General features: G+C 48.2%; 4 protein-coding genes across 6 annotated transcripts; 2 read left to right on the top strand and 2 right to left on the bottom strand.

The window, feature by feature from the left end:
* Positions 1–6630: 6630 nt before the first annotated feature.
* Positions 6631–46860, top strand: LOC118997559 (inhibitor of carbonic anhydrase-like). 2 transcript variants are annotated; one of them, XM_037061257.1, is made up of 17 exons: positions 6631–6742; positions 8366–8538; positions 15401–15509; positions 16276–16452; positions 17186–17333; positions 18234–18289; positions 21367–21545; positions 22851–23025; positions 23916–24058; positions 26422–26512; positions 27695–27751; positions 32440–32595; positions 35415–35556; positions 43493–43557; positions 44226–44410; positions 45616–45802; positions 46554–46860. In XM_037061257.1, the coding sequence occupies exons 1-17, from the start codon at positions 6700–6702 to the stop codon at positions 46586–46588; spliced, it is 2121 nt and encodes a 706-aa protein (XP_036917152.1). In that variant the 5' UTR covers positions 6631–6699; the 3' UTR covers positions 46589–46860. The 2 variants fall into 2 exon arrangements, with proteins under 2 accessions (XP_036917152.1, XP_036917153.1); XM_037061258.1 differs by lacking the exons at positions 45616–45802; positions 46554–46860 and having other exon boundaries at positions 6632–6742; positions 43493–43560; positions 44228–44317.
* A 29003-nt stretch (positions 46861–75863) lies between these two features.
* On the top strand, positions 75864–118803 carry LOC118997558 (serotransferrin-like). Its single transcript, XM_037061256.1, is given in 25 exon segments — positions 75864–75981; positions 77888–78060; positions 84138–84246; positions 85013–85189; positions 85920–86067; positions 86880–86935; positions 87469–87647; positions 88393–88570; positions 89673–89827; positions 90428–90518; positions 91110–91148; positions 92512–92670; positions 94216–94360; positions 95879–95943; positions 99560–99744; positions 100856–101045; positions 101556–101571; positions 105912–105986; positions 105988–106157; positions 106743–106837; positions 107697–107774; positions 110528–110610; positions 114291–114427; positions 115536–115590; positions 118465–118803. Coding segments are annotated over 25 exon segments (3018 nt in total). The 5' UTR covers positions 75864–75938; the 3' UTR covers positions 118682–118803.
* A 3265-nt stretch (positions 118804–122068) lies between these two features.
* Positions 122069–177714, bottom strand: RAB6B (RAB6B, member RAS oncogene family). Its single transcript, XM_037061255.1, has 8 exons — positions 177331–177714; positions 151218–151276; positions 134711–134764; positions 134396–134501; positions 132747–132858; positions 131570–131663; positions 128595–128661; positions 122069–126426 (listed from the first exon to the last, which is right to left on the bottom strand). Exons 1-8 carry the CDS (start codon positions 177398–177400, stop codon positions 126362–126364), a joined length of 627 nt encoding a protein of 208 aa, XP_036917150.1. The 5' UTR covers positions 177401–177714; the 3' UTR covers positions 122069–126361.
* Positions 177715–196974: 19260 nt separating this feature from the next.
* SLCO2A1 (solute carrier organic anion transporter family member 2A1) lies at positions 196975–271990 on the bottom strand. 2 transcript variants are annotated; one of them, XM_037061253.1, is made up of 14 exons: positions 271665–271990; positions 237535–237672; positions 232238–232400; positions 216473–216700; positions 215497–215595; positions 213893–214029; positions 212045–212120; positions 211381–211545; positions 210192–210381; positions 208296–208461; positions 205764–205927; positions 202395–202459; positions 199912–200035; positions 196975–198974 (listed from the first exon to the last, which is right to left on the bottom strand). In XM_037061253.1, the coding sequence occupies exons 1-14, from the start codon at positions 271758–271760 to the stop codon at positions 198854–198856; spliced, it is 1932 nt and encodes a 643-aa protein (XP_036917148.1). In that variant the 5' UTR covers positions 271761–271990; the 3' UTR covers positions 196975–198853. The 2 variants fall into 2 exon arrangements, with proteins under 2 accessions (XP_036917148.1, XP_036917149.1); XM_037061254.1 differs by lacking the exon at positions 271665–271990 and having other exon boundaries at positions 232238–232473; positions 237535–237621.
* Between the last annotated feature and the right edge of the window lie 15609 nt (positions 271991–287599).

The following is a 287599-nucleotide window of genomic DNA, read 5'->3' as shown; positions in this document are numbered from 1 at the left end:
GCATGTTCACCTCTTGATCCTATTTGATTTTCGCCCACAGGTCTGCAGAGCAGATTGCTCAACCCGCATTTGAGACAATCATTTTGTGCATGTATTCATGTATTTGATATTTTTGAGCCCTATATTATCCCAGACCCTATTTTCCAACCTAGGATTAGCATATTGAACGAGAGAGATGCATTCTCAGCTGTGACAGACCCTATTTCCTCTCAAGGGTATGAATAAATGACGTTAGAGCTGGAGCAGTTATACATGAGCACAATAGCCTATAAAATGTATTCACTCAGAAGTAACACACTAGAATCTTTACAAATAAAGATTAAAATTAGTAGCTAATACAGTCCTCACCTGTGCTTCTGTGGCGACGAGGCAGCCTGTGCAGGACTGTGCCCTTGTCCACATCAAGGAGGTGTGGACAAAGCACCAGGAAACACTTATTTACAAGCACTGTTGGCTGGAGGTGCCCAATTTCTGGGTAAGTGAAGGCAGGACAAAGAGGGGAGATGACATTCTGCAAGCACATCTCCCTGTGGGAATTTGCCACTTCTGGGCCCAAGACATGAGGTGTTCGGCTTTGCCTAAGCAGAGGGTCACTGGTAGCCACGCTGATGGCAGTCTCAGGGCTGGAAAAACAGAAGTAGAGGCAAGATTGCAATCACAAGGGAGGTGCAAAGAACTAAGCCTGACCAATGACCAGTTTTCCCTTGAGATATTTGGCACAATTTGAAGATCCACGGGATAAGAAACAAAACAAAAAAAAACTACATCTTAGAGAGACCCCAATAAATACACTAGGTGTATGAGTTTCCTGTGGCTGCTGTAACAGTTACCATGAAGTTAGTGCCTTGACACAATACAATTTATTGTCTCTCTGCTCTGTAGGTTAGCAGTCTGAAAGGAGTGTCCTCAGAGCTGTACTCCTTTCTGAAGACTCGGCAGGAGAACCCATTTTCTTTCCTTTGCCAGTATTAGAACTGCTCCCATTATTTAGCTCATGGCCTCAAACCCTTCCAGCTTCAAAGCCAGAAATGGCAGAGTCTTTCTCACATCACTCAGACAGGAACTCTTCTGCTTCCCTCTTCCGCACGTAAAAGACCCTTGTGATAACATTGGCCCACCCGGATAATCCAGGATCAAATCACCTGATTAGCAACTTTATTTCCATCTGCAATTTAAGCCCTTCTTGCCACATAATGTAACATATTCACAGTTTGTGGGGTTAGGACATCGACACCTCTGGGGGACCATTATTCTGCATACCGCACCAGGCTTCCAGTAGGAAGGCATGGAAGCTTACCAAAACTGCAACTTAGCCTTCATGCAGCACCGCTGACTGGATTGAAGTGATCAGTGTCCAGTCTATCTTTTTAGCAGAATAAAAGGCTGGCTGCACTCTGGAAATGATGGTAGATCATCTGGAGTCTCTAAAAAACTTTATACACAATATCCAAATACTTGTTTAAGCAAAAATTAAAAGATGTGCCAAGAGAACTATGTGTCCAAGGACTAATAGAAAAACACATAATGTAAATAGATCCACCAATAATGCAGACACTGCAGTCAGCAGACACACAAGGACCTTTAAAAACTATGACTAATAGGACAAGAATATAGAGTCAAATGTGATGAAATAGAAGAAAACATGGTGAAAATAATGGAAAATATGGAGAAGGTCATTGGAGAATTGGACTCTCTGAAGAAGGAATTAAATGAAAGTTCTAGAGGCAAAAAAGGCAATAGTTCTACTACAGATGCAAGAAAAAGTGTCTTTGGGCTTCCTGTCGTTGTCTGATTGTGGCACCAAGAGTGAATGAGGAATGCAGGGATTGCAAAACCATGAAAAAGGATTTTTTGCAACTCAGAAGTAACCTTGTTAGTAGTTACTCCACAAAAGAATCTAAAATGTGAGTTTGCATGAAAAAGGAAATAATTGATGTTAATTTTTTGATAAATGGATTTAATAGTACAACAGATGCACAAAAGAAAGGACTAGCAAACTGGAAGACAGGTCAATAAAAAAAATCCAAACTAAAGCACAGTGAGAAAAAGATAAAGAGTGGAAATACCACCCCCCAAAGCATGATACATGCTTGTTTTAAAAAGATTAGTATACAAACATTTACAGTCACAGAAGTAGAGTCAACAGAGAATAGGCAGGAGGAATATTTAAATAAACAATGGCTGAGCCCTGGCTGGTGTAGCTCAGTGGATTGAGTGCGGGCCTGCGAACTACACAATCGTGGTGATTCCGAGTCAGGGCACATGCCTGGGTTGCGGGCCAGTCCCCAGCAGGTTGCCTCCCCTCATGAGAGGCAACCATACATTGATACTTCTCTCCTTCTCTTCCCCTCTAAAAGATAAATAAATAAAATCTTATTTAAAAAAAACAATGGCTGAGAATTTTCCAAAAAGTGATGAAAAACAGCCCATATATTACCCATATATTCACAGCTAGGGTAAAATCACACTGAGGCATGCTGTGGCCAAAGTAAGGAGCTAAAGAAGGCAAGGAGAACATTTAAAACCAGTCAGAGGAAAAAGACACATTACTTTCAAAGGAGCAATAGTTAACTTCTCAACAACAATTATGACAAAACAATAAAGTGACATTATTGAACTTGTAAGAAAAAAAGAACTAAAATAATGGAATATTATACTCAGTGGGGGAAAATAACTCTACAAAATTGTTACTTAAAAACATTTAAAACCCTGAGAAATTTCTTTGCCAGAAGATTTGTCCTGAAGAAAGAATTCTTTAGACAGAATAAAAATGATCCCAGTTGGAAACATAGAAATTGAGAAAGGAGTGAAAAGCAATGAAAAGAGTAAATATGGGGTGAAATATAAATAAATGTTGACCTAACAAATAATATTTTATGACATTCCAAACTGTAAATGTAATAAAAAGTGCGTAAAGATAATACTACGGACAAAAGAGAGTCAAGGAACTTTAGATGTTATAGAGTTTCTAGCATCAGCAAGGAAGTTGTAGAAATGTTGATGTTCCTAACCTGTGAGTCAAGGACATGTGTTGTAATCTGTTGAGTACTCACTAAAAAAAGAACAATATGTAACTAACAGGTGAATAGAGAGGAAATGGTGGACTAAACAAAACAAAAAAAAAACCTAATCTAAAAGATGACAGGAGGAAAGAGAGGAAAGGGAATGAAAAACAGCTGGAGCAAATAGAAAGCAAACAGTAATGTAGTGGATAACACCAAATACAATAATACTTACATTAAATGTTAATGCATTATTTGTACCAATTAAAAGTCTAAGATTGTCAGATGAAATTTAAAAATATATGCTGCTTATAAAAGACACACTTTAAATATAAGGACAGAAACACTGAATGCAAGAGTTTTAAAGAGTATACCATGCATACATAGCCAAAAGAAAGTTGGTGTAAGTACCCCAGTATTAGACAAAACTTTAAAGCAAGAAACATTATTGAGATGAAAAGAGGAATTTTAGAATGATCATAATGATAAAAGAAATAACCCACCAGTAAGGTATCCCAATGTCAAATATGTATGCACACAAAAACATAGTTTTAAAACATATAAAGCAAAACCTGATGGAATTAAAAGAATAGACAATTTCACATTCATAGTGGGGAACTTAATATACCTCTCTTGAGTGCTAATAGAAAAATAGAAAAAAGAAAGATAAATACCATATGATATCACCATTAACAGGAATCTAAACAACAAAACAAACAAGCAAGCAAAATATGAGCAATGACACTCAAATACGGAACAGGCTGACAGGGTCCAGAGGGAAGAGGGGAGAGGATCACAGGGGGAAAAGGGGATGGACTCACATGAACAAGTATAAAGGACACATGGACAATAACTAAGGTGGGGGGCGGAAATGGGAGGGAGGTGGGGAGCACTGGGGGCAGCAGGGCTGGGAATGTAAGACAGAAAACTGTACTTGAACAAGAATTAAATAAAAAATAGAATATTATTCCAATTGAAACACAGCTCCTTAGAATTAAAAATATGTATATAAAAATAAGAAAAAAAGAAATCAGTATTAAAATATCAAATCACTATATTGTACACCTGAAACTAATATTGTATGTCAACTATGATTCAATTAAAAATGGAAATCTTCTCTGGCCAGGTAGCTCAGTTAGTTAGAGCATTGACCTGATATGTCGAGGTTGTGGGTTCAATCTCCAGTCAGGGCACATGCAAGAACACATAAATAAGTGGAACAACAAATTGATGTTTCTCTCTCTCTTTCCCTCTTCATTTCTCTCTCTCTAAAATCAATAAATAAAATTTAAAAAGAAAAATCAAAGATAGAACTAAGTAATACAATTTTCAAATATGGTTATATGTATACAGATGTAAAGATATGTTTATTATAGCCCTGGTTGGTGTAGCTCAGTGGATTGAGCACAGGCCTGTGAACCAGAGGATCACAGTTCAATTCCCAGTCAGGGCACATTCCTGGGTTGCAGGCTGGTTCCCTGCAGGCCAACTCCCAGCAGGGGATGCACAAAAGGCAACCATACATTGATGTTTCTCTCCCTCTCTCCTTCCCCTCTAAAGATACATAAATAAATAAAATCTTTTAAAAAAAGATATGTTTATTATGTATTTTATGTATAATATATTATATAGATAAGTATTTCATGTAGTATATATACATGTGTATAATACATGTTACATATAACAAATATAAGAAATATATAAATAGTATTTTTATGTAGTATCAATATATATAAATCTGTCATAAAACAGATGGGACAGGTGCAAAAAATCCTAAACAAAATACCAAAGATCCAAGCTCAGCAATAAATAAAAAGCATTATATATAACAACCAAGTGGCATTTATTACAGATGTAATAGTAGTTTAACATCTAAAAGTCAATTAGAGTAGTTCACCACATTAACAAAAAAAGGAGGAGAAATCATATGATTATCTGAAAAGGTAAAAAAAATACTTGGTGAAATTCAACACTCATTCATGCTTTAAAAAAAAGAACAACCTAGGAAAGAAGAGAACTTCCTTAAGAGAACTTCCTTAAGAGAACTTCCTGGCAAATAATACCTAAAACAAAACAAAACTAAATGCCAGCAAACATTTCACCTAACGGTGAATTTTGGAGGCTTTACTGCTCTATCATCGCTTTCACACAGTAGGTACTGGAGGTTCTAGTCAGTGCCATAAATCAAGAAAAAGAAGTAAAATGACAAGGAATGGAAAAGAAGAAACAACATGTAAATCAAATCTCTGCAGAACATGTCAATTCTAAAATTTACATGGGATTGCAAAGCCAGAACAATAAATAAGTCCAAGTTCATCTCAAGGAAGAACAAACTGGAGGACTTTATACTATGAGATGTCAAGACTTATTGTAAAGACACAGAAGTTGAGACAGTGAGACATTAGGTGGAGGAATGACAGACCAGATCAGCAGAACATAATGGAGAGTTCAGAAACACCTATAAAGTTATCTGATTTTTGACAAAGTTGATAATAAAGTGCAGTGAGAAAAGAATTATCTTTGTAGTAAATGGTGCTGGGTCCATTGGGCATCCACGGGGGAGAAAAAAATGAATTCAGGCTCCTGTCTTACAAAATTCACAAACACCAATTCCAAAAATATTTAGGCTGTGTGGCTTGGCCCTGTCTTCTGTGACATTATGCTAGCTCACCTAGTCCTTCAGCTTATAGCTATAGTTACATAACACAAGTTAGAAGCTTCTAATTCGTTCGTTAAATCCCAGACCTAATGAGTGAATGTTTGGGGCAGAAAACTTCATGTTAAGAAAAGTCATGTATCCGTGATGGCTTCCACTCAAGATGGAGGCGTAGGCAAGCACAGCTCGTCTCCTCGCACAGCAAAAATTACGACTAAACTATGAAACAACTATCACTCAAAATCGTCAGAAAATCGAGCTGTGTGGAAGTCCAACAACCAAGGAATAAAAGAAGTGACATTCATGGAGACCGGTAGGAGGGGCAGAGACACGAGGAGGCAGATGGGGCTGTCCCACCCAAACCCAGTCGCGGCAGATAAATCCCACGCCGGGGACTTCTTCATGAGTGTCTCGCCGAGGAGGGGACCCGTATCCTTTCTTTGTGATGACGTTCAGCAGGGATTGCTGGTCTAGACACTGCTTGAGTTCCTGACAGAAACACGCTAGCTATTTCCAACTCATGACAGATGGGGATCCCTGAAAATTGTGTTCGAAATGTTGTGTGTACGTATGCACATGCTTCCCTGGGGGAAGGGTCCTCAGCTTTCACCGTGAGAACTGCTCCCCACTCCCCAGGAGTGTATGTGCAACACGTGAAGCCCTCAGGTCAGGGAAGTTTGGGCCCCGGTCGGATTGCTCTGGTCCAGTCCCGCGGGCTGCAGGGTTGCTTTGGTCTCATCTCCCAGGTGCAGACCCCTCACCCCAGAGGTCGAGCCTCGCGGCTCCGGCGCTGGGCAGAGGGGCGGCCTCGGGGCGGGTGGGCGAGTGGGAGAAGACTTGCGGCTCTCCGGCCCGCGGAGGGCCGGAGCTGCTGGTGATCTGGCCTCGGGAAGGATGGGGGTGTGGCAACCGCGATCAGCCTGAAAGGGTGAACCCAGTGGAAAAGGCGGATCCACCCCTACCTGCAGCCCTGGGAGGGCAGGTAAATCTCACAGACGCCGGTAGGAGCTGGGTGGGTGTATCTCTCTCTCTCCGCAGAGGATGAGGCTTGCCATCTGCACCCTGCTGTGCGCGGGGACCCTGGGTGAGTGGCACACTGGGATCCGGGGTGGGGGCCGGCCCTCTAGGCCTGGGACTGGGTGCTGGCGGAGGGTCAGCTGCTGCGGGGCTCTGCACCGCCTGGGTCTAAGGAGCCCTGCAGCAGCCTAGCGCCTGCCTGGCCCCCAAACGCCTTACGCCCGTGGATGCACCCAGGCACCTGACCAACTTTGGTCCTAGCAGAAACCCCTTAGGCTCGTTAGGGCTGGGATCACAAACCAGGACCATCCGTCAAATCCCGCCTGCCGCCAGACGTTGCACAGCTAAGAACGCTTGAATGGCTGAAAGAAGATCAAAAGAATAGTTTTGACATAAGGAAGCAATATGAAATTCAGATTTCAGTGTCTGTAAATAAAATTTTATTGGAACATAATCGTGCTTGTTCAGGTAAGTGTCGTCCACGGTTGCTTTCAGGCTTCAAGGGCAGAGATAAGTTGTTGCCACAGAGATTGTGTGGACTAAACTATTTGCTTAGCCCATTACAGAAAAAGTTCATGACCGCTGACCTAGAGGCTGTTGATCCCCTTTACAGTGAAGGAAGCTGGGACGGAGGAGAAGGAATTGTCCCAGGGCTTACTGGTTATTACTGAGAGGGATTTAGCGCGTGGAGCACATGTTGGCTGTGCTTGATGCAGCAGGTGTCTAACCAGAAGGATCTCTCCTGCTCTGAACCTTGCACCACCTCCCATCCAGACCACATGTTAGGGAGGTGGCAGAACACGGGGGGAAACAGCCACCCTAGAATTGGATCCACCTGCCACTCAGCACTGTGTGACTCTAGGCTGTCCCTCGACCTCTCTGAGCTGTCTTCCTCATCAGTTCTAGGAATTGCTTTTTCACAATAAGTACACGGTCGCTGTGAAAGTGAAATGAGATAATGTATCTAATGGCAGAGTTCTAGACACAAGTGAGTTATCTAACTGGTAAAAATCCTGTACATAAATGTAGGGTAGCCATCCTGTGTTGTGGGGTGGGCAGGGCTCTTGGCTGGGTAACTGTAATGGTGCAAAGTCAATGAGCTTAGGCATATGCAGAACCTCCCTGGCTCAAGAATTGTTGGTTCAGTCCAGCCCTGGTTCCGTCAGGTGTCAAGCTGTCTTAAATCATTTCTGGAGTGGGGTATCTTACATGGTGGGGTGGGCAGAGGAAGGAGAAGGCAGGAAGGACAAGGAGTGCTATGGTGGGTCCTCCCCAGCCCAGTACTGCCACAGAGGGTCTCACAGTGAGCTCATCTGAGGCTGGGGATGGGGGGAAAGTAGCTGTGGTCCAACTATCTGCAGCCACAGGAAAATCCAGCGTGCACCCCGCCTTGGTCTGTCCCAAACCTGTCCCGAACAGGGCTTGTGTTGTTTGTTCTTCCTCCATCTTCTCCCCTGGCAATGGCATGGGCTGACCAAAAGTTTATGTTTCCAATCTGCTCTGTGTTTACAAACCACAGGCAAGATTTGCCTCCCCTTCTCTTGTCCCCACCTCAGAATGCAGTGGAATCTGTACCCTTCATTGTTCATGGACAAAAAGGGAGGGAGGACAGGATACAAGGGATGTACCGTTAAGTGTCTTCAGAGGGCGCTGCTGTCTCTACCACAATAACAGGGCCTCTCTCTCCTAGGGCTGTGTCTGGCTGTCCCCAGGGAAACTGTGAGATGGTGCACCATCTCCAGTCATGAGGCCAGTAAGTGCTCCGATTTCCGTGACAGTATGCAGAAACTCCAACCCGAAACCGGTCCTCTCCTCAGCTGTGAGAAGAGAACCTCCCACACTGACTGCATCAAGGCCATCGCAGTAAGTCACTGCCGCCTAGAGGGGAGTGGAGGACAGTCCACACTTCCCCTTGCTCCCGGCGCTTCTTTAATCTGCACTCACACACAGGAGGCTGACGTGTGGGGCCGTCAACCCCACTGTTAGTAAAATCCCTTCAGAAATGGACGGAGGAGCGGCCACCTTTAACGAGTCTTGAAGCAAAATCCAATGTGCTCTCAAAGGGGACTATTTTGAGGCACTATGTTCTCTGAATTCAGGGAAAAAACCGAGAATGTTTGCTATCAAAATGATCCTATAACATAATTTGGAAGTTCTTGCTACACCATGGGAAGTAGATGAATGATGTTCATGGGGAGGAGGAATACGGTGTCAGGGTTGCAGATGACAGCTGAATGACAGGGTTGCAGGTTTTTCTTCTGATTTTCCAAAATTCTCTTCACTCCTTCAACATTGTACCTGCCCCTTTAAACCTGTGTCAGAGGCTGTGCTGGGCATTGGGGCTGCAGTGGATTTAACAAACATGGTCCTTGCTCTTGAGGAGCTTACGGTCTAGTCAGGAGAGAAGAAAACCATGCAAACAAGCAGACATGTAATTTCAAATTGTGTGATGTACAATGAAGGGGAAAGTAGAGCACTGTGACAGAGCTTTGGGTGTCAGGGACATGTCCCTGTGTGGGAACAATGAAGCTGAGACCCCAGGGATGAGCAGGAGCAAGCCAAGGGCCAGGCTACAATACTCCAGGCATTGAACAACAGTGTGTGCAAAGGGCCTGAGACAGGGAGAGCTGGGCTTGCTGTAGGAAAGCCAGGGTGGCAGGGCAGAGCAAGGAGGAGACTGGAAGGAGCCATAATGTGCAAGAAGTAGGCTCAGCCAGATGGAGCCTGATTAACTCAAGGATTCAGTGATTCAGTACAAACAATTCCTGTGTTCTGTTCATGTTTTTGTTTTTAAATTGGACCTCGGGTGCTTAATTATACCATCATGGCTTAATTATAACCCTCGAATTATGACCTAAGTTCAGCTTTGGTCTATGCATGCCCTCCCTTATTTTTAAATATGTTAATAATATGAAATAATACTATGCAAGAACCACCACAAGTTCTGAAAACTTCATTGCCGCCAATAGCGCACGTCTGTAGGGCTACCCTGCGGCAGCACTGGATTCTGCGGGAATGGCGCCACCTGGTGGGGTGTAACCTCCGGGCCTACTCTCAAGGGCCTGTGTTTCCCAGCCTGAGCAAACAGAATCCTGAGAGTTTTTTTGCCTCTTATTTCAGTTTTAAGACTTATATAGGTTTGTGGGAGTGACTGATAGTCTTGCTTCTTGAAAAAATTTATAAATGTGACATTACTAAATGTTGTCTTCTGACACTTGCTTTTTTTGCCCCAGTATTATCCTGAGACTCAGCCATGTTGCTGAATACGGCTATTGTTCATTCATTTTCAGAGCTCTATAGTAGTCCGTTGTGTTAGTATACCACTGTTTATTTGTTCTTTTCTGGTCATCAGGCATTTGGACTATTTCCAGGTTTTTTGTCATCTTAATGAGTGCTTGAGGAATAGTCTTATATAAATCTCCTGGGACCCAAGTATTAAAAGTTTCTCTCCCACATATGTGTGAAGCAGAATTGCCAAGCCATGGGATATGCGTGTTAGACATTTAAGACAATGCCAAATGTATCTGATGTTTAAGCAAAGCCAATGTGGTTATTTTGGTTTCCACTCCCACCAGCAGTGTATGAGAGAATGATCCGTATCATTCTTGGTGAAATGATATTTGATCATTGCAAAATAATCTCCATCTCCGGCAGTGCTCTTTGACTAACTTCTGATGCACACGCACCACATCCGCTTTATTAGGTTAGTGCCCTTCTATGCCTTTTTTCCCATTCCTTGATTTTTAACTTTCTGTATGCTTATGCTTTGGTTGTGTCTTTTGAAAACTGCATATTGCTGGGTTTTGTTTATTAATGCAATCTGACAACTTTATTTGTTTTATGTGGTAGATTAGACATCAATAATTATTGTTATTGATTGATTTGAGGTGCCAAACACACAAAACAGTGTACAGATGATGTGTTGTGGAATTATGCACCTGAAACCTGTGTAATTTTGTCAACCAGTGTCACCCCCAGTAAGTTCAATAAAGGAACAATTATTGTTATTGATAAATTTGTACTTATTTTTACATAATTATATACATGTGTGTTTGTGCATGTGTGTCTATGTATGTATTATGTGTGTGTTTACATATATCTAAGAACTTAGAAAGAGGGCGAGAGAGACAGAGAGAGAGTATTTGGATTAACTTACAATTTTTGCCATTTAACCTGTTCACCATTCTTCCTCTTATTTCAGACTATCCTCTGGACATGTTTCCTTTTAGAAATATGTTTTATTCATGATCCTTTAGACTAAATCTCTTGATGTTAATCTCTGTCAATTGCTTGCTTGTTTGTTTTCACTGTAAATGCTTTAATCTCCCCGTATTCTTGAGTGGTAATTTTGCTGAATGTATAATTGTAGTTTGACATTTTCACTGTGTTTAAAAATATTATTCCACTATCTCCTGGCTTCCATCGTAGTCATTGAGAAGTGTAGTTTGTCTTGTCATTTCTCAGCCGCCTTCTCTCTGGAGAATTTTGAGACGTCATTCTCTTGGTCTATGATGTCCCACAAATTTACACTGATATTTCCAGTCGTGGGAATGTTGGTACTTATCCTGCTTAGCGTATACTCCATCTGTGGAACCATGTTTTTCATCAGTTCTGGGAAACTTGCAGCCATTGTCTTTTTAAAAACTGCCTTTGCTTTAGTCTCTCCATTTTTTCTTTTAAAATCTAGAACCCGAGACGACATGTCTGGACTTCTTTAATCTAGCCTCCATATGTTTTAGTCATTAAAAAATTTCTATCATCTGCACCTCTTTTTGGCAGAATGCAGGATAAATTCTTCAGGCATGGTTTCCAGTTTACTAATTCACACTTTATTTATTTATAAAGCTGTTCATATTTCTTTTTTCTTATTTTTTAAGCTTTTAATTAAAACATGTTAAAATCCCCAACCACCCACCCCCACCCCTGTGGCAACCATCAGTTTCTTCTCTCTTATATGTGGGTCTATGTTTTTCTTGTTTATTAATTTATTTAGTCCGTTTAGATTCCACATATAAGTGAGATCAGATGTCTCTGTCTGACTTATTTCATGTAGCATAGTATCCTCTAGGTCTATTCATACTGTTGCAAGTGGCAAGATTTCATTTTTTATTGCTAAATAATAGTCTCTTATGTATATGTTTTACATATACTACATATTTACCCATTCATCTACTGATGGGCATCTAGCTTGCTTCCATATCTTGGTTATTACTAGTAATGCTGCAACGAACATAGGGGTGTGTATATCTTTTCAAATCAGTGTTTTTGTTTTCTTTGAATAAATAACCAAAAGTGGAACTGACGGCTTGTATGGCAAGTCTATTTTTAATTTTTTGAGGCATCTCCATACTGTTTCCCGTAATGTCTACCCTGAGGCGCAACCCCGCTAACAGCATATGAGGGTCCCCTTTTCTTCTCATCTTCATCAGCACTTGTTATTTATTGATTTATGGGTAGCCATTTTGGTGGGTGACATCTCATTGGGATTCTGAGTTGCATTTCCCTGATGATCAGTGATGTGGAGCATCTTTTTACATGTCTACTGGCCATCCGGACATTCTCTTGGGAAAAGTGTATATTCAGGTCCTCTGCCCATTTTTAAATTGGATTGTTTGTTTTTTTGGTGTTAAGTTATGTGACTTATTTATATATCTTTGGCTATTAACCCCTTATTGGATGTATATTTTGAATGTCTTCTCCCATTGAGTAAGTTGTCTTTTTCTTTTGTCGATGATTTCCTTTGCTGTGCAAAAACTCACTAGTTCGATGTAGCCCCATTCGTTTTTTCCTTTGGTTTCTCTTGCTTGAGGAGATATAGCCTTGGGGACACACAATTCAACCCAGAACACAAAAAGATATTGCTAACAGTGATGTTAAATAGTTTACCGCCTTTGTTTTCTTCTAGGAGTTTTATTGTTTCAGGTTTAACATTTAAGTCTTTAATCCATTTATAGTCTATTTTTGTATATGTTGTAAGAAAGTAGTCCATTTGAATCTTTTTGTGTTTATCTGTCCAGATTTACCAACACTGCTTATTGAAGAGACTGTCTTTCCCCACTGTATATGCTTAACTTTTTTGTCATAGATGAATTGACCATATAAGTGAAGATTTATTTCTGGGCTCTTTATTGTATTCCATGGATCTATTTATCTGTTTTTATGCCAGTACTATCTGTTTTGATTATTGTAGCTTTGTAGTATAGTTTAATACCAGGAAGTGTGATACCTCCTGATTTGTTTTTTCTCAAGATTTTTTTTTTGTTATTAAGTGGCTATTCAGGGTCTTTTGTGGTTCCATACAAATTTTATGGTTAGTTTTAATTCTGAGAAGAATGCCATTGTTATTTTAATAAGGATTGTGCTAAATCTGTATATTACTTTAGGTAGTAAAAATATTTTAACAATATTAATTCATCCTATTTATGAGCAAGGTATAACCTTCCATTTATTTTTATCCTGTTCATTTTCATTCTTCAATGTCTTATAATTTTCAGAATATAAGTCTTTCACCTCTTTGGTTAAATTTATTCCCAGGTATTTTATAGTTTTTGATGAATTGTAAATGGGACCGCTTTCTTGATTTCTTCTGATCGTTATTGGTGTATAGAAATGCAACAGATTTCTGTATATTGATTCTGTATCCTGCAACTCTACTGAAGGATATTGGTTCTAATAGACTTTAAACATGTTCAATCATCTGTTGTACATTCATTCACTTTTTGATTTCAACAGTTATATTTTGGGCTCTAGAAGTGTCAGTTATTATTTTTTTCTTTTTACACCTGGTAATTTTCTATTGTAGGCTTATCCTTGGATTATAGCCTTCACTTTGTACATAAAACTGAATAGGAACCTCTTCTCCATTGCATCTGATGGTTCCAACCCCCACAGTCCTTGAAGGCCAAGTCTGTTCATATGCACGCATTATGCCTTACCTAACTCTGGATTTCATTATCTGCACCTGGGAGGTCATGTTTGATTTTAATCCTCCCTCTCCAGCTGGTTCAGGTTCCTCTCAGAATCCCTGCTGCTCCAGTGGATCCCCTGAGTTAGGTGTTGGCTCCTTGGTTCCTGGGTTCCTGAGGCTCCAGTGATTCCTGCCTGGGATCCTAGTGTCTTGTCCAAGAAAGGCCCAACCTCACTGCCGTGGGAAAAACTCTTATTTCCTACTTATCTTTATTCTACAGTGTGTGCGATTGGTGTGGAGAGTCTCTGGGGGTTTCATCTACTTTTTGTGATTCCAAGAAAGCCTCAAAATTGTTTCACATCCGATGTCCTGTGGGTTGAAAGGGTCATTCACTAACATGAATATATGTAATGGCACTGAGATGTACACTTAAAAATGGTTCAGTGGTAAATTTTCTGTTATGTATTTTATCACAATAAAACAACAACCCAACAACTCCAATGTTAAGTAGAAAAGTTTCAGCTAGACAAATCTATAGTTTGACTTACATTATTATTTTAATTCACTGAAAAATTCTATCATCTGTCTTACCGCTTGCCTGTAACATGACACAAATCATGGAGCTATAGCTTCTTCCTTGTAATGTGATCAATAAAAACTATTCACAGACTACTAGCAGGGGCTTCTAGAAAGATCATTTTGACTAAGTATGATTAAAGCAAGAAAAAAGGCAAGACAATTTGTTATTAAATGTCTATATAAAAATAGTGCTCCTCTCACTTTAAAAGAAAATGAATTGTAGACCTAATAGAAAGGCACATATAATATTTCAAGTGAAATATTAATTTAAGGTTGAGATTCAGTAGAAGCAGAAGCTAAAACAAACCCAATAAAACAAAACCCTAGTAAGTACGACATAACGGAAGTAATAAACCTATACTGCTTGCATTCAAATCTCTGCTCCATGACTAACTAGCATTGTGGCCTGAGGAAGTGACGTAAACTTTCTGTGTCTCTATTTTTTAATGTGTAAAACGCAGCTGACTTGGACAGTGGTAAGCTCATGTCTGAGCAGACAAGTAAATGAACAATGGGCCATAATGGAAGTAAATATCGTTTAGCACTTAGTGTAGAGTGAAGCAAGAAGTTGAAACCCAGAGAAACACTGAATCCATGAATGAAAGACTCCTGCAGTTATATGGACCCAGGACAGGAAGGTACACTACTGAGCACTGAGTCAGAGTGGAGAAGAGTGTCATCAAATCCCCACTGGCCCAGAAGGAGGGCTTCACAGTGACTTCTGAGAGGCCTTAGCAGAAGGACCAAGATAAAGAGGTCACCAGAGCAAAGCACCGGGATTTCCAATGTAAACATGTGTAAAAGCATGGCCAGGCAGACAGACCCAGTCATTGGCTGGAACCTCTCTCAGAGCCTGCGGTGCATGGGCTGTGCACCCTGCCTGGTTTGGGGAAGGCAGCTTTCCCCCACGAGGCCTCCTAGGTGAAGCCTCTGTAACTCAAGTTGATCCCAAAAGATCACACATGGTTTTCTAGGATAAGAGCCAGACTTCTCAGCAGGGAAAAGAAAAATAACATCTTCCTTGCTCTATGAGGGAGGAATAGGAATATGGCGGCCCAGTTCCCTCACCAGAGTGTTGGAGTTCAGCGAAGCTTGAGTTAGTGTGTGATGTGGCCAAGCTGATGGTTTTCCCAGCCCCAGATCCAAGAAGCCCTGCCAGTCAACCTCACTCACCTGGGTTTAGGTGGGCTTTTCTAGAAGGGAGGGCTTCACTGGTGTCTGGTCTGGTTTTTTTTTCAGGACAACAAAGCAGATGCTATGACACTGGATGCGGGTTGGGTGTATGAGGCGGGCCTGGCTCCCTACAATCTGAAACCTGTAGTGGCAGAGTTCTATGGCTCAGAAGCTGGTAAGTTTTCCCCGGGAACCCCAGAGAGAGTTTGTGGCCATTGTTCTCCCCTGAGAGATGCTTGTTCTCTCCTGGTAGAGTCTTGTCTTGTTCAGGAGGGTGATGGAAGAGTGAGTGGGCTCTACTGACTTGTGAGGCCTCTGTGCCTTTGGGCTGGTTGAGGGCTGGTGCAGCTGACACTGACCTCCTGGGCCAGGAAATGTGCTCCCTGGAGAAACAGAGCAGCCTGGGTACAGCCTGACCTGAACCATTAGGGTTTAGAGCTGTATACAGAAGTCTCCAAGAACCACGGGTGCCTCACTCAGAGGAGAGACCACACTGGAGCACACACATGGAGTCCCAGCAGCCTTGTGACTTTTCTGAGGGTAACCTCTCCATCCCTGCGCCTGTGTCAGGGGACAGGGAATAGGTGGAGTCAGGAATGTGGCCTCCATGCCACAGCTCCAGTCTCCTGGTAGGCTTGGGTTGGTAGGTGTAGGCAGAGGGGTCAGACAACCGGCAGGGCCAGGGTAGGAAAAGTCATTGGGGGCACATGTGCACATGGCGTCTTGCCTGTGTTTGCCTGGAGGGTTATTGCAAATGTCCCCTCTGCAATCCTTTCTTTCCCCCAAGACTAGGAAACTGATTCTGACCCCTCCCTCTTTACCGCCCAGCCCTACATGAGTGTGGCTGGTGGTTCCCCTTCCCTAGTCAGGAGCCCAGCCGTGATGAGCAGTGTTTCCCTGAGGCCCAGGTTGCAGGTCTTCCATTCACGCTGTCTCTGCAGATCCACAAACCAGCTACTATGCTGTGGCCGTGGTGAAGAAGGGCAGCGACTTCCAGCTGAACGAGCTCAAAGGCAGAAAGTCTTGCCACACAGGCCTTGGCAGGTCCGCTGGGTGGGTTGTCCCCATAGGCTTACTCTATTCGGAACTGCCTGAGCCATGTGATTCTCTTCAGAAAGGTAAGCGGGCAGGAGGGTGAGGGCCCTCAGGCATGTATTCCTTCTGTAGGTGCCCACATAGGCCACCCTGAGGTCACTCAGACATAATCATGTCTGATGACTCTTGGGGTGGAGGTGGGAGGTTAACCAGCTTCAGACTGGCCAGGTCTGCTCCACCAGCAGCCCTTGGGAGCTGTCGGCTGAGTCTTAGCTCTCAACACCCCAGCAGAGAATGTTTGGAGGGGTGGGGGTGAGGGCACTGGGCCTGACAGAAGGTTCAGGCAGGTCCAAGTTCGCTGCGCCCTACTGTCCCGTTCCCTGGGGTGCTTTCCTTTCTCCCCCTCATGTGTCTCCGACTCCTGGAGTTTTCTCTGGTGGCCATCTGCTGGCCATGCAGGCATGCACCTGCCCAGGTGGGTCTGGCATCTCTTGGGCATGACTCCCAGAGGAGACCCCTGTCTGCATTGTTCCGATCTGACAAGGCAGGGAGGGGCTGACAGTGACCTGAGACAGGCCTTTGTTGATGGCAGGCAGGTGGCAGTCAAGTTCTGGAGGAGGGGAGGGGAGGTCAGGGGTTAACCTGGTCCTTTTTGACACTGATGTTGAAGAGGGACCACACACGAGGCCACCTGGGGATGGGATGCTGGTTTTGCTCTGGTTGCTGTGTGTTCACTCCTGAGCCTGGGCCAGGAGCTGTGACTGTCCCTGGCCAGGCTGGCTCACGTCCTTTGTTCCACATCTTTGTATTGAGCAGCAGTGGGCAATTTCTTCGCGGGCAGCTGTGTTCCCTGTGCGGATGGGACAGCCTTCCCCAAACTGTGTCAACTGTGTGCAGGAAAAGGGACCAACAAGTGTGCCTGCTCTAACCACGAACCATACTTTGGCTACTCGGGTGCCCTCAGGTGAGTGAGACTCCCTGCTCCGCCTGTCCCCCCTAACCCCCCATACTCTGAAGATGGTTCAACTAAGCCATAGGGAGGAGACAGGGCCGCCCCAGACCACCTTCAGCATAAGTGTGAATCTCAGGGTCCTGAGTGCTTCCTAAGTAAGCATCCTGTGAAACAGTCTTCTGTGTGGGAGCCCCACTTGTCTCCCTAGAGCCTGAGATCTGCCTATGTTACCCTCCTGGACTGTCCTGGACCCTCCTGGACCCTTCTGGAAGGTGGGGGGGATAGATCCACCTCTGGGACTCTGGGATCCACAGACACAGGCTCGGGCTCTAGCTGGGTTAAAGGCCAGCACCTCCCAGTTTGCTTCTTCCTGCCTGAGCATCTGCCTGTGTCTGTGACTTGCGCCCCTCCCTATCTCCCTCTCAGCCCCCCCAAGGAACCTCTCCCTCCTCCATGCTTAGTAAGAGAAACTGCTGCCACTCAAAACCAGAGCTAAACTGGCTAGGAATCCAAGGCTATCCAGAGTTTTTATCCTACATGCAAAAGGCTTTAAACTTTTATTTTTTAAACAATCTGTTGCTTTTGGCTGCCTTTGAAGAGGGTAGTGTGGGTCTTACTTTCACACCATCCCTCCCCAGAGTTGCCTGGGATGTGGCTTACACGGATCCTTCCTGCTTCAGGCCTGGGCTTAACTGTGGGGGTTCAGAGCTTGTGGCCAGGGCAGAACCTCAGAGGGGCTACACGGGGGAGGGGCTACACGGGGAGGGGCTACACGGGGAGGGGCCACACGGGGGAGGGGCCACACGGGGGAGGGGCTACATGGGGGAGGGGCTACATGGGGAGGGGCTACACGGGGGAGGGGCAAGGCCCTGCCTTGGAGAGTGGCCTGACTTCAGATGTCCTGTTCTTCAGGTGTCTGCAGGAAGGTGCTGGGGATGTGGGCTTTGTGAGACACCTGACTGTGTTAGGTAAGTGCTGGATTCTTGCTGGAGCCAGAATCACGTGCGTCACCCTGGCAGGGGGAACTGGGTTTTGCCCCAAAGTTTCCCTGCATCCAGAGGTGGGTTATGACAAGATCTTTGGTGAACCAGGAGAGTTTCTGCATAAACCAGTTTTGTTATTTGTACATTGTTTAGTGTTCTATTCAGTCGGTAAATCTACTAAACAAATTTGCTGAACATTTAAACATTACTTAACAACTAGTAAAACAAACTGAGTTTTAATAATCAAATTTTCTTAGACACTGAGATATTGATCTCAGATGTAATCACCTTCTCCTGAATGCTTATTATAAATGGCTCCTAAAAGCTTCAAATACCTTCAGCAAACACACAAATTATTATAATTATTTTAGAACTTATTGACACACATACAATTAAATCTATTGCAAAAGCATTATTACCATGGACAGAAATGTATTTCTTCTTTATTTCTATATTTAATAAAAATACCTTTCCAGAGTTTGAGGTAATTTGTCAGAAACAAACAAACAAAGAGTTTTTCAGACAAGTTGAGGTTACAGATTTTGGGTTTTATAACCAATAATTTCTATTAGATATGGAACACACTTGTGCCACTTAAGCCGTTTAAAGCCAAGTGTATATTCGCCATGCTAAGTTCATTTGAAAACTAATGTCTGCTACCTCAAGGAAAATTTTAAGTCCTTACTTTTCACATGGGCCCCAGTTCTGCCTAACCTAGCTTTTTCTCTACCAAAAAATAGGAGTTTCCTATGTTTTGTTCCTTTGCGTAGCCATCATAATCCACAGTCTCCTCATTACTACATATTGACTTGGTTTGTTAGCACTTTGGTAACTGATGCATGTCTTATCATCAGTCATTTGGATTAGTGGGGTCATCTATGGGTTTCATCTCCCAGGATCAAGCTGTTCCAAATAACTGTCATTGTTATTTTCTCTGGTTGCTCACATTACCACAGTTATGTTAGAGAAGAGTATCTTCTAACACTCACCCTGAAGTACTTAAAAACATCCTCGCTTTCTGAAGCCACAGACTGTCCCAGACCATCCTGATTTATCTTTCCTGGAAGCTGCTTATCACACAACACCCCCTAGAAAAGCAGAAGTCTGTAAAAGACCGTCCGCTGGGCTTCAGAGGTGAAAACAAATGCTGGTGGGTGAGTGACCGAGGTGGCGAAGTTAATTCTTTCTGAAACTATAGGATCATAGTAAATCTTTTCATTTACTTCTAACATTACTAAATCATTTAAAATTTTTATATTCCATACCTATTTAAAATTGTAACACTGCTGGTGTAGCTCAGTGGATTGAGCGCGGGCCTGCGAACCACATGATCGCGGTTCGATTCCCAGTCAGGGCACATGCCTGGGTTGCAGGCCGGTTCCCAGCAGGAAACTCACAAGAGGCAACCATACATTGATATTTCTCTCCTTCTCTCCTTCCCTTCCCCTCTAAAGATAAATAAATAAATAAATCTTTAAAAAAATTGTAACACTGACAAGGACTCTAATTATAAGTCTTTCTCTTTGGGGGTTTTATCAACCCCAAAGACCTTTTATATGAGTTTGCTAGGGTCGCCATAACAAAGTACCTTAAGCAACAGAAATTTATTGTCTCATGGTTCTAGGAAAAGTTTGAAGATCAAGTTGTTGGCAGGGTTGGTTCCTTCTGAAGGTTGTGAGAGAGAAGCTGTTCCATGATTTTCTCCTAGCTTCTGGTAGTTTGCTGGCAGTCTTTGAAGTTTCTTGGCTTCTAGTCACATCACCCCAATCTCTGTCTTCTTTTCCACATGGCATTCCTTCTGTGCATACCTGTCTGTGCCCAAATTTCCTCTTTTTATAAGGACACCAGTCACAATGGAGTAGGGATCCACCTTACTCCAGTATGACCTTATGTTAACGAATCACATCTGCAATGACTGTATTCCTAAATAAGGTCATATTCTGAGGTCTTGGGGATCAGGACTTCAACATGTGAATCTTGGTGGGGGGGTTCACAGTTCAACCCAGAACATCTTTTAATAGTGGATAAGGGGAACCAAAGAGTTCGTTTTTCTCACAAGGTTTTCTGGTCCTTCTCTGTCCCTATGGAATGCCCTGACTGGGCTCCTAAGCCTTCGTCCTTCCCTCAACTCTTCCACCATCTTTCCCTGCTGTGCTCTGCCCTCAGGGGAGTGTTACAGAGTGGGGGACCTGGGTTGTCCTACCATGAGCACGTGTCAACCTCAGGTTAGCGAGCTTGATGAGTTACCTCAACCCTCTGAGGTTGTCCCCTCTTCTCTAGAATGGGATAATCACATCGCCGGCCCCTTCCAGCTGTTATGAGGATTAAATGACAAAGAGCGTGGAGAGACTTCAGCACAGTGTTGGGTGTGCTGTGAGTGCTCACCGCACATTTGCGGACCTCTTTCATATTGCAAAGCCCTAGGGACAAGGGACAGTGGGAGGGCCCCAGGCCACGCATGCCTCCCAGCCCTGGCTGCTGCAGTGAGAACCAGTCATTTCATCTCCTGAGGCCTCAGGTTCCTCATCTGTGGAAATGCATTTGAAAAAGATTCTCTTTCACTACTCTTAGGATTGTTAAAAGAACGATTAAAGAAAACAATTTTGGTGATATAAACACACCTTATTAACACTTCACGAAGCGGGCAGCCTCCATTTGGAGAAGTACAAAATGAAGAGGAACATAGGAAACCTTTATAGGACAAAGAATAAAGAACAGTGAAGAGACACATAGAAACTATCTGATTGGCTCAGGCCGCGTTGTCAACCTTGTTTGGGGCAAGAAAGAACAAAGAGAGAAATACAGAGCCCAGAGTTGGTTTTGCATTTGAGAACTGACTGAATAGTGCACTTCTGGTCAAGCAGAGCACTACAGGGACATGCACTTAGATGTTATCTAAGTTTTGGGTTGTTAATATGGCATTCTGGGCAGGAGCAGCTCCATCTTTGGCCTGGAAAATTGTTTCAACAAGGTCAAGTAGTTTGTGACTCACTGAGGAGGGGGGAACACAGCTGATGGCTCTGCCTGCAATCTGTTGGCTCCTCTGGGTTTTCTTCTCCCAGAAACCTTTGCAAACCAGGCTGAGAGGGACCAGTATGAGCTGCTCTGCAGAGACAACACCCGGAAGCCAGTGGACAAATACAAGGAGTGTCACCTGGGCAAAGTCCCTTCCCATGCAGTCATGGCCCGAAGTGTGGATGGCAAGGCGGATTTGATCTGGGAGCTTCTCAACCAGGCCCAGGTACCAAATCCGCTGTCCTCCCTCCCGCTTAGGAGTCTCTGGTTGGATCTGGGGCACTGTCCCTCATTCTCTTGTTGCCACGCTGGAAGTCCTTCTGGGTTCAGGACACTGCAGGACCACAGCACACATCCTCCTCTCCACTGACCAGCCTCTTGGTCTGTAAATGTTACAGACAGCAGAGGCCATAAAACCCTCGCCTGCCACCATCGCCCCAGGGGGCAAAGATTCTGCAGAAGTTCCTCGTTGCCCCATTGTGTTCTTTCCAGTTCTAAAGGGGTTCTCAGGATGCAGTGCACACTGTCCCCCCACCACGAAGAGTTCCCCTGTTATCCTGCTGGCATGTGATCCCACCCTCCCGACTTCCCCCAGTGGCAGGCACCCCTCCATGAGCATCCTCTCTATGCCCTGTGTTGGAGGCGGTCTCTGCCAGCCCATCGGCGCTCTTTCCTCAGCACTGGGGGCTCAGAGATGAGCTAGACAAAGCCCTGCCCTTGAGTTGCCCGCAAAGAAATGTGGACACACAGAAATTATCACCAGATGGGATGCACAACCTCGGAGACGTGGATTATGTACTCCGCGGAGGACAGAAGGACTGCTTTGCTGGGTGTATCCGGGAAGATTCCTGGGCCCTGAGGAATAGGCTGTGCGCACCCAAGGGAGCACACAGAATGCCACATTAAGTTTTGGTTTGTTAATGTGACATTGTATGCAGCGCCACCACAAAAGCAAAGAGCAGACAGGCATCAGAAAAAGTGTGTGGGTAGGTGCTGCCATTGGCTACAGTTGTGAGCAGCTTTGGGTCAGTCAGTGAGAGTCATAGGCAAAGGGCCCTTTGTTTTCCCGGAGGCCAGAGGGGAAAGGGACTGCTTGAAATCCTTCCATGGCAGGACTGGGGTGGGAGAGGAGCCCAGGACTCCTGGCAGTGTGGGCCACCAGCTGCTCCAGGAGGAGGATCACTGGAGCCACTTGGGGCAATCAGATGGCCATAACTGAGGCAGCCTTCACTAACTGACGCCCTGTGGGAGCATGGCATTGGAGGGGGCAGCTGCCTGGCACATGACAACCCCATGGCCCTTTGTACAGATCTGGGGGGCAGCCCCTGGCAGTTTCCCTGAGTCCGCACAAGGCAGACAAGCTGGTGTTTGGCTAAAGCATTTCCTGGAGAGAGACTCAAGAACCCATGAGCCACAGAAGCTTTGTCTTCGCGTTCAGGCACTCATTCTTTCTCCTTTCTGTTCCTGTCTGATTTGGAGTTTGTTTTCCCCTTGCCTCTCTATGCCACTGTTTGTCTTATCCTTTTAACAGAAACATTTTGGAAAAGGCAAGTCAGAAAGATTCCAGCTCTTTAGCTCTCCTCATGGGAAGGACCTGCTGTTTACAGATGCCGCCCATGGGTTTTTAAGAGTCCCACCTAAGATGGATGTCAAGCTGTATCTGGGATATGAGTGTTTTGCTGCCATTCAGGCTCTAAGGGCAGATGGTAAGACATCCTGGGAGGGCAGCGAGGCAGGGTGGGGGTCATAGAGGCTTTCCCAGTGCCTACAAGCCTCACCTCACCCACCCTTCACCAGCCTGCAGGGTCTGGGGAAGCTACCGACTGCACTGGGTGTTAACGAGGGGATTTTCTGTTGAGCTGGGGAGAAGACCCAGTGACCTTCAGATTATGAACAGTCTGAAGTGATGATGGTTCTGGCCTCTGTGTATTAACCAGAGTTGCCCCACCCAACCACAGGTCTGTCTGAGAGGGGAAATAGCCCATCCTGAACTGAAGTGGGAACGTGGCCTTTGCCACCATCAGGAGAACTGGAGTTTCAGAGGGTTTTAATCCAGCTCCTGCCTTCCTCTGAATTCCTATTTCTTCCTTCCTTCTCTCTTTTTCCTCCTCCATTTAGTCAACCAATAGTTACTGGGTATCTACCAAACCCCTGGGTTAGATGTGGATGCACCGTGGTGATCAAAGACACTGGGTGAGGGAGAGTAAGCCGCCCCCCCCCCCCAGAACAGGACACAGGACTAACCCTGGGGAGCGCTCCCTGGATGGGAGAACCCAGTCCTGTAAGAACCGCCCCCGCAGAAGGCTCTGAGCTGGGCTGGTGCTCAGAGAGGCCTTCCCCAGGAAGGTGATGCCTGAGAAGGTGAGGTTACGAGCCAGATTAGGGTTGCTCTGCCTTCACTGTTCTTTCTGAGAACTGAGGTCCCGTTTCTCCTAGACAGTGATAGGGAGGCACCAGTGGTGATGTGGGCACAAGACCCTGCTGCTGCTGCCAATGGGGGCCCCACTGGGCAACCACCCTGCAGCCAGTGGCACTAAAATCCCAAACCCATCTTGGAGCTTCTTTTGGATCCCTGGCTCTTCTCCACCCCTTCTAGGTGTGGGAGACTCCCAGAGGGTGCAGTGGTGTGCAGTGGGCCACCATGAGAAGGCCAAGTGTGACGACTGGAGCACTGTGAGTGGTGGCATCTTAACGTGCACCACGGAGGAGACCACTGAGGACTGCATTGCTGCCATCGTGGTAAGGAAGGCCCGGCCTCCAGAGCTGGGTTTGCATACCCACAGGTGGCACTTCTGCTGAGTCTTCCCAGACACCTCCACATCAGCCATGAGGCTGAGATGCTTGTGTGTTTCCCCCGACTCTCCAAAGCCCCATCCCAATCCATCCCACTGACCCCTCCAGCTCAGGGGTGGGCAGAAACAAAGAGCCAGCCCAAGGCCCAGACTCATCTGGTGCTCAGCTCTAGTGACCAGGGAGCTCTGAGCAGTGTCCTGCCTAGGACCTGCAGCAGGTGGGGTGACATCCCAGGGTGTGGTCAGGGCATCCTTTGTAGATTGTGAAAGCAAATCAATGTTTTCAGTCCCTTAGTTGAAGGTTAGTGTTTTCTGGTGATAAAAATATTACATGCTGAAAGAGAAATGAAAAATAAAGCAATCATTCACAACTTCACAACTCATAGAACATCAACGCATACTTTTTGAGTTATGAAGCTGTGCTCATAAATTTCCATTTCTCTAAGGACAGATGATGCTTCTGTGATTAGAAAAAAATTATACATAAAGGACTGAAAAATTGACAAACTTAGGAAGCAGTCTTTCTTAGAAAAGAAGATCCTACTTTTGGTAAACCTCCCTGGGACCAACCCAAAAGATTAAGATCTTGTAATTTATACAGTCTCCTAACTTTGTCAATTATAAGGATTACATGAATTTGAATGCTCATAACATTGCCTGGCATATTATAGCAGTCAATAAATGTTAGCTATTGTTATTATTACTTAAAATCTCGGATATAGTTGGTACACTTTCTTAGGTAATGAAGTATTCATTTAAAATTAAGTTTTACTGGCTGCAGAATGTTCCACCAAGTATTTCTGACTCAACTTATTTAACCAATTTCTAAGTGTCTGTATACGAATTATCTCCAAATTCTTTGCTATTGTAAATAATACAGGAGTGAAGATTTCTGTCCTTTAATCATCAGTATTTCTGAGTATGCCTTTAATATCAATGACAGCTAAAGTTTCTGTTTATGAAACTTTATGAAAAGTTTCATAAAGTTTATGAAACTTCTTAACTTGCATTAATCCATTTAATCTTCCTGGTAAGCCTATGAGGTCGATGTTCGACCTATTCTGAAGATGAAAAAAAGTGTTTGTAGGATAGTATTTAGGGATGAGTCCTTTGGACTAGTCAGATCCTGGAGGCTGTGGGATAGTGGTTACAGCAGAAGCTAAAAAATTAAACTTCTTACATTTAAGTCTTGGTGACCATCTATTGGAGAAATTCTTTAACCCCTATCTGCCTCAGTTCACTAATGCATGAAAGAGGGATAATTATATCAACTATCTGATTGGATTTGTGAAGAATACATGAAGTAATCCCTAGAAAGTGTTTGGAAAAGGACCAGGCACACAGTAAGGGCTTGGCGAGTTTTTCCTTATAGAGTTACTACTGTCTTAAATAGTAGATTTTTTTTACAGACTTCTAGAAAGGCAATTAGCAGGTCAGAAGCAAAGTGTGTGTGTGCGTGTGTGTGTGTGTGTGTGTGTGTGTGTTTCTTGATGACCTTATCTATGACCGTACATATACATTTTTTGCTCTGTTGGAAAAGTTCATTGATTAAAAGCACAAGTTAATTATTACAGGAATACCTCATTTTATTGTGCTTCGTAGATATTGGATGTTTTTTATAGATTGAAGGCAAGATCCTCTACCAGCATAAAGATTAATACTAACCAAAGGCTCAGATGATAGTATTTTTTTAACAATAAAGTATTTTTAAATTAAGGTATGAGCATTGTGTTTTTGAAATAATGCTACTTCACTCTCAATGGCTATAGTATAGTGTAAACATAACATTTACATGGAGGGAAACCAAAAAGTTTATGAGACCTGATTTATTCGTATAGTCGATTTATGGTGGTGGTCTGGGACGAAACTACAGTATTTCTGAGGTATGCCTACAACGAACTATTTAAGTAGAATAATTAATTATTTGTTAAAAATCCTTGCTGTTCTAGGGGTTATGGGACCACAGTTGAACTCTGCCATACAGAAGGAAACGTGTTTCATAGAAACAGATAAACGCAGTCATTGGGCCTGGCCACGTGGATCAGTGATGACAATTGCATAGTGAAAGTTTAGTGAGGGCATGTCCACAGTCGGCATGACCTGGGTTGAACTCTTTCTCCTGGGTCAACAGGCCTAATACATGTCCAGTTTTCTAAACCCATGTTCATGTGGCAGAAGCTTTGGGTGACCCATGATCTGGTTAATCATAAGAATATGTGATATGAAGCCAATGAGGTAGAAACTTCTGAGGGTCAGTGAGACAGGGCAACAACCTCACTGTTGTGCCATTGATTTATTTCTTTACTTCAGAAAGGAGAAGCTGATGCCATGAGCTTAGATGGAGGCTTAATCTACACGGCGGGCAAGTGTGGTCTGGTGCCTGTCCTGGCAGAGAACTACAGTAAGTGGAGGGAGGTGGTGCTTGCTGTTGTGTTCCCTCTGGATCATGGACTTAGAGATGAGGAAATAATTTAGTTAATTGTTGAGATAATAACAACTATTGCTGGAGTGTAGGGAGCTAGTAGATAATACTCTCCTTCCCGAATGTCAGAATTAATTAAGATATAGATGTAGGGTTTAGGCAAAAAGAGAGAAAAATAACACCTTTATTACTGAAATAGCGATATGGGAGGGCATGGTCCAGAGGCGGCTGCAGTGCTCGCCAAATTGCACTTGAGTTGGAGTTGCCCACTAATTCAGGAGAACGGGTCTGCTGGCTTACCCCATCGCTGAGGGCAGAGGAATACATTTTCTATAGGTGAGAAGCTCTAAACCACCCTCTCTCCACCATCCTCCATAAAGAAAGAAGGGGCTCAGCGAAATGGGCATAGATCCTTTTGCTAACTCTACCAATCCAAAACTGACTCATGCCAGCTGCACTGGAAGACTGAGGGGGTGGGACCACATGGTCATGTTATTTTTTTGGAGATCTGTCCACATGAAAAAATAAAGCTGGAGAAGAGGATTTCACCAGTATCATTTGTTAAGCACCTCATCTACTAGGAAGTGAACAAGAAGCCATACATTATCCTTCAAAATGAAACAATTCTGTAACACAAAGAGTGGTATGTCCATTTTTTACAGGTGTTAAAAACTAAGGCTTAGAGAAGTTGCCATAAATACTGTGTCCAAGGTAGAAGACAGCACCCAGGTCTTTCTGGCTCAACGGACTGCTTCTTTGCCCTCCAACATAGCAAGAATGTAGTGATTGCCTATCACAGCCCAGAGCTGTGACGAAGAAAGATGTCAGGATGACTATAATCACATAGCAAATGTAAAAATATTTTTGTCAAGGTCTTCAGTAGTCTCTGCCTCCCTTTCAAAGCGCATCTCACGGTCTTTCTCTGCATCTGCTTAAGTATTGGGGAGTTTCTGGGATGAAGCCTAATGTTCACATGGCAAAGATGTGGGGAAGAGAAGGTAAAATGGGACTGCAAATCTTAGCTTGTTAATGACCAATGAAAAACTGCTTAATGGGTGTTTCTCCTCGGTATCCTTAACTCTTATGACTGAAAAGCTCACAACTTTGAGTTTGTGAGACTGCAACGCCATATACCTCAATTATTTTACTTTTTCTTTTTAGTGCCTAAAGATGGCAACCAGCAGGTTGGGCCTACGTGTGAGAATACACTCATGGAAGGTGAGCCAGCATCAGTAACACTGGGGCTCAAGGGTGAAGGCCTATTCTTGGGAAAAGGATGCAGAGAGCCTAAAGAATAAACAAAGATTATCAGAGTTGTGAAAAATAAGGAGGAGGAGGGAGAGGAGGAGAAGTAGAAAAGAAGACAAGTTAATTGTTAAGGAGCACGTTGGTCATGAGGCTGTACTAACAATGACTATCTGTAGGCTACTTCACACTTGACAGGACTCTTGCTTGCACGATTCCTGTTTGCTTTTTCTCAGCAATCCTCTAGTTTGTGGGTGTCATTGTCCCACATTATGTCAATGGGGAAAGTGAGGCTCAGGGACTGTGTCACTTGACTGGAGCCACACAGCCAGGAAGTGGATGTACCTGAGCTTGCGAAGAGGCAGCTGACTGGACATGCTGTGCACTTCCTGAGTAAGCACACTGTTCCTTGTCACATGCTGCCTGCCCACCTCTGCACGGAGGTTCACACTGGGGCAGGAGACTATTCCTGACACTTCTGGGGCCTTGCTGCTAATGCAGATAAGGAGGAAAATGAAATCACTCTTCAGCTTTCAGCCAGCTGGATTTGAATAGCAGGGGAGTCAATCTTGTATTTAGAATAGGGGAGCAGGTGACAAGTTCTCCCATCTGTGCCTCCACATAGGCAGAGGGCATCTGTATCTGTCCCTGAAGTGCTGATCTTGGGCATTGGCCAGAGCAGTGTTTCTCCATCTAGTGTAGTACCTGGACCAGATGCATCTGCCTCACCTGAGAACTCATTAGAAATGAAAATTCTTGGGCCCCACCCCGGATCTACTCAGTTAGATGCCAAGGATAGGGTCACCGCTCTGTGTTCTAACAAGCTGTCAGCTGGTTCTCATGCACATTAAGGTTTGAAAATGACCGTGATGAAGGATCCTGAGATGAAAACAGGTGTTTGTTTGGTTTTGGAGTTTCTTTTTATTTTCTTTTCTGAATTTAAACTGTTTTAAATCAAAATATAGTAGGCATACAATATTATATCCTTTTCAGGTACACAGCATAGTGATTCGACATTTATGTATCTTACAACGTGCCCACCACACTAACTCTAGTACCCATCTGTCACCGTGCAAAGTTATCACACTATCATTGACTATATTGTCCTTCATCTTTTTCATCCATCCATTTACCCCACTCCCCTCCAGCAACCATCATTCATTCTTTGTTTCTACAATTCTGTTTTTGTTGGCTTGTTTTAATGTTTTATGTAAGTGAAATCATGTCATATTTGTCTTTCTGTGTCTGGCTTATTTCACTTAGCATAATACACTCTAGGTCCATCTACATGAATATGTCAACCACGTCTTCTTCATCCATTCATCTATCAGTGGACACCTAGGTTGCTTCCATATCTTGGCTATTGTAAATAATGCTGCAATGAACCTAATGGGGCATATAGCTTTTCAAATTAGTGTTTTTGTTTTCTTTGGATAAACACTCAGAACTGGAATTGCTGAATCATATGGTAGTTCTATGTTTAATTTTTTGAGAAATCTCCATACTATTTACTATAATGGCTACACGAAATTGAAGTGCCACCAGCAGTGCACGGGGGTTCCCTTCCCTCCACAACCTCACCAACACTTATTTGTTGACTTTTGATAATAGTAATTCTGACAGGTGTGAGGTAATAATAATTGTGGTTTGGATTTGCATTTTCCTGATATCAGTAATGCTGAGCATCTTTTCATATCTCCTGGCCAACTGTATGTCTTCTTTGGAGAAATGTGTCTTCATGTCCTCTGCCCATTTTTTGATTGGATTCTTTTTTGGTTATTGAGTGTAGGGGTTTCTTATATTATTTTGGATATCAATCCCTTATCAGATATATCATTTGTGAATATACTCTCTCATTTGGTAGGTGGTATTTTCATTTCCTTCACTGTGCAAAGCTTTTTAGTTTGATGAAGTTTCTCTTCTTTATTTCTGTTTTTATTTCCCTTGCTTGAGGGGACATATCCAAAAAGATATTACTAAGACTGATGTCAAATAGTTTATTTATTTATTTAAATTTATTTTCAGAAAGAGGGGATGGGAAGGAGAGAGGGAGAGAAATATCAATGTGTGGTTGCCTCTTATGTGTCCCCCACTGGGAACTCGCCTGCAACCCAGGCATGTGCCCTGACTGGGAATTGAACCTTAATCCTTTGCTTCACAGGCCTGCACTCAGTCTACTGAGCTACACCAGCCAGGGCTCAAATAGTTTAATACCTATGTTTTCTCCTAGTAGTTCTGTGGTTTCATGTCTTTTATTTAAGTCATTAATCTATTTTGAGTTTACTTTTGCATGTGGTTTAAGAGAGTGGTTTATTCCATTTTTGCATATATCTATCCAGTTTTCTCAATACGACTTGTCAATGAGATTATCATTTCTTCATTTTATATTCTTGCTTCCTTTGTCACAGATTAATTAACCATGCAATCGAGGGTTTCTTTTTGGGCTCTCAATTCTGTTACATTGATTTTTGTGTCTGTTTTTGTGCCAGCACCAGACTGTTTTGATTATTATAGCTTTGCAGTGTATTTTGGAATCAGGGAGCATGGGTTGGGAGTTTCTTATGAGATAGGTGACATGAGGGAGGTGGGTGGGTTTGGAGCACCACAGCATAAAGAGCACCTGCCAAGCACAGGGTCACAGAGGCCCTGCACTGACCACTCTCCACAAAGTCCTCAGGAATGCAAAGCGGCTCACCTGTGGCAGCATCCCTTCATGTGCAGCAGGACCCAAGCTCTAGGACTGCTGTCTTTCTGTTTGCTTTCATGGCTACTAGTCTTCTCTAAACTGTCTTTATCCCCAACCGTAAGAGCTGGCATTTCATCAGCAATGTAGTCTGTTGTGATTATAGACTATATGAAGTCAGAAAGAACTTTAGCTGCTTCGAGAGTGGTTGAAATTTCAGGAACTGCAGTGATAAGCAAATGTAGGTCAACAAGGGTGCTTAGTAGACAGTTCAGTGTGACTGGCTATGATGGAGAAGGTTAGATCTGAGTAGAGAGGGAAAGGGGTTAACTCCAAGCTACACACACAAACACACATAATAGATGACAGTAATGCCATTTGTGCATATAGAGTTACATCTCAGGAAGGCTCTGTACCATTATTTACCTGCTGGGATAGTAGGTAAGGGCTTGCTGTAGGCTCGGGAGAACCTGCTTCACCAAGAGAGGGCCTTGGTACTTCTTTTGCCACTAACAACATGGTTGGAAACCTATTGATGTAACTTCCCCGTCTCATTCCTAACACACAATATGCTCATATTAGCACATCTGATCTTAACTAACCCTCTGGGATGGGTATCAATGTCACCATTTTACTGAGGAGACGTTTGAGATCCTAAATGTTAAATGACTTGTGTGATGTCATTTAGGAGGCAACTGTCAAGGCAGGTGTTCCACTTCCCATGTAGACTCCCAACTTGTTCAGGCTTGAATATATAGAGACCTGAGCCATGACCCAAGAATGGGAGTGTGTGTGTGTGTACAGGAGGGGAGGGGGTTGCTTATGGTGAATCTCATTATCTTCTAGTTCTAAAGATTTATGATTCTAATCATATCATAAATTCAGTTTTGCCATTTAAGCCTTACTCAGTAAGCACAATTCAATTACATAATATTGGGATAGGAATACATGAAATATCAATAGTGTTCTCATTAGGATCAGGAACAAGACAAGAAGGCCCACTCCCACCAAAGGTATTCAGTGTTATTTTGGAAATGAATGCAGCAAGAAAGGGAAGGAGAGAGATATTTTTTTAATATTGGGGAAAGGGAAATTAAATTGTCATTTTGAGAGCCCTGGCTGGTGTTACTCAGTTGATTAAGCACTGGCCTGCGAACTGAAAGGTTGCTAGTTCAATTGGGTCAGGGTACGTGCCTGGGTTGCAGGCCAGGTCCCCAGCTGAGGGCGTGTGAGAGGCAACCAACTGATGTTTCTCTCCCTCTTTTTCTCACTCCCTCCCCCTCTTTAGAAAGAAAGAAAGAAAGAAAGAAAGAAGAAAGAAAGCTTTTAAAAAATTGTCATTATTAGAAATGTTAGTGAAAAATAGCATTTTTCACCTAGAAAAATCAGACTTAACCTTAAAAAGAAGTCATTAGAGCTCCTTCTTTTGGACTTTTATTCAACAGAAACATTTAAACACGAGCACAGCATATATGTACAAAGATTTATAGACATTAGTGGTTCATAATAGGGAAAAATGGGTCGCAATGTAAATGCCTACCAGTAGGGGATTACAAAATATGGTACTTCCACACAGTGGAACATAACTTAGGGTCAGCCAATACTAAATAGAATGAGAGAGTTATATTGATTTCTACTTGAATCAAAAAGATATCCACGATCCACTGTTGGAAAAAATAAAATAACTCACAGAAAAGAATGTATACCAGGATTCAATCAAAAAAGTATGAAGCCTGTGTGTAAAGATTTGTGAATGTGTACATGTACATGTATCTGGAGCAGGACTGTTAGTCTGTTTGGCCCAGTACTGATAACGACAGTTATTTGCAGGGGCTTCTGCTACAGTGAGGTGAGGGATTCAAGCTATCTCCCCTCCCTGGAGAGAGCGGCAGGCAAGGGCTAGCTGCAGCAGCTCTAGAAGACATTTTCGGAAGGCTCTGGAGCTGTTGAAATTGCCCCTTGGTTTCCCTGTTGCCAGGTTACTATGCTGTGGCGGTGGTTAAGAAGTCTGATGCCCACCTTACCTGGAACTCTCTGCGAGGCAAGAAGTCCTGCCACACCGCAGTTGGCACCTCTGCAGGCTGGAACATTCCCATGGGCTTAATATACAACCATACTGGGTCCTGTAAGTTTGGTAAGTGTGTTATGGGAGGTGGTGTGGCAGCCCCTTCCTTGGGCCTGGGCCTGTGTAGGGGAGAAATTCACTTCAATGTATGGCAAGGGATGGCCTCAAAGGGCTGGACAGACATTGCTTCCCATGTCCTTAAACAAGTCCTCCCCTTTCTCCTCACCTCCTTGCTTTGAGAGGAGTGACTTGACCCAAAGGGCAGATGTTGGGGACACACTTTATTCTTTATAACTTGCAGCTGGCTCAGGGAACAAGCCTGGGGTTGCAGAGTAAGAGTGCGGTGTGTGTTCATGCATACATGTGCATTGTTTTCCCAAATAAACTGGCTGCTTTTTAAAACTGAAAACCTTCCACCAGTAAGCCCTTAAGTGCTTTATCTTTCACTTTCATCCTCATCTCTCTTAGATTTCCTTATTAGGCATTTTTAGCATCATTCTTGCCAAAACCTAAAAGACTCTTGCTCTTCTGGTTCCCCCCAGCCACCTGACAAACCCCAGCCCTTCTATGAATCTCACTACCTGCTCTCTTCTCCCTCTGCACCTGAGCAGCTGAACATGGCTGGAGGATGTGACAGGGTGGAATGATTCATTCCACGGGAAACGCCCCGGCTGCTGGCCTCAGTGGTCCCCCAGCACTCAGGAGCACTCCCACTGCTGTCTGCTCCACACCGCCACACTTCCCAATAACTACCCTAATGCTGTACTGGTCCACACGCCTCTATCCCACACCCATCTAGCACCCTTTCTCAGCGGTGATCTCATCTGCACCTACAACAGGCAACTGAAACCATCAGAAAGGCCCCCTTCAACACCCCACTGCCAATGCTGTGGCCCTCTGAGGGCTGCATCTGCCCCGCCTCCCTCCACAACCCAGCCAACCCCTCTACCTCCCTTAGGTGTGGGACCCTCTCTTGCTCCCCTCCCAGAGCCTCATGCCCTCAGCCACGACTTCTCCATCTGGTATATCCAACAATGTCTTTCATCATGTAAACACACCCAATGTCTTCCATCTTTAAAAATCCTCTCTACCAACATTATCCTCTAGCTTCTGCCTTCTTTCTCTTCCCCCTTACTGCCAGACTTATTAAGAGCCTGGTCTGAACCACTCACCTCCCACACATTCCCTGCCCTCTGGCTTTGTGCATCATTCCACACAAAGAACTCTGGTCAAGGCTACTGTGACCCACCTGTTGCTTAATCCGAAGGGCATGCTCCTATCCTTTTCTCCATGACCTTTCTTTCTTCAAAGCAACTTAAAACACTATCTTCTGGCTTTATGAAAACACACAGGCTTGGTCATTCTCCTACCCCTACGAAGTCCCCTTTCCCAACCTGGTTAATAAATGTTTGAGTTGCTTAAAGTAACTTTTTCCCCCAACTCTAGACTCAGTCCTCAAGTCCTCACACCATGCCTACAGCCTTGACCACCATCTAAACAAATATTGTATGCAGAAAGCTAGGCACATAGCAAGCACTAGATAAATGTTTGCTGCTATCACAGTTAATAATGTTATACCAATATATTGGTAGTATCAAATTTTTATTCCACGTACAGATCTCTTGTTGACCTCCAGACCTGTATATATGAACTGCCTGTTTGACATTATCTACTTAGATATCTCAAAAGCACATTAAGCTCAACCTGTCCAAAATGAAATATATCATGTCTGCTGAGCCTGGTCCTGCTGCTGAGCTGCCTGGCTTGCTGGAGGACCCCACAGTCCATCCACTTGCCCCGTCTGGAAACCTGGAAGCTGCCATTCTCCACACACCCATCCATCACCAGTACTGTCAGTTTCTCTCCTCTCCACCTACCGACCTCTCATTTGTGCTGCTCTAGTCCAGGCTGCCCCCGTCTCCCGCTGACTACTGCAGCAGCCTGCTGCATGCACACCACACCCGCCCTCTTTCCATCCACCCTGTTTCCAGGCCATTCTTTGCGAAGAGCAGACCTGACGATATCCTGCCCAGGACTGTCTGAAGTCCTTCAGAAGCTCCCGATTTCTCTAACAGTAAAGAACAAAGTCTACACCAAGGGGTAAACGGTCACATGTGGTCTGGATCCTTGCCCCCTCCCCACTCACCCTCGCTGTGGGCGGTCCAGCCCCAGTGGCCTCCATTAAGCCCTCTAGGCAGTTTGTCTCTCACCTCCACTGCCCGCCCTAGGCCTGTGCAGATGCCGCTTCCTTTGCCCTTCTCTCAGGTAATTCCCATTCATTCTTCATCTCTTGAGACCTCTCCTTGACCCCCGGTATGTACCGGGTTCCTTTCTCTGCAGCCTGTGGAATCACATTTTTCCCCCAGAGGAAGAGGGCAAACAAGAATTCACTGTGAGATTACTTGAGCTACGACCGTTGCCCCACAGATTTAGGTTCCAGGAGGGTGGATCTTCACCACAGTGCCCTGGAGCTCAGCACAGGACGTGGGGGCTGGGCCTCCCAGACCCCTTCTCGGGCTTAGAGTCACAATGGCAGTCCTTGTAAAGAAGGGCAGGGCAGCAGACATTGGAAACCACATGGGACAGGTTCAACCAGCCAGGACTTCCGGTTTTATCCACTTTTAGGGATAAATCTATATTTGCTCTCCCTGTTCTGGAACAGAGAAGACTTTTGTGAGTTCACACTCTTGTCCCAGCTGCAGCTAGTCCCCCTTTACTTCATTCCAGCTGCAACTTTTAAAAATTTCATAAGGTTCCTATTTCCAAAAACATGGTACTAAATACCCGAATGCATCTTTACATTGTGCAGTCAATTCTAGGGACACAAATCTGAGGCTTTCTTGCTAACACAGGCAGAAAGAGCTGACCTCCTGTTTCCTCCTGCACAGATGAATTTTTCAGTCAAAGCTGTGCCCCTGGGTCTGATCCAGATTCCAGGCTCTGTGCTTTGTGTGGTGGCGACAGCAGTCCAGGCCACGTGTGTGCTCCCAACAGCCACGAGAAGTACTACGGCTCCAGCGGGGCCCTCAGGCGAGTAGTGTCTGTGCACCACATTGCTCTTTGGCTCCAGCCCCATGAACTTCTTGTCCCTTCACCTGTCTCACCACCCCAGCATCTCGGTGCTGCATTTAGGAAGAGCCAGAATTCAGAACTAGAACTGCAAATTCCCAGTGGCTCCTAGGACTCAAGTTCAGCCACTCTCTGGAACACTCACCTACAGTCCCAGCAGACCTAAGGCACCTGAGGAGAGGCAAAATGATGGTGCAGGGTCACAACCCTGGTTCTGCTTCTGCTCCTTTCTTCTGTGTGATTGTGAATACATCATGAAGTCTTTCAGAGCCCCAGTTTAAAATCGCAGCAGGGCACCCTACACGTGCTTCTTACACCTGGCTGATGAGATTTTGAAAATAGATATTCTTGCCCTGGCCGGTGTAGTTCAGTGGATTGAGTGCAGGCCTGAGAACCACACGATCGCAGTTCGATTCCCAGTCAGGGCACATGTCAGTTCCCAGCAGGGGACTCATGAGAGGCAACCATACATTGATATTTCTCTCCTTCTCTCCTTCCCTTCCTCTCTAAAGATAAATAAATAAAATCTTTTAAAAAATTAAAAAAAAAGAAAATAGATATTCTTGAGCTCCTTTATCCATTCAAGAAATATTATTGAGCACCTAGTTTGTGGCAGGCACTGTTCTAGGTGGAAGGTTATCACAGCAACAAGACATGCACAATCCTCTCCCCCTGAGTCCATGAGAGTAGGACAATAAACGCATAAACCAAGGATAATCACTCACTCACTTCGTTAAGGGCTACACCAAGGTGGGTGATGTGGCCTTGACTTGGGAAACAATTTTGGAAATGGTGGTCAGGTAAGCAAGTGGAGGGATGATGTGAATTGAGGATTAAATATTGAGAGGGAATCTGACTCGAGAAAATTTGGAGCAAGAGTAATCCAGGAAGAAGGAGTAGCAAGGACAAAGGCAGGAGGTGGGGCAGATTCTGCTGTTTGAGGCCAGAGAAAAATGCCCTACGTAGAGCATAGGAAGGAGAGGATCAAGCGTGTGAGGAGCGTGGAGCTGCAGATGGTGGCTGTCTCGGTGCCCCACTGTGCTGGTTAAGAAGGTAGATTTAATTCTAAGTGTGATGGACAGCATGGGACCCTTTGAGGCAGTAGGCTATGTTGTGTGAATTAGGGTTTTATGGCTGCTGTGTGGAGACTGTGTCAGCTTCTAGGAAGGACACTTATTCATCACACTGCCAGACTACCTTGTTCTGCCCTCTCCAAAGTTTTGTCTCTTTCATAAGCCATACATTCATTACATATTTTCACCACAGTAATATATGCTGAATGTTAACCCTAGGTTAAAATTATTTGATTTTTCTTTAAATTGGAAGGTGCATTGGTATTAAGTTTGATAGTCCCCTTTTGGTACTATTACAGTATATCACAGAGGACCTAGAGTTGAGTTCTGTCTTTAACCATGAACGAAGGTGAACACACAAAGAATAATCTTAGCTTCCGACACCTCATTCTCTCCACTACCTCCTACCTGCCTTTTCACTCCCTATAATTTCCTGAATTCAATAATCCTTCACTCCTGCTGCCCTGTTATTCATTGATCCTATGAACCCTTCCCTGTTCTCACTCTCTTGGTCCTTTCCCCTTCTCCACCCAGCATACATTCCACAGCCAACCATGATAATTATTCTCCTGCATGTATCCTCAAATGCCTGTCCTCTCTCCTGGCTCAACCACAACCTTGGTTAGGTCCAACATTCCACCACTAGGTATCTGAACTTCCAGGCTCACTGGTCTCCCTTTAAAGTAATGAGAACTCACCTTAAATGAGCCATACGTCTCTGAGTCCATTCACCACCCTCTCTCCTAAAAGATGATTCCATACTTTTTCCTCTCTTCAATCCTCAACACTTCCTCCTCCATCTATTTGATTTTTGTTTCCCATTTCACCTGAGGAAATTGGAGTGATCAAAAGAGAAATTCCACCCTGTCCCCAGTGCCACATCTACCCATGTGATGACATCTGTGCTCATAGACACTGCCCTCCCTCCTCGTATTCGGGACAACTAGGCTGCATCCTAGCAAAGCCCAGCCCTGTCTCTGCATTGATGGCCTCTCCTCCAGCCTCTTCCAGGGCACTGCCCCAGCACGTCTGCCCACTTTCTTCTGCATCATCACATTTTCTTCTCTACTCCATCATTTCCATCAGTCTGCAAACATGCTGCTATTTTTCATCTTAAACATAAATAAATAAGTAAAACCTTTCTTGATCTTTTTCCTTTCTAGCAGCTTCCTATTTCTGTCCTCTCTCCAACAAAATCCCCTTGAAGTTCAATATCCTTGCTCACTCCAATTTCTCTCCTTTCAATCCTGCCAGAACCCAGTTTAAAAATCTGTCCGCCTCCCCCACCTCCAATTAGTGGAATTGGTTTTATTATTGTTTTTAAATTATCTACAGAAAACAGTCTTCACTGTTGGCACATGGGCAGGCTGTTCCCAACCTACCTCCCCTTGGTGCACTGCCATCCATAATGAAGCTGAAACTGCACTTTTAAATCACCAATGACCTCCATGCTGCTAAATAAATCCAAAGACCAGTTTGTTAGTCCTGCATTACTTGATCTAATTGGCACCACTGATCACTTCCTCCTCTCAGATACAGTTTCTTCCTTGGCTTCAGGACACCACACTCTCTTGGACTCCCTCTTCCCACTCCTGTTACTGCATCTCAGTCTCTTGCTGATTCAGTCTTACTTCCCCCACCTCTTCTTGGCAGTATACCCCAGGGCTCTATCCTTGGACTTCTCTCTTCATGCCCGTGGTTATTTGGTCTGCATTCATCTATATGCCAACAAATTCCAAAATTTATGTTCCTGTTCACCTTGTTTCTTCGAAACTCCAGACGAGACTCCAGATCTGTGTATCCAAGTGCCTACTGGGATTTCTAATTGCCATCTCAAATTTAAATGTCCCAAACTGACCTTCTGAAATTTCACATACTCCTATCCGAACCAGCACCTCTTGCAGTTTTCCTCATCTCAGTTAAAAGCAACTTCATTTTTTTTTCTTTTGGAAAAAAGTCATAACCTTGGTGCATATTATCCATGTCTACTCTGCTCTCAGACCCTATATTTGGCTCATCATCAAATCAGGTTGGCTCTACCTGCAAAAGGTAACCAATGTTAACTACACCACTTGTGTCCACTGATACCACCTTGATCCAAACCACATCTCTCCTCAGATTGTTATAATATGCCCCTAACAAGTCTCTATGCATCTGTCCTATCCTCCCCCACCACAGTCTATTCTCAACACATCGACAAGAGTGAGGCTGTTAAAACATAAATCAGAGGATTACACTTCTCTGCTTTAAAATCTTCTAGTAATTTTCCATATCACTCAGAATAAAAGTCAGGGTCCTTCTTTGACCTATAAGGCCTCTTCCTGATATTCTCCCTTGCTGGCCATGCTGGCATCCCAACTGCTCCTTGAAGACATCAGCCACATTCCTGCCTTGGGGCCTTTGCACTTGCTCTTACTCCCATCTGAGTGTTCTTGCTTGTCATGTCCTCATGGTTAACTCCTGCATTTCCTTTAGGGTTTCTCAAGTAAGTCTTTCCTGGCTACTGCATATTTTTTTTCTCTCTCTCACACACACTCTCAACCACACTTTATTTCCTCCTTTCTTGCTTTATATTTTCTTTAGCACTTTTAACTCTCTAGACTAATATAAATTTTATTTACTTATATTCTTTATAATAATATATTTTATAGATTATGCCATTACAGTTGTCCCATTTCCCCCACTTCATCCCCCTCCACCCTGCACACCCCCTCCCCCACCATCCCCCCTTTAGTTCATGTCCATGTGTCATAGTTCTCTAGCTTCTACATTTCCCACACTACTCTTGCCCTCCCCCTGTCTATTTTCTCCCCTCCATCTATGCTACTTATTCTCTGTACCTTCTTTCCCTCCTCCTCCTCCCACTCCACTCCCCTGTTGCTAACCCTCCATGTGATTTCCATTTCTGTGGCTCTGCTCCTGATCTAGCTGTCCTCTTAGTTTGCTTTTGTTTTAGGTGTGGTTGTTAATAACCATGAGTTTGCTGTCCTCTCACTGTTCATATTTTTATCTTCTTTTTCTTAGATAAGTTCCTCTAACATTTTATATAATAAGGGCTTGGTGATGATGAACTCCTTGAATTTGACCTTCTCTGAGAAGCACTTTATCTGCCCTTCCATTCTAAATGAAAGCTTTGTTGGATAGAGCAATCATGGCTGTAGGTCTTTGCCTTTCACAACGTGAAATACCTCTTTACAGCCCCGTCTTGCCTGGAAGGTCTCTTTTGAGAAATCAGCTGACAGTCTGATGGGCACTCCTTTGTAGGTGACTGTCCCCTTCTCATGCTGCTTCTAGAATTCTCTCCTTCATTTTAATCTTGAGTAATGTAATTATGATGTTCCTTGGTGTGTTCCTCCTTGAGTCCAACTTCTTTGGGACTCTGAGCTTCCTGGACTTCCTGAAAGTCTATTTCCTTTGCCAGATTGGAGAAGTTCTCCTTTATTATTTGTTCAGATAAGTTTTCCACTTGTTGCTCTTCCTCTTCCCCTTCTGGTACCCCAATAATTCAGATGTTGGAACACTTAAAGATGTCCTGGAGGCTCCTAAACCTCTCCTCATTTTTTTGAATTCTTTTTTTCTTCATTCTTTTCTGATTGGATGTTTCTTTCTTCTTTCTGGTCCGGTCCATTGATTTGAGTCCCAGTTTTCTTTCCACCACTATTGGTTTCCTGTGCATTTTCCTTCATTCAACTTATTGTAGCCTTCATTTTTTCATCTAATTTGTGACCAAAATCAACCATTTGTGTGAGCATCCTGATCACCAGTGCTTTGAACTGTGCATCTGATACGTTAGCTATCTCCTTGTCACTTAAAAGTATTGGCTCTGGGGCTTTGATTTGTTCTTCTGTTTGAGCCATAATTTTTTGGTCTGGTCACACCTGTTACATATAAGGGGCGGAGCCTTAGGTGTTCACCAGGGCGGAGCAACCCAGTTGCTGGGTTGTGATGCTGTATGTGGGGGCGGGGTCAGAGAGGGAACAATGGCACTTGCTTCGCTCATATTTCTGTCCCTTCTGCCACTTCCCACAAGCAAATTGTGCCCTTCTGGGGCGGGTTCCTGGGTGGGTGGGCTTGTGAATGTTCTAGGACCTTGTGGGTCTCTTCAACAAAATCTTCTGTGATGCTGGGAGTCTCTTCCAGCACCTCAGCCTCCACAAGTGTTTTCATTTGGTGCGTTTAGGCTTTATTTCCCATTGCTGGGGCCCTGGGTTGCGTGGTCTGTCTCACTGCCCATTTTTGCCTGGTTTATCTGTGCGCGAATGTATGACCATGGTCAGCCAGTGGCCTTGCTCGCCTCACTGGGTCTGCTAGTTTCCTCCCTGAAGCCAGCGTCTGCTAGGCCCATGCCTGGGGTCTTCCAACCACCACCTTTTCCTGCTGTGACCGCTCTCCACTGGTTACTGACTCTGCCCCTCTTACCAGTCTGGATGAATGGTTGTTGGACTTCCATACAGTTCAATTTTCTGTCTTTTCTGGTTGTGTTTTTGTTTCTAAATCTTTGTTGTCCTTAATTTTGTTTGTGTGAGGAGGCACAGTATTTCCACCTACACCTCCATCTTGGCCAGAAGTCTACTTATATATTTTTTTAATTAATTAATTAATTAATTAATTTTCAGAGACAGGGGAAGGGAAGGAGAAAAAGAGGGAGAGAAACATCAATGTGTGAGAGATTCATCTATCAGTTGCCTCTTGCACGCTCCCACCTGGGGATCTGGCCCACAACCCAGGCCTGTGCCCTGACTGGGAACTGAATCAGCAACCTTTCAATTTGCAGGCTAGCACTCAATCCACTGAGCCATACCACCCAGGGTTGCTTATATTCTTTAATGTCTTTTTTCTTTAATAAGATATATAAGGACTCCTTTGGTTGCAAGTGCAAAAACCAATGTGAGCCATCTTAAGCCAAAGGGGATGCTTTAACAGATGTTCTGTGGTGGGCTTCCTCCTTGTGAGATCTGAGACCTGAGCCTGAAGGTCCAGCCAAGGTAGTTTAAGGTGAGAGTTGCCAGATAAAATTCAGAATGCCCAATTAAGTTAGAATTTCAAATAAACAACCAGTAGGTTTTTAATAGAAGGGCCCACTCTGCTTCTCTGGTCTCTCTCTTTCTGACTATCTGCCTCATTTTCTCTTTCCCTGCAGGGTGTTTTTCCCTGTTTCTCAGTCTACATGGAGGGAAATGTCTGTGACCAGCAGTCCCAGTGATGTTATAGTTCCCTAGTTGTAAAGAAGCAAACACAGACCATAATGTATTGGTCCCAATTCCCAGGAAGTGCACTTGGGATTGTCATCCCAGTTCAAGCAAAAGCTTCCTGCTCAGACAACACATGCAGCGAAGTTGCACTGTGAAGTTCCAGCTGCCCCCACTGTGACCAGGTGGATTGAGTAGGGTGGGTGGAGTCAGTTCTCAAAAAAGTATTAAAGCTTCATAGACCAAACAAGAGAGAAGAATTAAAAAATAAAATTTTAGAAAGGGAATTTGTTTTCCTGGATATAAAGATCACATAACACTGCAATACTGTGGTCTATACAGGCTGATTTATGTACAAGAATGACAAATCAATGGAAGAGAATAGACTTACGAGAATAGACTTACATAACATAATTATATTTGGTCTGTAACAAAGATGACTTTTCAAATCACTGGGGAAAGGATGAGAGATCTTGAGAGAAACTTGAGGGATTAAGTAAAATGAGTATGGTAAGTTGGCCTCTGGATCTGGGGACTCTGGGGGCAGCAGATTTGATAGTGAGTCTGTCCTCTAACCTGACTGCCAAGGGTCAGTGAGGGTGGTGTGAAGGGGTGCTGATGGTAAGTATGGTGATTCCTTTTAGGTGCTTGAATGAGTGGGGGAGAGAGACCCATTGCTGAGGGTTCTGTGGCATTGATCGGGGCTTATTGTTTCTTTTTTAAAGAAAAGAAGTAGGAATGCTGATGCAAAGAGCTCAGAGAAGAGGAAAGGGCTCCAATTATGTAAGAGAAAGAGGATAATCATAGCAGAAAGTGCCTGGGAATGTGGGTGGGGATGGGATGCAGAGCACCTGAGGAGGACACTTTTGCTGGGAGGGAGACCTTCCCTCCTTTGTCCCTGAAGGGCAGGAGACGAGCACTGAACACTTGGACTGGTAGATTTGGCAGAAGGGTGGTTGGATAGTAATGGTATTACAGAAACCAGTAATGGTTTCTGTGCTTCTCGGGGAGGGAGAAGCACCTGTCAGAGAATGAGTGTTGGGGAGGGGTATGAGGAGGGGCAGAGGTCTGCAGAACGTGGGAAATGTGTCTGAAGCCATTGCTCGGTAGAGTGGGGAGGTGGCTGCCTTGAGTATTAGTTCTAACACCCGAGCACAGATCAGAATCTCCTCGAGGGCTTGTTAAACCACAGACCACTGGGATCAAATGTGGACAAATATCTAGTGATACACATTAACTTTTATTGAGGCTGAGTAGACATGGACGTGATGAGTGTCCTTCAAAATTGCATCTTCCATGCTGATTTTAATCTCTGAAGGGAGTGTTGATCCAACCAGTCATCTTTGAATATCTCTGTTAGTAGGAGAACATAAGTATTTCCCCTTGAGAAACCGATCAGCACTTAAAATAAGGAACAATAGAAATTAAAGAGCATCTTTCTTTTTTTTTATCATTACATTTCTCCTCTAACTCCCAGGGAGAGCCAGGCATTACAGTTGCATGGGCGGAAGTGGTCGGTGTTAGATGTGCCGAGTGGCCTGGTGGAGGGGGTGTGGGCCTCTCAGGGATTCCCCCTCTGTGTCTCTCCCTCCGCTCCTGCTGACCCTCCTCGCTGACCTGCTCCTTGGTGTGCAGGTGTCTGGTTGAGAAGGGAGACGTGGCCTTTGTGGAGCACCCCACAGTCCTGCAGAACACAGACGGTACGTGGCTACTCTGTCGTTTACTCCCTTGGAAAAATCTGAGTCTCTCACGGGAAATCCCTCCTAACGTGGGAAATCAAGGAAGCTTGTTAAGTCTCTCAGACTTGAGTGACTTTGTCCCTAACATTTTTTATTTAGAGAATGAGAAAATTCTTCATGTCCAGTCAGACTTCACAGGGTCGGTTATTACACTGGCCTTCAACCCAGCTGGCAAACACAGAGGATGCATTCCATGTGACCACCTCTCTCTCTCTTGATTTATAGGCATTCTTGATGTATTCTGGATACAAGTTTTTGACAGTTATATGTATTGAAAAGATATTGTGTACCTCTGAAAAATCTTGCCTTTTTGCTTTCTTAATGATGTCTTTTAATAAACAGATAATCTTAATTTTAACATAGTTCAATTTATCAGTCTTTCCCATTTTAGCTAGTGCTTTTTCATGCCTGTTTAAGAAATCTTTGTCTTTGATGGGGCAGAGAAAGCACTAATCATAAAGGTTATGAATTTATGAGTTCATGAATGTTTCTCTTCTGTTTTATTTTAAAAGCTTTATTGTTTTGCTTCTCTCTGTCTCAGTGAGCCCTGACTCTGGTGACTGGTCACATCTCCCCAGGGAGGGCACTTTGATGAAAATCATCAGTTGTCCTGGCTTCTCTCTCCCCAGGGAAAAACCATGAAGACTGGGCTAAGGATCTAAAGCAGAAAGACTTTGAGCTGCTGTGCCTTGATGACACAAGAAAGCCTGTGACCGAGGCTCAGAACTGCCACCTAGCCATTGTCCCAAATCGTGCTGTGGTCTCAAGGAAAGATAATGCAGATTTTGTTCGCAGAATGCTCTTCAACCAACAGGTATGGGCAACTATTCAGTTCACCTGCAGACCTGCACAGACCTGCACAGACACCCCAGCCCGGTCTCACACTCTTTCTTCCTGGGTGGTGGCATTTGATCCTTGCAGTTCTTCCTCTGATGAAAGTGGAAGACTGGTGGCTGTGTTCACTTTTGCTCTGGTGCCTTCTAGGACAGCAAAGTGGACTGAAAAGCCTCAGACATGTGGGCATGTGAAGGGTCTCACCAAGATTCCCTTGATTCTGAGCACACTCATGGTACCCTTTGGGCTTGTTCTGTCACAGAAATAAGGGTGTTAGCTCAGTGCCCTTCACACTAGGCTGAGCTATATATATGTGGGAAAAGCAGAGTGGAGGTTACTCTCTCTGACCTATGTGGATCCCAGGGTATTTCCTGAACCTGGCAAGCTGAACACTGTTTTAGGCTTCATGAGAGTTATAAAGCCAACATTCAGGTAATTTATGACCTCTACAGGCAGCCAAAAGGGCTGATCCTATGGAGCAGTGGGCTGTGTAAATCAAATGATTGCAGGGAAAACCCAGAGCCTCATCTGTCTTTTGCACTAGCACACTCCATTCTTGGAAGCGCTCCAATGAGGAATCCATGTCTTAGCATATACTGCCCACACATCCCAGGAGAAGGACAACCCGCAGACTTCTGAAGGGATGGGTTCCCTGCAGGGCAAGCTGCCACCCTGGTTATAAGGAAAGTGGACAAAGGATGAGAGGGGAGGGAAAGGAAGAGATGGAAATGGCTGGGTACCTGGGGCAGATCCAGAGAATAGAAGAGGAAAGGTAGTGAGGGCTCCGGGCAGCAGAAAGACATACAAGTGTGACCCAGAAAGTTGAAAACCCCTGGGAATGGCTAGCAGAACAGTGATAGTGGTGGCAAACTTGGAGCTTTTTCTGTTTGGCATTTTCTTTACATACATCATCTCACTAGTTAGTGTTATCTCTGTTCACAAATGAGGTTCAATAAGCTCAGTAAAGAATCTCCCCAAATGACAAGGAAAAGCTAGGGCCAGGATTTGGATCCAGAGGCCATGCTTTTTGCCATTTCACTATGATGCCTCCAAGGTTGTTGCTATGCTCCCGATATCCTAGGGGTTGGAGCTGTGGTCCAGCAGACTCAGGTCTTTTGGGGCAGAATACACAACCCTGTGCTCCCTGGCACTACTGGTCACTCACTGTCTGTCTGTCTGACCCAGGAGCTCTTTGGAAGAAACGGGTTTCAGTATATGATGTTCCAGTTGTTCGAATCCTCAACCAAGGACCTGCTCTTCAGTGATGACACGGAATGTTTGGCCAACCTTCAGGACAAAACAACTTATCAAAAATACTTAGGGCCAGAGTATCTTAGAGCTATTGCTAACGTGAGACAATGCGTACCCTCTGGTGAGTAGAAGAAGATACTGCGAAGCAATAACATGGGGGTCAGGTAAATATGCTAAGCCCTGGGCCAGTACTAACAGGAACACAAACATTCAGATGGCCTGATCTTGACCCTGCAGGAGAATTCAAACTCACCAATGAGGTGACTCAATTAGAAAATAGTATAAGATGCTAGATGAGAAAAAAGCCAAATCATTTGAAGGAGGTAGAGTGCAAAGGAATTTGAGATCATTTGGAAATTGAACTTTATATCTGTATTTCACTTTTGGCTAAAAATGAAAATGTATGTATGTATGTGAACATTACAGATATAGGGAAAAGTTTGAGAAATGACATGTATATACCACTAAGAGGATTGATTTTTTCAATAATTCATTAAAATTAAGTAAAATATTATTTAAAATAATATTAATAGAAACAAAGTATAGTTAACACTATAATAGGGCCTTTCTAGCTAGAATGGCATAGCTGCCTCAAAAGGAAGTTGGAGAAATAATATTAGAGATTGGATAATCAAATTACTAGGAGTGTTCCTGAATTTTTGTTGGATTATCTCAAGTGTTGTAGATAATGAGAGCAGGAGGGAAGGACAATGTAGGTAGTCAGGAATAGAGGTAACATTACTAAGGGGAGATGGAGAGTTAGTTTTAAAAATCTTTATTACCTATCATTTACTTAAAAAAATAGGAACAGAATTGTGTTGAATAAGCACAGGCAGTACCTGAAAGTCTTTCTCTTACATTGTGCTTCACAGGACTTCTTGACACCTGCACATTCCACAGAAGTTAAAAACTGATCAAAGTGGACAACTGCAGAGCTGCTCAGAGCCTGCAAATATGATGGGGCCACATTCTCACTTGTCTGCAGGTGGCTCTGTGTCAACATCCATTATCTTTGTAATTATGTGCTATTACCGAAGCAAAAATTAAAATGAATAAAAACTGTCTATTTAAAAAACTTTCCTAAATGTCCTCATATGGGGGGTGGAGAATACTGTTTGCTTGTACTAGACTTGTGCTTCTGAGCTTAGTGTCTATTAAATGGTACCTTTTTTAAAGCTCCCTATTCTTTGATTATTTTACCTAAGAGTCAAGTCGCTTAAATAGAATCTATGCAATAAATCTGTCTGAAGGGAGTCTGAGTGGTGATCACAGGGGTGCAAAAAGCACCAGTGTGTGTAGTATCAAGGACTTACATAATAAAACAAAGGATAAGGAATGAGTTTATTTTTAAATATATTTTAACATTTAAATTTCATAATGTCAAGCGGAATCAAACCCCTGATTCAGATTAATTGGAAAATATTAAAAGGACTGGAAGAATCTAATCCTACTACCCTTTTATGGTCAACTTCCTGAAAATGTGATTTATGCCCATTTCTTTTTAATCAGTTTGTTATCAGAGATTTTGTCATATCTATTTTTATCATAATTTCAGCTCATGATAGTGCCTGAATGAATGCTGCTGAATGGGAACCTAAGTTATATATTGTCAAATGTCAGTTTTATGAGTGTCGACTTGTGTCTGGGAAATAGTAACCAGCACAGGACTTGCCCCGTTTCCACTAACAACTAAAAAACTGGGCAAAAGATACAAAACAACTGTCTTCAAACATTAGACAGTAACGGCACAGGACTATGGTCCCTGAAAGAAGGGAAAAAAAAGAGGTGAACAGTACATTGACCCTACTTTTTTCCCAGAGGAAATTTCCAGATCACAGCACAGAGAGAGGGAAGCCAAGAGAGCCCATCACATTGAGTTGAGTAAACAGAGACGGGAGCTGGGGAGAACCACAGTGATTGGAATGTGTATACAAAGAGATCTTATAAAAAGTCTCCTTGAGTCTCTGGCGAAATAATAATCTCCATGTTGTAAACGAAATTGAAGTCTGGGCAAAGCATAATTGTGAGAGACCTACATGCTGAACAATTCTCAGGGCTTATACAAGGCCAGGAATCATTCACATTCCTACCAACCAGAAGGAAGTGACCTCACTGAAAACCTAAGGATTTCACCGAAGGTCATGCCTTGGACATGGGTCTGAAATTGCTGTAGATTAAACGCTGCTCTGTTACTACCTTTACTGAGAGTGAAACTAGCCTTGGTAGAATCAAGTTAATCTACAAGTCAATTAATTGCCTTCTAAAATAAACCTCAATTCTCATTAAAGAGAGACAACAAAATCTAAATATTAAAAAAGAAATATATATATAAAATATTCAACATCAAATGCAAAAATTACCAGATATGCAAAGAAGCACAAAATGTGACCCAGAATCAGGAGAAAAATCAACCAACAGAAACACAACTAAAAACTACAGAGATGATTGTTATCAGACAATGAACTTTAAATAGTTTAACAACTCATAAATTAGTATTTCAGAACACTTAGGGTGTATTCCCTGCAGTGGAAGGGCTGGGTCAAAAGACACTTTCATTTTGAATTTTTTGAAGAAATTCCAGACTGTTTTCCACAGTGGCTGCACCAGTCTGCATTTTCACCAACAGTGCACCAGGGCTCCCTTTCCTCCACAGCCTCACCAGCACTCGTTTGTTGATTTATTAATGGTAGCCATTCTGACAGGTATGATGTGATATCTTGTGGTTTTAATTTGCACCTCTTTGATGCCTAGTGATGTTGAGCAACTTTCATATGTCTATGGGCCGTCTGTATGTCATCCTTGGAGAAGTATCTATTCAGGTCTTTTGCCCATTTTTTAAAAAGATTTTTATTTAATTATTGTTCAAGTACAGTTTTCTGTTTTTTACTCCCATCTCAGCACCACCCCCGTGCTCCCTACCTCCCTCCTATTCCCCCCACCTTAGTTTTTGTCCATGGGAACTTTATAATTGTTCCTGTGAATCCTTCCCCTTTTCCCCTGAAATCCTCTCCCTTCTCCCCTCTGGTCCCTGTCAGCCTGGTTTTTTGCCCATTTTTAATTGGATTTTTTGCCTCCTTGGTGTACAGTTGTACAAGTTGTTATATATTTTGGAGGTACTAAAACACCAATTCAGAAGAACTTAGGCACCCCTATGTTCATAGCAGTGCTATTTGCAATAGCCAAGTGCTGGAAATAGCCTAAGTGCTCATTGGTAGATGAGTGGATCAAAAACTGGCACATTTGCACAATGGAACACTATGTGGCAAAAAGAAAGGAGTTCCTACCTTTTGTGACAGCATGGAACTGGAGAACATTAGACTAAGTGAAATAAGTCAGTCGGTGTAAGACAAATAACATATGATCTCACTTATAAGAGGAATCTAATAAACAAAATTAACTAACAAGCAAAACAGAACCAGAGGCATATAAACATGGAACAGGCTGACAATGGCCAGAGGAGAGGGGCATAATGGTGGAAAGAAGGGGAAGGGACTAGTCAGAGAACATGTATGACTGACCCATGGTCACGGACAATGGTGTGGAGATTGACTGTGAGGGGGGAGTGGGTTGGAGGAGGAGGGCGAATGGGAAAATTGGGACAACTGTAATAGAAAAACAATAAAAAAGTTTAACAACTGTTTAACTATGCAAAGGATTTAAGTGAAAACATGAACATAACAAAGAAAAAGTGTAAGGTTTAACAGAGAACCAGTGAAAACTGCAGCTCCAAATTTTTGTTTTTCAAGGAATTTGTTCATCTAAATTATCTATTTTTTGCCATAAAACTGTCCAAAATATTTTCTTATTATTCTTTTAATATTTATAGGGTGTATAGTGACATCTCTTCTTCCATATTCCATACTGGTAATTTGTGTTTTCTCTATTCTTTTTTCCTTAATCAATCTAGTTGAACTTTTCTTTTCTTTTCTTTTTTTAGTTGAACTTTTCAAAGAATACATTTTTGGTTTATAAATTTTTACTATTGTTTGTTGATTTTCTGTGTAATTTTCTGTCCTTAGCCTTATTTCCTTTCTTCTACTTACTTTTCATTTCATTTAGTTTTTTTCTTAGATTCTTTTTTTAAAATATTTTTTAACTTTATTTATTTATCTTTAGAAGGACAGGGAAGGAGAGAGGGAGAGAAATATCAATGTATGGTTGCTTCTCCTGGCGTGTGTCCCCTGCTGGGAACTAGCACCTGCTAGGAACTGGCCTGCAACCCAGGCATGTGCCCTGACTGGGAATCGAACCGCGATCTTTTGGTTCTCAGGCCCACGCTCAATCCACTGAGCTACATCAGCCAGGGCCTTTTTTCTTAGATTCTTAAGGTGAAAGCTTAGATCAATTATTTAGAACATTCTTATTTTCTAATATAGAGATTTAAAATGATAAGTTTCCTTTTAAATACTACTGTAGTTGTATTCCACAAATTTTGTTATGTTGTACTTTCATTATCATTCAGGTAAAATTTTTTAAAAATAGTTTTCCAAAAATAGTTGGTTGATTTGTTGATTATTTAAAAGTTATTTTTAATTTCCAAATATTTAGTTATTTTTCAGATATGCTTTTTCATTAATTTCTAATGTAATTCATTTGTGGCCAGAGAACATCTTCTGTATAACTTTAATCTTCTTAAATTTATTCACTTATTAATTTTTATGGCCATTAGATGGTCTATCTTAGTGGGTGTTCTATGTATATATGAAGAAATGTATCCTATAATTGTTGGGTGTCAGTCTATAATGTATAGTTTTGTAATATAAGGGTGGGCAAAAGTAGGTTACAGTTGTTTGTATGGAAATAATACAATAATTGATAAATAACAATACAAGAATAAACTTTGTGTTTCCCAGACTCACAGCTGTAAACCTAATTTTTGTCAGCCTCTGTATATAGTGTAGCTCTATAAATAGCAATTAGGTCAAGTTTGTTGATATTATTGTTCAAATCCTCTGTCTTTTCTGTGTACTTTTTTTACATTTAATCACTGAAAGAAGAGGATTGAAATCTCAAACTATAAGTATAGTTTTGCTTATGTCTGCAGTTCTATCAGATTTTGTTTTATATATTTTGAAACTGTTAGGTGTAGGCACATCTAGGATTTTAGGCTTTCTTGATGAATTGACTCCTTTATCATTATGAAATGTCCTTAGCTGTCTCTGATAATACTTCTTCTGCTTAAGTCTACTTTATTACATAGTAATATGACCAGTCCACCTTTTTTTATTTGTGTGTGCTTGGTGTATTTTTATCCTTTTACTTTTTTTAAAAGATTTTTATTTATTTACCTTTAGAGGGGAAGGGAAGGAGAAAAGAAGAGAAATATCAATGTATGGTTGCCTCTTGTGCGTCCCCTGCTGGGAACTGGCCTGCAACCCAGGCATGTGCCCTGACTGGGAATTGAACTTTGGTTCACAGGCCCACGCTCAATCCACTGAGCTACACCAGCCAGAGCTTATCCTTTTACTTTTAATCCATCTGCTTCTTTATGTTAAGGTGGGTTTATTACAAAGAACACATAGTTGGGTCTTTCTTTTTCATTGAGTGTGACAATTTCTACCATTTTAAATGTGTTTAGTTCATTCATATATAATGCAATGACTGATACTTGTTTTCTGTCTTTTGTTCCTGTTTCTGCCTTTCTGCCGTATATAGGCATACATCAGAGGTATTGTGGGTTTGGTTCCAGACCGATGCAGTTAAGTGAGTGCTGCAATAAGCAAGTCATAATCTTTTTGCTGGTGGAGGGCCCTGCCTTCAATTTGTAAAAAATAAGTCTGTGAAGGGCAATAAAGCAAAGCACAATAAAACAAAGTATGCCTCTATTCAATTAATTATTTTTTAGTATTCTATTGTGTCTTCTCTATTGGCTATTCTTTTATTTTTTAATGTCTTCAAGATTTACAATATACATATTTAACTTAAAACTACTGTCAAATAACAGCATATCACTTGCGTGTAAATGTAAGATCTTACAATAGCCCAGTTCTCCTTCCCCAGTGATATGCAGATCGGAATAAGAGCTTTAAAGAAAAAGAAAAGGGTGGCTAGCCCTGATTTGCATCACTTGCCAGTTTCATGGCGTAGATACTCTTGTCATGGAAGATTTCAAGCTACCAAAGTGACATCAAGGAAATCAGAGTTGGGAAGTGACACACAGTCAGCATTTGCAAGCCGGCACAAGCTGGCTGCACTGCTCCACTGATTTCCCTCTTTGGTCTTTCATGCTCATGCTATCGTACATTTTACGTCTACATATTAGAAACTCCACAATACATTTTTATTCTTACATCAGATAAACAACTATCTTTTAAGGGAATTAAAAGATAAGATTTTTTCATTTATCCTTTAAGTGAAAAAGAGAAACCTTTACTATTTATCCACATCTTTACTATTTCTGCCTCTCTTCATTCCTTTGTGTAGGTTACATATTTTGGATGTTTTGCAGCCATATTTTCCTGGCATACTTTCATTGTCTGTAGAGTTTTTCTCTCCTTATTTAATTTTACTAGTAATAACTTTGGTATTTGACCATGGTACTTTCTGTTGCTCAATTTTGGCAAAATTTGCTTTCTTGAACTTTTAGACTAAGGCTATTATCAGGAAATGTTTTCTGACTTCACAGAGCAACATCTTCTATTGTTTTGTGCATTATTCAAAAACACAGTAGCTTACTTTCCACGGTTTCTTGCTTTTATTCTCTCATCCACTTTGGGCTAGAACTTCTTTTTACTTCATTTTTCCTTGTCTCTTTCCTTCACAATTTTGATTTATTTCTAAATAGTGTCTCCTGCTCCAGATAGCTCCAGGTCCTTCAGTACTTCTTGGGAAAGTTGTTTTCACATCTAGTTTTAGGTCATGTCCCTGCAGGCTGCCCTTAGAAAACCACAGGCATCATTATCCTTTATGCTGGAGGTTCTAGGAAAACAGTTTCCTGGAGTGTCACCTACTGCAAAGCCCTCAGGCTCCATTGACCAGGGCCTCACAGACTGTTGGCTCTGATGGGTTTGAGTTTCTGCTGCCAGTTTCCCCCACCAGGAGAAACAAACTTGAAGTCCTGAGTGGCACAGATCTGAGGGAGGAGCCTGAAGACTCTGGTCCAACAGGGGCCTTTCACGGACTGGTGCTGGAGAAGAGCTGTTAAGTACCCTACCTCCACTTCCCTTTGATTCTAAAAGCTTGGAAAGAAGACCAGAGCAGACACTTAATGTTTAGCATTTCAACATACTTGAGGTACTAATGAAACCCTTTTAAAGGATTAACAAAATCCTGGGGCTACTAACACACACATGCACACAGGACTTGGTGTACAATTTTTGTGTATTCATAGCTGCCATCCAGTGATTCCCTGTGCCTTACACCACCTTACTCTCTGGGCTGAAAGAGTGGAGATAGAGGGTTATTAACCTGTTTTTAGGAAGATGAGACCCTATGGGGCTGTTGTTAAATTACACACGTAGGCAAGTTGCATACATTTATGCAAAAGGCCTATTTGTGAGAACATTTAGAACAAGTAAAACGGTAGGATAATTTAATTGTAGAAACTAATAGTTGACATCAATTGTCTTCAAATCTGTATAGGTCAGAGGTTTACCATAGTTTTCAGACCACAAGATGCACCTAGGTTTTAGAGGAGGAAAATAGAAAAAAAATATGAAGCAAAAAATGTGGTAAAATATTTAACAATATAAATAACATAATATTTCACCAATGTAAATGTAAACAGAACTCAACAGCAGCATTAACAACCATTATTCCTCCTAAATTTGCCGGTGGGGAGGTGCATCTTATAGTCAGAGAAATACAGTGCTTTGGAGTAGCTGAGGACCAGGTGGAATTTGCTCTTCTCTTCCAGCGGACAGAGCAGGGACATTAAACAATAGTGTTTGTTCTGGGGGCAATACAGTGATCAGTAATCTGTTTGCTTTGCCTCCAGGAGCACTAGACTCTGCTCAGCTTAAGCAGCAGCTCCTCATGGGCCCCCTGATGATCTCCGGTCTTGGCTTCTCTTGGTGAAAGAGTAATGGGAAATGAAATCCCTACATAATCTTGGAAGCAAATAGGAATGACACCTTCCAAAAGTATGTCACAAGATGATAATGACAGCTAAAGACATTGAAACCAAAGTCCTATGTTCTAGCTTTGCCTGTCCTGCTGGGCACTTTTCTGGTTATGTTCTCTGGCTGGGCCCCAGTTTTTCTCTCTGTGAAATGAACTCATTGTACTAGGTGTCTTCCAGGGAGTGTTTTGCTGAAGGGCCCATTAGCAAGAGACAGAGCCGTAAAGAAATTATGTGCAGTCACTTCATTAATTCATTGAATGTGTCAATACTTGGTCCATCCCAGGAGTTATGTAATAATGAAAGTCATTTGCATCTGTGGTGACTGCTATATGTCAGGCAGTGCCAGCACTTTCAACACATCTTCAAAATGAGCCTAGAGGGTAGGTATTTATATCTCTGCTACTGAGAAAATAGAGGCTCAAGTACAATAGATGAGTAACTTTTCCAGCATCATGCACTTTCTAAGTGTCCTAGACTTCAAACCCAGGAGTCTCCCGACTCAAATTTCATACCTATTTTATTCCATGGATTACACATAATATCCAGTACCTGAAGAATGGACAGATATTGAAAGGAGTACACAGGTACTTGGTATACAGAGCAAAAATGCTGTTAGGGTCTGTTTGCTATATTCTCTGTGATGCATCGTCTAGGATCTAGTGGTCAGAGTGCTTGCAGGGCTTCCCGATGTGGCAGCACCTGAAGGGCTGGGCTCACAATGCTCAAATGTACACAGGACTTAAATGGGGAAGATATTGGTAATGACACAAATAAAAATAAGAAGGAAATCTGGACTTCTGGCCAAGAGGAAGACGTAGGTGGAAATACTGTCCCTCCTCACACAACCAAATTTAAGGACCACAAAGATTTAGAAACAAAAACGCAACCAGAACAGACAGAAAATTGAACTGTAACAAAGTCCGACAACAAACCATTCATCCAGACCGGTAACAGGGGCGGAGTTGGCAGCTGTGGAGGGGAATTCCAGCAGGAAGAGGCGGTGGTTAGCAGATGCGGGTGAGGGAGGAACCGAGCAAACCAGAGAGGTGTGCAAGGCAGTTGGCTGACCGCGGACACACATTTGTGCGCAGATAAACAAGGCAAAAAAAAAAAAAGGGCAGTGAGATAGACTGCGCAACCCAGGGCCCCAGTGACGGGAAATAAAGCCTAAAAGCACCAATTGAAAAACTTTGGGAGTTGAGGTGCCAGGAGAGGCTCCAAGCCTCACAGGAGAGTTCGTTGGAGAGATCCACAGGGTCCTAGAATGTACACAAGCCCACCCACCCAGGAACCAGCACCAGAAGGGCACAATTTGCTTGTGGGATATGGCAGAGGGGACCAAAATCTGAGATAGAGAAGAACAAGCGCCATTGCTCTCTCTCTGACCCCGTCCCTACATACAGCACCACAACCCAGAAACTGGGTTGTTCCTCCCTGGTGAACACCTAAGGCTCCGTCTCTCATACTTAATGGGCACAGACAGACTACAACATTATGGCTCAAAAAGAAAAACATATCAAAATTCCAGAACCAATACTTCTAAGCAACCAAGAGACAGCCAACCTATCAGATGCACAGTTCAAAGCACTGGTGATCAGGATGCTCAAACAACTGGTTGATTTTGGTCACAAATTAGATGAAAAAATGAAGGCTACACTAAGTGAAATGAAGGAAAATGCACAGGAAACCAATAGTATTGGAAAGAAAACTGGGACTCAAATCAATGGAGTGGACCAGAAGGAAGAAAGAAACATCCAATTAAAAAGAATGAAGAAACAAGAATTCAAAAAAATGAGGAGAGACTTAGGAGCCTCCAGGACATCTTTAAATGTTCCAACATCCGAATTATTGGGGTGCCAGAAGGGGAAGAGGATGAGCAACAAGTGGAAAACTGATTTGAACAAATAATAAAGGAGAACTTCCCCAATCTGGCAAAGGAAATACACTTTCAGGAAGTCCAGGAAGCTCAGAGAATGCCAAAGAAGATGAATCCAAGGAGGAACACACCAAGGCACATCATAATTACATTACCCAAGATTAAAATGAAGGAGAGAATTCTAGAAGCAGCAAGAGATAAGGGGACAGTCACCTACGAAGGAGTGCCCATCAGACTGTCAGCTGATTTCTCAAAAGAGAACTTCCAGGCGTGAAGGGGCTAAAAAGACAAGTCATGAAAGGCAAGGACCTACATCCATGATTGCTCCATCCAGCAAAGCTTTCATTTAGAATGGAAGGGCAGATAAAGTGCTTCTCAAATAAGGTCAAGTTCAAGGAGTTCATCATAACCTTATTATATGAAATGTTAAGTTTCACTGTTCATCAAGCCCTTATTATATGAAATGTTAAAGAGACTTATCCAAGAAAAAGAAGATAAAAATATGAACAGTGGAAGGACAGCAAGCTCACAGTTATTAACGACCATACCAAAACAAAAGCAAACTAAGTGGACAGCTAGATCAGGAACAGAACCACAGAAATGGAGATCACATGGAGGGTTAGCAACAGGGGAGTGGGAGGAGAAGAGGGGAGAAGAAACAGAGAATAGGTAGCATAGATGGTGAGGAGAAAATAGACAGGGGGAGGGCAAGAGTAGTGTGGGAAATGTAGAAGCCAAAGAACTTATGACACATGGACACAAACTAAAGCGGGGGGAATGTGGGTAGGAGGGGTGTGCAGGGTGGAGGGGAATGAAGGGGGGGGAAATGGGACATCTGTAATGGCATAATCCATAAAATGTATTTAAAAAATAAGAAGGATAACCCTAAGAAGTAGGTTTCATTATTTCCATTTACTAGATGGGAAACTGAGAGTTAAGTAACTTGCCTAATTCATTAAACAACTGAACGCCTTACTATAAAGAAATGTATAGAAGCAACTGACCAAACCACACTAGCTTAGTCATGGACCCAGTCAGGGAGAACCAGGGTCATATTCTCCTCTTGTCCTAATCTTTGCAGTTCTGATCATATCTCATGTTTACTTAATGCTACTTCTACCACCACTGTATTCCTATTTTGCACTGGGCAGATGATTTCCAATCACAAATCTGGGAATTATCTCTGCTTCTGGGAGAAGATCCCTCTCTCTGAAATCTTTTCTTTATTTTATAATCCAGACTCCTTGACACCCTGGTATCCTGGTCCACATTATACCAGGCTCTCAAAATTCCCCAGCCTTCCTTCACCCTACCTTGTATTCAACTTTGTGACCTGGGAGAAATCAATTGCCAGAGAGGCCTCTGGAGTGAGAACTGAAGCAACTTCTAGCATAGATATGGCCTATTTTGCCTGAAATCAACCCTGTAATGGACACTAAACTATATCCCTAACCCTGACCTCCAATCCCCTTCCCAAATCTGCCAAACCTATCCAAGTGTTCTGCAAATAATGTGGCAGAAGAGACCACCTTTTCCTGCATGCCTACCTTTGATCAGGACTTTTGTTCCTTTACACATGACAGTTTCCAGAGTCTACTCAGCTCCAGGGTCAGTGGCCTCTGAAGCTGTTGGCATAGAGGTCAGGAATGGTTGGATTAGGTTGAACATTATACTAACCAGGAAGGGGTTTTCTTAGGAGGTTCTTTTGCTTGCAGAATAGATATCACTGGCTTTTGAAATGAGGACAAATGACTTCTAGTTTCTCCCAGTACATTATAGAATGATGGAGTTGAAGAAAAGGAGCCCCGAACTTTGCAACATTGAAAGATGCTGACCACCTCTGTTTAGTTATTCCTCATTTTGCACATGACCCTGTTATTTGCCCTGCAGCATACTGTGTGTCTGTGGAGACAGATAAAAGGCTTCCCTTTCATATTCCTCCTCTCCTTCCTGGACTTTCTCACTTCTCTTCTCCTTTTGGTTCTTTTCTTCTGTTAAGAAATATGTACCCACTTTCCTCTCTTTCCTTTCCTTACTGAGGCCATGGACAGTGGAATTTCAGAGACTGGGACCAAGAGGCAGCTGGAGGATTAGGAAATTGATTATGTACAGGGGAAGTGATCAAAGAGCCTAGGATATTAAGAATATCAGGATTCGTGTTTCTCACTGTCAGAGAAGGGAGTTGCAGATATGGGGAGGAAAACATGGGAAGATATGCTGTGGTGTTCAGCAGAAATGGGAGGAATTAGTGTGAACTCAGGGTTGGAGAGAGAGGGAGAAAGGAAAATAGTTACAGATCTGTGTCATGGATATTTATTGACTTATTATCTATCTGTAGCTCTATTGAAAGATGCTAGTATCAACTTCTCTCCAATAGTAGTTACCATACTTAATGCTCAGAATTTGGTTCCTTTTAGTACCATTCTATATTAAAGGAATAAAGTTTTTTTTAGAGGAGTAAGATTCCAGGAACATGGGTTCCAGAGTTGGTGCAGGGGAAGTAAAAGATAAGCCTGAATATTTTATTCTGCCATAAAGTAAAGTGTTTAAAAAATAATGGGGCTTGTAAAAAAATATAGAGAAAGCTTGGAGGCCTACCTGGTGGCCAAATTCCTAATAATCTGAGTGTAAAAACAACGGAGGAAGGTTCTGGGAAGATGGCGGAGGGCCAGGATTCTGTCTCCCTACCCAGACAACAAGTGCACTGGTAGAATTTGTCTGATGTATTTTGGGACTCTGAAGTCTGTTGGAGGCTTCCAACCTCTAGGGGAAGGCCTGAAAGATAAATTGGCATTAATTTCAATCAATTTTAGTGTGGCGGTGGCCACAAATTCTGTCAGGCAGCTGTGCATATATTCCAGGAGCAACTTGCACACAGCTTGTGGGAGATAGATGAATAATGAAAATCCTGTCATGCACATATCAGGGATCTGTGCTATGGTCACTGACGGGGTCACCATCAGTGACCATATGGTCACTGAAGGGTCACTTCTGACAGGGAGGTGCCACTACAATCCCCATCCCCCTCCAGCTGAAGCAACTCCCTGAGGTTTTAAAGGGCTGACATCACTTATACCTCACCATCTTTCTCCTTTCTGCCTTCGAGAACCAGACAGGAACATGAGCATTTTAGAGGACAACTGCGTATTTAGGGGATGTTAGAAAATTATCGCACATGCCCAGGGAAAAGAGCAGCTTCAGAAAGACCTGAAAAGACCTTAAGTTTACACCTCAGGCTGATCCTCAGCACAGAGGCAGCCTACAGCAATAAAATAGCAAAACAAAACAAACTGCCTAGTCTTAGGAAAAAGGGAATCTGATTTCCACAGTTACTACGTTATTTAATTCAAATGTCCAGTTTTCAATAACAAAAAAACCCATAAGATATACAGAGAAATAAGAAAGTATGGCCTATTTTTAGGGAAAAAATAAACCAACTGAAACTGTCCCTGAAAAAAAACTCCTGATGACTGATCTACCACAGAGGTCCCCAATACCCAGGGCCACAGACCAGCACAGGTCCAGGGCCTGTTAGGAACCAGACTGCACAGCACGCTGTGAGCAGCCCGTGAGCAAGTGGAGCTTCCTCTATGCTTATATCCACTCCCCAACTTTAGCATCACTGCCCAAGCTCCTCCTGTCAGATCAGCAGCAGCACTGGATTCTCATAGGAGCGTGAACCCTGCTGTGAACTTCACAAGTGAGGGATCTGGGTTATGTGCCCCTATGAGAATCTAATGACTGATGATCTGAGATAGAGTTGAGGTGGTGATGCTACTGCTGGGGGGAAGCTGCAAATACAGATGATCATTAGCAGACAGGACTGACTGCACAGAGACCATAATAAATCAACTGCTTGCAGACTCATATTAAAACCCTATCAGTGAGTGGCAAGGGACAATTAAGCTGTAACTTGTGGGAGGCTTTATAGTGGCAAGTGAGTTGATGTACTTCAATGGTACATATGCTTTAAGTCAGAATCTGACACTTATTCGAGTCTGCATGTGGCCTGTCCATTATCTTATTTAGTACTTCTATCTGCACCTGTTTCCCACACGGCTCTGTCTCAGTCACAGTTTCGGTGAGTCCACACACTAACCCCAGCCAACATGAGTAAAAAACAAATGTTGCTGGAGAGCTCCTTTGAAAAGTGGGAAAGACCCAATGATGAGACAGCAGAAGACTCTAAGACTGCCAATAAAAAGAAAGCTGCATTTGAAAGAAAATACCAAGAGTCGTACTTAAATTATGGTTCATTGCAACAGATGATTCACTTTCTCCAAGCCTGCTTTGTGGTGACTGGCTACCCAATGAAACCATGAAACCTTCAAAACTGCTTCGCCACTCGGAGACCAAGCACACTGCATTAAAGGACAGGCCTCTGGGAGTTTTTCAAAAGAAAAAAAACTGAACATGAAGAACAGAAGCAATTACTGAAGGCCACCACTTCATCAGATGTGCCTGCACTGAGAGCATCGTTCTCAGTGGTTAACTGCATTGCTAAAGCTAAGAAGCACTTTATTATTGGTGAAGAGTTGATCCTACCTGCTATTAAGGACATTTGTAATGAACTTTTAGGAGAGGCTGTGGTTCAAAAGGTGGCACTTTGGGTGCTACTGTCTCCCATCACTGCCAGGTGGGACATTCTAGTTGCAGAAAAACAAGCTCAGGGCTCCCACTGATTCTGCATCATGGTGAGTTGTATAATTCATTATACATTACAATGCAATAATAATAGAAATAAAGTGCACAATAAATCTAATATTCTTAAATCATCCCCAAATCATTCCCATCCCCACCCCGATCCCCTGGTCCATGGAAAAATTGTCTTCCTTGAAACTGGTTCCTGGTGTCAAAAGGGTTGGGGGCTGCTGATCTACTGGACAAAGACTGCAGAACACTATCTTAAAAAGGCTCAAAAATACTAAAAGAAGGTGTTAAGAAAGTAGAAAATCTGACATGTAGAAAAATGAAAATAGCCATAAAGAGATGAAAAGCCTACAAAGAAAACAAAAAGAAATTTGAGGCTAAAAAATACATTAACTGAAATGAAAATTCACTAGAAGGATTCAAAAGCATGTTGGAACATGCAGAAGAAAGAGTCAGGGAACTGAAAGATAAGACAGTTTAAATTACGGAGTTTGAGAAACAGAAATTTTAAAGGTGGAATAGAAGTGAACAGAGCCTAAGGGATCTGTGAGACACCATGACATGGAACAACATACTTTGTGGGAGGAGTACAACATACTTCCCCCAGGAGGAGAAGAGAAATGAGCGGGAGAATATTTGAAGGAATAATGGCTAAAAATTCCCCAAATTTGATGAAAGAGATAAATATAAATACCCAAGAAATTCAACACCAAGTAGGGTGCACTAAGGGACCCACACTAAGACATATTACGAGCAAAATGTCAAAAGCCTAAGTCTAAAAGAGATTCTTAAATGCAGCAAGAGAGATGCTACTTATCACAAAGGGCTCCTAATAAGATTGTAAACAGAGTCTTCTTCAGAAAATTTGGGGGCCAAAAGGCAATGGCTAATATATTTAAAGTGCTAAAGAAAAAGAAAGCCACAAGAATCCTATATGTGGCAATATAGTTCTTCAAAAGTGAGGAAGAAATTAAGACCCTCCCAGATGAAATCTGAGGGAGGTTGTTCCCACTAGACATGCCCTGCAAGAAATGCCACAGGGGGCCTGCAGGTTGAAATGGAAGGACACTAGCCAGTAATGTGAATCCTTATACAGAAGTAAAGTTCATAGTAAAGGAAAATACCTGGGCAGTTATAAAAGCTAGTGTTATAACTTCACTTCTGGTTTCTGCATGTAAGAGGCTAATGCATTAAAAATAGTAATTGGTTTATGTTTTTAATATACTATGTATAAAAACAAAATTTTGTGATATCAGCAACCGAAAGCAGTGGGGAAAGGAACTTCAAAAGAGCAGAGATTTTGTATGTTATTAAAGATTCAAATTAAAGTGTTATAATTTTAGGATGTTAAATACAACCTCCATAGTAACCAGAAGGAAAATAACTACACAATACACACAGAAGGAAATGAGAATGGAATTTAAATGTCCCACTGTAAAAAAATCAATCAAACACAAAAGAAGACAATAATGCAGGTAAAGAGGAATGAAAAAGCTACATGGCATATAGAAAGTAAACACTTCAATGACAGAAGTCCCTCCTTATCAGTTATAATGTAATTTTTATTTTTTATTGATGTAACATTGGTTAATAACATTATATAACTTTCAGGTACTCATTGTAATTTTATATCTGTATATACCATAATGTGTTCACCACCAAAATCTAGTTTTCATTCATCATCATATATTTGACTCCCTTTACCCATTTCGTCTTCCCTGCACTCACTCTCCCTCTGGAATCTACCAGCCTTTTGTCTGTATCTGTGAATTTGTTTTTGTTTTGTTTGTCCATTTATTTATTTTTATTTTATATTCCATACGAGTAAAACCATATAATTTTATTTTTTCTATTTTTTTAATAGTCTTTATTTATTTATTTATTTATTTATTTATCTTTAGAGGGGAAGGAGAGGGAGAGAAACATCAATGTATGGTTGCCTTGCGTGCGTCTCCTGCTGGGAGTTGGCCTGCAGGGAACTGGCCTGCAACCCAGGCATGTGCCCTGACTGGGAATCGAACCACGATCCTCTGGTTCGCAGGCTCATGCTCAATCCACTGAGCTACGCCAGCCAGGGCTATAATTTTATTTTTTTCAATCTGACTTATTTCACTTACCATAATACCCTCAAGATCCATCTATGTTGTTGCAAATGGCAATATTTCATCTTTTCCATGGCGGGGTAGAATTTCATTATGCATATATATGTATACATACAAAAACACATACACAAATGCGGCATCTTCTATATCCACTCATCCATCAATGGACACTTAGGTTTTTTGTATATCTTGGTTATTGTAAATAATGCTATAAAGACCATAAGGATACATATATCTTTTTGAATTAGTGTTTTCATATTCTTTGGATAAATATCCAGAAGAAGAATTGCTGGGACATATTGGTTTGAGAGACAGAAATAAAGAGAGAAACATTGATATGAAAGAGAAACATTTATCGATTGCCTCCTATATGCACCCAAACTGGGAACTGAACTTGAAAACTAGGTATGTGCCCTGACTGGGAATCAAACCTGCAGCCTTTCAGTGCACAGGACAATACTCCAACCAACAGAGCCACACTGGCCAGGACACAATAGTTCTATTCTTAATGTTTTTGAGGAATTTTCATACTGTTTTCCATAACAGCTTTATCAATTTTCAATCTGACCAACAGTGCACAAGGGTTCCCTTTTCTCCACATCCTCACCAATGCTTGTTATTTCTTATCTTTCTGTTACTAGCCATTCTTACAGGTGTGAGGTGATATCTCATTGTGGTTTCTCATTGATTCGTGTTTCTCTAATAATTAGTGTAATTCATTTTTTCATGTGCCTGCTGACCATTTGGCTATTTGGGCTCTTCTATGGTTCCTTACACATTTTCAGATTTTTTCCTGCAAGTTCTGTGAAAAATGCCTTTGGGATTTTGACAGAGATTGCATTGAATCTACAGATTTCTTTAGGTAATATGGACATTTTAACAGTGTTAATTCTTCCAATCCATGAGTACAGGATATCTTTCCATTTCTTGATTTTCCTCAGTTTCTTTCAATAATTTTTTGTAGTTTCTAGTATATAGGCCTTTCACCTCTTTTGTTGAGTTTATCCCTATGTGTTTCATTCTTTTTGTTGTGATGTAAATGGGCTTTTTTAATTTCTCTTTCTGATAGTTCATTGTTAGTGTATACAAATGCAACAGATTTTTGTATACTGATTTTGTAACCTGCAACTTTGCTGTATTTGTTTATTATTCCTAATAGTGTTTGTGGTGGGCTCTTTATGATTTTCCATATATAAAATCATGTCACCTGAAAATAGTGACAGTTTTACTTCTCCCTTTCCAAACTGGATGCCTTTTATTTCTTTTTTCTTACCTAATTGCTTTGGTGAGGACTTCTAGTACTATGCTGAATAAAGGTTGCAAGAGTGAGCATCCTTGTCTTGTTCCCGATCTTACATGAAAAGCTTTCAGCTTTGTACCATTGAACATTATGTCAGCTATGGGTTTTCATATATGGCCTTTATTATGTTGAGGTGCTTTCCTTCTATACCCATTTTATTGAGAGTTTTTAAAATCATAAATGGAGGTTGAATTTTGTCCAGTACTTTTGCTGCATCTATTGGGACCATTATATAATTTTAGTCCTTCATTTTGTTAATGTGGTGTATCACCTTGATTTATTTGTGGACACTGAGCCTTCCATTTGTTCATCTTTTACTAGTTCCTTAAGATGTAAGGTTTGATTGTTTATTTGAGATTTCTCTCATTTCTTGAGGTAGGCCTGTATTGCTATGGATTTCCCTCTTAGCTTAGTACTACTTTTGTTGTGTCAAATATTTTGATATGTTGTATTTTCATTTGTCTCTAGGTGTCTTTTGATTTCTTCTTTTATTTCTTCATTGACCCAATAGTTGTTCAGAAGCATGTTGCTTAATCTCTACATATTTGCAAATTTTCCAGCTTCCTTCTTGTAGTTGATTTTTAATTTTATGCCGTTGTGGTCAGAAAAGATGCTTTATATGATTTCAACCTTCTTAAATTTACTGAGACTTGTTTTATGACCCAAAACATGGTCTATCCTTGAGAATGTTAACATGTGCTCTTGAAAAGAATGTGTATTCTGTTGCTTTTGGATATGTTTTGCGAATGTCTATTAAATTGATCTGATCTAATGTGTCACTTAAGGCCAATTTTTCCTTGTTGGCTCTCTGTTTGGATGATTTATCCATTGATGTAATTGTGGTGTTAAAGCCTCCTACTATTGTTGTGTTGCTGTCTATTTCTCTCTTTAGGTCTGTTGATAATTGCTTTATATATTTTGGTGCTCCTAAGTTGGATAAATATATTTGTATATTAATAAATACTATGTCTTCTTAATGGATAGTTACAAGTGCATTAAAATAATAAAGATCTCAAATTAATAGCTAATTTTACAACTTAAGAAACTAAAATAAGAATAACAAACTACACCCAAATCTAACAAAATGAAGTAAATAGAAAAAGATGAAAGTAGAGATAAATGTAATAGGGAATAAACTAGCAATAGACTAACTAAAGAAAATAAGTTAATCCAAAAGTTGTGGTTTTTAAAAAAGAGATGAACAAAATTGACAAACTTTTAGCTTGCTTGACTAAGAAAAACAAAAGATTCTAATTACTAAAACCACAAAGGAGAGTGGGAACATTATTACTGATTCTGCAGAAATCAAAGGGTCATGGAAATGGACAACAGTGCACTGATTGTGAGGGGATGGAATGGGTGGAGGTGGAGAGGATATAAGTGGGATAAATGGTAATAAAAAAAAAGTACAATAAAAAATTTTTTAAAGATTTTATTTATTTATTTATCTTTAGAGGGGAAAGAGAGAGGGAGAGAAACATCAATGTATGGTTGCCTTTCGTGCGTCCCCTGCTGGGAGTTGGCCTGCAACCCAGGCATGTGCCCTGACTGGGAATTGATCCATGATCCTCTGGTTCGAAGGCCTGTGCTCAATCCACTGAGCTATGCCAGCCAGGGCAAAAATTTTTAAAGAAATAAAAAGAATTATATAGAGAACTATAAATAAGAGTACATCAACACATTGGATAACCTAAGTGAAATGGACAAATTCCTAGATACACAAAACCTATCAAGACTAGTCACGACTTCCAGTCAAGATGGCAGCATAGATAAAAATGGCTCATCTCGCACATCAAAATTACAGCTGAACTAAAGGACAACCATTATTTGGAACTGTCAGAAACTGAGCTGAATGGAAGTCCTACAACTACAGAATTAGAAAAGAAACCACATTGAGGCTATTAGGAGGGGCCAAGATGTGGAACAGGCTGGTCCTGCACCCATGTGCAGCAGATAAAAATTGGGAGGGACATCTCAGGAGTGAGGGGTCCCAGCCCCACACCAGGCCCCCCAGACCAGGGTTCCAGTGCCAAGAAGTTAAGTCCCTATTATTTCTGGCTGTAAAAACCAGCAGAGATTGAGGTTGTGGAAGACAGAAACTTCTGGGTTCCCAGGCAGATTGTCTTAAAGGGCCTGTACACAGACTTGCTCAGGCTCACTCCTTCTGAGCTCCAGTACAGGGACAGCAGGTTGAAAGACATCAGAGACATAGGGGGAGGAACTGAATTGTCTGGCATCAGAGCAAGAGCTGGGGGGCAGCTTTCTCCCAGCAGAAGAGCTGGTAGAGGCCATTGTTTTTTTTCTGAGGCCTCCCACTCTGTTCACTCCATGCTCATGATTCTCTGAGGCCCTGCTCCACCCAACTTTTGGGTCCACTCAAGCTGTTTCCAGTGGCTTTTCCATACGAATGGCTTGTCTTGTTACATGCTTCAGATTTTCCTAAACTCTTTCAAACAAGTAGTACTTGGCCTCAGTGTGCTCCATACCTCTTGCTAAGTTGCCCCAGATCCAGCACTAGCAGCAGCTGGTCTTGGTTCACAGCTTGGTTTCATGTGAGCACCTCTAAGCCCAGCATAAATAGTAGCCATCTGCAGATTGCTTTAAAGCTTATGTTGTATGATGCTGGACAGAACACAGGCCTTGTATATGCCAATAACAATAAAGGCTCAACTACAACAGGGGGTGTACACAGCCCACATGGTGGGTGCACCTTAAGTACCCAACTTGGATAATAGGGGAAAGTTATACCACTGGACCTTACAGTACACCTACTATATTAGGCCAGTCTACCGAGCTTGGGACATACAGTAGCTCTACCTGTTACATAGAAACAAACACATAAAGGATATATAAATGAGGAGACAAAGAAATATGGCCAAAATGAAACAACAGAACAAAAATTCCAGAAAAAGAACTAAACATAATGAAGAGAAGGCATCTGCTAAATGTAAAGTTCAAAACACTGGTTTTTAGACTGCTCAATGAACTTAGAACATCAATAGCAATAAAAAGATCCAGTCAGAAACAAAGGATACACTAATTGAAATAAAGAACAATTTACAGGGAATCAACAGTAGAGTGGATGAAGTCAAGAATCAGATGAGCAATTTGGAATATAAGGAAACAAAAAACAACCAATCAGTACAACAAGTGGAAAAAAGAATAAAAAAAATGAGGATAGTGTAAGAAGCTCTTGGGATAACTTCAAGAGATACAACATTCACATCATGGGGTGCCAGAAGGAGAAGAAAGAGAGCAAGAAATTGGAAACCTGTTTGAAAAACATAATGGCAGAAAACTTCCCTAACATTTTTTATTGTTGTTCAAGTACAGTTGTCTCCATTTTCACCACACCACAGCCCCCCCCATCCCTGCCTCCCCCCTCTGAACCTACCCACTTTGGCTTTGTCCATGTGTTCTTTGTACTTGTTCCTTGATAGACCTTCCCCTATTTTCTCCCATTATCCCTCTTTCTCTCCCTTCAGGTTGCTGTAAGTTCTTTCTTTATTTCAATGTTTCTGGTTATATTTTGCTTGCTTGTTTGTTTTGTTGATTAGGTTCCACTTATAGGTGACATCATATGGTATCTGTCTTTCACCACAAACTTCCACTAACTTGATGAAGGAAATAAACATATGAGTCCAGGAAATGCAGACAATCCCAAACAACATGAACCCAAAGAGGCCCAGGCCAAGATACATCACAATTAAAATGTCAAAGGTTAAATACAAAGAGAGAAGCTTAAAAGCAATAAGAGAAAAGCAGTTAATTATTTACAAAGGAGTTCCCATAAGACTGTCAGCTGATTTCTCAAACTCTGCAGGCTAAAAAGCATTGGCAAGAAATATTCAAAGTGATGAAAAGCAAAGATCTACAACTAAGAGTACTGTACCCAGCAAAGCTATAATTTAGAAGGACAAATAAAAAGCTTCTCAGACAAGAAAAAGCTAAAGGAGTTCATCACCATCAATCCAGTATTATGTGTAATGTTAAAGGGTTTTCTTTCAGAAGAAGGAGAGCAAAAATATGAACAATAAAATGGCAATAAATGCATATCTATTAAAAATTGCATCTAACCCCCCCAACCCCCCCCCAACAAAAACAGCCCTAGCCCTGACTAATGTGACTCAGTGGGATGGGCATCAATCAGACCACAATCCAAAATGTTGCCAGTTCATTACCAGTTAGGGCACATGCCTGGGTTGCAGGCCAGGTCCCCAGTTGTGAGTGTGCGAGAGGCAACTGATCAGTGTTTCTCTGGCACGTCAATGTTCCTCTCCCTCTCCTTATTTTCCCCTCTCTCTACAAATAAAGAAATAAAATCTCTAAAAAAACACCAAAATTTCAAAACAAGCATCTCAAAAACATAATCATAGATACAGAGAATATTTTGATGGTTGCCAGATGGGAAGGAGGTCAGTAGGATTGGCAAATAAGGTGAAAAGATTAAGAAGTACAAATAGGTAGTTATAGAATACCTATGGGGATGTAAAGTACAGCATAGAGAATAGAGTAGCCAAAGAACTTATATGCATGATTCATGGACATGGACATGTACAACACTATGAGGATTGCCTGAGGGAGTGGGTGGGTCTGGGTGAAAGAGGGCAAAGGAGGAAAATTGGAGCCACTGTAATAGCATAAACAATAAAATATAATTTTAAAAAGACTAAGTCATGAAGAACTAGAAAATCTGAATAGACATTTAACTAGTAAGGAGATTGAATCAGTAATAAAAAAAATCTTCCAGTGAAGAAAAGCTGTCGATATGCTGGCTTCACTGGTGAGTTCTGTGAAACACTTAAAGAACTACATTAGACTTCCAGGCAAGATGGAGGTGTAGGTAGACACACTGTGCCTCCTCATACAACCAAAAGAAGGACAACAACAATTTAAAAATGAAAAACAGCCAGTACTAATGGAAAATTGAACTGTATGGAAGTCCAACAACCAAGGAGTTAAAGAAGACACATTCATCCAGACCAGTAGGAGGGGCAGAGTTGGGCAACTGGGGCAGAGAGGACTTAAGCAAAGTGATGGTTGGTGGACCCCGGACACATAGGGTAGCGGCTGGCAGACCTAGCGAGGCAGTGAATTGTGGAGCACAGTGCAGTGCACAAGGCAGCAGATGGTCCCAGATTTGCACGCAGATAAATCAGGCAAATTGGGGAATGAGACAGACTGCGCAACCTAGGGTCCCAGCACAGGGAAATATAGCTTCAAACACCTATTGAAAACACTTGTGGGAGTTGAGGTGCTGGGAGAAACTCCCAACCTTACAGGAGAGTTTGTTGGAGAGACCCACAGGGTCCTAGAATGTACACAAGCCCACCCACCTGGGAACTACCACCAGAAGGGCCCAATTTGCTTGTGAGAAGTGGGGCAAGTGACTGAAATCCGACAGAGATAGCCCTGGTGAACACCTAAGGCTCTGCCCCTCACTATGTAACAGGTGCGTCAAGACAAAAAAAAATGGCCCAAACAAAAGAACAGATCAAAACTCCAGAAATAATACAACTAAGTGACAAAGAGATAGCCAACCTATCAGATGCACAGTTCAAAGTATTGGTGATCAGGGTGCTCATAGAATTGGTTGACTTTGGTTGCAAATTAGATGAAAAAATGAAGACCATGCTAAGTGAAATAAAGGAAAATGTACAGGGAACCAATAGTGATGGGAAGGAAACTGGGACTCAAATCAATGGAGTGAACCAGAAGGAAGAAAGAAACATCCAATTGAAAAGAATGAAGAAACAAGAATTCAAAAAAAAATGAGAGAGGCTTAGGAACCTCCAAGACATCTTTAAATGTTCCAACATCTGAATTATAGGGGTACCAGAAGAGGAAGAGCAACAAGTGGAAAACTTATTTGAACAAATAATAAAGGAGAACTTCCCCAATCTGGCAAAGGAAATAAAATTCCAGGAAGTTCAGGAAACTCAGAGAGTCCCAAAGAAGTTGGACTCAAGGAGGAACACACCAAGGAACATCATAATTACATTACCCAAGATTAAAATGAAGGAGAGAATTCTACAAGCAGCAAGAGGAAAGGAGACAGTTACCTACAAAGGAGAACCCATCAGACTGTCAGCTGATTTCTCAAAAGAGACCTTCCAGACAAGAAGGGCTGGAAAGAAGTATTTCAAGTCACGAAATGCAAGAACCGACATCCAAGATTGCTCTATCCAGCAAAGCTTTCATTTAGAATGGAAGGGCAGATAAAGCACTTCTCAGATAAGGTCAAGTTCAAGGAGTTCATCATCACCAAGCCCTTATTATATGAAATGTTAAAAGGACTTATCTAAGAAAAAGAAGATGAAAAATATGAACAGTAAAGGACAGCAAACTCACAGTTATTAACATCCACACCAAAAACAAAAGCAAACTAAGGAAACAACTAGAACAGGAACAGAACCACAGAAATGGAGATCACATGGAGGGTTAGCAACAGAAAAATGGGAGGAGGAGAGAGGGGGGGAAATGTACAGAGAAGAAGTAGGTAGAAACTAGACAGGGGGGAGGGTAAGAATAGTGTGGGAAATGTAGAAGCTAAAGAATTCATGACACATGGACACGAACTAAGGCAGGGGAAATGTGGGTGGGAGGGGGGAAGGCAGAGGGGAATGAATTGGGGGAAATGGGACAACTGTAATAGCATAATCAATAAAATATATTAAAAAATCAGGAAGTAGTAAGTGTTAAGGATGTGGGTAAACTGAAACTCTGCACTATAGGTGGGAATATAAAATATTATAGCCATTGTGGAAAACAATATGGAGGTCCCTAAATAATTAAACATAGAATTACCATATGACACAGAAATTCCACTTCTGAGTAGATAGCCAAAAGAATAGAGAGCAGGGTCCTAAGAGATATTTAGGCACCCATGTTTATATAAATATTACTTCCAATAGTTAAAATGTGGAAGCAACCCAAGTGTCCACTGACAGATGAACAGATAAGCAAAAATATAATAATATATACATATAATGGAATATTATCCAGCCATTTAAAGGAAGGAAATTGTTGACATATACTACAACATGAATGAACCCTGAGGACATTCTGGTAAGTGAAGTAAGCCAGTCACAAAAAGTCTAATATTGAATGATTCCACTTGAGGTACTGGAAGTAGTCAAAATCATAGACAGAAAGTGTAGTTGCTAGGGGCTGGGAGCAGGGGCAAATGGGCAGTTATTGTTTACTGTGTCTAGAATTTCAGTTGTGGAAGAGGAAAAGAGTTCTGGAGATGAATGGTAGTAATGGGTGAAATAATATGTTTGTTATTCCAGAAAAAAGTGAAAGTGGAAGAATAGATTAAATAAGATTGACAAAATATTGACAATTATTGAAGCTGGGTAAGGTGTGAATGATTATTGGTTACACTACTTTCTCTGCTTTTATTATTATTATTATTATTTTTAAAGATTTTATTTATTTATCTTTAGAGGGGATGGGAAGGAGAGATGGAGAGAAATATCAATGTATGGTTGCCTCTCGTGCGTCCCGTGCTGGGAACTGGCCTGCAACCCAGCCTGCAACCCAGGCATGTGCCCTGACTGGGAATCGAACTGTGCTTGTTTGGTTCACAGGCTGGCGCTCAATCCACTGAGCTACACCAGCCAGGGCTCTCTACTTACATATATATGTAACTTTTTTCATATATATGTAAAAGAAGAGGGAGGAAGATGAGAAGAATCTGAAAAAGATCTTAAACCATAGCTAGTCGACAGTTTAATTTACTTCTTACTGTGGAGGAATTGGAATAAACATGAGAACTAGACTATAGATCAACTGTGGTGGATATATGTCTACAAATCCTTAAGTATTCATTGGACTGTATATAATTTTTATTCCATTCTACTCATCCAGTATCAGGTTATAGAGAGCATTTAGGTAATACTACTGATAATTAACACCTGAGGTGGTCATAGATCTTGGTGCTCAGACTTGGGCAGACGAGGTAAGAAAAATCAAATACATGCTATTCTTACCATGCTATGCTACAACTTACACAAGCAACCAAATGTCTATTTTAGGGCTTTTTCAATTCCATATAAACTTTAGAATTATATTGTCAATCATAACAAAAATATAAAACATTCATTAGGAGTTTGGGAATACATTGCATCTATAGATTTGTTTTGGGAGAATTGACATCTATACGATTGGGTCTCCACTCTGCTTTGCGTATAACTTAAAGTTCCCTTAATTTGGGGGCATAACTTAAAGTTTCTTTCATTTTTCTCAGTAATATTTTATAGTTTGATATATACAAATTTTAGACATCTTTTGATAAATTAATTCCTAGGCATTTGCATATTATACTACTTTAAATAGCATTTTCATAGTCTTTTTCTTTGTCCATTTAACTTGTATCCAGCCTAATATTGCCTAATATTTATCTTTCTAATACTTAATCATTTTCTTAGAACTTTACACATGTACAGTTATATATCATCTGAGAAAGTGACAGTTTATTTTTTCCTTTTCAATCCTTTTACATATTATACATTTTCTTACTTGCCAATAATGGCAAAGATTGCAAGTAAAAATGTTGACTAGAAATAATAATAGACCTTCTGATCTTTTTCATGATTCCAAAGGGAAAGTTTTTATCCACCATTCCACCACTGCATATGACTTCTTTGGTGTAAAAAACATTTCTTTTGTACATGTGTGGGTGTCTATGTCTGTACACATGCATATATACATACTTTGTCAGATTAAGCAAGTTTCCTAGGACAAGTTTGCTAAGAGGTTTCAAAACGAAAGATTGTTGAATTTTACCAAATGCTGTTCCTATAAAGATGATCTGGTCATATATTTTTCTCCTTTACTCTGTTAATGTGATCAATTATAGTGATTGATTTTTAAATAACTTGCATTCCTGGAATAAGTCCAAGTCAGTAATAATTTAGTATCCCTTTTAGATATTGCTGGATTCAATTTGCTAAAATTTTGCTAGGATTTTTGCATCTATGTTAACAAAAGGTAATTTTTAAGTCTTTGTTATAGTATCCTTGATGGCTTTTGCTTTCAGACTATACCTAGTGGCCTTAAAAAATCAGTCCGGGAGTAATCCAGCTTCTTCTGCTCCCTGGATGAGTAAGTATAAGACTCTAATTTTTCTTAAATGTTTAGTAGATTTTGTCAGTGAAGCTTTCTGCCCCTGGACAATTCTTCGTGAAAAGGATACTTTTATAGATCCCCAGGGAAAAGAAAGGAAACCTTGAGAATCACTGTCGAGGGGCTTCTGAGCGGTAAGTCAGAGACAGAGAAAGAGAGGGGCAGTGGTACATGGCACTTCAGATCGCCTCATAGTTTTCTAAAAGGACTTTGCCCTTCGCTCCCACCTCTCTCACCACACTCTCCCTGAGCTGCAGGTCTCGGGGATAACAGGTCCGTGAGCACGGCAGTCTGTGAAAAGGGCTAAGGCCTTTCAGAGAAGAAGGGCTTATTTGTGGGGCAGAGTGCAGTGAGTGGGAGGTGGAGGAGGGACTGGTTTAAGCAGACAGAGGCTCTTTGTTTGCTCTGTTTCTTTGTAAATGAGGCAATATTTGGAAACAACAAATATTGGTTCCGAGAACTAATGCCTTTCTGCCCATCCTCTTTAGGCCAGCTACTCAAACCCTCTTCACGTCTTCACCCACGTTCAGCTCTCACTACAGGAGAGCCAATCTTATTGAAACATAAGACTTCCATTCAGTCTATGATGGAGGATTTATTTCATGACTTGGATTGTTCTGTAACTGGAAGATCTCTCATATTCATTTCCCCTCTCTCTTTCTCCCTTTCTTTCCTACCTTCCTCCCTTTATCCCCTCCTCTTCTGGATAAATAAAGAGAAGATCAATATCAAGAAGGTAGCTGTGGTCTGCAGAAGGCTGGGAAACTTAGGAGATTTGAGTTCAAGTTCCAGAGCTCTCTGAATGAGGAGCTGTCATTTTACTGTAGTGTTCACAGTTAAACAATGGGGGTACTGATTCCATCTCTTAAGGTGGTTGGTCAAGATCACAAGATCTTGCCCCAGAACAGTGCTTGGTACATGGCAGGCTGAAAACGCAATAATTTCATTCCATCTGAACATAAGCAGGTGCAAGCCTGAGGTTCTGCAGTTGGGGTACTAGACGGACCAGGGCCGCATGTCTGTGGAGAAATGGCAGGGCTGGGAGTGCCATTTATATCTTTCTCATAAGAGTTCCAGGGCCTCTGTGTGTCCTTGTTTCCTAGAAGAGTGGCCCTCGTAAGTGGGTATGTACACCCTGGAACCAGACTGCCTGATTTTGCATCTGATTTACCAGCTGACTTTGGACAAGTTACTAACCTCTCAGAACCTCAGTTTCCTAACCTCATCTGTGAAATGGGATTCTAATGCACCAACCACAGAGGGTTAGCATCCAGTAAAAGCCCTAAGTGTCAGCCATCATTAAGTGGTAAAAGAGGGACAATGAGTTTTCTGACTCCAGAATGTCTCTGGTGTAAAAACTAAGGGAGAGTGTCATAGGCCACCATGGATATGAAACACTGTCATGTTAACTTTTACCTCCACACATCCCCATGCTCATTACAGACATGGGCACAGCCATACAACCAGGGTCATACACACATGTACACCTCACAGCCAGCCTCACCCCTGCCTCCAAGGAGTGGGAGGCAGGGGGTCTGTTCCTGTCCTTCCCCCGAGCTAGAACTAGAGCCCTGGGTCCCTGCCCACATGAGTGAGTGGTGTGGGACTCCTGCCTGTCTCATCTTACCTTCCTCCACATGCCATGGGCTCTGTACTTCATCCCCTGCTATGGGCTTGGATCAGAGGGCTCCACTGAGGCAGGGCACAGGGTCGGCTGGTCTGGAGAGGGCTCAGCCTGGCCCAGTGATGCTCCTCCCTTCGAGGGGCTTGGGCTAGGCTGTGGGCTTGTCACTGGAGGTGCTGCCTCAGGAAAGTGTCCCTGTGTGAGTGCAATAGGGGCCTGGGGAGAAGAATCATGGTCCGCTGACCTTGCATGGCCTCCACCAAAGCTTCCCTGAGCTGGTGCATTAGCTTAACATTTAGCAACTCTTCTCCCCACTTCTGCGCAGACTCTGCAAGCTCACTGCAGGGCCTAAGGAAGGCGCCAGTTGAACGTGGACATGCCTACTCTGCACAGCACCCTCCCAGCCAGCTCTGACCCTGAATTTCCCTCCATCTTCAAGGTCCCTACATGAAGCCAGATCCCCACCCCTCAATGCCTTTCAATCATGAAAGGAATAGAAATTTATAAATGGATAAGTTAGTTTTTATGAATTTAAAAAGTTTACATGTTAGTTTAAGTATATCAGTTTAAAAAGTCGTATGTAGAATATAAAACTTCACTATTTTCCCCTGATAAGAATGTGCAATGAAAACCATTTGCAGACCACTTAGCTGGATGACCCAGGGCATTGAGATCTGGCTACAACCTCCCCTGGGCCTCTTTCTTTGTGCTCTGAACAAGAACAGTTTGTTCTGAGTCTCACAGGGTCCTGACCACATTTCTCGTGGGCACCTTCTTGTGGGAGAGAACTGGTTCTTTTCGATGACTCTGTCCCTACAACATGTCCAGCAGGCTGCACGAAGGGAAGGGAGATTTCCAATCCAGGAGACTAAACTCAGCAGGGCAAGAGGGGAGACAGCGGCTCCTCAGGTGGGCAGGCCATTAGGACCCCAAGAGCAGGGGACCAACGCCTGGGGGACAAGTGAAGGGTGTTGAGCCTGCTGTCTCTGACTGGAGGCCAGCTTTCTTCTTCTTTGACACCCTCTCGCAGGAGGGTCTTTGCCTGTCATTCTTTGGTTCTAGTCTGGATGAGGGACAGTTCCCTCCTCCACCTGTGTGGTATGAGCACACAGGACTGGTCAAAGTCTAGCGCTGCCGAAAAGGGACTCCGGAGCAGAGTTCCTCGACCCCCTCCTCAGGGCCCCTCACAGCTGCCGTTCTGCTCCTGGCACAGAGTGAGCACATTTTAACAAGGGACTGATTTTTCTCTAACTTCCGTCCAATCAGCATTTTTGTGCTGCATTCCATCCACGGGTCTGACCCAGAGCTCAGGAAATGGGGTGACAGGCGGGGGTGAGGAATGAAGGGGGAGGGATGAGGGGCGATTGGGCAAGCGGGCTGTGCAAACACAGGAAGTCAAAGGTTGTGTTCGGTCTGCCCCGCCAGGGATAAAGGGGAGCGGGCAGTGTGAGGCGGTGCAGAAGCCGGTAGGTTTGTGCCTGCTGCTCCGCAGCGCGCTGCCCCAGACCCTGAGAATGAGGCTCGTCATCCCCGCCCTGCTGACCTGCACGGTCCTGGGTAAGTGCTGGCGAGGGGAAGGCCCCTTACACCCCAGACCTCGGCACAACACCTGCTGGGCTCCGTGCTCTGGCTGGAAGCACAGGCGCCTTTCCTCAGCTCTTTGCAGCCGCACCTCTGCACCTGCTTTGATACTGCCCGGGACAGCTCTGCGCTGGTGCGCAACTGCTGATACCCGCTTGCGCCCGTTACTTTTCCACGCTCTTCTTGCCTCATGCTCCTCCTCCTTGTCCAGTAAATCTTGTCATAGTGCAATACAATAAATTAGAGCACTCCCGTCATAATTTGTCACATCCCTTCGCTGGGGCCTCTCAGTCAAGTCGAAACTGTCTAGGGTAGCATTCAAGGCCTCCGGGATTGATCTCCTCCTCTTCAGCAGTCTTACGTCTCCTGCAAGTCACTGGCACTGATAACGTCCTACCAATGGCTCATGGCTGTCCAGGGGGGTTGGGGCGCGGGATTCAAAGCCAGGCTTCTTGGGTCCAGACTTCGTGGGTAGTGCAGCCCAGACTTGGAGGGCAGGTAAGGATAACTGAGACTGCGGATCCAGGCACCAGCGGACTGTGCTGCACACATCCCTGCCATGGGGCCTGTCGCTGGATGGCCTCTCCAACTCTCATCACCTCCTGAGATTATTGGGGCCCTCTGTCCTCTAACTTTTGCCTGTCACTTATGGTGCATTTGCCACACCTGTAGAGACTTCCGCATTTAGTCATTTGTCCCTTAAAATATTTACCCTGAAAAGTTGGTCCCACATTATTTGCCTTTGCCCCACCCCTTCCCCATCCTCAACCCCCCACCCCCACCCCACAAGGACCTCACAGGGCTATGCAAGGTAAGTACAGGACTGGAGACAAATTCCTGACTATGGGAACCCCAGGAGGAGTGGTTTGGGAAGGGTCTGCCACTGGTTCCTTGTGCCTCCTGTGATCTCCCAGGGCAGAGCTGGGATAAAGGGCAGTTGGGGGCAGTAAGGTCCCTGTGGTTCCTCTTAATGCATTCTGGAGAACTGTGCCCCACCTGCNCTCCCCCCCCCCCCCCCCCCCCCCCCCCGCCTGCTGCTGCTGGTTTTGTGGCTATTTAACAGCTTCCCTGAGTTAGGTGATCTGTGAAGAGTGGAGATAACAGAGGGCTTTGGGGACAGTGCCAAAGGTCACATGATGGGGACAACACATCTGCAACCACAAGGATTTTAGTAGATACAGACATAGCTATCTTTATATTCTCCTAATTGCAGACAAAGAGACTGGTGAAAATTGAGGGGAACTGGAAACAGAGAGAACTACTGAGAATATGTGGAGTTGCTAGTTATTCTTGGGACAGAGAACGGCAGACAAGTGTCACAGGCAAATTCATGATCGCATCAGTCGTTGACCTCCACTGCCTAACCAGATGTAGTTGACTGAGAATATTACCTTCTTTGGTTCCCTGGGCAGGGACCACAGTTTGGAAGCTAGTCTCAGCCACTGATAACAGGCTGGGTGACACTGGGTAAAGCATCACTTTGAGCACAGTTCCCTTCTCTTTTAAAAATTCCTACCTTGGCTTCCTGAGTTGTGCCATTCAGCCAGTGCCTGAAAGTGGCTGAAAAGGCCCTGTCACATGGCTGAGGCTTATGCCGAATTGCAGTCCTGTGAATGAGGGGAAGAGGCATGGAGAACAGAGAGGAGCAGATTGTGATCTCCCACTGGGAACTGAAGGTCAGACCAACATCTCTCTGGCCAGCAATGGGTCACAAGTGAGAAACTGCCTCCCCTTCTCTTGTCCCCACCTCAGAATGCAGTGGAATCTGTACCCTTCATTGTTCATGGACAAAAGGGAAGGACAGGACACAAGGGATGTACCTTCAAGTCCCTTCAGAGGGCGCTGCTGTCTCTACCACAATAACAGGGCCTCTCTCTCCTAGGGCTGTGTCTGGCTGTCCCCAGGGAACCTGTGAGATGGTGCACCATCTCCAGTCATGAGGCCAGTAAGTGCTCCGATTTCCGTGACAGTATGCAGAAACTCCAACCCGAAACCGGTCCTCTCCTCAGCTGTGAGAAGAGAACCTCCCACACTGACTGCATCAAGGCCATCGCAGTAAGTCACTGCCGCCTAGAGGGGAGTGGAGGACAGTCCACACTTCCCCTTGCTCCCGGCGCTTCTTTAATCTGCACTCACACACAGGAGGCTGACGTGTGGGGCCGTCAACCCCACTGTTAGTAAAATCCCTTCAGAAATGGACGGAGGAGCGGCCACCTTTAACGAGTCTTGAAGCAAAATCCAATGTGCTCTCAAAGGGGACTATTTTGAGGCACTATGTTCTCTGAATTCAGGGAAAACCGAGAATGTTTGCTATCAAAATGATCACATAACATAATTTGGAAGTTCTTGCTATATCATGGGAAGTAGATGAATGATGTTCATGGGGAGGAGGAATACGGTGTCAGGGTTGCAGATGACAGCTGAATGATAGGATTGCAGGGGTTTTTTTCCCTGATTTTCCAAAATCCTCTTCACTCCTTCAACATTGTTCCTGCCCCTTTAAACCTGTGTCAGAGGCTGTGCTGGGCATTGGGGCTGCAGTGGATTTAACAAACATGGTCTTTGCTCTTGAGGAGCTTGCGGTCTAGTCAGGAGAGAAGAAAACCATGCAAACAAGCAGACATGTAATTTCAAATTGTGTGTTGTACAATGAAGGGGAAAGTAGAGCACTGTGACAGAGCTTTGGGTGTCAGGGTCATGTCCTTGTGTGGGAACAATGAAGCTGAGACCCCAGGGATGAGCAGGGGCAAGCCAAGGGCCAGGCTACAATACTCCAGGCATTGAACAACAGTGTGTGCAAAGGGCCTGAGACAGGGAGAGCTGGGCTTGCTGTAGGAAAGCCAGGGTGGCAGGGCAGAGCAAGGAGGAGACTGGAAGGAGCCATAATGTGCAAGAAGTAGGCTCAGCCAGATGGAGCCTGATTAGCTCAAGGATTCAGTGATTCAGTACAAACAATTCCTGTGTTCTGTTCATGTTTTTGTTTTTAAATTGGACCTCGGGTGCTTAATTATACCATCATGGCTAAATTATAACCCTCGAATTATGACCTAAGTTCAGCTTTGGTCTATGCATGCCCTCCCTTATTTTTAAATATGTTAATAATATGAAATAATACTATGCAAGAACCACCACAAGTTCTGAAAACTTCATTGCCGCCAATAGCGCACGTCTGCAGGGCTACCCTGCGGCAGCACTGGATTCTGCGGGAATGGCGCCACCTGGTGGGGTGTGACCTCCGGGCCTACTCTCAAGGGCCTGTGTTTCCCAGCCTGAGCAAACAGAATCCTGAGAGTTTTTTGCTTCTTATTTCAGTTTTAAGACTTATATAGGTTTGTGGGAGTGACTGATAGTCTTGCTTCTTGAAAAATAATAAGCTTAAAATTACTATATTTTCTGATACTTGCTTTTCTCTCTCCAGTATTATGCTAAGTATCAGTCATGTTGAATACGGCTATTGTTCATTCATTTTTGGAGCTCTACAGTAGTCCGTTGTGTTAGTATACCACTGTTTATTTGTTCTTTTCTGGTCATTAGGCATTTGGAGTGTTTTCAGGTTTTGTTACTCTAAGTAGAGCTTAAGGATATTCTTATACAAATCTCCTGGGACATAAGAATTAAAAGATTGTTTTGAGCATATATACAGGGGCAGACTTGCTGAGCCATGGGATATGTATGAGACTTTTAAAACAATGCCAAGTATATGATTTTTTAGCAATGCAATATGGTTATTTCAATTTCCCTTCCACTAGCAGTGTGAGAGAGGATAATCCGTGTCACTCTTGGTGAGTTTGGTACTTACCATTATGAAATAATCTCAGTCTCTGGCAGTGCTTCTTGACTAAGTGCTGATGCGCACACACCACATCAGCTTTCTTCTGTTTAGCATCCTCCTGTACCTGTCTGCATTCCTTGATTTTTAACTTTCTGCGGCGAGCTTAGCTTCAGACGTGTCTCTTGAAACTATGTATTGCTGGATTTTGTTAATGCTATCTGACAGTTTCATTTGTTTTATATGGTAAATTAGAGGATAAATAATTATTGTTATTATTAATAAATTTGGACTTATTTCTGACATATTACTTTTTAACTTCTCTTAGTCCTGCTTTCCCCCTAATTCCTAATTATTCTTTTTCTGATTTTTAAGAACTTAGTTTGTACATGTATGTTCATTTGCATTGCTTTCCTTTTATTGTACTTACCAGCCCCCCCCCACTAGTGGTGAATTTAAATAGTTTATATTCTTTAATTATTTCCCCTAAATTTTTGTTACATATTTTTAGGTTACTAAAGTGTTACAGTAAATTAAAATGAACCCCCCTCCCCCCACCAGCCTTGCCAAACAATGAAAAAATTCTGCATTATAATAGCTCAAACCTCCCTCTCCCCTGTTTAGATATTACTATGTAATATTTTATATCAATCTTTATTAAGCCCACAATGTAGTTACTTCATATATTTGCAGCCACTATATATTAATATAAGTATATATCTAAATATTTGAATTAATTTATTTTTAGAGAAAGGGGGCGGGAGGGAGAAAGAGAGGGAGGGAAATACTGATGTGAGAGAGAAGCATCTCATGCACACCCGGACCAGGGGCTAAAGCTGCAGTCCAAGCCTGGGCCCGGACTGGGGTCACACCAATGACCTTCCACTTTGCAGGGTCATGCCCACCCCACTGAGCCACACTGATCAAGGATAAATACAAATATATTCATATATGTCTGTGTTTGTGCGTCAATGTATATGTGTGTGTGTACACACATCCAAAAACTCAAAAAGAGGGAGGGAGGAAGGGAAGGAGAGAGAGACTATTTGGATTAACCTACATTTTTGCCATTTAATATATTCACCATTATTTTTCATATTTCAGAATACTCTCCTGGACATGTTTTCTTCTTGAAATATGTCCCTTTGGTGACCCTTTAGAGTGAATCTCTTGGCGTTAGCCTCTCCCAGTTGCTTGTTTTTTGTGTTAGAGATTTGACTATCGTTTCTGTAATGTTAGCAATCTTGAGCGTCTTTTCATGTGCTTATTGGCCATACATATAAATTCTTTGAAGAAAAGTTTATTCTAGTCCTTTGCCCATTTTTGAATTGGTTGTCTGGTTTTCTGTTGTTGAGTTTTTAGGAGTTCTCTCTATATTTTTGAATGATAATATTGCTGAATACATAATTGTAGTTTGACATTTTCACAGTGTTTAAAAATATTCTACTGTTCCCTATTTCCACTGTGATCTTTGAGGAGTCTTACGCTGTCCCATCATTCCTTCAGTGATCACCTCTGGATAGTTTTGAGGTTTCATTCCCTTAGTCTGCGATGTTCTACAGATTCACTACGGTGTTTCCAGTTGTGGAATCTTGGTACTTACCCTGTTTGGGGGTGATTGGATCTATGGAGTTATGTTTTTCATCAGTTCTGGGAAATTCTGAACCATTATCTCTTTAAATATTGCTTTTTCTTCAGTCTCNGTCTTGTGCTGTCCCGTCATTCCTTCAGTGATCACCTCTGGATAGTTTTGAGGTTTCATTCCCTTAGTCTGCGATGTTCTACAGATTCACTACGGTGTTTCCAGTTGTGGAATCTTGGTACTTACCCTGTTTGGGGGTGATTGGATCTATGGAGTTATGTTTTTCATCAGTTCTGGGAAATTCTGAACCATTATCTCTTTAAATATTGCTTTTTCTTCAGTCTCTCCATTTGTTCTTTTAAATACTAGGAATCCAAGATGACACATGTTAGGCCTTCTTTAATCTAGCCTCCCTATCTTTTTAATCCTTTAAAAATAATTTCCATCATCTGCATCTCTTTTTGGCAGCATTCCAGTATAAATTCTATAGATAAAGCCTCCAGTTTACTAATTTTCACTTTAAACATGTTTAATCAACTTGTTTCCCATTCATTTACTTTTTTTCCATTCATTTACTTTTGATTTCGACAGTTATATTTTTGTGTCTAGAAGCACCAATTCATTTTTTCCCCTTTTTATTTCTGTAGTTTCCTTCCCACAGGCTGAGGCCTGTGATTGTAGCCTTCACTGTGTATCAAATACCTCACAGGTAGCTCTTCTCCACTGCATCTGACAGTCTAACCTCTATACCTCTTAAGGGCCCAAAGCTGTTCTTCTTGTTGATGACCATGCATTGTGCCTTACTGTCATCTGGATTTGGTTATCTGCACCTAAGTCATGTTTGATTTTGATACCCCAGCCCCTCTGCTGGTTCAGGTTCCCCTCAGAATCTCTGCTGCTCTAGTGGATTCCCACTGAATTCCCACTGAATCAGGTGTTGGCTCCTTGGTTCCTGAGGTCCTGAGGCTCCAGTGGTTCCTGTCTGGGATCCTGGTGTCTTGTCCAAGAAAGACCCAACCTCACTGCCCTGGGAAAGGATCTTGTTTATTTGCTTATTTACTTCAATTTTACAATATGTGTGGTAAATGGACAGAGTCTCTGAATATTTTCTTGTGATGCCAAGAAAGTCTCAAAGATTGTTCCATATCTGGTGTCTAGCTGTGGAATGAAAGTGAAAGTATTTAATGGCATTGAAATGTACACTTATAATGGCTAAATGGTAAATTTTATGATATGTATTTTACTAGAATAAAACAACAATAAAAACAATGCCAACATCAAAGAGAAAAGTTTCAGCTAGACAAATACATAGGTTGGCTTACATGATTATTTCATTTCATTTAGGAACACTATTGTCTTATCCCCTACCTACATAACATGACACAGACCATGGAGCTATTGCTGCTGCTTTGTAATTTCATCCATTATAACTATTCATAGAGTACAGGCAAAGGGCTTCTAGAAAAAAACACTTTGATTAAAGATATTTGAAGAAAAAAGGCAACAGAAAAGTCCATATGAAAAACAGAGCTTCTCACTCTAAGAGAAAATAAATTGTAGCCCTGAGTGGGCTGCTTAGTTGGTTAAAACATTGTCCTGCACACCAAAAAGCTGTGGGTTTGATTCCCCATGAGGGCTCACACCCTGTGTGGTCAGGGTACACAAGGGAGGCAAACAATCGATACTTCTGTCCCCTATCAGTGTTTCTCATTCTTCCTTCCTATCTCTCTAAAATCAATAAACATATCCTTGGATTAGTGTTAAAATTTTTTTAAGAGAAAATAAATTATAGATACAGTGAAAAGATGCCTAATATATTTAAAGGGAATTATTATTTTAAAGTTGAAACAGAAAATAAAATACCAACAACAACCAGCAAGTAACAGTGTAATGGAAAAAATAAACCCATTCAGCCTGGATTTGAATCCCAGCTTCCCTACTTACTATGTAGCCTCAAGAAGGGACTTAAAGTGTCTCTATTTTTTAATGTGTAAAATACAGCTGACTTGGACAGTGGTGAGCTCATGTCTGAGCAGACAAGTAAATGAACAGTGGGCCATAATGGAAGTAAATATCGTTTAGCACTTAGTGTAGAGTGAAGCAAGAAGTTGAAACCCAGAGAAACACTGAATCCATGAATGAAAGACTCCTGCAGTTATATGGACCCAGGACAGGAAGGTACACTACTGAGCACTGAGTCAGAGTGGAGAAGAGTGTCGTCAAATCCCCACTGGCCCAGAAGGAGGGCTTCACAGTGACTTCTGAGAGGCCTTAGCAGAAGGACCAAGATAAAGAGGTCACCAGAGCAAAGCACCGGGATTTCCAGTGTAAACATGTGTAAAAGCATGGCCAGGCAGGCAGACCTGAGTCATTGGCTGCAACCTCCCTCAGAGCCTGCGGTGCATGGGCTGTGTGCCCCCTGCCTGGTTTGGGGAAGGCAGCTTTCCCCCACGAGGCCTGCTGGGTGAAGCCTCTGTAACTCAAGTTGATCCCAAAAGGTCACATGTGGTTTTCTAGGATAAAAGCAAGACTTCTCAGCAGCGAAAAGAAAAATGATTTCTTTCTTCCTCTATGCGGCAGGAACAGGGATATGGCGGCCCAATTCCCTCACCAGGGTGCTAGAGTCCAATGAAGCTTGAGTTAGTGTGTGATGTGGCCAAGCTGATGGTTTTCCCAGCCCCAGATCCAAGAAGCCCTGCCAGTCAACCTCACTCACCTGGGTTTAGGTGGTCTTTTCTAGAAGGGAGGGCTTCACTGGTGTCTGGTCTGGTTTTTTTTCAGGACAACAAAGCAGATGCTATGACACTGGATGCGGGTTGGGTGTATGAGGCGGGCCTGGCTCCCTACAATCTGAAACCTGTAGTGGCAGAGTTCTATGGCTCAGAAGCTGGTAAGTTTTCCCCGGGAACCCCAGAGAGAGTTTGTGGCCATTGTTCTCCCCTGAGAGATGCTTGTTCTCTCCTGGTAGAGTCTTGTCTTGTTCAGGAGGGTGATGGAAGAGTGAGTGGGCTCTACTGACTTGTGAGGCCTCTGTGCCTTTGGGCTGGTTGAGGGCTGGTGCAGCTGACACTGACCTCCTGGGCCAGGAAATGTGCTCCCTGGAGAAACAGAGCAGCCTGGGTACAGCCTGACCTGAACCATTAGGGTTTAGAGCTGTATACAGAAGTCTCCAAGAACCACGGGTGCCTCACTCAGAGGAGAGACCACACTGGAGCACACACATGGAGTCCCAACAGCCTTGTGACTTTTCTGAGGGTAACCTCTCCATCCCTGCGCCTGTGTCAGGGGACAGGAAATAGGTGGAGTCAGGAATGTGGCCTCCATGCCACAGCTCCAGTCTCCTGGTAGGCTTGGGTTAGTAGGTGTAGGCAGAGGGGTCAGACAACCTGCAGGGCCAGGGTAGGAAAAGTCACTGGGGGCACATGTGCACATGGTGTCTTGCCTGTGTTTGCCTGGAGGGTTATTGCAAATGTCCCCTCTGCAATCCTTTCTTTCCCCCAAGACTAGGAAACTGATTCTGACCCCTCCCTCTTTACCGCCCAGCCCTACATGAGTGTGGCTGGTGGTTCCCCTTCCCTAGTCAGGAGCCCAGCCGTGATGAGCAGTGTTTCCCTGAGGCCCAGGTTGCAGGTCTTCCATTCACGCTGTCTCTGCAGATCCACAAACCAGCTACTATGCTGTGGCCGTGGTGAAGAAGGGCAGCGACTTCCAGCTGAACGAGCTCAAAGGCAGAAAGTCTTGCCACACAGGCCTTGGCAGGTCCGCTGGGTGGGTTGTCCCCATAGGCTTACTCTATTCGGAACTGCCTGAGCCATGTGATTCTCTTCAGAAAGGTAAGCGGGCAGGAGGGTGAGGGCCCTCAGGCATGTATTCCTTCTGTAGGTGCCCACATAGGCCACCCTGAGGTCACTCAGACATAATCATGTCTGATGACTCTTGGGGTGGAGGTGGGAGGTTAACCAGCTTCAGACTGGCCAGGTCTGCTCCACCAGCAGCCCTTGGGAGCTGTCGGCTGAGTCTTAGCTCTCAACACCCCAGCAGAGAATGTTTGGAGGGGTGGGGGTGAGGGCACTGGGCCTGACAGAAGGTTCAGGCAGGTCCAAGTTTGCTGCGCCCTACTGTCCCCTTCCCTGGGGTGCTTTCCTTTCTCCCCCTCATGTGTCTCCGACTCCTGGAGTTTTCTCTGGTGGCCATCTGCTGGCCATGCAGGCATGCACCTGCCCAGGTGGGTCTGGCATCTCTTGGGCATGACTCCCAGAGGAGACCCCTGTCTGCATTGTTCCAATCTGACAAGGCAGGGAGGGGCTGTCAGTGACCTGAGACAGGCCTTTGTTGGTGGCAGGCAGAGTCAAGTTCTGGAGGAGGGGAGGGGAGGTCAGGGGTTAACCTGGTCCTTTTTGACACTCTGATGTTGAGGAGGGACCACACACAAGGCCACCTGGGGATGGGATGCTGGTTTTGCTCTGGTTGCTGTGTGTTCACTCCTGAGCCTGGGCCTGGAGCTGTGACTGTCCCTGGCCAGGCTGGCTCACATCCTTTGTTCCACATCTTTGTGTTGAGCAGCAGTGGGCAATTTCTTCGCGGGCAGCTGTGTTCCCTGTGCGGATGGGACAGCCTTCCCCAAACTGTGTCAACTGTGTGCGGGAAAAGGGACCAACAAGTGTGCCTGCTCTAACCACGAACCATACTTTGGCTACTCGGGTGCCCTCAAGTGAGTGAGACTGGCTACTGGTTCATAGCAGCCAAAGTGTTCAATGTCCTCAGGCTGGGAAACCCTCCTGGAGCACCGCAGAGCCCAGCTTGCAACAGGAGTGTTCAGGAGGCCTAATCCCCTCATAGTGACTCAGAGGTCTAGCTGGGTCTCCCCAGCCAGGCCAGTGCATGCTCTTGTAGTGTGACATTGATAAAGGAGGCCCTTTATCAAAGACTCCCCTTTCCTGGGGACTTTTGCATTTCCCCAGAGCCCTTGAATCTGGCCAGTGTGTCTTCTCACTGGACTGGGCAGAACCTGAGGGGACGAGCATGTCCCCAGTGTCTGGCCCATTCTTCAGTGACTGGCCCTTCGTTTTCTATTGCAGCAGTCCCTTGCTCAATGTACTGGCCACTCTCCTGCCTCCCCTCCTGGTCTCTATGCAGATAGCTCACATGGCTTCTTTCTTGCCCCTTCCTTTCCCTTGGTTATATCCTCCAGTTTTATAGCCAGCTGAGGGTACTTCTCCATCAGGAGATACTCTGCTTTTATCCTCCATTTCAGAAATTTGAAAACTCTTCTCTGTTCTAAAATATCTTTAGTGTCTTTTTACTGCTTTGCGGCACAGAGTGAGGGACCTCCAGCTCCTGTGAGCTCATCCCTTTGACATCAGTGGTATCAACACCCCATGGTGCTTCCTCTGCTGTGCGATGGCAAAGAGGCTTCCACCAGGCTCTCCCCTTGTCCCAGGGTTGGATAGTGGGATCAAACCCTCAAGCCCAAGGAGAAGGATCTGTCCTGAAGAAAACCTCCTAATGTATTTCTTCTCACAGGTGTCTGATGGATGATGCTGGGGAGGTAGCCTTTGTCAAGCACTTGACAGTATTCGGTAGGTGATAGAAGAATTTGCAGATCCCCTCCAAGCAGTGGGCCTTCTCTTTTTCCTGCCTCCTTTTTCATGCTCAGCAGTTAGACACGAGCACAGTGTGTTCCTCCTTTATCACTGTTTGGGTTTCTACCTGTGCAGAGGTATGTGGCTGGAGGGTTCCCACCTTGACTCCTGGGCCTCTTTCCATCATTCAATCTCTTGGATGTACAGGGACCCTTCCTCCTTTTAAGTGTTGCCCTAGTAAAGGATTGGGGGCAGGCCTGGCCAACTATGGCCTATAGTTGGCCTGTTGAGATGAGACCAATTATGGGATATGGGGCAGTCACCCTTGCACTGGGTATCAGAAGCTTCCTTGCCAGTAACTCTGTGGGATCTTGAGAAAGTCAGGTTCCTTATAGTCTCTGGCCCTCAGTATTTGCTCTAGGCTTCTTAGCTTGTACATTTTATGATGCCATGGGATTACAAGGGAGGGGGGGAGGACCATAGCTCACGGCTTTGTCTGCAGTAGGTTCTTCTGGGCTTTCCTTCCCCAGAGGCCCTTACAAACCAGGCTGAGAGGAACCAGTATGAGCTGCTCTGCAGAGACAACACCCGGAAGCCAGTCGACAAATACAAGGAATGCCACCTGGCCAGAGTCCCTTCCCATGCTGTTGTGGCCCGAAGTGTAGATGGCAAGGAGGACTTAATCTGGGAGCTTCTCAACAAGGCCCAGGTACCAAATCCACCACCCTCCTTCCTACTTAGTGGTCCTTTGCTTGGATTGGGGGAATTTCTTTTGTTCCTTTATTGCCACTATAGAATCTTCTGTTTTCAGGACAGAGTGGGAATTATGCCACATACCTTCCACTTACCTGAAAGTGCCCGGCAGGAATTTTTCTTAGTGGCACAGAGCCCACTCCTGCTTTATGGTTTTCCAGACCCCTACATTTCGGATCAGTGATGTAAAGATGTTCTTTATTGCTCCATTCCATTTCTTTCCATCGAAATCAGGCCTTACAAGGCAAGGGCAAACACTCCTTCCCAGAAGGACCTCCCCAGAAGGAAATGATCTCTTTCCTGATGTCTGTCCACCTGACTGCAAGGGAGCCGCAGGCACAACCAGCTTTGCATCCCCAGAGCAGCAGAACGCCAGAAAGGAGCCAACTATCTACCACCCAGCCCTCCCATCCACCCACCAAGAGTTTAAGTGGCAACCACACAGTGTCAGCCCCTGACAAATTCTTTTTTTTGTAGTCATTGAGCCATGGACCCAGCCAGGGAGACAAGCACAGAAACATCCAAGGAAATAGGGTTGGGAGGGGAGTGCTGGGAGTATAGAGCAGGCCTGACTGCTCTCTTTACTGGCATCTTGAAAATGTCAGTTTAATTTAGTTTTCTGGGATTTTAAGTTTTCTTCATAACCTACTTTGTCACTGTAGCCACTCATTGTTGTTTGTTTGTTTGTTTACTACACACAGGAACATTTTGGCAGGGGTAAATCTGAGGCCTTCCAGCTCTTCAGCTCCCCTCATGGGAAAGACCTGCTGTTTAAGGACTCTGCCCAAGGGTTTTTAAAGATCCCCCCTAAGATGGACGCCAAGATGTACCTGGGATATGAGTATGCCACTGCTCTTGAGAACCTGAGGGATAAGACATGTGAGTACTTGGGAAGGACCGTGTGATCTTAGGAGCTCGGGAACCTGCCCTCATGTTACCTGTTCTACCCATTGGACAGATGCTAAACGGCACTCATCGTCATGAGATGGGCCTGGACATCCCCAAAGGACATTAAAGGAAATGCATTCTTAAAATGATACTATTTCCCTTGTATAAATCAGGGTTGCCCCAACTACTCTATGAAGTCAGTTAGCCTGGCACAAAGTCAAAGAGAATGGAATTAATTGCATATCTGCAGCCAGTACATGGTCAACATGTGGCCTAGTAAGGCTGGAGCTCCGAACAGGTCCATCCTGTTCTTAAATTTCCTCGGATCACTAGAGATTTGTTTGATCATTTACTTATTCAATAGATATTTATTATCTGGCAATAAGTTGTGCTAGGTGCTGTGTATATAATGGTGAGACAAATATATATTAGGTTCTGCTATCATGGAACTTTTTTACCAGTGGAGAAGACAAATGTTCAATGGATAGTAATTCTATTGAACAGTTGATTAAAAAGGGGAGATTTACTCAGAAGAAGCTAAAAAAAAAAACCTAAAACAAACACAGAACAAAATATCATGGTCCCATGAAATCATGAAACAAAAACATGTCCTTTTGTTAAGGTAAGGCTTTCCTGAGGAAGTGACTCTTGAGCTGAGTCTGAAAGTTAAGCTTGTGTCCATTTATTCAGTGGACATTTATTATATCAACTACGGGCCAGGCACTGTCCTCAACAAAGAGGGTGCTATGGAGAAAAAGACAGGGATAGCCCTTGCCTGACTAAGTTTATGTCCTCTATAGGGAACAGAAAATAATCAATGAACAAATAAAGAAGAACAGCTCAAGTGGCTAAGTGTTATCTCAAAAAGAAGAGAAAAAAAAACTAGCCTGGAGTGATAGAGTGCCCAGTAGTTGGGAGCATGATAAGCAGTCAACCAAGACTTAATTGCCTTTGCTTTCTAAGATGACTAATTCCTTGAATGGGATCTGTTTGGACAGATCCCAGCATTTTCATTAATACAGTTAGTAGCATTTATAACCAGCAGGCAGCTTCTGGTGTCTTTCTAAATCCCATTCTCTTTCTTATGCCCTAGGCCCACTTGCTCCCCAAAATGAATGCCAGAGTGTGAAGTGGTGTGCGGTAGGCCACCATGAGAAGGCCAAATGTGACGAGTGGAGTATAAACAGTAATGGGAAAGTAAATTGTGAAGCTGCAGAGTTCACCGAAGACTGCATTGCCAAGATTATGGTATGTCACTCACATCTCTACAAGGCAGTGTCCCTGCACTGCTGCCTGCCTGTCCCTAAGGCTGAGGAAGTATTCCTGGGAAGGAGATGAAAACCCAGGAATATTCATATATGTGGGCAGCTAACTCACTGGGAAAAATGAGTTAAGAACCTTGACCTCACTGTAGGAGCCCAGCCCTACAGGAGCGTCAGTACTTCTGAGCTTATGGATCTGATGGGCTCCTTGGGGCTGGGCTCCACTCATCTGTCTCACAAAGGGGAATTCTTGGTGTCAGCAGGTTGTTGTGGGAATGTCTCTGAGATAGTGTGTCCTATTAGAGGACAGGCAGACTGAATGTGGGTCTTTGCCTCTGAAGAAACTAAGCAAGGCACCCAGAATTGATCATCCATTCATGACAGTTTGGGTGAAAATGACAGTACATTTTATTTTCTGTGCTGGGTGTACCTGGCCAATCCTTTGGATATCCAGAACTAGCAATGGCTGTCTCCTGGGTCATTCATGACCTATGCTGGGAAGGCTGCTTCAAGGAAACCCGTGGAAGAGCAGATGGGACAGTAAATGTCCTCTTTTCACCTGCTGTGTTGTGTTGTGTTTTTGCAGAAAGGAGAAGCTGATGCCATGAGCTTGGATGGAGGGTTCATCTACATAGCGGGCAAGTGTGGTCTGGTGCCTGTCCTGGCAGAGAACTACAGTAAGTAGGGGAGTTGCCCCCCGGTGTTTTACTTCCTCTAGGCCATGAAAACAGGAGATGGGAAAATCATAGCCTGATTCATACCACATGCACTATAAAGCTCTTGCTTACAGAGCACCTCCTATTTCCCAGGCTCTGGGCTCTCTAATCTCTAATCCCCACAGTTACCTTGAAGGATAGATCTTCTATCATACCATCCACCAGGGGAATGGAGGCTTTGCACTGTGAAGTTCCAGCTACAACAGGCTTCAATGCAGAAGGCGGATGGGATTCTCACTTGGGATTTCTGGCAAATCTTGTTGCTTACAAAACACACTTCTGCTATCGCCCTGATGCAAGGACTCAAGTGTAGTAGGCAGGGACTGACTCCAGAACATACAGAGCAGGAAACTTGAAATTCATAATTTTGGGCTGTATTCCATAGGCCAGTGAGTTAAAGTGAATTTCCACAATCAAGAGAGCCTGGGCTTTGGGGAGATTTGTGATATGTAGTTTTCCTGGCTCTTTTTATTCTGATCTACAACATGAGAAAGGCATGATTTTTAATCTATAAATGAATATTTAATGACATCTTAATTTTCTCCTCTCCAGAAACTTATGACAGGAATTGTGAGAAAACAGCAGAAAAAGGTGAGTTGGGATTGGTAATCTCATGAGTTTAAGATAAATTCCATTGATTTTGGGAAAGGGGAAGGCAAGTTTAAATTAAAATCAAAAGTAGAAGGCAACGAAAGAGATCAATTTTTAGAATGCAAAAGAATCATGGAAAGGTAGTAATTGGTACTGATGGTTACTCTTTTACACTTGCCATGACCTGCACAAAAGATGTCCCATTTAATCCTGGAAGGTGAGTCTTATTGATGTATAAGAGGACCAACAACTGAGAGAGCTTACAAATTGTCTAGGCTCCTATATTCAATAAGCAAATCCACACCCTCCTCACTGTTCCTGACTGCCTTGCATTACATTAGGCCTGCACAGTGTCATATGAGAGCACCAGTGAGGAGCCTTTCATATTTGTGGCTGGCAGGAAGGAGGAGATTGGCTCACACAGACAGATGTCTAGGAGTATAAATTTACCAAGTCTCTGGGCCGGGCTGGGCTCAGAACCCAGGCCAACCTGGCTCTTACCCAGAGGTCTGGCTGGGGTGGATCTGGACAGATGGGGTGGGAGCAAGTCAGGAAGTCTTACACCACAGTGGGCACTGGGTCCCAGAACCCCTATGCTCAGGCCTCTCCAGGTTACTTCCCAGCTACCCATGTGCAAGTCTGTCCTGTGACTTCCTCTGACTGCAACCTCCAAGCCTTCTTCTATTACTCAAGGAGCCAAGCTCATTAACAGAACATAGAAAGGCCCATTCTTATTCTATGGATAATATAACTTCTTTGTTTTTCATTATAAATAATTTATTGAGTTAAGTTAGAAAGTGAAATCTTGGGTTCATGTTCTACTCCCAAGTTAAAGGATCAGCAACTACCTGCTGCTAGAGATGGCAGGTGACTTTTGACAGTTTCCACTTCATATATTTATTTTGGTACAAACCTGTATTTTGCATATCACAAAATACCTGGCCAGAATATCCACTGCAGTTTATTATTCATGTACTACTCTTTACTAACATTGTTAGTATATAAAATGTTGGAGTTACATGTACTCTTCCGTATTCATTCCTCTGATATTGTACAGTGGAGGATGAGTTGCTGATTTACAGTTTCAGTACCTTTGTGCCTTTGGGAAGGGTCATATATCAGCCATTGCTCTGCTGATAATATATTCTTACTACTTTGATTTTTTCAGTTCAGATTAATCTCCACCTGACAGGGTGACTTGGACTTCACCTTACTCAGTTATTGGGAAGGGCCCTTTCAAAGACAACAGGAATGATTCAGAATAATTTTGCTTCCATAGGGAGATGGCAGGGTTTGACTGCAGAGAGACACCCTGGAGGACCTAGAGATGTTAATACATCCTTTTTTGGTCTCTTTATGGTAGGGTATTTTGCTGTGGCTGTGGTTAAGTCATTGGGATCAGATGGCCTCACCTGGAACTCTCTAAAAGGCAAGAAGTCCTGTCATACTGGAGTAGACAGAACCGCTGGCTGGAACATCCCCATGGGCCTGCTCTACAACAAGATCAACCACTGCGAATTTGGTGAGTGCATCCCAGGAGGTCACTGTAATCAGGACAGGGCAGAAAGAGAGTGGTATGCACTAGAAAGAGAATAGTATGGTACAAAACCCTGCTGTGGCCCTGGATCTATAAAATTTGGTTAAAGAAGACCTTAAGAAAATACCTAAGAGAGATAGGAGGGCTGGAGAGATGAATTGGAATGGTTCTCTTTGGTTGCACATAATGAATTACCTTTCTCTCTGCTGAAAAAGAGGAGAGGTGCGCAGTCCATGTTGATATAATCATTGGAAACCCAGGCTCCTTCCCTTTTTCTGCTTTATGGTTCTGAGCACGAGGCCTCCAGCTTCAAGGTCAACCATAATTGCCATCACATCCACAATCCAGGAAGCCTCAAGGAGCAAGGAGTAAGGGCAACTTAAAGTGTATGCCACCTACTGTTAGCTTCTTGAAGAAGCCATTCAGGAAATCTAACCCAATTACTTCAATTAGCTTCTCACTGCTCAGAACTTAGGCACATAGTCCACTCAGCAGTAAAAGAAACTGGAAGTGTCAACTGGGCATATTTTTGCCCAAATAAAACCAGATCTTGTTAGGAAAATTAAAAGTAGAATTACCATAGGATCTAGCAATTCCACTACTGGGTATTATGAAAAACAAGCAAAACACTAACTCAAAAAGATATATGCACTCCCATGTTCACTGAAGTGTTATTTACAATAGCCAAGACGTGGAAACAATGTGTCTATCAATAGATGAATGGATAAGAAAGACGTGAGATACACATGTACACATACACACACTGGAATATTATTCAGCCATAAAAAATAAAGGAAATCCTGCCACTTTTGCTATGACATGGATTGACCTTGAGAGCATTATAGTAAATGAAATAAGTCAGACAGAGAAAGATAAATACCATATAATCTCATTTATATGTGGAATCTAAAAAAAAAATAAGAAACCAAACTGACCTATTAGATACACAAAAGACATTGCTGGTTGCCAGGGGCCAGGGGTGGGGTTTGGACAACATGGGTAAAGGGGATTAAAAGATACAAATTTCCAGTTATAAAATAAGTAAGTCATGGGTGATGTGTAGCATGGTGACTGAAGTTAACAATGCTGTGTTGCATATTTAAAAGTTGCTAAGAGTGAGCTTACATTTCTCATCAAAAGAAAAAGAATTTATAACTATGTAGGGTGACAGGTGTTAACTAGATTTGTGGTGATCATTTCACAATATATTCACAGTCATTATGTTGTACACCTGAAACAGATAATAATGTTAAATGTCAATTATATGTCAATAAAATAATTAATGGAGAAAAACATTTAAAAACTAGAGCTTTGTTGTGAAGGAACTAGGGGAAATGGCTATTGGGTCAATAGCTACAGTCCTGCTATAGGGCTTTCTAGGCAATATGAGTACGTGGGATCCTCAGGTCTCTTTAAGGTCTTGGAGGTCTCTACCTGTTTTGGGCCACACACACCTTTTATGTGTCAGATGAAGACCATTCATATTGACTTGATTAGGAAAAGCTGACTTCCCCTTGTCCTTCCACACAGATAAGTATTTCAGTCAAGGCTGTGCTCCTGGGTATGAGCCGACTTCCAGTCTCTGTGCTCTTTGTATCGGCTCAGAAAATATTCCAGGAAAGGAGTGTCAAGCCAACAACAATGAGAGATACTATGGTTATACGGGGGCTTTCAGGTAAGTCTTAAAACACCGATATGGCTCAGTGGATTGAGCGCAGGCCTGCGAACCAGAAGATCGCGGTTCGATTCCCAGTCAGGGCACATGCTTGGGTTGCAGGCCAGTTTCTGGCAGGGGCCAGTTCCCTGCAGGAGATGCACAAGAAGCAACCATACATTGATGTGTCCTTCCTCTCTCTTTCCCTTCCCCTCTAAAGATAAATAAATAAAATGTTAAAAACAACAACAACAACAACAAAAAACACTGATATGAACATAATAGCACCCCCAGCTCTCAAAAGTTTCCTTTTTAGGAACTCAGGAGAGTTTATGTTTCTAGTCTGCTGGTCCTGCATGCATCAGGGTGCCACATTCAGCAACCCCATGAAGAACCCTATGACAGCCAGAGCCTCCAGACCTGGCTGTCATAGATAACAAAGATGGCAGGATGATGCAGACTGGAAGTTCTCAAGAGAGGGCAGTTTGCTCTCTGGGGACACTTGGCAGTGTCTGGAGATGTTTTTGATGATCAAATAGGGCTAGAACGGGCTGGGGTGTTGCTTCTGACCCCCAGTTGGTAGAGGCTGCTAAACATCCTGCATGCATCGGCAGCACCCTACAACAAGAGTGATCTGGTTCAAAATGTTACAAGTGCCAGTGTGCAGGGACCCTAACACAGCTGAATACAGGGGTTGGGGGCCCGTGCTCTTCCATTCATTCATCTTTGGGCAACCTGCAACCATACTCACCTGCAAATATATGAAAGTAAAGCACATGATTACATTCCCAACTACATCTCTATTCCATGAAATGTTTATCATTTTATAGAGACACCTGTGCACCTTATGACCTTATACTTTTTAACTATCCTTTCTCATTCAGGCCTGTGTTAGTAGTTCAGGAATCCATTAACTTGCACAATGATGGTAGTATTGCAACTGAACTTCTCAGTAGTAAAGGAAAAAAAATAAAGGTTATTCCACATTGGAAAACTACTCTCTAATGTTTGATTTAATACTAGGAAAATGATATAACCCTCTCTGTTGGAGAAACTATTCCAGAATTTAAGATTTAGTGTGTAGAACCAAGGTTGTATAACTCACAGGTGGCAAATGCAAGGCCCGTGGGCGCCCTCCACCTTGTCTTGTCCAGCCTGGCACCTTGTTTCTACCCTGCAGCAGAGCCTAACTCTCGCTTAACTGTTAAGGAGCAGTTACATTTACACAGTCCTACAATTACATTCAGCCCTTTGAAGGCAACTGCGAGGCTGATGTGGCCCCCCGGTGAAAATGTGTCTGACACCCCTGGTATAACTACAAACCAAATCAGAGGTTTCGTTTTCTTTTTTTAACTACTTCCATTAGTAATATACATCAGATTAGTAATAAATCTACTACTGGGAATAATAGATCAATGATAGAAGGGGAGTCACAGTCACTGACGTCAGATGGCCAGCCCTAGATCTGTAAAGCGGCCCTCCCGAATGACTGATGTATCTCGCTGACTTTCTTCTTCCTTCCTACCTGGCTCTCTGTAGGTGTCTGGTTGAGAGTGGAGATGTGGCCTTTGTGAAAGACCAGACTGTCCTACAGAACACTGAGGGTATGTGCGCATGCTCCTCCGCCCCTCAAAACTGGGGTTGCTGGGTTCCCTTGTGCTCAGGATGCTGGGTGGAAGTGTTATGGACTCTCAGGTTCCATAGCTCTGATCCTCAACCTTTTTATTCAGTGAAGAGAGAAGTTTTCACATGGGTAAGCAGAATGGTAAGACTGTGAGGTTCCACTGGCCCTAAATCTCGCCCAGGAACCCTACCATGGGTGCAGACATTATGTTGTCTGTCTCCTAAACACTGCAGGGCATGTTTCTTGAGAACAAGGATATTCTCTTATATACCTGCATTACAATGACCCAAATCAGAATATTTATATTAACATGGATTCAATACTCATCATATCCACAGTCCATATTCAAATTTTCTAAATCACTGCTAAAAGGCACACAGGTCTATATAATTACTTCCATATTTCCAGGTCAATATATATTCCAATATATTCTATATCCACTGAAAAAAACCCAGAGACAGTGGCACATCAGTAGCAATGAACACCAAGATCTTCAGTCTAGAACCACCTCCAATAAAAGGAACCAGGGCCCCTACAACCACAGCAGATTCTAGAGCTGGGCAAGGCAAATACAAAGTGAGCTTGTTAGATCACAGTGAAGTGTTCAGAGACATGGACATATGGAAGCACACAGGAAATGTTTTAAAGGACCTCCCACTGGCCAAATCTGGGATATTTTGAGCAATAAAAGAAATAGTAATAATAGTAATAATATAAAAGATAATAACCCATTGGATAAAATAAGAATACATGAGTCTATCCTGATTAAACAAATGAAAGTAAAAGGATAGATATTCCTTATTCCTTACAATGCTAACTAATAAATGTAGAAATAATTACAGAGTTAAAAAAACTATCACTTGGCACTCAATACAGTAAAAATTTATTCAGTCAAGAGTCATTATTGGATACTAAAACTAGTGGGTGAATACTGACATTAAAAAACAGAACAGGGATTTTAAAAAGTTGGGAAGAATGATAAGTACTTCATCTGCCTGCTCAGTATTACTGCTTATTGGATGTACTACAGTCCACATAGTGGTTATCTCCTTCCCCTCCCCCGCCCCTTCACACAACCTCAAATTTTACCTGCGACTCATCTAGAATGAACTAGTGTGGCACCAACTCGTCCAAGAAGCCTTCCCTGATGGCACACACACATTGTATGTCAATGGCACACGCACATCGACAACAGAATCCTTTGTCCATATTGCTAGTATTATCAGTTTATCACATTCTATAATAAATGGTGGCCATAGGAAATCTTTGAGCTCTTTCTTCCTCTTTTTATATCTTAACATCAACTATAGTATGTGGCATATAGGAGTTGCTAAATTCTTACTTGAAGGAATATTGGTCTGGTTAATTTTTCTTCTTTCCCTCCTATTATTTTTGCTTTTTTCTTCAAGGGTGTTCCTTTTTCCTGCTGTTGAGTGTTACCCTAAGACTGTTTCTTTGTCACTTCTTGATTTCTTTTTGTATTCTTCTGAGTAGGGCTTCCCTCTCTAGGCTCCATCTCCCCACTATTTGCAGTGACCCTAAAAGCCAGAACTATTGAGGAGAATTTAGAGGGGAGGCCTAACCTCCCATCCAAAAGCATCCCAGGATCTCTTTTTGCCACATGGTAATTTTTACGTGCAAAGTACACTGGCGCAGCAACCTCAGCCTGTATAAATCCAAGCTCCTTGTATTCTCTCAAAATCCAGTCCTCTTCCCACGGCCTCTGTCCCTACTGAAGACTCTACTACATGCCCTGTCAGTCAAGCCTAGATCAGTTCCTCAGTCAGCATGTTTTTCGTTTCTTTAGAATGTGTCCTTATTAATTCTTTAGTATGTTGTGATATGGAAGAATCAGGATACAAAAGCATGTGGACTGTATGATCTAATTATTCAGATACATCTGCATATTACACGTGTATGTGTTGAAAAAAGACTGAAAGAAATGTACCAATCTTAAAAGTGGCTGCAATGGGATTGTAAGTGCTTCAGAATTTTCTTCCTTAAACTATGTAGCATTTTACAAATTACTTTTATACACAATCAAGGATTACTATTACTGGAAAGAATAGTTTTGTCATGCACTTCTAGATGCCCACTGCTACCCTCCTAACCCAGACTGAAGCTCCTCCCATCTCATTATTCTTAACTGTCCTGTTCCAGGCTCTGGCTCATACATTAACACTGACTTCCATTCATAAATCCTCATAGACCCACCTTCCCTCTTGCCGAGTGCCACACTGCCTCCCACACTCAAGGCCTGTAGTGCCTGGGCGTGCCTCACTGGCTCAGTTCCACCGCCCAGGACTCTGTCCCAGTGGGGCCATTCTCCTCTCACCCTTTGGAAGCACCAGGTTCGTACCTGACTCTGAGTCTTCCCAGTGCCCTCCCTCATCCCTCTGAGAAGCATTCCTTTCTCCTCTCAATCCTATACATTTTACAAGACACATGTAAAACCTTGCCTCCTCCAGCTAGCTTCCCCTAATTAACATACTCACTGTGTCAGTTCTGAGATCACACAGCATTTAGAGTGTGTTCCACAAGATGAAAAATGTTATCTGTGCCCTGAAGTTTTGCTTTTGGCATGTGTGCCATTTTCTCCTCTCTAATAAGACTATGTCTTACAGAGAGCTGAGAACATAGTATTACATAAATGCTTAAATTACATGTAGAATAGATGGGTTTGGAGAGAACAATGATGGATTTTATTTGGAAGGTGTTGAGTTGGAGGGACTGGTAAGAAACGAAAGGAGAAATATGAGAAGGTGAGCGAAGATGTGTGCAGTTACTAGGCAGGGAGAGGCAGGAAATTTGGAATTTTCTATTAAGACTAAAAGTGTACATTTGGGGAGTGTTGAAAACAGGTATTTTAACTTTATATATAAGTAATGTAAACTTTTATACTTGTGAACTCATGTATTAGTTGTTCAGTTAAATGAAGAAAACCAACTGGAAATTAAATTAGGAAAAATATTGCAACACTGCATCTTTGGAGAGAAGTATAAACTGGGAAAACATCTTTGATGTTTGCCTCTGGGAGAAAAAGCCAAAATCCTGAGAACGGGTGAGTTTTCTTTTCTAGAGAGGATCTGGAGAAGATGAAGCAAAGGACTGAGGACAGGATATGGACCCGTGTGCACAGAGGACTGTGCATGTTTTCACGTAGAGCCAGTATGAGTGAGTCAGAGTTAAAACACTGCTGTAGTTTCTGGAAAGGCTTCTGGCAAAGTTCTCTGGCTTGTTGGTACAAGACAGAGCACAGAGATTGTCAACTAGTTGAGGGTCATGTTCTTCCTACACTTGAGTAAGAGGTCCAGATGCTTTAGAATTTAGTAGAAATAAAGAACTTTTTGAACAGAATCCACAGGATATAGTCCACTCTTCTCTGGCTGGGGAGGGCAGGCTGGAGAGGGTGGTCACTAGGAATTCCTGCTAACTCTAGTCTCTTCCTCTCCACATCACTGTAACCTCAGTGTGCGCACTTCTGCTGGTCACTGGATTCAGGCCCTCCACACACCGATGGGTCTGTCATAGCCCCCTGGAGAGGGTGTCTTGACCAAAACTGTCAGCTGTGGCTGACCGGCTTTCTCTATCTCCAGGAAGGAACCCCGATGCCTGGGCTAAGAATCTAAAGCAGGAAGACTTCGAGCTGCTGTGCACTGACGGCACCAGGAAGGCTGTGACCGAGGCTGAGCACTGCCACCTAGCCCGATCCCCAAATCACGGTGTTGTCTCGAGGGAAGATAAGGCAGCTTGTGTTCGCCAGGTGTTACTAGACCAGCAGGTATGAAGCAGCCAGGGCCTCCCACCCTTTCTTTCTGGGTGATTATTTGGTGGGAACTCACAGCTAAATGCAGCCCACATTCCAGCATTCTCTTTCTTGAAACTAGAATTGGGAGGGTATGGATTGTGGAACTGGATCTCCCAGGCCTGGCTCTCCTGGTCACTGGAGATAATCACCCATCTGATCTGCATGTCCTCATGTCTGCCTTCTTGCTTGCCCTTAACCTTGCTCTGTGGTAGTTTTATTTTATGCACATCTATATTTTTTTAAGTGAAGGAAACTGATTCTGTTTCCCAGACTTCCTCGACATGGGTCATGAAATGAAAACCTGCGTTTCCCTTGCTTAGACAGACTGAGAATCACTCCAGTATCCAGACAACCCAAGGCCCCTACCCTCACAGAGCCAACCTTGATGGGGAGAGGGGCTGTCTAAATATTCTAATCTAAAGGGCTCCTCAACTCACATCACCACCTTCCTCTCAACGACAGCTTCCTGCCTATTGACTCACCATTAGTTTTCCTTTTTAAGAATTAAGTTAGCATATCTCTGCAAGTCCTTTTATGATAAATGATAATAATAATTCAGACTTAATAAAGACTAGGTGCTAGGTGGAATGATATACTTTTTGTAATCATTATTTCACTTATAACCTTAGGAAGCCTGCAGTGATCAAGCCTCTTGCCCAAGATAGGATCAAAGATGTAGTCAAACATGAACTTGCAGCAACCACCTGTTCCACTCCTCATTGAGAGGCTCACGTTTAATACCTTCTCTAACAATAACACTTGGAAGGGAATAAGTTTCTGTCCTTTCACTTCCTGGAAGCAGCCCCCAAGGCCCTGGCCAGGGAAGTGGAGAGACCAGAGAAAGCAGGAGAGAGTGGCTGGGTAGGAGGCACCTCACAGAGCAAATAGTCCTTTGTGAAAACATGGAGCCAGGGCCAAAAAAGGGTGAACACCAGGTGAGGGAGGGGGGAGACCCTGAGGCATCCCCTGTAACCTCCCTTTCTTTACAAAGCCATTTCCCAGCTTTCATCCTCCTCCATCTCAACCATGTGTTCCTAGCAGCTCACTACCACAGGTCCTCACGTACTTTCTATTCATCTGACAGGTCATCTTTGGAAAAAATGGAACTGCCTGCTTGGATGACTTTTGTATGTTTCAATCTAAAACCAAGGACCTTCTGTTCAGGGATGATACAAAATGTCTGGCTGAACTTCAAGACAGAACAACGTACGAATCATACTTAGGAGCAGAGTATGTCACGGCTGTGGCTAACCTGAAACAATGCTCGACTTCCAGTGAGTAGGAGGAACAGCATGGCGGGGGGGAGCTACAAAGCAAATACAGGCAGGGCTCTGAATGGTGGGTACAAAATGAGAAGTGGGCTATGGTCCCCAGGAGGTAACTAAGGGACAAGATGAATTAATGATGGAACAATATAATCCCAGAATATATGGAGGTCTACTTGCATGGGCAGACAGCAAGGAGGCCACGAGTGCTGAAGTAGTGAACTGCCTGCAGATGCAGAATTCCAAAGTAAGAGGTTTATGTGCCCATGCCCATTGCTATGCACTAAAATCCTTTTTAAATTCAGAGTTGCGTTGTCCAATACCTAGGTAGCCCCTAGCCACAATGGCTATTTAAGTTTAAATTAATTAAAATGAAAAAAATTTTTTTCTCAGCCACACGAGCCACAATTCAAATGTTCAACTATGTGTGACTCCATATAGGTGGGCAAAGGTAGCATTTCCAACACTGCAGAAAGATCTTTAACACAGCACTACTCTTAAAGCTTGAACAATAGTAAGTTCTGGTAACGATAAAGTCATACATACTATTCATCTGGAACACCAGTTTTCTCAGAATTAAAATACAATAAAACACACCTTTGCACTCAATCTATGTTGGACCTCATTTAATCACTTGAAATCACTTGGAAGATGTGGGTGAATACCATGGTTATAGGGTGAATGCATGTCAACTTTTGTTGCACATACATTCACATACATTGCACATAAGTGAGCCATGGACCTTAAAATACTGATTCCAGGCCCTGGGGATACTGACTCAGCAAGTCTGTGCACAGTCAGGGTTTTTGCATTTTAACAGCTTCCCCGCACACTTCTGGTGTAAGGAATATACTTGCCTGTGGCCATTGCTGAGAGCACCCAGACTATAAGCTATACCCTCTTAAAGGGGAGAAAGTCCCCTTTGGGAAAGGGGAGAACAGCTCCACTGTTCTCTGCTCCATCTTCAGCCCCTAGTACAGAAATTGTCACGTGCCAAGTGCCTAGTGCCTCTTGCTCTGGTAGTTCCTCACTGGCCTAAAGAGGTCAGAGATCAGTCTTTTCAGGTTCGTTCCAATCACATGGGCTCATGTGTGGAGCTCTGTCTATAAAACACAGGTGGGGGATGATGTAGAGCAGGGAAATTGTGTTACCATCCTTGGCATGGGGCACAACCTGGGATAGGCACAGTGCCATGCTGGCAAGTGGAGAAGGCCACTGGAAGAATGACTGATCTAGCCATCAGAGGAGCATGGCTATGGTCTGAATGCTTTCGTATTCAAAAGTAGCTATTTACTCCCTCAACAGACAGTAAACACAGGTAGATATTGACTGCCCTACCTTTCTTCTCTGCCCCTACAGAACTCCTGGAAGCCTGCACTTTCCACAGAGGTTGAAATCCAAAAGTGGAGCCGTGACCTGATGGAGATGGGATCGCACCTGACCCATCAGCTTCCCCTGGTGTTGCTGGCCTGAGTGGTTTGGCTGTCTTCATAGTTCAATGTTGCTGCCTGTGCAGGAAATAAAATAAAATTTGTTATTGGTTCTACCTTTTAAAAACTTCATTCTTTCCTAAATGTTTATCCTGGGAGGATTTCTTTTATACTATCCAACTAAATACATGGGCGACTGAGTCCTTCCTTCGGAGCTGAAGGTTCATCTGATCCTTCCCACTGCCTTGGGTGCAGTCCCAGAGCCACACCTCTGGGATACAGTCCCAGCAGGAATTCTTCCTAGAAGCGGTCTACAGGGTCAATATAATAGAATCAAGTGTCTATCACTCTGTGTGTGTGTGTATGTTGCTAGGGAAGGGGCAGGAAGGAATTATTGAAGTGGACTGTTCAAGTGAGTACTGAAAAATATAAAATATTTACACAGTTAAAAATACTTTTAATGAATTTCATCAGGTCCTGACTCTAACTGGTCGGAAACGTGAATCACTGGGACATCTTCTTGCTAAAAATCATCCTTTGACCCTGATTCCCACAGCAGTCATTGCCCTGTCTCCTCCCCTCACTTATTATAAGTGAGCTATTTCCACTCCTTCCTTATTATTAATGGCTGGACATATGGAAGTCAGTCTTCGGCTGTACTCACTTCTCTGTAGGTATCCTGGCCAAGGTTGCCATCCACCTGCAGTTGTGAAAACCCACTTTAGTTCTTTCCTTCTTGAGTCTGTTTACTGCACGTGATACAGCTGGCCACTCACTTTTCCTCAGAACTCTCCCCAGCTTCTCTGTCCTGGCAGTTCTTCTGTCCATTTCTGGACTTACTTTGGGCTCAGCCTGCTGGCCTTGAAACTGTAGGGAAATCTTTCTGAGGTTCTTTTCTTGACCCAGCACTCTTCTCACTCTGCAGGCCACCCCCTATACAATGTGAATGACTCCTGGGCATCTATCTACTTCTATACCTGTATTTCTGACCCGTGTCTCCATTCTCATACCTCCTCCTCCTTACTGTGGATCTATACTGTAGAGCTCCCTCAGCAACCAGAAATCCAACAAGTCAAAAGCTGAGGTGATGATCCCGCCCCATCCCTCTCCTGCTTCCCTAATCCAACTGCTGTTTACATATAGGAGTATTTCACATCAGCTACGGTCATGGTCTTCTAGCCTCATAGGAGCCATAAAGTGAGGAGTGAAATTTCATCTCACTGTTTTCCTTCATTCCATGTCTAATGTCAGCAAGTTCTATTGATTTTGCCTTCTAAACATCTCTCCAGTTTGCCTTTCTGTTTCCTGACTCCTTCCACAGCCTCAGTTTACACTCAGGAACAAAGCTGCAGATGGGGGTTCCTGGACACCACAGTCCACCTAGCTCTTTGCTTTGTAGTGTCCACGGAAGCAGGATCCTAGGTCTACTTTGCAGTGAACACCGATGCCGACCTTTCTACACACAGCCCCGCTTTGCTTTGAGCCTACCAATACTCTGCCTTATTTAATATTCACCAAAATGCCACCTGTACCCCAAATTCTACAATAACTTTTCTCTTCCTTTGTTTGGTGAGGTCCCCCATGGGGTGTGGTCTGTCTTAATGCAATGAGTCAACTAATCTAATTTTGCCAACAATGTACGGAGCGCCTACCATGGGCCAGACACTGTTCTAGAGACGGCAAATACAGCAGTGCATGCTGTAGTCCCTTAATAATTTCTGTGTATTTTTATTTATTCCTCCCTGTAGACTTCTTCTTATCGAAAAATGTCTGAAATAACGTTCACCAGATATAAGTATGAAGGTTGATGTGATTTGTGGATTTTTTTTTATCTTTCACTATGGCTTGAGATTTTTAATACAATAAGCATAATTCATTTTAATTATTTAAATTTTTTTATTGTCACCTATTGTCAATCTGTGCCTTCCACACCTACCTGTCTCTGGTTTAGACCCTGTGCATCTTTTGCCAAAACACTGCAACAGCCCCCAGCCGATCACTCTGCCTCCAGTATTTTCTCCCTCAGATGACAGTTCTTCACTGACCTGCCAGTCATGCATGTTACTTCCAACTGAACTTCTGATCACATTCTATATATCGCAATAAGGTTCCTGCCAGTCTTTCCCAATCATCTCCTGCCACTTCCACTGAAGTGACACCTGAGTAATGACAGAGTCTGGGAACTGGCAACTCCTAGGTGGTCACTTCTGGCCTGATAATGTGTATTATTTGGGTCACCAGTTTGGGTTTTTAAAATTTATTGACTTTTCTTTTTTTTGTTTTTGAGAGAGAAAGAGATTTGTTGTTCCATTTATTTACGCATTCACTGGTTGATTCTTGCATTGTGCCCTGACCAGGGACTGAACCTGCAACCTTGGCACATTGTCACGATGTTCTAACCAACTGAGCTACCCCGCCAGGACCTGGGCCACACATTTTTAAATATTTTCCATTACCTGCTGAAGTTTGAAAAGTGGAAGGTTCCCATAAATACCTGCCTTTCTGGCTTCTCTTTAGAAACTGGAAGAACTGACCATCTTCATCCCACACACCTGCCTGGCAGGGTCGTGGCTGCCACTTTGGGCAGGAATGATGGCTGCATTTTTCAACAGCTCCCACACCTCTCATTAGTTTTCCTGGCTGCTTGTTTTAAAGATGACAACTCACCACCCATCTGGGGTAGCTCAGTGGATTGAGTACAGCCCTGCAAACCAAAGGGTCGCTGGTTTGATTCCCAGTCAGGGCACATGCCTAGGTTGCAGGCCAGGCCCCCAATATGGGGCGAGCGAGAGGCAACCACACACCGATGTTTACCTCTCTCACTCCCTTCCCCTCTCTCTAAAAAATAAGTTTAAAAATCTTTTTTAAGAAGACCACTCACTTGCAGTCCAGGATTTATAGTGTAGGGACACGGAATTGCTCCTTTTCTTCTGCACAGAGACCCTTTCTCCTTAATTCCAGCAGAATCTAACGCAACCTTCATGGCCCAGTTCTGGTCACTTTCCTCCACGAGCTTTTCTCCGAACTCCTGACGGGTTAAGCGTCCTTTTCTGTATCCCCACATCAAACCGTACATCCTCCGCCATATCCCGTGCCACATTATATTCGGACAAAATGTTTGTGTGACGTTTGAGTTCCTCACAAGACACCTCAGGAAAGGAGGGACTGGCAATCCTCAGTGGAGACTTCTAGAGCCGCTCATTTTCCTCACCCAGCATTCTGCCAACAACCATAAAGAAGGGCGGCACCACTGACTCATATCTTAAAGGATAAGTGGGTCATTCATGAAACAACCTGTGGCTGTCCTCCCGTTCGGTACAAACGCGCCACACTACAAAAAAACAAAAACAAAAACAAAAACAAAAACAAAAACACCCCTAAAAACCCTACAACTCCCATCAGGCCCTTCGGGATCACCGCCCTCGAGGAGAAAAATACAACTCAGGAACTACCACTCCCGTGATGCTCCGCTTCAGACGTCTGCGTGGAGCGTAGGGACACGTTGCTTCTAGGGCGCCGGAGACTACGGAATTCAGCATGGCTTCCACCAGCTCCCAGCGATTGGGGAATGGTGGTGGTGTCGGCGGCGCTTTCCAACCTTACCTAGACTCCTTGCGGCAGGAACTACAGCAGAGGGACCCGACTGTGCTGTCGGTAGTAGTGGCGCTTCTGGCGGTGCTGCTGACGCTGGGTAAAGAGGTGGCGAGTGGTTATGAAGGATGCAGGGCGAGCGAGTCGGGCCTGAACTGGGAGGATGCCGGGCGGAGAAGGCACCTGGCGGGCGTCTGTTGAGGGAATCGCACCCCTTATGACACCCTGTCCTCCTGCCTGAAGCAGCGGGAGAAGCGCTGCGACCCCCAAAGTGGTATCCTGGGCCATGGGGCACAAATTACTCTTCCTTCAGTTTCTGTTTAGTTTAAGCGCGTGGTCCCCCCTTACGTTGCGTTTACTACCAAGACTCCTGGGCTTTCTACTTAAAGTTGGAGCGTCCTGTGTTTGCGTGCTAGGCGCTGAGGATACAAAGTTGATAGACAAGATTGCTCTTAAAAGAGTCCACGGGGGTAGGGGTTTCACCCAAAAGTTGACATTTGAGAGTGGCAGGTACTCTCAGTGGGGTCCCTAACAACAGTAACTAACAATTACGGTGGTAGTAACAATAAAAGCAAGTTTCAGGTGATTGCGGTGTTCTATGGTAGGCTTATGTTAATATACCCACCCCAACCATACACGCATACTGTTATAAGGCTAATTTTATTTCTTTTTCTGTATTCCACAGTGTTCTGGAAGTTCATCAGGAGCAGAAGGAGCAGTCAAAGAGCTGTACTTCTTGTTGGCCTTTGTGACTCTGGGAAGACGTTGCTCTTTGTCAGAGTAAGTGCTTTTGATTTATATCTCTCTCACACTAGATAGGACAACTTAGGGCATCCCATTATTTTGGGTGGTCATGATTTATTTTGGAAAAGAAGCTGATGCCGATAAATTGGACAGTTAATTCTTGACTCTCTTGGGAGGACAAAAAGACTCTTGCAAACTCGTAAACTGGAATTTTTTGACCATTTCTATTTTCTTGCATTTGATAGATTCTCATATTTAGGTCTTGTCTCATCTAAAGGTTTTATGTAGCTACTTTCATGCTGTGGCTAAGGAGGCCAGAGCAGGAGAAAAGTTAGAAAGATTTGATTTGTGTGTTGTGTATAATTCGTTGTGCAGTATACTCTACTGATAGCTCTATACTCACCTGATAGGTTGTCAAAGATGATTTTTTAAAGGGTGATTATTTGACATTGGGCTATGTAGGTTCTTTTCACTCATTTTTATTTTTAATCTGTAGCTTTAAATGTTTTTGTTGTGGAGAGTAGCAGAGGGTTTCTCATTCTTCGTTTTGAGAGTATAAACGATTTTCCTTTCACTAGAGAAAGATAACCTTTAATTATCTTTAATAATTAAATAATGTTTTGGAAGGTTGGTAAATTTGGCCGTGAACCATTTGAAACAGTTATTTGAAAATAATAGGGGGAGTTCCCCCTCTCAGTTGGGTAGAGGGGAATAAAGTTTGCAAATTGGATTTTTCTACAAGTAAGGGAAAAAAAACCTCAACATGGCCTTTTTCATCTGTTGCAAATAACGTTCATGTATTTGGCTTCTAGGATCTTTAGAACAAAATTACTCTCTTAAGGTTTGCTTATGTCAGTGTTTACTCTGGTCTCCCCCATGTTATTTTTCTTTACAGTTGTTAACAGGCCTTTACAGAGACACCCAGACTTCCATCACTGACAGCTCTGCTGTGTACAGAGTCAAGAATACCAGGGTAAGGGGCTCCTAGAATGTTGGGGGCCTGACAGTTTTACTTTACTTTGTTGTGTCAGGAAGGGCATTTTTAAGCTAAATTAGTCTGAGTAGTTTATTTCCATGGAGAAATATGACCCATGTGACAAACCCTGCTCTTGACCACCCAGGCAATCCATTTAATTATGCCCTCCCCTGCTTTGTTGTCCCTCAGTACCTCAGGACACACTTTATTAGTTTCTGTTTCTTTGTGTTGAGGATGAGGATTAAGCCTTTTTTTATGTTTTGAATATGTTATACATGTATATGGGACAAAAATTCAAAAGGTTAAAAAGGATATTTGGTGAAAAGTAATGTTGCCCTTTCTATCCCTACTACCCAGTCTTCTCCTTGGAGGTAATAACTTCCCATTTTCCTGTGTGTATCCTTTCAGATAGCCTATGTATATGCAAACACAGCTGTATATTCTTTAATTTTTTTTCTTTTCTTTCTTTTCAGTTCTGTTTTATGTTTTTTAACTTAACAATATGCTTGTGTTTGATACTTGTTTTTTCTCATTTGTACCTAGTTGATTTATGAGCTGCATAGTATTCCATTATGTACCATACAATTAAGTTCTTATTTAATAAGAGCCCTATTAACAGACATTTAGTTGGTAGTTATCTTTTTCTTTTGCATACAATGAATGTAGCAGTGGATCTCTTAAAGAGTATGCATGAGTATATTTTTTAAAATACCAAGAAGGAATCGTGAGGACTTTGTATGTTCCTGTGTAGCACTATCATGTTGATAGGCCAATGACTGTCAGGCCAATTCCTGTGCTTAACAGGTACTTGGTGAGTGAGTGGAAGGAAGTGTGGGTGACTGGTTGGAGGGGGAGATGCTTAGATGGGTGAGTTTGAATGATGATCTTACAGACCTTCCCTTCTTGCTTCCGGAATTAAACATTGTTAAGAAAAAGTAAAGAGAGATTCTTTTAAATGTCTTAGAGATATTTTTGTTTCTTTTCATTAATGACACTCCTTTTGGCCCATAACTTTTTAAATTCCCAAGGATTCAGATTTTGAAATTTCGGTTTTAGGAGATGTTTGATTCTTGGGATACTTGCACCAGATTTTTTAAGTGGGGTGTCCCAGGGAATGCCTCAGACAGTAGAGTTGCCACCGGCCACTTGGGGCTGTTGAGCACCTTGAAACGTGACTATCCGAATAGAAGGGTGCTTTACGTGTAAAATGTACACCAGATACTGAAGACGTAGAATGAAAAAAAGAATGTAAAATGTTGATAATGTCTTGATTTTCTTATTATATGTTAAAAGGATAATTTACATACAGTGTGGGGCAAAAGTAGGTTTACAGTTATAAGTATGTGAAACACAGTTTATTCTTGTATTATTATTTATTAATAATTGGATTATTTTCCATACAAACAACTATAAACCTACTTTTGCCCTGTCCTGTATGTTGATATTATTAAAATTAATTTTACCTATTTTTACTTTTTTTAAGTTTTCATAATTTTTTTACGAGCCTTTTTTAAAAAATGTAATTGTTGTTCAAGTACAGTTTTCTGTCTTTTACTTCCATCCCAGCCCACCCCGTTTTCAGAAAATTTAACGTTACATATGAGGCTTGCATATTTCTGTTGAATATGTAGAATATTCCTCCCTTCTTTTTTTAACTCCCCTTATGTTTTAGATCTAGTCTCTATCTCTTAGGGTAATAATGTATCTGTTAATGTATCTTCTGGATTATTTCTAGTGTTTGGTGCAGTGCTGATTATGAAATGTGGTAGTGGGTCCCATCCTGAGGTCCCTAGGCTCTTACCTCTATTTCTTTTAAAAAGGCCAATACACATCATATTTTTACCCCTAAAAGACCACAGTCAGGCCATAATGAATCCAGCTGTATTCATGTGAAACTGAGTGATGTGGCTGCCCTCCTGCTAAACAGTGGTGAAGACTGGCTGTGGATAAGGCAGAGCATCTGGGAAATGACCCATGAGTCTGACGATATGTGTGCCAGAGCTGTATCCGAGAGTCCTACCATTGAGCATAGCCACATCTACATTGACCCTGAGCTCCAGAATGAAGGCCTGGAAGGAGTAGCACTTAAATGGATGTTCATGAGTGCTCAGTAGGGGTATAACCCCTCCCTGTTTTAATGATTGTCGTCTGAATCAAGAATTGACACAAAATATTGACAAGACTGGAACAAATGGTGTGACTAGTAGACATATTTAAAATTAAATTATGGTAGAAATGTAAAAGAATGTTTTGTTATAGAGATTGGGGATCCATATAATGGTAATATGCTGTGTGGTAAAGTATAGGGTCTTATATAATTTATTTTGTGAATATTGATTACTGTTTTTCGCTCTTATTTATACTAGCATATTTCCCTAGCCTTAGATGGACCACAGTTCCCTGACTTCCTCAGACAGGGTCAAGTTTCTCATCACCCTCAGAACATTTGTCCATATATAAGTGTAAAATTGGAATTTTACACTTACATAAATGTAATTTTACATCGTTGATCTTTCTGATTATGTTACAAGCCCTGTTAGAGCTCGGACTGTGTCTGTTTTTGCCCATTGTTCCTTGACTGATGATTCATAAATAGAAGATGCTTAGTAAACATTTGTTTGATTCATTCATTAATTAGAGTGAACATTTTTTGGTTAATTAATTGGCCTGAAATCTGATACGAAAGGTTTGTGTTGTGAATGTGAATCAGGACCGAAACATTAATTTAATGTTACTGCCGCCATCCTTAGGGCACTAGTCTGACCTTGATCGACCTCCCTGGCCATGAGAGCTTGAGACTTCAGTTCCTAGAGCGGTTTAAGGCTTCAGCCCGGTGAGTCGGAAGTGGAATGAGTTTGTCTGAAGTCTGTCTTTATCAAGACCACCTGTGTTGTTTGCTGGATGGTATTCGGGAAGCAGCCTGGTGTCCTGGAGTGGAAAGAGTATGGAACCTGGGGTCAGCCAGTTCTAGGTCGCAAGCCTGCCTGTACTAGGATTTGGCGAGGATTATATGTAACGTTATATGTTATTATAGGTAACGTTTGACATGTTTCTCAGAGTGTTCAGAAAATGTTAACTATTATTATCACGTTAGTAAAGTTTTCATTTACTCTGAGGACAGTTTCAGTAATGTATAGAACTGTTAATCTGAAAAAAATTTTTAAAGCTAGGTGGAAACCTAGAAGTTATTAAAATCTAACATTATATGTTTATATTTTAAAATTACCTAAAATCGATGCCTCAAAAGTACAGAACAGTATTTTCATATTTCTTTCAGTGTTGTTGTAATGTTACTGACTCTTATTTCCTGACATTCCTGTGCTCCAGGTTAAGATGCTTTATTCTTTAGTTTCAAGCCCTGATAAAAACATAAGAGGACAATCAATATATGAGACTTCACTGATTTTTAATATCTATGAAATTGACATGCTACTTAAGATTGATAGTGTCATAGTTTAATTCATAGTATTTTTCTTAGTTCTTGAAATAATAATTTATTAATTGATGGAATCTTAGATTTGATGGAAAGAGGTAGTGGTTTTTTTTTTTTACTTACCTGTATTTTTCGGACTACAAGACCCACCCCTCCCCCCCCACCCCCCGGGAGGAATAATGGTTGTTAATGCTGCTGTTGAGTTCTGTTTACATTTACATCAGTGAAATATTATGTTATTAAATATTTTACCACATTTTTTGCTTCAAAAATTTTTTTCCTATTTTCCTCCTCTAAAACTGAGGTGCATCTTATGGTCCGAAAAATATGGTATTTTTTGAAGATGTGACTTATATTTTGTTGTTGCTTCCTTGCCCACAAGATGGTGGTGTTGAGCAGCCTATCACAGATAAAACTGTTGTGTGTGATTTAAAATAATTTTTTAGAGTAGTGTTAGGTTCACAGCAAAATTTGAAAGAAGGTACAGGGATTTCCCATATACCCCTGCCCGCACACATGGATAGCCTCCCCTGTTGTCACCATCCTCCACCAGACTGGTTTTTTGGTTAAAATTGATGAACCTACGTGGACATATCATAAGCAGAGTCTATATTTTACACTAGGTTTCACTCTTGGGTTATACATTCTACAGATGTGATCAAATGTATAACATCATGTGTTCACCATTATAGTTTCACTGCCCTAAAAACCCTCTTTGCTCTGCGAATTCCTCCCTCTCCTCCCTAACCCCCCATGGCCACTCTTCACTCCCTCTATGGTTTCGCCTTGTCCAGAATGCCACACATTATGTAGCCTTTTCAGATTGACTTCTTTTAGGTGCTAATAATAAGCATTCAAGTTTTTTCCAAGCCTTTAAATTTCTTGACAGCTCACTTCTTGTTGGTGCTGGCTAACATGCCATTGTCTGGATGTACCGCAGTTCATCTATTTATTCATCTACTGAAGGACATACTGATTGCTTTCAAGTTTGGACAATTCTGAATTAAGCTATCGTAAACATCTGTGTGTCACCTTTTGTGTGGACGTAAGCATTAGGATAAGTACCAAGGAGCACAGGTGTGGAATGGTGATAGGAGAATGTTTGGTTTTGTAAGAAATTGCCAAATTGTCTTCCAAAGTGGCTGTACAATTTTGCATTTACACCGGCAACAAACGAGAGTTCTGTTGCTTTGTGTTCTTATCAGCATTTAGCATTGTCAGTGTCCTAGATTTTGGCCACTCTGATAGGTATGTAATGGTATCTAGTTATTTTAATTTGCATTTTCCCTGATGACATGCTGTGGAGTATCTTTTTACATACTATTTGCTACCTATAGATTTTGTTTGGTGAAGTGTCATTAAAGATCTTTGACCCATTTTTTATCGGGTTGTTTTCTTACTGTTGAGTTTTAGTTCTTTATATATTTTGGACAACAGTCTTTAATCAGGTAGAACTTTTGCAAATATTTTCTCCCCGTCTGTGGCTTATCTTATTCTCTTGATGGTGATTTTTTAAAGCAGAAATTTTTTAATCTTTAATGAAGTCTAGTTGATGGATTCTGTTCATGGATATGCCTTTGGTATTGTGTCTAAAATTCATAGGCAAACTCAGGATCATCTTGGGGTGGGGTTCAGACAGCTTCCAAATTGGGGGACCAGATTGGTTCCTCATCCTTTTTATCTCTTCATCTGGTTGTTAATTAGGTCTTTTAATATTCTTTGTATTAAACCAGTAATTTAGTGAGTAAATTGGTTTCCTGAGTTCTGTAAGCTACTCTAGCAAATTAATTCAATCCAAGGAGGGGGAACATCTGATTTAGAGCCAGTCAGTCAGAAGTACAGGTGACAACTTCTGACTGACCCAGGTGAAAAGTCCAGGTTGTCACTTGTACTTCTGACTGGCATCTGCGGTCCCCTCTAGTACATTACTTGAACTCAAGGCGGGGAGTGGTGGGAACCTCCAGTTTTTAGCCAGTTGGTCAGAGTTACTGGTGTTCACATCTGAAGTAGAGAGCGGTCTTGTGGGGCTGAGCCTTTAACCTGTGGAATCTGAGCTATTTCTAGGTAGCTGGTGTCACAATCAAGTTGAATTATAGGATGCATAGCTGGTGTTAGGAGCAGTGCTTGGTGGTGGTGGAACCCTCCTCTCTTACATTGGAAATGGGTGCAGGACCCGTTAATTGTGGTATGTAATTCCTTTTATATATTGTTGGAGTCTGTGGGTGTTTTATTGAGGGTTTTTACATTTATGCTCATGAGAGGTGTCCATCTGTAGTTTTGATATTACTTTGTCTGGTTTTGGTATTGCAGTAATGCTGGCTTCATAGAATGGGTTAGGAAGTACTCCCTCTGCTTCTGTTTTCTGAAGGATAGTGTAGAGGATTGGTATATTTAGTTTTTTTAATTGAATGTATCTGACATACAACATTGTGTAAACTTCCTTAAGTGTTTGCTAGACTTGACCAGTAAACTCTTATGTACCTCGTATTTTCTGTTAGGAAGGTTTTTCATTATTGATTCCATTTCTTTAATAGAGCTAGGCCTATTCAGATTGTTTAGTTCTTGTGTGAGTTTTGGTAGATTGTGTCTTTTAAAGAATTGGACCATTTTACCTAGGTTATCTAATTTGTCAGTATAGAGTTGTTCTCAGTATTTCTTGATTATCCTTTAATGTTCCTGGGATCTGTACTGATGTTCCCTTTCATTTCTCATATTAGCAATTTGTGTCTTCTCTTTCTTAGTTAGCCTGGCTAGAAGTTTATTAATTGCATTGATTTTTTTCAAAGAACCAACTTTTGTGTTTGTTGGTGCTCCCTGTTGATTTCCAGTTACCAGTTTTATTGATTTCTGTTCTTTTATTTCTTTTCTTCTGCATACTTTAAATTTAATTTGCTCTTAATTGTTCTAGCTTCCTAAGGGAGAGGCTTAGATTATTGATTTTAGGTCATGCCATACACTTCACAAGGTATAGAATTCTATCCTTGGCCTTTTTCTCAAGAAAAATTTCTCAAAAAATAGTTTCTTGTATAATGCCACACCACTGCATGCTCACATGTTGGTTTTCCTCCCCCACCCACAAGGGCTGTTGTGTTCGTTGTGGACAGTGCAGCCTTCCAGCGAGAGGTGAAGGATGTGGCCGAGTTTCTGTATCAAGTCCTGATTGATAGCCTGGGTCTGAAGAACACACCGTCATTCTTAATCGCCTGCAACAAGCAAGGTACCGTCATATTTTCTTGCAATAATTATTGAGATTTTTCTGAGATTGCTACTAAGAATTAATCCAGCTATCTAAAACTGCTATTCAGGATGAAAGACAATTGCTGGTGAGCTATAAATGGAAGGATTTTAATTCTTCAAATTTATTTATACTCCTGCATTTTTATTAGTCTATTTACCAGGCTATTCTAAGAAATGCCAAAGGAGTGACTATCATCAGTTATTCTTTGACATACTGTTTTTCTTTCTTTAATTGTAAATCATCTTACTTTACCTGGTTAAGTTTATCAGATTGACAGTACGCCATGTCAAATACTCAGTGTGAAGGGACAGGTGGAGTCTCTTCTTTAAAAGAAGTTACCATCCAGGGCATTTCATCAAGGACAGTTTGGGAAAGTTGTTTTTAACCTGATAACTGTTAAAAACCTTTTAGTCACATCCAATAAAACAAGACTTCAGTTTCATTACTTCTAAAATAAGATAGACTAGTGGATCTTTACAGGCCTCTTTCAGAACTAAAATTCTGAATCTGTAAAGAGCACAACACATTTCTCAGAAGTGGTCAGGTAATAAATCTAATAATGCCTAGTCAGGAATAAGTGTTAGGATCATGACATGAACAAGAGGAGTCAATATCAGCTGTGTGCCAAACCAGTGCTTGTTTCTTACCCGTAGCACTCGGTGCTGTAACATACCATTTTAATATCAGCTGGAATATGCTTAGTTTACTTCTGTATGACAGGGTATTTATGTTGCAGTGAAGGCTTTTGTTAAAATCTCAAAGCTGGAAGATTTTTTTTTTACATTGGCCGGACTTATATATTGATTTAAAAGGTCTGTAAGGTGTGGAAAACTTCCATGAAGGAGCTAGTCAGTTTTATAGTCACCAGCTTAATGTATTTATAAGCATTATAGAAAAACCGATACAACCAAATGTAAAGTGTACTTTGGTAACGAAGCTACTAGCAATAAAAAAAACATTTTTAAAAAGTAAAGGTGTGGGGAGCAGAAATTTCTTACTTTAAATAGGCCTTTTCCATATGTACAAGAAGCCTTGGGAAGAGAGCCTTTCTGGTTTAAATTCAACAGTGTCTTCATTTTCTCTCCAGACATTACAATGGCAAAATCAGCAAAGATAATTCAGCAGCAACTTGAGAAAGAACTGTAAGTGTGAATACGTTCTGTTGGTTAATATCAAAAGACAGCTTTACTGGGTATAATATTCTTGGTTGCCAGTTTTTTTTTCTTTCAGCATTTTGAATGAATGTATCATCCCACTCTTGGTCTGCAGGCTTTTAGTCTTATGTGATTTCCTTTGTGACAATTGACTTTTGTCTTGCTGCTTTCAAAATTCTCTGTCTTTGACTTCTGTCATTTTGATTTCAATGTGTCTCTGTGAAGCTCTCTTTAATCTATTCACAATTCTTTGGGCTTCCCTCCCAGATTTGAGGTTTTCTGTTATTCTTTCTTTTTTAAATCTTCACTTGAGGATATGTTTATTGATTTGAGAGACGGAGAGAAAGAAACATGGATGTGAGAGAAACACTGATTGGTTACCTTCCATTCACACCCTGACTGGGGAATCTAACCTGCAGCCTACGTATACCTAGGTGTGTGCCCTGACTGGGAATCACATCCACAACCTTTCCATGTATAGGATGACACTCCAACCAACCCAGCCACCCAGCCAAGGCTGTCGTTTTTTAAATAGGTTTTTGGCTTCTTTGTCTTTGTTCTTTCTGGGTCTCCCATAGTGATGTCGGCTCCCATAAGTTATGTGGGCTTTCTTCACTCTTCTTCTTGATCTGCGCATTGGTGATTCCAAATCATCTGTCTTCACGCTCTGATTCTTCTGCTTCTGGTTGATCAAGCCTGCTGTTGAGGTTCTGAATTTTTTACATCAGCCATTGTGTTCTTCAGTTTCAGATTTTTTTAATGATTTCTCTCTGTTTAACTTCTTAGTTTGCTCATATATTGTTTTCTTCATTTTTTGCTTTGTCTGTGTTCTTTTGCAGCTCCCTGAACTTTTGGATGTCTTTTTTGAGTTTTGTCAGGCAGTTTGTAGATCTCCATTTCTTCAGGGTCAGTTACTAGTGCTTTATGTTGTTTCTTTGCTGGTGTCACATTTCCCTGATTATTCATGATCTTTGTGTCCTTACATTGGGGCCTGCACATTTGAAAAAGTACGTACTTCTAGTCCCTACTGACTGGCTTTGTAAGAGAATGCCCTTCCGTAGTCAGTCCAACCAGAGATTTTCGGTGGGCTTGCTGCCCAAGTCCTTGGGCAGGATGGCCTGGCACCAGGGTCCATGGGTGATGGGGAGCTGGCCTGGCACCAGGGTCCACTTGGGCAGACCTGTAGCCTGGATCTGTCATGTCCAACAGGGCACTTGGGTCTACTGGAGCTGGCCTGTTCGGGGGTCCTCTGCAGTAGGCCTGGGGCCTGGATCCAGAGGAGGGGGGCTGGGGCAACAGGGGCCAGCCTGGTGCTGGGTTCCACGGCACAGTGGGTACTCACTTCACTCTCTCTGCCCCTCATGGAGTGCATCTCTCCGTGCCACACTGTGCAGGCTTGCAGCAGGAATCTTGGTAATGCGAGACTGTCCTTTCCACCCTCTTCAGTGCATCTTTTATTTCTGTGCTATCCCCAGGTGCTCTGACCTGGATCCCTGAGCTCTCAGGAGGGTATTTTCATGCATGGATGGTTATTCAGATTGATGTTTCCGTGACAGGACTTGGGCTGGGAACTGCTCTCTGCCGTCTTGCTGATGTCACTTTCAGTGGCTTTTCTCCCTTCAGACGTCGCTTATTAACCGTCTCTTCCCGTGCTCTTTGATGCTCACTCTTTGGGGACTGTGTTGTGTTTGTCATTAGGCGAAGGAAATGGAAACATGGCTTGGTGTTTCTAAATATTCTGTTGTAATTGTTGGAAATTACCTTTGGAAAAAAGCAATCCTATTATTTGTGTATTCTCTTTTTTAACAGCATAGTCCAAGTCTTCCCATGTTTAAAACACAAGTTTTGTTAGTTTTTTTGCTTTTCACTCTAAAGAGCCATAGAAAAACAATATAGGAAATTCTGTGTTGTAATGCAGTGAAGGAAAATTAAGAAGTTGTAAAGATTAGTATCAGTTAAATTGGAGTGTGATTTTAGTTTAACCCTGTGTTAGTGAGAATTCGGCTCTGTCAGCTTTGAGTGTTTCAGTCTTCTGAATAACAAGGTTTACTGTGTTTACATGGCCTTATGGCAAGAGCTGAATATATATAATGCTCGTTTTTTTTTAATTATAAAATATCTTATATATAAAGGAATATCTATGACACATATATTTAAAGAATACTAAAATACCCATGAAATCCACCACCTTGCTTAAGTGTTCCTTCCCCAAAGTTTTAGTTTCTATATATGTGCTCTTCCCAAAAGGGCATGAATTCCTCTGCCTGTGGGGGGCAGAAGGTGGGAGTAGAGATGACTTACTGTTTGTTAGTGCCAGCAGGTGGCAGCAAGGGGACTTAAATTGCCAAAGTTTTAGTGGTTGAAGAGGTTGGAGAATAGTAATTGTGCCCAAATAGGGTAGGATATGAGAATCTGGAGTTTGTGGATTTCTAAGCTCTATATCCAAAAGACTCCATATAAATATAAATACTTTATCTACATACACTTAAATTTCAGAAATTTGTTTTCTTAACACTCATAGCATAAACTTAAAATATAGGTACATGTTTTAAAATGGCATGAAGCAGGAGATCCTTGTGGAAGGACACCCTGGGACCCCGAGCTGAAAGGTTGGTGTGGCCCGGGCCCTTCCTGCTGTTGTCTAGTGTGTAAGTTGGACCCTCATCTCACCTTTTTGTCCAAGAGTGATGTGTGCGTGCACAGGATTATTCCACAGTCATAACAGAGTAATCGACAGTTTTATGATTAGATGTTTAGACGAGTGCTGAAATCATCAGGAAATGACTTGATTTCCCAAAGCCCTCTCACTGTGGTATTAAAAAGGAACACGTTCTGCTTGCTGACCCGTCTTCCTTCTCGCAGCAACACCCTGCGGGTCACCCGCTCCGCCGCCCCCAGCACACTGGACAGCTCCAGCGCGGCGGCTCAGGCTCATCTGGGAAAGAAAGGCAAAGACTTTGAATTCGCACAGCTGCCCCTCAAAGTGGAGTTCCTGGAGTGCAGTGCCAAGGGGGGCAGAGGGGACGCTGGCTCTGCCGACGTCCAGGACTTGGAGAAGTGGCTGGCTAAAATCGCCTGAGAGTCGAGTCCCAGCCACAAGCCGTGAACGTATCTGTGGTGACTGTCAGTTTTGGAAAAGGGTGTGGTTAGAAACACTTCCTTGTTCTGGAAACAAACTGTTGAATCCAGCTTGGAATATTTTTTAAGTTCAGTTCCTCTTATTGTTTTCAAACTTGTCACTTTTATTTGACTCGTGCCTTCCCTTTGTTAAAGTGTATGTGATGTCCCTGTAGTATCTCCTTGTCACCTGGGAGGTTCTCTTATCTTATGCTTTGGTCCCTTTTTCCTGGAAACGAACCCGTCTGTGTATGGAACCACTTTTCCAGTTACTCTTGAAGTTTGTGGACAGTCCACCATCTAGTCCATTGTGAATTCTCAGATTTGTAGGTACAATTACAATATGGACTCTCAACATAGGAAGATAAGTAGAAGACAGCAAGGCTCTGTTGCCATGGGGTCTGTTCGTCATCAGCTTAGTGACTTGTCCACCGTCCAGCCTCATAGCACTTAAGTTTTGCAAACTTGTCATGAACCCTTGGAATGAATCATTCCCAGATGATAGGACAGTAAGTGCTAAATCTCCAAGTGCCAGGGGTCTAGTGTGCTCTGGTGGTTTCCCCTGACCAGAGCGAATATGGAGATGCAGAAGCTGTGCTGGTTTTCTGGGTGGCTGAGAGCTCCTGTGCTACGTTCATGTGCTGCTTTATCAGCTCCTATTTTGTACTTAGCTAGAATGCTGTGGAACAAATATATAATGAAAAAAGTTCTGTGTGGATTTTTAATTTACATATTTACTGGTTAAAAAAGTCTTCCTTTCAAAGTGATATTCTTTGCTGTCTTCTTAAATGCATGGTTTTTATAAATTATTAACACATGTCTCAGTAAATGAAACAGCCTGTCTGGCTCGAAGCAATTAATAGAATAGTACAGTGAGTACAAATGGGAATGTGTGTTAGGATTCAGGCCCAACTCTTAAGTTTCCAGGTCCTAAAGATTGCAGTATATACAAGAACAAACTGTCCCTGCTTCAGACAATCAGGTATGAGCCCAGCTAAAGCTTCAAAGGAGATAAGGGTGGCTGCGGATAAGTGGAATGGTAGTTCCAGAACAGTGTGGCAAGGAGCCTAACAGGAGAGGTACAAGGTGCTCTGGGAGCATGCAGCAGGGCACCTGCCTGGCCTTGAGGGACCAGGGACAGTCAAAGAATGAAAGTGTGGAGCTGACACTGTGCCTTGAGTACAATCTCCATGCACACTGTAGGCCTTGCATCTGCCTGTCAGCACCCCTCCGGAGGGCCACTCTAACAGGGTCTTCCAGCGCCCCTCCTGCCCCAGCCCCCAGACTCTGTCCCACACTGTACTGCTGATGTATGACATAAATGCCAGCTGAAATTGGGAAGACGTCAGGCCTCGGCCCTGGTAGCATTCTTTTCTGAATGCCTCATTCTACCAGTGTTCTCACCGCCCTTTGTACTCCTAGTTCTTGCTTATTCCTTAGTCTCACCAAGTAATGATTTAAGGAAGTCGGTAAGAACAGTGAACGCGATTTCAAAGAATAATGTGATAGACGTGACCTGCTCACATAATCACAGTAGGTGCTCTCGTGAGTAAAAATGGCTTGCTGCTGCTGCTGCGAACTGGCGTGGGTCCACTATGGGAGGAGACTTGGCCATGGTCTGTTGTCTTGAGATCATTTCAGCCAGAATGTTAGTTACACTGTTGCTTTTAAGATTTGAGTTCAGCACAGAATTACCAAAGCTTCAATTAGTTTATGCCCATTTTCACCTGAAGGATATTAAAATGCTTACCTCTTCTGTCAGCCCCTCACATATTTAAAGAAAGGTGGTTACTACCCTGGCTTTTGTGCAGGAAAGTAATACCACTTTTAAACTATGAAGCCTTACATTTTCGATTCCTCACAGGGGCTTTGTATGGCATTCGTTCATTCAGAAAAAGCCAAGCACTGTGCCAGGCTCTAGGAATACGGAGCACAGCACAATTCCTGCTGCTCCAGGGGCACCGTCCCATCCTGAGGTGGAAGGAGACGTGCCCTTCCAGTGTGGCTCCCCCTCTTCCCTCATCTCATCAGCATGAGATCGTGGCTGGGCGGGACCTCTGAGCACCTCCCGGGCCGCTGTCAACCGCATCAGTGCTACCCTCGCCTTTGCTCCTGGTATCCCTGTGTTTTCTGTGGCCTGCCTGCCACACAGCTCTGATAGGGCTGCCCCTTCTGCCTGTGGCTGTGTCTCTGCACCTCCTGGGATTCCACTGTCTCCCTGTGGTCCTGTTAGCGTGAGGCACTTGGTGTTGCGTTGACTTAAGATCATTTTGTTTCCGCCAAACGAGGCATTTTTTTAGAGACTAGCGTGGGACCACTAAAGTTGCTAGACAGTCGTGTGTGTAACAGCCTTGTCAGGGAGGTCGTTCACTCCCTTCACTGAAGTCACGTTGCCCTGAATACCGAAATCTTGGGGCATTTATGGTTCACCCTCAGCTTTTGCAACTGCTTTACACTGCCTTTCATTGCGCCCATGCCAGCAGGCACACTCTGCTCTCAGGCCTCTCTGCCTTTTTCCACCCCCTGTACCTCTTCCAACCTCACATTTTACCTCCGAAAGCCAGTAAAAGTCAGGCTTACTGAGCAGGACACTTATTTCCTGTCCCTCATAATTAGAGATGGCTCCTTTGAGGTGGCATTTTGGAGGGTATTCCACAAACTTTAGAACCTTTAAAGGGGAAAGACAATAGTGGAGTTGAACTTGAAAAAGAATGAGCCCTGGTGAACTTGGCTTACTTCACGGCCTCAGGATTCCTAGGGTTCACAGGTCAGGGTACTTCTGTGCTTGATCATGGCCTTTGTATTCTCTTCAGATAAATCCCCCAACTCTCCTGGCCTTTGGGGCATCTTTCGGTCAGGAGATGACTGAGACCTGAAAGGGGCCTCTCAGAAATACTCTCTCATTGATGTGGGGTGACCTTGGAGGTGGTATGTGGCAGCTTGGTGTCACCTGAAAGGTTGATTATGGCTCCCCTGAAATGCTTGCCTGTAAATGGCTTCCTGGAACTCCCCAGAAGGAAGAGAGGCCTAGTCCCTGCGCCCACCCTCTACCATCCCCAGCCAAGGCACACGGAGAGCAGGGATGACAGAAGTCACACATCTGAGAGTCAGTTCTGCCTGGAGGTTCCCTGTCCAGCCTTCAGGCAGAATGGAGATTATGAAAGTGAGTGTATTCTACCTTTGCCCCCTCTGAGGCGGTGGAGAGCCCAGGTGAGTAGAAGGAAGAAGCTAAAGGCTTTGCATGCTGGATACATATACATAGGAGGGTCTTTGTGGGGCACGCACTTGAACTTCTCCCCCCAGGCCCATGTATGATTGCACCACACAGAAATGTTAGACAAGAAGCTTGGTGTTGAGAATTAGGACAGTTTATTGTTTGATCAACATGCTGAGTCTTCCACATTTTACACAGTTTTATGTAAAGTCAATGTGGCCATTTGTGCCTGCTGAGCCAGTGAGAGATGGAAATGCCACCTGTGCTCCCCATGGCTAGTCACTTCATGGGGGTGGGTGAGGGAAAGGGAGGGGAGACAGTGACACACCACGTGACAGGACTTGGCCTTCGATGTCTGGAGGCTTCCCACAGGAAGGAAGCATCCAAACTCCACTGCATCACCCACACAGGTCTGGAACACCTAAATAGTTCAATTCAAACAAATTCAAAGGGTACCCTGGTCTGTGGGTGCCCACAACAATCAGAGTGGACCTGGGGGCTGGCCCTCCTTGGCCACGGAGGAGCCTGAAACGGAGGTGGTCCTTCCCTGGCTCACTCAGATACGCTGAGCAGAACCTCACATCCTAACCGGAGTAGAGATGGTCTGACACCGTGCACAGCAGCCCTTCGTGTGCAAATGCACAGTCCCAGTTGTACACACAGGTCAGTGATGGGTGAAGGTGGAAAGGTCCCGGTTCAGACCACTTCCGACTTGCTGGGTGACTAAGTCACCCTTCTCTGTCTTGCTTTTCCTGCCTGCGAAACGGTTATGAGACCACCTCACTGCTGCAGCCAGGTGACAATGCCTCACATTCTTGGGGAAGAGGTAGTTTGGAAACTAGTGAGCATACAACTCTGCTTGGTTGATGCAGACACACTTCTGTTTAGCTGCCCCTCACATGGCTCAGACACACCTCACAGTCCGCAGCTACCTGTTCTCACATCCTCACATCCTCACCGACCTTCCACTGTGTGAAGGAATGAGGCTGCTCTGCCTGAAGGACACCGAAGCCAGCGGTGCCATTGTTGTCACACCTGGTGCTTGAGGGCAGGGGCTCCCAGCACTGGCTGGCCACTGGGAGGACAGAGACACTGCCCTTGAGCCGTGACTGCATCCTGAGCTACCACCAGTGCCATCCTTTCTGTTTCCTGGGACACCAGAACTGACCTGGCCGTTGCTTGTTGGACCTGGGAACATCACAGAATGTTTGGGGATGCTGACAGGAAGGGGGAGCAGTGACAGTGACAGCAGGGAGGCCTCCAACCAGAAGAAGCTGGCTTACGATCACCAGGTGTGCTCGCCTTGGACCACACAGCTGCCCTTCCAGCATTCGAAGTGTGCCCATCACACTTTCATTCCAGTGTGTGTGCACTGAAAACGCGCTACGTGCTTTTCCCATCTTAGGCTCAATTTTCCAGCACCGGCAAAACAGCAGCTTTACTGACAGCTTTTCTTCCCCTCCCCTCACAAAAAAAGGCCTAAAGATGACCCTGCTCATCTTCCAAGTCAGAGCTAGTCTTTGAGATCGTGTCCTGAGAGGATTCCTCCACTTTGCTTCGTGCTAGCCCTTTGCCCACGGCAAAGCTGTCACAGTCACTGGGGACGCCGCAGCAATTTCACGACGTCTTCAAGGGAACCTGACCTTTTTATTATTGAGCCTTAACTCTCTAAGTCAAGATCCTACCTACGAGCAAGAGGACAGTGATGGCACCCGCTCAAAACGAGAACCAAAGAACCAATGCACTTCTGCACAAGAGGTCTGGATGCCCCGAAACATCAGGAATTCAGGGGTACGAATCGGGCCTGAGGACAGAAGGGTCATGGAACGGGACGGCACCACCAAGATGCAGACGAGATGAGGCAACTGCACTCACTGGCAGAGGCCCACGGGGCTGGGGAGAGCCTGACTCAAAGGAGGGGATGTCGTGTACGTGCCAGGAAAGGCGGGCTTGCGGAGGCCATGGCAGCCAAACGACAACTCCCGTGCCCTGACTGCTCCTGTACGCTGGGGTAGAATAAAGAGCTCATGGTGCCTTGGGTGTATGTGCATATGAGGAGGGAACTGAGTTTCTACATTTTACTTATAGGAATGTTTTAAGAAAAGCTACTCTTTAGTACCAAGAAAATAAAAATCCACCGCACATTCGATCACTGACACCCAGTGCAGATCCTTGCAAATGAGGCTGTCCCAGAGGCCACAGGCAGTGGCCCTCACTGCCGCCCAGGCCCGATGCCGTGACACCGACTCCTATAAACTCTCACGAGGTAAGTAAACGCTCTTCCAACAAGCACCACTGGGGGGTGTGCCATGGTGGGGGGGCGCTGGCCCACGTGGCATGCACACCCGTGCAAGTTAAGTGTGTAGAGGGATAAATGGTGTACCTATTCCTGTGGGCTATTTTTGCCTGTAGTTTAACACATCTATGTTATTTTATTGATGGCAAGACAATCACAAGTTTTTTTGACAATATTAAGTACTTCTTATTTCAACACGTTGCAGTACTTTTGAATTTCCAAAACTGTTATCACAATGCAAGTTCCAACTTGAGAGCAGGAGAAACAAGAATATACGTTGAGCACGTGTACCTCTGAGAATGTGTGTGTGGCAGGTGTATACACAAGTCTATATATATAATTATGTACACACATAGAAAAACGAAACACACGACACAGATTACGTTTGTACGTTGGTCTTTACCTTTAGGGAGAGGAGCTCACTGGGAACTCTGCTCCCTCTTTTCTTCACCTGAAGATAAATTTCTCTTTAAGGATCAGCTCTGACACCCCGTCTCCTTAGCGGGAAGCGTGTGGCAGGCCCACTGGACAAACGGCAGCGAGTCCTGCCAAGTTTCACTGCATGTACTGGCTGCCATTTTGGATCAGTTTCTGAGAAGTTCCAAAATTCATTGCAATAACTTGTTTGAGCTCTGCTTGGTGGAGGAATTCACCCCCTCTCATACCCCGGGTGGTCATTTAGCTCACCTGTGACATGCCCAAGGGCAGCCTGGAGGAAGAGTCAGCCAGCTTGGAGGGCGGAGTTCACTGTTTTGGGCCAGCGTTGCCGTCCTCCGCCTGGCTTTGGGCAGGCTCGGGGTTGGTGAGTCTGGGTCTATTCGGAATACAGGCCAAGCGGGTTACATCACGTAGAAGACAGAGTTCCTCTTAGAGATTTTATAGGTCCTCAGACTTCGCCCTTCTCAGAAATGAGTCAAAAATGGCAAAGATGGCTTTCTCCAGGCAGCCTTCTGGAGACCCACCACAGCCCTACTCTCAGGCGACCAGTGTGGGTACAGTAGCCAAAAAGATTTCAGATGTGCTGGGCCCGTGGGGCAAAAACACATCGAGAAGTGAGCTTTCCCAGAGCAGCACTGAACAGTATTAGCAACCGAGGATCTGAGAACATGCCTCTTTAAGGTAGTGGTTCTGCAAACAACGCTCCCCGAAGTGCACACAATGAGCCTCTTTTGGCTCTTCCCATAGGTTCCACCCAGACATGTGTGCTGAACACTGGGCTGGTTGGCTAAAACATTTTCAGAAGTACACGTGGTGCCCACGTCTGTGAACCACCCCCACATCAGCACTGCCCGCAGTTGCCAACAGCACCCCATCCTTCCTTCCAATGACCACTTGCTCTGCCAATCACTGGGTGGACCACAGAGAACACAGGTTGCCTGTGGCAGGTGCCCTCTGCTCCCTTCAAGGTTTTTCAGGGAGGGGCAGGGAGAAGCAGAATCCATTGCAACGGGGCCTGCTGCTGGGCTCCCTGCAGTCCACAAGGCCTTAATGTCAGCTCAGGGCCATGCCTGATGTGCCCCTCTGGCCACGGGAGAAGGACAGTGTCAGAGCTGCCTCCTCAGAGGCTTTGTTCAATCAGTGTTTGATTTAAGCAGTTAGGACCTGTTTGGTGGGGCCTCGTTAGTCTGGGCCCCAGATTGGAGCCTAATGAAGTTGCCTGGTTAATGTTTTAGTTTACTGGGCTGGGGTGGGAGGAAGGCAGAGGTGATGGACAGTTCAAAGAGGACAGGACTGAGGAGGTGTGTGGAAAAGGTTCTCTGTAAGTTTACAAATATACAAAAACAAAAAAAGCACATCTTTCAAATAAAAATGACTACATTTTTATCTGGCAAAAAATTGTATACACATGATTTAAATTTTTTTTAAATTTCAACAGTTTTTGGCAATCTTAATAAAGTACAATATATTACAACCAAACCAAAAAATAGTTGTTTAAGTAACAGCTGTTAAGAGTGACGTGATCCCTGATGCCCAGCCTCCCTCCCCACCCCACCCTACTCCTACAGACAGAGAGAAAAGAAAAATCCTCCCATCTCGATAAGCTCATTTCCCACCCCCCTTTAGGAAGCTAACCAATAGGAAGCCACACAACAAGCGAGTAGTGTCGGAGGAAGCCGTCAGGTCGGGCTGCATTAGCAGGAGCAGCCGCCTTCGCTGGCTGGGGGCTCTTGGGGTTTGTCCAGCTTGATGTCGATCACTGCAGGGGGCTGGGCTAAGGAAGACAACTCACACAGAGAAGCTGCCACCTTGCCTCGCGCCCCTCCCTGGGCACCGCTCAGCTGCCCTGCACGGCCCTTCTGTCCCTCTATGAACACCCACACTCTGGCCTGGGGGAGAGGATTTAGGGCCCCCTCCCATACCCCCTCACCCCTTTCTCAGAAACTACTCTACTACTCTACTCTACTTTCTCATCTCTACTGACCAGGCCCTATACACTGGCTCCCAGCTCAGGCCCCAGCCCCACCCCAAAGCGCACTGGAGGTGGAGAGCCTGAAGGCCTGGCGCAGATCCCATGTCTCAAAGCACGTGCTACCTGGGCCTCTCCCTACTTAGTTGCAGGTGCACAGACCCCTCAAGCTCTAGTCAGTGTGGTCACTTAGACTCTGAGGATGCCACCATGAGAAGCCCTGGAAAAGGGCCGCAGCACAGCCCCTCTCCAGCCTTTCCATTGGTGCCCAGAGGACGGTGGGCTGGAGAAGCACCAATCAGAACCACCAGAGGGGTGGGTTCAAGATACATGGACAGGCCATTCCCTCTGCTGTCAGGAGGCTGGACACTATCAGGCCAGGCCCATCACAGCTGAGGACCAGGTCCTCCACCGTGCACAGAATGACTCCTGGGTGGGGGAGACTACACTGGGCTGGGGGAGCAGGGTGGGAGGTATAAGAAGGCCTGCTGTGGGAGCTGCTGCTGGCATCCTAGGGATGTTTCTGTGGCCCTTATTTGAGACTATGGGAGAGATCGTTTTGGCTTTAAGTGCAGTCGGCCCTGCATAGCCACGGGCTCTGCATCCATGGATTCAACCAATTGTGGACCAAAAACACTTGGACTTGACTTGGGGTGGTGAATACATAATACAGTATACAGATGATGTATTATACATAGAATCGGGCACCTGAAACCTATATAATTTTATTAACCAATGTCACCCCAATACACTCCATATAAAAATATTGGGAAAAAAGTGTTACGCTGTTACTGATGTGTAGTTAAGCCTACAACGGTTGCATCTGTACTGAATATGCACATTATTTCCTGTCACTGTTCCCTAAACAATACAGCTCACAACGACTTACATAGCACTCACACTGTGTTAGGTATCGTAAGTAACCTAGACATCATTTAAAGTGCATGGGAGGGTGTGCACAGGTTACATGCAAATGCTACACCATTTTATTTCAGGGACTTGAGCATCCAGAGTTTGGCACCCGGGGCGGGGGGGGGGGTCTAGAACCCATCCCCCACAGACAGAAAGGGACAACTGAACCATAAAAAGCCATGCTCCCCCCAGAGACCACATTCTCCCTCCTTGCCACTCTTTGGCCATTTGGTCACGGCATATATTTTGAGTTTGACTTTCTCTCTCCCTTTCCTTGTTTTCCTACTTTATCTTCTCTGGGCCCTCATTTTCTCACATGTGCATGTACACACATGACACACATTTCTACCTTATTTTTTGTGTGTTCATGTGCATAAACACACATTTTTCATAACATGGCAAAGTATAAACAAACTACGAATAGGCACTAAATAAATGCCTTCTTTCTAACTGGGCAAATCAGATGACCCCTCTGAACCCCCATTTCAGCTTCTGGGTGTCACCTGCGGTTTGGCATGGGCCATGTGAGTGGCGTGCTGACCTTGTCCCAGGGGCAGTGGGAAGACCTGGGGCTGTGCAGGGCGGGCCCAAGGACGCAGACAGGCCATGGAGGCGGCAGGTGCTGGGGGAGCTGCTGTAGACAGGAGGCTGAACCACAGTGAAACCACATCTGAGTGTAGAGAAGAAACCTTCCCTGCGGCGAAGACTCTACTTGTACCCACGAGTGCAGACCAGGGTTCACTGTAACTAAGGGCAGCATCCCTATCTCTCGCTCCCTGTCCCGCACCATCACTCTGTATATATCTCTCTGGTACCCCCACCCCACCTGGGAGGTAAAAGCTTAGTAGTTTGAGCTGGATGGTCTTACAGACCTTGGGCTTCAGCCTTACCCCTGTACAGTACCCCAACACCACACTCCCCTGTTGGGAAGCCTGAGCCGGAGGCAAGGCCTGGGTTTGTCTGCTGCTCTGAAATACTGAGTGAGTAACTAGAGTAAATGGCCTCTCCAGCGCATCTTTCACTCACTCATCAAAGAAAAAGGATACTCCCTTCTTTGCTTTTCTCCTGCACATTCTCCATTCCAGGCAAAGCCGACGCCACACGTCGGAAGAGCTGGAGAAAGGGGGGAGATGAGGCATGAGTACCCCCCGCCCCCGTGTTTCCTTTCCTGCTCCCACTGGGTACACATCCTCTTGCTTCTACTCGTCTACTTGGGCTTCTACTCTGTCCCACTGGGTGTATCCTGGAGGTCAGGGCTGCACCAACTTCTCTGTCCCCCCCTCCCAGCGCTTCTCACAGTGTTGGGCCTCGCTAGGCCTCTCAGCCAGAAGGGTGGCCAGGGGCGCACCAGGAGCTGAGCGTGGGTCGCACTGATTGAAGGGGACCTACCCCAGTGCAGATAATGATCTGGATCCCATGAGACGAGCCCTTAGGAGGACTTCTGTCCCACTGCCCACATAGAGACCAGGTGTAGGGAACCAACTTCCCATCTGCTCTTGAGACAAAGACACTCTCCTCACGAAGTCCTGCAAGTTCATGGGCATTGAGGCAGCTGGGAGCCAGGGCCACACAGTCACAGCAGAGAGAGACTTCTGAGAGAACACCACAGGAGTGTGAACGTGAAGTTGTGGGGTTTGTGTATGTATGGGTGTGCAATGTGCATACTGTGAAAGGTATGTGTGGTGTGGGTGTGTGGTGTCTCAGTGTACGTGAATTTGTGTGTATGGGGAGTGTGTGTGTGGCGTGTATGTGCACACATGAGGTTTCTGTGAGTGTGTGTGTGTCTGGGGAGAAATGAGCGTGGGGTGTGTGTGCTGGGGCGGGGGGTAGGGGTGTCAGGTAGCTGCTAGCAGACACAGAACCGAGGAGGTGGCAGTAAGTGCAAAACCCAAGTACCAGGCACAAGAATATTCTGAACACTGACCCCTCTCCTCACAAATACCGATCATAGAACTCAGTGGGCTCTGGGCTTGTAACTTCTCTGCGTGAGCTCTCTGAGGACAGGGTGAGTCTTCTTCATGGTTTCCCCCAGAGCTCAGCCATATTGGAGCACCTGGGCCAAGTGAGGGCCCTATGGGAGCACCCAATGCCAAAGGCAATGAGGGTCTGGGGGGAAAGCCACTGGTCTGCCTGGCAGGGTGTGGGACCCAGTGGCTAGGCTGCAGAAAGGGCTCCGGAGTGGGGCCAGCGGAATTGGGTGAGGGTACAGAGGGCCCGGGTCACTCCTCCTGAGCTTTCCTTCATGGCCTTGCCTCTGGTGGCCTTGCTCGGCCTGTCAGAAACGTCAGAATGGCCATGGATTCTGCCAATGGTCAACCTGACAGCTAGAGGGCAGGTGCTGGGGTCACATGTGAGTCTCTGAAAGCAGGTATGGTCACGGTGAGAGTCCAGGAGTCTGCAATGCATGGAGGCTCCTCTGACCCATGCAGGGTTTCAACTGACCCCACTGAACGCCCACTCAGACCAGTACATGGCTTCCAGAGCATTCCAGGAAGGGCAGCATCAGCATCTCCCTGACCCTGACCACTGGTACAGAGGCTACCTGCCCTCCGCTTCCCGGCTCCCCATGACTCTCCATTCAGGTGCAAACAGCAGCAGCCCAGTGTCTTGTACGCCTGACGCCTGCAGGGGCAGGCAGCTCCCTCCTCCGGGATATGCCATGGCAGCCCCAGTCTTACACCAAAGGAGGCTGGGAAGGAGGTGGGAGTGAATGGAGCCATACTGCGGTCACTCCAGCTGGGGGACACTGAGTGCTGGAGCTTTGGGGCTGCCACGCTGTCTCTTGCCAATCCTCTGCCATCTTTCCCATCTCCGGCTGGCACTGTCCACAGGAGGTGAATCTTCACTGTACCCAGGCCAAGTGCTGCCTGGGCAGCTTGTCTTGTGCTCCTGGGCACCAAAGGCGTGGCCGGGCAGAAGTGACACCCCAGCCACGCCACGTTCCTCACTCAGTGTCCCCTCCCCTTTCCCCAGGCACCCCTCCTGCCACACCTTTACTCACGCTGTGCCCCTTGCCTGTGATGCCACCCTCCTCATCACCTCTCCAAGTCCTCTCCTTCTTGAAGGCAGGGGCTCCTGACCTTTTGTGAACCACGGGCCCCTCTGGCAATCTGGTGACACCTACACACGCCTTCTAAGTGTGTGACATCAATTACACAGCGGCATGAAGGAAACCATTTAGTATTGAAACCTTTAAGACATAAACTGGTGATGGAGCATGAACCTGTGAGACAGCAAGAGATGGCAGTGTGTCTAATAACCACCGTGATGCCGAAGTAGTGATGGTGTCAAGTTCAAGACACCGTAAGTCTGCAAGGTGATAAGAACACAGCTGTAATCTGTGTGACAGAGCCACAGGGGCTGCTGCTGTGGTCTTGCCGCCTCCACGCGTCTCTGAAGGTAACAACACTAAAGAGCAGTCAGACTAAGTGCTGATAAAGCTGTAGTTTTTCCAACCCAAGGCTGCAGACCTGCTGGATTACATCCATGGACTCTGGGGTTTGTGGACACTCTACGCTTCTTTGATAATTCTGGCTACCCTGGCCTGTCTCCCCCTGAGAGTTCCAGTGCCCCATGGCTGGGCACCTATCTCCAAGCCTGCCTGGCCCTCCAACCACTCGGCACTTGCCAAGTACAAGGCACGAACCCCTGTACCTCCACCCCTAGTCAAGTAAGGTGCCAGGGAAACAATGCTTCCTTCAGCCACCTGGAGGTTGGGGCCTGGACACTCACAGAAGGCTACAGGGGCCATGTGGCTGGCGACTGTAGGGTGACTAGTGATGACATCCTTTGGACACCCACCGAAGGCCAGCATTCCTTCCTTCTTGCATGCATGCGTTACCAACTCTGGAGGTAAGCTTGCTCCTCATTAGATGGGGCGATGGGCACTCTGGCTGGCTGCCCCACCCCAGTCACTAGCCCACTGGGGAGGCAGGGTGGAGTCTGGGGCTGACCATGCTGGAAGCCATGTGTGGGCCCTGTGGCCAAGCTAGGCCAGAGGTCAGCACCAGGCATGTCCTACCTGCTTCACATTGTAGCCAGTCTTCGCACTGGTCTCGATGAACATGACGCTTAGTTCTTTGGCGCGCTGCTCCCCCTCCTCGATGGTTATCTGCCTGCGGGTGGGGGGATGGGGGCGCCAGTTCAGCAGAGATGCAGGCCGGGCAAGGCAGAGATAAGGGGGCCCACCCACAGGGCCAGGGAGCCAACCAGGATGAAGGGGACACAGGGCACAGCAGGACACAGCAGCCCCTTCTCTGCTCCTTCTGTAGCATCTTCCAGTATGGGAGCAGGCCCTGTGGCCCATGGGTGGGGCTGTCCCTTACCTGCCTTCCCCAGCAGTTGCTGCTGCCGGGCACGACATCTGTAAGGTGCTTCAAGTCACGTACCGCCTCTCTGGGTGACATCGTCAGGCCCATTTTACAAATGAGAACACTGAGGTTAAAAGTGACTGCCCCAAGGTCACCTACTTAGAGAAGGAGCTAGGCTTTGAGCCCCATTTTCTTCACTTCAAGAAGAGGATTCTAATAAAGTAGGTTCTCACTCAGGTTACTCCTTAAACGGTCAGAGGATGTTTCAGAAAGCCCACAGTCAATGGCCTCTTCATCTAACCAAGTTAGGTTCATCTAACCAAGTTAGGTGCTTCATCTAACCAAGTTAGGTCCCCTGAGACAAGGGGACAAAGGCATGTAAGTGGCACCCGAGTCAGCCCTGTGCCCTGGAGCAGCCTCTTCACAGAAAGTGTCACACCTAGACACAATGCCAGATCAGGAATTCTGAGGTTGATACCTGGGACCCAGACCTTCACACCCCCACCCACACTGGTGTGGGCATCTCATGGGGGCAGACACCCGGAGCCCAAGCAGAGGTCAGTAGGAGCCCAAGGGACTGCTGTGCCTGCAGCTGCATTGGGTGTGGCCAGGCCCCGGACCATGCACTGGGGGGCTGGCCCGCACAGACCACACATGGGGGTCCCTGTCCTGCCCCTGCTGGCAGTGCAAGGTGAGGCCTCAGAGATGCCATAGGCAGGGGGCTGCACCAGGCTTTCAGAGCCTCCAGCAACCTGATGGGACCTTTCCCGGAGACATGGGACAGGTGAGACAGAGGGCATGCTCACTACCCATGCACCCCAGAACTCCTTGTCCAGGAGGAGGTGCAAAGGCATGCAGGGGGCCCAGCGTGCCGGACTCTGCACCCACCTCTTGTCAGCCAGGTCCGTCTTGTTGCCCACCAGCATGATGATAACATCGCTGCCCCTCTCCGTCCTGACATCATCGATCCACTTGGAGGTCTGCTGGAAGGAGTTGAGGTCTGGAGGAGGAAAGTGGGGGTAGCACTGGGAGTGAGATCCAGCTCCCGGTGGGAGAGGAGAGAGGTGGGAAGGGAGAGGAGGGAGCATGCAGCCTCAGACACCCAGGAGGGGCTGGAGCACAGGCCGCAGAGCCCAGGGGGTCTGAGCCTTCCACAGAGGGCCCACGGGTGTTTGCAGAGCAGCTGCTCCAGCTGCTTGCATTGCTGAGCCATCCTCTGGGGATGGGGAGAAGTCACCCCAACGGAAATGTCACAGTGTTATGATTCGCTACATGGACTGGTGGCTTTAGGGACCCATTTGAGAGTCAGATGTCATGTTGGGGGCTCAGGGCAGAATGAAAAATGGAGCCCTGGACTTGGCTGTGCTTGGAAACTGTGGAAGGGGGTGGGGGCACAGCAGGCCCTAGGGGAGAGAGCCCTAGAGAGCCAGCTGTCACCAGGGGGAACTCTGGGGCACTTGGGAAAGGGCCAGAGGGTTTTCCAAAAAGAGCCCTCGGGTCTCCAAGTAAGAAGAGGGGAAAGGTGGCCCCAGGGCAGACAGAAGCCAGGAGAGGCAAGGCCACTTTAGAGCAGCTCTCTCCTCAGTCAGAAGATGTGAATGACCTTGAAGAGGAGCATCGACCTATCAATGAAGGGTGATGGCCCCAGCTCAGCAGCCCACGCACCCAGGGGAGGGGAGGTGGCCTGTTTCCGCAGCCTGAGCTCTTTTCTGCTTTGTGTCAGGCCACATGACCCCAGCTCCCACCTGCATGTGGTCAGATGGGCAGGAAGCCTGTGGTCAGGGAGGGGGCAGAACAAAGGGGTGGGAAGGGCCAGGGGCAGCAGGCTGGGGCAGTGCCCTGAGTGTCCTCCCACCATGGGCATGACCACAGCCCAAGGGTTTACCAGCTGTGTTCTATTACACCTGCCTGGGCAGTGGGCCCTGCTCTAGGGCCTGCCCCCTGGTCTCCCCTGCCCCCCGCCCCATGAGCCTCCCTCAGGGCTGTGCAGTCACTCTCAAGGATGGCTGCTTTGGCTAGAAGAGCCACAGTGTGTGAGAAGTGAAGCCACCAGAGCTGGCCCAGACCCACTCAGCCTCCCCTCCCAGGGAGCCCTGTGAGGAGCAGAGATGCCAGTTGACAAAGCCACAGCCAGTGGGCTCAGCTGGCCCAGGGACCAGTGTCTTCTCCCACCTTAACACCACATGCACACAGAAGATGTCCTGTAGGGGACTTTTTGGCAGCCAGGGCCAGGGGCGGCGCAGAGGGGCTGGAAGCAGGGCCAGCCCTGAGAGTGTCTCTGCTCACCTCCACATTCAAGCCCCCACTCTGAGAAGGCGGCCTGTGCACCCATGACTGTTGCAGGAGGGAGGGGGAGGGGAAAGACATGCTGGTGTTCCAAGGCAACTCACCCCTGACCCCCGAGCACCCACCTTCCTGCACTCAGAGGATAAGTGTGTGTGTGTGCACACACACAGAGGCTGCAGCCTGGCTGGGGCTTCCCTTGGGCCCTGGAGACCCTGGGACCACCCTCCCCTGGCACCCAGGACCACGCTCACTTGTGATGTCGTACACCACGACGGCCACCGTGGAGTCCCGGATGTAGCTGGGGATCAGGCTGCGGAACCTCTCCTGGCCCGCCGTGTCCCAGAGCTGCAGTCGCACCTGTGGCAGGCAGGGCAAGGGGGTCAGTGGGGCGTTGAGGTCCTCGTGGTGGTCACGGGGGCTGCGGGGAGGTCTTGGTGCAGGGATGCTGGCACTGACAGCTTTGGACCAGGCATGGGCCCTCAGCAGCGCCCAGCTGAAGGTCCGGGGGAGAAGCCCACGAGAGCCCTCCCTGCCCTGTCCTCCCAGTTCTAAAGGCAGGTGCTCACCGTACGGTCTTCCAAGTACATGGTTTTTGACAAGAAGTCAATTCCAATGGTTGCCTGTTAGAGAAAAAAACACAGAAAAGGTCAAAAAGAAAAGGTCTCAGGCAAAAGCTCGGTGACGATCCAGGCAGTAACAGCCAGAAAAATGCGGGACACCCATGTCAGGTGCGGGGTGGGTTCCGTTTTGCTGCCCCTGGTCCCCACCCTCTCAACAGTGAACCTTCTTGTCCCTCTCAGAGGAAGTGAGTTTGAGCTAAATCAGGATAAGGACAGGGTTTTTAGGGAGTGACATAAAAGGGAAGGAGATGAGAGAGCGGGGTGAAAAGGCTTCCCCAGGAACAAGGGCAGAAGGGCCAGTTTTGGAAGAATGACCGTCATCTCAGGACATGAGAGGACTAAGGGAAAAACCCAGAGAGACCCACCTTAACGTTTAAATATAGTCAGTAACCCTTCCCCCCACATTAGCTGCCCATAATTTAGTTGCCTATTAAAATAAAACTCAATACCCTTCAGAGGAAGGTAAAAGAATCCAAGAATCACTACAATGTATTTTATTCACAACATCCCCTACACAGTAAAAAAGGATTAGACAGGTAAAGAAGCAGGAAATTCAAGCCATAATCAAGAGAACAACTCAAGAGAATGACCCAGATATTGGGTTAACAGAGAGGACTTTAAAATAACTGATATAAATGTTGGAATACAAAAGAAAAGATGAATAGGATGGGTGCATTTGTAGCAATATAAGAAAATGTTAAAAGAAAAAACAGAAATTTTAATACTAAATGGTACTAGGCCTAAAATAAAAACACATTGGATTTAAATAGTAGCAACTAGGACACTGCAGAGGGAAGGTCAGTGAACTTGAAGAGAGGCCAAAAGAAACCGTGCAAACTGAAGAGCAGGGAGGAAAAAGGTGCAATAAAAACGAACACGGGATCAGGCACTCCCAGGACAATGCCAACCGACCTGATGTGCACGCAACCACGTGCAACTAGGCTCTCCCAAAAAGAACAGAAACAAAATCAGCAAAAAATTTAAAAAAAATAATGGTCAGAGATTTTCCCAATTTAATCAGAAACACCCACCCATCGTTCTGAGTAGCTCAGTGAACCTAAAACAGGACACAGACAAAGAAAACCACACCGAAGCATGTCATAGCTAAACTGCTAAAAAACAAAGACAAAGGCAAAGGCTTGCTAGCCGCCAGAAACAGAAAACACAGGATACACGGGGAATAATGACAAGAATGGCGGTTGATTTCTCATCAGAGCAATGCAGGAAAGAAGGACAAATCTTGAAAGTTCCAGAAGAAACAACCACTAGCATGTCAACCTGGAATTCTGTAGCCGGCGAAACTTTCCTTCAACTACGGAGGCAAAACCAAAACAGTTTCAGCTGAGGGAAAGCTGTGCTAACAGGCAGCCAGAGGGCCCTCGTGACAGGACATGCTCTAGGCTGAAGAAAAGTTTTACAGACGGAGGCTTGAATCTTTAAAGAAGGGATGTTAGAGCACCAGAAGTGGTAACTGTACAGAGAAGGATAAAACCACGTGACTTGGCCCCGATGCCCACCTGCTCTGATCCGTCACCAGCAACAGCTCCCAACATCCTCCCCTTTGCTTTGCCCCCACGACATCCTCAGCGCAAACCACTCTCAGGAGACACCCACAAGCCCACTTCGCAACAGGAGGTGCAAACCATTCCAACTCCTTGGTTTTACGCTCTAATATAACAACAGCAATAACCACTGCAACGATGCCCAAACATCTTCGTATTTATCATTAATCAGCTATTGTGCTGAGTGCTTTACACACATTATTTAATCCTGATAACCTGTTATGGGTTATATTCATTAGTATTCCTACGTCACTGGTAAGAAAACAGAGTACAAGACATGCTAAGTTCCTTGTCTAGTGTCAACAGCTGGAAGTGGAAGAACCAGGACTTAGAGGTATTTGCGAGAGTGGTCTACATGCACCCGCCCCATCGCCACATCTGGCCGGGCTCTCCTGTTCAAAGCCAGCCTCCCCTTGGGGTCCTCCTGGCCCTGGTCCTCTTCCCCTGGGTGCTCTCTCTCAGCCACCTCTGTTTCTTTTGCTGCCTTCTACCTCTCATTCTCTACTGATTCTTTCCTTTTGTTAAAAAAATTATCAAAATTCTCACATCCTTAAAAAAAAAACCCTTCCTGTCGCTAAGTGGCTGCCTAGCTATCTGCCAGCCTCTCACCTCCCTCCAAATGGTACGCTTCTTGGAAAAGGATCCTAAGTCCACAGTCTCCACCTTCCCCCCAGCCGCAGCCGCCCCCCCCCCCCCCCATTGCTTAAGTCGGGCAGCCTGGTTTCTATTTCCTGCCCAATGAAGCTGCTCTTGCGATGGTTGCCAGAGGGCATTTCACCTGCAAATCGTAAGGACCCTGTAGACCAGACTCTCCTTCATGCACCGGAGCCTGCTGACCAACCCTCCTCCTCAGCATTCTTCCTTTGCTTTTCACAACACTACTTGTTTTGGGCTTCCCTGCCCTCCCAACCTGCTGTTTCGTATTGGTCCCTTGTGGGATCCTCTTTCTCCCTCTGTCCCTAAAATGTTAGTGTTCCCTATTGTTTTGTGTCAGGGGACCACATTTGCTCTCATGCCTTTAAATAGGACATGTGGATGGCTTCCCAATCTACGCCCAAGCCTCCCTCAGTCCTGAGCCCCAGATCCAGGTAACCAGCCGCTTTCTGGACATCTCCCTAAACATACATATTCCACACAGAGCCCACTTTCTCCCCCCAAACTTGCTCCTTCCTGTTTTCCCATCTCTGTGAATGTACCTCCACCAGGCTCAGTGCCCAAGCCTCTGGGAGCCCTCCCATGTTCCTCCTCTTCACTTGCTCTCTCGTCCGCTCCTCACGTCAATGGAATCACTGGGCAGATTACTTGTCGCCTGTCCGTTTTTCTCCAGCCCCACTGCCCCAGTTCAGTCCTCCAGCCTCCTTTACCTGAAAAGCCCAACAGCCTGCTGACTGGTCTCTCTGCCCTCAGGCTCTCCCTTTAGAGTTGATCTTTCACACGGCACCAGGGTTATCTTTCTAAGACTTTAATTTGGCCCTAGCACTCCTGCCCGCTCCTAGAAACCAGTCCAAACACTTCGGTGTGGCCTCCAAAGCTGCTCGGGGCCTGCCCCTCACTTCCTATGCCCCGTGCCTGCGTTGCCCAGCTTACATTACATTAGTAGTCACACTCTGGCCAGGAATCCACACACGTAAGCCACCCTGTGTGTCTGTGCCTCTTGCGATGCTGTTGCCTCCCCGGAAATGCTTTCACATGGTCAGTACCTATTCAGAGTTCGAGATTCTGCTCCTCCCCAAGTACTTTTCTGAGCTCTCAGGTTGGCTTCAGGGCCCCTGGCTTAACAGTTTCCCTACTAACCTGCAAAGATCCCTCCCACAGCCACTGACTCCCAATATGCAGTGCACAGACCAGTTGCTTCAGGATCACATCAGGAACTTGTAAAATGCAAGTTCCTGCCACCCAGATAGACAGAAGCACAATCTCTGGGGTGTCAGTCTGGGAATCAGAATCCCAGACAAGCCCACAGGTAACAACCACTGCCTGGCCTTTGTGCTTGAGCTGCAATCAGCCTGGGAAAGCCATGGTACCCAGGAGGAGGGGCGGGTGTCCTGCCCCAGGAGACAGAGGGAGATGCTCATACATGCAGAAGATGCTACTCATGGATGAAGAAACCAAGACCCACACAGGACCAAAGTCCCACAAGCGGTGGTGGCAGAGGCAGGGTATGACCCATGTCTCCCTGGTTGCACAGACCCTGCTCGTGACGCTTCAGCTTCCTAGAATCCTTTCATTTCTGAAGCTGTCACTGTGGTCTTGAAGCTGTCACTGAGTTTGCAGGGAGGTCACATCCTGTCTGGCTCCCTATTGCCAGAATCTTATGATCATTAGCCATAATAACTCAGCAGAGTCCACTTGAGAGGAGGTTCATTTGCATTTTAACATCAACAGGAAGAAAAATCAGCTCTCTAAGGACAGAACAAAAACAAGACATTTTATGATGGCCTTGGCTGGGCCTTGGTTACCAGAAAATTTCTAGCTCCTTGGCATCATCTCTGTTTCCAGACACAAGGCACAAGCAGATGGTCCCACAGGACTGCCTAGTGCTGGCAGGAGCCCACTTTTCCCAGACAGGCCACGTCTGCAGGGAGAAGGTGGTCATACCCTGGGCAGCTCCTTTCCAGAAAACAGTAATTAACACTCATTCACTTACTCATTCTCAAATGCTTATTATGTGTTAGACAGAGAGTAGAACAAGCCCTGGTCCCTGTCCGTAGGAGCTCATCCTTCCCCTGAAATGCCCTTCCTCCTGGTTAACATCATTCAGAGTTCAAGATCCAGCCTTGAACTTCCAACCTGTGGAGGAGCTACGATTAGCACACAGACCTGCGGACCATGACAGATGGAAAAGACTAGTACAGCCAGGCTCTAGGAGGAGCAGGACCTTGCGTCTGCTTGATTTCTCGAGGGAAGGCAGAGCAACTGCAAATCCTTGAGTGAATACTAACGTTCCAGATGTGAAGATCGGGGAGGACAGGAAGCGTGGTGAGAAAATCCCAGAGAGAGGGAATGGGAGAGTTCTGGTTTTGGGAATGACAGAGTTCCTATCAGACCAACTCTTGCAGATTGTTACTATTATAAACTCTGAACAAAACGGAACACACAAGTATCTGAAGGGACTGGAAAGTGATCAGAAGTGGGTTGAATCTGGAGGGGAGTCAACACGTAAGGAAACGTCCCTGGATGAGGCTGCTGGTTTTTGTGACTGTGCACTCACCTGCAGGCTGAGCACACCCCAAATTCTACGTCTAAATGTTGCCTGAATCTCTGATTGACCCAAGCAGCCTACCTGACTCAACACAAAACAGACAAACAAATCTGAACAGAATGTATAGGTGCTGCCTATCAGAGGGGAAGAGAATTGAGAATTTGGGTCCAACCGATACTCTTCCAAAGACACAAACAGAAATCCACAGTCTTAATCACAATGTATAGGATATACCTCAAAATTACTAGACATGGGAAGTAGAAGCTATATTGAAGAAAAAAGATAATGGAGGTCAATCCTCAGGTGGGCCAGAGGTTGAAAGGAGCAAGCAAGTATTTTTAAATAGCCAAAACATTTATGCTCAAATGTATAAAGAAGAACAAAAAGAAACTGTAAAGAGACAAATACAAATTTAGAACTGAAAAATACAGCATCTAAAATTTTAAAATTAATGATGGGCTTAACAGCAGATAGGTGATGATAGATGAAATAGTCAGTGAAGTTGGAAATAGAACAATAGACATTATCCCAAAAGGCAGTATGGGGACACCAGACAAAAAGAACGAGGTACACAGGTAGGCCGCATCCTCCTATAAAAGGCCCTAGAAACCTTGGTAATTTCCTGTGACCTGACCTGCCGTGAACTACACCTGCTTTCAAAGGTCAACACAGGTCACACAGGGGTGTGTGTGTGTATTGACGGGAAGGCACATATGAGTGTGTGGGAGTAGACACATGGATGGATGGAGATATACTCATGTACATGCAACTATGAATTTATCTGCATGTTGAAGTATGTATTGGGCAGGACTGGGTGTATTATGTCTGTGTGGCCCTGAGTGTGGGGTGGTGGGGGAGTAATTTCTGCTTTGAAGGTACAGCCCAGATGAGTGATATTCATGTAGCCTTGGTGATGCCAGGAGGCTGGGAGACGGAGGTGACCAGGCACCTTCATAAGCCCAGTGGGAGCGGGGGCAGATTTCCGGCAGCAGCAAACCTAAGCGCCTGTCAGAGCCTCCCGGGGTAGGACCACGGCCACCCCAGAGGATATGGCATGCAGGTAGCTGAGTGCGCCACTCAAATGGACCGGGGTGGGGTCTTTGGCCCAGAGAGCCCTGGTCAGTTTACAGTGACCTCTACCAGTGTTTTGGCAGATTCAGAATGCTGTGCGGTGAGCTTGGAAGAAAACTGGGTTGGGAGTGCCCTTGACAGCCTCTCTGGCCCTAAGCTTCTCATCTCTAAAAGGGGGATAATCATAGCTTTCTTCAAAGTTTGATGGATCACATGAGTTAGACAACCTGAAGGTATTCTGTATAAAAAATGGGGACTGACCAACTGATGGAAGGATTTCCAAAAGCAGCTATAGAAACCCACCCTCTAACAATGTTTCCCAGTCTGGTTTTGTGAAACACAGCCCCACGGAGTGATCTACAAGACACAAATGAACTGTAATTAAGTGCTTCTGGGAGAGGCCGCATGCTCCGGCCCCCAGTGGAGAGCCATAAAGCGCGTAAAGGCTCTGAGAAGTCCTGCACTGATGAAACAGGAATGGTGTCATGTAGCCCAAGGTTTCCCAAGCTTCTCTGCCCTGGAGACTTTGGTGCATAATTCTTTTCCTAAAATTATATTTTATTATGTTATTACAGTTGTCCTAATTTTCCCCCTTTACCTCCCTTCCAACCAACCCACCCCTACTTCCGCAGGCAATCCAATCCGCACACCACTGTCCATGTCCATGGGTCATAAATACATGTTCTTCAGCTTCTCTATTTCCTATACTGTACTTTGCATCCCAATGACTATTCTGTTACTACTTTGTACTTCTTAATCCCTTCACCTTTTTTGCCCATGCCCTTGGCCTTCCTCCCATCTAGCAACCATCAAAATATTCTCTGTATCTATGATTCTGTTTCTGTTCTCCTCGTTTATTTTAGTTTTTAGATTCAATTGTTGATACATATTTATTGCCATTTTATGGCTTATATATTTTTCTTCTTCTGAAAGAAGACCCTTTAACATTTCACATAATGCTGAATTGGTGGTAGTGAACTCCTTCAGCTTTTTCTTGTCTGGGAAGCTCTCTGTCTGTCCTTCTAAATGATAGCTTTGCTGGGTACAGTAATCTCAGTTGTAGATCGTTGCTTTTCATCACTTTCAATATTTCTTGCCAAATGCCTTCTAGCCTGCAAAGTTTGAGAAATCAGCTGACAGTCTTATGGGAACTCCTTTGTAGGTAACTAACTGCTTTTCTCTTGCTGCTTTTAAAATGCTTGCTTTGTATTTAACCTTTGGCATTTTAATCACGATGTGTCTTCGTGTGGGCCTCTTTGGGTTCATCTTGTTTGGGACTCTCTGTGCTTCTTGGACTTGTATGTCTATTTCCTTACCCAAGTTAGGAAAGTTTTTTGTCATTATTTTTTTCAAATAGATTTCCAATTTCTTGCTTTCTCTTCTCCTTCTGGCAACCCTATGATAGAAATGTTGGTATACCTGAAGTTGTCCCAGAGGCTCCTTACACTATAGTCATTTTTTTGGATTCTTTTTTCTTCTTGCAGTTCTTATATTGTTTTTTGCTTCCTTATATTCCAAATCACTGATTTGATTCTAGGGCTTCATCCACTCTATTGTTGATTCCCTGCAAATTATTTTTTATTTCAATTAGTGTATCCTTTGTTTCTGATTAGATTTTTTTGTTGCTATTGAGGTTATCACTAAATTCATTCAGCATCCTCACAACCAGTGTTTTGAATTCTGCATCTAGAGGATGGCTTCTCTCCATTTTGTTTAGTTCTTTTTCTGGAGTTTTGTTTTGTACTTTCATTTGGGCCATGTTTCTTTGTCACCTTATTTTGACAGTCTCCCTGTGTTTGTTTCTATGTATTAGGTTAGAGCTATGTCTCCCAGGCTTGGTAGAATGGCATAATGTAGTGCATAATGTCCTATAGGGTCCAGTGGCACAGCCTCCCCTATTACCCAAGCTGGGTACTCAAGGTACACCTACTGTGTGGGCTGTGTACACACTCTTGTTGTACTTGAGCCTTGACTGCTATAGGTACATCCAAGATCACCCACCACCAATCTGTCTAGGGTCACACAGCATAAGCTTCAAAGTGATCTACAGATGGTTGCTACTTGTGCTAGGCTGGGAAGTGCCCTGGTGATTCCAAGCTGTGAATCAAGGCCGGCTACTGCTAGTGCCAGGCCTAGGGCAACTTAGCAAGAGGTATGGGGCTTGCTTAAGCCAGTTGCTGCTTGTTTGAGAGGATTTAGGAAAATCTGAAACACAGGCCAAGACAAACCACTCATATGGAAAAGCCACTGGAAACAGCCTGAGTGGGCCAGAAAATTGGGTGGGGTAAGGCCTCAGGAAATCACCAGGGTTGGACAAATAGTATGAGCCAGGTTGATGGAGTCTCAGATACGGCATTTGCCTGCTGGCTCTGTGGGTCTGTGTGGGGAAAGCTCAGAAAAGGAACAATGGCCTCTGCCAGCACTCCTTCCTGGGAGAAAGCTACCCCCCAGCTCTTGCCCTGATGCCAGACAATTCAGTTCCTCCCCTATGTCTCTGGTGCCTTTCAACCTGCTTCCCTTGTGTTGAAACTCAGAGGAAGTAAATCTGAGTAAGTCTGTGCATGGTCCCTTTAAGGGAACCTGGAAATCCAGAAGTTTCTGTCTTCCACAACCTCAATCCCTGCTGGTTTTTACAGCCGGAAGTTAAGGCGACTTGTCTTTCTGGCACTGGAACCTTGATCTGGGGGTCCTGGTGTGGGGCTTGGACCCCTCACTCCTGAGATACTCCTCCCCATTTATACCTGCTGCACTTGGGTGTGGAACCAGCCCACTCCATGTCTCAGTCCCTCCTACCAGTCTCGGTGTGGTTTTTTCTTTAATTTTGTAGTTTTAGGACTTCCATTCAGCTTGATTTCTGACAGTTCTGCATGATGGTTAGTCTATAGTTCAGTTGTAATTTTGATGTGGTTGTGCAAGGAGGCAAGCACAGTGTTTACCGATGCCACCACCTTGACTGGAAGTGTGCTTATAATTCTTATTAGCATCCTTGTGTTCCCAGAGCTTCAGGAGAGACTGACCCTCAAAGATGTGAGTTCTAAAAGAGACACTCCACTTCTAACTTGCCTTGGAGTCTTGATTGAAGCATTCATTCTTTGTACTTCATTTACACTTACTGTTCTTGCTGGTAACCATGCCACAGGGATATACAGAGGATCAAGACAACAAGAGCAGCAGGCTTGACTATGAGGCCTCCCCTGCCAGTCCGAGATCCCCATGGTCCTCCCTTCCTCCCCTCAGTTGTGCTGCATGAGCCCCTGTATTGCCTGATGCCCCTCTGAGGAGGCTGGCCTATACCCTGCTGTGATTAGATTGCCCCAAACCTGGCAATGCTTACTTATTCTTTTAATATCATTTTGCTTGCAAACGTACTGCTAATGGAAAATGGCAGGTACTTCATTTTATACAAAACATGAAGAACTCAGCAAGCACAGATTTCATAGCCACAGCCACATTTATCTTCTGAAGGTGGCATTCAGCAGTGTCAACAGGAGCTCAGACAGTCAGTGCAGACTACTACATTTCATGCCTCTGTTTGCACAAAAACTTTCATTGGCCTAGCAGATCCCCAAGGAAAGCTGTTCCCTGAGGCACTTGTTGAAATCTTCTTTGTTATGTATGTTTATTATGAAATACATACCGCACCCATATTCTGACAAGACAAAGTAATAAAGTCTGCAGTGGAAATTTGCATGGTAATTTGCATAAATTGACCCAAGACTCTCTTTTCAGGAAGAGAAATCATTAAAAGGAGTGTATGTGCATCTTCTTTTAGTCTTGGCCAGGCCTTGGTCTATGGCTGGGGAAGCATCCTTAAGTGGTAGAATGCAGCTGGGCCTGACAGGCCCTTGACAAAGAAGCTGATGTTTGTGTTCCACACCACCAGCCATTAGATGAAGGTAGCAGTGTAAAGTCATGAAAATTAGCATGCAAATGAGGTTGGCAACACTTAAGGATTCAGACTGGCAAGTAGGTGCTGGGGATGGAGACGGTGTCCTCCGGAAACATGGCGGGCAGGGGCTGTCCTCACCAGCAGCTCGGTGCTCTGGGGGCGGGGATGCGAGCTCCTGAGGCTGCAGTGAAGGTACCCAGGTTCTTTCAGATACCTCAGTCCCGGTGGCCACATTCCCTCTTAGCGGAGAGTGGCTTATGCTAATCAACACCCAATTAAATACTTAGTGACTGCCCTTTTATTTCCTGACTGTGGTCTGAAACATCAACCAAACAATATATACCTTCCAACTTTAAATAAAGGGCTAAATATCATCAAAATCCCTTCAAAAGCCACAGATACCCGTGGGTGTGTGGCCTGAAACTCCAAGAGAGGTCTCCTGTTGGGTCACATACGGATCCAAGTACACAAGACTTGTCCTTAACAATCAGGGCAAAAGATGCTCCAGGTGGTGGTCTTTTGAGGTTGTCTAAGAGCTACCTAAGTAGGATTACTAAATTATGGGGCAGAGAATTACATCATGGGTCCATTTAACTTATGAAATGTAGCAGGTGCTACTGGGGGACTTAACCTGTTATCCAACCCAGTCATTATCCATTGGCAACCTCTTACTCCCTCACTTGCTTAGAGACTATAAAGACCATAAAAGCAAACTTCTGCTTTCCCAGGCTCTTTAGAGGCTAAGGATGATGGTGTGACTCAATCCTGGCCAATAAGACACACGCCACTGCTGGAGGGAGAGGGTATTCTAGGAAAGCTCTCGCTTTCTTCTTCTGCCTTGGATGCAGAGGTGCTGTCTGCAGCAGCGACAGCCAGCCTGCATGGAGTCGAGAACCCACACAGCAGAAGGCAGAACAGAATGAGAGCCAGGGCCTGGCGTCTGACGGCATCACTGCATAGTTGTGCCACCTCAGGTGTCACCATGACTTCCTGCACCTGGGAAACCAAAACCTTCCTGTGTTGAAGCCACTGTTAGTCAGCTTTCTGTACTAGGTGACCACACTCCTAACTTGTATATACTCACCAGAAGAGAGGGAGAGAAAGGCAAAGGGGAGGACGGAGGAAAGGATGTCAAAGCAAAGGCAAGTCTGCCCTCTGTCCTGCACCAGGTAAATGCTTTATGGGGAGCACTTGGATGACTGGCAGGGCCCTAGAACAGGGCTCCCCAACCCCAGGCCAGATGGTGGCCTGTTGGGAACCTGGCTGCACAGCAGGAGATGAGTGACAGGCGAGTAGGCAAAGCTACTTGAGCTCCGCCTCCTGTCTCCCCTGCCCCCTGCTGTGAAAAAAAGTGTCCTGAACAAAACCAGTCCCTGGTGCCAAAAGGGCTGGGGACTGCTGCCCTAGTGAGTCTCTGAGGGCAGAGTCATTTGCCCAGCTGACCAGCATTCATGCAATTTCACCTCTGGACTCTGCACTGACCCATTGTCTCTGGTCTAACTGCATCTCCTAAGGAGAAGCACCAGGCAGCTCCCCACACCCATCAGAGGGACCCCTCTCTGCCTGGTTGTCTCCCCACTGCTGTGGGCTTTGTGAAGGCTCACTCATTTCCTTACATTGGCCCACCAACAAAAGGGGGCTCAGCATCTTATTTTCCCAAGGCCCCATGCCTTTCCTGTTCCCTGGCCTCAGTGTGGGAGGAGACCAGAGACCAGTGTGCATGAGTGTGTGGGTGTGTATTCAAGGAGGATGTTCAGGCTTGACCCATACCCAGGCCCTTTCTCCTCATGAAGCCCTCGTCAGGCCCACCAACAAAGGCAATGTGGGGCATTTTAGGTGTGGGGCTTGGCTGACCAAGCCTGACAACCCCCGGACTACTGCCCTGAAAGAGTTTAGAGCATCAGACACCTCACGGGACAAAGGACCGCTCTCTGCAACCAGGATTCCTCACAAATGCCCCTCCCTGAGCACCTGGGATGTGCTGCTGTGGCCCAGCTGAAGCCCAGCTCCTCTGAAAGGCCAGCCCCACACTGTAGGGCTGAACCGTTGGGGTGGAGACAGACACCGCTCTGGGGGTTGCAGAGCAGAGGGATGGGCCACAGAGTCGATGACCAGGCCTCAGGAAACCTATTTGCTTTATTAAATCAACTTACAATGATACAGAAAGAAACACCTGATCATTTTTAAAAAATCTTGTGAGAGCCCTGGCTGGTGTGGCTCAGTGGGTTGGAACATCATCCCATACACCAAGAGGCTGAGGATTCGATTCCCAGTCAGGGCACATGCCTAGGTCGCAGGTTCAATCCCCAGTTTCTCACATTGATATTTTTCTCTTTCCCTTTCCCCTCCTTCCTCTCTAAGATCAATGAACATATTCAAAAACAAACAAAATCTCCTGAGAACAAAACAACATGCTGTGGAGACACAGTCCTGTAGAAACGGCTTCCCCAGAGGGGCCTGGGAGCCTGCAGGGGTCCCTGCTGGGAGGGGAGGTGGGAGCAGACCTCTCTGAGGCGTAGGCCAGAGAGAATGTGGTCCCAGTGGGAATAGACTGGGAGGTGCCAGGGCCCAGGAGGGGGTTGAAGAGTGTCCCCCCAAATTCTGTCCACCTGGAACCTCAGAATGTGACGTTTTTGGAAAAAGGATCTTTGTGGATATAATTAGTTAAGGATCTTATGATAAAAAACCATCCTGGATTCAGGATGGGTCGCTAAATCCAGTGCTTGGTGTCCTCGGAGTAGAGAAGAGGACACAGAGACGTGAAGAGAAGACCACGTGAAGACGGAGGCAGGTGGCAGAATTCTGCAGCCCCCAGAAGCTGGGAGTGACAAGGAAGAATGTGGCTCTGCCACTCTTGACTCGGGACTTCCAGTCTCCAGAACTGTGAGGGAGTAATTTCTGCTGTTTTAAGCCACTTGGTTTGTGATAACTTCTATGGCAGCCCCAGGAAACTCACGGAGACCCAGAGGGTCAGAGAGGAAAGCCTCGGGGGAAGCTGGCAGGTTGCTGAGGGGAGAGAGCTCCTCAGGCAACCCCGCCTGTAAGGGTTCTGGGGACTGAGCCACCCCGTTCCCTTCCCAGAGGCTCCATGGGATCTGAAAGTGCCCGGTGCGGGCACAGCTCCAGGGGCATCAGAAACGCTCCTCCACCCCGGCAGCAGCTGGGCAGGTTCCAGCAGGCTGGGCGCTCTCCTGGGTGCAGACCATTCGGCTGCTCTCCTAACTTGCACTGTGGTGGATGGTCCAGGAACAGCCAATGGTTTCAGCATTGGCTCTACATTTATCTCAATCATCGCTGAGATTTTTAAAATGCTAATGTCTGAGCGAGCCTGTGAATCCCCCAGCCAGATCCCCAGGAGGTAATATTAATGTGCAGCCAAGATAGGGGACCCATGATGGACCTGGGAAGAGTGCTGCTTCCAAATCCTCCCTTCCCACTCCTAGCAGGTGGCCCAAGGACCAGGCCTGCAGGTGTGTTTCACTGGCCTAAGGGAGGGGAGGGGGCCTGGCACACACAGGGGGGCAAGTCTCATCACTGTGCCGGTACCAGAAGGTGTCTTCTACAGCAAATTTTGAAAGCAATTTCTTACTTGGTGGTTTAGACAACAGAATTGTGGAGTGGATTTAGGTGGGGTGATGGGTGGGGTGGCGAGGGGTAGGGAACGCACGTGCCAAGAGGAGAACAAGACGTGTGTGTGAGAGGGAGGGCCAGGCAGGGGCAGCAGAAGACCTGCTCTCCAGGGCTCCACAGGCTGACAGGTGGCATCCCCCCAGGGCCTGCCAGGGGGACAGGACCCCTGAGAGGTCTAACAGGGACACCCAGCTCTGCATGGTCGGGTCATCACGCCAGCCCTTCAGGGACGCAGGCGTGTTTAATCCCAGGCAGAGGGAGGACTTGCTGACGGCTACCCAGATGAGGCCAAACCCCCTCGGCTCTCCATGCAGGGCTGAGGGCAGCGCCAGATTCTGCGGCCAGGTCACTTTCTCCTACTGTCCCTCCAAACAAGTGAGCACTTGACAAACACCTGAAGGCAGAATGAGTGAATGAGGGAGGGGCCAGGAGACAGAGCCAGAGGCACACAGGAAGGATGGGAAGGGGGGAGGGGTGATTTGTCTGGGCACCTCAGCTGACGGAGGGGGGGTGGCGGGGGCTCTGCTGGGCTGTACCGGCTGATGGGCAGGATGTTTGTGGGGGTGGTTGGGAGTGGTAACTGGGGGGCAACTAGGGACATCCCCCAGGGCCCTTGGAGATCTTGTCTGCTTCCCAGATGTCTCTGCCATAATGTTAAGAAAAACAAACAAAACAGCATTTTCCCCCTTCTATCTCCAGAGAATTCGTTAAGATGAGCCTGTGTAGGCACAGAATTGAAGCCCCAGCCTCCTAGCCTAATTACCATATTAAAGGGTACTGGGAAAGAAACTGCCTGCTGGGAAAATGAGGCAGAAAACCCGGCAGTGGCGCACCTGCTTCCCTCTGGCTTTCTCCCCTTCTCCCAACGCTGACAGGGGCCCCCTGTGGCCTCTCAGGCAGGTGGGGTCTAAAGCCCAGGCAGAGGGCGCATCTCCAAGCCATTCTGGTATACCCCAGCCATGGCCACGCCTTGTGCTGGGCAGATGGATGCAGTGGTGGATCCGAGGGGTCGTGGCCTCAGCCAAGCGTGGAGTCTATCCAGGAGCCAGAGCACATAGGAGTCCCCGTAGAGTCAGGAGGCTAAATGAGCCCCAGGACAACGTGCTGGGGACAGGGAGCAATGGAGGGGGGTAGAACATGGGCAAACATGTGCTCTGAGCCTTGATGAGTCAGAGAATGTTTCACAGCGAAGGAGAAGGAAGGGCCTTCGGGCAGCAGCAATACAGTGAGCAGCGGTATGGCCCTGGCACAGCATCACTGTGTGGGGAGCAGCAGGCCCGCTGGACCGTGGCCTGTGGGACAAGCGGCGAGCAGTGGGCGATGACACTGGAGATGGCGGTGGGCTGAGATTTTGAGGGACTTACACACCATGGGGAGGAGTTGACCCATGCCAAGGACGGTCACTGCAAAGGCCCTACGGTCATGGTTACCATCCACCACTGCCAAGAGCACCAACCAGCCCAGAGTCTCACTACGCTTGCTCATCTGGACACCAGCAAGAGGCATCACACATATCTTCATGTTCAAATACATCAAATAATTGAAACAATATCCATGAGATCTCTCTCTCTCTCAGGCACACACACACACACATGGAACACTAAGTCAGACTCCAGAACTGAAGTCAGGTCTACTAGAATCCCAAATGCAGACTGACGCGGCAGAACTCCCCTTACGGGGAGGCGAGGCCTCTGGTGAGGCTGTGGTGGCACAGCCTGGAGAGGACACAGCAAAGACAGTGTGGCTGATGTCACCTTCCCAGAGCCGATGCCCAGGGCTGTGTGTGTCCCCCAGGGCTCCTCTCCCAGAGCCTCACGTTCTGACCCGTGCGTCAGTTCCTACCAGGCCCACTAGCGATCTGGCTTTTCGGACGAGAGCAGAGGAAGAGCAGGAAGGCAGACAGAGGCAGTGAGAAGGGCAGAGATGACACCTGGTCCAGAGGAAGACACGCGACTATCATCAGTAGCGAGCAGCGCTCCACAGCCTCGGCCAGCCCAGGAGGGCCCAGGGATCTCTCAGCACAGCCGTCCCTGTGTGTTCTATAAATATCTGTCCTCTGAGGGCTCAGTGACAAAAAGATTCCATGACCAGACACATCTGGGAGCTCCTGCATGCTACACCCCTCCTCCGGCGCAAAGCCATGCACTGATGCAGTAAAGGCCCTGAGAAGGTCTGCAGTAGAAAAGGTGGCTTCCTTTTCTCCCCCAGGGCTCCCTGAATCTACACAAGTACTAAACCTTCCTCCCTGCCTTTCTCTCTCAAATAACACCTACTAATATCCCATGAAACTAGTACCTCACAGAACCCACTGGCTTAGAAAAACACATTAGCATTTGTCTCTGATTTAAGGAAGAAAACAATATCTTTTTTTCTTAAAAATAGTTGAAATGATTAAAGTTGGTACCTTTTGCAAAGAGCTATAGGGGCAGGGAAAATTCCCTTCCTTGGTACAAACCTCCCGCTCACTCATTGGTGGTGTCAGGAGAGTGAAATGTTATTGACCCCCAAGGGCCCAGCCATTGGGCTACCTGGAGCCATCTTTGGGCCACTGGTTGACCCAAGGCCACCCTGGGAGTGAGCGGTCAGAGGTCACTCCATCCAGCCTCCCGCCCATGTAGAGCAGTACAAGCCCATCCAATCAACCTCTCAGCATCTGTGTGTGCACGTGTGTGTGAGTAGAGGTACACGCACGTGCCTGAGGTCCAGTGAATATGACCATGCTCAAGGAGCAAGTTCTCGTATTGCTCTGTAACCTCCGTTATTTTGCATTTTGTTGCTCCTCCTCCGTGTGATGACCCACCCATGTAACCAAACACGGTTAGACCTGCCTATGGGCAGCAAGATGACACAGACTGAAATGTGTCCTTTCCCTGCTGGAACACATTTCCTTGGCCAAGGTTTGGATCTTCAGAAGGGCTCAGGGTCTGTACCGGGCTGGGGTCAGGGCACACATGGGAAGCTCGTTCGAGGTAAAACAAAGGCCCTGGGCCCCGAGAACATCCTGCTCTCCTATCAGGATTAGCAAGCCCCAGAGAGGCCAGCATGGTCTCCAGGCAACTGTCATGGCTACAGACATGATGGGGCACCCAAGGACCTCACCTGGTATGTGTTGTCGAAGCTGTCGTACATGAACCTCGTGATCAGAGACGTCTTCCCAACTGCAAAACAACAAGAAGAGAGGGGTTCAGCCTTGGCACCTGAGCTCGTTTCCTTTAAACACATTTCATGTGAGGAAAACAGATTTAACAAAACAAAAAAGCCCGGAGGAAAAATGAGGTGCAGAGACAGAAGTACAAATAAAAGGCAGACCCAGGAGCGGGCCCTGGAGCAAGGTGGCTGAGTCCATACCAGGTGGGCTGCAGGGGAGCTCTTGCCAGGCACCCAAGAGGCGGCCTCTCCCTGCCCCCGTGATTTCTTGCCACCCAAGTGCAGGTCTTTCTTGACCCACAAGAGCCTGACAAGGCCCATACATGAATAGCAAGTAGGCAAAAGGCACTCCTCTCACACCGGCCCATAGTCACATGGAAATAAGGCCTTGTCACTGGTCACAGGCTGTGATGGAGGCAGGCTGTTTAGCTCCCGTCCCCTCCGCTGGAGACTGCTGAGGACAATGGCTTTCTAGGGACCCAGGAGGCAGACACGGGACATTCCCCAGTGTCCCCCTTGGGCAGGACTACTTTTTGTAGAGTGTGCCTGACTGTCCAGCTCCTTGCAGGGTGTTTGGCATCACAGGACCTCAATGGACCCTGCCGTTGTGAAAACTCCGGTCTCCCCACCCCACAGTTGCAAATGCCCTCTGCATGGTGGCAACACCCCAGCTGAGAACCGCTGGGACAGTGACGAGAGCCAGGAAGTCACTTGGGAATCCCAGCAGTGGTACTAATGTCCCAAACTGTAAGGCTTGGCTTCCGACCTAACCTGTGCAGGCCCCCGGGGGAGGGCATTTCTATAATCTGGGAGGGGAGGCAGGGTGGGGAAGGAACACCTGTTAGGTCAGGCCCAGCTTGGAGTGCTTTTCTACACGGAGACTGCCAAGGCCCTGGAAGGCTCAGAGGGACTGGCCCCACTGAGCTCGGCTCGCAGTCCCTTCTGCTCCAGGCTGCCAGAAACCGACAGCTGTGGTGGGAAAGCCATGCCGGGGAGCCAGGGCTTGAGAGTTCTCCATTCTGCCAGTCCCCGATTCTTGGATGGGGTGTGCGCAGGCTCGGGGCCTGGCGTGGTGGTTGGTCACTGCTGGAACGGAGGGAGGCAACCCAATGGGGCTCCTCTGAGAAAGGTCCTGTTCTGGTCTGGAAGACCCAGCAGTGCACTATATAACAGACGAATGTAGCCATCTCCTGACAGCCGACCTCTGGAACGGAAAGACAACTGTCTTCTAGCCAGAGGGAACGTGTGATGGACTGGGTGGGGGGCACATGTAGGGGGCTCCATCTTTGACCCAGAATCAGCTGGCTGGATTCAAATCCTGGCTGTTCAGCTGCATCATTTCGGGGCGGTCCCTGCCCTTCTGGACCGCAATGCCTCATTTAAAAACGGACCTAATAACCATCCAAGACTCCACAGGGCAGTAACAGAAATGAAGTAGGCTAATAAAAGTGCCAGGCACATAGGAAATGCTTACAACTGGAAGGAGGCAGCAGGTAACGGATACAGTGAGGCAGTTCTCAGAACACCAGATGTGAAAACAATGCCACCACTACTGCACTGACCTTGCCCACCAAGTCCCTTCACTTGGTTGTGCCTGATCTGTATCCTTTGTAATAAAACTGTAATCTTAAGTAGAGCAGTGTCCCAATTTTATGAGCTATTCAGGTGAATTTTGGTACCTGAGGAGGGTCATGGGAGCCCTCGGGTGTGTGGCCAGTTGGTCAGAAGTGTGGCTAGCACCTAAAGGCGGGGGCAGGCTTGTTGGGGACTGTGCCCTTAACCCTGAGGAGTCTGACGCCAACTCCGGGTGGGCAGCGCCAGGTGGGCTGTGGTCAGTAGCAGGGGTCAGAACAGCCACATTTCTAGGACGACATCCCTGGGGTGAGCAGTGATGCACACAATGTCTCTTCTAACTTCACCTGCAGACTGACCTTTGCAAAGCTCCTGATGGGCATTTAATCAACAAAGTGCTTCCCAATTGCTTTAAATCTCCCCTTCAATTTCACATGAAGGTGAGAAGTGGGGGCTCCCCACACAGAAGGGCCTGGCTAGAAACATCTAAGGGGACCCCAGAGTAAAAAGTGGGGCAACACTGAGCCAGCAAGAAGCAGATGAAGTTGGAGAGAGCACAGCTTCCTCCTTTCTCAAGAGACAACGGAAAGTTACGGCCTCGTCCTCAGGAAGAGAGGCACGGAGGGCCCACTGGTAACTCCTCTAGGTAGTGACACTCCACATCTTACTCCTGTGGGGAAGGCTCAGGGAGCCGGGTTCCCAGCAGGGTTTTCCCTGGGGCAACTGAGCAGACAGACAGGCAGGCAGGAGAGACAGGATCACAAAAAGCCACAAAAGAATGGGAGGTTCATGGAGTGGCTGAGAACTGAGAAATCCCTACGAAGGTTTCTAATGCCAAGTCACCTCTTTTTGGGACACCAGCCACTGGCAGTGGGCTAGTACTGGCTTGCAGGGTAAAGGAAAAAGTCCCAAGAATTGGGGAGAGGCAGAACAGAGAATTTTTGGACGCTGGCTCTCCTGCTTCCCCACCACAGTTGTCTGCTTCTGGCAGCCCTGAGCAGATGGGACTGTGGGCCGAGCTTAGCGGGGCCAGTCCCTCTGAGCCTCCCATGGTCATGGGACGGTGCAGGAGGAACAGGTGTGGGGTCCTGGTCACAGCCAATATTTTCCGAACATTCCCACAATAACCATCAGGGGCAACAGGTGTATTCACAGGCCACGTTCCAGGCACATGCCAGGGGCTGTGCAAGGCGCAGACTACACGACTGGAGTAAACAGAAGAGTCGGGACACCTGCTGCCTGAGGCTTGCAGGATTCCACACCTGCAGCAATGCTGTACCAAGCCCTTAGCACCCATCTGTTTAGGCCTCAGCTCTGAAGTGGGTATTTATATCGTCCCCATCTTATGCAAGGGGAAATGAATGGGGTCCCCATTCCTGAGTGGGGTCAGGATCAGGTGGCCTGACCAAGAACTGAGCTCCTATTTCTGACCCTTCTTGCCATCTTTGAATTAAACTGGGTTTTAGGATCCTGCCAGGTCTGTTGTCATCACTGTGGATGTCACGGAGTTCAAGGGAACAGCCTGTGCAAGCCAAGGCACCTTCTCCTTGGGACCAGCTGCAGGTAAGGGCCTCTCCCCACTCGGGTGGTGCATGGTCCACCAAGGAGAAGGTGGACCATGGAAGGTGGTCCACCCTTCCATGGTGGTCCATGGAAGGTGAGAAACTGGAAACTGAGCTGCCCTGTGGGGCACAGGAAGGGCTTAGCAAGCGAAGGCAGGCAGGTTTGAACACCTGAGGTCCAGCACCTCAATGGAGTCCTGGATTGGACGACCGGATCATTACTGATTTGCTGCAAGAGGGAATTTCTTACTATTCCTCAAGGCCTGTTTTCCTCACTTCTCGTCTTCCCTGCCTCAGAGTGTCCCCAAGCCCACCCAATCCAATTTTCAAGGCTGCCAGGATANGGGCCTCTCCCCACTCAGGTGGTGCATGGTCCAATCTGGAAGGTGAGAAACTGGAAACTGAGCTGCCCTGTGGGGCACAGGAAGGGCTTAGCAAGCGAAGGCAGGCAGGTTTGAACACCTGAGGTCCAGCACCTCAATGGAGTCCTGGATTGGACGACCGGATCATTACTGATTTGCTGCAAGAGGGAATTTCTTACTATTCCTCAAGGCCTGTTTTCCTCACTTCTCGTCTTCCCTGCCTCAGAGTGTCCCCAAGCCCACCCAATCCAATTTTCAAGGCTGCCAGGATAACATGGCTCGGACCCTTTCTGAACCTGTCAGCTCAGCCTCCCTCCGCTGGCTCATCCTTCCCTGTGGCAGGTATCTGCACCCTTCAATGTGGGCCCGTGGTTGGTGTGACCTATTCCCACCCTTGACTTGAACAAGTCTGACTACAGGGCTTCCACCCTGACCCTTGACCCCAGGGCTCCAAGGCAGAATTCATCAGTATGGAGGGGACTGACCAGCTCTCAAAGGAGACCCTGGGCAACCCCGTCTGACACATGTGCAAAAAGTGTGGCCTCCACACAGTTCCTGGGAGGCTCCTGAGGGCCCCGAGACAGAGCTGACTCCTGAGGGGCTCCCAAGGGCCCTGAGACACCACTGCCCAGGCTCCAGCCTGGCATCACGCAAGGAGCAGAGCTGGTAAAAGGGCCGCCCTGGGCCAAGCTCCTCTCCACTCGAAAGGGCGGCTGGGGAGGAAGGTGCTGGGACCTGGAGCCAGTGAGCTTGCACAGCCCATCTACCTGGCCACTCTCTCAGTCTCACCTGAGAGCCATCACCCGCCTGGGCACTACCACTGGGCCCTAGGCGAGGGGAGACCCGAGAGGGTTCACGGCAGTCAGCGGCTCAGACAGGGGCAGGCAACGCTCCTGAGTCGCTCCTGCCCTCCCGCCAGCCCCCGCCGCCTCTGAGAGAGTGGGGCTCCCTCCAAGCGCTGTGCTCAAGGTCACACTGTCCCGAGTCCCTTCTCACGACAGTCTGAGACACGAGTGTAGCACAGTGGAGCTTTTTCTGAAGGCACAGATTCAGCTCTACCAGCAGGACTTTATTAAAAATAAGCGGCCAAATCATTATCGAGTTTTTTTGTTCTGCTTTGTTTTTTCTTTTAAATCTCAGCTCATGGCTCAGCAATATTCCTGTAATCTTCTGGTAGTTTAGTCTCACATGATTAAGCAGAGAGATGCATTTTTCATTTCAACCAAATGAGGATGAGAAAATTCATTACTGAGTATTTACCAGGAACCTCTAGAAAGAAGGAATAGGAACTCGAACTCTCACTGGGCTTCTACTTCATGCCAGACATGAAATTTGGTGCTTTACTTAGGGTCCCTCCTCGGTCCTCGTCACGACCCAATGAGTGAGTTATTGTTCCCAGTGTCACAGAGCTGTAAGCAGTGGAGCTGGCATGCAAACCCAGATCTGACGCCAAAGTCCATGCCTCGTGTATGCTGTTGTGCTGGTGGACAGAAGGGTCCGACCAGCAGCAAAGCAGGAGATCACAAAAGGCGGGGCTCGGGCGGCCAGGCGATCAGGGAGGCCCCGGGAGGAGGGAGGGCCACTGTGGGGCTGCGGGAGGGAAGGTGGGGAGAGGGTGGGTATTCCAGGTGGAGGGACCTACGTGTACAGGCGCAGAGGCAGGGAGATCAAAAGTTTGTGAGGATCTACAGGAGGCAACAAGCCAGGATATCAGGGGCTGGAGGCAGGAGCATGTCCAGGAACCATGGGGGACATACTTGGAGGCCTAGACATCTGAGCTTTGTCTCTGGGAGCGTGGGGCTGGGCCAGATGTGTGAGGAGAAACCTAAGTGACCAACAGTGCTCGAGGAAGCTCCATGTGGCCAAAGGGCTGATGTAACCCAAAATCCGTCGCTGGGGCCAGTTGGGGAGGGAAGGAGGAGGCGAGCTGACAGAGAAGCAGGGCCAGCAGGGCCAGCAGGGCAGAGGCCAGCCGGCCAGGCCACGGTGCCACATCAGGAGCCTGGATTCCCTCCCAAGGGTGTGGGAGCTTCCCTCCCAAGGGTGAGGGTCTTAAGCAGAGGGGTGGCAGAGACAAGTGTGGCACTTTTTGCAATGCAGGCCTGTGATGGTGGCAGAAGTGACACTGTGTGCAACTCCCCAGGCTGGGTAGGAGGGGCGGCATGGCTTCTGTCTGGATTGCTCGGGCTCCCCACCCTCTGGACGCTGTCCCTTCAGCCCAGGAGCCACACTGTAAGGCAGCCCAATGCAAAGGCAGCCCAATGCAGCCTGCATGAGGGAGGCCACAGAGACTCACATGGCAAGAGACAGAGGCCCCCAGCCACAGCCTGCCGCGGGCAGCAGACCTGCGCACGAGCGAGCCTTCCCGTGACTCCAGCCTCCAAGCTGCCAGCTGCTGCCGAGTGGAACGGACACATGCTTTCCCCACCCAGACCCGCCAAACCACAGACTCCTAAACAAAATAAATGTTCTCGCTGACGTGAGCCACTAACTTTGGGGATGCTTTGTCACACAGCAGCAGGTAATCAGAACGGCACCGTGCTTCGGGAAGAAAACTTGAGACTTGTAGGGGAGGAATGCCTACAGGGAAAGACGGGGGGCAGGAGTTCAGCGAGAGATGTCAGATTTGGGTTCAAGCAGAGGCAGTGGGGCTGGTAGAAATGGCGAGCAGAGGAGGGTGACAGCCGCCAGTGACTGGTCAGATTCAGAGGAGAGTGTGGGACACCTCGCTGTCACCTGGCTTTGTGACTAGCAGACGATGGAGTCACTGTCAAACCCAAAGAACTGGAGTGAGGGGCAAACATCAAGTACTACCCTGCATGCAGGTCGCCCATAAAAGGTTTCTTTACAATTGTCAGATCAGAGGCGTGGTGGGGGGGGGGATGGGTAAAAAAGGTGAGGGGATAAAGAGTACAAGCTGGTCATGGATATGGGCAACAGTGCGGTGATTTTGGGGGGGGTGGAGGTGGAAAAGGGTATGGGAGATAAGTGGTAATGGAAAAATACAGTAAAAAATAATGTAAACAGAAGTACAGTTGGTAGTTACAGAACAGTCATGGGAATGCAAAGTACAGCATAGGGAATACAGTCAATAATATTATAGTAACAATGGATGGTGTCAGATGGGTCCTAGACTTATGGGGTGATCACCTCGTAAGTCATATAAATGTCTAATCGCTGGGGTGTACACCTGCAACTAATATAATATTGTAGGCCAACTATAATTGAAACATATTGTTCTAAAAAAAACCTGTGAGACCAAAGCCCCAGTACCAGCACTACAGTCAGAAGAAAGTCATATCCTGATTGACAAGAATCATTCGGTCTGACGAGCTGAGGGTCTAAGGTTATTTTCCCAAGAGCGACATCACCAGGAAAATTATTTTCTGACCTGCATGTGAGCTGTTGGCCCAGGGGTCTTGCACACCTATGTGCTGTCCAGATGAGCTCAGCCCCACACAGCCCAGAAATTCCACCCCTGCAGGGGGGACTGCATGCTGGCCCTTCGCAATCAGCTAGCAGCACCCACCCTGGACCTCACGTGCGGGGGCCGCTCACTCTACCAGCCTCCCATGAGCCCCAGTCCCCACTTCAGCGGTAGGTCCCAGGAAAAAAGGTTTTTGTACATTGGGGTGACTTCTAAGTAGCTGCAGAGGGTGTGAGGTCTCCCCACTGAACCAATACCCCCTGGGGGCACACCGTGTGCCTGGTCCCTGCTGGGCGGAGCGCATAGTGAGGAAGCGGGCACACCTCTGTGCCCTGGCAGCCTCGTCTGGTGGTGGAGCTACATCCAGGTACAAATAACTCAGACATGAGGCAACTCGGGCGAGGGCTGCTAAGAGGCCCCCAGGAAGGCATGGTCACCCTCCACTGGGGAACAGCAGCGGCCCCCGAAGGAGGTGGCATTTGGAGGGCTCTTGACTGGTGGAGAACAGGCATCGGTGAGTGGAACAGTGTGCCCAGGGCAGGTGCTGGCCGGAGTCAGCACTGGAGGCTGAGGCGTCCTCTGCATGCAGCTGTCACTTACCCACACTTCACAACTGCCACATGAAGCCAAACCCACCCAGGGCTCCGGAGCTTGGCTTGTGTCCAGGCCACAGGCTGACAGCCGAGTGGGCTGTGAGCCTCCAGCTTCCCATGCGGCCACTGTCTCCCTCTCTGAAGGACCCCCTCTGCCCCCGTCATCTCCATGGTGGGTGTGCGTGGGGGTGGATTGTCGTGACAGCCAGAAATGGAGCAGAGAGTGAGGCAGCGCACAAGAAACAAGCTGGAGACTTCGTGGGGGTCTGCCAAGACCTGGCAGAGTGTGCACCACCCGTGAGGTGGCCCCCTTGCCGAGCTAAGCCAAGACCTGCGGGCCACATTTCCCTTTACCACCCGCACCAGCTCCAGAGCACTGCGGGACAGTGGGTCCTGCCTGGTCCTTCTCAGGGTCACAGAACTGGGCCCAGAGTGGGAGGCAGAAAAGACCTGGAGGAACTCACTGCTGTTTCTAGGCCACCCTGGTGGGCTGCCCACCACTTAAATGCCTGGGAAAGGGTCTCTATATCCTTGGCCCATGGTCTCCAGGTCAGAGATTGTCCTGGAGTTGTCAGAAGGGGCCCCTCACAGCTCAAAAGGCAAATGTGCTCCCTCAGGTCAGCAACTGTTCACAGGACAGGCTGGCTGACTCAGTTGTCCGTCAGCTCAGTTTACAGAACACGGGGGGTGTGCAGGGAATGTGGTGTGAGTGCTGGGAAGGGCTGCCTGCCCAGGGGGCTCAGCCCTAGCCCCACAGCTGGGAAGGAGGCCACACCACCCCAGCCCAGCTTCCTGTTCCACAGGGGCCTGGGGAGAGGGGCTTCACTGTGGCCCTGCAAACCTTTGCCCACAAAGTCCCCCATTACTGGCCTTATGGGGGGTGCACAGCCCCTAGGCCCTGTGGAAACAAGAATGGGTGGAGACATCAGCGACATTCACCTGATCCTCATTTTCTTTTGTTCTGTTTTCACAAAACAGAAAACCCAGCCCCAACCTTCCTGCAAGTTGAAGAAGCAGGGGGGCTTGGAGGCTGGGCTCCCCCCTCCACATGCACCTGGCCACCCAGTGCGCAGAAAGGCAGCTCCAGACAAGGGCTCCGCCAGCTCCTACTGGAGCCCTGAGGGGCCGCCTGGCTCACTGCAGGCTAAATGAGGAAACACATGAAAAATCCCATTTCAAAGTGTTCCCCAAAAGACTCAGACGGTAATTAAGAAATATGCAAAGCTCTTCATTGGACACTTTAATTAAGTGTGTTAATTCCCTCTGCCAGAGGATGCTCAGCCACCTGGGCCTCACCGAGGGACTCTGAAAAGAAAAACAGAGAAGGGAGGAAGGGAGGAAGGGGCAGAGGGGCCGCAGGGCAGCAGTGGCTGGCCCAGCCCAGGCCCTGTTTCCTGCTCCAGTTGGGAGGCTGATCCACTGTTGACCCTCATGCTCCCCCAATGTCCTCCACCCGTCCCATTTCCTCTGTCCAAACCCACTGAATCCAGGACGGCCTGCCCTGAGTCAGGGCTCTAGGTCATCATCCACTCCCCACAGCCCACCTGCTGGAAAAGAAAGCCTGGGGTTCCAGAAAAAGTTCTGGCTAAAAAAAGTTCCCCAGCTGGCTACGGACCCTGGACCTGCCACAGCCCCCGCTCAGGTCTCTTCTTACTCTTCCCATAAGAGTAAGAAGGAGCAGGACAAATGAGGTCTACAGAATCCCACCTGCTGAAGCCACGTAGAAGGATAAGGACAGAAAAAGGAAGGCGAAGGAAAGTGAAGGTCCTTGTGACCCAGGAAAGCTCGGACTCCAGATGGGGAGTCTTCTTAGTGCCTTTGAACCCACAGGACACTCCCAGGACTGTCCATCCTCCACTCCACTCACTCCCCCCGAACATCATAACAGCCCCGTGGTCTCCAGGGACAGGGCGGCCTGCCAGGGTACCACATGGTAGGCAGTCTGGGGCCTCGGGGGTTCAGCCTCAGTGGTCCTTCCTGCACTGATGCCCTGACCCACCTCCTGCTTCTTTCCCCAGAGGCGTCACCTTTGGCAGAAAGCGGCAAGTTCCAAGGAAACAGGTGGCCAGTGGGGCTGGACGGGGAGAGGCCCCAGCCTCAGATAGCCACATCAACACCTCCGGTTGCCACAGGGGAGGCTGAGCTCTGTCTCCTCTTGCCTGACGGAGAGCTCTAATCTTTGCTTTTCCTCTTTGCCTCTCCAGCATCCCTTCACTTTCCAAAGCCCCCAGGTTCAGCTATGGTCTGTCTGGTCTTGGCCTCAGCCCCTCCCTCCCCCAGAACACCATGACACCGCAAATCATCCCGGCCAGACCCACACCAGGGGCTTCTCAGAGAGTCTATACCTGACCTGAGATTTCCTCTTCTCCCCCCGCCCAGAGCAGACCCTCCCCAATCACTGCTCTACATATTAACTGTCTGTGCCAATTGGTAGGATAGAGAACAGAATTCCCTTGTTTACAATTGAGAATTTTGAGATAGATAAAGGGCAAAGGAGAAGTAAGCTAAAAGGAGAAGGCTGGAGCAAAAACTTTGTTTACAGGAATACACCTTGCATCCCCTTACTCAAGTCACTGAAGTCAGACTCAGCAACTGCCTGATCTCCTTGGCCGTCAAAGCAAAAAGTAAAAACACACGATCAACTACAGTATTCTCAGCACTTGTGAGATAAAACTGAACTAGCTGCTGAGCTTTTTATAAGAGTTGAAAAGCAGGAAGTTCTTGAGACTAGAGTGCAGAAATCATGTGACCACTGAAAGGGCAAATTTACATGTTGCTGTAACCAACTGGACGAACATCACTGAGGAAGATCAAGAGCGCTGACACCCCCTGCCTGAGTTGATGTTCACAGTCACAGGGCCAGACCAATATGCCCTACAAATAAATGGTGAAATGAAAAGCCCAGGGCCCAGGATTTCAGCTTCTGATCAAGATGGAGTTATAAGGGCCAGATGTATCCTCTCACCTGAAAGAACCAAAAGACAGACAAAATACATAAAATAATGATTTTCACGACACTGGGCATCAGACGCTGAAGGACAATGACCCCTGAGAGGCATGAACCAAATGAGGTGAGCCCCACAACTGCTCCCAAATTGTTTCCTTGAGAAATTTGCAGGCCACAGCGTAGGGAGGGGGAGCCAGGGGGGACCTGGTGTACTCCCTGAATTTAGCTCAGAGTCTGGAGTTCCCAAGACTGAGTACCAGAGAGGAGGGAGGTGCACAGAGCGAGAACCCCAGCAGTCTGCAAAGGGGCTCCTTCAAGGTTTCCACTGACGACTGATTAGTAAATGTGTGTAAGGAAACTACTTAAGACTAGGGGGAAAGCCACTAAAATGCATTAAAAGAAGCAGTGCCTGGCATCCACACGGGGCTTGGGAGGGTGCCGGTCCCCACCTGTTTCCACAGTGGAAAGCTTCACCAAGCCCAGGACACCGGGCAGTGGAGGCAGAGGGGCTATGCCTCCACACTGGGTGATGATTAGCTACAGACTGAGCATCACCCTGATCTCAGCTAACAAATCTTGAGAATACTTATAGGAATACAAAAACTACCCGGTCTACAACATGGCTAAAGTCACAGTGTCTAGTAGCCAATAGGAAAATTAATAGGCATGCAAAGAAACAGTGAAATACACCCCTAGAGAGGGGAGAAACACCGTCAATTGAAATCAACCTAAAACTGACAGAGATGTTAGAAATGTCAGATACCTGACATTTTTTAAAAGTTATTTATACTGTATTTCATATGTTCAAAAAGTTAAACAGTGATGTGGAAAATATTAAAAAGAACATGACTCAAAACTTCTGGAGATAAAAAAACCACAATGTGTGGGATAAGAAATACACTGATGGGATTAACAATAGATCAGACACTACAGAAGAAAGTGTCAGTGAACCTGAAACACACAAAAGAACAAAAATAAATCATTGGAACACCAGTGAATGGTGAGATGGTGTCTGATAGTCTAACATACGTGACTGGAGACCTCCCAGGATTAGGGAGGGCAACAGAAAAATACACTTGGAGAAATAATTACTGGAACTATTCCACATTTGAGGACTATATACTCACAGATCCAAACAGCTCAATGAACGTAAAAGAAACCAAACCAAAGCACATCATAAACCATTTGCACAGAATCAACAATTAAGAGAAAACCACAAAAGAGCCGGGATGGGGGTGCAGGGGCGGGGGTGCGGGGAGGCACATTATGTTCAGGGAAACAATGAGAAAGAGACAGCCATTTCTCCTCAGAAACAATGCAAGCAGGAAAACTTTGGGGCACACTTGCAAAGTACTGAAGGGACCACTTATTAACCTAGAATTCAAGAGCTCTCAGATATATAACACAAAATATCTTTCAAAAACAAGGAAGAAACATTTTTCAAACACACGAGGCTGACAGACTTTATCCCCAGCACCCCCTCACGACAAGAACTGCCGCAGGACGCCTTCAGGAAACACTGACCACCACCAGATGGCAGTGCGGACCTACACAGAGGCAAGGGGAACCCAGGAAATGGCCACGGCCTGGGTAAATAGGTGAGATTTCTTTGATATTATCGAGATCTGTTCATAATTGACCATTTAAGCAAAAATTACTACAACCTACTGGATCAGAGCCCTAAGAAAACGTAGAAGAAAAATCTTGTTACCTTGACAGAAACTATACAAACCAGAAAAAAAATTATCGTTGAAGGACAAAAAGAAAAATATTGCCAACATGAAATTCTATACCCAGGCAAAATGTTTCAAAATGAAGCTAAAATAAAGAAAATCAAATGCCAAGATAATTCATTCTAGCAGACCTGTAACCTAGGAAAGGAAGTTCTCGGGCAGGAGGAAGACCCCTGCACACTCTGACCACACTTGACATGATCAGGACGTGCACTTCAAGTCCAACAGGTTTTAAGGGCCTGGACTTTAATCCTGGCTCTGCCACGGTCCCCGTGTGATCATGGGTCAGTTACTATCCTCTGAGGTCAAGGGCGGCAGAAATGCCCGCCTCGCGAAAGTGTTTTGAATCTCCTGAGAACAGTGAAAAGTGAATATGCTGCGTGAGAGGCAGATGGGAAATCTTGGTATTATTCTTGCAATTTTCTATAAGCCTGAAGTTATGTCAAAATAATGCTGGTCCTTAAAATTATGCACATACACGCACTCATCCATTTCTCTCGGATTCCTGGCACATTCAGGAAATATTGTGCTGATTAGTTAAACATTCTGGTCAACATGACATTTTCCTAAGAAACTAGAACATAAGTGTACTTGGCATCAGCTTAGTCTCCACAGTGAGCCGGGACCTAGCTGGGTCCTGGGGACCTGCTGGGAGCCCTTCCAGCCACAAGCCAGGAGATGGATCGAGTCTGGACAGATCACTCAGTGGGCAGCACCCATGTGTAAGCATCATGTGTGCCTGTGCCCCGAGATGCATGCAAACACACACACACACACATACTCGTGCAATGAAACGGGCACCAGAAGCTCTGGTGTGTGGGAACGCTGTGGTTCCCCTGGTGTCTTAGTTGTGGAACTGAGAACCTTACAAATCAACATCTTCAAGGCTTCTTGAAAACCACCCGAGATCTGACCACACAGCTTGTGCGGACTGCAGAGCTTCTTCCACCCAGAGTCAATCCACCCACTGTCTGAACCTTCTGTCTCCCTGGGTCACCTCAAACACTCTGTCAGCTTCACACAGGTACAGGGTCTTTCCTCCAGGCTCCACAGCAACACCATCACCAGCACCCGCTGGCTGTGAGGGTCAGCAGCCCTCCAACATCAGCTCAGCAAAGGAGCTCCTGACCACAGCACGCAGTTACCCTCCGGCCTGGCTTTCTTGGCTGGCCAGACTGTTGCGCAGAATACAGTCCATTTCAATTGGTTCAGAGCTCGGCCCAGCTCCAGCCACAGCCTACACATGCCAGTTATGTCCATGTGTCTGAGTGGCTGCCTGAGTGCTGTGAAGAATTAATATGTGGTGGGTATATGTGTGTTTGAGAGAAGTGTATGTGTGCTTAATTCCCATCTCCAGCTGGTCTTTTGACGCAGCTAGTATTAACGCAATCTGGCCGTGTATTTAACTGATAGGAACTCTCGGCCCATCCACAGCATGGAGTTGGGTAAAGTAATATATATGCTCATGTTTATCCTTTTTTTGCCAAGCGAACTGCTGGTGGCACTGATGTTAAAAGCCTCCATTACAGGGAGAGGAGGGTGGGGCAGTGAGAATGCGGAGAGAGAGGCACAGCTTGAGTTTCCTAGATTGTCCACTGAGGTCCAGTCTGAGGGGCCTTGTGACAATGGGCCCACAGCTCCCATCCAGGGGGGCACAGCTGTGGCCTGGCCATGAGACCAGACTCAGGCAGACTGCAGGCTGCTGCAGGCAGGGCATCTTCCTAGATGCCCACCCCTTCTCAGAGGGAGCCCTGGGCTGGACGGCTGTGGGCTCTGACTCTGAGGGCTCCATGAGCCCAGGGTGCTGTCCCCAGCACATTGCTGGCCCAGCGTCCCCTCCTTTCCTCACACAGCCCGCTCCCTGCTGTTCACCTTGCTGCTTTAATGAGGGGGGAGTGGGAGCAATCCCAGGCCCTGCGCCTCCAGACCCAGCTGGTGAGAGAAGAATGGATGTGCAGATTTCCCCATTTGGGCAACAAAAGGAAACCTCTGCTTGCCCCGAGGACAGACTGAAAGTCACATTCTCAGGATTCACTCAAAGAGCAGAGAAAGCTTTCCAGATGATGTTTCATGTCCTGGGATGGAAAAGGCCTCTAGACTCCAAGGACTGAGGGCCTGGAAGTGGGCACAGGACCACCCAGCAGGCAGGGGGAGCACTGTGTCTCCACCCTGTCAGACCAGAAATGATGATGGCCTTGGGGTGGCCAGAGGGCCAGGCTTGAGTAAGGCAGTAGGAGAACTGGGTCAATGCCCCAGTCTGCCCACTGGACTTGAATGCCAGGGTAACCAGGACAAGGAGATGATAGCCAGGCTCACCTGTCCCCAACCCACAAGCTCCCGGTCCCTAAGAAGCCCTTCTCAAATGCAGCACCACAGACGGCAAGAGCCATAAAGACATCTGGAGCTGATCTTCTCCAAGCTGCTCACTGAGCTGAGGTGTTGTGAAGGCAGGGAAGAGGGGCCCCTTGCACAAGGTCACCCAGCACCAGGGTCATGGCCAGTCAGTATCTCTGCCGGGAGTTCCATCTCACAGGTTCCTGAGTCCATAAGGTTTGCCCAAGTGTGGGATTGAGCAACACGAGAGGTGCCAAGGAGAGCAAACCGTTCTAAGCTGCAGAACCCTGCCTTCTGGAAAGATCACAGATCACAGTGATCACCCTTCTGCTGCCTGGTGGCAACAGAAGAGTCAAGTTCTTCTGTCCCAACACCAGGGGGTCTGCCTTCATCTGATGTAGGTGGGAGAGAAGCAGGGTGGGTAAGCCAGCTGGGAACCTTCTCAGGCCTGAATTTCATATTCTGGTCGGGGCAGAAGCCTGCAGTGTTTTGGCTGGATGCAGGGGAGCGAAAGAGAAACTTACTGAATTAGAACCAGGGAAGAATCTCTGGATCTTGGTGGTACAAGTGGGATCTGTTAATATCCTAAAAACTAAGTGGATAATTTGGGAGCAGTGTTCCTTCTCCCTAAAGAAAAACCCTTCCCAGAGGTGCTCTCAGAGAAGAGCAGAACTAAACACAGATCTGCTGGCCTCAACACTACTCCCTGCTCAGAGCACAGCAGCCTGGGAACTGCAGGGCCCAGAGCCGCAGAGCAAACTGGCCTTGAGGAGGGAGGGACAAAGCTCAGTCTGCTCACGGAAGCCAGGCGTTGGCAGCACAGGGGCAGGAAAGCCGACGAATTGTCCTCCCTTGGCCCCAGCACAAGGGAAGGGCCCTTCTCTCCACTCCTGCTCTGCCTGGCTGCAGGTTACCTACAGGCCCTTGTTAAAGCAGCCGCCCCTCCCCACCTTGTCCTCCACACGAGTACAGAATTGGGCCCATCGCTCCTGTGGCCCAGTGCACAGTAACGCCTCCACGGGAAACTCCAGCCTTCAGTTCTATTTGGTCAGAACCCAGGAATGGACAGCGCAATGCCCAGAGCTGCAAACCACCCTGGCTGTTCCAAAGCCCCGCCTAGGGCACAGAAGAATACAGCCCTGTGAGTGTGGCTCCTCTAGGTCTGTCTATGTCTGGTAGCAGTGCCTCCCTCCTCAGTCTCAGTACTTTCACAGCTCTCTTCTCCGTTTCTCTACGGGCCCCCTCTCTTCACTGCAGGGGGAAATCAACAAGAAACATTCGTCCTAAATCCTTCACTTAACCCTCTACAGTCGGTGCAGTGTTAACTCCCCACTCGGCAACAGGGTCGGAACAGAACATTTTCCCTACCTCTCATAATTAGCCACCCCCAGAGGGACTTGTCTGAACCAGGAATGGTGCTTTTGGTCCTGCCTCTGCCCCAGGGGTGGGGCACTGGGGAAACAGAGGGGACTCACACAGGTCAGAGCTGAACTGAGCTGTCTGTGGCCGGCTTCCAGGCCAGTTCTTTCTTCTGTAGGCCAGTTCTTCTGCAGGCCAGCAATCCTGGCAGGGGAGACACCCCTGCTGAGCACCCAGCTGAGGGCCCAGATCTCCTCACTACCCTGACCTCACAGACAATCAATCTGGCACTGCTCAAAGTGCCCATGGGTGGTGATTGAAACGTGCTGTGATCACTGATGATGTATAATAGGATATTCTCCACCCACCAACCCCGCCAGCAAAGCAGTACAGGTGGTGCTTGGTAACCTCCGTGGGCACTGCCTGGATAGAAGACAAGAGGAGCAAGGAGCAGAGGTCACCAGGGCTTTGGGGCTGGGACTTCCGGCCTTGAGAACAGACCTGAGGAAGCCTGGGGGTGGGAAACTGTACCGACTGACCTGAACAGGCTGCTGGCTCAGGGCTAGGGCGGGGTTCAGGATGGCAGCCCCTGCCTCTTCTCTGGCTCCCTGGCTCTTGTCCTTCGCTTTCTGTGCAGCCAGCTTAAGACTGGGTTTCTATCTCCAAGGCAGAGAGGGGGGCTCTCCTTTCTACCTCACTGCCTCGCTCAAGTCCTCAGGGTTCCCTGAGCTTGCTGGGGAGCTAGAAGCTGGCAGAGAAGAGCACGGGAATCCGTGGGAGAAAGCAAAGGAAGAGGAGACCAGCAAGGGAAGGAGTGATAGGAAGCTGCACAAGGGGCCAGGGAAGCTCCCAATGGACAGAGGGCGGGGAGCTCACAAAGCTAATAATCAGCTTCTCGCCAGGTAGTACATTCTGCCCTGAGCAGGTGGCAGAAGGCAACAGTCGGGGAGAGCTGCCCACAGCCCTGGGGCACCCTCTTGGCAGGACAGTGCAGTCGGGGAACCCCAGGCATCGTGCAGGCAGGAAGGACATCGGGGCTCAAGGTGGCCAGTTTCGGTATATCTGAGTGTGGTATGACCTTGTAGAGAACAAAAGCTCCTCCTCCACACTCCTTCGCCGTTCCTGAGTCCTCTCTCTACAGAAAAGAATCAAGAAAACACACACCTCCAGTGGGGCTGAACTTCAGAGCCAGAGGATGTTCATCTCTCACTATCCGTCCTCTGTTTCGACCTTCATCTTCTAATCCATGAGCATGCCCCACCTCAACCAAAACGCCCCAGTGGGTCCTCACTCCTGGGGAGAAGACCCAGACTCCTGCACGTGGGAGTGAGGCCCTCTGGGGCCTGACCCCGCCTACTTGTACGGGTCCAACTCCTTCTCCCACCACGCCATGCCCCCCTCGGCCACAGTCCACCACCTTGTACCACAACCGATTCCCAGGAAGCCGCAAGCCCTTCACAGTCTTTAACCTTGACACAGCAGGGCCCTCTGCTCACCATGCCCCAGCTTCTGGTCTGCCAGCGAACTCCTGCTCACTGGGCACAACCTCAGCGGGGAAGCCGCCCCTAACAACTCCGGCAGGCCACGCCCACAGCCTTGCTCCGTACTGAGCACTCACACTGGCTGAGACTCACCACCTGATAACCTCGCCTAGTGCTGCTTTCATCACAACAGCTCACTCGAAGCCTCTGCCCCTGCGGTCCACCAGGGCTGCGTTCCTGGGGAAGTACCAGAGCTGTGAGAGTGAGGAGCTTTCCCGTGGGCAGCTGTGGGGGTCCCACCAAGCCGAGCAGGGGGAGTCTGTCCTACTCCCTGCCAGGATGGGTAGCTGGGAAATCACTCCCCGCGGAGTCAGAGACCTCGGAGCTCTTCCCAGCTCAGCAGCAACCACTCCGAGTCTCAGAGCCTCCTGTTCTTCATTTACAAAATGGGATGCGCAGCTCTACCTGTCAGAGCGCACAGAGGTGCACCTTCCAGCTCATGACACAAAAATGACAGATGAATGACTCTCAAAACCTCGCACCCCTACCTGCCTCTCCCTCACACATCTGCAAAGAGGGGATGGCTGTCACTATTTCATTAACAAAATTACCTGGCGCCTGAGTGTTTACCATGCGTCATGCACTGACGTCTTCACCTTCATGAAACCCCAAGGTAGTAACCACCCTAGTGTCTGGTGAGGAAAAAGAGGTCCTATCCCAACCCAACACCATGCAGACAGTGAGGGGGCGGGGCCAGGGAGGAAGCCAGGTCTCAGGAGGACGGAGTAAGAGATGAGGTAGGAGTAGGAGCTGGGGCTGGGTCAGTAAATTGGCTTGGCCTGACTGGGACACTGCCTACCCCTCTTGGCACTGGCCCTTCCCTGGCCCTCCCTGCGTACCACCCGTCACCTGGCTGCAGAGAGAAGTGTCCCAGAGTTGGAGCACCTGGGAGCTGTCACATGTTCTATTGTCCTCATCGTAGGTCCTCTCTGTACAGAATAAGTGCCTGCCTGCAGCAGGAAGGGCAGGACAGCCCCATCCCTGTTGCCTGGCAACCTGGGCCAAACCCATCCTCAGACTGATGAACCAGGGTACCCTGGGGGCACATGAGGGAAGGCTGAGCCCGGCGAGGTGGGCAAGGATGCCTCCCAGGGGAAGAAGTAGCGGGCTGGAGAGGACCCTGCCCCAGGGCCTGCTGGCAGAAGTCCTGGGGGTAAAACAGCTGGCAGATGCCCTGATCCCACACCCCTATCCTCCAAGCCCCTCTAATCCCCCCCACTCCGGCCAGCAGTGCCGTCTCCAGCTGGGAGTGCTATCAGCTTGGCATCCTGTTCTGAGTTGGCACCGAATTACAGAACCAGAGGTAGAGCTCCATTGGCTGGCGTGGTCACTCAGTCCAGTAGTGTTCGGGGACACATGGAGAAAGCCAGAGATGGGATGGGGCTTATCTGACCACACAGATGGCTGGTGGGTGACCTGGGACAGATCCAGGGTCTCCAGGGCCCTGACAGCTCCAGGCCTGGTGTGGGGAGGAGGGGGCCAGCCACTTACTTCGGTTCTTCCCATCTCGGTAATTAGTTCTCAGCTGAAACCCGGGTAGTGTCTTTCCTTTACGCACTGGGCCAAGGACTTTGGAGGATACGAGCTACAACCCATACTCTCTACCAACTCCCTTCAAACCACCCCAAACAAGCAGTGCATTCAGTGCCACGGCAGAGTGCCTGCTACACAATGCACAACTCCAGCTCCACCAGATGCCCACATGGAGAACCAGCTTCCTTCCTGCAGTCTACTCCCCTCCTTCTCAGGGCTCCAGTGCCCCTCGCCAGCTTGGGGGAGTCAACAGACTCCTCCTGCCCACCCCATGCTGTGATCTGAAGGCTTCTCCTCCACAAGAGCCTGACACACTCCCTAAGAGGCACTTCTAACTGACCTCATGTCCACAAGGCCGCAGTGGTCCTCTGTCCCATCCTCCCTACTCCCTGGCCTGGGCCTGCCTCAGAGGCACGAGGGCCAGTAGCTCACTGTTTCTCACAGGGACCTGCGTCCGAATTCTAATCCTGCCACATGAGCAGTGAGTCCTTGGGCATAACCAGCTCTCACGGTCCGCTGCCTCCTGACCTGAGAATGGGTGGACCCCACATCTATCTCAGGGTGCCCCGTTCAGAGCCTCAGGAGTGTGGGGGTTCCTAAATAAAAGCTGTCTGAGGTTAACTAGAGGAAGGGCACGGAAACCCAGGAGGGTGCACTCCATTTGGTCAGGAAGAGCAGAGCCCTTCCCACGCATCCTCCATCCGAGGCCCTAGAATGACAATCCTCCCTATGTGTGGATGTGACGGAGCCACTCTCCCCAGCTGGGGACCCTCCACTGGTTCCCCCCTCTCCTTCAGAACAAAGTGCCAGCGCACGGCGGAGCCAGCCTCCGGGACTCACCCTCACCTCGTCTTCCGCCACAGGGGAAGCTGGGAGAGCCGCTTACCTCCATGCTGCAAGCCCCTTTCCCTGGGGAAACCCCACTAAGGCAACCTCACCACTGACTGTCCAGGCCCTGGAAGAGAGTGGCAGGCCCCAGCACAGAAGGCACACAGCTGAGGCCGCTGCTGGGCACCTGCTGGGGCTCCAGGATTCCCCCCTTGTCATGCACTTCCTGGGGGCAGCCTTTGCTTTAACGGCTCCTTTCCACTCGCTGGGCCAGGGTATAACCCGCTTTTTCACGCACCCCAGCCTGTGCCTTGGATGTGTCACCACCTGGGAAAAGGTGATTGGGACACCACTGGGCTTAATACCAAGAGACCAGGCTAAATATGCCTTTCCACTAAAAGCAAATTTTACTAAATTGATAAAAGTATTCATAGCAGTGAACACTTATTTTTTAAAAGAAACATCCCACTTGGCTTAAGGCAGAAGTTATAGAAATAATACAGGAAATTGAAAATTTCAAGTCCCAAGAAACGGTCAAGAACCTCTCTTAGGAGTCCTGTGCCTTTCTCTTCTCCTGTCCTGCCCAGGGAAGCAGGACTGGCCCAGGGTCTCTGTCCCCTGGGGCCTAGGTCCCCAGGCCCTGCCAGCCTCCATTTCCCAGCCACCTGCTCTAACGGGACCTGCCTATATCAGGGCCTGTCTGGTACTTCTCCCCCTGGCAACCTCTCCCATCTTCTCTTCTCCTGGTGAGGAATGGAAAAGGAGGACAGACAGACGGACAGGGGAGAAAAGTCCCAGCAGTTTGGCAGTAGCCCACCCTGATGTTCACGAATTCTGCTGGTCTACCTAACCTTTCCTCATGTTCCGCAATGGTTCTGTCCAATAATTTTTCTAAAACATTTACATTGATACCCTCGGCCCTGCACACTTAAGGGCTCGTGCACTCAGCAACAGCAGAGGACATGAGGTGGGGAGGGCAGGGGCACTCTGCAGCCGGGACACCCACCACGGGCCCTTGTGAGTCTGCAAGGCCAGGGCAACGTCTGCAAGGATGAATGTTCACGGGCTGACTTCAGGGACGTAGTGACAAAAGGACAATGAGGTTATTTTGCTATATTTTAATGGGATTCATTCCAATGTGGCGGCTCAGATGATAATGATAATCAGATCACACAAAAGATGCCAATTTCTGGTACATCTGCACAATCGGATGTATTCTCTTTCTTTTTTCTCTTCTGGTCAGTTCTCTCGTCTCTGTCATCAGCATCGAGGGTGCCACTTTCTCTTATACCAAGTACAGGTGAACTCTCATGTTGGTGTCTGACTCTCTCACCTCATACACACCTTTCTAAGTGAATGAAGCAAAGGTTCTGGGTCTGTATCCAACATCCAAGGTTTCTACTCTCATCCCAGACTCTGAAGAAGGAAGAGAAACTGGGAGGAGAGAAAGTAAGGCCAGGAAGCTAAGGCGCAGGGCAGACTGGTGACATACCCCAGACCTCACAGTGAGCTCTGTTGGCGTCAGGTTCGGATGTGTCCCTTACTTCCCACCTCTGGTGGCCTTACTGCTTCTCATCTGTCTCCAGCGGTGGTGGGGATGGGGGTGTCCTGGGAAGGAGATGAACTGTGAGTTGGGCACGACCAAGACTAAATGATCTAGTGGTCTGTGAAAGATTCTTAAGTGTGGCTAGTAAAAATTTTCTGCTTGAGAAAGTGGCAGGTGTCAGGATGAAGAATCCTATTTCAAACCTGCCTTGACTCCCTCCACTTTTAATCTACTGAGGGGCCATCAGCAAATCTCAAGCAGCAGGATAATCTCATCATTTTCAAACTGAGATCATTAATGAGCACCGACCTCCTGGAGATGGGAGGGGCACCGATGACAGAGCCCTAGTCTTCTGAAGGCTCTGAACTTTCCCCTCAAGGGACTCAAAATCCAGTTAGGTTTTTTTGTACTTCGGAAAAAAGTTAATGATCTTTTTTAAAAAATCCTGAGTAAGGGAGACAACAGAGAGGCCACAAAGCGGAAAGTGACTGTTTTTGGTTTTCAAATGCTCAGGAACAAACAAACACGGTGGATGTGCGGGTGGGCTGGGCACAGCAGAGCCAGCCAGTCTGGGAGGCGGTGGGGGCAGAAAAGCTCTGCTACAGGCCTCAGGCGCTAGCACCAGGCCAGCCAAGGCTCTTCGTGTGGTCAAGGGTGGTGTGGGTAGTGGGAGGGCAGGGGTCAGGGGCAGCCAGGCCCTGGGCTGGGGAGGGCTCACCCTCCAGACAGTGGGGGCCGATCAATGCTCCTTACCCCAGAGGAAGGGAAGCGGAGTGGAGGAACAGCCCCTCCTCGGCACTAACAACAAGCCAGACACCAGAGAGTCAAGGGTCAGTCGTGTCTACCCCACACATTTTCTCCAGCGCAGGAGGACAGACAGAGCTCCCTGGGGAGAGGGCGGGAGCCCTGCAGGACCTAGTCTCTGCACCCAACCCAAAGGAGTACCATTGGCGGCCTGCAGAAGCACCTCCTCCTCTGCCGTGTGCTTCCAGAGCAGCCGCTGTGGCTCTCACAGGCCTCACTGTAATTATACCCACAAATGTCTGCACTCCCCAGTGGACTGTAAGTTCCAGGAGGCAGAGAGACACCCAAAGATCTGATTAAATAAATGGATGATGGAAGGAGGAAGGGAGAGAGAGGGAGGTGCAGGGGGAGAGGGGGAGTGAACAAATGACGAAAGGACCAAGTGGCAGCCGCACATAGGGCCACTGTTCTGCACAGCTCCCGGGACACCACTCACACTGTGCTCAATGTGGATGGCACCTGTAGCAGCACGAGGGGCAAGGGCAGGACAGGGAGGCAGCTGGTCCGAGGGAGGAGCTGGCCTGCTGCCCCAGGCTGGGAAAGCAGCCTGAACTTGTGTCCAGCCACCTTCCTGCTTCGGCTGGAGGAGTCTTGGGGAAAGAAGGTCAGCGGAGGCCAGAGCGCAGCCAACACATCCAATCCTTCCTCACCACACAAGCCAAGATGCGCCCAACTCCCCTAGAATGCCAGCAGGACTTAGGAGAAAGACATGCACCCCACAGACCCACTCTCCTTCCTTAGGCACCTGCTGGTGCCTCTCATCTGAGGATGCCACCAAGTGCCCCAGCCAGGACTGGTGTGTATCATGCCCTCTGTCCCCCACCACTGCCATCAGCACAAGGGCATGACCCGCAGGCCCTGAGAGCCACTTAAGTATCGGCAAGATTGGACAGCACTCCTATTGCAAGGAAACCCTTCATCCCAGGTCCACAGTAGCCCCTACCCCCACAATCCTACAGCCGACCTGTATTCCATTGTCCAGGGGACAGCAGTCATTCTGCTGCCGGGAGCGGGGGCTCTCTCACGGGCTCTCTCTGAGTGGCTCCTTGAGGGCTTCCCACTCAAACCAGGCCCTCAGCATCTTTGAAGTCCTGATGCTTCTCCTCATCACCAGGCTCCAGGCTGGATACTCCTTTTCGGAATCCAGTTGTCCTCTCCCACTCGCCAGGCACAGGAAACAAGAGAAGGCCACATCCCCCCAGCCCCCTCTCCTGGCCCCTTTCCAGTGGACTCAGCTCATATAGGCAAGCCCCGCTGCTCTAGAAAGCTCTATCAAGCTCAGCAAGCCCAAGTCTCCTGTGAGCAGAAGGTGAGGGAACCTCTGAGGTCACACAGGAGGGAGAGCCAGGGTGGGGGGAAGGGCCAGAGGTCTCCCTCCGAAGGAGCGGAGGCTGCAGTGGTAATTCCCCAGTCCCACCTGACTCCTGCCGAACTCAGAGACCCTGAAAGCTTTGTAAAATCTAAGGAAACCCACTGATGACACACCTGAGTAGGAAGAGGCTTTTCAGAGCCTAGGGCTCCCTGCTGGGAGGGGCCGGAAGAGCCTATAACCAATCTCACTGACAGCAGAGCCTCACATTCCCAATGGCCACGTTCTAAGGGCTCACAAACCCTACCCCCAACCAAGGAGCCACTTGGTCACCCAAGTGGCTCCCACCAGGTCACCCAACCCAGCCCCAAGCCTGACCAGATAGCGGCAACCCTCACCCTCCCTTGGGGAGGCTCCCCAACTCTGGGCTTCCCCAATTCAAGGTCATCTTATTATATTTCACAATGACAGGTTAGTGACTGGGAAGAGGAGATGTGGGTTTCCGCCCCGGAAGTGATAACAACTCACAACAGGACTCTGGGCAAGCCTTCCCCTTTCCAGAGAGGCTCAGACGTCCACCTAAACATGCCAGGGAGGTAGAGGCTCCATCTCTAAGGCCTAAGCTCTCATTTCTGTGATTTTAGGAGCAAAGGGGACTTGCAGTCCTCAGCAGGGTCCTCAGTCCATCAGGGATACTGAGAGCCCTGAGTTTTCACTCAAATTCACCAGAAACATTCTCCGCATCAAAGCCCTGCCCTTCACTACAACATGTTCAGACTTGGAATAAACAAATGTTTGTTGAGAAACCTACCAGGGTCCAGGCCCTGTGAGAGGCACTAGGGAACCTTGAAGGAATAAGAGGACTGCTCTCAAGTAACCATTTCACAGAAACAGAAACTGAAACTCCGAGAGGCCTCATGCTCTTGGAGTTAGTTACAAGTAAGGAATTCAGCTCCCAGGCTCTCTGATCCCTGAAGAGTTCACCTGGGCTCCAGAACCCAGGCCCCAAGCCCCAGCCCCAATAAGGCTGGCAGCACTGGGATGTGGAGACCCTAAAATACCTTCAGGTCCCCAGGTGGGGATGGGGGTGGCGGTGGGGGAGTAAAGCTCTCAAACTGGAATCTCTTAAGATCGGAAACTTGGGGTCCAGGACACAGGTCTGGCCAATTCAGCTGGCCCTGTTCTGAAATGCCCCATCCCCATGATAGGGCCTGACCTCCTTCTGATGGTCTTCTCTTTACCATCCATCCCAGAGGTTGGGCAGCAGCAGCCAGGGGATTGCCATGTGCCCCCCACAACCCACATATGCACACACCACAGTTACTGTTCCCTGAGCCCACCAGGTGCTCCCAAGGTTGCCTGAGTCTTGGCCCCTTGTATAGAGAGGACCAACCCAGGTGAACTGGACTGGTCTGCAGAGCTGCAGCTGAAAGTCCTGCCCTCGGGGACTGCCTTCTCCCTGAGCAGAGCTGGGCAGGGCCTGCCGCACCAGGGTGAGAGGCCTCTGGAGGGATGTTTTGAGAACCACTCCTTCCTACAGGTGTCAAAGGGGTCCATGCTCTTCAATCCGGTCTTCCCACCTTGGGACCAACCTGGGTTTCAAAGATGCTTTCCCAGGGGAGGCTGCTAGCAACAGGGAAGCCAGTTCTCTTCCCCTCTCCTGAGCCCCTGGCTGGCTGCCACGGTGACCTCCCCTCCCCCAGGAAGGGCGGTGAGCTGGGAGGTGGGGGTGGGAAGAATCCGCTGTCAGCGCTCTCATGAGGGGTGCAGGGAAGCTAGGCAGGGCGTGTCGCCTGGTCCTTTCTCTGTCCAACTCCAGGCTTCACTGTGGCCTCTTGGTACGAGGCATCCCTATATCATCCCCCAAATCTGGTTTGAATTGGGGAATCCTTGCCGTCTGTCATCGCCTAGATCCTGGACCCCAAAAGAGACTAACACATGCCGGTGAAGGGCAGCGGGTCTAGAACCTTCTGTGCCCAGGGAAGTAGCCAGGGGACATAAGCCACGGGAAGCAGGTGCCCCCAAGGCCCGGACTCCCCCCTTCGAAAGGAAGCAGGTATCGGTCTTGCGTCCAGGCCCTTTGCCCCAGCCTGGACGCCCGAAATTACTCATGGTTGCTGGCAGGGTCCTCAGGCAACCCCTCCGGTGTACTGGGGTGGGGGACGGCAGATGCCAGACCCACCTCGTTCCCCTTAGAGGGGCGTCTGTCCTCCCCCAGACCCCGCCACCTGCCCGGTCGTCCGCAGCCAGTGCCGCAATGCAAGCGAGCCAGCGAGCCCGACGCCTTCACGCTTCTGCCGGCGCTACCAGGCGAGCCGCCGCCCTCCGGCCTCCCGTCGCGCCGCACCCGCACCTGAACCCGCACCCCTAGACCCCACCCCAAGATCCCACTGTCTCCCCCACCTCTGGTCCCAGCGCTTTTCCCATCTCTATCCTTGGCCCCTCCCCTGCCCGGCCCCGCCCGAGCCGGTCCTGACCTCCACCTGCCCATCCCTCCCCGGTACCCGGGCTTGGAGTGGCCTTTCCGAGCCCGGGCCGTGGGTCCCAAAGGGGTGGATAATTTGGCGGCGGGGGTCGACTCGGCGCCAAGCCAAGGGAATAAGCGGGGTACTTACCGCTCTGCTCCCCCAAGAACACCAACTTGAATTTTCTCAGCGGGTTCCCAAAATCTCCCCCTGCGGACATGGTGCTGGAAGCCGGGGCCGGGAGAGGCGGAGGAGGAGAAGCGAAGGAACAGGGAGGGGAGAAGCGGAGGGCGAGGGGAGGCGGCCGGCGGTGCGGGAGCCGGAGGGGGAAGGGCTGGCTGCGCGCGTCCCTGCCTCCCCAGCTGCGTCCCGGCCCCGGCCTGCGGCTGCGTGTCCGGCGCCGACGGCGAAGGAGGAGGAGGAAGAGGAGGAGGAGGAGGAGGATGGCTGGCTGGGCTGGGCTTCGGCGGGCGGTGCTCTCAGCAGCGCGAGGGGGGCGCTCTGGCTGCCGGAGGCGCGGCGCGGACAGTGAGGCGGGAGAGGAGCGCAAGGGCTCGTGCGGGGCGGAGGGGCGCTCTCCTGAGCCGCGCGACTCGGCCCCCTCCCGCCTCACTCCTCCGCCGGCGCCTGCGCTCTGCGCGCTCCCCAGCCTCTGATGTCATGCGGGGCCCGCGGCGCTGCGGGGCTGGGGGGCGTCGGTCCGCCCACCCAGGCTCCGCAACGGGAGGGAGAGAACCGCCTCGCTATGCCTTGGACAGATCCCTGAATCGGGCCGTTTCTCGTTGCCCCGCTACGTGTCTGTTCACCTCTCTACCCCTCTTTTGAATCCAGAAAAAGGACACGAGATTGTCAGGGGACATCTGTTTCTGGTCTTTGAATCTAAATGCCAGCCCCTTCTTCCACCTTAAGCGACACCGATGCACCGCGCAGCCACTCGAGAGGGCGGAGAGGCAAGGAGGTGGGGTGAGACAGGGTGTGGTGGACGCCGTGTGTGCAGAGGGCTCTGCTGTCCGTCACCCTGTGTGGTCTCTGGCCCTTCCTCCCTTCTCTAGGTCCAGATCCTTCCTTTGGGAGCCTCTGTGGGGCCATGGATGTCCCCGCAGACCTGGCTCACAAGAGAGGAGGCACCAGTAATGGGTGCACGTACCACAAACCAACGGCTCCTACAGATCATTTTATCCTAAATCAGCTGCCCCATGGGAGAAAAAGAACAATGATGCCTGGATGTCAGCATGGCCATCATTAGGACAGTGCCCTGGATTCCTTGATCCTGGGGCTGCTGGGCTGACACCACTCTGTGCTAATAATTAGGTGTATCTGGACAATGAGCTCCCAGAGGACAGGGCTGCAACCTCCCATTTGCCTCTGTATTTACCTGATCCATTAAGGCACACAATAGTGGTGAGCTGATGAAAACAAGGAGCAGATGTCAAGTGGTAGAAACAATCCCGGCATTGTGATTAATCGAGGTTTCACAAAACTGCCTCTTACCGTCCTTCCATGGGGTCTAGTTCTTTATTTAAAGGGCTGCTCATGTTCACTGCTGTATATTGTTCCAATTGTGTGAATATATCAGTCTATTTACCCGTCTATTCTAGGGGAACATTTCAGTTGTATCCAGTGTTTGGTCATTACAGATACTTTTGTTATGAAAATTCTTGTACTTTTTTGGTGAATATATGTACTAAATATACGAGGTCTGTCCGGAAGAATAGTTTGTGTGACATCAATGTAACCTGGCAGCCAAGGAGAGTGGACTGGAATGCACATGTGTGAACAATGATGACTTCACTTTTTAGTCAGTGTACTGTGTGGCTGTCTCATTCAAAATGACTGAGTAGAGCAATGAATCTGCATCCAATTTTGCATTGAGCTTGAACAGTCCTCCACAGAAACTATCTGTATGATTCAGAACACTTTGGGGGGTAATGCATCAAGTGCAACACAAATAAAAGTGTGGCGCAAATGCTTCAAGGATGGTCAAGAATCTGTGGAAAGTGACGCACATTCTGGAAGGCCTGCCACAAGCTGAACACCTGAGGATGCTGAAGGTATTCAGGCCGCAGTCAACACAGTTTGTTGACTCACATTGCAAAAACTAGAAGTTTGGGCAATCCCCAAAACTACTGTGTCTGAGATTTTGACGCAGGGTCTTGGCATGAAACGTATCATGGCAAAATTCATTCCACAGCTTCTGCTATCAGAGCAGAAGGAACACTGGGCTGCAGTTGCTAATGACTTGATTCAAACCACTACCAGTGAACCAGATTTCCTCAAGAAGGTCATAACTGGAGATAAATGGTGGGTCTGGGCAGGGGTGTCAAACCTATTTTCACCAGGAGCAAATCAGCTTCACAGTTGCTTTTAAAGGGCCGAATGTAATTTTAGGACTGTACCAATGTAACTACTTAACTGGGGGCAAGGAGCTCAGTGCTGCTGCGGGTAGGAACAAGGTGCTGGGCTGGATAAAACAAGGTGGAGGGCTGGATTCGGCCTGAGGGCCTTGTGTTTGCCACCTGTGATCTAGGTCTATGATTCAGAAACAAAGGCAGGAAGATCAAGATCATGTTAACTGTGTTGTTGATTGGGAAGGTGTTGTCCATCGCAAGTCCACCCTTCCAGGCCAAACAATTAGTTAAGGAGCACTACCTCAATGTTCTTTGTCGGTTGAGAGATGCGATACACAAGGCAATGAAAACGGCTGCAGCTGTGGGCAACTGTGATTGGCAGCTTCATCACAACAAGGAGCCTGCTGGTGCATCACGTCTCCTGCGGAGTTTTTGGTGAAATATCAAATCACCCAGGTGACTCAGCCCCCCTACAGCCCAGATGTGGCACCCTGTGACTTCTGGCTTTTCTCAAAATTAACATCACCTTTGAAGTGGAAGAAATTTCAGACCATCATTGAGATTCAGGAAAATGCAATCAGGCAGCTGATGGCGATTCCAACAAAGGATTTTGCAGAGTGTTTACCACAGTGGAAGAGACGCTGGGAGAACGGTGTGAGGTCCCAAGGTGCCTACTTCAATGGGACTGAGGCATCATTGTCTTTTGTATAATGTTTCTTGTATCTTTAATAAATGTCTATTTTTCATAGTATGTGGCTATATACTTTCTGGATATATATACATATATATATATATACATATATATATATGTGTATATCTTCTGGATATATATGTAGAATGGCTAAATCATACAGTGTGCATATTTTCAGATTTAGTAGCTATTCCCAAAGTAGTTGTACCAAACACCAGTGATATATGCGAGTTTGAATGTTTCACATCCTTGCCCACATTTAATACTGTAAGTCTTTTAATTTTAGATATTCTGGTGGATTTGTAGTGATTTCTCACAGTAATTTTAACTTGCATATTTGAAACCGAGGACTTAGAGAATGTGTTATCTATCTCTAAGTGGGACGTACATTGTTTATGCCAGGCTCTAGGAAATTCTAGCAAAGCGGAATTTTTTAAAATCCAACTTGAGAGACCGAGACGACTTGAGGCAGAACGGAAACCTCTGTGAGAGCCTGTCCACTTGTAGCCCAAACCTACTACACTGCAGTTGTTTGGGTTCTCACCTCAGCGTCAGTCCTCGACTCCAACTGTTCACCCCATTCCTTTCAGATGGACTTAACTGCTGTTCAGGCTCTCTGCTCACTTGTCCAGAATTATTCAATGCCCCCAGGGCAATACACTTCTGGATTCCCATTTTCTCCTATATCTAGGCCAACTATGTGACTACTTTGTTCTCTTTCCAATATCCTCTAGTATACATTTTTTAAAACTGCCTAGTTTTTCTTGGTGTCCTAAATGAATTACTTATTCTTCCATCAGAAGAGGCACAGGGTTCTTTTGTTTTATTGCTTCTCATTTCCTCTTCATTTTACCATTATTCTCTCATATCTTTTAATATATTTGTTATGTTTATTATACCTATTTTGCACTCTTGGTTGGCCTGTGTATTGTGTTCAGATGGTTGTACATACTGTATGGTGGTTTTACTCCTCAGGACTCTACTGATTTTGACCTGTAATCTCATTTCCCTCATGGGCATCAGCTGCCCAGTCTGATAACGTGTAAGGGATACAATGAAGGTGTGTTTTTGTCCCTCCTGGTGATTATGAAGGAAGGAATGGGGATGAGGCCCAGGATGGAGAGTCTCAGGTACTCCAGAATTGCTACGCAACAGAGAAATTTCTCTAGTCTGGGATTTTTCTTTAAATTCTTTGGGACCCCCCCCCCCACTCCAGCATTTAAAGAAGTTAAGATCTTTGAGCCCTGGCTGGCATAGCTCAGTGGATTGAATGCGGGCCTGTGAACCAGACAATCGTGGTTCGATTCCCAGTCAGGGTACATTCCTGGGTTGCAGGCCAGTTCCCAGCAGGGGACACACAAGAGGCAACCATACATTGATATTTCTCTCCCTCTCTCCTTCCCTTCCCCTCTAAAAATAAATAAATAAAATCTTTAAAAAAAAGAAGATAAGATCTTTGGAATGGTCAGCCACCACTCATGAGATCATTGAACGTCCATGAATGGTCACCTGATATCCACGAGGATTTGGAGGAGAATGAGATAAAGAAGAGAACGTGCCCGGGCATCTGATCGGCCTGCATTTGTTTTTAGCAGAATCTTAGCTCAGCATGGCTCTGACAGCTCCCTGGCGTCCCTGAGCTGCCGAGCTTTAGCGACTGATTTCTTTCTTCTGGGGGCAGAGGCCACCAGTCATCTTTCCTGGGATGTGTGGGAGAGAAGAGTGAACAGAACTTAAAATCTCTCCATTTCCATTTCTTTGCACCTCGGTATCTGCCTCCCCCACGTCAGCTTGCTACTAACGTGTCATTAGTTCGCCCCAGCTTTAGTCTCCTCGGGTCTTAGTCATAGTTTTCTATCAGTTCCTCCATCTCATTTTTGTGATTTCTCTGTCTCTATTTTGTGTCTTCAGGGAGGCAGCCAGAACACAGAGCTGGTTCACTTTCTTGCCAGTATTTCCCTGTCTCCTCCTTTCCCTCCTTATTATTAGCGTTCTTTTCTTTCTCCTCCTCCTCTCCTTTCTCCGTTGCTTTTTCAACTCTGGGTTTGATTGTAGTGTCCTTACTTTGCAAATGACTCTGCAAGAATGTCTTCAAAATTTATTTTCATTTCTACACTCTTTCTTCTTGGTTTATTTTGACATGTATTTTTCATGAATAGCCTTGATTCAATCATTCTAGGTGTGAATCACGCACTTGGATGAGAAACTGAGCTTCTCTTACTCAACTTTTTACTGAGGTCTATTGAAGGGGCTTCCAAGCTGTTTAACCTATAACAGGGGTGGGGAAAGTAGAGATTAAACTATTGCACGTGTAAGTTGAGAAGTTATACTCAAGTGTTGGCTGCATGGCCAGAAAGCTAAGCAGTTGAGTGGATTGTCAGAAGATTGTGCCCACATAAAACTATCAGGCCAGTGATGGAGAAGGTCTAAAGAAGTCCAAATATGGGCAAAATTTCTACCTTCTGGTCTGGGGCTGTACTCTTTGCTCCTGGTTCTTTAACAAAGAGAGGATTAGTTACTGAAAGAGGACAAGAAGTTTCAATAATTGGGGAGATTGTTAAGAGAGGGGTCCATGTTTAATAAGATACCTTAAGACCCATAGTCTCTGTTGCAAGAATTTTCATATGAGTGAGAGATAATTAGGATGTGAGCTCATAGACCTCCTTATTGTGCTCATGGTGAACTCTTGATGACTGAGAAGTGGAATGAGACCAGAAAAAAAATCTTAGGAGACCACTCCCCATTCTATGGAATTCTGGGTTTCATAGTTATCAGTAATTGAGTACATCGGTGAACTGGTTGGATGAGCAGGTGAATTAATAGAAAGAATAAAAGGACCCGTGGCAAATGTAATGGAATGATTTGTGAATGGGTAGCTTTGTGGGGGAGTAGATGGTTGTGAATATCTGGATGAGTGGATGTGTCTGTGTGTGTATGTACACATGGGTGAGTATCTGGATGCTGGAGCAAATGAATGTAGAAACGTGGATAGGTGTGTGTTGGAAGGATGCTGGGTAGAATGACTGGAGTGTCTGGATCGATGAATGGCTATGTATATACATGGTGGGGCAAAAGTGGGTTTATAGTTACAGAGTTTATTTCTGTATTATTTTTTAAAATTATTGTATTGTTTTCCACACAAACATTGGTAAGCCTACTCTTTCCTCACTCTGTGTGTAAGTTTGCATTATATGTGTGTGAATGGAGTAATGAAGAAGTAGGGAGGAGAATGTTTGATGGAGAGGTGAGTGTAATGCATGGGTAAGTATGTGGAGAGTGATGGATAATGAGCAAATGTGTAAGTGAGTGATGTCAGCGGATAATGGGTAGATACAACAGGGTGAGCTTTGAAATTAGGCTTCTATTTGCATCCTTCTTCACACACTAGCTGTGTGACATTGGGTAAAATATAACAATTTGTCTAACCTTTGGGGAATATTTAAATATTTAAGAAAATAGGACTTCCGCCAAGATGGAGGCATAGGTGGAAACACTGTGCCTTCTCCCACAACCAAGTTTGAATACAACAAAGGTTTGGAGAACAAAGACACACCCAAAGACCAGAAAACTGAATTATACGGAAGTCCGAAGTCCGACAACTACCGGACGGTAAGAGAGGCGGAGCCAGCAGCGGAGCTGGGTCGGGCAGGACAGACCTCGCCCCCCCCACCCCCCCCCGACCTAGGCACGCAGGCAGCCCGGACCCAGTCAGGATGTGGGGCAGACTGACTGCGCTCGCACATTTGCGCACAGTGAGATGGACCACACAGGCCCCAGGGGGCGAACCCAGTGGTAGAGGGCTGATGGCGGTGGCACACTCGCGTGCAGTGAAACGAAACGCGTGGGCCTGGTGACGGTGGTGGCTGCGGTGCTGGTGGGGGCCGAGGTGGCAGGTGGCAGACGGGAAGCCATTGCCCCTCTTTGACCCCGCCCCCACATACAACATCACAACCCAGTGACTTAGTTGCCCTGCTCTAGTGAACACTTTAGGGCTCCGATCCTGCTATGGAACAGGCACAAACAGCCCAAAAGATGGCGCAAGAAGAACTCAAAGTCCCAGAGCCAATAACTCTAAGCAACCAGGAAATAGCCAGCCTCTCAGATGCACAGTTCAAAACACTGGTCATCAGGATGCTCACAGAACTGGTTGATTATAGTCACAAATTAGAGGAACATATGAAGGCTAAACTAATTGAAATGAAGGGAGATGCCCAGGAAACCAATAGCGATGGAAAGGAAACTGGGACTCAAATCAATGGAATGGACCAGAAGGAAGAATGAAACATCCGACCAGAAAGGAATGAAGAAATGAGAATTCAAAAAAATGAGGAGAGGCTTAGGAACCTCCAGGACATCTTTAAACATTCCAACATCTGGATTATAGGGGTACCAGAAGGGGGAAAGAAACAGCCACGAGTGGAAAACGTATTTGAACAAATAATAAAGGAGAACTTCCCCAGTCTGGCAAAGGAAACAGACTTCCAGGAAATCTAGGATGCTCAGAGAGTCCCAAAGAATTTGGACCCAAGAAGGAACACACCAAGGCACATCATAATTACATTAGCCAAGATTAAAACGAAGGAGATAATTCTAGCAGCAGCAAGAGATAAGAGAACAGTCACCTACAAAGGAGTTCCCATCAGACTGTCAGCTGATTTCTCAAGAGACCTTACAGCCAAGAAGGGGCTGAAGAGCAATATTCCAAGTCATGAAAGACAAGGACCTACAGCCAAGATTGCTTTATCCAGCAAAACTTTCATTTAGAATGGAAGGACAGATAAAGTGCTTCTCAGATAAGGTCAAGTTCAAGGAGTTCATCATCACCAAGCCCTTATTATATGAAATGTTAAAGGGACTTATCTAAGAAAAATAAGGTAAAAAATATGAACAGTGAAAGGACAGCAAACTCACAGTTATTAACAACCACACCTAAAACAAAAGCAAACTAAGCAGACAGCTAGATCAGGAGCAGAACCTAGAAATGGAGATCACATGGAGGGTTAGCAACAGGAGAGTGGGAGGAGGAGAGAGGGGGAGAAGGTACAGAGAACAAGTAGCATAGACAATGGGGAGAAAATAGACAGGGGGAGGGCCAGAGTAGTGTGGGAAATGTAGAAGCTAAAGAACTTATGACCCATGGACATGAACTAAAGGGGGGAATGTGTATGGTAGGGGGTGTGCAGAGTGGAGGGGAATGAAAGGGGAGAAATGGGACAACTGTAATGGCATAATCAATAAAATATATTTTTAGAAAATGATTAAAAAAGTAAATAAAAATGTATCTGCATAGAAAAAAATAACAAGTTTTTGCACAATGAAGAAAATCAACAAACTAAAGAGACAACCCACAGAAGGGGAGAACACATTTGCCAATACATCTTACAAGGTGTTAATATCCAAAATTTATGAAGTACCTACAAATTCAACACCAAAAAACCAAACAAGCCAATTAAAAAATGGGCCAAGGACCTGAATAGACATGGCTCCAAAGAGGACATACAGATGGATGTCCAGTAGACATATGAAAAGATGCTCCACGTCACCACTAATCATCAGAGAAACACATATTAAAACCACAGTGAGATACCATCTCACTCCTGTCAGAATGCCTATCATCAGCAAATCAACAAACAGCAAGAGCTGGCGAGAATGTGGAGAAAGAAGAACCCTTTTGCACTGTTGGTAGGAATGCAGACTGGTACAGCCACTGTGGAAAGCAGTATGGAGATACCTGAAAAAATTAAAAATGGATCCGTGTTTTGACCCAGAGATTCCACTTCTAGGAATATATCCAAAGGATCCAAAATAATAATTCTAAAGAACATAAACACCCTTATGTTTATTGCAGCATGATCTACAAACATGAAGATACAGAAGCAGTCCAAGGGTCCATCAACAGATGAGTGGATAAAACAGCTATGGGACATTTACTTAATGGAATTCTACTCAGCTGTAAAAAAGAAGAAAATTTTACCCTTTGCAACAGTATGGATGGACCTGGAGAACATTATGCTAAGTGAAATAAGCCAATTAGAGAAGGACAAATACCATATGATTTCATTCATATGTGGAGTCTAATGAACAGACTTAACTAACAAAACAGAGACAGACTCATAGGTGGAGAACAGATGACAGCTAGTTGGGGGGTGAGGTTAGGGGGTGGAGAGATTGAGCAAAAAGGAAAAAGGACTCATGGACATAGACAACAGTGGGGTGATTACTGAGGGAGGGGGCATAAGGGGACTAAATTGTCATGGAAAATACAATAAAGATTAAATTTAAAAATGTGAAAAAGAAAAGAAAAAGCATTCAAGAGACAAATATTATGAGCTGAGAAGGGTAATGGTCTTATACAAAGTTAAATTTCTGTAAATCAAAATGAAGATTTCAGGAGTGGAGAAGCTATGGTTCAGATCCGGAAATATTCAACTGTGAAATGACATTAACACAAAGCCTTTTGCAAATTACAGTTACAAACTAAAATATAACTACCATGTGTTTAAATATTAATATTGCATTGTGTGAAGATGTGGGGGAGGGAACCAGCAGGTTCTGGACCTAATGTCCTGATCTTTCAAGTCAGGGACTCAAATGGTAATGCCTAAGTTGATGTACAGAATGAAAAGGCATGTAATCTCAATGTGTTTCTTCCTCTGAAATCTCTTCTTGTAATTATAGAAGGACCTTTAAAAATAAACTCTCTTGAGGTGAATAAATATTTATTGGAAATTCCACAATTCTCTCAGATACTTTTGGATTTCTTTTTCGAGCTTTAAATACAAATGAAATGGACTACAATAACATTACAAATAGTATACATAAAACAATTGCATATATATCAAAATAATTCCCTGTATCTATTTAGCCTTTCTGGAACATGTTCATGTAAAGATTCTAGAATGGTACCCTTCTAACTGCTAATTATTTATGAGCAGTGGCATTTGAAATTTTTAAACTCTGTGAGTGCTTGAATAATTTATAATACATATGCATTCCTTTTCCAAAATTCATACTTGTTTTCCTTCATATAAAACAGAAGATTTTTAAAAAATTAATTCCCTGCTTAACCTAATCTTGTCATCCTACCTTGGGCAGTTTGTTTATAGCATGCTCTCTAACAGTCCAGAGTATAACTCCGGGCTTACTGTTAATTCTCTTTGGAATGTAACCCTTAACCTTGAGGCCATGGAAACTGCCATGCTTGTTTTATTTTTTATGTTTATTAGAGGGAAATTGTAGTTATCAAGATGCTCGTTACAAAACCACGTGTAAGTGTTCCTTTAGAGCTGCAAACTCTATTTATGATAGGAAATTAAATTTGCATACAACCCCTTGGCAAGCAATCCTTGCCTATGTCCCCTCTGACCCTGTTGTAATTAACCTGAGAGTGTATAAACTACGGAGAGTCTTTGGAGAGCGAGACATTTAATGGTAGGCTTTTTGCCTTAAAAATATTCATGCAAGAATTTGCCGCATATTCACTCGTAAGTACAGCATACAGTCTCTCTTATGACAATCGTGGAGTCGCGGAGTGTGGATTTCCAGGCTGCCAGGCGCGGAACAGCCTTTGTCAGGTGGGATGTGGGGAGCCCAGCAAATCCCCTGTCATCTCCGGGCTATAACGGGGCTGATTGTGCGTTATAACCACTAACTCATCCATAGGAAGGAAATGCCGCCTACTGGCCAATTGGATCAAGAACCAAGGTTTAGAAACCTGTCTCAAGGAAGTTTTCTTTAAGAATTTAGGGTTTTGGCTGAGAGGAGGTACGCTGGCTTCCCACGGCTGCTCTAACGAATGACCGCAAATCTGATCAGAAGTTGTTCTGACCAACAGAGAAGAACAGAAATTTATTCTTGCCGTTCCAGAGGCCAGGGGCGGACATTCCGTGGTGGGCAGAGCAGTGCTCTCTCTGGAGGGTCCTGGGGAGAATCCATCCCCTGCCTCTTCCAGCTTCTCCCATCTGGTCCTTGTCCTGTGGCAGCTTTCAGTCCGGTTTCTGCCTCCCCGGTGCCACTGCCCCCTCCTCTTCTTTGTGTGACCAGCCTCTGCTTCCCTCTGATAAGGACACTCGTGACTTCATTTTGGGTCTGCATGGATAGACAATCCAGGATAATCTCCCCATTCAAAGGTCCTTAATAACATCTGCAAAGTCTTTGCCGTAGAAAGTAACTTTCACAGTTTCAGGGGGTTGGGGTGCAGACCTACCACAGGTCTTAAGATTAAGGAAGAGTGGGGAAAAGGTTCTCTCCCCTCACACTGTGTAAATGAAGGTTTCCGTCTGAAAGCTGTGAATGCGTGAATTTACTCTGGTCTGAAATGTGAAGCTCCCACCCATCAGGTTTCCATCCACACCCCAGCCCAAGGCAGAGACCCAGGCTCTCCTCGGGGCTCCCCTGGCCCCCCACCCGCCTCCCTTCCTGAGAGGCCTCTCTGCAGCCAAAGGAGCAAAGGAGGAAGCCTCAGGCCGAGAAAATACCCATGCTGGCTGGCCTGAGGGCCCTTTTGGACGCTGGGTGAGGACAGGAAGGCTGAAGGGGTGTGTTGATCCGTGAATGGCTGGTCTAGGACTTTATGCTTCCATCCACTCCTGTTTAAATGGGAGTCAGCCTGACCACAAGTGTGTATTATTTCCTTTTCCTAACAGTGCACAGGGTGTTCATGTGGAGCATAATTCACATTTAAACGATGCGGCCCACAATTGATGAGCAAGAACAAAAAGAAGGTGCTTGCAGTGTGTGTCAGGATGTATAGGTTCCTCTCTGGACAGGGCCTTCCTGCTTCCCACCCCAGGAAAACCCCCCAACCTGACTGAGCCCTGGCGGCGCCCCGTGGGTTGAGAGGGCCTCCTGGGCTCTCCATTTGCACTAGGTCGGCGGAGCTGTGCTCCACTGTTTCAGCGTGGATGGTGTTCCCCGAGCGTGCGAGATGGGAGGAGAAAAGAGGTGTGCCTCCCCAGATTCTTGCTCAGTGCATGTGAATCATGACCATAGGGGAGTATGATCCAAAAATGAGGAATAATATTCCAGGGGTATTCAGATAAACAGCACAGTGATTAGTAGATTCCGGACTCATTGCCTTAACAGCAAAAGGCTTGACCAGCGTTTTCATTTTGTTCTTTCCCCCACCGTCCAGTCTCACAGACAGCTGAGTGAAGGAGTGTGATTTTTAAATGCTAAGATGTGTGTAAACATGTTAAATGCATTTTTAAAATTCGTGGATAGAAGACTAGACTTTATTTCAAAAAAACCCAAAACTTTGTTCTTGAAATAGGTAGCTTGTGAATATAAAATTAAACTATGTATGGATGCTTAAGCATTCATCTAAGTAATTTGGGGGGGTGTAAAAAGCTATTAATTACAACACTTTATGTTCCAGATGAATTTCAAAGAATAAAGATGAAAATGTTATTATAATTTATGCTGAATGTTGAAAATGATAATCCTATTTTTTTCTTATGTAATTTATTTTTCCCCTATCAGTGCAGACTGAGAAAGGAGAGCACAAAAGTAACATCTTTTTTATTTTACTAAGTTAAAAATAATCAGACATTTGATTTGAAGCCATCTCTGTCTTAAATAAGTTACAGGGCAGGTGGTACCTTGTAATATGGTAATAATGGCCCTCATTAAAAATTTATAAATGTAAAGGTAAGTTGGTAAAAGTTTTACAATTGGAAATGCTTTCCACTTAAGGGCATGCCAATACAAAGAGCACTTATTTTAAAAGATAGCAGCATGTTACTCAACCATGAGAATTGATTATCGCTCAAAAATTACTCAAAACTCCTAATTAAACTGGAGCAGTATTAAATCTTAGGTGTGATTTTACTTTAAGGGTGATGGTACATGTATAACAGTGCTGCCTAACTGAGACCCCGTGACATTTTGACACTTTATACTCTGAACTACAGTGCAGAGCACATGAGGCAGAACCGTACAGCTCGACGCGTTACCGTGAAACAAGGCATCCATCACAAGTCTACGAGGCTGAACGCCGCCATGATCACAGAGGGCTCCCTCACGCCCCTCCCAGCTACTGAGCTTTCCTCCCTTCTGAAACATCACCACTTTTCTGACTCATAACAGAGCTGTACAGTTTGCCGGGTTTGGGACTCTCTGGGTGTGTATTATTTTGTGTTCTAGTTTTTCTCCAATGACATGTTTGTAAGATCCACTCATGATGCCGTGGTTACTATAGTTCATTTAAATTCATTGTAGTCTCTATTGTACGTGAGTGCTCATGGATGCATGTGGCGTTGTTCCCAGGTGGGACTACTGTGAATAGCATTGTTATGAAACATCTTGTATGTATCTCTTGGGGCATGCGTGCAACGTCTTTCTGCTGGGCATACGCCTAGGAGAAGCATTTCTGGGTCAGAAGGCATGTGTATGTTCAGCTTCATAGAAAATGAGAATGTTTTCAAAATGATCACAGCAGGGTACATTTCTGCCATCAGTGTATGAGAGTTTCTGTTGCTCTGTATTCTTGGTAACACTTAGTATCATCCATTTTTTTACCTTTAGCCCTTCTGGTGGAGATGGAATAGAACTATGTTGTAGTTTCAATTTTCATTCCTTTGATGACGGATGAAATTAAGTACATTTTATTATATCTGTGGGCCAATTGAATATCTTCCTTGGTGAAGTATCTTTTCAAATCTTTTTCCTGTTTCTCTATTGGGTGTATCTTTTTCTTGCTTACATGTATAGGAGTTTTGGGTACCAATTCCGAATACAAATATTTTGTCTTCCGTGCAAGTTGGAAATCTCTTTCTCTTCTCTGTGGCTTGCTGTTTCTCTCTTTTAATGGTGATTTTGATTAAAAGACGTATTTAATTTTAATGTAGTTCAATTTATCAGTCTTTTTTTTTATGATCAGTGCTTCTCACACTCTGCAGTCAGCATTGTTTCCTCACATCTTCCACCTGGCATTATTTAGCCCTGCCCATCTTTCCCGGTCGTTATTCCTCAAACACAGCCCTTATCTCCTTCTCCAGGCCCCCAGCTCCTCCTCTGGTCCTTTCTAACACTCACCTGGATTTCTCATGGCTTAACTTAGCTCGACTTTTAAAGGATGTGTAGATGTATGAAAATCCAAATACATACGGAGGGGCTAAGGAGGCGATCTAGGGACCCTAGCAACCCTAAGAGTACAGGGACCATCTGAAAGGTGTGGCCTCTCTACTCAGCTCCAGTCCCTTGTTATCAGGTGGCACTGCTGGCCCCAGGTTTTCCAAGAGAATGTCATGTAGGCCAGTTAGAACTCGTGTGCTGGGCCCAGGGACAGAGAGTCTGCTTTCTGAAAGGTACCTTCTGGTGCAGGGACCTGCCCTGGTGGGCCCGTTCCCCAGGCAGCGCTCCGCCTGGCCGCCTGGATCCTGTGGGTGTCTGGGATGCTCCTACTGCTTGCTGGTCCTGCCCTTGGCTCTTGACCTCCCTTTCTACATTTTGCCAGCCAGACTCCCTTTCTCAAGTATACCTGCCCCATTGGCTTTTTAAACCCAGAAGTCTGGTTGCATCTTGCCCCTGTCAATAGGCTCCCATTACCACAGGCAGTAAGTACCCCAGTGACTAAAGGAGCTGTGCGTGGTACACCCTCCCTCCAGACCATACCTCCTCCTACACGTCTGTCAACTTGTAACTGTGCGCACTACCCACCCTACCTCCTGTCCTTCAGACGAACACACAACAGGCTTTCTCATCTCTGGGTCTTCAACTCCTGCAGTCCCCTCTGCCCAGAATACCTGCTCTGGGGACTGGAGGAAGGAGGGATCAGAAGCTACCTGACCCCCCCCTGTCCCAGTGTCACCCCCTGGAGGATGACAGCACACTGCAGTCTGGGTGGCCCTAACCCTGCCCACGAGGGGTTGGAAGGCGTCTGGGGAGGCCATGTGTTCCCATGGCCACTCTTGGTAAGTCCTGGCATCTTTTTGGTTACTTTCCTTATTCTTTAACGTGTTTGTTTACATGTAAACATACATAGACAGGCTTGTGTTTTGTCACGGGGCAGGGAGAAAGGAAAATCTTTCAAGATTCTGACCAGCGGGCACATGCAGGTGGGCCCAGATCCCGAGGTGGCCAGAATAGGAGAATGCGGGAGTGGAATGGGTGCGGGGGGTGGGGGTTGGTGATGGAAGCCCTGCATGACCGAGGGCGCAGGGTGGGGAAGGTAAGCTGTCCGAGGTTCGGGGCTAGGTAGCCGGGGTGAGATGAGAGTGAGGATAACACAGCGCACTGTCAGACGCAAAGCCACTCTCCGTGGCGTCACTTCGCTCGCGGGCAGGCCTGGTGCCTGCTCGGTCTCACAGTGTGGTGCGTGCTGATGGGGCGGCGCCCCCTGGTGGTCACCTGCCATTTTGCCTGATCTGCTCTCCACAGACCTCAGCTGTCTTCAGATGAGAGAACAGGAGCCAAGACCCAAGTTGGCTGTGCCTCAGGTTCCTGGTCCGTGAAACGGCGATAACTGCATCTCATAGGGCTATGGTGACGATTAAAGGCACAAACTTGTGGACAACACGTAGGACAGTGTCTGAGAGCTCAACGAACGCCTGAGCTGTGGAAGGGCTGCAGAAGCCCTCCTGGAATCTCTGTGTGTCTGGAGAGGTGGCTGCGGTCCAGTACGTAGTCAGTGTGAAACCCATCTGCGTCCTTTCCTAGTGTGGACCCAAGGGAGAGCTTCTGCCTCCTCCTAATCTCCCAGGCTGTGAGGTGTACCGAGGACCAAGTTTTAAACAAATGTTGGTACCCACCTGGGACCTTTAAGGTCACGTTTATGGATTTGCTATCCGTGAAAGGGGATGCCTGGTGTATGGTACGTTGATGGAACTTAGAGCCAAGAGAAAGGAGTTAGCAACACATTTGGGGGCCTGGGCTGGTGTCCCCTTAAGTTTGCTGTCCCACCCTGCCTGGGACTGAGCCTTCTGACTTCCAGCTCTGAGTGTGGGTTCCAGCCCCCAGATAGGGAGAGAGGAGGTGAGAGTGAGGGGGAGGGAACAGAGTAGCTCCCACCCCATCTTGGGCTGGGATAGCCTTGGAGCGCTGGCCAAGAGGGGGGTTGTGGGGGGTTGGGGGAGGTTCCTGCAAGCACATGAGGTGGGAGCTCCCATGCTCCTCAAGGTTATAGCATCACCCGCCCAGGCATCCCTCCCAGTGTAAGCTCCTGCAGGGAACCTTGAGCTAGGAGTGCCTGCCTGAGATTCATTGGCTGGGCACTGAGGCCCTTCTCTTAGGCCCTGAGTAGGAAGAGGTAGCCATGGGTACTGACTGGGGAGCAGGACCAGGCTCGCACCACCATTCCTGGCCTGGTGTAAGCCAGCCCCCATGACCCTGCAGGAGCCTCCGAGGCTGGACCCGACTGCCTCGCCAGGCTTTACCTCTGCTTGCCTTTGTGGTCCCTGTGTCCAGTGAATTCTCAGAACTTGCACAGGTTTTCCCACTGCCTTCTTTTTGCCTGGAATGTCTTCTGCATCTTGGAGTCTCTTGAAATCCAGTCCATCCCTCCAGACTAACCAGGTTGAAGCCCCATCTTTGTTCTCTCAACCAAATGACCTTATAGTACTTGTACTTGGCCCCCTCTTGCTCCTAATTGTACACCCCTGAAGGGTAGGGAGCCTGTGTGTCATCTTTTGTCTTTGTACACATCAGGTTCAAAATGAACAAACGGAGGCACAAATGACAATGGAACGGGGCTTGTTTTCGACTTTTACCAACAGGACTGGTCGCACCAGCCTTGCAGGGATGGTGGAAGCTCTGGGTGAGATCCCACCCCCATGGCTCAGTTCATCTCCTCCTCCTTTGCGGAAACCTTGCTCCAGACTCCTTCAGCTCCTCAGCCTCCCAGATCCTTTGGCTCTTGACCCCAACAATCCCTCCCATCTCAAGAGAACATTTCCCCGACCCTGCCTCTCTCTTAGTCACCACCCCATCTCCGCCTCCTCTAAGGCAACCTTCTCCCCACCCTCTGCAAACTGCCTATGGACTTGACCTTGTCAGGAAATCTTCTCACCGCTGAGGCCGCCTCCTTTGGGAAACTTCTCCTGACTGTACCTTCTCCCCCAGCATCCTGACAAAGCTGATCTCCAGTGAGCACCCGTGTATGCCCAGGTCCGCCCCAGTGCCAGAGGTTCTCGTGCTCACCCTTGACTGATGTTTGTCTCCTCGGAGCTCACAGGAAGATCATCCTTCCCCACCCCCACGGCAATTATGAAGGGACATGCAGTTAGTTCTGGCCAATGGGCTGGGAGCAGAGATGAAGCGTGTTACTTCTGGGCCAAATGTTTATTTCCCAGTGAAGGACCTTCGGAGACTCCCCGCCCCTGCCTTACCCACCACAGCGGCATGTTAAGGAATGGAGGAAGCTCAGGATCCAAATGGTCCAGATTACTGAGTCGCCATCTGGAGGCCACTGCCCTGGAGACTCACCTGGACCAGCAGTGGACGTCACATGAGCAAATATGAACTCCTGTCGTGTCATGTGGCAGATTCGTGAGCTGTGTTACCACACGCTGGCTGAGCCTACCTGACTCATGGGAGCTGGTTAAATGGATGGGCTCCGTGAACTGTAAACATCTGTGTGCATTTTAGTCATTGTTTGCAAGGTGCAGCAGATGCCTGGGGGGCGGGGCAAGGACTTCAGCAGGGTAGGGTGACTCCTGTGGGTGTGGCCTTGCTGCAGGGGTGAGTTGGGGGGGCTGAAGAGCGGATGGATGGGCAGGGTGTGTCCTAAGGGAAGAACTTGCTCCCGCTCACGATCTACCAAGGGCTTGCCCGGGACCTGTTTACATGTTTAATCTCTGAGGAAAGGTTATAAAGACTCTGGTGTTATTAGTAGCAGGTAGACATTTCTCCTAGGTATTTAATTCCTGTTGTAAAAGATAGGCGTTCTCTCTCAGATTCACAAGATCTCTCTCTCTCTTTCTTTCTCTCATTGCCCCTGCCAATCTCTTTGGGAATCTGTGATACAATATTTTAATATCAATTTGATCCTGACTGGATTCAGCTCCACCAGCTAAACTGTATCTATCCATCTTTGAGACTAGTTGGGAAAAAAATCACAGTATGGCTTTGTTTCCTGAACAAGAATCTGCTAACCCGTCACCAGGTGGGGGCGTTCCCTTGAAGGTCCGCCGATATGCAGATCACTCAGAGCCTTTTCTCCCGATGGCCTTTCCCTCATTGTCCCTGTCCCCTGCAACTGACCTTCAAGGCATGGTGCTACAGGGCCAGGGCCATCCCTGGTTAGTGAGCAGTCGTAATGACCTGGCTACTTGAGGAAGTGAGGAGGGTACATGAAATATCACCCGGTTCTCCCCGCCTCCATTACCTACGTCACATGGCCCTCAGTAATTTCCCCCACCTCCCTCCCATGGGCCAGGAACTCCAGTGGGAACAGAGGGGCCTCCCTGCAAGTTCAGAATGACTTCAGTGGGGGAGACAGGGCTGGTGCTGGAGCTGGAGCAGACAGAGAGGAATGGGCGGCCTAGTTTGAGTTCAAGTCTGACCCGTTACTGTTTGCATGAACTTGGCCACAATGATTACTTCCTTGATTTCAAACTCCTTTTCTTCAAATGGGCTCCTCAGGTCAGTCTGGTCTCCACTGTGGGGCTGTGGTGAGGATCACTCCAGAGGGTTTTGAGCCAAAGAATAATTTATGGAGCTATGGCGTTTGTTTCTCACTGAATTTTCCTCTCTTGTGCCAAGAATGTTCAATGAAGGATGGGATGGAAAGGCTCCTGCAGACAATTCCTTTCCCAGCTTTTTCACTCAGCCCTGAGGGACTGGGAGAGGGATGGAGCGGAGGGGTGGGCTTCCTGGGACGGGCGAGGAAGGACAGCACAGGTGGTGTGCACACGGGGAGGTGGGAGGCGGTTCTAGCCCTGGGCTCTCGCCTCTGCAGGGTCTCCAGGCTCAGCGGGGGAAGCAGGGGGAGAGGCCTCAGACTGGGGAAGACGCAAAACCTGGCCATGGCAGGACCCTCAGGTCCTGGGAGCCAGCTCCAAGGATGGTTGATGTTGACATTCCAGCCAGCCAGCAGGACGAGGGCTGGAAGTCAGACCTAACTGATTTAAAGAAATAACCGTGACACATTTGGTACTCTCAGGCCTGGAGAGAGAGTTCTATTCCCAGCACTGGCAAGAACCTAATACACGTTGGCTGTTGGGCTGTTTAATGAGACCGCTAGCTCCTGACTGCGGTCACCCAGGGACTCAGAAGGGCAGGTGCCCCCTCTCCGTGTCACCCTTCACTCACCCTTGAGCGCGCCAAAGACCTATCACGTCTGTACCTTCCTCCATGGCCTCAGTCCAGGTGGGCATCCCCAAGGCTGTGCTGCGCTGCTGGCTCACCACACAGGGCCTGACAGCCACCCACGTCGGCCTCACATGAGGGTCCCGTGACAAGTGCCACTCCTGGGTCCCCTGAGACCCCCATAAATAGATTCTGAGGATGAGTGGAGGGGGCTGAGGATCTACATTTCAATGACGTCCTCTGTGAGAGCCTGATGGTCAAGGAAGTTTGTCAAGCTTTGCTTGGACATGAAATGAAGGTGGCGGGATTGGACGCCCCGCTGGCAGCCAGGAGGAACGAGCTGCCGTGGGAGAGGTGGGGGTGGCTGTGACCAAGTGATCGCTGATGACTGTGATATTAATTCTGTTTCATATTCGGGACTTAGCTGTTCGAGACGAACCAGCGATGCCTCCTTGGGCCAGAAGGTGCAGGTTCAGCCTGCTCTCTGACGGATATATATGGCAGCACAAATTCACGACCCACTTACATCAATAGCAAAATTATAATATATTCATAGCAATATCATAGCAGAATCAAGGCTTGGGAGGGCAACCAATCTTCCAGGATCTGAAGGTTGGCTTTCACTGTTTGTGAGCCTAGCTGAAGGCAGTGCCTTCAGAATTTACTTAAACTGCAGCAGGAAAGAAAGACCAGGGTTAGTTTCAGGGAATCATTTTCCAAGCAGGACCGTTTTCAAGGCTGAAACTGGCCCCTGAGGTTGCAAGGAGCCTTCCTCCCTGAGTGAGGTCTTTGGAAGTAAGGCTGCTGGCTTTGGAAATAAGGCCACTGTCACAGTGGCTTTCACAGCGTTCAGTCTCATGGCAGTTTGGCCAGTGCCATACATTTTTGTGCCTTTCTGGGGGTGGCTTCTGATGTCTTTGGAGGGGTCTTTCAAGAGCAGTGGCACTCAGGAGACCCACATGTGGCAACAGCTAGTACCTGCTGCTCCGGAGGACATGGCACGACCAGGCCTCTGTCTGGCAAAGGGTCGGTGCAGGGTCAGTCTGAGGGGGAGGCGTGGGTGGTCAAGATCCTGTTGACAATTTCCGGGTTTCTGCTTTGCCTTCCCCATCCTGCACTGCCCGCGGAGCACCCTCGGTCTGGGAGGGGGCCCTAGTGTAGGTGGGAGCTCCGTGAAGTTCAGCGGAGAACCATGTACTAGCACAGCCTTGCACAAAGTCCAGTAAAAATATTTATTGATAAAAGGCCTCCTCTGTTGGCTTCTAACTCTGCACCCCTACCACCCGGCTGCAGAGTCTTTCCACTCAGGCCCATAGAGGGCACCACCTCTCAGGGCTGAGGAAACGTCCCTGAATACCAGTGTGCTTGAAACCTGGAAAGTCGGTCTCGCCAGCCTCTATTTTGTGGGCTGCAGCTCACCCTCCAGCTCGGTAGCATGTGGCCTTCCCTCGGCTTTGTCACTGGCTTTGCTGCCATCCTGGGCTGCTTCTCTTTATTCAGTGGCACCTGAAGTCCAGACGGGGAAGCTGTGTGAAGCTGCCTTCTCAGCTCCCAGGGAGACTTGGAGAGGGCCTTCCCACCCCTTTGAGATGAGGAGTCTTGCCCACACACTGTGGGGGGAGAGGGGTCAGGCACCACGCAATTTCACAGACTTCTTCAGGTCTCCATCGTGGTGTGGCGTCTTACGTTGAAACACACCCCCAGAAAGACAAACATGCACAGACCCATGTACAGAAGGGTCTAGAATGAATGTGAACAGTGTTTAGCTGACCGTCCTTGGGGTGTCTTGGTCCCTGCTCCAGTGCTTGAGTGTGGGCAACTTCGAGGGACCAGCTGGCCATAGTTCCCAACACTTAATAGTCTCTTGGGGCAGGAGGCAAGGATGGGAGAGGGGGTAAACCAGACTCTGTTGGGTTCTGTGCTGATGCTGAACTCAGATACAAAAGCAGGCTACAGCCAGGCTGCCCCGGCTCCTATCCCACTCAGCCCATTCCTGTCTTTCTCTGGACAGATACCCCTTTTCTCTCTCTGCTCAGGAAACCACCCCCTTCAGGACGGGTCTGGGCAGGGGCTGCCTGAGGGGGCGTCCTCACTGGAGGACCCAGCACTGAGGAGAGTGCAGGCATGTGGGGCTCCCTCCCAAGGAGCCAGGGAAGACCCAGTCCCGAGGCTGTGCCCACCCAGCCCAGGAGCACAACGGCCCTAAGGAACGCTGAGAAGGGGCCTTTGGGAGGAGGCAGGGAAGGCAAATGGTGACTGGGGTTGTTTTCTTATTTAAAAAAACAAAAAGGAAATGACATATTGACATTAGTAAATACAGACACGTGTGGAAGGGTAGGTCCACACTCTGAAGCCGGAGGGTGCCGGGCCAAGGGTCAAGGGTCAAGGGTCAGATGAGGCCTGCAGCCTTCTCCTGCACATTGTACTCCTTGTTCTTCTTCACCCGCCAGCTGATGAAGAAGAGCAGCAGCGTGCCCAGCACCTTGTAGCCCACCTGCAGGCCCAGGTACCTGTGGGGCAGGAGGACACAGGGCTAGTGAGGGGCTGCAGAGGCTCTGTAGCCTGTGTCCCAGGACCTCCAGGAAGAGCAGCATCATTCTCATCATTCTCACAATGGCCCGGGGATTGTGTTGTCACCACTCTGGGAAGGACCTGTCACCACCCAGGTAGGGACCATTTTCCTCAGTCCTTTGAGCCACAGGGATATAAGCCTCTCAGTGAGTAGGCAGAGCCTAATCCCCTGGTCTTCATTCTTGCACTGCCGCCCCCTAGAGGGCCAAAGGCATCACTGCAGCCCCACCAGCCTTGAGGGTCCTGTCCTTCCAACAAGCCTGAAGAAGAGGGGCACCTCTTCTCTGCCCTCTTGGTCCACCCCTTTCCCAACCTTCTGTGCCACTTTGACACTGTTCCCGGGCACAACCAGGCCCCTCAATGCACTGTCCCCACTGTTTCTGGTCTGCGTGATGCTGGCAGCAGGGGAGGTGGCCAGAAGGGGTGCAAAACTCGGTGGCACTGTAGCTGGGCTCAGACCCACAGAAGCCTGTCCTTGACCTCTTCTAGGAGCCTCGGCAGGGCCACCTCTTTCCGAGCAGTGGCAGGTGGGCCTAGCTTCATCATTCCACAGCCACGGCCTCTCCCTTGGACTCTAACCATCCCCTTTCCCCTTGACACACTTCTTTCTGCCGCTGTCCCTCCCAGGGGCCGATGGGGATTGCAGATTGGGGGCCACCTCAGAGCAGCCCCTGGATCTTGTTAGTTGGATGACTCTCTGTGAGCCCTGACATGCCCGTCGCCCGAGGGGCCCCTGCTTCCTGTCTATGGCATCACCCCTCTGGCCTTCTGCCTCGGACGCCTGAACCCCACCGCAGCAGCCACTGCAACAGGCGGCTGCCCTTTGCTCCGGTTTGGGGGTTGGCCTCTGGGACACACAGCACGCTGGGTGCCCACCTGTCTCGGAGAGCATCGTTGTTGTAGTAGGCGCAGGCTCCTCGCCGGCCGGAGCACTCCAAGTTCCACCTGATGCAGGTGTAGTCAATGGTGAGGCCGTAGAGGGCTGGAGAGGACAGCCAGGCTGGCACCGGTGGGAAGAGAGTTCAGAGAGCTCGGGTCACGTGGAGCTGCAGGCAGAGGCGCCCAGCAGGATGGGGAGCCAGTCCCCCAACGCCTGCGCAGGTCCCAGGTGTGAGAACAGTTCTGCCCCACCCGGGGAATCACAGTGACGTTGGGAAGCAGAATAACTTTCTGTGAAGCCTGAATACCTCTTTTGCCAGAGCTTAGAAGAGAAGAGGGACCCGAGTGATCCTTTTAGGACAGAGTAAGGATCACCTTGATCCTGCTCACAAACAACACAGCTCCCACACTTGGGATTGGTCCCACGGGGACATGGCTGACCTCTGCCGTGTGGCAGGGGGCTCTCAGGGTAACAGCTCCTCAGATTCTCACAACTGTTGGAAGTGGGCAGGTGCCCTCCTTTTAATGAGGAGGAAGGTGGCTTGGTGAGCTCACTATTGCATAGGTCAGAGGAGGCAGGGCTGGACTCTGAGCCCTAGTTTATGGGGGTTGGAATCCCAAGCTCACACAACACCCCCAGCAGAACCCCAACACCCTGGCTGCTCAGAGGCTCTGCCCCAGGGCCCCCACACTTTCTCAGAGCTGAGTGACTGTGACCTGGTCCAGCAGGGGTTGCACCTTACTGCTGTCAGATGTTCTGGAGTGGCCCCTCTGTTGCTCTCTACAGTTCTAGGCAGTCCCTGGACTGGGGAGGGGCCGCTGGGGCTCCCTGCCCAGGCCGGCCACCCCATTCTCAGAAGCACTGTGCTGGGAACAGGCTCCCAGACTCCGTCTAGGGCTCTGTGAGAAGCTGCAGTCTTCTGCTCGGGGCTCCATCCATGCATGGGAAGCTTCTGGAACCAGCCTCTCCACCCGGGTGAAAAGACTGAAACTGGCCACAAGGACTGACTGACCTCCAATGGTGTTCCCTAAATAGAGACCAAGTCCAGCAAATGGCCAACCAAATCCCAGTGGGTGATTTTAAACTTGCTGGGGTTTATAAGTACAAAGTCCTTTTTTCTTTTTTAAAATCCCAGAGTGGAATTGCATTCTTGGGCGGTGAATGGAATCCCCCCAGGCCTGCATTTTCTAATGTGGTCACACATGGAGTTATCTGAGCCCAAATAAAGAAACAAAGGCAGGGTGGCTGGAAGAGGCAGGGCAGGGCTGTTGCAGCCCATCCGGCTGCTGGGTGCACAGGGCGGAAAGCAAGGTTTCCTTCCCAGTGGAGGTTTATGAGCAAGTCATGAATGAGTTATAAATGAAAACAGGCATGACCATGGAGCCTCCAGAATACGGTGCATCCCACTGCCCTGCGTCTTCTGTGCTTGTAATACAGGGTCTGAAGGGGGACGAGAGGAGCAAGTGGCCCAAAGCCAAGAAATGTCGCTGAAGTTGATTCACTCTTCCTCATCTGAATACCTCACCCAACCTTGATGGGTAAGGACCCTGCAAAAGCTTCCACTCAGCAGGCCCAGGAGGTCACATCCCCAACATAGTGCAGAAGATAAGGGCAGATGCTGCAGGCCCAAGTGTAGACTGTGCTCCTGGAGAGCAGTGTACCTCTCTGTAGAAGTTCAGTGTTCAAGGTCAGAAGGTACACTTGGTGGTAACCAAGTCCCTCCACTGCAATTACCATCCTCCCCACTGCAGTGCACACCCACTGGGTTCTTAATAAACACATCTTCAGTTGTATCCAGTCCCTTTCCTCGCTGTCCCTGTCCCTGCAAGGGTCTCTGTATTGGTGCCTCGTGTTTATTTATTGTCAGGATGTATTAAGAAGGGACATGTCAGTGTACGCGTTCTGACAATGAGCCTGCAATGTACTAGTGAGACTCCATGCACCCGGGAGGGCTGGTGTGTGCTGCTCCCGGAAGGCAGCTCGCCCTCCCATGAGCGCTACTGATCGCATGAGCACAGCTCTGGGCTGCCTGACGGCGGGCGGGGCTTCCTCACACAGGGCCCCACACGCACAGAGGAACTTTTGCTGAAGGAGGAGTGAATTTTGAAAAATGGGCAGGAGGTCAGGGCTGGGCTCAGCTGCGATTCTGGCTGGGACAGAAATGTGAGGTTTTATTCTGATGGCAAGTTCTTAGAGGTTATAAGATACCTGCCTTCAATTCTCTACTAGATATTCTCAGCTGTGTCTGCTTTTCTTACATCATTTAGTTTGGAATTAATGCCATAGATGAAATCTTTTTAACCACAGGTAACAAGGAAACTGCCCACAGAGGGTCTCGGCATTCGTGGGGGCGTCGATCACACACACCTTCTCTGTATAACAGAGAGGGGAGAGGACTTTTCCCGTCCCCACTCTGTACCGCATCCCCCGCAGATGTCCCAGGGCCACTCCTCCAAAAGGGGGTGCCTCAGACACTTACCCAGCAGGCGCATCAGCAAGAACTGTACCCCAATGGCAAATGACTTTTCCTCCTGGTTCACCACACTGAAAAGGAAACCAAGAAATGAGCAACAGGACTCAGGGTTGCGCCTTCCCTCAGTGGGGGTGGGGGCAGCGAGCCTCTGCAGACTGACAGACGGGGTTCACCCCAGCCAAGTGCTTCTGTGGTTTGCTTCAGTGGTTCTCACACCTTGATCACTGGACCAGCAGCATCAGCATCCCCTGGGAACTTGTTAGAAATGCAGGTTCCCAGCCCCTGCCCTGGACCTAAGAATCAGATACCCTGGAGGCGGGAACTCGCGATCTGTGTTGTGTGAAGCCCTCCAGGGGATTCTGATGCACCTCAAGTTTGAGAATCGCTGGTGTTTCTGATTTTCAGGGCTGCCCTGAGCACCCCCCCTCCCTTTAAGGGGTAATGGGCAGAAGTGGCTGGAAGCAGAGAGGATGCTGACACACATTTTCATAGCAGCAGGTCGGACAACCTGTTTTGTAGCAATAACAGGCAGCTCAGTGCAAAGTGTAGTTAGGGCCCTGGGCTGTTGGCTTCTGTGTGTGACTAAAAGAATCCTCCATCTGGGGGCAGCTTTCTGGGTGTGCAGCCTGCGCAGCCTCGAAGGGGCAGCCCCTTGGCAAGGCTGTTTGGTTTAGTACTATGCTGTGGCTGTCTCAAACTTCTTCGTAGTTTTGGAACTGGGAGCCTGGCATTTTCGTTTTGACCTGGGTCCTGCAAATTAGGCAGCCAGTCCTACCCCTCCCACTTCTTCCTGCAAGAGGGGAAAAGTATTTGGCTGAGGAAGGAGATTCAGAGAGAGAGGAGGCCGTATCTGGAGGTGGTCCTGCCAGGCCATCCTGGAAGGTGTGGACGCTTCCACATGCACCAGGGATAGCGGTGGGTGGGGCCTCTGGCTGGCCAGCTCCTGGCTGCCCACCAGGAACACAAGGTGAGGGGCCAGGTGCTGGCCAGCAGAGGCACCTGGCTTCTCCGTGCTGTGAGCACACACACTCCTCCATGGGTGCTTGTTGGGGAAAAGCATTTGGGGCTCAGGGGACAGCAAGGAAGGGAACTAGAAGTATGGGGAAAGAGACCTTCTCCCAGCGTCTGTGAGGGGTGGCCTGGTGAGGGCAATGCTCCCTGGGGTGTAGCAGGGGACTGAGGCCTCTGCTGGGGACCCTCCCCTGAGTGGGAAGGGTCTCACATCTCCATCTAATGTCTGCTCCCCTTGAGCCTACAGATGCCTCGGCCCTCATCCCCAGGCAGACTCCCCTGGGTACTCCACTAACTGGGACTTGGGCATTCTCACCTGACTTCTGATTGAGACCTTGAGTCCTTTTTGGTCTCTGCCCGCTTAAACCCTGAATTAATGCTGGCTTTCTGGCCACTCTCTCTCCTTCCATGTTTTCTGTGAAACTTCACTCCCTGCTGGTAGCCCCATGCTCACTGGGGGCCAGGACTGATACTGCCCAGGCCGCCTACAAAGTCATCTTTAAGCCTCACCTTCTTCACACTAAGTAGCATCCATTCTTTCAACCTTCCCAGTGGGATTTAGCTTTAGTCCATTTTGGGGTCCTGGGCCCTCCTCTCCAGTTTTAACTCCAGCTCTGACTAGACTTGGAAGGGGGAGGTCTTTCTGGAAAAGCCTGTCCTGTGATTGAAATGATGCTTCCCCCCATGACTTCCCCAGCCCTGGGGGTTGACAGAGGTCTCCTGGGACGTGATTCGACAGGGATTGCCTCCCATCCCCGTGAAATTTCCTTATCCCATCCCTTCTCCTCGTCATGGCCACTCACAGATTTTTCTCAGGGTTAGTGTCTACCGAGGTCCATCTGACTTGGGGTGCAAGAAGGGATCCCCCTCAACAGGCTTAGGTGTTGTGGGCTCTGAGCACCCCTACACGCTCTTAAGGAGTGTGCTGTGAAGGCAGGGTCCCGACCGCTTTTTTCCTGGACCACTTCTCAGGTTTGTGGTTGCAACCAGCAACCTGGAAGCAGGAGGTCAAATCTCTCCCAGACCAAGGGCAGGCTTGGTCTACAGAGGAGGTGGCTCTCCCAAGCTCAGCACTGCTCAGCTGTGACACACACCCGCTGCCTAGGAAACATGCACCTGGGCACCTCCACCTGAGCCCCTAGGCTTGAGGGGTAAGGACAGGTGACGCAACATGAGGTCCATGCTGCTTGCTGTGCCACGAGGAACAAAGTCCTTGGCCTTGGAGCCCGGAGTCTCCTGTCTTCTGCCAGCATCCTTGAGACAGCAGCAGAACAGGACTCGGGAGTTTGTGAGTTAACCTGTATGGAGGGTAGAATCCCAGACCCTGACCAGTGACTGCTTCTGCTTCTTCCTTATCACCTAGGCTTCTGGGGAAAAGAGGTCATTGGCACCTAGCTAGCTCTTAATAACAATGATAACTATTATTATCATTCGGTGACTCGTGATAATTAACCAATACGTAGAGCACCTTTGATTTACAAAGCAGTTTACCATCTAATGCTGTCCACCAACACTTTGAGGTTCATATTATTAACCCACTTTCATAAATGAGGAAACTGAGACTCAGCAAGACTGGCAACAACACCCAAGGACATTTGGCCAGTGTGTGGCAGAGCGGGGCCTTTGACCATGGAGCCCAGCATGGAATTCTGGGTTTTCCCCTCTCTGCTTGTGAGGACAGGTGAGGACAGGTGGGAAGCAGGCAGGGGTGGGTAAGGTGACCTTGGCTGAAATGTTTTCTCCTTCGCAGAGAGTGAGGTGAAGGAAGAGTCATTCCCTGCCAAAAGGTCAAGACCTCTAGGGGCCACGGTAACAGGACACCTCTGCTCACCGCACCCCCCCCCCCCACCAGTCTCCCCTTTTTGACCTGAGGACTGAGTCCTGGCTCCCAGTATCTGCACTTTCCTCATTTTCATCCTCTCCCAGAGCTTTCATTCTGTCTCTGGAACTGTCCCAGTTTTCCATCCCCGGTTTCATGCATCCAACTGAATTCTCCTCCCTCCTCTCAGTTCTTTGAGGATTTAAAAATAAGTGGATCGACATGCGTTTCCACATCGTAGAGCCAGGCGGCCTGGCTCTGGCACGTGGCTCTGCTGTTCCCAGCTCTGCCACCCTGGGCTGGTGGTCTCCCACGTGCAGAAAGGGGACATGGCAGGGCTGCGGGAGAGGGAGACACCTCGAGGAGCTCTGCACACAGCCTGGCCCGGGTGGGGCCCGGGTGCTGTTGTGTTAGTGTGTCTCCCCATTTCTTACCCAAAGAACATTGTGTTCAAAGGGCTCTGGGAACCAGGAAAGGGAGTAGAAATGACAAAGGGGCGGCTGGACACAAAGCAAAGGCGAGGGCAGGGAAGGAGGCGCACGCACCGCAGAACCATCATGTAGAGGGGGTTGTGGGAGATGCAGGCGATGAGGGCCACGAGGGAGATGAGGAAGATGGTTGGGAGCAGGAAGTGGGCACAGGGGATGGGGCACGATCCTGTCTTCGCCGAAGCAGATCCCGTGGTCACGCAGCTGCAGTTCAGGTAGATCTTGAAAAGGGGAGAGAAGAAAAAAGAGAAAATGTGTTGTCGTTACTTTGCCCACACACACACCAAACGCCTGCACCAGCTCTTGCCAGACAGTCCCTCAGGTTTCAACCCTCTGCCCTCTAGGTCCCCTGGGGAACTAGGTGAGGCTGGCTTCGGCGGTGGGAGGAGAGGTCAGCTTAGGGTTTCAAGGGGTCCTGTAGATCCCACCTCTGGCCACTGTTTGGGCCATACAAACCATTTTCACCGAAACCAACTGCCTGGTGTGGGCTGGGCTCCTCCGGCAGGTATACCCACGTCAGTACATGCAGGGTCAGTACATGCAGGGTCAGTACATGCCAGGTGAGCGCGAACGCCCAGCTTGGGACCAGGGGCTGAGAGGGTTCCTCTCTGAGTCAGCAGCTCCCCCTCTGGCCCCCATCACTCCCCCCTCCCCCGACACCCTCACCCCCCTACCCCCCGCCATGGTTTTGTGAGTTGTTTTTTGCTGTTTGTGTGTTTACAAAGGGAGGGTGAGGAAAGTACAAATAGGAGACGGCAGAGGAAACACAATGGAATCCACTGAGCTCTTCATCAGTCAGGACCTTTGCCAGAGAGAAATCTCCTGCCTGTGAAGGCCTGTAGAGAAGGAGGTGCCCGACTCAAGTCTGCAAGTCCATACACGGCTTAACACTATTGTACAACTCAGCCACCACCCCGTGCACTGTATCTGATGGACTAGCCTAGGCCCATTTAACTATCAAAGCAGCTATAAAGCCAGGATTGGGACTAGTGTGCTTTCTTCTACCAGACGACAAGAACCTACATACCTTCTTTATTTCAGCTGCTAGGAAGCTCAGACATGTTATATATAATATGACAGCTACTTCCATAGATTTTTTCCTCATAATTTATTATTCTTTCCTTGATAGTATGCTAATGGTGATGACTTGTGCTGCTGTTGGAAACTTGTCAAGATTATTTTTGGAAGTAGATGAGACAGAGGTAAGTAATAAAGATAAGAAAACCACAGAAGCCACCACAGACTCCTCTGGTTAGAAGGGAACTAAAAGAACACCTCGTCCAAGCTCCCTGACTTCCCTCTGCCCCAGACTCACGCTCCTCTGCACACAGAGGTGGCTGTGGAAGCAGCCTTCCCTCATCCTCAGGAGGAGGCTGGTAAGTGGGGGCTAGCCTTGACCATGACCTCCACACGGGCTCAAGGGAATGAGGTGCATTATGCTCCTTTGGGGGACTGCACAGACTTCCCACTGCTCTTAGGAAAAATAACACTTGACTGACTCCTAGACCTGGCCTGCCTGGCTGGCTGAGACACTCCTTTCTCAGCACCAGACTGGGCCTTCTTTTTCTCCTTTGCCCGGTTCATCCATGCCTGGGGGCTTTGCACTTGCTGTTCCTTTACTGGGAATGCTTCACTGCCAGGAAAAACTGCCTAGAAAAACCCTAGGTCTTTCTAGGGTTTTCTCCAGGAGGTTCAATTCTAATGTCACCCTCTCAGGGAGGCCCCCAGGCACACTCTGTTCGTTAAGTCTCTTGATGGCATGAGTTACTTCCTAAAACTAAGCTGTGCATGTATTTGATAGAATGTGAACTCCATGAGAGCAAGAACCTCTGATGGGTTCACCACTAAGTCCCCAGCATGCATGGCCGTGTCGGGTGTCGGTTATTTGTTGAACTGACCCGTGTTAATTTGCTGCTGACTGATCCTAGAAGGCCAGGAGCCATAGCGCTCAGAGGGCTGACGGGACCTCTCCAAGTGAACTAGTGAATGTGGACTGCATGTGTGGAAGGCTGGTGGCCAGGACCTTGACCTTGAACAGATGCGCCCCCAGATGGAGGCAGAGTCCTGGGTTCTAGACTCAGACCAGCCCCTCAATAATGGCATGACTTTGGGCCAGCTGTGTGGCCACAGCTGGGAGCTGAGGGGGTGAACGAAATGCCCTTGATCACTGCTTCCAGCTCAAACCTTCCAGGTCCACATCCCAGAGGACGCTCGGCCCTTGATTTTTCTGGGCCTGCCCATGTGGCTTTAGCACACGGCCAGGAGGCAGGACCCAAAGACGCCCACTAGGAGCCGTCAGGATGAGACTGGAAGGCCTCGGCTGGAGGAGTGCTTTGGCTGGTTTCTGCCCTGAGCCCCAGGAATGAGCATTTGTTGAACATTGGCCAGTCTTTAATCGACTTTTGGTTGTAGGCATCTAGTCATGACCTTAGGGAAGGGCAGGTAGAGAGAGGGAGGGCACAGCCTGGAGGCCAGGATGGGGGCAATGAGGATGGTGTGGTTGGTACCCTGCCCGTCCTGGAGCCGAGAAGCCGTCTATGAGGGCACACACTGAGTGCGGGGACCCCGTGGGGCTCCTCCTGCCCTTACCTGCTGCTTGGAGGCTATGGTGCTGAGGTTGACGATGCTGCAGCCTGCGTGGCACGGGGAGAGGTACTCTACCCTGTTTTCTCCACAGACCGGCTGGAAGATGGAGTCCGGGCACGAGCAGTCCCTGCGGCAGGCAGGCGGCTGCGGGTATAGAGAACTTGATGTGCTGCCAGAGACACAGGAAACAGGGACTCAAACAAAGCGAGACCAAAGGAAAACCTCCCCGCTCTTGCCCAGTGCGAGTTCCTGCTGGTCAGCGTGCCTGTGAGGCTCTGTCTTGGGCCAGCACCGCCCCGGGGTCTGAATTATGTCTGCTGGGGCCAATGGTGAACTGGCTGCTGGTCGGAGCTCATGGCACCTCTCCGTTCCTTCTGCCACTGGGAGCCCACACCCACCAACCGCTGGTCAGAAGGGCTGGGTTGGCAAACCCCCTGCTGTAGAAGTGGTCGAGACAAATAACCATGCAGGACTCTTGTCTCTCTCTGATGAGAGAGACAGCAGGTGCTATGCAAAAGACACAGGCAATGTTTCCTGTCCCTTCTCCTCCACCTGGGCTCAGGCTGGGGGAGGGGCTGGGCCGCTTGAAGCAATGTAAGGTCTAGATGGCTGCTGTCTCTAGGGCTATGCAGATGTTGCCCAGGATCCTCTGTCCTCCTGAGCTTCCACCAAGGAGATTTCACTGGCTGACCTTGTTCCCACCATTCTTCATATCTGACATCCATGATCTTGGGGACGGTTGGGATAGGGCTGACAAACCACAGTCCAGAGCTTTGCTAAAAATAGTTATACTGATGATAGTTAACATTAACAGGGGCATCTCTTCCGTGCCAGGCACGGTGCCCAGGGGCTTTTCGTGCACACCATTACAATAATTCCAAAATTATAATGCTCTTCTTTATGGAAAGGAACACCAAACATTAGATAAGTTAGGCAATTTCCCCAACTAGTGAGGGCAGGGCCAGCACTGGAACCCAGCCTGATGACAAAGCCCTGTGCTAACTCCTGTAACTCCCAGTGAAAGCCGCCAGAGGCCCAGGGCCTGCCCAGCTTCTCTCCATCCACAGTCAGCCTGCAGGAGATCGACACAAACCAGGGGGCCCCCCGTCCCCAGCAACCCTCCCCTCCCGCTCACCCCTGCTTCTCTTCCCCACCAAAGACAGAAGAGGTTATTTCAAAGAGAAAGACGGAGGAAACACCAAGGCTGAAAGGTGTGGCATCTCCAAATGCTGTAACCTCATTAGGCGAAGTTTAACGGAAGAAGGGGTTGAAAGGTAGCACCTAGAAAAAAGACCTGAATGCTCCCTGCTCAGCGTCCTTCCTTCACCAGCCTCTAAAGCTCTCCCTAAACACAAAGTCAGATCTAAAACTTAGGGCCTCGTTGCTGTATGTGAACTGACAGGTCTAATTTCCCTGCCCTCTTCCTTGCCTGACCTTATGTTTAAGCCTGCTATCGCTGTCATTGTTCTCTTCCAGATCTTTTCAAGCCTCCTTCTCTCATCTTTCTTCAGCAGCTCAATGAGACTCTGTAGTTCTAGCTGGCATGGAGCTGATGCTAGCCAAATATATCCTATTTCCTGTTTCCTGGAGCTCATAGCCCCTCAGATTCATCCTGAAACCAAACTAATTGGTTTTTGGTATTTAAAACAAAACCCAAAAAACAAATCAAAACAAAACAGAACCCTAACCCTGACGGCTGGTGGCCCACTAGGACCTTCTGACTTCTTATAATTCCTCATTTTATTCAAGCCCTAGTTTTCTAAGTATTCACATAAGAGATCAGACCAAAAAGTGAAAAGGAGAGAAGAGAGTTGAGGAAGCAGAAAGGAGGAGGTATGGCAGCCGGAGCCAGGCTCTGGCCTCAGCAAAAGACACCTTCTCACCCCTCATTCCCATTACCTGGGGGGGTAGACCTCCGCCACAACCGGGGTGGGGCACCCCATGAAGAAGAGAGGAATACAAAGGATGATGGAGATGGTCATGATGATGGCAGCCACACGGGGGATGGTTTGCAGAGAGAAAACAAAACGCTTCATGAGGATTCCTCCAAACAGCATCCCCAAGGCTGCAGCGGGGAGGTTCACAGCACCTGGGGGGCGGGGCGGGGCGGGGGAGAGTGGGAGAGAGAGAGAGGGAGAGGCTGGTCTGTGTGCACAGGCCTGGGAGTGTGTGTGGGCACAGACACTGAGCTGGACCATGAAGAAGGGGCACCATTCCTGAAGGAACATTTGATAGGTTCCGTTACCATGTGTTACCTGACATTAGTTGAGCATTTACTGTTTGCCAGGCACATCTACAGAGTGATCTTGACCTAGAAGATGACCCTGCCTATGCAAAGAATAAAGAAGGAAGTGGGGCCCCTGCAGCCAGATGGAGGTGGGTTGAATGTGCATTTATTTAGTACCTTTCCTTGCCTGGCCCCTCGTTGCATCCTCACTGTGACCACATGGGATAAGCAAGGCTCTGGTGGTGCCCTCTGCCTGCTAGTCAGAGGCCTAAGGCTAGAGGAGTAAGGTCACAGCCAAGGGCCACAAAGGACGTCAGGGTTCACACCCTGACCACCGTGCCCCATCTATACCGTCAAGCTCACCTGTGGATTGGGCCCAGTAATTCACTTGGATACTTGATGGGACTATATCAGTGCTTCTCAACCTCACTGGCAAAACACCCCAAAGCTGGGCCCCACCCAGAGACTCGGATTTCATTGAGGGAGGGAGGGGCCTGGGCATCTGCATTATTTAAAGCTCTGCCGGGGAGCCTGAAGGGGCAACCAGAGCTGAGAACCCCTAGGTCACATACTCCCTCCCCCAGCAAATGTCTCCAAGCCCTTGAGAAGAAGGAGCAAGACCAGGAGCACTTTACCTAACACCAAACTGATGCTCTTTCCTCTGTTGCCCCTGACGATGGGGGCTGTCAGGCTTCCAGCCCCTCTGACAGGGGGGAAGGCAGCCCCCAGCCTGGAATGAAAGGGATCCCAGGTATCTGCTAAAAGCACTCCAGATTGCCAACCAAGAAACTTGTCCTTAAAATTCTTTCTCCTGTGCAAGTCCTCCCCTGGCTCCTGGTGTCCGGTCTGGCCGGGACTCACCGATAAGGAAGTTGGCATAGGCCGCAGAGGCGCCATACTGCTTCTCCAGGAACTTGTTGAGGAATGTGGAGAGGCCGGCGATGACGGAGGAGAAGGTGCACTGAGTCAGGACCACCAGCATGAAGAGCGGGTTCATTAGGAGCTTCAGGAAGATGCGGGGAAAGCCTGCAAACAGACTGCCGTCAGGGGCCCGGCCGTCACGGAGACTGCGACACTGGCCACTGCCTGCCTCCTCCCTCCACACGGTGCTGCTCTGCCGCAGGGCAGAGCCTGGGCACCAAGGGGTTCGGTGGCCTGTCCAGGGGCACCGAGCCTCTCAGACCCTCACTCAACATGCTCATGGGATAAATAAAATGAGAATGTGTCTGGAAGGAATTAGGCAGCCGGTGGACAGATAGAGTAACAGTGGGGACATTCGCCTCACATGACAACCACCTCCGTGTGAAGGGAGGAGAGAGAAGAACATGGGGTGGGGCTGGCTCTGCTGGAATCTGTCCGCTGGCAGAACCCCTCCGGTGAGATGGGCCAGTTACAGACCACCTGCTCTTAACGCCCTTGTCACACACAATACCACGTGGGCTGCACGCTCAGTTACTCCCTGATGCCCTGCCCCCCACCCTGCCCAAGCCAGCCCACCCAGGGCTTTGCCCAGTCAGTCAGTTACGTTTAATGAAATCCACCAGGGAGCCTCCTGGCTTGACCTTCATCTTGCTCGCCTCGTCCACTATGGCAGGAGACCTCTGAAGGCAGCAAAGAAGATGAGTGTTAATGGCCCAGGCTCCCTACAACCACACTTCCTGGACCCTTGACCCTTCTGGTCTCAGTGGCTCAGGGCTGGGCAGCAGTGAGCTGCCCAGGTGTGAGTGGGGGGGGGGGTGTCCAGAGAACAGTCTCTTAAAGTAAATGCTACTTGTCTGTCAGTGAGCCCTGTGCTCTGGCTGCTGACCAGAATGCTTCCATGCCAATGCCTCTCAACATATCTCTGGGCATATTATTTCATATCTATCTTCCCCGTGACTGATGCCAACAGGGGTCTGACTGGATCTCACCCCTTGCCTGTCTGTTGTGGCTATATCTCTTCCCTGTCCCCAGAGTCCAGGGACCGTGGGCTTCCGAGACACTCTAGACTGGAAGGTCTCTGCTTCTAGCTCTCTTTTTCTCTCTCCTCTATGGGGGCCCTTCTTCCTCCTTGCCCAAAGTTGGGTCCTGCTCAGAGCTCCGTCCTGGCCCTGGGCCCAAACCTTCTCTGCATGTCACCTCACCTCGGTGAGCTTGCCCACCTCTTCAGAACTTGGCAAACATGGCTCCGAACCATCACACAGATGTGAGGCCCCCCAGCTCTGATGCTATTAGGCTCTTCCCCGGGAAACTCCACACCCTCACAGGAGCTGCCATTCATCAGCGCTTACTCCACATTGGGCACTGTGCCTACCGCTCCAGACACACGGTCCCACCCCTCACAACCCCCTTCAGAGATACCTACTCCATCTCCAGGGTTTCGAAGGAGGGGAAACTTAGGAATGAGGAAACTTGCCGAGAAGCACTCATCTAGTTTATAAGTAGCAGGGCTGGATTCCCACGCAGGTTTGCTTGACCCCCCCAAAACACCATGCTGTGCTGCTAATCTCTGAAGTGTTTCCCCCAAAACAGGCCCACATCTTCCTGCCCCAGCCCGTCCTCCCAAGGCCAGGCCAAGATCCCATACACCTCAGCACCCAATGCCAAGTTCTGAATCTGGTTCAAAACCTTGGCACTAACTGTAGCCCCTCCTCTCCTCTAGTTCAGGTTGCTGCCGAGTCTCTCTCAGCAGCGCCTCCAAGAACATCCTTCCCCGCCCTGACCTCACTTGCCACAGCCACTCTCCTGGCCCTCTGCTGTGGCCCCTGTCTCCGCACCGGCTTCTTCAGATTTCCAGTCTTCCTTCCTTCCTGACCCCAACCTCAGCCCAACTGCCATGTTGCCACCGGACTGGTAACCCCATCACTGCAGCACCCCAGAACTTCATGGGGTCAGAAGAGGTTCTAGACCCATTGGCCTAACATCTAAGTGCCTGTCCATACTTCCTGTCCCTGTTTTCTATTCTCATCCTTCCCTGATTTCCTTCCCCAACAGACGGGGCTGAGAGATGTGTGGAAGGTCAGTCTGCTCAAACTCTGCTCCCCACCCTGAGCCCACCCTCACCCTGCTTTCTCAGTGCCCCAGGCTAGACACCATGGGCCCCGTGCAATGCAGACGCCAGCTGCACCAGGTCACACACTCAGTTTTCATTGGCTCTTCCCTCTTTATCCCAGTGTAGATGAGCTCAGTGTCTCCTGAACCCCATGCCTGGATGTACCACGGGGAAGGGGACACTGATGAGATACCATCTTTTGTAGCTTCACTCTCACTTCCCCCAGCCTCCAAGGTGTCCTGCGTCATGAGATCCACTTAGATTCTATCCAGAATTTGCTTAACTTGCTGCCTCCCTTTCTTAAACTCTTATAAATAGAGTTACAGGCTCTCCGAGCCTTACCTCCGCTCCTCTGGGCATTGCACGAGGAAAGAAGAAAAAGGGGAAGGAGGTGAGGACCAAGAAGCCTGAGGAAATGAGCAGGCCCAGCCACCAGGCTCCAATCCATCGGGGGTCTCCGGGGCTCAAGTTAACTGAGGCTGAAGAGAAAGCAAAGGACACAAACATTTGCTGGACGAACACATGATCTCACCTTACTGGGAAGAGACCCTCTGATTAGAGGCATGTTTGCCTCACGATGGAGAAGAGGCAAATCCATGAACTACAACCTGGGTCAAGTTGACATTCCCTGTTCTGGCCATTCTGGTCTTCCCAGGAAGCGGAGGCCACTGAGCATGAAGCGCAGCACCAGAGAGCCCCCAGGCTGCCGGGATGAGGGCCTTGGCCTCACCTTAGTTTATTCCAAATCCTTGGCTGTGACTCTCTCGGGGCTCAACACGGGCCAGGCCAGAGACTCCATGTCTACGTTTCCTATCCTGTTGGGTTCCCCCAACAAGTTTATAAGGTAGGAGCTATGTCCACCCACTTCCAGCCAATCAGGAAACTGAGGCTCAGAGAGGTTGCCCTTGCCCTTATTTAAGGTTAAGGTTATTGATCAGTTTCAAACCTATGTCTTCTAGGTGTTCAAACCTGAGCTCTTAACCACTGAATGCTACCGCTGCCCAGCCGTATTTGGTCCCGAAGGAAGGAGGCCTCATAACCCTTGGGAGCCCAAAGAAACAGCCTTCCCCAAAGTCAGGCCTGGCCTCCAAGGAGATGCTTCCTCCTAGCAAGTCTCCCACCTGCATCTAAGAGTCTGCATTGCGTTTCTCTCTGTAAGACACTCCCTAGGCATGGAGGGAGGAGGTGGAGCAGAAGGGCCCTCAGCCAAACGATGGCTGGCATCCCTGGGCACTGTTCCTGGTGAACCAGGGGCTTAGTGGAGAGCCCTTTGGTTAACTAAGAGTCAGGAACCAATGCAGGAAGTGCCAGCAAAAGGTCGAAGATGGCTTGACACTGACACAGAATGATCCCCTGGCTTTTCCCTTTTGTTTGAAGTACAGGCACAGGACACCACGCAGGTGACATCATGGTCTGGTGGTCCCGGAGACAGGAGTCTATGGAGCATGGCCAGGTTCAACACATGCCCATATTCTGTGTGAGATGGGCAAACTTGGATCTGTGTGCGGGCATGGGTAGGGGTGTCATGCCGAGGGGCTGGCTCCCAGCTGCCTCCCAGCCACAGCTCCTGGCTGGCAGGAATTTTTAACACCACCACCACCACGACAGGCACCTGTGGTGGCAATACCTGAGGCCCTTCCTATATCTCAAGGTTTCTCTGCAACTAACCTGAGCTGCAAACTTATTGAGGTCAGAAAGAGTGTGATTTTTTTTCAGCAGTGTGCCCCCCTCATTCTTAGCGTCCAACATGTGCTGCGATGAGGGGAGGAGGCACATGCCACCTGCTCCCGGCTCTCTGAAGGTCAGCTGCAGTGTGCACCCGGCAGTGAGCATTTGCAGCTGAAGCTTCATTCTCTGCCCTAATTGGCTGGGGATGGGAGGTAGGGGAGGCGGGGAGGTGGTTTCATGAAACTACCTGTGGGATGGGCGTCATCACACACACTCACCTGGGTCCACCCGGCCATAGTCCACAAAGATCTGCAGCATGACGGAGCCCAGCAGGTACCCAAAAGCCGGTCCAAATAGAGAGATGGCAAATAAGATGGCTGGAAAGGAGAGCAGGGGAAAAGGGGTTGAGGGGGCTGAGGGGAACTGAGTGGGTATGGCAGCTTCAGGCTCTTTTCCTAGCTGAAGGATGCCTGAGATGTCACCCCATCTGTCCCCTGACAATGACAAGTCCACACCTATGGCATTTCCCACAGACAATGTCAGAACCACTCAACATCCTAAGATGTACAGAATCAAAGCAGTCTCTCCTCCAGGCAGCTGCCCAAGAGATCCACTTGCCAGGAGGGAAGCGCTTCCCTGGCATTTACAGATGCCGCCCAGAGCAGTGCTGGTGGACAAAGCTCTCTGCAGGGACAATGCTGGAGGCCCTGGCAGGAGCTTGTGAGGCCACAGAGTTGTGGGTGTGGTCTGTCATGTCCGGGATATAGGCCCTGAGGATGTGCAGTGTGGCGCGGGCTAGAAGGATTTGAGCACTCTGACATCATCTATCTTTTTTGCACGCGCTTCTTTAAGGCCCACCTGTCCATCAGTGCATGGCTCGGACAGTCATGTTCACCCTGGCCAAGGCTTGGAGGACCAAACAGCACTGGGAGCTGCTGCTGGACGAGGAGCATCCCTGTGCCCGGCATGAGGCTAAATGGTTACATATGTGACTGCATGTGATGCCACAGCTGCCCAGTGCGCACTGTCAGCCCCACTCTGTAGAGGAGGAACCTGGGGCCCTGCTGCTCAGCCAGCTGCCCCGATCCCACAGCAGGCAGGTGCCAGAACTGCCATTCAAACCCGGTCCATCTGACCCCCAAACCTCTGCACTCATTTCCAGCAGTGGGGCGAAGAGGGGCCTAGGCACGGGTCACCGCGGCCCCATCCGCAGTGCCCCTCTCTCCCACAGCCCTTCTCAGGCCTGGGACTCACAGATGTACAGCGGCGAGTTGTTGGGCTCCGAGAAGTCGTCCACGTAGGAGATCCCGAACGGCTGAATGGGCACCGTCCCGATGCCCGCCAGCAGCTGGGCGACCACCATGAGGCCCCACATGCTGTTGGTCTCCTTCCGGGTGTCCTGGGCGCTGCTGTGGCACTTACTGGGGGACAGGTCCTGCCAGCGCTGTGGGCAGAGCTCAGTTTGGAAGTGGCTGTTGTTCCCTGTAACGAGAGTGCCTGCCCGTCACCACCACCCTGGTCTCCTGGCTTCACTGCTCGCCTTGAACCCAGCCTTTCTCCCAGGCCTTCTGGGAGTGACCTTGGAGACAAAGGTGAGGGAAAGGTGAGTGTGTGGGCTCCCTGCTCCAGGCACAGCCCTTTTCAGGGGTGGGGTGAACTCTTCCTCTCTTGGGTGTCCAGTCTCCCTCCTCTATGGGTCCAGACGGGGAACTGAGCATGGAGGGACCGATACCTTCATTGCCAGAGGAGGGGACCCGGAAGCTGGAAAAGGAGGAGCCAAGATAAAAACCCAGGCTTGTCAGTGTCTTGTGCTCAGCCACAGGCTCAGGCCCACAGGCTGCGGCTCTCTTTAATAGGACAGAAGTGAGTCTGTTCCACAGAAGGCAGTGCCGTCCTGGCTGGGACGTGTCCCCGCAGGGTCATCCAGAGGCTGTGCTCCTAGATGAACACTGCATCACACTGGAGAGCCTACTGCCAAAGGCCTTTAATTCCTTAGGAAACCTGGGCGGCTCCCAAGAATCATGGGAAGCTGGCGGGGACTTTGAGACCCTTAAGTTCTCATCCCCTACTGTTACAGACGCAGAGCGGAGGCTGCACCCACAGAGGCAGGCTGCACCCTGAGATCCTTCTGTGAGGGTCCCAGAGACCCCCAGCGTGGTCTGTGGGCGCCGTGATGCCTGTGGCGGTGGAGACATGGCCGGGCTGTTTCTAATTTGGCCCACATCAAACAGCACTGTCAGCCCTCCAAGATCTTGAAGGTTCCTGACGGCTCCTTTCCACAAGATGCCTTTTCTTCCTGCCTTTTCATCCAGGCCAATGAAAACCACTGGCATTACTGGCCTTATTCTGTGGGTTTTTCCATTTAGCACTCATGGGATTCAGTTTCTTTCTCATTTGTGATGCTCCCAGAGAGGGCAGAGCCCAGAACTAGGTGGGCCTCAAAGTTCCACCAAGAGGAACACGGAGGGCTGTGGACCAGACCCGCCCTGCACACAGGACTCTGTTCAGTGCTCTTGTACTCGGGCTGCCCTGGACCGTGGGGCCTGGGAGTGGTCGGCGCTCCCCCTATACACATGCTGCACCTGGCCTGGCCCCACCATCGCACATCCTCTCTACTGCTGTTTGTACAGGACCCACTGGAAAACTGCTGGCCTAGCAGGCTCCCCATGGGCCAGAAAGGCCTGTCCTGGGAAGGGCCAAAGGGGGCCAAAACACCTGTCTGGTCAAGGTTATCCAAGCCTGACATCAGCTGTGGCAGAGAATAGAGCACCCAGGAGAGTGATGGACCCCTGGACTTGGGTTAGGGTCCCCCTGTACCTTTCTCCTCTCACGCCAGGTCCATTATCCCACCTTTCAATGCAGAATTCAAATAGAGAGTGGTCCAACTTCATGGTGAAATAGGAGGCAGCCTCGTAGAATCAGGGTGGAGAGGTAGCCTTATTAGCTTGGAAAGCTGTAACATCTTAGAGGTTCAGAAAAACAACTCATTGTTTGGAGAAGAGTATAATCCCTAATTAGAAAACTTACAGGGACTAATTGAATATGCGGAGAAAAACTCAGGAAGACTATGGCTCTCTTTGGGTGATGGGGCCATGGTGACACGTGTGTGTGCCTCCGTATTTCCTAATATTCCTATAATGAACATATGACACTTTTAAAATAAAGCATCAGTAAAAGCTTCTACATTTAAAATGTTTCATTAATACACACAGTGAAAATTTAACAACGTCTCTCTCAGTTCCTGTGTCTTCTTGCCAAAACCACTGCCCTTCTTTCTGGCCTTGGCCTTTGACCAGAGCTGTGTTTCTCTGTCCCCCACCCCACCTCCTCTTCCCAGTGGGGTGTTGAGTCTTTCTCCAACTTACAGGCTGTACTGTAGAGACCCAGTTCTAGTGCCAGGAGTGTTAGGCATCTATTTATTGCACAGGCAGACTCTGCCAAGGAGGCGACGTCCGTGGTCTCCTGCTCACAGCAGCTGCTGGTCCACCTAAGGGGCCCGTTGAAGGCAGGGCTGGCATTCAGACCTGCATGTGTCTGACTCCAAGCCCACAGTAAAGTCAAACCTGAAAGGGTGGCTTTGAAAAGACAAAGCCCACACTGTGCAGGGATGGAGGAGCTGGGCCTGGGGGAGCCCCCTTTGCCTGGCCACATGCAAACACCTGGGCTGTCCGAGCTCCGCAGGTGGCTGGGACCCGATGCTTACTTCCTCCCCAGGAGAGGTCTCCTAGAAAGGGGCTGGCTGCTGGGAGTGTGATGAAATCTGGGACAATGAGATGAAACAAATGCACAGCATAGGGAGTCAAGAAATCAGTTTTAGTGAAAAAAGCCAGACACAGAAAGACAGATACTGTATGATCTTGCTTAGGTGCGGATTATAAAAAAGTCAAACTCGTCGAAGCAGAGAGGTGCTTGCCAGGGGCTGAGGGGAGGGGAGTGAAGAGGTGATGGTCAAAAGGCAGAAAGTTTCAAGTATGCAAGGTAAGTTCTGGATTTCTATGATACTATAGCTTCGTATTGAGTTGTATACTTAAAATTTGCTAAGAGGGCAGATCTTATGTTAGGCCTTCTTTACCACCCACCCCACCACCACACGTACACAATAGAAGAGGGGGTGGGAGGAAATTTTGGGAGGTGATATATATGTCTATGGCCTTGATGGTGGTGATGGTGTCAGGGGTATATACTTATTCTGAAACTCACTGAATTGTATGCATTAAATACATATAGGTTTTTTTTGCATGTCAACCATACCTCAAAGAAGTAGTTTGAAAAGAATTTTTAAAAAATGGTTTTAACCCTAGGAGCTATGTATATGTATAGCTATGTGAACTTGAGCGAGTTTCTAAACTCTTCTGAGCCTCAGTTTCCCTTGAGACAGAGACTATACAGTGGCTGGATACAGAAATTCTGCATGAGTCATTAAAGTGCTAGAAGGGGGCTGCTGTGGCTCAGTGGACTGAGTGCCAGCCTGCAAAGTGAAGGGTTGCTGGTTCAAGTCTCAGTCAGGGCACATGCCTGGGTTGTGGACTGGGTCCTCAGTGGGGGGCGCTCAAGAGGCAACCACACATTGATGTTTCTCTCCCCTTCTTTCTCCTTCTCTTCCCCTCTCTCTAAAGATAAATAAATAAAATCTTTTTAAAAAAATCAAGAGCTAGAAGGCTATGGCTCCAGAAAGGAGTGCAGACATGAAGAGTTGGGCCCCGCAGGTCCATCCGCAGGTGTGACGGCTGTGTCTACCCTTTTGAGGGGTGGCTGGAGTGGCTGGTCCCACTGCACAGGTCTGAGGCTTAGGGTCGTCACTGGGTCTGGCAGCCCAGCACACGACTGTGAAGAACTTCTGCTGTGCCCGAGATCATGAGGGCTATGTAGCCCACTCTCCACCCCACTATGGAATCCTACCAACACTGACCCACGTCCAATACCCAGAAACAAGGGTGCAGTGCTGCAGACTCACACTGCTCCCCACAGGAAGGTCCAGGTGGCCATGGGCAGCAAGGCCAACAATGTTGGAAGGACTGGACTGGGAGCTTGGAATTTGGGTTCTCGTCCTGCATCCATGATGTCCTATACCAGCGACCTTAACTCTGAGAGACTTCAGAGGATTCCACAGAGGGCCAGGCACTGCAGACAGTGAGAGGCCCCTGGAGGGCCAGGCAGGCAGCGCGCCAGGCTCACTGTCCGCTCCTGGCCCTCAGCGAGGCAGACACGTGGCACACCCCAGGGGCACGGGCGTTTACACACCATGGGCCTTTAGAAAAAGTGATAGGCCAGTCCTGAGACCCCTATACCCCTCTCAAACCAGATGGGCATGTTCAGGAATGAGAGCAGAGTGGGTACCCAGCCAGGAAACTGCCCTGAACCACTCCGCCGACTGACCAAACGCTGCAGTGCAGTCATTCAAACAAACCAGCACACACATGTGTCTGCTCACTGCCCTGGCTAGCTCTGTCTGAGTGGCTGAGTTTCTGAAGGACCCACAAATATGAGGGAGGCTGCTAAGTTTTCAAACGGCATTTCCTTCCAGGAGGTCCAAACAACTTCAAGTGTAACTTGTATAAAGAAGTGAAAAAGTCTGAAGTTCCCTAAAACCACGGGAACTTGCTGTCGCTTGCCAATGTGCGTGATTGAGACACCCGTCTCCTCTGTCGAGGTGTCACAGTGACAGTTGTTTTGTTGGTTCTGAGGTGGCAGGGCCCCGTCTATGTCAGGTACAAGAGCAGTTTAAAGATCACCTGAAGGCAAAGAACTGACCCTCACTCCCAGCTCAGCCACTGATAGACCACGCCCAGGCCGGTCCGCAGCGGTGGGGCCGATGCCTGCTTCACGGGGGACGGCTCAGATGCTGAGTTCTGAAAAGATGCCTGGACCAAATTCCACTCACGCCTGGTTGTCCAGCTGTTTGGCCATATTTGACTGTGAGTAGGCCCTCTGCAGGCGCAGAAGAAGTGGAGGTGACCGAGACAGGTGCAGGTGATGAGATTACGAAGCTTTAGTCGACTGTGGTACACTGATCGTCAAAGAAGCTATTGCCCAGTCCGCTCCAAACCACAGGGAGACATGGCTTCACCCCCATCTGGACAGTTAGTACCAAAAAAATAAAATAAAATAAAGAAAGAAAACCAAACCAGAAAACAAGAGTTGGGTCAGATGTGCAGAAATTAGAGCCTTCGTGCATTGCTGGTAGGAATGAAATATGGTGCAGCCACAATTTTTGTGAAAATCAGACAAAATTAGAATGACAATCTAATCCAGCATTTACACTCCTGGGCACATGGCCAAAAGACCTGAAAGCAGGGACTTGAGCCGGTATTCGTACACCAGCATTCACAGAGGGTTATTCACAACAGCCGAAAGGTGGAAACGACCCAAATGTCCATCAGCGGGTGGATGGCTAAACCAAATGTGATATGGACATGCAATGAGATTTTACAATTCCCTTAAAAACAAGGGAATTCTGACACGTGCTACATAAAAAAGTAGGTGAGCTTTGAAGACATTATGCGAACTGAAATAAGCCAGGCACGAAAGTACAAGCACGGCATTATTCCACTCACGGGGAACTTAGAATAGAGAAACTCATCGAGGCAACGTAGAATGGTGGTTGCCAGGAGCTGGGAGGAGGAGGCGTGGGGAAGTTCGGGTTCAGGGGGCACCGGTGCAGCTGGAAAGGATGAAAAGTCCTGGAGATGGGAAATAATAATGGTTGTACAACAGTGCGAGTGCACTAACGCCATTGAACTGTACAGCTACACACAGTGAAAGTGGTCTATTTTGTGTTGTGTATATTTCATCCTAAATAAAAACCCAGCACAGCACACACACACTGAGCTGGGAGAGGACAGGGAGTCAGGGAGCCTGTGGGGGAGGCAGCAAGCCCGGTGCTGTTGGACAGAGGGTCTGAGGAAAGGCTCTCGGAGGAAGACCCCCTGGGAAGGACCAATGGGAGCAGACAGATCAGTGGTGAGGAGGAGGGAAGAACAGACTGTGAAGGGGCTCGGGGTGCGGGAGGCCCCTCAAAAACACATAACAAAGCCCACTGTGGTCGGCACGAATTCAGTCAGGGTGAGGCATGGCCACTCCTGCAGGGCACATGTGTCCTTGGGAGGGGGCCTGGATTGTATCCTAAGAAAAACCCTGGAAGAGTGATGACCATGGGGGAGGCGGCAGTGCAGTGAATGCACCAAAAGATTAAGGCCAGTTTTCAGGGCCCATGAAGAGAGGAGGGAAGATGACCCAGTCAAGAGATATCTCTGTGGTAAAACAGGCAATGCTGTGCTTTGTGTGAGGGGTAGGGAGTGCTGGCTGGCTCTGTGGGGGCATGGACGGTGATGCACAGCCCGGAGCGGGTGTGAGTAAGGCGCGCAAGGCCAGGCTGGTCCTAGGAGAGCATGAGGATGAAAGGACTGGAGAATAAGTGTTGCTTTTAAGAATTCTAGTTCTTCATGATACATAGACATGAACTAAAGTGGGAGGAGTGGGTGGGAGAGGGTGCTCAGGGTGGAGGGGAGTGAAGGGGGGAATGGGACAGCTGGGATAGCATAATCAATAAAATATATTTTTTTAAAAAAAGAATTCTAGTTCTTACTTTCACTGATTCTTATTATTTTACTAAATTCTTATTTATTAGAACATCACTGCTGGCTTAGCAGGCTAACTTATATTTTTTGTGGGACATTTAATGGTCATTGAAGATCATGAAAATGTTGACTGGCTTCTTCTTTGTTTAGAGGATTTTTATGAGTTTATTTGAGCCAAATTGGTGACATATGCCAGCCAGGAAGCGAGATCTCAAATGCTCCCTTATTAAGTCTTTACATAGCACGTTGTGAGGTTTGCCAAAGCCACAACAACCCCCATGTAATTCCACCTAACGAAGTGTCCAGGAGGCCAAACTCTCTGGAGACTGTTTAACTGTTATTAACTTTTTAGAAATTGATTTTAGAGAAAGAGGAAGGGAGAGAGACAAAGAAACATCGATGTGAGACAGAGACATTGATCGGCTGCCTCCTGGACTGGGCACGAACCCACAACCTAGGTAGGAGCCCTGACCCGGGGTCGAACCTGAGAACTTTTGGTGCATGGGACGATGCTCCAACCAATGATACCACACCAGCCAGGGCTATTATTACCTTTTAAAATGTCAGATTCTATGTCAGAAATTGCTTTATTAAAAGTACATATTTTAAAACATGATTGCCCCAATTAAATCCAAGTCTACTGAGTTCCTCTGCCTATTCTGTATTCAACATCAGCATAAGACCTTCTAACGAACTCTCTTTTCATTATGCCAGCCTTGGATGGGGCCAAATCCATCCCAGATCAGGATTTGACACAGGTGATGGGAAAGGGCTTTAATCACCTTCGGAGGACAATGCTTCTTTCACCTGGGAGCACTGTCCTCAGGGAACCAGGGAGGCAGAGAGCCCAGGGGCCAGGAAGAGCAGGGCTCGCAGTGGGTAGGACCCGCTGATCCCTGGCTTGATGTGGGGACAGGAACAGGCATACCTTGGAGATACTGTGGGTTTGGTGCCAGACCACTGCAATTAAGTGAGTATGGCAATAAAGCTACTTGTAATCTTTTTGCTGGTGGAGGGTCTTGCCTTCAACTTGTAAAAAATGCAACATCTGTGAAGCTCAATAAAGTGAAGTGCAATAAAATGGGGTATGCATGTATTTATGTCAGAAACAGACAAAGTGTGGGCTTCCTAAGAACTCATGCCTGGGACTCCCTGCAGTGGGTGGCTGTGGCCAGCTCATTCTGGTAAGAGCAAAGTTGTCTAGAATTTAGATCATTAACTAGGCTCTTCTAAAAAAAGTGGGGGGGGGGACAGGGAGAGGTGAGCCCAAGGGCCTGAAATACGGGGAGAAAAAGACCTGTGTCAAGAGCCTTTCTCAGAACTAGGGGCTGGGCTTTCTTTGCCTCAATGCACCTGTTTCCTCCCTGGAGTGGAGCCAACCGCTTCCCCCCTCCCTCCCCACTTCTCAAGCATTCTAGCAAAAACCTAGTGCCCAGTGACTCTCCATGGACTTATGGAAGCACGTCGCCCTCCTCCCCAGAGGTTGCTAGCTCTGATCTCCCTACCATGCAAACTGAGAGAAATGCCTGACTGTTCCAGCCACCAGACTCCGAAGGCCGCTGGCCCACCCAAGGCCACCTGCCCACCCAAGGCTGCCTGCCGCCATCTTGGAGGGCCCAGGGAAAGGCAAGGAGGGCAATCTACTCATTAGCTGGATATCAGTCTGTTTCTCGTGTTCCCCGAGGCAGACTTCTGGAAGGATTAAGTTCATCAAAGCACATTCTTTTACCCACAAGACACCAAGGGTTTGGCTGTGCCAGTTTTCACTGGGCTAACTAGAAACAGCCCAGGCCCTCTTCCCTCCCATTTCCCCAGCTGCATGGATCAACCCTGTGACTCATCACCCCACAACATGAATGTGCAGAATTTCGATTCTAATTTCTGCACCCCTCAGCAGGCTTGGTGGTCTGCTTCCCTAGAATGGAATCCATGGAGCTGGGGCAGATCCAAGCCAACCATGAACTGGCCTCACCATTGTTTAAATGCACACATTCCTGGTGTGGCCAGGTTGTCGTGGGCTAGACGGCTGTCAGGGTATCACAAGAGGCCTCAAAGTTCCAGAGAAGGGGCCAAGAGAGAACCCTGAAAGGGTCAAGCAACATATCCAGGCCATGGCAACAGGCCTTCCTCTGAGTAGTCATTCCCATCACCCTGGCAGAGGGGAGGAAGAACTCTGCCAGGAAATAGGAGAGCGGCAGTGACTTCTCCTTCAGGTCACGATTCTCGAACACTACCGTAACCTCTCCGATGAGAAGGGGGCACAGCTTGTGGGTGAGTAGGGTCAAATGAGGTGGAGACCAGCAAATTGCACATCTCAGAAGCAACCCATGAGAGAATAATAGGGAAAGGCAGGGGTGCTTCCGGAGAATTTTCTGGAAGCATGACCAAGGTGCCAAGCCTTCAGGCTATCGACAAACTCCTGGAACATCATTCAGAATGTTCCAGTCTGAAGGACCTATTTCCTCATCCTTTTAAATCCAGCCACTCAACAGTTTTACCAGAAACTCTGGCTACTCCCAGCAGCAGGCCTGGAACAGGCTGTCCCCAACTCACTCATGACTTGGGATCTCTAGTTGTTTGTAAAGAGGGCTATTCACACATCAGAAGTGACGGCGTTCCCAGGGGAGTTCGCCCAGACTTACTGATCCATAACGTTCCTATAATATGTGTTCTATTCCAGCTAGACTAAGCCTCCCCTTGTAATTTCTATGGGCATATGCATTCTGAGTTTCATTTTGGGGAAGAAATAGAATGTACTCTTCTGTACAAGCTGAAACCAACAAATTTGAGATTGACAGCCCTGGTCACATCACAGAGCGATGGAAGGAATTCACATTTTGAAGTCAGAGAGACCAGGTTCAAATCTCGGTTCTATTGCTCACTCACTGGTTAGGGGCCTTTCAGAACCTCAGTGTCTTCATCTCCAAAACAGATACGTTGGCCCTGCCTGGCATGGCTCAGTGGGTTGGGCATTGTTCTGCAGACAGAAAGGTGGCTGGTTTGTACTCTTGGTCGGGGCACACGCCTGGGTTGCAGGGCAGGTCCCCGGTTGGGGGCCTATGAGAAACAACAATGTTTCTCTCCCTTTCTCCCTCCCTCCCTGAAAATAAATAAATAAATAAATAAATAAATAAATCTTTTTAAAAAACCAGATATAATAATAGCTACCTTGTCATATTCTTATTCAGATTAAAAATGAGTACATATAAGTTGAAACATAGTGATCATACGCTATGGCCAATTTTCATCCACAGAGGCCAGAAAGTTTCGAGAAATTTAAAGGGGTAAAGGAGGTGGCCAAACCCCGGAGACAAGCAATATCACCCAGGTTTTTAAGAACCCAGGGATGGGGTCCAGAAAGTAGAAAAAGTAAGATCGGTGCTGGCTGCCAGCAGTGGACGGATGGTAGTGGAGGACTGGGGAGGCCTGTGGGCTGCTTGAAAGGGTCATTCCCATCTGCGCAGAAAAGGGCAAGCGCAGGGGCGGTGGCAGGAGGACAGAGCCCCCCTGCTCTGCTCCCAGGACTGAGTCCCCAAGGCTAGTTCTGAGGCTGCGGCCGGACGCTCCTTCCCACATTGCCGCCCTGGCACTAGAGGGGGCCAGAGGGGTAGATGCCTGTTTGGACTGAGGTGTCCACGTGACCCGTGAGCCGGGTGTCAGAGGGTAGTGCTCTGTGCACAATGCAATGGGCTGGGCCTTACGGCCGGCAAGGGGCTTCCCCCACCCACACCCTTGTCCCCGAACACATGCCTGCACCCTGAGGAATCACCCCTAGACCAAAGAAGGAGGCATTCATTGCCTGGCTGAGCTCATCCTCAAAACTGTTACTTAGGGCTTCATTCACATCCCCCAGATGGGAGTGAGGCAGAAGTTCCTGGTCACCAATTTAGTCACTAGGCTGATGTGGAGCTCTTTGAAGAAGAGAAAAAAGCAATTAGCTGAGCCAACATGAGTTCCTCAGGAGCCATCCATTCCAAACCAAGCTCATTTCCTTTGTTAATAGGGCGCCCAGACCAGCAGGAAGCCGTAACATGGTGTTACTTGACTGAAGGAAGACTTTTGACAAAGCTTTTTATGATATCCTGGTAGACAAGTTGCGGCCACGTGCCCGGAGAGTCCACTGGGAGAATCGGCTCCAGGCGTGCCCAGTGCAGGGGCCGATGGGCCAGTGTGACCTAGAAGCCGGCGGCCAACCTGTGGGCCTCTCATCGCTGTCATAGGCTCGGGTGAAAGTGGAGAACAGCTGACGAACTTGTGAATGACACAAAGCTGGGAGGAATGGCTAACAAGACAGTCCGGAGGCTGAAAATTCAAAATCAGACCCAGGACCGAAAGAAGGGGCTCCAACCGAGGAGGAGGAAGCTAACAGAGTCGGTCCGGGGTGCTGCACCAAAGCATCAGAGACCGTGTGGCTGATAAACAACAGGAATCTGTTTCCTACAGTTCTGGAGGCAAGAAGTCCGAGACCAGGGTGCAGGTGTGCTCAGGTTCTGGACAGAGCCCCTCAAGGGTGGCAGACTGCCGACGTCTTTTTATAACCGCACACAGCCAGCAGAGGGTGGCCTGATTTTCTGGCCTCTTCTTACAAGGGCACTAACCCCATTCCTGAGGGCACTAACTCCCACTCATGACCCAATCACCTCCCAAAGGCCCCACCTCCAAATACTGTCACTTCGGTCCTGATTTTTCTTTACTCTTTTCCCCACGTTTACCTCTCTGAGCCTCACACCTCTCTGATGGTGGCCAGTCCAAACTCTGATTCCTGAAAAGTCCTCTGGTTCCCGAGAGGAAGAACCTGCTCCCACTGGTCTCCTATCTCCTGGTGGGTAGCCAACTGCCCAAATGTGTCTGGTGCTTCCCATTTCAAGCCATCAGTTTGCTGGCGGCGTCTGGGCACAGCCAGGAGCCTCAGCTCCACCGAGTGTGGCAAGAAGAGCAGTTCCTCCCTGTGTCCTCCGGGGGGCCCCAGGCCTCTTGCAGGAGGGAGGGACCAATGGCTTCTTCAAAACCACATTCATGCCCTGGCAGGTGTGTCTCAGTGGATTGAGTGCCTGCCTGTGAACCAAAAGGTCACTGGTTTGATACCCGGTCAGGGCACATGCATGGGTTATGGGCCAGGTCCCCAGTTGGGTGCATGAGAAAAGAGACAACAGATCAATGTTTCTCTCACACAGATTGTTTCTCTCCCTGTCTTTCTCCCTCCCTTCCCTTCTCTCTAAAAATAAAATTTAAAAAACCTTTAAAAAAAGACCAAACCAACTATATTCCTCAGAAAAATAGAGATATGCACCCTGTTTTGGGGGCTATTATTCACTGTCTCTCAGTTTTTCTGGGGTGTCCAAAGCCACTGGAATAGTAATCAGCCTTCCTTTTCCACCCTGGGGGCTGACCCTCCCAAGGAGTCTTGCCCCACGGCAATAGGTGAGCCCAAGACACACAGTCTGCCAGGGGTCCCGGAGAGGTGACTGTCTGTAGGGGGGCAGGACCCCGGATGCAGCTTGCTGCCAAGGCCGCCCTTCCTCCACCAGCCCCCAAGCAGGCCTACCACCCAACTGCATTCCTGGACAAAAGAAGAGGACTAAACAACCTCAGGGTGGGGGTGGGCACGATGGAGAGGGGAGCCACGCTCACACCTCAGCCCAGACCTGAGCGGGAGAGCCAGAACAAGGAGGCAGGTTTCTAGGCTGCCCCAGGCGGGGATTGCGACCTGCTCACAAAACAGATGTTCAGAAAACCTAACAGAGCATCCGTTACTGCTGGGGCCTTCAGAGAGGCTGAGGGCCATTGCCATGGAGACGACCAGCCTGGCTGCTGAGCGCCAGCCCTGGCCTTCCCGCACGTCCGGCACAGCAGCCTGGTGGTTTCTGTCATTTCCCCATGTTGGTTTCTATTCTTTCCTACCCTCTGCATTAAAAATACATTCCACATCAAATCTCATTTATTAGGCTTTACTGTGCTCATCTGTTCGAGGCTATTTTCTCTCAGTTGACTTAATGATACCCCTGTGTTTCGTAATTTATTTTTTTACCCCTCTTGTTCTCTTTTTCAGGTTGCACAGATCCAACTGGCCAGGCTGTGCAGTTCTCACCCTGGCCGTCCCCCACCCGCTCACCTCCTAACACACACACACACACACACACGCATACTCCCCTTGACCCCCACATACACCCCCACCTCTACACATGTACCCCAAATCCCACCACACACACTTTTCCCTCACATACATCCCTAGCTCCACCTTCCAGAGCTCCACACAGATCCCCACTCACACTAAACACCCACTTCCCTCGAATTCCTGCCCCCCTGCCCTCCCCATCTCCATGTACCCCCATCTCCTCTCCACACCTGTGCACCTTCTCACTACTCCGCTCCATACACGTAGAAATGCCTCTCCCCCCCTCTCTCTCTCACACACACACACACATACACACACACACACAATTATCCCATAAACACACCCCCACTTTCCTGCACAAGACCTCTGAGCACATTGAATGCCTTGCACCTCGGCTGAGTGTTCACCACTGAACAGCCCTGAGCAGTTCCCTCAGTGGACAGACCCGGCGGGGCTCCCGTGGGTCAGGGAGTGGGTTCTGCTCTGAGGGTTGGGGACAGATTCCAGGTCCTGTGTGTCCTTCACAGAGAAAGGGACACAGGCACTCAGCAGCCCAAGGCCCTCCCTCTCCATGTCCTGCACCTCCCTCCTCTCCAGGGACACCCTGGGGATGAATGAGCATGGGGGTTAGGGGCTGGCGGCTTCATGGATAAAGGACTGGAAAGTGACTCTTCCCTCCCTTTCTTTTCTTGGCTGTTCCAAAAATACAAGCGACGCCCTCTCCTGCGTATCCTGCAGGAAGCTCCCTGCCTGTGCACGTCCATTGTCTGCATGGGGGCAGGCTCCCCCTGAACTTGGCAGAGGAGCCTTCTTTGCGGGTTACACCTAGTCCTCCCAGACACTGGTTTCCGAAGGCTCCTCTCCTGTCTCCTGGGAGAGGTGGTCTTGTGTCGGCCTGTTTCCCGTGCACCGAAACCACTCCGAGCCTTCCAGAAGTGGTCTTAGAGGCTTCGGCTGGGCAGCTCCCCTTTTCTCTAAAGACGCCAGCAGGACACATTTCTGGACCCCACTGACATTTGGAAAATCTAAACATTCATAAATGTTTGCGTGCCCTTTTTAAAATCGGCAATTAGCTGTGAAAGGTCTCCATGATTCCCACACTGTTTAGCCCCTCTTTAATTTGTTTTCCTAAAACACATAGTTACTCTTCATTTCCCATGTCCATTTCTGGAGCATGTCTGCTCCGAGGGGAAGAAATCCTCAATCAACACATGATGGTAGTCTAGGGGTCATTCCTTATGAGTAACAGATTTCAAAAACCACAACAAGGGCAGTGGAGGGAAGTGCGCTGAACCGCTGATGTGGGCCAGGCACTTGGCCTAAACTATTTTGTTTTGACTTCCACCCCCAGAGCACCCTGAAAGAGAAGGGATTATTGTTCCCACTTTACAGTAAGGAAACTGAGGTTCGGAAAGGCGAAGCAGTGGCTTGCCTGAGGAAACTTTTGGCAAAGAAGTGGTCTGAGCTGGGAACTGAATGAAGTCCATGTTCTTACCCGTCATACCAGGCTGGTCCAGCCTGAGGATCTGGGAATAGAGAAGTCTGAGCTTCCACAGAGAGGAACCCCACGGACTCACCTGTGAGAACACGGTAGGGCACTTCCTCACCTGCCACTCTAGCTTACCCAGCACAACACAGGTTGTCCCTACCACCGCCAGTGACGAGAACTGCCACTTAAATGGTTGCTGCACATGCCAGCCACTGGGCTACATTCTGAATGTGCATCCTCTCAGCCCTCACAGCCTGGCAGTAGGGGGTCCATCTCATACGGGGAGAAACTGTGACTCAGAGCTGCGAAAAAGAACTGAAGGCCCTGGTGCTGGGGAAGCTCCGTGTCCAGATTCAGACCACCTGACTCCGGAAGACCTTTCAGATTCGTGACACCCTCAGAGGGGGTGCTTTTAATGAAATGCGTCTGTTCTCAGTGACCTTGCATACTTCAAAACTCAAGTTTCCAGAGACATATGTCTAAGGTAGGAGTCACATTTCAAATTTTCCACCGAGGTGAGACTGCGTGAACATCTTTGTGTGTATTAGCAGGGCACACACCCCGTCGCCCTGGCACCCAGCCGGTACACAGCCCCAGCTAGACCCACGGACAGGGCTCCTGGGCCACAGTCCTCTCCATCCCATCCGCTGGCACCAGGAGGATGTCCTGAAGGTCGGGTAGCCCTGAGCACTTCCAGCTGCTGCTCTGAGCCCAGCCAAAGTGAGAGGGACTGCTGTGTCCTGTTGTTGAGAATAGAACTTTCATAAACAAACGAGCAACACCATGACCAAACTGTTCCCTTTCCCAGCTAGTTCACCTCCTGCAGGCCTGAGAGGCAAGTTGTGGCCTCCCTCAAAGTCCCCTCGGGTTTCTCTCTCAGTGGAGTTCGGCTCAGAGCACGGAGGTCAAGGCAGGAATGGCAAAGAGCGGGAGGATCGCAGTGGGCTGAACCAAGCTGTAGAGCCTTCCCTAACAAGGAGCAGAGTGAGGGCTTTCAAAGTGCCCCCCTCTACCCCCCTGTCTCTAACCACCCTCTGTGGTGGCTGCTCTATGTGGAGCAAATGCCATTGGGATGGGGCCCAGGCTGTGGGGAGCCGACTCATCAGGCTAAGCAGGCCACCATGTGTGGCACCTGGCAGGATGCCCTCCCCTCGGTGTGGCCAAAGCGCCCTAGGCTCCCTGCTGGTTTCATTATGCCGACCTTCACGCTGCCGGAGAGAGAGGCAGAGACCTCAGGTCTGGGAAGACAGCAGTGCAGTGGGCTGGACCACCCCTTCTGAGAGCGTGGCCAGCAGTTCCTGACTGTCCTTCAGAGCCGTCCTCACACCTGACTCCGTGTAGACCAAGGGAAAGAGAGAGCATGGCAGGGCCCCTAGGCTCAGGTCTGTCTTCCTCCCCTGCCTATGTGAAGCTGCATTCAGCCCTTCCACAGTCTGGAAGGGTGCAAGGCCACAGTGCACTTGAGAAATGACTAGTTACAGGTGGCTTACAGAGAGGTGGGGGGCAGATTCCCACGACCAGAACCCAGCTGACATCTCAGCGCTCAGCGTCCTGGTTCCTGCTCCATCTGTTTCCAGTTCTGCCACCGATCTGTCTCCACTGTAGGTCTCGCGACCCGTAAAGGAATCCCTTCTATCACTCTAAGTGCTTCATCTCTTGAGCCTGATCTGTACACAAGACCTCTTAAAAAGAAGTCTAGTACTCACACACACAGGAATCAATTATTCCCCGAGTACACCCCCGGTGGCTCACTCATCCTCAGACGTCTTCGACCCCAAGGCAGTGGCCTAAGGAAGAGCATTCACGGACCGGGCCTGTGGGGGCTGGAGGCCACTTACCAACGCTGGCCACGGTGTACCGGTAGGGCTCTGACAGGAAGTGCGGGAGGGTGAGGACGAAGGCACCCGAAGCTAGCAGGAGACCCCCGATGCCAATCAGCCGCGGACGGTGCACCCGGCTGCCAAAGTAGCTGACGAAGATGATGAGGATGGAGTTGCTGATCTGCGGAGAGAGCAGAGGGGCCAGGTGAGACCATAGACTCCTGGAGATGGCACGTGCTCCCTCACTGTACTCCCTAAAAACGTGGGCTTGGTAGTCAGAATAACCCCCAAACAACACCCGCTATCTCTTTTCACCACGCAACAACGCTCATTTTACAGACGGCAGAATTGGGGCCCCGGGTGTTAAGTAACTCGTCCAGGTCCTAAGGTTAGGTGGTGGCTTGAACAGACACTAAGTTTTAACTAAGCTGGTCTACAGCCTCTTGGAGGAGTGGGTTTTTGTCCCAGCAGCTCTGCTATTAACATGCCCCCACCTCCCCCGCCCCCCCGCCGGGCCTGCTTGCACGTCCATCAATGAGGGACGAGGACAAACACACCCTTAAGTCCCTTTCCAGTTGGACACAGCACTAAAGCCCCGTTCCTGGTGCTGCTTGGAAGGTGTGCTCTCTGGGCCCCACCCAGAGCCAGGGAAGGGACCTGAGGCCGTGCTTGGGGAACAGGGTCAAAAAGTGGTGAAAGGGGTGCCAGCAGATCCTTTGAGCACAACAGCGCCCTAAGACATGACCTTCTGCCCCAGGACATATGTTCACCTGGATTCGTGGGGCCCTGGGTGTCAGGGCCCACATAGCCGCTGCCCTGTCTGCACCACAGTCTCCTCTGGCTGGAAAAGCCAGGCCCCTGTCTCAGGAAATAGGGGCCATGGCTCTTGCCAAGATCACCAACACCCCCCTCATTGCTAAATTCACCGGTCAGTTCTCAGTCCTCCTTACTTGATCTCTCAGCCCCACTCCATTCAGTCGGCCATTTCTTTATTCCCGAAACGCTTCTTTCACGGGCTTTCCATGGCACCACCTTCTCCCAGTTTCCTTTCCCTGGGTGCTCCCTCTCAGCCTCCTTGGCTGAGTCCTCCTCACCGCCCTGAGCTCGCTGCTCCCCGAGCTCTGTCCCTGGGCCTCTGCTCTCGTCTTGCTGAGCTCATCCAGTCCTGCGGCTTTCCTCGTTCTGCACGTGTTTCTAGTTCACACCCCAAATCACACGCTTTATCTTCGCCCGGAAACCTGGTCCCCCCTCCCCGGGCCTCCTCACTTCATAAATGGCAGCTCCATTCTCACACAGAACATCTGAGCCTCACCCTTGCTTGCCCTTTCACACCCACATCCAACCATCAGTAAATCCCACCGACTAGACCTTCCACAGCCACTCAGAAGCCGACCACTTCTCCCCACCTCCCCATCACTACCACCTCAGCCCCACCATGTCCTGTCCCAATTACTGCAGTTGCCTCCCCACGGCCTCCCTGCCTCTACTCGTGCCTCGCTGCAGTCTGTTCTCCGCCCAGCAGCCGACAGGTGCTGTTGCAGAGTCAGACCAGGCCCCTCTGCTCCAGCCTGCAAGAGTGAAAGGCAAGGTCTGTCCCAGAGCCTGCAAAGCCCTGCAGAGCCTGGCCCCCTTCCCTGCTCTCGCTCTCATCTGAGCTCCTCTCTCTCCCCCGCCTCCTCCCTCCACTCTGGCCGCCCTGTCTCCAGCTGTTCTTTGAACATAGCACAGCCACGCCTTCCTTGGGCCTTTGTACATCGCTGCTCCCTTCTCATCTCACCCGCTTCAGGCCTCTGCTCAGATGGAACCTTTTGAAATAAAGGGTGTGGGTGAAATGGGTGGAGGGAATCAAAAGATACAAACGTCCAGGTGTAATACAAGAAGTCCTGGTGACGATAACTAATAATGCTGTACTGAATATCTGCAAGTTTCTAAGAGAGATCTTAAAAGTTCTCATCATGAGAAGAAAAACTGTAACTACGCGAGTGCTGGATGCTAACTAGACTTACTGAAGCAATCATTTTGCAAGGTATCCAAATACAGAATCATTACGTTGTACACCTGAAACTAATATAATGTTAAGTGTCAAGTATATTTCAATAAAAAAGGAGTGGTTGGAGTATAACTTATATTTATAAGAATTAACAATAATAATTCATTGTTATAATATGTTAATTAATTAAGAGAAGCAACTGCTTCACAGGGCAAGACGCCCAATGTCTTCTCCTGTCAGCCAAGCTCCTCCTCCTGCCACTGGCCTTGCACACCCAGCCCTCGACTTCCTTTTACCCCTCCCCACGGGCCCCCACTGGGCCCCACTGGAGGCTGCACTCCAGGTGTCCAGATGGCCTCACCTTCCCCTCTACTGGGCCTGGATCTCATCTACACCCCTCAGGCTTCTGACAGGTGTGGTCTGTGATGCCTTCAATCTGTACTCAGGCGGCTGCCAAGTCCAGCCTTTTCTCCTTTTGGGGTATTGCTGGGGCCCTCTTCTCCCCAGCCTCTCAGGCCCGGCGTAGAGGCACAGCCCCCCAGCCAGCCAACTTCTGCACGCACTGTCCTTCACCACTAGCATCTCCCGGCGTCTTCTTCTAGAGGGTCCATCTTCACGAGACTGTTCCTCCTGCACCCCCTGCTCTGCTCAAGAAGCCACAGCAGCTACTGCCTACCACAGCAGCTGGGAGCCTGGAGCTGGGCTATGAGGTCCCCCCTGATTTAGCTGCCCTCCGTTCTCCTGGCAAGACCCCTACTTTACTACTTGGCCTGTTTCTAAGTGCCCGGGGCAGAATTGACAGGAAAATAGAAGGCTCTATGGCTAAATTCCTGCCTCACTTTCTCTACACTCTCCCATGACAGACACACAGGGATGCACGCACACACAGACACACAAATACACACACAGATCACAGATACACAGTCATACAGAAATACTCAGACACACAGATGCACATAAGACACACACACACATAGATACACAAATACACACACGGAACACAGATATACACGCAGTCACACACAGATACTCAGACACACAGACAGGCACAGACACAGGACTGTGGTCCAAAGAATGAACTTTCTCATGGTATTTGTCTCAAAACACACCCACAGGCATAGTTTAACACCAGACTGTGGAAAAGCTAATCTGAGTTTGGGAAAGAGAAGAGGTAATGGGTGAATTATTTTCAGTTTTTATTCAACCATAGCCTGGGGAAATATTCTGTTCCTTGTTTGTCCAATCAACCTCCTGCTGTAGACTCTGCCGTGTGTCCCAGCTAGCTGTTCCCTGCCCCCCAGAAAATCCGGTTGTTCCTGGGACACATTTTTGCTCCAAGCCTAGAAAAACAGAAATGAAAATTGAAGCATGGAAGGTCATCAATTCGTCTATGGCCTCAGTGATACCGCAGCTCTGACGCTGACCAGGAGAAGCACCTGGGCCACTGTGTTGAGAAGGATTTGGGGTTTTGGGTTTGGCAGGAAAAAGCTGTGGTGGGTTAGGGTGCCTTCCAGGGTCATGGATAGCACTGCGGTGACATGAATGTCAGAGACTTGTTTTCCCTGTGTCCTTCACGGGTGAGGACAGCATGTACCAGGGGCATCACCACAGTCATGAGCCAACATTCGGGATTCTGTGTCGGGGTGCCAGGCCCCTGTTTGGTAGGACAGTGCAACCTACATGGAGGGGCAGACCTAGTCACTGGGCTTTGGACACACACCCTGAGAGACAGAGACACACATGTGCCAACACACATACACAGAACATGGTAAAGGCATACGTGTGGGCCTGGGGGTTCAGAGGAGAGGCCTGAGGCCCATTAGGCCAGCAGGATGGGCCACAGGGCTGTACGTGCACAGGTATGTGTGTCACAGGAGTCGGGGAGTAGCCCATGGTGGGCAGTGCGTGCAGAGAAGGTTACCAGTAGAGATTGTAGCGATGCGTTCGGAAGACGAGGTCTGTGGGCCCCAGTTGGGAGTGGTAGCAGGAGAGGCAGGTCCAGAGGGAGGCCTCGGCGTGCAGCCACCAGACAGTCTGCACTCAGATCCTGGCTGTGCTGTGTACACACATGTGGCCTTGGGCTTTCTGAGGCACGTTTCCTCCTCTGGAAAACGTGACTGTGAAGAAACCCGTCCTCCTAGGACTGCAGGGGATCTGGCACAGCGAGGGGCTCCCAAGGGGTGAAGGTCAAAGGAGCCATACCAGCTGGGAGCAGGCGGGGGGAAGGGGATACTGGAAGGCGGTGGTTGGAGGGGGTGTGAGGAGACGACCCACCTTCTTTATAGCTCCATATTAGAAGCTAAATTGGGAGAGCCCATCTTTGAATTACTACATCTAAATTACTACCTGAATTCGCTAAGTCAAGAGAAGATTTAACTATGTTCCGAAGAAACAACTAGGCTTCTGGGGTGGGCAGACTGCTGTCTCCACCCCAGAACAGCTGTCCTTGTAAGGAGAAGCTGGGCCTGGGAACTCCATCTCCTTACCTGGAACACCTGTGTCACTGCCATGGTGCGGGGTGGGGGGCGGTTTAAGGGTGGGGAGGTCTACTGCCTCCCATGCTGCTTTCTCACCGGCTTCCAGTGACTCCTAGAGACCCTGTTCTCTGACGTCCTACCCCCAACCTCTCCGACCCACCCTATCTTCTCTAACTTCAATGTGCAGTCACTGAAGGACAGTGTGAAATCCACATTGCTGGGAGGTCAGAGAGATCTGACCTTCCTGGGGGTCAAGGCCATTGAGCAGCTCTGGCTCCTGTGATGCTCATAAGACAGGAGCTGCTGGGCTTGGTGCTGCCTTCCCAGCTGCATGCCTGGGCTCATCTCCTACCGGATTGGGACAGGCAGAGGTCACATGCACTCAGGGGTGGTCACACAACTCAATTCAGAGCCCAGAGTTTGGAGGCAACAGCCCTGCACACTGGCGCAAACCCAGTGCCTTCGTGTGCCAGGTGAGAAGAACACGCAGGGCACTTGACACAGGGCTATGGCAAGGAGGCCCAGGTCAGGGATGGGGAGGCCCATACCTCTATCCCAGAACAATGGATCTCATGGAAAGAAAAGAGAGGAGCTGGGCCTGGGAACCCCATCTCCTTACATGGAGCCACCAGAGGCTCTCAGCCCAGTGCCCAGTGCCAGAACCTCAGGAAATGCAGCTTCTTTCACCATGCCTATCGCATCTGGCTGTCCTTTCCTCATGTGTCTATCCCAGATCCCCACTCCTCTGTTCTTCCTGGACCCCTCCCCACTTTTCTGTTCTTCCTGGACCCCCCACCCCAAACTGGGGTGCACAAGTTGGGTCATATGGGCTGAAACATCCTGCTTACCTCATTCAAGCTGGAAATGAGACCCGAGGAAGAACTGGAGAGGCCGAAGCGCTTCTCGATGGTGGTGAGGCTGCTCTTGAAGTAGGCGCTGTACAGGAGCTGGCACAGCTGCAGGAGCCCATGGCAGAGCACGAACACCTGGGGGAGACACCGGACAGTGAGCCCTGGCTGGCCATCCGGGCCTTCCACTCTGTTTTCTCATCTGTTGCTTGGGAATGCTGATTTTACCCAGTGGTTCTGAGGGTGAAATGCCATCGTGGTTGCACCGGGAGTCACTCAGTGCGTCATCAGCCCTCCATTTCCACCATTCCCGTCGTTCTTAACACTCTTGCCGTAAATGACCCAGTAAACCACAGGGTTGGAGAAGCACCCCTGGGAAAGGCCTGACTAATCAGCCACATTCTTGACTTGTTTTCTGACAACTCCACCGTGCCCTGCGGGCTGCTGCTGTGTCCTCCCTCCTGTGCAAGTCACTCCCAGGGCACTAACGCACCCCAGGGCCACATCGTTCCACTCCTTTTGACCTGTTCTCCATTCCCCAGCCTCCAGCTACACCTACCCACCAAGGCCCACCCTTGACACCCAATGACTCACCAGGATGGGTTCCCAAATCACCTGGTTTTAAGGAATGTCCCCAAGCTTGTTATCACCTCTTGTCAGGGATATGTATGATTGTGTTGGTTCCTGCCCTGGCCGAGTGAAACGGCCTGGGGGCAGCCTTGGCCATGGTCTCTGCATCCCGTCCCCCAGATACCCTGCCGTGTGGTGTGAGTAAATGCGAATTCTGCGGGTGGTCAGGGCAGATACACAGCAGGGAGGGAGGAAAGGAGTTTGTGGCATCTGGAATCAGCTCTTCATTGAGCTCTGGGTCCACTGGGTTCTCAGCTGTTGGGCTGGGACACAGCAGGTGCAGAGCCAGGAGTTGTACATCCCTGAGCCCCTTGGAAGGTGCCCCTTCTAGAGATTGCACTTTTCTTTCAAGAAAGGGTGGGGTGTCATTATATTTCATAGTTTGCCAAAGCTCTTTCCTTAATTGAACGGCTGGCGTCTCAGGAGAGCAGCTGGGGCTCCACCTTCATTTCTATTTCCTCGCAAAGCTAATCCTGCACCCTCTGCAGGGGCCCCGCTCTGGGCTGTGGGATCAGAGCTGACATTTCCCTCTTCCACCATCCAGGGCAGAGCCTCTGTGAGGCCGGCCTGGGACTCCCGACAGATAGTGAGGGGGAGAATGACGGGGTTGGTCCAGGCCTGATTGTTTTCCATGGCTACTGGGCCTCTGAGCATGCTCAAGCCCTGAGTCTCTGGTCCAGGCCAGATCCAATCAGATCTTGGATGTCTTGCCATCCCTTAAAGGCTAATACCCACAAGCTCTGTCTGCTGGATGTGCCCACTCGAACACGCTCACACCGCTCAGACTAACCACTTTCCAAATAGGGCTCCTCATCCTCCCTCACAAACCTCTCCTGTTCTTTCTTCATTCCCCGTCACCTTCACTCAGTCCCCAAGCCAGAAACTGGGAATCCTAGATGCCCTTATTCCTCAACCCTGGGCATGCGGTGCCATTGCTAAGCCCCGTGATTTCTTCTTGGTGTCTTCCGGTCTTGACTTGCCCAGGTTATTTCTTGCCTCAGGCCCTCCTCTCCCCACTAGTTTACTACAATAGCTTCTCGCCTGTCTCCCGTCTGCCCCGCCATGCCTTCCACCCCCCATCCCAGACAGAGCTTTCTCAGACACAAACTGTGAGCAGGTGACACATAAATTAACACCACTCGCTGGCTCCCACTTCCTACAAAGTAAAAACGAATGCCCTCGGCATGTTATCCAAGACATTACAAGTCCTAGACCTCGCCAGACTCTGGCTCCATACTCTGTTGTGGCTCATTGTATTTTACAAAGATGGCTACACTATTATCCTCTGCCCCACGAACCCCCCTTATGATTCGACAATGACATTCATTCATCAAAATATGGGGTCTCTCTTCCCTCCCCTTCAATATGGCCAGTCTTAGCTGTTTGCTTCTAATGAAGAAAATGAAGCACACATGATGTTGTGTGCCCTCCAAGGCTAAGTCCTGAAAGTCGATAGAAAATCCTCCTGGCTCTTTCTCTCCTGGGACCCTTAGAACACAGACATCACATTGTGAGAAAGCCCAGTCTCTCCTACTTGTGGAGGAGCCCAGGGCTGGTGTTCCAGCTGACAACTACAGCCAGTTTCAGCCTGCAGCAAGTATCGTGTTACTGAGCGAGCCCTTACAGGATTCCAGCCCCAGCCTTCAAAGCCAAGTGGAGCAGACACAAGCTGTCCTCACCAAGCCTTGGATAGATAGCAGATTAGTGAGCAAACTAAATGCCATCATTGTTTTTTAAAAATCCTCACCTGAGGATATGTTTATGAATTTTAGAATAAGAAGAAGTGAGAGAGAGAGGGGGAATAAAAAAAATCAATGTGTGAGAGAAACACATTGGTTTCCTCCTGTATGTGCCCTGACTGGGAACTGAACTGCAGCCTAGGTGTGTGCGCTGACCAGGAATTGAACCCACAACCTTTTGGTGTATGGAATGATGTTCCGACCAACTGAATCACCCAGCCAGGGCAATGCTGTCATTGTTTTAAGTTTGGGGTCACTTTGTTACATAGCACTAGATAGCTGCAACACCTGTTGCCACACACCTTGTCCTTCAAATTTCTTCAAGGTCATGCTACTCAAGTTCCCCTCAGCATGCATTCATTGTCTGTGTATTTGCTCACAACCTGCACAGAATCATCTTCCCCTTATTTGTCTGGATAACTCTTCCTCACCCTTCAGGGGTCCTCTTGCTCAGTATGGGGCTCAGTTATGTGTCTAGTTCAAGGCTGCTTACAAACATCCAAGCACCCTGCTGCTGACTTCTGCACAGAGGCACCCTGGCACATGGCTGGCATTAAGGTAAGCATTCCGCAGAAGAGCAGAGGCGACCATGATAGCCTGGGGGACACGCAGTGAGGGATGGACAAAGGCTGGGACAATAGGGATTTGGGGAGGGAGCCCACAGGGGCTCTTGCAGAGGTAGAGTTGACAACACTGTCCCTGGTTCCATTTTATTTATTTTTAGACAGAGGGAAAGGAAGGAAAAAGAAAAGGAGAGAAACATCAATGTGTGGTTGCTTCTCACGCACCCCCTACTGGGTACCTGGCCCAGCTCAGGCACGTGCCTTGACTGGGAATCAAGTTGGCAACCGTTTGGTTTGCAAGCTGGCACTCAATCCACTGAGCCACACCAGCCAGTGTCACTGATTCAAGGTGGAAGAAAAGGGCCAGAGCTCCAATTTGAGGGCCAGGAAGGGGGCAGGGCCATGTGAGGAGATGGGGCCCAGGAAGTGGCAGATACATGACAAGGGAGGACAGTTTTGGAACACCCGGGTTTCTGGGCATGAAGCTCAAGTGAAAAGGCCTGGGAAGGCCTTTCATCTAATTAAATCAGTAATGAATTAACAGGAGTGACTAATCTCTACCAAATTCCCCAGCAGTCTCATGAGAGGAAGGTGAAGACAGTGGAATAAAAAAAAAAACTGTCTCAGATCTTTTCCTGAAAGATATGCCTTTGCTCTTTCCAGTAAACAAAGAAATTCCCCATTTTCTCCCCCCGGTTACCAGGTGGAAGACTCCACCTAGAGTCAGCTGGCGCCGTTCCACATCCCACACCCCTTCACAGAAACCGCCTCACCGCCAGCGTTAGCCACTGCGGCCCTGTTAGGTCTGGATGCCTTTTGGGTGCCCCAGCAGAAGCGCTGGCATGTGTCTGGGCCCCCCGCTTCCAGTGTATTCAACAGATTGAGGGGAGCGAGATACATAGCTACCAGGGAGGGTGGGCAGGGAGAAAAATGCCAGGAAAAAGAGGAAGAAGCGAACAGAGAGTTCCCACAGAGCTCTCTGGCCAGGGCCACTCAGGGTCATCAGAGCCATGTGACCCCACCTACTGACTACTGAACTTGTGTGGACAGGACCCTGGGACCGTGACCCAGGCTGCTCAAACTTACTGAGTAACTGATCCAGGGCCAGCAGGAGGTGAAGTGACAAACTCCTGACACAAAGCAGAATCAGAAATCCATGCCTGGAGACCATGGGGTTTAAGAGTGTATGTAGATGGAATGGTGGGAGAAGGAAAAGGTTTGCTGGTTGGGTGCACCCCACCGTCCACCATCATTTAGACAATATAAGAGTTTTGATGGTCTGGGTTTTGGAGTCAAACAACCTACTTGGCGGAAATCCTTACTTTGCACTACATATTTGTCCTCTCGGACGGTGGTCTCCCCGGTAAATGGGGGCTGTGTAACACCTGTCCTCACTGCTGTTGGGAGGCCTGCACGAGAGAATGTGTCTGAGGCACCTGGCACCCCTCCCGCCCACATTCTGGAAGGGTATTTATCAGGTTCTTCCACCGCCTCCTGTTGCCCGAGTGAGTGAGCCTCTCCGGGGTTTTCAAGTCTCCCGTGGCACGGGAACTCTGGAACAGAAGTTCCCACAATGTGCACCCGGGACACCGCTTGCTCGAGATTCTCTGAGTTGAACAGATCCCCAGGAGAAAAAAACTTTGGAAGAGTTTGCATATTATCATCTTCCCACATGAATAGTTATAATTTATGTTTGCATATTAAAGACTCCGAGGAAACCTCCAGTAAAGACCTGCTTAAATTTGTTTTATCCAAATTTCTCCATACTTTAACCATGGAACACATACGCATTAAAAATATACATATATTGTATGAAAAAAATATATGACTAGTATTCTGCAAAATATACTTTAGGGAAAGGTACCATGTCCCTTTGAGAAAGCAGCTCATAGTAGAATCTGGGTCTTGCGATTTCTTTACAATAGAAAAAGAAAATAAAGATCATATGTGGGTCATATTATCTTCTCTAAAATAAGGCACCATCCTTTTCTGTCTCCTCACTCCACTTCTTTTTGAAGCACTATTGCTTACTACAATTACATCATGCATTTGATTTCTCACTCCTTGACTTCTCCCCCCACCAGGGTGTAGACTTCATGGAGGAAAGACAATGTGTGTTTTAGGATGCCACCTCCCTGTTGGCTGCCTGGTCTGAAATTGGGGCTCAGCTAATATCAGACGAACAAATGTGTCTTTAAATACATGAACTGATGAGCTCTTGCTCCAGAATACGCACCCTCAGAGTGGCTGTTGGTTCCAACGGTCTGCCCTCAGTTGTCTGTGAATTCCTCCTTCGGCATGGCCTTCCACCAGTCTACGAGCCACAGAATTTTCAAGGCACAAAACAGCTTTTGTCCAGTTAGCGGCTCGCTTATTGACTTGGCTCCACTCTAACTTATTTATGGATATTTCTAAACCCAAACTAAAAAGTTAAAGATTTGTATTACCTCTGAAGAGACTTTCTGGATTGGTAGGAATATTTTATATTTTGATTGTGGTGATATTCACACAGGTATATACATTTGTCCAAGCCCATGAATCATTTAAAATCTGTGCACTGTTACATATAAATGCTACCTCAATAAAGTTGATCTAAGAAAAAAGTAATTTTAAAAAGATTTGCAACCACGAAGGTATTCAACATAATGTTCTGAAGCTTTGAAGGGAATTCCACAGATCTAACAAAAAAGAATGCTAGGAGCATTGGCAATGTCATTGGAAAGGGTCCGAACCATGTCAATGTCTACGTTTGTGCGTGTGCACCTGCGTGTGTTAAAGCTCCACGACTTTAGGCACGTGCTATAGAAGGAAGCTGGGAGAGAGCATTCCTGCAGACCAGGGTGGGCAGGAAGCTCTAAGACTTCAAACACTCGGGCCCATAGCTCCATCTTTCCCCAAACCTAGGAGCACGAAGAGGAAATCTGGAGAGGAAGGAGGCAGAGAAATTGGAGTGGCCATGAAGATCCTTCTTCTAATAAAGAGGAATCTTCTCTCCACCTGTGCCAAAGAGCTAAGGAAGGCTGAGAAGATGCTGGCTGAGAGGCCAAGTGAAGGCTCAGAGACGTGGGCAGTACCATAAAGGGGGGACCATGGGACAAGCACAGAAACCGTCCCAGCTCAGGGTGGATGAGAAGTGTCGGAGTGCAGACCTGGTTTCCTCTGCTCTAGACGTTTATGATCCTCTTTCTAAACTAGACATTGGAACCACGACCCAAGGCATGTAATCATGGTGATAGGGACACTGGGCAGAAATTCTGAAATGTGATCCCCATAGGGTTAGTACCTGTTTAACCGCTGATTCTGCAGTCAACCAATGCTGATTGTGTCCACATGCATCCTGGGGAAGGTAAAACTCTAGAAAAGTCCCCTGATGCCTTGTGTCCACTAGAATGTGAGGTCTGAGATCATTTAACATGCTAGAGATCCCAGGAGTCAGGAGAAAACCATTAGCAAGCAAGAGATGGGGCGGGACTGTGACATAGGCTGTGACCTCTTAGCTTGGAACAACTACTTCTACCCATAAATGACATCCGTCAGCAATGTAAATGAAACAATTCTTCAGAAAGAAGGAAGAAATAAAAAAATAGGTAGGAAGGGAAAGAGGAAGGGAGGGAGGGAGGAAAGAAAAGGAAAGAGGGAGGAAGAGCGAGAGACGAGAAAAGAAGAGCACAGTGAAACCATACTGTCACCTTCCCCAGCAATGCAGGGAGTGTCTCGTGTGTACTGTGTGCAGAGGGCCACTGCAGTTCTCTGAGTGAGGGAGGAGACTCCAAGTGCCTCTTTCTTGCTAACCTCTGGGAGTCAAAATCTGGCCCCAGAGTCCTTCTGTTCCTTCTCTCCCTAGGCTGGGGCCGGCTGCACTGCAGACAGGCAGGAACATCTCCAAGGTGCGCTTATCTCGTGGGAAACCCCAGAACAGCACAGCGACGCTGACAGCTCAGTTTGAGCAACACTCGGCAGCTTCTTCTCACAGTCAGCTGGAATCCCTCCTGAGTCATCACAAATCCACTCACATTCCTTTTCACGGTTGCATCTTCTTTCCCACCAACTTATTACAGGCACATGATCTTAAAGATCAAGTCATAGGAAAGAGCTTAGAATGACGAGACTCAGCCCTGTCCTCAGACCAAGTCTACCAAAAGTACCGGGACGACCACCTTCGATTTTAGTGTTTCTGTTGGTTACCTGCACACATCTCAAAGCAAAATGCTTGTCCTGCAATTTCTTCCTTCATCCCTGGAGACGGAAGCCGTTACAGAGGAGGATTTAGGCTACTTGTTCTTGCATCTCCCACCCCTCTCCCTACTGCCCCCAACTTTTGATCAATCTATCAGTATTTGTGTCATGATTGGATGGCTTCACAGGCAGCAAGCCAGCTGGGAGCCAGGAGCACATTTCCCTCCTGGGCGCACACACCCTCACTAGCTGAGTTTTCACTCACTCGTACTCTCTCTCCCTTACTTTTTTCTCTTACTGGTTTCCGCCACTTTTTAACTCTGAATACTTTCATTCTAATGAGGGTGTTGGAGATAAGGGAAGACAAATATGTGCTAGGACTGTCACCTTGCATTATAAACCCAATTTATCTCCTGACGCTAAGTCTAGCAAACAAATTAATGATTTTGTCCCCACTTTTTCAGTGGGAGGGAAACAGTAGCATACACTTGTCAGTGGACTAAATAGTCAAACCAAAAAGTGGACACAAGCCCTTCTCCGCCACCCTCCTTCCCGCCCCGTCCCACCACACTCATGCATCCTGATAACTCATTTATTTGACTTGAATCTGCCAAAGTGGTTGGTGTGTCTCCAAGGGAATGCACGTGGCCAGAGTGGGGCTGGGTCTGCCCACTTCCACTTACATTTCGATTTTTCAGTGTCTCTACCCCTGTAGCCCATTCTCAGTCCTGGTTGGCAGGCCACCAAATGGGTACAAACTGGGAGACAAAGGGAACTCAGAAAGGGTGACTCCTGGCAGTTTCCCAATGACTTCGGAGAGGCAGGCATTTGAAAGGAGCCAGGGGGTGTCTGGGTTGGCTTTTTTGAGACCCACCAGTGAGGCCCCTCCAAGCTACAGGAAAGAGGGGGACTCTTTCACCCCGGGCTTGCCAAAAGAAGAAGAAAACAAAGAACCAGATGTGTCCTGGAAGGAAGGCCTCCTTCAACCATCCAGTAGGCCTACCCTCCAGTACTTTCTGCAGGGTGTGACTTTGTATCATTATAAACTAGTAAAAGCCTTTGATAAGATAGGTCCTGGGGGAGCCTGGGAGGTATAAAAATCAGAACAATCTAAAAAGAAAAGAAAAACATAGATTTCCGTCACAGTTTCATGGTCCCTGAAGACGGAAGTTGGAGAGTTGGAACTAGGAGGGAGGCCAGCAGAGGCCAACCTGACAGTTCTCACTGCCCAGCGCCTAACCTTTCCCTCCAGCGCCTCCCTGCTGTCTACAGAGTCACCTTACCATCGGTCAGGGTTCTCCTAATGTGATCGAGAATGGCCACTGGCTGAGGCCTGTGACAGCTGCTTTGAGGAGGTCTGGAGCCTCAAGGGAGGCCAGGAGGCCACAGGAAACCACCACAGACTCTGAGGAGCACCATGTTGAAGCAGGCTCTCTCCTGCCTTTCACACAGCCTGGGGGGTCCTGGCCAAGGCGTGTCTTTGGAGCCAGGTCCCAAGTAAATTGGACTAAATCAGAATCCTTCAGCCATTTTCTCTAGTTTAGTCCACTCAATGTAGATAAAATATCACTTGAAGCCCTGGCTGGTGGCTCCGTTGGCTGGAGCATCGTACCGTAACCCAAAGGTTATGGGCTTGGTTCCGGTCAGGGCGTATGCCTAGGCTGTAGGGTTCGATCCCCAGTCCAGCCACATATAGTTCCTGATCGGGGTGTGTACAGGAGGCAACCAGTCAATGCTTCTCTCTCCCATAAATGTTTCTATCTCTCCCTTCCTCTCTCTCTAAAAGCAATGAAAAAAGAATGTCCTCAGGTGAGGATGAAATATATGTATACTTCTATATCTCCCTCACATGGAAATCTCCACAATTCTGTAGATTTTACTGTTATTTAGTGCATGCACATTTTACATTACAAGTTAGAACAGGCCTTGGCTGAGGCAGAGTCCTAGGGGCCCTTAGAAGCAGAAAGATCAGAACCATCTACAAAGAAACACATGGATTTCCACTGCGGCGTCCTTGTTGGAAGGGACACAGGACACATCAAAGGAAGTAGGTCCACTTTCTAACTCTTTATCCCAGGAACCCCCAGCAATGTCTGTCGTGTTTGTTTTCCATTGTCGCTTCCTCCTCAGTGGTGCCCATCTGACTTAGCCCTAGAGATGGCGAAAGCAGATGCCTGGGTTGACCTGAGGATGGAACAGAAGAGCCCAGGGCAGCCGATGGGCTTAGGTGACCAAGACCCGTGGTCTGATCTTCAGAAATCATAGATCCAAAAAAAAAAGTTCTGGAAGAAATGGAACATGAGCACATAAGCCTAGACAAGTTTATCTGATTAGCTAGAAGCCTGGTGTTCAAGGTTTCCCAGAAAAAATACAAACTTCAAAACAAACTCATCATTGACATTTTTGGAAACGTGTGTCCAGACCCTTCTTCCAAAAATCCCAAAGCCATTTCTTCCCTGAAATCAGAGAAGCTTTCCTTCATGGGGGACAAGTGCTATGTGTCTTTCTTGGAAATTGTCCCAAGACTAATTTGTTAGGCTGTAATAAGGCACCATTGGGAGCTGCTTTGAATCTGCGTATAGCAGGAAAAGGACATCAGACTGTGTTAATATGGGAACCTCACATATTTTCTATTTTCCCAAGTCTCTGCAGTTACAAGATGGGATGTTAATATTTTCCTTTGCCTCCCTGAAGGGTTTGAAGATTATGCCCTTTGCTTTCCCGCCTCAAAAAGGGGGAAGCTAGTTTTACAGAGAGGAGGTAGGTATCAGGCACGTCCTGTCGGAAGAGCCAGGACCCCGGGAGCTAACGCCCAGGAAGCCAGCCAAGAAGGAGAGACCTCACTGTCTGAGAGGGCAGGTTCATGGCCCAGGGAAGTGCTGAGGGGCTGAGTATTTTCTCCACATATCTTGTTTGTTTGTTTGTTCATTTGTTTATTAATTTCTGTTTCCTCGTTTGTCAGTCTTAGTCATCCTGTACCTTCTAACTATCTGACACATAAAATGCTCAACAAATATTTGCTGCATGAAGTTCATCCATATACATTCTGAGAGGTAGCATACGGTTAATTCCTTTTGTTTACTGGTAAAGAGACTTCAGGGAAGCTTACAAAACTGTCTCACATTACACAGTTAGTAAATGATGGCAGCAACTAACTCCAAATAAGATGCTCATTCTGCTCCACCGTGCTACCCAATCTCAAGAGAGTTTGGGGAAGGAGGTATCACAGACATTGTCTTCACCAAGGTGGCCAGTTATAAGTGCCCAATTGATGGGCTCTCCCACGACTGCTTTCCCTAGTTGCGGCAGCATGTGACACTCTGTTCCCTCTCCCCATCTGTGATGTCACTTGCCTTCCCAGTGTTCTTGCTCTCTCTGGCTGTTCCTTCTTAGAAACCCTTGTGGGAGCCCTTTTTTTCTCTCCCCACAGGATGCAGATGGTATCCAGGTCTGTCCTTGGGCCTTTTGCCTGTCTCTCTACACACTTCTGTCCTGGGTGTCCTACTCACCGACACAGGGGGTCATTGGGGTGGGAGGGGGAATGACCCATTGCCAGAGTGCGGACCACCCTCCTCCACCCCAGGCCTTGCAGTAAACTCCCTCCCACAATTTCAACTTCTGATCAGTTTCTGAAACTCCTGCCCCAAACCATCACCATCACCCCACAGGGTCTCCCCCTCTCAGTCCCAGGTCTTGCACTGGTGGGTGCTTCACCCTCCAAACCAAGCCTTGAGTCCATCCCACGCTCTCTATCTTTACTGCACCCAGGTTGCAGTCAGGTCCCACCTGACCACCACCACAGGCTCCTGCCTTCCCCCTAATTTCACTCCTTCCTCTCTCCAATCTGTTCTGTAACCAGCAGCCGGAGCAATCTTTTAAGACTCTTTAAACATAACGTTCACACAAAAGTCCTACAGACACAGCTAGATAACATCTCACAGACCGGGGCCACCTGAGGGACCAGTACTCAGATCAAGAAATAGCATATTCCCACCTTCCCCGAAGGCCTCTAGTGCCCTTCTCAGTCACTGCCTACTTGCAGGGTGACGACTGTCCTGAATTCTAGCCACGCAGGTTAGTTCGCCTGTTTTGCACTTTATGGAAGCGCAGAGCACGTCAGCGCCATCTTTTGAGAATGGAGACCAGGGCCTGTCATGACCTTGTAAAACGCCCTCCGGTGAACTCCCACCACCTCAGATGGAAACCAGGCAGGACAGCCCTGCCTCCAGGCCCAAGCCACTTTGGGTCCCCCTGGGCTCCCACCGCCATGGCCCCCTCTGGGGCACTAAGCCGCCTGCATTCCTCTGTGCTGATAAGCAGCTGGAGTTTGTAGCTGTGGGGAAAATGCATGGCTGTGTGAGAAGATGTAAGGCCTCAGAGCCTTTGGGGGTGGAGCCACCCTCTCCACCTTCACTCCTGTCCTGTTCCTTGGATAGCTTCTACCCACCTATCTTTCTGGCAGCAAGGAAAGTCCCTCCTGTTACATGTCCTCTATTGTTCGTTCAGGGCACCGAGACCAGACTGCAATTATACCACCCTGAGTGCAGCAATCTCGGCACCGACAGGTGCCTGTCTAGCCAGCCAGCAGGGTAGAGGAGGGAGACGACCGCAGAAGCAAGGCTGCTGCTTTGTGAGGAAGAGGCAATTCGCTGGCCAACTATTTGTTGCTGAACAAATCAGCGCGAAAGGAAAAAAGTCAGTGAGCGACACCGACGGTTGCCTAGTCACCCATGAGTAAGCAGATGTAAAGTTACCAAAATGGATTGTGAAGTCCTTGTAGAAATAGGTCATGTCCCTCCCTTCTTCTGTATTCATGTATTGTCCCCTCTCCCCACCAAGTTCTATAGGCTAGTGAACTACTCAGCAGAGCCTTGCCAATTCCTTCACTTCCATCAGAACCACGCCTAAGGCCTGCTCCACATCAGAGATCCCAAATATCTCCATTTGGAGAAGTGAGAGCCTGAACCCTTGTTGGTTCTTTAGCAGAATCAGGCTGGAGACTCATTCTGAGGAGTGAGGAGGCAGGACATCTGGGCATTCGCCTGGCACTGCCAGCAACAAGACTGAGGAGGGGACACCTGGGTGTCCTGCAGGACGAGGAAGAAGGCCTCCCCAGGGCGAGCCCTGGCTCAGCAGCCTGTTCCCACCCATTCGCAGCCTGGCCTCAGCAGCAGCGGACCATCCCATCGCCCCCTCCTAGGCTCCTCCTGAATGTCTCATAAACCACAGCACACCCAGCCTGGTCAAAGCTCCAGTGGAGGGCTGAGAACAAAGCTGCAAGCACCTACAATAGACTCAAAAGCAGTAGATGCTTGAGAGGAGGGTGAGCACGCTGCTCACCACAAGAGGCCAGGGCACGGACTCATGTCAACCTTGACTTTGGCCACAGTGATGGGCCTGCTTATTGACAACACTGTCCCTGCTCACAGCTATGGTGTCAGAGGGCCTCCTGAGGCTACAGCATTCTGGAATTGTACACACATACAACAGACAGGCGTGCTCATTCCCAGCACGTGTGCTCATGGTGGGGGTAGAGGTCTCCGCTGTGCCATGCCTGTCACTGGCAGGGAAACCTTCCCCGGCATGGGAACATTCTCACACACCATCCCCATCACCTTGGCATCCCCCTGCCTGCCAAGGGACCTGGGACTCACAACCATGGACTGTTCTCACAGACGCCCGCTCCCTCCCAAGACCCCATCACCCCAAAAGCGATGGCAGTCCCCCAAAGACTTAGTCCCGGGTAGAGCAGGCCCTTGGCAGCCAGGATAAGATGTTCCGGGTCAGGGGACCCCATCCTGCAACAGAGCAGACTGGGCCTACCCAGGGGGTACTTCTGTGATTATCCTTCCCTCTGTTTTTCTGGTGGTAGGTGGAGGGACGCCACAAGGAAACATTCGGATCTCTTTCTCATCAGATAATTTCAGAGAACAAAATGTCTTCCCCAACTGTAAGCCATGAGCTCAGCTCCAGATTCCACCACTTGGCCTCCTGCTGGTTGTAGGAGGCACGTGCAACTTGGTCTTCTGTTTCCCCACTGCCTGACAGCAGTCAAAATACCAACCACGTGGACTCAAAGATTAGAGTACCTTAAATGACTCTGGGCGGGGAAGCCGAGATGTATGTCCCCACCAGGCCCCGTGTGCCTCTGCTTCACCTGCCAGGAGCCCCTCTCCCTTCCGGCCCTGCAGGCGGTCCCCCAGCAGCGCTCTGTTATGGGCCCCATGCCTGATCTCATGCCTCTTCCCACCCTACACCCGCTGTCCCTGGAACTAGAGCAAAAGGCTGAGGACACCCCCTACCACCCACACGGCCCCAGCATCTGTGGTGGGTATTATGGGTTGAACTGTGTTCCTCCAAAAAGGTAAGTTGAAGGCTTAACCCCTGGTGCCTATGAATGTAACCTTATTTGGAAAAAGGGCATTTGCAGAGGTAATCGAGTTGAGGCGAGGTCATACTGGAATAGGGTGGGCCCTAGTCCAATGACAGGTGTCTTTAAGAGGAAACTTGCTCTGAGTTGGAGCATTGTCCTGGACCCCAAAAGGTTGCAGGTTTGATTCCCAGTCAGGGCACATATCTAGGTAGTGGGTTTGATCCCTGGCCAGGGCATGTACGAAAGGCGACTGATTGATGTTTCTCTCTCATATCAATGCTCCTCTCTCTCTTTCTCATATCAATAAACATACCCTTGGTCAAGGATCAAAACAAAAAAAAAAGAAGAGAAAACTTGGATACAGAGAAATACTGGACAATGGAGGCAGAGAATGGAGTAAGGTGTCTACAAGGCAAGGAACACCAAGGATTTCTGGCAATCACTAGAAGCACAAGGGACATGCTCTGTGATCTGCTTGGTCCTCATCCCCTCAGTTTAGTTCATGACAGAATCCTGCCCCTCTGGCCCAGACATCCTTGGCTGATCCTTCCAGAAACCTGTTTTGCCTTTCCTGGGCTTACTGCATGTCTTCCTCCAGCTCTAGGGAGAGCCTGCGTGCCCTTGTTCTCCAGGTGACTGAGGAAGCAGGTTGCTTTATTTTTTTAATTGTTCAAGTCCCAGCTATTTTCCTAATTCCTCTGTTACTCATTCATTGTTCACTGTGGACACACACCGCGACAGCCAAGGCCTCCTGTGTGGGTCACCCATTTCCTGCTCCCACCCTTGATCTGTCTCACTTTTAGCCTCCACTCTCCACCCTGGGGGTCCCCTTTTCTCGTTCCCAGGCTCTTTCACCTTCTGTCCTCAGCTGGAGGGCCCTGATGTTCAAGTTCCATGAGAATTTTCCCCAAATGCACCAACCTCTGCTCTGCGTGAGCCACACAGTTACAGGAAGCCCATGTGAAAGGAAGGGGTCTTCCTCCTTCTCTCCATAAGCTGGGATTGTTTCCCCTCCTGACTTTCAAAGCTATTGTGCAGAATTCTCTGCCATCTTGGCTGATGGCAAGTTCTCACGAGTGTCAGAGTCCATCTATAGGTATTTCTCCACAGGCCAGAGACTGTCTCCTCAACAACTTTTCTCGACTTTATAAAGGTAAAGGCTGTAGACAGATTTGCTTTCCTAGATTTTTTAGGATTCACCCTAAGCCTGTATCCACCAGCGTACCCACCTGTAAGAGCACCTTATTTTGCATGGCTGCCTCAGCCCAGTCACACTGAACTTGGGTCTATTCCTTGACTATATGCCTCTTCAACCAGGTTCCCACTCCTTGTGCATGCTGCCCTCTGCCCCCTCTCCTGCCCCCTCCCCTGCCCCCTCTCCTGTCTTACCACCTGACTCTGACTCTTCTGCTGAGCTCTGTTTGAACATGACTTCTCCAGGAAAGCTTCTCAGTCCCTTATCTAGGCCACTCCCTTGCTAGCACATTCCCACAGGAATCTGTGGGCCTCTGTCTCCAACGCCGTCACACTTGTGATTCCAGGGCAGTCACAGTTCTACGGGGATCTACTTCTGAAGCCATCACTTAGTTCAAACTACACAACTCAAGACTTATTCTTCACTGGATGCTGTGTTTCCCGGTGACGGCGGAAATGACACCCTTCTCTGGCAAGGGTGCACACACTTTACAATTCCCTTGGCCTGCCAATTTTCACAGATTTTCCTGGGGGAGACGTATGTGTGGTGATGGGGAGGGGTGCATTATTGCTAAGTTTGCCCAAAAGGAACATTTAAAATAATGTCATAAGCAAATACTTATTAAATATCATGGGCCAAGCACATTCCGACGGAGACCAAGGGCCAAACAGGCTGGAGCCCTGTGGAGGCAGTGAGTTGATGAGGGCCATGCGTTCGAGGGCAGTAAGGACCCTCAAGGTCACATGGCAGATGGCGGCGGAGCAATGCAGCACTGTGCTAGAGGCACTGAGACTGCTAGAGGGTGAGGAACAGGGCCCTGAAGAAAGTGAGGCTGGAGCTGGGTTTCTGAGGATGAGGGGAATATCAGAAAGTATAAAGGGAAGAAGGGGTCATCCTTGGCCCAGGAGACAAGATGAAGAATGGAAAAACACAAACATGATTAGGGCTCAAAAAGTGGTCTGGGTGGTCTAAGAAAGTTCTGGCCAAGTGAGAGGAGAAAACCACCCTGAGAAAGAGGCTTGGTGATCAAGAGGAGTCAGAGAACATTGTCTCTCTCCCTAGTCGTCACTGAAGATTTCTGAGCAGCGATAATGCACACCAAACATTTTTTAGAAAGGTCATTCTGTACCAGAGTGAGAGATAGAGGAAAGAGAAGACAGACCAGAGGCTGAAAGGTCAATGAAAGGTCTTGGAAGAAAGTAGACAGAGCCTCTGACCAGGGGCTGGAGAGAAGCTCTGGGGAAGACAATGATTTGATGATTAAGGAAAGGCGAGGGATGGTGAGTGAGCATCTGAAGAGCAAGGAAAGGGAAGCATGAACTCAATCCACAGAGGGGAGCAGGGTGAGTGGTGGGAGGCAAAAGTCAGACTATGAGCTGGAGAAGATTCAAGCAAGTACCCAGGGAGCCACTCCTGTGTTTCAGGCTAAGCAGCAGGTGTCCAGGAAGAAAGGTACATATAGAATCCAAGGACCAATCCTCAAATTAAAATAGTGACTCAGAAGCTGCATTTGGGGTCTGGAAATAAATCCCCTTTGGGCTCCACCCAGTGTTGGCGCTCCTTGAGCAAGACTGCAGCTGTGAGATGATGTCTTACCACTTCATCTCTGTTCCCTTCTCTTCCTGCTCCCTGAGGCTGGAGCCTCCTGCCTTCTTAGCTTCTGGTACAGCTGCAGGCGCCTCTTGGAGGGGGCGCCTGAAATGGAGCCCCAGGGGGATGCCAGCAGAACTTTGTGTACTAAGTCTGCAGAAGAATCAGGAGGACAAAGGGGACTCTGACAAGGCTCTTTGGGATGTCTGACACTGATGTGAAAAACAAAGGATCTGGAGGCTGTTTGATTTCAAATGACAGACATGTCTTGGTCCACGTGGAGTTTTGTCTAGTCCTTCGATAGGCAGCAGTTTGCCCATGGAGCCCACCCCGCCCTTGCCCCAGCATGGGCAGCCTAATCAGCGAAGGTTGCATCAGGGTGCAGGTGGTCAGGCCATATGCTTGGTCTTCTCTGGTCCCCCCTGGCCAGCCTCTATTTTAGCTCTACTCTCTCCATCATTGCAACTCATCTCTGCACTTTTCTGGACAAAGGCCTGTGCCTTGTGTAGCCTCACATCTTTGAGGAGAGAGGGACCACCTAGGAAGATGCATCTTTCCTATGCATCTTCCAAGGTAGTCCCTCTCTCCTCCCCCCTGTCTGCCTTCCTCCCCCTTCCACTCCTCAGAAGAGCAAAAAGGAAGGGAGAGGGAGGAATATTTGCAGGGTCTGGATGGGGAGAGGCAAGGAAACTGAGTGGGACCCAGTCTTCAGGCAGAGAGAAGAGAGAGGGCTTCAGTTGGAAGTGCCCGCAGAAAATGCCCAGAGCCTTTCCTGGAAACAGTTCCTCAAGTCCCAGGCTGGTGTGACTGAGGAAAGGACACTGAGAGGTCAAGGCAGGAGGTCAGGCAAGGCATGCTAGCCTCTTTCCCACCAGAAAGCTACGTTGAGATAAAAGCAACAGGGACATCCTTCCCTAGTACCCACACTCTCCGGCACTCTCTACAGCCAAGGACCACAGGGAATGACAAGGAGTAGGCCATGGTGCCTTCCCCCATTGCTAGGAGGGGTCATTCAGAATGCCAAGGTCTTCTCTGAGTATGACATGTTCAGTCTAGACACAGGAAATGAGGCAAGGAGTGGGGGCAAGAGGGGAAGCAAGCCAACTTCTCAAATCCCCTGTTTACCTACACTATTTCACTTTAAGCTATAAATATCAGTAGCAACAACACCACTGACTTCACCCTCTGAGCACATCTACCATCATCAGGCTACCTGGGGAAAAAACGACTGACATGGAACTCAGCCTAGCCCAGCAAGCCTGTGCGCCTAGAGAACCCCGGAAATTCCCTGAATTCCAACACGTGGCCCTCAGGGCTTCTCCTGGCTGAGGAGGTTCTGCCCTCCACATCCTCCCCATCCCCCTTCCTCCAGGCCACAGGTAGGTCTCTGGGCCTGAGGTTCACAGCCTTTGACTTGGCCCCACACCACACACACAGCAGGAAGCTCCAGGAGGCCTTCACTGCCCAACTGAGGATACTCCCCAAAGTTCTTCCATCAGTTACAGCTTCACATGAGTGACTCCATTTCCTGGGGACCATTTCAGTGTGATATGATTATCTCCCAACTTTAATGAATGTTTTGGGGACCAGGACGTCACAGCCACTTCAGTGATCTCTGCATGTGAATCAGTATCTGGATACACGAGATTGGCCCCAGAGCAGAGGTGCTCAAGCTTCAGGGTGCATCAGCGTTACCTAGAGGGCTTGTTGAAACAGTGGGCTGGCCCCCTCTCCAGTTTTGGATTGGGATGGGGCCCAAGAATCTGCATTTCTAACGAGCTCTCTTGTGATGCTGATGTTGCGGGCATGGGGATCACACTGTGGGGACCACTCTTAGGCTCAAGTAGATTCTCCTAAACTCCAACCAAATCCTTCCTTCCAGACATCTCTTTCCTGGAGACAAGGCCCAAGCGTTAGCCCAAAGGAAAGGGCCTAAGACAATCTCTGCTCTCCCTTGACCATCCGCCAATTCTGGGCACAGGGTCTTCTGGCTCAGGGAGCATCTGGCTGCACTGTCAGGGTTGGCTGAGAGGCCCCCAGAACTAGCCCTGCTGTGCACCTCCATCCACCTCCCAGATCCTCTGAGCACTCCACACTACCCCACCTAGAGCTCTTGAAGGCAAGTGCAAGGGGATGTGGTTTCATTATTCATACCTGGCTGTTTTTGGCTGGGATTTGTACCTGCAGGGTTCGAGACTCCCACATGAAATCATCAATAAGATGATTTAGATGAGGAAAGATTAGCTAAACAAGTGCTTACGACTACCAGCTGCAGCTCTAGGAGCAGCAGACATGAGCTCATTCACCTTCCAACACAGCTGCAAATTCATGTCTGCAGCCCAGGGGCATGTGACCTCTCAGCAGAAGGTCACAGAACGGATACTGGAAGACAACATAAGGAAGGGGCACATGGACACTGACGACATGCTGGGCATCTGAGCCATGTACAGGAGGGCAACAGACCCTTGTCGTGGGATCTGCAGACTCTGGGATGGATTAGAGGGAATGCCCTATTCCAGGCCTCCTAGCAGAAGCTCACTTCTAAACATAGCTTCCTCCCATCAGCGACATCAGCAAAGCCCCTCTGACCCCTGCACCCCTCCTTCTGCAGTTTCCTATTGCCTATCGGTGCACACCCCTCTTGGAGCTCTCTCCACTGGCTGCTGCCACTTTTTGTCCCATACTAGTCCTGAATGTCACTGCCCTTTGAACCCAGGACAATGCTCTTGATGAGTCACCAATTATTCAGCCAGATTCATTCAGGTGTTGCTATGGAAGGAGTTTACAGATGTAGTTTAAAAATATGTATAATAACTTGACTTTAAGTAAGGAACATTATCCCAGAAAATCTGCATGGACCCCATTCAATCAATCAGAAGGACTTGGAAGCAGCACAGAGAGAGGAGAGAGCAAGAGACTGTGGACAGCAGCCTCAGCCCGTGCCTGTGAGCATCCTTTCCTGACCACCTGCCGTATGAAATGAGGATTTGCTTATCCAGCCCCCACAATTACGTGTTAATTCTTTGTAGTAAATCTCTTAATCTCTCTCTCTCTCTCTCTCTCTCTCTATATATATATATATATATATATGTATATATATATATATACACATTCACATATGTGCTGTGTGTGTTTTCTGTTGGCTCTGGTTTGATTGGCCCCTGAAGTTGATACACTAACGGCCTCCCCAACGTCCATGTCCTAATACTCAGGACGTGTAAATACCTTACCTTACATGGCTACAAAGACTTTGCAGATGTGATTAAATTAAGGCTCTAGAATAGGGAGATTATTCTGGATCAGCTGAGTGGGCCCAATGTAATCACAAAGGTCCTTATAAGACAGAGGCGGGAGTGTCATTCAGGAAAATAAAGGTGAGAGAAAAAGAGATTTCAGGATGGTAAGCTGCTGACTCTGAGGATGGAGGAGAGGGACACGAGCCAAGGAATGTGGGGGTCTCCAGCAGTTAGGAAAGGCAAGGACATAGATTCTTCACTCAAGTTTCCAGAAAAAAGCACAGCCCTACCAACACTTCGATTTTAGGTCTTCAGTCCTCCAGAACCATAAAATAGTAAATTCATGTTGTTTGAAGCCACTAAATTTATGGTGAATTCTTATAGCAGCAATAGAAAAATAATACAAACTCTGAATCGTACCAACCCCTCCCTTCTTCCCCACTACCGACGCCCTCACTCGGGCTGCCTCTTTTTCCTCAGCAGGACCACACCGCCTCCTTTTTGGTGTCTCAAGTCTGTTCTTTCTGTCTCCATAGGAAGTCTCAATTGTCTTGTCTTCTCAGCCTTGAGAATAGCACTCCCCCTTGTTTTAGAGAAGGGCTCCTACTCAGCCACATGGTTCCAGGAACACACCCCTCCCACCCCATCAGGAGAAGCACATGACCCAGTTGAACCAATCAGAATCCGGCCCCAGGATTTTTTCCCATTGGAAGAGCAGCAGGTATGCTGGTTGTTGAGCATGTCTCAGCCATGAAAAAGACAAAGTTTTACAAAGGAAGATAATGACAGTGACATTCAGAGAAAAGTAGAGAGGGTAGACAGAGCCCAGTTGATATTCCAGTCCACCTGCACAAATCCTTCATGTATTTTTAATGTGTTTCTTATCTTTTTCTTATTGATTATTGAGAGATCTTTATATATTCTAGAAACATTCTTCTATTAAGATAGATAAAACTTTCTTTAGTTGGCATTCTCCTGATATATCTGGACTGTGGAAGCATCCCTCCAGAGTGGTTCTACTCCGGTGTTTACCAGATGGCACAGTGTTATCACCAGCCCATAAACAATGGCTTATGCTAATTTATTTGCTTCGAGATTCCCATACCACATGCATAGGACAGATTCTGTGTCCAGGGCCATATGGCACAGACTTGGGGTTTTGAGTTCCTGAAGGAATGATTTCACCCAGAGGTCCTGTTAGAGATAAGCCTCTTTCTTCTCCCTGGGCTGATGGGCAGACTTGCATTAGTTCCCTTCTCAGCAAGGGGCCCAGATTTATGCGCCAGGAGTTTCTTCAGGGTTTCTTTACCTGTCCGGTCACACCACACACATTCTGCCCCTGCCCCAGCCCCTGCTGCGGAGTCCGCCGGTGCACTCACTGTTTTGGTGTTCAATTCATTCTGCATTTCTTACACCTAAAGCTTTGACTTTCTTTCTTTCAAGCTCAGCTACATATTTACATATCTGTTGGTGTTCCATTTTCTGTAACATTCCTAGGTATGTGTGGTAGGAGGGTCCCATGCTCTGGGAACCTGTCATGTTGATGGAGACCATAGTTCACTATAGTTGAAGATTCATCTTATCCCAACTAACTGGAACCTTTGGAAGACAGAAACCTAGTCTGATTTGCGGTTGTGGACCCCATGCAGAGGTCATACATATTAGCAATGGTTGGACTTTTTCTGGACAGTACCTCGTATATCTCTCATGGCCCACTCTGTTCTGTTCATTATTGTGGCTCCAATGCCTGATGGTAGGTGATCAATAATCACAGGTCATGTGAATGAAGGGACGAATGAATTTGTCTCATGCAGGCGTTCTGACACCATTCCTGGCCTTGGAGTTCAAAACCTGTTTACAACATGAGCAGAGCACTGTCTTGCAAACAGTGGGTGGTCAATCGAGGCTCACCAAGTGGCTGGGTGAAAGCCCACCCAAGGATGTCCCCACCTCCTCCCAGGTGCTAAACTCCAGGCTCAGGACCAGACCCGAGGCAGCACTTAGCAGATCCCATCCCAGCCTCTGTCCACACCTCCTCCCCCTAATGGCGTGAAGCCAATCAGATGCACCCATTTCCCTGAGATGTTTGGCCAGTGCTTTGGTCTGGATTCCCAAACTCTGAGCCGGCCCTGAGAGAGGGCACCAGAAGAGCAGAAAGGGTTTCCTGGACACAAACACCTCTCACTGTTCCCAGAAAAGAAAATGCTCCAGAGTGTCACCTCTCTTTAGGAGTTAACGTACTGTGATCTGACTTTCCCTCCATCGCTGCGGAGCCATAAGCTCAAATGTGATAATATACAGGGTCCGGCACAAATAATGCCCCCTTGTTTTATTACAAAATCTTTTATTACAAAATCATAAGCATGTAATTCTGTAACATAACAATATCACACTTAAGCACACCATATGGCATTTTAGGTGAAATGTTCAAATTAAAGCTATAAATTATTATACCGGTATCATTGCCCTACCAACCACACTGCAGCAGGCCTTACTGCTGCTGGACCCTGTGTATCAGTGCAGTGGGGACTGTGACGGGTGCGACAGGAACAGCCCTTCCAGACACCCCCATCCCCCTGGCTGTCATCCTGGCCACATCCTTGGTCCATCATCCTCAGGGCCCTGGAGACCAGCCACCTCCTGCTTTACACGGCATTTCACTCGCCGCGATGAGCTGTCTCACTGCACCCAGCAAAGGGGGTTGTGGGGTTGGCCACAGACATTAACTGGTAGTTTTCTAATTCCAGATACAGGACATGTTTATGGCAGAAAAATGGAAAACATGGAAAGTCACAAAGAAGAGACACAAAACCACAGGCTTCCAAAACAGAGAACTATCTCTGTTTAGGTATACCTTCTTCAAGCCTTCTTAAGAATTTGGATCATCTCGCCTCGGCCAGGTAGCTCAGGTGGTCAGAGAGTTGTCCTGATACACCAAGGTTGCGGGTTCGACCTCCAGTCAGGGCACATACAAGAAACCACCAACGAATACATAAATAAGTGGAACAACAAATTGATGTCTCTCTCTCGAATCAATAAATTAGGGAAAAAATGGATCATCTCTACATCCATTGTCCATCTTGCCACCTCTACTTAATATCATAGAATAAATCCTGCCCACAGGTTTAAGTGTTTCTCAGCAAAACTTAAAAATGATTTGTAAATAAATATTCCACTGATGGCTGTCCTAGGGTCTAAGTATTGGCTCTCTGGCTTCCAGATGTACAAGTCGTGTCCTCGTTCTAAGTTTCCGAGTGAAGGAGTCACATGATCAAACGTTGCTCAGCTGACTGAGTTTCTCTTCATTCTTCCAGGAGGTGTTTCTAAGCCACTCGACTGTGGCCCTCACCCCATGCCAGTCCCTGGGCCCAGTGCTTATGTGCCGCACAGCTGGAGTATCGGTCCAGCCTATGGCCATGAGTGAGGGAACGTGCAGCCAGAGAGAAAACCCGAGGAACAAAGACTACGGGCCCCTGTGGCTAAAATCTGGCTGGGGAAAATAAAATGGTAACTACAGAGAAGCAGCCCTGCCCGTGTCTGTCAGCAGGAAGGACTGAAGTAGCGAAGTTCTGGGTCAGCCAGTTGTGGTTTGTGCTGGGATGCAGGCAGCAGCCATAGAAGAGTCTTAGGACAGAGTCCCCAAACCCTTGCTGTGTCACTGTGCAATGTGGCAATTCCCATGGGCTGCCCCCCCAATTTCCTCTGCTACAAAATGTGCACGATATATACCTCTTAGCACTGGAGGTAGCGTTTAATCAGATGGCGTTTCTGAAAGGGCCTAATCTTGTCCACTTATTATTTCACTAAATTTGGCACATAATGGGTACACCCAAACACATCTGCATTCATAACTAAATATCCACATGGCCCCATATATTTACCATTCACGTGTCCTAATAAAATGTATCCATCTTTGTGATGATGGCTCAGAAAATCCTAATTGCCACTAAACATGTATTGATGCTGAGGGTGGGATTTCAGAGTGTGTGTAACTTTAAGGCAATCAAACAAGCTTGATGAAAGCCTGCCCCCGCTCCTTGTTAATTTTACACATGTATATGTTAAATTCCCAGGTTGGTTGGGGGCCCAGGCTTTCCTGGGACACAATATCAAGAAGGTATACCTTGAACTGCAGCGGGGCCTGGAGGTCCGCCTCCCGACAGCAAGGGCAATGTGCTAGTGAGACGGGGAGGATGAGGCCCTGTAGGCTCTCTCCATGAGTCAGTGACGAGGTCAGGGGTGAAGGCAGCCCTGCTGACAAGGCTGGTTCTACGCTGATTTGGCCCCTCCCCTCTGGGTGAGCTGGACGTGTGGGGTGCAGTGCTGGCGCTCAGGCTGGGATCCACAGGTATGTGCTAGCGTTAGCCAGATCCCTCTGTAAGGGTCTCTGTGGGGCCTGTGCTGAGGAAGTCTGGGCATGTGGTCTCCCCAGTGAGCCCTTTACTTCCTCCAGAGAAACGTCATCTAGCAGAGGGTGGACTCAGTGGCCCGGTCTGGGGCTTTTCCAGCTCGGCTGGGACACTCCATGAACATCCCCAAGTCGGGGAAAGGTGAGAGAGAGCTGGGCAGTGAGAACAGAGAGAAATGGGGGCAGAAGGAAAAGTGTGAGAGGTGGGGTGGAGCCAGCCTCAGAGCCCATGAGGATGTGATAAACTCGCAGGGCTCCAAGGGTGGTCTCCTCTGTACTAAGAAACCCTGAGCCTGAGGTCTCCTCGTGGGTGACAACCAAGCTCCTGGCAGTGACCAGAAGGAGCCAAGAAAGCTCTGCGCTCAGGGACAGCAGAGGTCTGGGGCCACACCTGCCCCCCAGGAGCGCCCACCTTCAGGGCTTGGTTCAGCTTTTGGGGAAGGGCGGCTTTTCCTCCCAACTCTGCTAGCAGCTCCTCAGTCACAGGGGCGGTGGGAGCAGGGAGACTGCTTTCTACAAGAAACTGTGAGGACAGTGACCAGAGAGGGGGGTTCTGCCAGCTTCCCTCTGGGGGGTTTCCACGCCAGACCAGGGGCAGATTTCAGCTCAGCACAGGGTAGACTTGCTTAAAGCCCGGGGTGCTACCAGTTCATTGCTGGGCCTGCCTTGGGATGGGGTGAGTTCCCCATCACAGGGGCTATGTAGGCAGAGGATTCCTGCTTTTTTTGAGCAGACACACTTTCTAGTCACATTCAATTTTAAAATTCAATAATTCTATGAGCCAGGGAGCGACATTTTTCTATAGCTCAGTTTTATCGTCATTTGCATAGATTTTAGATAAAAGTTTAGACTGCCATAAAAATCATGATGGGCAATGAAGACAGAACAGGGCAGGCGGGCTTCCCACACAAACGAGAGGGAGAAACGGGCCCTGCTGCTCTGTCGCTCTCTGCTCTCAGGAAGCCCCCCCCCGTTTCTTCCTGACACAGATCCTTGGGGTCTGTTTCCATTCCTGGGCACCATCCTGACCCTCCTTGGGGGCCTCCCCAACCCCACTGTCAGAGGGTGGCACTCCATTCTGGTAAAATGTCACAGAAAAGGAGGGAGTAGGGTGACCCACGTGTACCAATCTGCCCAGAACTTTGCCAGTTCTCAAACACAAAGCCCTGGGTCCCAGGAACCCTTCCTTCAGTCCTGGGCAAATCTTGGCAGTTGGTCACACAGGGGAGTTGGGGGCTTAGAGGCAGTTATTTCTTGGAAGCTTGGAAGCCTCTCGGGGAGCCAGGTGGCAACAGTGACTCCTGGTATAGAGCCTGGCATGGGAAACACTCAGCAAAGGCTTATGCACGAAGGAGGCCGGGCCTGAGGCACCAACGCTCCACTGCCAGCCACTTCTGAGGCACTGTGACTCACAGGCAAAGCCCAGAGATTTTGAAAAGACCTGAGGCAGCAGCCAGGAATGACTTGTAAAACAGATTGAGAAAGTGGTCAGTTTAATCCTGCCTTGCAATCTTCCAATCTCTTTATTGGGTGGCAGGACAAGTGTGACTCCAGATACCTGCTGTCCCTCCTACCCCTCCCTTTTGACACTATCCCCTTTCCCTAGGCCCCGGGGGCTTCGCTGCATTCTCTAGGGCGCTCCCGACCTGAGGTGTCCCACAGGACCCAGCCCAGGACTTATCTGACATCCACACCCTACATCTGTCCCATTTAAACTTTCTGGGTACCCGTTCCCTCTGCACCCAACGAGCTGGCTGGGAGAACTAACCGGATAAACTAGTTCTGACTCGAGTCTGCTTGTGCTGTGTTGCCCCAAACGGGTATGCCCCACCTGGGAACCACATCTGGGAGCCACGAGCTACACACGCACGGCCTCCTGGAGCACTGGTTTTACACCACGATGTGAGGGGGAAGACAACGTTCTAACTACTTGGAAGCATACAGGTATCGTGGAAAAACTATAACACTCACTTAATTTTAAGACAAAACATAAATTATCAAGAACTGAGCTAACAAGCAAAATAGAGACAGACTCAGATAGAGAGCAGGCTGACAACGGTGGGGCAGGGGTGTTAGGGGATGGAAGGAATTGAGCAGAAAAAGAAAAAAAGAAAGAGCTCACGGATATGGACAACAGTGTGGTGATTGTAGGCGGGAGGGGGTGGAGGTAGAGGAAAGCATGGTGGGGGGATAAATGGTAATGGCAAAAATATACTAAAAAATAGAAACAAAATAATTGGAAAGCAAAAATAAAACAAACTATCACGGAAGTGTAATATTCATGGTTCATCGGGCTTCACATCCAGATACTCACTTCATCCCCTGGCCCTGCCCCTGTGTGGACACTGGTTCACCCCCTTCCAGGATTCAGGGTGTCATTGGGACCGTCTGACAGCATTGGCTCCACCCAGACACTGGCATTCTCACCGAGGCTGTGTGCTCCCTGCAACAGCTCCCAAGGGCGTGGGGCAGAGCCCTGCTCAGAACATACATAAATAGGTGTCCCTGATGTTTGGGTAAACACAGTGAGGCTTGTCATCAGGCCTCCAGGTTCTGGCAGGACTGAGGTGCACGCTGAGTCTGCAGGAAAGGGTCAGCTGGCCTGCGTTTCTAGAGGTGGAGGGAACAGCCCCGTGGGGCTCGGTGCCAGTGCTGACCAGATTGTGTCCCAAAGGTCACAAGGCTTGGGCTGGTGTTGTGTCAGAGCCTTCAGTGTTTCCCCTGTGCATCCCTCACACTTCCATGCGACAGGGGGAAGAGGCAGGAAGACAGCTCAGCCCGGAAAGAGGGCTGCCCCCTGGGTGACATCATCCCACCCTTCAGCCCTGCGGAGTCCGGTGTGCCCTGCCTGGATTTCTTCCCCCACCCTTGGTCAACTTTAATCCATCCCAAACAGTGAGACACACCCAGGGAATCAAGGTCCTCGAACCGAGAGCCAGAGCTGGGGGCTGAGCAAAGACAACCTGGCAGCCAGCACCGTCTGCTTTCGCCAAGTTTCGTAGCAGGCAGATCTCCCAGCTAAGCCCAGACCAAGATGGCCCTGCTCCTATTCTCATCTCAATCAGCAAGAGAACAGCAATGAGATGAGAATCTGAGAACTTGAAAGGACCTCAGAGATCATTCAGCTCAGGCCCAAAGGATCCCCCCTCCCTGGGCTAGAGATTCCAGCACTGACTGGCACTGTGCACCCATGGGAAGAAGGGCTAAGGTTTCTGATGGAAAGTCCTGCTTTAAATGGAGATGCTGATACCTCCTTTGTAGGCTGTTATATAGTAGTTAAGGAACATAAAAACCAGGTTAGGAATTTAAAACTCAAGTTCAGCCCTGGCTGGTGTGGCTCAGTAGATTGATCACCAGCCCGGGAACCAAAGAGTCGCTAGTTCGATTCCCAGTCAGGGCACATGCCTGGGTTTCAGGCCAGGTTCCCAGTGGGGGACGTGCAAGAGGCAAACACATTGATGTTTCTCTCCCTCTCTATCTCCCTCTCTTTCCCCTCTCTAAAAATAAATAAATAAATAAAATCTTTTTAAAAAATCAAGTTCAAAGGAAAAGATAATCAGCCATTTAGCAAATTTCAGAAGAAAAGCTGGAACACACGTTAGGTGTGAAATCCCATCCAATTACGAAAAGTGAGCTTTAAATCTGTCCTTAACTCTTCCTAAAAGGCAAAGTACAGCAGAAGGGAAATTGAATGGCTTATAAAATTTATCTACAAGATAAACATATACCACTGCAGAATAAAAATCACGCTTTTATCTGATTTCAAGACTTGCCCTCTAGCTGCAGTAACCGAGACAGCATGGTATTGGCAGAGACACACACATACATCAGTGAAGCAGAATGGAAAACCCAGAGCAGACCCAACCAAGTAAGGCCAGCTGATTTGCAACGGAGCTGCAAAGGCAATTCAGTCGAGAATGGTTAGTCTTTGCAACAAATGGCGCAGGAGTGATTGGATAACCGCTGGCAAAAGGGAAAAAACTAACTTTGACCTAAACCTCACACTTCTACAAAAATTACTCAAAGTGAATCACAGATTTAAATGCAAAATTTAGAATACTTTCAGGGGGCTAGGGTTCAGTGAAGAGTTCTTATACATCACCCCAAAAGCAGGATCCAGAATATTTAAAAATGGTAAGTTAGACTTTATCAGCATCAAAACCTTTTTCTCTTTGAAAGATCTCATTAAGCGGATGAAAAGCTACCACCTGGGAGAAAATATTTGTCAACCACATGCCCAACAAAGGACTTATAAATATAAAGAACTCTCAAAACAATAGTTAAAAAATCCAATTAAAAATGAATAAAATAATATGAGCAGACATTTCAATGAAAGTAAATACACATGGCAGATAAATACACAAAAAAGATGTTCCACATTACTAGCCATTAGGGAAACACAAATTAAGACCAGGATGAGAAGTTACTACACACATATTAGAAAAACTAAAATAAAAAGCAGTCACAGCACCAAATGCCAGCACCAAAGGCACCTAGAGAAACCGCCTCTCTCGTACGTTGCTGGGGAAATGGGGCGGCCGCTCTGGGAACCATGTGTCCGTGTCTGCAACAAGAAGTCCCCACGCAGCTCCCTCGGACCCCGCAAATGCACCCCCGGACACTCACTCCAAAGACACGAAAATGTATGTCCCCACAAAAACCTGTCACAACTGTTCCTAGCAGCTTTATTTGTAACCGCCCCCAACTGGAAACAACCTGGATGTCCTTGCACAGGTGATTGGCTAGACAAATCGTGGCAAGCGTGTGCCATGGGAAACTACCCAGCAATGAAGCACAAATGGCGGATGCCTGCAGAGACCTGGGTGGACCTCAGGGCCTTGTGCTGAGTTAAAAAAACCAACCCCAGAAGGTCATACACTGTGTGATCCCTTTTATATAACATTCTCCAAATGACAAAATTACAGTCATGGAGAACAGATTAGTGGCTGTGAGGCATTGGGAATAGCAGCTGAAAGGGGATGGGTGTGACGATAAAGGAGATCTCTGTGGCAATGCAATAGTTCTGCGTCTTGAAGCGGTGGGCCGGTGGGTCCATGAAGCTACACATTTGACAAAATGGCATGGAACTCTACATACACATTATAGCAATGTCTACTTCCTGCTCTTGGCCTTGTCCTGTAGTTTTATAAGGTGGAACCATTGGGAGAAACTGGGCGAAAGGTACACAGGACCTCTCAGTGTGATTTTCCCTGTGGCTCTATAATTGTTTCAAAATAAAATTTTTAAAAACTCAGTAATCAATTAAACGTTGCCTGGTACTAAGAATCCAGCTTTCTTCCATGGTCCCACATAAAGAGACCAAGCACCTCAGTGACAACACACCTGTCCTGGGCCTGCAGGGTAAATACACGTGTAAACGCACACAGCTACTTCTTCACACCCTTCTTCAACAGAAACAGAGGGTGCAGTGCCCAGGACACATCAGTGACCTTATAAAGCAGAGTGAGGGCCAAACTAGCCCACAGCCCCACACACAGTCCTGTGATGGGCCCATTCGCCAGGGGCACCCCGGCTTCTCAGCTCCGCCATTACTATCTCTTGGGCTTTGGCACATAACTGGGGCTCCCTGCAGGCCAGTGCCTCCCCAGACAGAAAGGGGTAAAATATGGGCAGGAGGGGGTCAAAACCATGGAGATGAAGAACTAGGAGGGGGTGAGGCCTGCACTGAAGCACCACCCACCTTCTCTGCATGGACCAGGACCTATTCCCCAAACAGAACAGAAGAAGGTGAGGGGAAGCCCCACCCCTTCATCCGGACATCCCAGAGTGGAAAGAAGAGTAGTCACTGTCACAGATGAAAGACAGTGATTGGAGAGATGAAACGAGCCCCCGTGTTGTTTGTTCTGTAGCGGCACAGGTCGCAAATCCGTCACCAGGAGAGAAATCAAAGCTAAGAAAGGCCTGGAGCATTGGCAGGAGGTAGGGGTCTGAGTGGCCTGTGACCCCCACTCCACCCATTCCCATTGTTCTCCCATTGTACCCCTTCAAATGGGGCAAGGCCGGGACACATGTCAGGAAAATTGAATCGATGCCGTCCTCAGAGTCAGAGAAACCACCCCTGGTGGGGAGAGAGCACGTCGTACCCCATGGGGTCACTTAAGAAATTCTTTGGTCCTGGACATTCTGTGGAGTCTGCTTTCCTGAGCGCATGCTACAGGTTCTTGGGATCCGGTGCTTTCCTCTGGAAACGGGGAGGGTAAGCCCCTGGTTGGGCCTCAGGGTCCTCAGGAAGCTAAGGCCACAGGCCAGGGACAAGTACCTCTCCCTCATCTTTAGCCCTCCCTCCCACGTCAGAGGTCACCAGGGCCATTCAGGCCAGACTCATCTCTCCTTTTCTTCCCACTGCTGTCCCCTGCCCTCCCCCGCCGCCCACCCCCCAGGATGTTCCCTCACTCACTGTCTACACTGTTTCACTCCACCGGGGCCCTGGGTGTGTTAGTGCCTGAAATCTGGGCAGCGGTCACCATTCGGCCACTCCTTCCACAAGATAACCTCAGTTTGGCCCCAGAAGTTTCGTTTTAAGGAGAAACAGATCTTTGTGAGGCTGCCAGGATGAATTAACCACAAAGACTCCCTCCTCCCTCGCTCCCGCCCCAGTAATTGTTCAATGAACCCGTTTTTAATTTAGAGTTTTAGAGTTCTAGATGCCAAATGATCTCTCTGACAGTGACTGGTGAGCAGGCCCCCTACTTTTTCAGAATCCTGCAAAGCCAGAGACACCAGGCTGTCTCTAAATTAACTGCCGTTGTGTTTACTCCTGCAGAAGGGGGCGGAAAAATGCACCCCGAGAGTGAGAGCAACTGGGCTCCTTAGATGACGAGTTATGAAGAAGGAGAGGAAGGAGCCCGTTAGCCACTGGGAGCGACCACGCTGCAGCCTCTGCAGTGCCCTGGTCGTGGCTGGGCTGCATGGGTCACCAGGCCTGGAGAGAGCCCTGACCTCTGGGAATAGGCACACCCAGGGTTTCCCCATGTGCCAACCTGGAGCTGAGTGCACTGTGTGGTGGTGAGGGCCGGGATGCACAGCCTTTGGGCACAGGTGGCAAACGCAAGGCCTGCAGGCTGAATCTGGCCCTCTACCTTGTTTTATCCAACCTAGCACCTTGTTTCTACCCAGCAGCAGTGTGAGCTCCTTGCCCCCAGTTAAGGGGTGATTACATTTATACAGTCCTGAAATTACATTCGGCCCTTTGAAGGCAACCTTGAGGCTGATGTGGCCCGCTGTGAAGATGAGTTTGACACCCCTGCTCTAGGGTTTCTGACTCTCCATTACCAGCCCACCCCCGATTTCTGGCTGTGTCTCCACACAGGAGGGGCCAGCTTCACTGATCCTTCTTTTCCTCGTCATTAGCAGGGACAGTAACAGTATCCACTTGGCAGTGCTGTCATGAGGATTAATATGGATAAAATACTTGCAGAGTTCCTGGTACACTCAGACAGCTGTTACTGTTAGCTATTACTATTATTGTGGACATTATTAACTATAGTTTCTCTGAACCATGAACTACAACGAGGGGAACAACAGATCCTAGGTAATGTTTGCATGTGTAGTCCTATTCGTTGAGGTCAGAGCTAGCCTCACATGGGTGCCAATCCCAGAGAGCCCGGCAAAGCTCACAAAGCCTTTCCCCGTGCCCCATCTCACACCATCCTCACGGAGCCCCATGGGGCAGAAGTGTTCACATTATCCAGTGTTTTCATGTGAGGACTCCAAGGTCCAGGGAAGGTGAGGGACGCTTCTCTGCGTCACTTAGTCTGTAAAAGGCTAGACTGGGTCTTGGATCTGTGTCCCGACTTCCTCCCTCCCTGGAAACCAGGGGCATCAAACTCATTTTCAAAGGGGGCCACATCAGCCTCGAGGTTGCCTTCAAGGGGCCAAATGTAATTTCAACTCCTTAACAGCTGAGGGCCATTTATACGTTTATACAGTTACATTTATATAGTCCTAAAGTTATTTTCACCCTTTGAAGGCAACCGCAAGGCTGATGTGGCTCCCAGTGAAAGTGAGTTTGACACCCCTGCCCTAAACCGTACAGTGCATAGGGGTTTGCAGGACTGCCACAAAGTAAATGCTTCACCCGTCCCAGCAACAAGGAACCCAGAAAATGGGTGGGTTCCCCTAGTCTCCCCGCCCCATGTCACATACATCACATGTCACACATACCCCACTGGGAGGGTGCAGAGGGGAGGAAATCTCCCATCAAACAGCAAAGCCCCTAGATAGCCAGTACCATCCCCTGGAAGAAAAGGCTTCCAGTGAGTTTAATCAATGAAATTCCAGGCCCTATATCTGCCTTAAGATGATCCGACCTTACACGTGGTCTCAGAATGTTTCGGGAAGCCAAATGAAGTCTTTGTCAAACTCTTAGAATTACAATGGACCAACCAACACAGGCAATAGTTAAGAAAATCTGGGTTTTAAAGTTAAGAGAAACTCTCAACTGGTATGAGACTTCAGGAGGCCAACTGGCCTGGGCCCAGGCCTCAGGCACCTGTGGCTAAAGCATCAGCACCTGAGAAATTGTCTTATTCTTACAGGTCTTCAAAGAAACTGCTGCTTTATTTTAGGGACTCGGGAGGGTCTAAGTGGATCAGCCTCATTTGGGGTTCCCCTCGCCATCAGGAATCTGCTATGGAATGAGTTATCCTTCTGGCCCTTCTTGGTGGAAATAGCGGAAGTCACCCCCACCCTGGCTCCCTCCTGAGACCCTCTCTTTTCAGACCACCCAACCATTTCCCCCACCATTTCCTCCCCGTCTCTTAAGTTATAAACACCAAAATTTCCGCCCCTCTCTGTTGAAACTTCTCCAAGACTCTTTTAAATGGTGGGATCAAAACCACACACAGCGTTCTCCTCCAGGGCTGGCCAAAGGCGAGGAGATCTGAGGATATTTTAAATTATCTCAAAATTTGTGTGTCTTATTTATATCCAACCATGGCATCAGTTCAGCCTGTATATATTGTGGTGTGGGGAGAGAGCAGCAGCAGGAATGAGGAGCTCGGTCCACTGCCAACAATATAAGCACATACGGTATTTTGCCATCTATAATGTGGACCCACATTTCTGTGTGCACAATACAAGGAATGTGAATTTATTATATCCATGTATACTGTAATGTGCATCTTTATTTTCCCTCAAAATTTGGGCAAAGAGCATGCACTATACACAGCAAAACACCACAGGCGAGATCCACTGTGACCTCCAGATCCCTTTATGTTGGACACTCCCAGGTTCCCCCATAGTTGCCCCATTGGAGGCCCTCCTTGGCCCCATCTGATTGTATGGTTGTATGAAACACCTTCTCTGCCCCATGATCCCCAACCTGACCCCGAGGAGCCCTGATGTGGGGGCTCTGCAACTTCCCACACTCTCACTGGCTTTGCCCCCTCAGCAGGTGCGTTCGTTCTCACGTGCTTTGACCAGCCAGAACAGGCACAAGACCCTGAGCACGATCCAACCTTTCTGAGTCCTCCTAGACAAGTGAGAGAGTGGAAAGCATTCCCGACCCTGGAGAAGAAACTGCCCGCACCAGGCAGCTGCTCCGCCCCGGCCTTCACCCACTCCCCGGAACGTGTCTAGCCCTTACTGAACAGACAGCCAGAACCCACTGCTTGCCTGGGGCCATGTCAGGACCTGGAAAGCTGGCCCCAACGCACAAGACTGAGAACCATCCTGAGGGAATTCTGAACATTGCAGGCAGGGAGGAAGCAGAGCCCCCGAGCTGCTGCTCCAGGGAAGAGAAAAGCCCGAGGAAGGAGAACATCCCTTTTCATGCCCACCACAGATGAACTGGGCTCTCACCTCCTCCGCTGGGGGGGCACCACAGCCTTCCCCGACAGGGCGTGCGCCTCCAAGCACACCCTCTTTAGGAAGTACCTGCCTGCAGGAGACCTCGAGAAGTGCCCCACGAGATGTTCTTTTTCAATCAAGAACAGGACAAGTCCCTGGTGCCAAGCCTATCTGAATAGAGTTATCCTGATAAGCAGGTACTTTACTGCGCTGTACAACACGTACACACACCCGGCATGCGTTCGCCTGTCCAGGCGTCCCCTCGCCCGCCGCGCCAGCTCCCGCCGGGGATACGTCCCGGAGCGCGGCACCCAGGCACCCAGTCTTGGGCGCATCCACAACCTCCCGGGCTCCGCGAAAGGTGCGCCAGGCGCTGCTGGGGTCCGGACCGTGTCCGGTTCTCCGCTCACCTTAATGTTGCTGAAGATAGAGCGGGGACAGCGGCCGGCTGGGCCCGAGGAGGCGCCGCTGCCCCGTCGCGCACCAAGCCTGGGCAAGAGCCCCATGGTGGGGGGCGACGGCGGGGCGGGCGCGGAGTCGAAAGACCGCGGTGGCGCGGGGCGGCGTCCGGTCCGGTGCGGTCAGGGCGTTGGCGGCGGGACCCGGGGCAGGAGGCCAGTAGAGCAAGGGCCGGGAGCCGGGCTGGTGCGGCCGGGCCGACGGGTGGGGTGCGTGGCGGTGCTGGCCCGAGGAGGTCCGCAGAGCGGGGACTGAGCGAGAGGGTGCGCGCCCAGAAGTTTTATAAGTGGCCGCCGCGGCCGCCGGCGCCGCCTACGATGAAACGCGCTCTCCCTCCTCCTTCTCCCAGCCTGTCCAGGCGCTGCGAGCCCCCGCCCCCGCCCCCGCCCCGCCGCGGCCACCCCCTCGGACAGGTGTGACGCAGAGGGCCGGCTGGCTGGGCCGGGGATTGCGTCTCTGCTCCGAGAGTTCAACTGAGACCCGCGAGGTTTGACCGCCTCTGGTGAAGGTCCCGCCTGCGGGGAGGAGGTTGGGGGTGTGGCGGGCCGAGGGGAAGGGAGATAGTGTCTGCAGGGGCAGGAGGCTGCGAAAGGGTGGGGTCGCCGGGTGGGACTGGCGGGGCGGGGTGTGGGTGCAGGGGGAACACACTGGTGGGAGACTGAAGGGATCCAGAGAAGAGGTCCGCAGGGCTATGGGGGCAGGAGGAAGCCAGAGAAGGACTGAGGGGTTCTGGAGGGCCCAACGGGAGCCTGGGGTGTTGGAGGGGAGCCGCAGTTTCTGGAGAAGAAGGGAGCCCCCGCGCCCCTCCCGATGCGCTCGAAGAGATTTACTGAGCCAGTCTCTGCTTGTTTGCACTCGCCGAAAGAGACCTGGACTCTCACTCAGTTCCGGTGATGGCTCTGAGGCTCGCTGAGGTTCTGTTTGTGTCGAGGACTGATTTATATTTAAACTGTTCTTTGCGCTGGTGAGGGTGGGGGCCGGTAACAAGGTGGAGAAGTGGGGGCCGCCCCGGGCTGGGCCAAACTCTGTGGATCGGAGCCAAGGTAAACTGCAGACGCCGTCAAGTGTCAGCTCCGCTGGGCTGGCCTGGAGTGCTGCGGGGAAGATGGGGAGAGGGGGTGGCTGAGTAAACGGACGCACCCCACTGACCTCCTTTTCAGGGCTGGAATGGAGCAGCGGCTTTATTTTTCCCCCAAGATTTTTTTCCCACCAGGATTCTCAGTGTGGCAAAGAGATAGGTGAGGCTTTTCAAGAGAAATATAAGAGAGTTCTATTGAAAGCAGCTGCAGTGAGGAAGCCAGTTGCAGAGGTATTTTTCCAGCTCCCTAATTCCTGTAGTCCCCTGCAGAGCCAGCCTTGGCAAGCCCACCCTACTTGCAGGAAAAGCACCGGCCAGCCCACTGTCAATACCAAGAAGTGTTGGTTACAACAAAGCCCACAGGATGGATGGACCACATGGGCTTCTTATTTCTACCCAACACCTAATGCCTTTCTAGGCCTGGTCTGGGCTGTCCTGTGTCCTGGGGCTTCTCCTATCTCCCATCCACCATGCTGTCGTGTCCTGTGGTCCTAGGGCCCTGGACATGATAGCATGCAGTGCCGAAGGAAAAGCCATGGACTAGTGGGCAGCCTCTGACCACTTCACCCTCCACAGAGCACAGGGCGTCCAGAAAGGCTTTGCTGAGCCCAGCACCAGCCTGAGAGCCAGGGCACGTGTGAAACTCCAAGTCGCCACTCTGTCCTCTTAGAAAACTTGGAACACGGGGACAACTGCCACCACGGAGCACTCAAAGTGTGCTGAGCACTGGGCTGTGGATTGTGCCAGGCATTTTGCTGGGCATCCATGTGTGTGACTCCACAGAGCCCAGCACTCGCCCCACAATTACAGGTGCTATTACTGTCTAGATTTCACAGGTGATGGTACTATGTAGGTCAACTTTAAAAAGTGCCAGGAAGACTAGACTACACAGCTACTAAGTGATAGAGCTGGAACTTGAACCCAGCGTTGTCTGACTCTAAAGCCCAGACTTGAGCCCTGTGCCCTTTGAAAAGTTATTTATTCCAGCAGCCACATTTCACAAGTGAAACCAAGCAGAGAAGAGAGGCCAAGGTCACAGGCATATTAGGGCTGCCATGGCCAAAGAAAGCCTCTTCCTCAAACCCTGAGGCCTTGCAGGGCCCTCTGATGGAATCCCAGGCAGGGGCAGCCTCTCCAACCCTCAACTTGTCCTGCTCCATTAACTTTGCTCTCTCCCCACTGTCAGGACCAGCATCCTTTTCAAAGGAAGGGCCAATGCAGAAATGCTTGCAGGTGGTTATCTGCCTTCATCTGCCTTTATTTCACTGGGTGGAGTTCAGCTAAATGTAGTGGAAACCTAATCAAAGCGGCTTCAGTGAGATTTATTTGTCTCTCATAATAAGAAGCCTGCTAGTAGCTAGTCCAGAGTGGCATGACTGAGGCCCCTGAAGGGTTCCTTGGTGTGTGGCTCTTATCCTCAAGGCTGGCTCGTCATCCCAAGATGGCTCTTCTACCTCCAGCCTCCTGTCCTCACTCCAGGAAGGAAATGAAAGACAGGAAATATAGGAAAGGCCTGTGCTTACATCAGGGAAGCAACTCTCCCCCAAACATGCTTAGCTACTTTTCACTAAGTCTTGTTGGCCCAAACTGGGTCACGTGGCTACCCTGTGCAAAGGAGGTTGAGGAATGCAGTTAACACTACTGCTGCCTCCCAAACAAAACTGTGTCTCGGGTAGGAGAAAGGAAAGAAAGTGTATTGTGTTTTTGACTTTCAGCATCTGCACATGGAGTAACTCATTTCCCTAAAGGCACCTCGGGGTCTGCTTCCAAAACCCTTCCCAGATCCTTTGATTTCAGCAAATATTTCTTAGCACTGTAGAAAAACAAACCGCAAAGACAATCCCTGACTTCAAAGACTGCATGGTCTTGTGTGGGGAGTGAGAAGGGAAAGCATCGTGAGGTGTAGGAAGAGAACTATTGTCACAGAGCAACCCTAACTCATCCTGGGGCAGCAGGAAGGCATCCTGGAGGAGGTGACTCTCACACTGAGCCCTAAGGACTAGAGGATTAGGAGGAATGTGGTGAAGGAAGGCAGGTTTGCTCCACGGTTTCAGTCTGGCTGGAGCACGTGACCCAGGGACAGTGGGAAGGTGTGCGATGAAGAGGCTGGAATACCGAGTGTCATGCTACAAAGTGTAGGTCTTATTTCAAAAAGCAAGGAGAGCCATTAAAGGCTTCTGAATGGGGGTACCTGGGCAGATTTGCATTTCATAGACACCTCTCTGGCATTTGGGTAAGAGTGCAAAGGGGCAGTCTGTGGAAGGAAATCCAGGAGCTAAAGTGAGGCCTGTTGTGCAGCAGGGAAGGAGAGAAATGCCCTGAGATACTGAAAGGAGAGGACATCCGGTGTTAGTGAGGGAGACATCGGGGATGATTCCCAGGATCTGACTTGGGCAAGCTGCACTGGTGAGGCCAATCCCTGGCAGAAGGAACCCGGAAGGAGCAGTAGCTATGGGGGGAATGCACTGAGTCCCCTGGGCTCACTTTGAGTTCAGACTGCCTGGGGTACATGCAAGTCAAGATGTCTAGCAGGCAGGTGTGTGGGAGTCCAGGGCTCAGGTGGACACTGAGCCAGAGGTGGCAACTTGGACACCCCCCACAGAGGTGATGGGTAAGCCTCGAGAATGGATGGGTCTGCCAGTGAGAGTGTGTTGACAAGAAATAGGTCCCGGACCAGCAACATCCAGGGCGGCACAGCGATGGAGCGAGCAAAGGAGACTGAGGGGAGAGTCCACCGTGGAGGGAAGTATAGCAGCCCAGGGGTGGCGTTTCAAAGAGCAGGAGGTCAAGAACACAGGTGGGTTGCTGAGGGGGTAAGATGAGACCTGAGGATGACCCCTGGTCTGGCGACAGGCTGGCACTGAGGACCTTGGCAAGAGTTTCCCTACAGGCGATGTGTGCAGAGGCCCAAATAAGGGGGTGGAGGCGGAACTAGAAAGGAGAAAGCCGGCAGCCACTTCCCAGGTGCTGCGGAGGGAAGGAGCACCAGAGGGGTGTTGGGCAGCTTCAGGCTGTCCTCTCTGTCAAACCGTCTCTGGCTTTCTCGGGTCCCTGCCCACTCACACCTCCGGGCTCGCGCTCCCTGCTCACGCTGCCTGGGCTGCTGTCTCATAGTGCTCCGCGTCCGCTCCTCCAGAGCAGCTCCTGTGACCACCTGTCCTGGGCCCCTCAACCAGTGTAGAAACTTGTCTTGCACTGGTACAGACCTGTTACAAACATTATCCCTTGTCACCCAGGATACTGGAGGTCATCATTTCCAGGTGAGCAAACAGGCTCAGGGCTCTTCTCTCTATTATCACAGGTCTCAGTGGAGACAATATGTGAGGCGGCTGAGTGCACAGACCTTCTGGTCAGACAGGGATGCGCATCGCTCTTCACGTCCGCTCTGTCGCCTGAAGTGGCTTGCTTAACCTCTCAGATCCTCCGTCCTTCTCTTTAAGGTGGAGATGTTAATGTCCACCTCCGAGGGCTGGCCGCTGCTGTGGCGGTAGGCAGGACTGACCCTCTCTCTCTCCTTCAGCTCGGAGGTGTGCTCCTTGGGACCAAGTTCTGTGTTAATCCTCCTTGTGTCTGTCATTTGGCCCAGCATATCCTGTGGCTTAAAAATGTTTATGAAAGTGGAAATGAGCTGAAATGAATTCCAGAAAGACCAGGGACTGGGGGAGGCCTTGTCGTCCTGAGGCCTCCCTGCCATTGTTGTCTGCTTTACCCTCTGCCCCGCCCACTGCCTGTGTTCCCAGGCTCTTCCCTTCTGACCACCCCCCCAACCCCTGCCCAGCCCCACCCCACCCTCTTCATCCATCTGTTCTCACTGGTGGCTAGCAATGGCCCTTGGGTGTGTTTAGCCGTCCACGGGCCATACTCTCCACTCCTGAAGCAGCTGAAGCAGGTCCGTTGGCACTTTGGGTACTCGCATGTTGTCATGGATTAACTCTGGCCTCCTGGGTCCTTGTGCACCAGCAGATAAGAGGGGGTCCTGCAGTGACTGTTACCGCTGCCTAGTGGAGGGCCCCTATGGCAGGCAAGGGCTCCACCACTTTGCCACTGTCACTGCAGGGGCAGCAGGCTGTCCCTGTGGGCGCCCTGGTCACTGGTTTATGTTTAACAAACATGCAATGCTGGCCGTCTGTGCCTGGGACTGCTTCAGTGTTGATGCATTTAATCCCCAAAGCAACCCAAGGAAAAGGGTGGCTTGTATTAGTACCATTTTCTGTGTGGAGAACCTGAGGCATGCAGAGGTCAAAATAACTTGCTGAAGGCCACCTTGGTAGTAAGTGGCAGAGCCAGATTCAAACGCCTGCAGCCGGGTGCAGAGCCTAGTGCCTGGGGCTCTTGTTCCCCTGAGCCGCAGCCTCAGGCAGGCCCAGTCCATCTCCATTCACAGGATGACCCTTTGGGGGTCTGAGGCCCACCTTGGTGCCCACCCCTGCACCCTGGGAATCTGCTGCCAGCACCACACCCAGCCCTAAATGAGCATCTGAGCCCTGGCTGCTGGGCCCCCTGGAGCCAGCTCCAAAACCACCCTCCATCCTGCTCTTCTCTACTGTGCATGTGCCATCCCTGCAGCATCCACCACATGCCTTTCTCTCCTCCACTGTGACCCCGGGCCCCACCCCACGCCCTTATCTGCCCTGTAAGAATGCAGTGAGGGGAGGGAGGGGCGCCAGGGCATCCTGCCTCCTAGGGCTCTGGCCCCCCCTGCATGTTATCTGGGGTCCCCCAGTGCTTGGCAGAGGGCAGGACGCACAGTGATGAGATTTCCATTTTCCTCCAGGAACGATTGCTTGAGGCTCAGCTGTTCTGCCCCAGCTTCACATCCCACCCAGTGGAGGTCACTCTCGGCTTTGGCAGGGGGTGAGCTGGGGTAGGGAAAGAGGAACCCTCAGCAGGCCTGGCCCTGCACCTCTCTCACATCTGCTGTGTCCCACAGCCGCTGCTGTCTCAGTGGCCTCCTCCCTGTGGGCAAGGGGCCCCAGCCTGGCCCTGGCCTCTGCACTCCACCCACCCCGTTCAGGTCATCTCAAGCTCATCACCAACCCTCTCGATAATCAGAGCTTGGACTTCACCTCTGCCTCCGGGTCCTGCTGGGGTCACACAACACACACTCAGAGAGCACCTGAGTTGTTTGTTGTCCTTGGCCACGTGCAGGCCTGGGTCCCTCTGGATCCGGTCATCTGGGTGTTGCCAAGTAAACAGAAAATCAGCGCTTAGTCTCTATGCCATGATGTTTGTTTTTCAACTTTGTTAATCTTTATACTCTTTTTCAAAAGATTTTATTTATTTATTTTTAGAGAGGGAAAGGGAGAGAGAAAGTGAAGGAGAGAAACATCAATGTGTGGTTGCCTCTTGTGCACCCCATCCCAGGGACCTGGCCCACAACCCAGGCAGCAAACTGGGAATCAAACCGGCAACCCTTTGGTTCGCAGGCTGGCACTCAATCCACTGAGCCACACCAGCCAGGGCAATCTTTATACTCTTTCAAAAATACTTCAACTGTGTTTTTTAACTCTCCTAGAAGAGAGAAAATATTTAGTTCACTCATTATTCCAGATCACTATTTAAATTTTCTATTTTTTCTAATTCTTTCCCATAAGCACATCTTTACTTAAAAAAAATCATAGCATGCCCTTTTACAATAAGTCTTCACTCTTTTACAATAAGCATTATTCCATGTTGAGGCAGGCGCATCCATGTCTTTCTGAATGACTACACAGGCAACCAGCAGTTATTCAAACCCTTGCTACATTGAACGTTGGAGAAGTCTTGTGGGGGCGACTTTCCTCGCAAGTCCCCCTGAGTGCTGTGGATGAAAGTGAATATGTCTGAGACATGATGTGATCTGCTTGGGGAAGAGAAGTGAGCAGTGGCCAGTTTCTCAGGGGAAAAGGCCAGCAGCAGCCAGTTTCCCCCGGGAGAAAAGGGCCTCGAGCCCCCTCCTCCAGGGCTTTTATTGGGTTGTAATACACAGGAATACAAGGCGGCAAGGATCAAACAGTAGATAACATTTCAAAGAAATCTGAGGGCTAACTATGAGTCAGAGTCTGTCAGGAACAGAGTTTTAGGGTTTCCCCTGCTCAAACCCTTATCATATGAATGGTAGGGTTTGAGTTTCCAGAAAACTCTTAGCAGAGCAGATTTCACAGGTTTACCAGGAAGTCTTTGTGATGCCAGATTTTTCCCCAGGACATGCTCTAGCAAGGCGAGGAGCTGCACCCCTCCCCACAAAGGTTTTCAGGCTTAAGGGGATTAGAGCCAGGAAGCACTTCTCCCAGGGAACATGGGGACTTGGGCTATGTCAAAGCCGAGGGGTGGGGGGCGAGAGTCCATTGCTTCTTGTTGCAGCCCCCCCCCAGTCCTTCCATGAAGGCCTCCCACGTGATGGAGTCTGTCTTAGGTTGCCCCCCACTATGAGGGGTCTTACCCATTATTGACTTCCGACCAAGCTTTGGGGGCAGGGAGAGGAAACTGAGGCAGCATTCACTACCGGAGACAAGCTTTGTCTCCTGCAGCTCGCATTCCAAAGGTTGTCCCTCGCCCTTCGCCACAAGAGGTCGAGATACAATCCCTAGAACCAGGCAGAGCAGTCTCAACAAAGTCTCATTCCTGAATTGAACAAATAGTGGCTTGATAGGTGACTTTTGGCATGAGTTCTTTGCCTCACAACTGCTTGCCAGCAGTGTAATCTGGATGCTCCAGAAAGTGTCCTCTGTGATAGTCAGTTATTCCTTATGCTGAATTTGCACCTCTTCGGTCTCTTCCTCCTCACCAGTAACACCGCTCTGGGTACCTGTAGAGGGACACCAGCACCCCAGGGGAATGGCATGACTGTTTCAGCTGTAGAGTCTCCCCAGGCACTGAAGTCTCCCTTGTCCCCAGTAACCCGGACAAAGCCCTCAGACAGCCAACTAGACTCTGACCCAAGGATGCCATGGGGTGTGGCTGCCTTGGCCCAAACCCCTATCCTCTACCCCTAGTTCTGGAGAAGGAACTCAGCCCCCAGGACTGTAGGTTGGAGGCCTTGTAGGCTGGGCCCCTTCCTGGAGAGAGCTGGATTTTGCACCTGCACAATCAAGGCATTGGACTTCATGGTCCAATGGGGGTTCTCCCTTTGTTCTCTCCCTGCTCCGAGTTACTAGCTGTGTGACCTAGGGCAAGTCACTTAACCTCTCTGTGTAGCAGTTGCCTCTTAGAACTGTGTGAGGAGTGAATTGGACTCCAAGTCCTCAGAAAGGGTCCCCATTATTACTGTTGTTTTCTCCCAGCTCAGCGGTACTTCCTTGTGGTCCCCTGTCCCCTCCTCAGCTGTCCCTGCTTTTCTCCTTAGGAGGCCCTGCTTTCTTTGTAAGGGCATCTCCCCAGTATGCTTCCCCTTAGTGGGCCTGGGGAGACACTTAATCCAAGCCCCATCCATGGAAGCTGAATCTGGGGGCAGGGGGCCTGTCATCTGTCATCCCAGGCCAGAGGTCACTGAAGGCTTCAAGGGTGCAACAGAGTGGCAAAAGGCAGGAGCTAGTCTGCACCCAACCCTAAGCAAGCTTTGCTGGAGCCCCACCCTCCCCTAATGTTGGGAGTGGAACTGGGGATCCAGAGGTCAACTGCAAGATCCAAACAGCTTCCTCCCGGGATCCCTTCAGCCTCCTCCCAGGCCCTGCTCTCCTCTCTCCTGCCCTCTATGTGCACAGCCCTGGAAAGCCGCCCCTGTTCCCTGGGAGCCCAAGTCCATGGCTGCAGCATGCACACACACACAACCCCCGCCCCCCCAAGACAGGCTTTCTTCAAGCCCTCTTGGCATTTCCTGCCCTGAGGGTCCCCTCCCTCCCACCCTCACCTCTCCCTTTCTTGTCCACTGCAGGGTCTGCTCAGGGAAGCCCTAGTGAGGGAGGTGCATGAGCATCTCTTCCATTTTCTAAAGCTCCCCGTAGCCTGTGTTACTCTGATAATCACTCTGGGGCACCTGTATCCTGCCCCGTGCCCTCTCTCTGGTCCTGAATCTAGGTCTGGGCTCCTGCTCCCACCTGATACAGCCCCTCACTTCTGGAAGAATCTCCTTTTTCCTCAGTCTTGTGTCTCACCCCTTTACATGTCCAGGTCTGCAGCCTTCTCACCAGAAAGGCCTCCCACTCTCTGTCTTCATCCCTGGCACCCTCAGCACCCACTCCTCAGCTCCCAAGGGGATTCTGAGGACCGTTTCTCTCTAACTCAGGGGGAGCAGGCGTCCTGCCCTGCTGTGCACACACTCTCCCTGCCCCCATATCAGGTGATTGTGAGCCTTCAGGGCAGGGACCAAGTGCAAACACAGGTGAGTGAGCAGGATGCTGCCTGCAGGGGACCAAGCAGGGGCCCAGCTGTCAGAGGAGCCTGCCTCTCCCCAGCTCGGGCATGAGGGACTGGTGGGGACGTGCTTATGACATTCATACCTTATTTCCCAACTGAACAAAAGTTGGAGGGAGGGTGCTGGGACCTCCCCAGCTCCCGGGCCAGCCCGGCAGGCAGTGAGGACTCTGGTAATCACCTGTTCTGCATCTCTGCCCTCTCCCTGTGCCCACCCCCAGGTAGCTGCATCAGCCCTGCTTTCTCAGCTGTAAAGTTTGGGGCATAAAAAAGGTCTGTAGAGCCTGGGGCCCAGGGTCCCTAACACACCCTGGGATGCATTTGCCATGTGCTGAGTCAGCTGATGAGGTCACTGGGAGTCAGGCCTCCTCCCAGTTCATGGGTCCAAGGGAGGGAGCTTCTGGGGGTGTGGCCCCACTGCTGGGGATTCAGGTAGAGAATGTGCACGGCTTCCCTGTGCAGCCAGCAGGAGAGGAGGCGGAGGAAGGTGCTTAGGGAGCATTCCCACCCGAGGCTGAGGAGACCAAAGCTCTTACAGCAGTGTGCGGAGATGAAACCTCCCAGAGGCCCCTGGCCTCACCGGCTCTGAGAATCTCCCTCCGGTCCCAGTGTTAGGAATGATGGTCCATGAAGTGGATGTCTGACGTTGGCCCCTCCCTGAGTGTGAACCATTTCTGGTGAAAGCACCTGACCTTCCTTTGCGGTACCATGTCCCCCTCTCAGGTGTTGATACTGGGTGAGCCAACCTCACCAGGGCGGGAGGGCACAGGGCTAGGCCTGGCCCCATGGGCCCTTTGCCAAAGCAGTCAGGACAGTGTACGGCAGTGGGGGCACCTCCCTCAGGGTTGGGGTCCAGAGCCTTCAGGGAGAATCTGCCCCAGGATGGGGCCACTGAAGGAACAGGAATGTGGGCTGGAGACCTGTGGAGACCTAGGTCCTTTAGGCTCTGGGTCCCTGTGGGCCTATGCATTTGGACTTGGCAATTCTACAAGCCACTAGGTCCTCTTTATGGTTTAAACTCAGTGAGCTGGCTTTCCTCCCCTCACTGGCATCTAAAGAATCCCAATGCATCCAGTAAACCAAAGTTTGGACAACACCAAGCAATTCTCAGAGTGGCCTTGGAACCAGGATCTCACCAAACCTCGCAGCTGCCATACAAGGTGGGTCTGGTTGTTATTCCCCGTTCCAAAGAAGGGAAACTGAGGCTGGGAGGTTAGGGGCTCACCCATCCTGTGAGAGGTTAGTGCAGCCTGACACCCAGGTCTTCAGAACACAGACCTTGTCCCTCTGCCGGGCCCCGAGTGTAGAGGAGGCACTTCTTTTTTAATTTTTATTTGTTAATTTTAGAGAGAGAAAAGGAAGAGAGAGAAACATTGACTTGCTCTTCCACCCACTCATGCATCCATTGGTTGATTCTTTTATGTGTCCTGAGCAGGGATCGAGCCCACGACCTTGGAGTACAGAGACGCTGTGGGCCTTGTCCCCTCTGCTTCTCCCACCTGCCTCTCCCGCCCACTCCCTGTGCCCTCCTCAGCTGCTCCTCTCCAACACCCAGATGGGGCAGTGGGTGGTGCAGGGTGCCTGCCTGGAGGCTTTCCCCTGGGTTCCTGAGGATACTTCCATGCCTCCGCTCCTTGAGCCCTGCCTCTTGTGAGGCTCAGACATCCAGCTCAGGCCCCCTCAGCCTCTTGCTCCTTTCCTCACCCATCCCTCTCGGGGTCCCTCTGCTCATCCTTCCAGGGGGCTGCTCTGACCCAGTGCTCTTCCTCTCAGCCTCCACCCACACCACGTGGTCACTTTCTTGTCCCCACACCCTCAGTCCTTGACCTCCGCCACTTTGAAGGTCTTTACTTCCTGGTCACATCGGCCGCCACCTCCTCCAGAAGCCGCTCCACCTCTGGAACGCAGACACGCTACTCTGGGCTCATTCCAACCTCGCCCTTCACAGAGGATTCACACCTTTCACACGCTTTCACACCTTGGATTCTCCCACCCATCCGTCTCCACCTGCGTCCACTTCCTTTTACCCTAGAACCCAGAGAATTCCTTGGAGGACCTGTCCCTCTTCTTGTCTGAGAGTGACTGACCCCCTGGCCTGTGCTCTGGGTCCACCCCCTTTCACTTTCGGGGGCAATCATTCGTTCTTTCACACATTTCCTACCCCCTCTCTCCCCCCCACCGGCACCTTCAACTCTTTTTCTTTCTATTTCGAACTTCTCCCTGCGGCAAATTTGCTTACGTTTCCACGTTCCCCCACAGTAATAACAGAGCGAGACTTTAAAAAGGGAAGGGTTAAAAGATGTGACCAGCCTTAACCCAGGTCACATCCCTTGGCTTCCGCTTGTCGCTGCTCTGTTCTTTGTCCTCTTTTATGGTCTAACTTCCTTAGATTGTCTCTGTTTTTCTCCCTTGCCCTTCGCGGCTCATTACTGCGCCCTGGCCTGGAAGTTTCACCGTCCGGGGGAATTGCCCTTGACAAGCTCCCAGAGGGCCGTGTTCTTGTGCATCCAGGACACCTGGGTTCCGCCCACGGTGCTCCTCCCGTGGGAGCTTCTCCCGCTGAGTCGACTCACAGCCCTCCTGCTTCCCCCGCTGTGACCCCGCCTGCTTCTCAGCGGGGGCGCTGTGTTCCTGCTGCACGCTCAGCCTGAAAACCAGCACAGCACTGGGTGCTCCCGACCAGCGTCTCACTCCACCACCTCAGCTCCCTACCACCTGCGGTCGCCAGGGACCCACACCAACGCTCTCTAAACTAGATCCTCTCTGCCCTCCAAGCCCCTGCACCCAGGGGCCTCCGCACCTCTCACCCGGGCAGCCCGGAACTTCCAGTGCCTGGAACTGAGCTGAGTGCATCCGCCCTTCTCCCTGGACCTCCTCACCCTTCCGCCGCCCAGCAACTCCAAGGCAGAGATCTTCGAGTCTCCCCCACGTCCCGCCCGCCCCTCGCCACCAAGCAGCTGCAGTAACGCTCATGGCACTGCGTCCCAGACTAAGGTAACTCCTCCTCCGGGAGCCAGGCTAGGTGTCAAGAGTGGGGTCTCACCGCCCACACTGCGATTTCCCCACTATGGGCCTTACCTGACCACAAGGCCCTCTCTCTGCGTCTCATGCTACCCTCCAACACTCCCCTCTGCTTCTGTCTTCTTAAAGCTCCTTCTGTCTCCCTCAGGTTCCCATTTCCACCAGAAGTAAGTGAGGCCCATGTGTTCATGCCTTTGTAAACTTCCAAATGGTGTGGGGTGTGGGCCTAGGCCATTATCTCTTGGTAGGACAGCCTCACTGCGATGGAGGGGGGAGCCATTCGGACTCCATTGATGGCGGAGGGTGGAGAGCTGTCAGAGCATCCTCCGCTCCACTGCTTCGCCCCCCTTGGGTGTGTCTGAGAACTCCAGTACATCCTATGTAGCTCTTGTGGCAATTACATAAGATTCAGATCCCTAGCAAGCAGCCCATCTGTCTCATCCCTGAGCTTGGTATCCCTCGTGAAGCCCTCTTCCCACCTGTCTCTGAGAGACAGCATCCCTGGTCATACAGAAGGCTGGCCCAGGTGGTCTCCCTGGGAGCACTTCTCAGGGTCCAGTCACCTCTGCGGCTCAGCCTCTCTCACCACCGAGGAGCTTCTGTGAACCTTGGTAAAGAGAGTGGCCAGCGGGCAGCAGCAGTGCCCCAGGGAGTCCAGAGCTTCAGGTCACTCACCGAACCTTGGGATCTGGTGTCCTCCTGTGTAGCTGACACGCGGTGTCCTTGTAGAACACTGGCTCTTGCAGGTGAGGGTGCATTGGAAACAGGTCCCCAGGCTGCCGAGGCAGGGAGTCTGGGGGTGGGGGTGGGAGGCAGGGGGCTGGGAATTTGCGTTTCTAACAATCCCCAGGCAATGCCACTGCTGGCCTGGAGACCACACTTTGAAAACCACTGTTTTAGAGGGAAGTGCCTCAGTGGGCTCCTACACACGTGGGCTGCTCCCTGCTGAGCTGGAGGGATGGTTTGGCCCTCCACTGTGGCCCAGGGACAGTGGCGAGTCCTGTACCATTGGCCTGCTCATGTGCCTGGACTCACTCTTGGCTCATTTTCCAACTTACCCTTGGTCATTGTTTGTATGCCTGGAGAGCAGAAAAGCATCAGTGGTATGCACAGTACAGGGCGGTGGCATGGAGGCCGTCGGAGGGGCTTCTGCCTGCTCCCGGGTTAGATGGAAACCTTTCTTCCCTTCTTTTTTATTAAAACCTCAATTTATTTATTTATTTTACATCCTCACCTAAAGATGTTTCTTGATTTTACAGAGGGAAGAAGGGAGAGAGAGAGAGGAGGAGAGTTTGAGAGTGAGAAACATCCATCGATTGCCTCTGTATGTGCCCTAGCCGAGGATTATACCCCCAGGCTAGGTATGTGCCCTGACCAGGGATTGAACCCGCAGCCTTTTGGTGTACAGGATGATGATCCTCCAACCAACCCAGCCAGCTGGCCAAGGCTAGACCTTCCTCTTTGACAGCTGCATTTTCTCTGTGCCCCATCCGGGTGTGTTTTAAAAGGGCACAAAGCCATGCTTCCACAAAGGCCTAAGAATATTATCAGTTACATTTGGAGTTCTTTCCCAGTTTCCTCTAGCAGCCCTGCGCTCCCTCCCCAGCACCCCCATTCGGGGCTGACACAGTCAAAAGCACCATCCACACAGAGCAGATGCCAGCCTCTGAGAGGAAACGGTGTGAACCCATTTGCTGAGCCAAGAGCATGAGGACAGTCTTAGCAACAAGGCCAGCATCGCTCCCCAGGCAGAGCCTCAGAACCTCAGAGCCCAGCTCCTTCCTCTCTGCCCTCTGTCTGCCCGAGGGACTAAATAAAGGGCCTTTACCTTGAGCCCCCTGCCAGATGTCAGCCCTGTTTCCCACAGTCTACAAGGGCTGATCATATCTGCCCAGGAAAAAGGACGCGCATTCTCAGAGGGCTGATGCATGTGTGTTCGTGAACGTATGAAGCTGCCGGGCAGAGGCTGAATGTCTTGGGATGAAGGCTAAAAATATTAGATTTTTTTTGTAAGTACTGTAATAAAATGGGTACTGGCTTCCTCACTGAGACCCATATCTGATTCAATCATTCGAAACAGCCACACATTCATAAAGCCCGTGGAGCAGTTCTGGGCCATGGCTTGGCACTCGAAAGATGCTCAGTAAATATTTGTTGAATAAATGAATGCATTTATTCCAGGATGAGCTGTGCATTCCAGAAGATCTTACTCGATCCTAGCTACTCTTATCTAAACTGAGTTTTTCCTGTTTCTTTTAACCCTTCCCTTTTTAAAGTTCTCTAATGGAGCAAAAAACAAATTGTCTTCCACCCTGCACTTGGGAACAATAGAGTATTCTTTCAGCAAGGCAAAGTGAAATTCCCCGGCCATGGGCTCCCTGTCCACCCGGCCAACCCAGCACTCCCTCCGCTGGCCCCACCTCGCCTTCTGATGGCCCCCCACTTGGATGCAAGGGCCGCCTCCCCCCCTCTGGAGATTTAAGGCTTCAGGAGCCACTAGGGCAGGTGCCCCTCCCCTTGTAGATGTCCTGTCAAGTGGAGCCCTCAGTCTCCAAGCCTCAGAAGATTTGGGGCCTCAAAGGAGGCCTAAAGGACAAAGGAGGGCAATCAGTGGGGGCCAGGGGTCAATAAAAGGCACATAAAAAATGTTTTTAAAGAACTGCTTTAGTCACCAATATATAACACAAGCCTGCCTTGTGGAGCCAAGAGCAGGGAAGACCCTCTCACAGCTCTGATTCTGTTGGGGCTGATTCGCCCTGTTGGCCAGGCCCTCAAGGCCAGGTCCCACTGACACTGCACAGGCCCTCGACTTAAGGCGGTCACAGGCTCTCCGGGCAGAGAGATCACCTACTCAGAGAGACTAAGTAATGTGATGATGTAGCAGGAGTTAGAGGAATCACTCTACCACGTACCATGGTAAAATAAGTGATTGTTGTGGAATTTGGGTTACATTTTTCTAGTTTTGAATAAAGTTGAAAGAATTTTATAACTACTTACAAAAAATGCTAAGTTTGTGTACCTAAACTCATGCCAAGTGCCCCTCCTTTCTTTGAGCAATGCTGTCCCGGGTCCTGGGCCATGGGAGTGATGGGGACCCAAATGCTGGAAAAAATCTTAGTTTCAGGGAATAGCTAATAAGCTTGGCAATCAATGCATGTAAAAAACTATTGTTTCAGGAACTGAAGGTATGACCCAGCCGGACTCCAGGAGACCATAAGCAGTTCCACCTTTGTGCCCCAGGGGGACTGTGAGCCATCGAGATGGCACCCTGAATACTCCAGGATGAGACACCCACCACCCAGGGCAAGATAAAGACCACAGCCCAAGGCACAGATGAAAGAAACAGGTTTTTATCTGATTAACTTTTTCCCTGAATTCCAATCCCCTTACCTACACTTTTTGTCTCCTTATAAAAATGGCCTTTTATGCCCTGGCTGGTGTAGCTCAGTGGATTGA

The sequence above is a fragment of the Sturnira hondurensis genome, unplaced genomic scaffold (assembly GCF_014824575.4).
Source record: "Sturnira hondurensis isolate 20B ecotype Veracruz unplaced genomic scaffold, ASM1482457v3 Scaffold0013299, whole genome shotgun sequence".
NCBI classification, from domain to species: Eukaryota; Metazoa; Chordata; class Mammalia; order Chiroptera; family Phyllostomidae; genus Sturnira; species Sturnira hondurensis.
This window is presented reverse-complemented; position numbering and strand designations above follow the sequence as displayed.

Bases quoted from the DNA above. Each gene is read 5' to 3' on its own strand.
- RAB6B (XM_037061255.1), bottom strand. From the start codon at position 177,400: ATGTCCGCAGGGGGAGATTTTGGGAACCCGCTGAGAAAATTCAAGTTG. The intron at 151,277-177,330 runs GTAAGTACCCCG...GTTGTTTTGCAG, and splicing joins GTTCTTGGGGGAGCAGAGCG to TTGGGAAGACGTCTCTGATC. The intron at 128,662-131,569 runs GTAGGACATGCC...CCCTTTCTCCAG, and splicing joins CTGGCTACAATGTGAAGCAG to CTCTTCCGACGTGTGGCGTC.
- LOC118997559 (XM_037061257.1), top strand. From the start codon at position 6,700: ATGAGGCTTGCCATCTGCACCCTGCTGTGCGCGGGGACCCTGG. The intron at 15,510-16,275 runs GTAAGTTTTCCC...CTGTCTCTGCAG, and splicing joins GTTCTATGGCTCAGAAGCTG to ATCCACAAACCAGCTACTAT. The intron at 43,558-44,225 runs GTACGTGGCTAC...CTCTCTCCCCAG, and splicing joins AGTCCTGCAGAACACAGACG to GGAAAAACCATGAAGACTGG.
- SLCO2A1 (XM_037061253.1), bottom strand. From the start codon at position 271,760: ATGGGGCTCTTGCCCAGGCTTGGTGCGCGACGGGGCAGCGGCGCCTCC. The intron at 232,401-237,534 runs GTAAGCAGGATG...CTCTCTCCGCAG, and splicing joins TCATTTCCAGCTTGAATGAG to ATCAGCAACTCCATCCTCAT. The intron at 208,462-210,191 runs GTAATGGGAATG...TGTCTCTGGCAG, and splicing joins GCGGAGGTCTACCCCCCCAG to CACATCAAGTTCTCTATACC.